The sequence below is a fragment of the Ornithodoros turicata genome, chromosome 5, assembly GCF_037126465.1.
Source record: "Ornithodoros turicata isolate Travis chromosome 5, ASM3712646v1, whole genome shotgun sequence".
Classification (NCBI taxonomy): Eukaryota; Metazoa; Arthropoda; class Arachnida; order Ixodida; family Argasidae; genus Ornithodoros; species Ornithodoros turicata.
In genome coordinates this window covers 78,717,938-78,939,210 of record NC_088205.1, presented here as the reverse complement: position 1 = coordinate 78,939,210, position 221,273 = coordinate 78,717,938, and the positions used below count along the sequence as shown (strand labels likewise).

At 46.0% G+C, this 221,273-nt stretch overlaps 6 protein-coding genes across 7 annotated transcripts; 1 reads left to right on the top strand and 5 right to left on the bottom strand.

Annotated features, from left to right (window-relative positions):
• The first annotated feature begins 2,044 nt into the window (after positions 1 to 2,044).
• On the top strand, positions 2,045 to 190,723 carry LOC135394887 (serine/threonine-protein phosphatase with EF-hands 2-like). 2 transcript variants are annotated; one of them, XM_064625929.1, is made up of 15 exons: positions 2,045 to 2,164; positions 130,165 to 130,292; positions 140,225 to 140,321; positions 150,975 to 151,141; positions 151,616 to 151,777; positions 156,230 to 156,396; positions 156,579 to 156,615; positions 156,680 to 156,829; positions 156,902 to 156,964; positions 157,826 to 158,011; positions 163,327 to 163,472; positions 178,979 to 179,085; positions 181,440 to 181,606; positions 181,894 to 181,978; positions 182,430 to 190,723. In XM_064625929.1, the coding sequence occupies exons 2-15, from the start codon at positions 130,167 to 130,169 to the stop codon at positions 182,714 to 182,716; spliced, it is 1,947 nt and encodes a 648-aa protein (XP_064481999.1). In that variant the 5' UTR covers positions 2,045 to 2,164; positions 130,165 to 130,166; the 3' UTR covers positions 182,717 to 190,723. The 2 variants fall into 2 exon arrangements, with proteins under 2 accessions (XP_064481999.1, XP_064481998.1); XM_064625928.1 differs by lacking the exon at positions 2,045 to 2,164 and adding an exon at positions 27,935 to 28,640.
• On the bottom strand, positions 164,425 to 165,790 carry LOC135394889 (TNF receptor-associated factor 5-like). Its single transcript, XM_064625931.1, has one exon. The coding sequence runs from the start codon at positions 165,721 to 165,723 to the stop codon at positions 164,704 to 164,706; it is 1,020 nt and encodes a 339-aa protein (XP_064482001.1). The 5' UTR covers positions 165,724 to 165,790; the 3' UTR covers positions 164,425 to 164,703.
• LOC135394888 (TNF receptor-associated factor 5-like) lies at positions 175,285 to 176,635 on the bottom strand. The gene has a single exon (XM_064625930.1). It carries the CDS (start codon positions 176,625 to 176,627, stop codon positions 175,419 to 175,421), a length of 1,209 nt encoding a protein of 402 aa, XP_064482000.1. The 5' UTR covers positions 176,628 to 176,635; the 3' UTR covers positions 175,285 to 175,418.
• Positions 190,724 to 197,087: 6,364 nt separating the features above from the next.
• On the bottom strand, positions 197,088 to 198,155 carry LOC135395948 (TNF receptor-associated factor 4-like). The gene has a single exon (XM_064627033.1). It carries the CDS (start codon positions 198,153 to 198,155, stop codon positions 197,088 to 197,090), a length of 1,068 nt encoding a protein of 355 aa, XP_064483103.1.
• Positions 198,156 to 199,865: 1,710 nt separating this feature from the next.
• On the bottom strand, positions 199,866 to 203,845 carry LOC135396216 (TNF receptor-associated factor 5-like). Its single transcript, XM_064627242.1, has 2 exons — positions 203,691 to 203,845; positions 199,866 to 203,565 (listed from the first exon to the last, which is right to left on the bottom strand). The coding sequence occupies exon 2, from the start codon at positions 202,724 to 202,726 to the stop codon at positions 201,578 to 201,580; it is 1,149 nt and encodes a 382-aa protein (XP_064483312.1). The 5' UTR covers positions 202,727 to 203,565; positions 203,691 to 203,845; the 3' UTR covers positions 199,866 to 201,577.
• Positions 203,846 to 212,645: 8,800 nt separating this feature from the next.
• Positions 212,646 to 217,860, bottom strand: LOC135394886 (cleavage and polyadenylation specificity factor subunit 3-like). Its single transcript, XM_064625927.1, has 2 exons — positions 216,205 to 217,860; positions 212,646 to 213,210 (listed from the first exon to the last, which is right to left on the bottom strand). The coding sequence occupies exons 1-2, from the start codon at positions 217,822 to 217,824 to the stop codon at positions 212,737 to 212,739; spliced, it is 2,094 nt and encodes a 697-aa protein (XP_064481997.1). The 5' UTR covers positions 217,825 to 217,860; the 3' UTR covers positions 212,646 to 212,736.
• Between the last annotated feature and the right edge of the window lie 3,413 nt (positions 217,861 to 221,273).

Sequence of the window (221,273 nt, the reverse complement as noted above, 5' to 3'; positions counted from 1 at the left end):
CTCAAATTCTTCAGACAGATGTGTGCAACATTTCCCACGAAGTCAGCCTAGGACGCCTATTTACGTCACAGTCTCTTCTGCTGCACTCTTTCCATCTGGACGCCGCTCCACGCTCATAGCTCTGCTCCGCTACATGCTAACGTGGAATGAAAAGAGAAATACTGCTTTTACGTAAAAGGAAACGAAGAAAGGGCAAGCACAAACGGGCCTTTCAAGTCGTGACGCACAAGTGCAGTAAAAGTGGATTAGAAAGGCTGGCTTTCCATTTGATCTGCAGCGCGTGTTTTCTCAGACAACAGGGGGCACCTGCCTGCTTTTATGGCTCGAGCTATATAGGTGCCTTGTTGATTCGCCGGCCAGCGCTTTGACGCATTTCTGCTAAAAGCGCTTCTCGGTTATCTCCCTTTTGCAAATACCGACCGTAATGCATGGACCGTTCTTTTCTAAATCATTGCTGGTTTCCGCTCTCGTCTATGTGTGGTGTTTCTTCGTTTCCCAAACTCAGGCTATCTACTCGTGGACCATTCTTTATCCCCAGCAAGTTTTACGCAACTTTGGTATCAGTAGGTTGACACGCTTCCGACCGAGAGGACGTGCGAATAAAAAATAAATGAAAATAAATTGAGGAACAGATACAACTTCTAGTCCTCTAGATTGCAGCTGCTCGTCACTTTAGTCCCTTGACCTTTTCTTTTTTTTCTTTTTCACTCCCAACACTGGAAATAGATCCTAAACTTCGCATAGACCTCCATGCATTTCATCCCGAAAAGAGCTAATGGTCGTAGCAAAGCATCTATTCTTCAGAAGAACTAAATTTACTTTTTTTAATGTGTCGTGGTGAACTAGGAGAAATGAAAGGGAACACCAATTTGGCAATAAAAGAAAAAGCCTTTATTTGATATACAGAACTGTTTACCTAGGGTTAGTCGAATCACCTCAACATAGGTACGTAAACATTAAAGTACCACTGCAGGTTGGGTCTTGTGTCTTACCGAATTTATTAAATCGCATTACACTGTATTTTCCCAAGACACTGTATCATTAAATTGATTTCTAGTCTTGAGGCGTCATGGGTTGGGCAATCTACCAACGCGTCTGGCAACATTGTTCCTCGTAGGTCGATATTGGCCGATATCGGTTGATATCGGTCGAAGGTCGGTATGTCCGCACACTTTAGTGCTGGACAATTATTACAAAGAAGCCCACCAGGGGTTCCACCACAATCCATCCATCCATCCATATCCGTTTCTTCACCACGGATGCTGGTAGGCTTCCAACGTGGGACAGATAGCGGAGACGAGCGCGCTGTTCCTAGGAGAAAGGCGCGGGAGCTCCCAATGACGTCACCTCCTCTTGGAGAACCCGAAACTACGTAGCGAGTTCTTTGGAAGCGCGTAATGTTCACTGACGGCATTCGTATTTTGAGCTTGAAGTGAATTTGAATTTATATTTTGATATTTACGAAAGAAATATCATTTTAGTCCTCAGTGGCACATTTTGTATTCAGTTGCATGCAAACCCGGTTTTCTTTAATTCCGTGTTATGGCCGCGAAGCAACCGTGGCCATAAGCCGTAGACGAGGAGAGAACAGAAGGAACAAGTGGGAGACAGGGGTTAGTATATACGTCCTGGGCCAACTTCATGGGAACCGTGACGACGTTGCTATACCGAAAAACCCGGAGAAAACCTCGGACAGCAAGGGCGCTGGCCGGTATTCGATCGCACCCTTTACTCAGCATTTTGCATGACTTGAGATTTACCATTTTACATGTTGTATCCATCGGGCCAAAGCCGTATCTACCGTGCTTGCAATCTCACGGAAGATTCCGAAGTTCCTTTAGCAGGCGCCTAGTGGAGAGTAACGTTGATAGCTGGCCCCTATCGCGGATGACGTTGCAGTTTTGAGACTTGCTCACCAAGAACACCGGACTTTCTGCTGATTCGTAGTCGTCAAGTTTTCCGTGCTGACAAAGAAATAAGAGAGAGAGAGAAAAGAATGAAACCGTTTATCTTTTCGACATGCGCAGTAGGTGTGCCTCACACAAAGCAGTTTGGCAGACGTCGGTGGTGTTCCTAACAGCGACTGAAGTCTGGACACGAAACGTGGGCCCGGGACCGTAGGAAGGCTGAGAGCACGTGGAAGCAGGAGGTATCGTGTATACAGGTAGGCCATTGTGCATGACTCAATGACACAAGAAAGCAATGATCGAATGTTCGTGCATGCGCCGGCAGACAGACCATACCATACCAGGCAGGCATACCACGCCGGCAGACAGACAGACTGCTCGCTCGCCACAACTACACAACCATTCACAAGTTAGACAACGCCGATCATATCGGGATGGCCTAAACACAGCGGTTAGTGACTGGTGTTGGGATCCGGGATGTCCCGACTTTCCTTTCTTTTTTTCTTTCACGTGACCAAATCACGAAACTTTTCGAAAAATTCCCGGGATTTCGGGATTTGCGAACAGGGCAACAATTACGAGTTATTTAATTACTTGCACGCATTTTGAATTGCAATTCTTCGTCCTCAGCTGCCTCTCAAGCAACCTGAGAGCGTTCGGGTATTTCATATTTCTTACGGAGTGCCGGTAAGAAATGAAACAACGCGCCGGAGCTCCCGGCGTTGCTTTCATCTTTTGATGAGTATCGCGAACTGCCTTTATATTAGCGCACACGCCAACAATTGCGCAGAGGAACAAAGCACATATTTTCGAAAATCAGCCCTTTTTTACGCGGCGTTGTTCGTGTTGCTTGCAAGTTTCGAAACTTCAGTGATTTAGTTTTGAAAGTCGAATCTTTGTTTCGCATTCGGTGACAGTATATGAAATACTTCGGTGGGCGTGTGCCTGACAGCTGCGAATAAAATCAGTTTTGGGAAAGTGTCGCATATTAAAAACGAATATTTTGATCAACGCGCAGTGACAGAATGCCGTGGAGACACACACACACACAAAACGCACAAAGGCTGTGTATGCGTGCTATTTCGGTTTTATACCGATCCCGGGATCAGTCGGGAAAAATCTGGAAATCCAGGAAACTGTAAAAGTGACACCGTATTCGCGAGCCTATTAGTGACGTCCTATTTGAAAGTTGACTGATTGAAAATGCTATATAGTCAGTTTGAACTACCTGCTCTAAACCTTCCCCTCCGCTTGATGTTATCGCTCTATATTTTTTTTATAGATATATATATACATATTTTCAGATAGTGTAGGGTTCAGGCGGGGGGGGGGGGGGGGATAAAGAACGAAGCATCGATAATACATTTAATCTGAAGGTTTCATACACGCGGCTGCGCTAGTGAGATTTCAAATCAGCGCTACTACAAGGTTGACAGACTTCTTTTATTTCTTTAAATACAATGAAAAATTCGCGAAGCACGTAGACACTAGACATTGCTGCCATCGCTGCGGCGCCTTTGGCGTAGAAAGAAGTGCGCTGCTATCGTGGCCACTGCGCGGGAAATCTTTCTGGAGGGCTTCATCTGTGTCGAACGTATTTCCTCCAAGGTGTCCCAAATGGTAATCGTTTGGGGCTAAACCTGGGCTGTAAGTGGGCGTGGGGCAAAATCTCCCAGCGCTAGAGCGCCTCAAGTACAAGGGGGAGACGGACAACCAATCACGCTATCTCCCAGCGCATTTCGGCGGGTGTTGCTGCAGGTTGTTGTTGTAGTACAAGCACAGTAGTGTTGGCGTCAAATTGGGCTTGTGATGCCTGCCGCGCATTGTCATGAAGAAGAATGTCTCTTCCGGACAACATCTCAGGCCCTATCTTGTGAATTGCGTTTTACACCCTACCCTTTATCAACGTGGAATAGTACTGGGCATTAATCGTGACCCCTTGCACCAAGAAGACCATAGAACAGAGGACAGTTCCCGTGGACTTCCCAGCAGACGGCTCTTGTGCCATAAAGCACCAAAACACCAAACACCACCCAGCAGACGAGCTGCATCTTGCTTTTCTTTGGCGGCGGGGAAGCCTTATGTCTCCATTTTATGCTGCTGTGTTTTGTCTCTGGGGTGAAATGGTGCATACAGGTTTCATCACTATGTGATGATTGATTGCAAGGGTTCGTCCCCCACGCGTTGAAACCGGTTCAGCAGCTGCTCAGAGACTGTCATGCGCGCTCGCTTCTGGTTACAAGTGAGGTGTACGGGAACCCATCTTGCACAGACTTTGCGGAACAGTAAGTGATGCTCGTGAATGATTGTTTCCACATTGCCGACACTGGTATTGTACGTTGGGCTGCAGTGTCTCTAACTGTTACGCGTCGGTTCTCGAGGATGGCTTGCTCAACACCTGCGATGTTCACTTGTGTGACTGGAGTCTGACGAATGTGTCCATGTGGTTCATTCGTCACCATATCCCGTCCTTCGCCAGACTGTCTGCGCTCCATTCGTACACTCTTGCCCTTGGCATCTGTTAGTTTCTGACACCCTGCCGGGTAGGCTGCAGCTGCAGCGGTCAAAGAAACCGACAGGGTAATATGCCACTGGCTTGCGTGGCTGGTCCCCTCGGCCACCCCTGTGTCTGTTATCGACGATGGGTTCCGGATTCCGGGAATCCTCCGCAGACGCAGCCCTCGTTGGTTTCACACGAAAATGAGACGAGGCACTGGTTGACTCGTAATAACGACAGTGGTGAGTACGGGACAGTGTTCCCTGAGAGCCGTGTCGTCTTTCGTTATTTACGACTCTCGTGGCATACGTGGGCAAACGTGCAACACGTGTGCCGGCCCATCCACACGTATATGTATACAGTTGTATTGTACTGTGAAGCGTCCTGGAGTGTGTCACGAATTGACAGTTCGTGGAATTTGCCTTGCACGTGACTGGGTGTCCCGTGGGAGAGTGGGTAAGATGAAGATGTATATAGGGAACCGCCATACTGGTTGAGAGGGTCTTTGGATTGTGAGCGTCATGAAATAAATATCGTGTACAGTCTCCACGCCTGGGCCTGGCCTGTCTTCTTGCGACTCCGCGACGGACTTGCGGCTGCACCTGACCACCACTCCATCACTTCTACCACCACCCCTAGTGGGAAAACTTAACTGCATCGTTTGTTCCCCATGCTGGGACTGTAATATTTGCAAAATTCCAGCTTGTTTCATGTACTCCTTTACAAGGAACTTTATTATGATGCATCGCTATTTCACAGCTACAGACACACTGCCATGATAGCTGCCGCTGACCCGAGGAGGATTGCACTTCTTCCTCCGAACGTTTTATTCAGTTACATTTGCCCACTGATTTTTCCCGAGCAAAAGTCTCTGTCGACCTTGAACGACTCTTGTACATGCGGTACTAAAGCCACTGGAGCGTGGAAAGCGCTGCAATCGTTTCCCCTCTCCCTTGTGGACCCAGTATGGCCCATTGTGCACCCATTTTTGTGAACAGCAGTTATACCTCTGTCACACGGGGTCTCCAATCATCATTGAAAGCAACGGCCATTGAACTAAGGTGCCTCAATACTAGCGCCCTCTGCATAGGCTGAAGACAACAGCGTCGCCTCGTCTGCTACGACTTTTCACCATCTTTACGCCCACGCACAGCTCGCGATGCGTTCACAAAAGTCTAGCTACACAGTACACACTACATTTTGGAGTTGAGTAAATACATAGCAGAGGTGGTTTGGAAAAAAATGGGTGAAATCGATACTCATCATTCATGCATGGTAAGTGTGGGCGTAAACATGGCGGCTTTGCGGCATTCGCTCCTACAAAGGGTGACTGTACCCTACACAGAGGGAGCTAGTATTCAGGCACCCTACATATTGTACACCAATCGTGTAACGCGCCAACCTGTCAGGGAGCACTGGGTCCAATGCGATTTGCGAAGTTGACACATTACACGTCTGGTGGCGCTATATACGCGCATGTCCGACAACCATTGGTCTGTTGGACCACGTGATTCGGAGCGATGAAGATGATTGGAGTAGGTGCTGATCTGTTGGCCAGACCAACCGCTTTGTTGCCCTCATTGGCCTCCGACAGCGAAAGTCATGCGCTCCTGGGGCGCGTGGTTTCGGTTTCGGCTTTCAGACATATGTCGGCACAGTTCCCGTAGAAGTCGGCCCAGGACACACATTCCCCCAGGGCGTCAGTCGTGACGCTGCCGATTTCTGTGAGGCCGGCAACTTTCACCACCACCACCGATTTCGGCTCATTTGACAAGCAATTGTCTCACTTTTGCCCGAGAGCCCCTAATTAAAGGGTTATTTGATTAATTTTAAGTGATTAGTCTTATATCCCTCTTCCCGAGGATGTCTGCCTGACCGCGTAGCTCGACTGCAAAAACGGCATCTATATGGTGCTCTCATAGCCTTATTTTTTTAAATATATAAAATATCTGGTTCAGCTAAAACAAAAGAGAACCTGCATACCACGGAAAAGTTCTTTTTTCTTTTTTTCGAATCGCGGTCCTCAAGTAGATTATCTTATGCTCGCCCACTTGCGTGACTTACGAAGAACATCTAAGAAAATGTAAATTTTATTGCTTCGTAACTTCATAAACCTTCGCGAGCAAAATGTGCGAATGTGCTTATCACCACGACATCGTGTTCATATTTGGAAGACGGCTTCAGTGACTTACATAAAAGTGCACTGAATGAGAGTCGGCAATCATCTTTGGAGCCTGGATAAAGTGAAGTGAAGTCGTTTTCGAACTGTAAAAGGATTCCGCGCACGAAGGGATTTTTGGCGGATTATCGCCGGGAGACTTTGATAGAAGGCGAGCTTTTAGCTGGACTTGATTCTCGCTGCCGTAAGAGGTTTATACTTAAATGCTGCTGGTCCCTGATTTGAAGTGGGATGACCATGGAAGCTGTGGCTTTTACTTTGTAAGATGGGAAATTGAAAGGCAGCATTACAGCGTCGACTACTAATTTTTCATTTCTATTTTTTTTTTTTTTTTTGCTTTGTACATACGAGCATATATTTCTTCAGCGCCAGGTTGATTTATTTGAAAAAGAAAGAAATGAGGATGTTAGGCTGAAACTGGAGGAACTGGCTGGAGGAACTGGCTGGAGGAACTGGCTGGAGGAACTGGCTGGAGGAACTAGGCTGGAGGAACTAGGCTGGAGGAACTAGGCTGGAGGAACTAGGCTGGAGGAACTAGGCTGGAGGAACTAGGCTGGAGGAACTGGCTACTCCAGGACGCGTTATTCAGAAAAGAAAGGGAAACTACACAAATCTGTACACTTTGAAACGGAGTGGATGAAAACATAGCCACAAAACTTGGCACCAAAAACAACAGTATAGGAGAGCCCACGTGCGAAATCTCAATGCACAAAAAACAGAGCGTCTCGTCAGCGTCAGGTTACTAGGCATGATCAGCTTAGAAGTACGGATTTGACATTAGGGACAAACACTGGGACCGTATTTGTCTCAGTTATCCTTGTCATTTGCATTGGGAAGCTCGTAGATTCTTAAATAGTACGTAGGAACGATATAAAGGAGTGCTTCAAATGCATCGCAAATTCGTAGCCGGCATTTTCCGAAGGCACTTCTGCTCTCAAAATCGTCTGCGGAATTCGCTGAAACAGGTGGCCTCGGGGCCTATGTGTCCGTGTGATGAAGGAGGGAGATGATGCAGTGCAGAAACTTTCTTTAGTCTATAGAAGGCGTTTACGGGAAACACATCTACGCCGACGAGCATCGTATAGAAAACTCATGTATCTACGCAGACGACCCCTTAGCAGACGACACATTTACGCAGACGACCCCTTAGCAGACGACACATCTACGCAGACGAACCCGTAGCAGACGACACATTTGCGCGGAGAACATTGAACAGAAGACATTTACGTACATAGGCGAGCATTCAACAAAACACACAAGAAGATTATTTGGTAAGTTATGTTTTGTATCTATTAATAATATCCATTTGTAATGTATCCATTTGTAATAAACCGGTCTTCTTTTCTATCCGTCTGTCACACGGCACACCAAACTTCAGTCAAAACCTCGACTTTTCCCGAGCTGTACATACAAGTGCATGGAAGCCTGTACCGTTGCCCGGGCTTCGCAATACGCAGCGCTAAAGGACACCAAACAAAAACACACATGTGTGAGTCAAAAGGACCCAAAAGGCGCGCCCAAAAGGAACGAGAAAAGAGAATCCCATCTCGGCCTTCGCTCGTATAATCACGCGCACATGTTATGTACTCTCTGGGTTGTCTGCGTAATGAGATTTTCTCCTACGGCTCACAGCCTCGCATGCAAATCAGTGTTATTCCTCACACACAGTCCGAAAAACACGAAGCAGCATCTCAACTCAAATTTCATGAAAATTTGCTTTTTCTTATTACCTTTGAATGTGGACGATGAGGAAGCATCTCCTGAGAGTTACGAGAAAATAACAAAAAATGCAAACTCGGGTTGCTGGCAAGCACGAGCAACTTGATTTAGTCTGTGTGCTCCCATGTGCGTTAGTTTACTTTTCTTTTTTTTTTTCAAACAAATGCAGCTTCCGTGCGCAATTTTGATTCTTAATTTCGTTTTGTTCAAAACAAACGGAGTTATTAATGGCGCAAGCGAGCTGGTACATACTCATTTTCTTTTTTGCCTGTCTCCGTTTTGTCTCTGTTCGATAATTAATGTAAACCACAGCCAGTTAGCGCATTTGTTTTGGGTGGCGGGCCGCGTGTTAAAATATTCGTGTATATTGAGAGAAATATTGTGGTGCTGGATGTGACTTTTGAGAGACCATGGAATTCAAAGAAAGTCTTTTGGAGACCATATTGAATGGAGAAGGCGTAGATGACGGTTAAGGCAAATTCACATTCTAAACGTACCATTCGGCATGGGCGATCACTTGAGGACCTTTCATAGCAATCAACATAAGATAAGATAAGCACAGTTCTTTTTCACGACATCTTCTGCTGCGAGAAAAAAAAAAGGAAGAGAATAAAACGCAAACTGATTTTAGAGAGTGTTCAAAATAGATCCAGTCGTTTCATTTTTGGTAATTACCACCGCACAGCAAGCGTCAGCGAAATGAAACGCAATTTGAAATTAGCATCACTCGATTTCCGGCGGAAGGTAGCACGTCTCGCAATTTTTTTTCATAAAAATTTTCATAAAAACTGCAATTTAAAATCAGTGCTATTGTTGCCTCCATCGTTTATCATCACGCATTGACCATCAACATAAAGTCGGTCATGAGACAATTGATGTTCTCAGGCTGGAACACATAGAAAGGACAAATACATACAAAGCCTCAAGCATTCACACATTCGGCATTCACAACTGTAACACCTCGGCGTTCTACTTATCCTTCGTTCGTACCTCGTACATTGGTAGAATGGAATCATCTGCCGGGCTCTATTCATTGTCGATACCAATAGGTTCATCGAAGCTGTATACATGACCATCTCCATACTCACTATTAATAAGCGTTACAGTGTTTGATTCGTGCAATTTTCTGGAACATAAGCGCCTTTTTTTGTGAATTTTCCTTTCTTTCGTATTTTCCTGTCCCCCACTCCCCTCTGTAACGCCTCTGAGGCCCCGAGGGTAAAATACATAAAATAAAATAAAAATAAGAAAATAAAACGAAAGTAACGCCGTCGAAGTTTGCAAACATGTCTCGCAGGACGAGATATCAGAATCGCCGAACGTTGCCATATTCCACTTCCTAGAAAACATTTCGAACTTCGCTTTCGGCAGTCGCAGTGAGAGCGCGTCAAACAAGAAGCGAGCGCATAAAAAAACAAAACAAACAACAAAAAAGAAAAGGTCGTCTGCATTCCGTCGGGAAGCGTAACCAACGGGCGAGCAACAATGGGGGAAGAAACGGCTGTCAAACTGCGACCGAGTCAGTCAGCAAAAGTGACTTTCTGACACTGTGCGCCCAGCTGGAATGAAATCTGTATCCTGCCTCTGGCTGCCAAGTCGTCATGGCTTGTGTGACGCGAGACAGACAAACAGGAATGCAGTGTGCGCCTGCCAAATGTGCTACTGGGTTGCTGCTGTGGGCTGCGCTCTTCGAGCAACTCATTTCGCAGCCCTTCGCATCCTGTACAATGGTCTTGGAAGAATCGGAGGCATCCGCACAGAGCATGAACATGTGTCTGTGGGGATACATGACATCATATCATTCGCATAACTTTCGGGAGAAGAAACTGGTTTGATTTGAGTTATAATATTATTGTTGTTGTAGTGAGACTACGCATGAAAGCAGATCTCTGGACAACGCTCCTTTGGTCACGTGCTTCAGTGAAGTGCACCCAGGTTTCATCGAACCTGCAAGACCCCAGTTGTGTTAGCATGCACACGCCTTGATCAGACATATGCATGTGCCTGTCGCCCTCTCACTATAACAAAATTGCTTACCATGGTCTTCGGTCCTCACTCAGAGGCGACCTATTGTTATAGTTTATCACATTACCGCCTGCAATGCAGCTTGATCTTCGATATCCTTGCGCCAGAAAACTCCAAACTCCAAATACCGCCTGCAATGGAGTAGAGTATCGTCCCTGGCGGTGAAAATCCCTGATTATCATCATTAAAATAAAGTTGTTTGTTGTTGCACATACATGTGCACAGCGTTCTAGTGTCCAGCCCACACCTACTTACATATAGGGCTGTGCCACTTTACACATATTCCAACTTTAACGCTGTGCATGCTCGCAAAATCATGTGAACGGACAGGTTAGCTGCGGAGGCTTTTGCAATCCTAGTTCCATGAATATAACATTACCTCCCACTCATCTTGTACGTGGAAAGAGAGGGGTACAAGACAGCCACTGTCGTGAGCACTCTACGAGTCCGTACAAGAATCGCTTGTGACAATGGTGTGCATTATGCAGTGCGCAAGTTGTTTGAACGCAACCCGCTCTTGCACAACCCACGGAACGTCAACCGGCACCGGTGAGTCCAGGCTTTTCGCGTTAATTCCTATGACCAGCAAAACAAAGTCCATTAGCTACAGCCAGAAGGAGCTCGAGAAACGTCACGGTGGCCCAGCCAACGGAAGGCACTCCATACAGTGTCTGTGTCCGGACAAGCGTACTCGTGAGGATGACATCAACGAGCCTCCATCGGAGACTGGCTCGCTGAGAGTCAAGTTTTATGTCAGTGATTACACACTATTCTTTGTAGGCCCTGCAGAAGAGATTTGCCATCTGTCTGCTATACTGACATGTCTAGGATGCGCATAGAAGTATCCCGCGCGCCACGAGGAATTTAATAGGGGCTTGACTGATGCTGTTCACGTGGACCGGCTTGGCTGTTGTTGGTTTCACTAGTGTGGGCAGCGTCACGGCTGTAGCCGGGGTGAGGTGGGATGAAAGTAGAGGGGGCAATGGAGGGTTGAATGTGGGAACAATAGGAAGCCGAAATAACCACGTACTATGACGCGAGTTGCCTTCGCACAACTCTCGGCGATAAGACCTCTGGGGTGTAGGGCATTGACCAGCGTGCCATGAGCAGTCCAGAGGAGGTTATTGACAGCAAAAAAATGCATATGTATGTTGGCAGCGAACTAACTATATACGTAAACTTCGCGCGGCATTGGCATATTCAAGAGGCGCAGAAGGGATACCCCTTCTGGTTACTTTGTGACAAGGAGCACGTAGGATGTGATGAGACAGGACTAGAGTCAGACAAAAGACATCGTTACCGTTTTGAGGCTGCGGGCAGAATGACTGTGTGTCATCGCGTGCCCCGTGACAATCAGCTGTTTTTTATTATTCACTGGAGAAGAAGTGGAAGTCAGTCGAGGTCCTGTGTTGTCGGACATCAGCTGGCGAGGATGGCAACAAACTCCCCCCCAAGCCAGCTGGTGATAAGCATGTGTTGACGCTAAGTAACGCCAAGGCCGAAGCCTCTTGCGCAGAAGGCGTTCTTGTCCCTGGGAACAGGTTTGGTCAAGGAGTCCGCTATCATGTGCTCAGTTGGCATGTAAGACACCTTGAACTCTTTGTTCTCAACTTCGTTTCTCGCGTACAGGTAGCGCAGTTGGATATGTTTAGACCGTTGATGATGGATGGGATTATCAATTAGCTTAATCGCCGATTGATTATCGCAGTAGAGTTGCACCTCCCCAGTGCAGTACTGTCGGAAACCGAGTTCATCCATGAAGGATTTCAGCCATTTGCCCTCCTTCATTGCTTCTGTCAGGGCAACATATTCGGATTCGCAGGTTGAGAGGGCTATTGGATGTTGCCTGGTTGATTTCCAGGAGACGGCGCCTTCTGACATTATGTACACGTAGGCGCTCCTAGATTTGCCGGTTTCGTCCTCATTCCAGCTTGCATCCGTGTAACCTGTGATTTGAGAACCAGAAGCACGATACGTGATCCCGGTGCTTCTCGTTCCATTGAGATAACGCAGCACTCGTTTAGCCATTTGCCAATGTGATTCGGTGAAGTTGTTGTTAAATTGGCTGAGATAACTAGTAGCAAAAGCGATGTCAGGTCTCGTTGCTTGGGCTAGATACATTAAGCTTCCGATAAGGTTTTGGTACGGAATGTTTCTCGGACTGCACTGTTGCTGCGTGTTTGCATGGTGAACGCCATCTTGATCGACGTTGTGTTCTTGTTTTGTGCCCAAGCCCTTTACTATCGGCGTTCCGACTTCCTTGCATGAAGCCATTCCGAATTTCTCCAAGATTTCGTCGATATACTTCCGCTGATGCAGTTTTATGCAGCGATTACGCTTTTCGTGGTTCACTTCAATGCCTAGAATATATTTCGGCTCTCCTAAGTCTTTCAGGTCTATCATTTTCCCCAGGTCACCGATTGCCTTGACCAACGCATGCTGACTAGTTGCGGCCATAAGCATATCGTCGACGTAAACGCTCAGGAGGATTTTATCATTCGCGTTTTCCAGAACGTAGACGCATCTATCTGATTCGAGTCGTCTGTAACCGAGGCCTCGCAGAGTTTTGTCTAAGGTCTGGTACCACGTTCTTCCGGATTGTTTCAGGCCATAGATGGATTTGTGCAGTTTACAGACTTTGTGTGGTTGCATTGTGTTTCCGGGCGGCTGTTCCATGTATACCTCCTCTTCGAGAACACCATGCAGATACGCCGTCTTGACGTCGAGTTGGCGTCCAAGGTCCTTCCAAGGTCAAAAGGTCAGAACCTCTTTTATGCTCCATGAACGTGACATCTCTGCTGATGAAAACTCGCTTACGCTGAGGATCGTATAACCTGTATCCCTTGGTGTCTCCGGAGTAGCCGAGAAATATGCATGGAGAACTTCTAACATCCAACTTGTTTCTAGAAGGCGGTGGAATCCAGGCGTAAGCAGTACATCCGAAAACCTTGAAGTAACTAACTGACTGTTTTCGTCCTGTGTAAATTTCCTCGGGGATGCCTCCTTTCAGTACTTGCTTGCTACACCTGTTTCGTACATATGCTGCCGTGTTAACCGCTTCTGCCCAGAAATCCTGTGGTAATTGCGCATCCTGGAGTAAGGTCCGGGCAGTGTCCAGCAGTGTGCGGTTGGTGCGCTCAGCTATTCCATTTTGTGCCGGGGAGTAGGGGACTGTCTTTTCGTGCTTGATACCCTTATCTCTCAGAAAAGTTTCGAGCCAATGTGCAGTAAATTCTCCGCCGTTGTCAGTACGAACGGTGCGTACTCTTGCCCCAGTTTGAGTTTCCGCCCGTTGAATCGCTGTACGGATGAGTGATGGCACCTCATCCTTGTGTTTCAAAAAATGGACGATAATCTTCCTACTGCAATCGTCAATTATGACTAGAAAATATCTGCTTCCTCCCAATGAAGGCGGGAAAGGCCCGCACAGGTCCATGTGAAGCAAGTCATGAATTCTCCGCCTTGGCAGGCTGTTGGTGAGCTTGAATGGGTGCCGCGCGAATTTCCCCAAAATACAGCATTCGCAATCAATCACCGGAGGGAGTAGACTTGGTAATCCACGTACGATATTATTTTGGGCCATAAAGAGGAGTGCAGTATGATTCAAATGGGCCATGCGGCGGTGCCATCCTACGGTCTCAATTTCTTGTGCTCTGCTTGCCTGCTGTGCCATAGGTAATGCAACATTCGCTTGCATCTTGTAAGTTCCGCCGATTTTCGTTCCACCGAATACGAAGTCGCTGCCGAGATATACATCGCACGTATTGCCGGAAAAAGTCACGTCCATACCTTTATCCGTCAACTTCGAAACAGACACGAGATTATCTACCATGCTGGGAATGTACAATACATCAGACGCTCTCAATGTGTTGCGTACTCCCTCATTGTCGACAGTGAATATGACTGTCCCGGTTCCGACGCAGTCAATTTCAGCCCCATCCGCTAGAGTAACTTTGCGGGTAGTATCCTCCTTGAAGTCATGTAAGACATCCTTTCTGCCGGTCATGTGGCTGCTAGCGCCGGAGTCGAGTGACCAGGCAGTGTCAGCACATGTAGGTTGAGATGAAGCGACTCGCAAGGCGAAATCACGAGGAGTGTCGGGTTGTTCTTCAAGCCTAGCTATCCGTGCCTTTGGCTGATAGGCTCCTCGGTGAACAGTCCGGGCATTTCCATGTCCTTTAAAAGGCGCGATGTTTCCTCGTGAAGTTTGACCTCGTCCTGCATAAGCATAACAATTTCGTGCAATATGACCCGGTCTTCCACAGTTGTAGCATTTGAAAGATTCGACGTCCCTTGGCCTGTGATTCGCTCTTACTTTGTAGGCGGTCTCATCGGTAGCGTCAGAGGCGGTCTGCCGCTGTTCTTCTCTTATAAGAGCATATCGTATCCTCTCAGGTGTGAGATCCGAGGCAGAGCACACGTCAAAACTTCGTGCCACACCTTGATATGCTCGTGGGAGCCCTTGGATGGCGATGGAGGCGATTTCAGCATCATCAAGACTGTCGCCGAGGCCACGAAGCTGTTCTCCCAAAGATTCAATTCGTTGCATGTATTGGGTAGCAGTCTCCTCTTTTCGCCATCTTATAGAGTTAAGGTCCCGTCGAAGGCCTAGCTTCTTTTCCAGAATTCGTCCCCTGTGGACTCCTTCTAGGCGGTCCCAGGCACCTTTCGCTGTTGTTTGATTAAGCACGTAAGTAGTCTGGCTAGTTGACAGGGTTTGGACGATGATGTTCAACGCCTTTTGGTCGTTTTTGTCCCACAAGGTCCGTGCTTCTGCGGTCGTTGGTGGCAAGCTGTCGATGGCGCTCCATAAATCATTCGTCTTCAAATAAAGCATAATCTTAAACCTCCAAGTAGGATAATTGGTTCCGTCCAATTTTTCGATGCAAGAACTCTTCACTACGTCGTCCGCCATCCTCTTCGAAGAATTCCAGAGAAATCCAAAAGGTTAATATTGCCTATTGCCTTACCACTTCAAATCTTCCCAGTCGCTCAATCCATGTACGTCCCTGGGCCCATAACCAATGATGAGACAGGACTAGAGTCAGACAAAAGACATCGTTACCGTTTTGAGGCTGCGGGCAGAATGACTGTGTGTCATCGCGTGCCCCGTGACAATCAGCTGTTTTTTATTATTCACTGGAGAAGGTCCGAGGTCCTGTGTTGTCGGACATCAGCTGGCGAGGATGGCAACAGGATGCTCCGTCGAAGGGAAGGCTGCGAAAAGAGCTCGCAACTCCAACCGTACACAACTCTCCGAGACACGCACTGGTGCTGGTATACTGTGCTCCCGTACGGACGCTCTGCTTAGTTCATGGACCTCATCCCTCGACGCCCATCACTCAACTGACCAACGCCGCGACACAAAGGAATAAGAAAGGGAAGCATATGCGGGACCACCCATTGAATTACCTAAATAAACACTAAAGGCACCGCGTGGGGCTGCAGTACCACGAAACGGGCAAGCATGCCGCAGAGTCAACGGCAAAGTCCTCCCGTGCCCCACGACTGAAATGACAAGTCTGTGCATGTCAGGCATGCCTGTCAGGCCAACTATACCCTGAGTTACGCCCGTGGCATCAGAAGCCACTATACAGGGTTTTCTCACACAGGCTTCCTGAGACACCACACGGAACATCTCCTATAGTCAGTGACAACATAAGTCATACACTTGACCCCGCCCATACCCAAGAATCGCTCCGCGCACGCGAATGTAGTGCGGCGCGGCCGAGTGGGGGATAGAGAGAGCGACTGGAGGCCCGCACTACATCGCGAAGCGGGGGCGTCGTGCAAAGGCTGGTAGCCAATCGCAGGAGCCTTCCGCGGATGAGTGGGCTGTCCCAATTGTAGGACTTAAAGTGGCACTAAACAGCTCTACGAATATTCTCCAATTATTATATGCTCTATGAAAGAACGTGGGTCACGATATGCAATTACGAAGTTAATTTACTTCTCGCGAGCGTCTTCACCACGAAACAATGCCATTCAAAGAGCATAATCCGCGTGAGTCTCTCCTTCCTACTCGGAGAGCACCTACGTCACACGTCTCGCACGTGTAACAAAGCTGCATTCCAGTCACTGGAGATGGGGGGAGATTTTAGGACTCCTAGCCAATGACGGGCCTCGTTGACACAAGCAGCAGCGTGCCGGGAGAACCGGTTGTGGGAACATCGCTGTGGCCTCGCGGAGCAATACAGCGCTGAAAACATAGTGCGCGCATGAAATGGAATATTGTGGGCTTTTGGTACCTTTTGATCTGGCTACCTTGGGATTCACAAGTGTAAATACGTTTAGAATTGACCTCATTTCCCGATATTACAACAAAATCAATGTATAGGCGTCCCGCATTTTGAATGGTTGATGGTGCGAGACGTCAAAATGACGCATGAGCGCGAAAGAGTGCAGTGAATATCCGATCGATTTGGAGCCATTATTTACTTTTTTGCGACAAAAATTTTTGCTAAACGTCACCGTAGGAAACGAATCACACTGCATTAGAAAAAAGTGCACTTTGCATACCTGTTTGTTACCCCTTTGAGTTATCACTGACTATAGCGTTGCACGTGATAGCGCGCAGTACCCTTTGACCTGTTAGGTCTGGCACCTGAAATCCTACCGTAGTGTCGCAAGGGCTTCAATCGAGGACCCAAGTGTATGTCTTGTTAGAAAACCATTGCAATGTCGTTAGCATAGCGGAAACCAAGCGAGGGACATTTTCCCGGCAATGTGAGCCTAACAGAAAGGGACGACAAAAATACGATAGAAGGGTTCATAACAACGGCGTCAAACGCGGGGTACAATGGACACCCCTGTCCGACACCATTATGGTCTCAACTAAGTTGAGATGTCGAAGTGGCGCAGTAAACGACGCAGACTGCGACAACACACGACAACTTTTTTCTTAGTAGAATAGTTTGATAGAGTGCATACATGCTCCAGCCGTCTTCAACCCTCTCAAGAGTAAAACAAACAAACAAACAAAGAAAAATCCACACACGTTGCCTTATATAGTCATATGCAGCTGCTGCACACATCCCTACTAATTGAATTTATGAAGCGCAAACATGGCGAATCTTTGAACCACCGCTTATAGCTGCTCTTCGTTTAATTAAAGAATACCGTAGTTCGTAAACAAAAAGGCCAGCAAACAACCGAGATATTAATAATACAAGGCGATGTCGCGTGGTATTTTTGCTGCTCTGATTATCGCATTTCTTTGGGGTCCTTCCGTGTTTCAATATTTTGTTGCCTTATATCCTTCCTTTCACTGGACAATATATAATGGTTTTGTCCTTCTTGTTTGTGTTCCACAACGGCGGGCGTATTTTTGTTCATCGTTCCATTGTGCCTTGCTTGCTGCTTTCATGCAGTAATTCCGGAAGGATCTGCATACGCAATGGAAGCGCGGGATAGGAAATGTCGCAGTGTCGGCAAGGCGTAAGCGTTCGGTCCTGATTATTCTCCAGGACATACACAAAGTTAATGGTCTCTGGGAAAGGTAAGTTACTGAGGATAGATGAACAATCCGCGTCACCAACGCCCAAATAATGATCTCGCTGACTTTTCGTCAACTGAATAACTTGAAGACTGTCCTCTGTCCCCCATCACCGTCTGGAGAAGTGGGCAGGTTATAGTATGGTTCGATTCAGCGTTAGTCTGTTACAGTTGGAGAAGCCGCCGAGAAGTTGTCGTCGTCAAAGTTCCAGAAGAGACGGAGACCCTGCAGCTGATGCGCAGATGGTGGGCCACGGCCCCAGATCTTCGCAAGGGGTGAACGCTTGCTGAGGGATTTGCTGCAGACCTCCCTTTTGCGGCCTCGCGCTCTTGCTGAAAACGTACGCACACCATGGGCATGCATTGCGCATCGCATGTAAGACAAGAACTCTGATATCGCGAGGCAAAGAGTCTGCAGAAATCAGCGTTTCTGATGTTGGAGGTCGATAATCCATATTTCTCTATCGTAAAGGTGAGAGAAAGGCGGAGGTAAAGAAGAAGAAAAATGGAGTCGTTGGCCGTTTCGGTGCAGTCAGCTTATGGTTAGCTTTTAGCTCACCATAGCCAGCTGCTGCAGGACACAGGGTGAATGTAGACAGGACTGTAGTAATGTAGACAGTCCTGCTTCATTCTGCGTCCTCTCGTTCCATCATGCTGGAGGTATGCTACCGTCGTTGAACCTTCACCAGCTCGCTTGAATGCTCACCCTTATTTCGTCAATGTTAAACCAGGACGCTAATCACTCTCTGGAGATATTGTGAGCCTCCAGCCTTAAGAGATGGTCTCTGCGCCTGTTGTCTTTCTGAAAGCGAGTTGTCTTTGCTGGCCTGGTCATTTCTGCAGCACCTTCTCCATGCTCGTTGAATGATCGACGGTCCAAGGGCACTCTTCAGAGACTGTGGGCTGTACACGTGACATGGCTCCAGTGAACCAGGTGGTGCTCCGCGTCCTCCGGTGTTCCAGCTCCACCCATATCTCATACAGGAATGCTGCTAGCGGAACATTGAGCCGCAGACCATGAACTATACAGACTCCAAGGACAACTTAGAGGGGGGGCGTGATAGGTGTTGACTGTACATTCCCAGGCGATGCGTAATTCTGTTCCCATTTTGGCAGCGTTAAATTCCACCTCCCATTGTGTCTGTAATACCGGATGTGTTGAGAACAGGGCACCATTTGTTCCTCGTGCACGCTTGTCTATTTTCGATTTTCGCCTTTTGTTTCGTTTCCATCTCGACGGCGGTTGTGCAACGACTTCCGGACCATGAAATGCGCCCAAGCTGTTGGAATAAATCGCCGCTGCCAAAAACAGTGTCCCTCGCGCTGGTTTTCTCTCCTCCGGCTAAAGGAACAAAAATGGGAGCAGAGAAGCGCGGCAAAGAGCTCGAAACAGAAGGGCTTGGCACCTTTACACTGCATAAAGGGGAGCTTCTATATTAGGGCTATTAGTACCCGTACAAAAGGAGTACCTGAGTGGAAATAATGGTATCGCACAAACAAGTGCCTTCGTGATGTACCGTAATTTCACGCGTATTAGCCGCGGCTTATGCGCGATATTTTTTTTTTTTCATGGGCGCTCTGCGGCTTATCCATCGGTGCGGCTTATCTGCTGACTATTTTTTCCTGGTATTTTCCGCATACGCCGGTTTTAACAAAAGGACCGACAGCGTCTCTGGAACAGCACTGCCCTGCCGATGCACGAACAGAAGGTAACAGGGACGGGTCCACATTCGAGTAGATTGATCTTGCTGGTGCATTCCCCAAAGCAGCTTTAACGAAAGTGGTGACAGTGATTCACGTCTTCTGGAAGGCCACTGACCCCATCAATCCACGAAAAACGCCCAACAAGGGCAACATCCGATCTTGGTAGAACTCTAGAGCTGACCCCGGGGTATGGACCACAGGGTTTATAGCCTTCTCTATGGTCTCCTTTGTCGCACGAAACAGTCGTCTCGTTTGCCCGCGGCTTATCTGCCCAAAAAATTTCAAAGCTTTCCTAAAAACGCGTCCTGCGGCTTATCTGCGGTGCGGCTTATCTGCGGTGCGGCTTATCTGCGGTGCGGCTTATACGCGTGAAATTACGGTAGTTGTATTTGAAACCCTCTGTCCTGAAAGCTGCTAGGAAAAGCCTTTTTATTTTATTTTTCAACCAATTTATTATTTAGCTATTGTTCACCGATATTAAATATTGCAGCATTGTTTCGCAGCAACGACGAGGTGAAAAAGAAAGTAACAAAAAGAAAAAAAAAAAGAAAAGGCGCGAACAGTCACGGACGGCATGTGGCTTCCCGGAGAATGCCACTGCTCGTACACGTCAGGCGTTTGTCGTAGCGCTTTGTCGCTAGATATGCAGGGTGTTTCACGAAAATCCCCTGGGTAAATAACTCGAAAACGGCGCCGCCTACCGGGAAACTTTCTTTTTTTTTCGGTTGTCATCTTTGATGCGCCGCCCACAAACTAGCAGCCATAGTGATTGACATTATGGCGATAAAGGCGCACTGTCTAGCCCATCCAATGACACCACTGCAATCCTGTTTACGCGTTTAGTAGGACACGCGAAGCCATATCAAACACTCGCTCGCGACAGTTCCTTATCTTGCGGCTCTCCCGCCGCCAATGCAAGCGGATGAACACGAATTTGAGCGCAGGACAGATGAGCGAAAGAGCGCATTCCTGCACTGCACCGCGCAAGAAATTTGTAAACCGAAACCATTTAATTACTCGAAAAAAAAAATCACTAAAAGTCGAAACTATTTTTTACTGATTTGGCACTGTCTCAGGGTAACCACTGCTACGGCGCAGGTACCAAAGCCCGGCGCAGTAAAACGAAAAAGTCAAGATGTTTATTTAATTAACGGGCGCATGCAGATGAGAAACTGAGCGTCCAGTTTGTGGCCGGCGCCATCAAGGATGCTATCCGAAAAAGTTTCCCGACAGGTGGCGCCGTTTTCGAATTATTCAGCCGGGGGATTTCCGTGAGACACCCTTTTGGAGCCTCCACCATGATGATGCGACGATGATGTTGTGTCTCTCGGTAAAGAAGCAAAAAAGAAGACAGAACGGGGAGTCACTTATGAGAGGTCCTTCTGAGCGAAATACGTACTGATATTCTTGAAAAGTACTTAAAGTATACTTGAAGATATAAGTCAGTGTGCATGACATGAAGCCGTTAGTCGGGCAAGACATCAACCATAAGGGCCTTAGCAGTTGTGCTCTACAGTCTCTATCCCCACTTGAAACGAGCGCAATAATTCTCGCGCATTGTTGCCACTTTGCAGTTCATTACCCCGCTTCCAAAAGAGTCCACCATTTCTCGAGTCGCTATTCGTGTCCTTGGCCTTAATGACGCGCCCCAGCCTAAATCGGTGAAAGTTGTCAGCCACACGCTGGCACACTGTGCATGCTATTCTCCAGTGATGGCCACTAACTACTTCTACAGTAATTTAACTACTAACTACTTCGTGATGGAGTAGTTTAACTAGTAGTTCAACTACTTTTCAGGGGAGGTAGTTAAAACTACTTCTTTAACTACTGCAATGTATTTTAACTACGTCTCTGACTACTTAACGTTGTCCATCGACACTAATCCCATTCTATAGTGTTCTTGGACACCTAAATATGAACCACAAGCTGTGATAAAAGTGAAGATTTAGTGCACATGCACGGCACAATTGCTCTGCGCCTCCGTTCTCATCAAACAATCAAGGTATCAACGTAATCAATCATGAATCAAGGTAAAAGTGGGAAGCACAATCGTGCCGTAAAGTTTGCGGCAAAATCGGAAGTAGTTGGCGCCTGCAGTAACCTAACTACTGTAGTTAACTACTCAAAATAGTAGTTTAACTAGTAGTTGCACACTACATTTCTGCAAGTAGTTCATAACTACTTTTTAACTACAATCAGGTAGTTTAACTAGTAGTTTAACTACATGTAGTTAACTACTGGCCATCACTGCTATTCTCTTCTGGCGTTCCAAGATATGAAACTTCAATCTCTTCAAGGTAGAAATATGCGAAAGACGAACAGGCAGTGTTGGTCTTTCTCGACGACTTGCCTTGCGTGGATTGTAACCTTGATGCTGTGCGCAAAATTTGTTTTTCAATCACCAAAAAACAAGGGTTTTGGTGATACACGAGACAAAAACGCACGCATATCATGCTGTAGTGTTGGTATGACGTGGGTGTTAGTGGGCATATAACATAGATGACGTCACAGCTGTGTATCACCGAAGACCATTCTCCGAATCTCCGCCTTCTTCGCCGAACACAACCCGGAAGCTGCTGGAGGAGAAGACCGCTGGCAATGAAAATTACAAGAACCACCGGGAATATTATCCAAATATTTTACCTGGCGATCACGGACTTCCTAATAAATCATAACAGATCAATTTTCTTGGTTTGGGTAGGGGCTGTCACTTTAAAAGGACTATATGGGGCCATCGCTTCTCAATGTGAGGTGCGCGTAGATTATGTGGTCAAAATTGTTCGCAACAGCTGTGCATAGTAGCTTTCTAGAAAAAGAAGAAAAACTAACCACACGAGAACATCCGGTTGTGATTTTTAAAGGCCTTAAGCGTCAGCAGGCGCTTATGTGTCGACCGAAAATAATAACGTCGAAATGAAGTCGACACAATAGTCCGTTTTGAGAGCTACTCAAAACACATAATTGTCAGCTTTTGCCCGGAGTCAATCGCTGCGCAGTTTCACAGCTCAAGTGTTATGTTGGTGGTAACCAATAAGGTCATGCTGAAGATTGAAAGGTGGTGGGTTCGATTCCTACCTCCGGCTGTGCTAGCTGCCTGAGATTTTCCCTGGGTTTTCCGAAGACTTTCCACGCGAATGTCGGCACTGTTCGCCCTGAAGCCGGCCCAGGACGCATACTAACCCCCCTGTCCCCCACTCCTTCGTGCTGTCCTCTCTCCATCTGTCCACACCTGTGCGCCGCTCATGGCCACAGTTGCTTCGCGGCGCAACCACGGAATAACAGGGGGCACAGGGGGCGCTGCGATAAAATTCAATTATTCATATTTGGTTGCTGTTTTTATAGAGGCATTTCGTGGACCGACTTTCAGCAGCTTAAAACAAGCCACGTGACAACGCCATTTGCAGTCTTGGCTTGGATACGGGCTATGTCTATAAGCCCTAGATTTCCTGCCAACCCGTTTCGCTGTGCAGACACACGGAGGACAACCTTCCCTGCCTTGCTAGGACGGGCATCGAGACGGCATATCGCCTTTCTGGATCGAACGTCACGACGGAAATAGGTTCCGCGTGCAGTGTAGCGACGTAACTGCATCTTATATAGCGAGCAGATGGACAACGTTTTTCTTTCGCTGTCTCAGACGGGTCTGCTGAAACACCCTGCCGCTATTGTTGTCGTTTTCTATGTTTTCTTCGCTTCGGTGCCGCTGCTTTTGTGAAGGTTTGTCGCTGTCGCCGTGTGGGTTTTGTGCTGACACGCATGTTGACATTTCGCTGTGCCATATGGTTGCAGTCACGGAAACGGCAGAAACCTGGTACTGGCGTAATGCTTACGCATACAGTGGGGAACAGAAGTTTGTTGTTCGAGAAACAGAAACCGAACCTAGACGGATAATACAGAGAGGGAGTAGCCTTGTCAGAAGAATGCTAAAAGAAGATACCGAAAGTAGCAACGGAATGGTCGCTGAACCCATTTCCAGAACCGGACGCGTAAGGCATACTATTACCGTTATTCTATCCCGAACGGAACACGACATATACTAGATTATCCGTGTATTCACACGAGCGCTCAACGTTGTGCCTTTACGTACACTGCTAACCGTGGGGAATATCCTGCGATACAGCCACAAGAGATTCCGTAGCAGACGACAGGAAAATATGCTGACGGTATCATCTGCTAAGTGTCGTCTGCTAAGTGCGCAGTACGCCGCTCCCGATATTCCTGCATGCTGTAAATACTCAACAAAACATGAGACGAAACTTCAGCTCCGTGAGAAGTGTATTTCGCTTTTTCTTCCACTAGAATATTCCGTGAGGATGTCGCTCGTGTGAATACACGGTATAAGACCATGTCATATGCACCCTTTCCCAGAGCCGCATTTGGAAGCTAGCGGTGGCGCTACCATCGGCCTCAATTGCTTCCTCAGTTTCTACAATACTTTGTACTTCAGCTTACCTTAGTGTCTTTGTACAAGCTGTGGATGTCCCACGGGAGATGCTTCTTTCTAAAGTTGGTTATCATCATCATTCCACGCGTTTTCATATAGCTGTTGCTGTCGTCTGCTACGGTAGACGTACGTCCGCTTCTGCGCGTTCAAAATTCAAATTTCCATTGTCCAATCATGATGTAGATCTTGCGGGCCGATGTGTAGCGCTCCTAGCGGATCGTGCGGACGGGCTCCTCATAGAGGTTGCCGGTAGTGACATGGTCGTTATAATCTAGTAGGTCGCGGGACGGAAGCATCCTGGAAATCGAAACAGAAACCGAATCTAAACCGGTATGCCGAGGCAGTGCGTGACCGGAAGTTGTCATAACGGTATTAGAAGAATATCATTAAAAAGGAAAAAAAGCCGAAAGAAAGCAACCGAAGTAGTAAACGAGTTTGAGTTTATTTCTCAAAAATGCATATATTGTACACGGCGCGAGGAAGGTGAATAAAAAGCTGGTGTTCAAACAGCTTTACTTAAATTTCTGTAAAGTTCATTTCGAGAACCGAAAACAAAAGGTAGTAATACCTTCTATCATTCCACCACGATCGCAAATGTACCGGAAACCGAAAGCGATCCGTGAATTGGAGACAGAAACGCGCGGAGGGCAACACTCAGTGGCAGGTCCAGCAGATTATCGTCTTACACACATTTTATTTGTAGTTATTTGCGTTTCTTCCTGGATAGGGATAAAGCTCTTTATAGTGCAAGATAATTACAGGCCTGCTGAGTTAGTATGCCTTCACTTTAAAACAGAACGTAATAAGCATGACTGTTACGTGTCACCAACTCAGGAACCGCTGGTCATGTTTCACTGTTAAGCGAAACCAATAAGGAAAAAAAAAAAAAGGAACCAGAAAGAAAGAAACAGCATATTGGGCACTGTGGCAAACGCGTTCAAATACGGCAACTTTATAGGGCTGGAGATGACATTCCTTGAGATTGAAGGAAGATAACGACGAACAAGAAGTGCGTGGCCATATCATGTGAGCATTACACGTTGTCATATCAGAGATGGTTGGCCCAAAATATAGATATCGCTTTAAAAGAGTAAGTCCTTATACATAGGGGGCATCCTATTTCAATATAGTTCGTTAGTAAATTAGAATAAAGTAAACCTTGGAGCCTTCAGCAACCCACCAAGGGTGCTACCTGCTCCATTGCAAGAGCTGTATAGCTATTACACACTATGATTCAAAATACAGCAATCAAAACAACTCTCATTTCAATATAATATAACAATCATCCCAATCGCTTTAGGTCGCAAGACATTCATGCATGATGCCAACAGATCGCGTGTTTTTAGTGTTTCCCCAGAATCTATTGAGCAGCATTATTTTCCTCATTGTGTCGCGCTCTGCCATTTCCTCGGGAAATAAACGTGTCTGGAACGGAAATTTCGCACTTAGAAGCAGCCATTGTGTGTGCGTGTGCTCTGCAGCGATATAAGAGTCGTCTTCGCCTTCTTTCGTGAGCAGCCGTCGGAGAAATCCCGGTCCCGCCGTTTAATGAAACGGCGTTAAACAACAGCGCGGGCGATGCGAAAGGGTTGTCCTGTTGTGATCCAACACTACGGCTCATCGAAAATAAAAGAAAAGTGAGAGAGAGCAAACAAGAGAGAGGAGACGCTGAAAACTAGTACTCTGCACGAACGTTCTCTCCAAATTGTTTGTGGAACGATCAAGTATACAAGCGCATACCGGTACAGTGGTACGTACTACATGTACTGCCGTGGACGACGAGAATAACGACGTGCGTGTGTAGAATTTGGCCAATAGTTGTCCTTGTGCCATAAAAAGCAAAACACAAGCAAACAAACAAACTCAAACAAAGAAACAAACAATCATGTTTAAGGTGAGGCCTATTCATGGACTGTACTCTCTCAGGTTCACCCTGGGCCGGGTTTCCGGCGGATTTCCTATAGACGGACGTCTGCATAGTTGGCCGTGACGTCTCTCCAAATGACGCATACATAATCCTTTCTCTCCTTCCTGACGTCCTCTCTGCACCTGTCCACGCCTGTACCATATACACGCCTCTGTAGTCACAGTTGATTCGCGGTGCTGGCACGGAACAGCTTGTCTCCGCTGCCAGGGCCTCAGTCGTCTGATGTTCCTGTTTCACAACCGCCTCTTCCAAGCTAAAAATTAAAAATTTAAATAAAGTTGAATTTAAATTAAACCAGCTCTGAACTTCATTGTCGCTTCTTCGTTTTAAAACACTTCAATCAGCCGGAGTAGCCGGCAGCACACCTGTGGAGCCACATCCTTCATATATTTTTAATCCAATCCAATCCAATCCAATCCACAGCTCTTGTGAAGATTGCCCCAAGACTTCCATTAATCCCATATCATGTATATATAGAGAGAACGGTGTCGTATATGCTGTCGTCCCTATGGTGCTGTCTATATTACTGCAACGATATCTATCATAATCAACAAAAGCAATCCATTGTGCCGATTCAATTCACCTTTCGTGCACGAAGTGCCCGGATATTTTTTGTTTTGTTTTATATATAGTTATTTCTCTCGTTGCCTTATCCTCAGGGTGAGCGCGTCCCACATTGCGCCACCGCCGTTCCCAATTCCTCGTAGAGCGAGTCCATTGGGCAATGATCGTCCCAGCGAATTGACCGGGGTCACTTCTATTATACAATAAGCGATTAGGCCACTCGAACGGAAAGAGAAGCCGGTATTATTACGACTCCGGAGGGCAAGATGAATGACTTCTCTTTCGGATATCGTTGGACGATTAAAAGCTGCCGTTAATCCGTTTATGATCTCGCTGCGGATATTTAATACGCGGCCGTACGGTTTAATAGTTTCGCCGCGTATGTGAGAACAGGCGGTTGTTGAAATGATTAATTGTACAGCGGCGCAGTGCGGTAAACGCAGTCAGCTGTTTGTCGCAGGTATAATCGTTCATATGGTGAGAGCGAGGTGCCTCTTGGAAGGTATGCCGTTATTCACCTGCCATAAAACGTTCCGGTTGGCCCGTTAATAGTAGAGAATAAAAGCGGTAAAAGACGGACAGACACACTGACGTCGACACACAAAGAGCGCCGTGCAGTTTTGTGAGAAGCGCTATTTAGTAAAAGTAAAACCCTTTAATTATTCAAAAAAAGTAATGATCGATACCGCTACTAATGCAAGGATCCTGGCGTCAGATTATTTGCGGCCAGTAAAATTTGTTAAAATTCGTGGCTTCCTTGGCGTACGTCGTGATAAGCACAATATTTCTCCTACCACGGCAAGAGAAATATGGCGCTTTTATCAAATATGCACATTTGATAAAAGCGGCATTGGACATGTTCGTGCTTCGAAGCAGTTTAGATGCTGCTGTTGAACATGGTACTCGTGAATATGAGGAATTTACCGTCATTAGCGTTTATCATATTTCCGCTCCAATTTTGTGTCATTTTGTGTATTTTTCAGAGGGCAGTCGCAAAAAGCACTGCAGACGTAAAGCTATGCAGTTCATTCAATCGGAGTTCATTGACTGTTTTGCAGGCGAAAGTTGTGTACAATGAACCAAGTGAAGTCAGTCAGGGTCTTGTAATTGATGCGACATTCTCAGCGGAAAGGTAATGCATCATACATTTCACAGCGCAAAAAAGATTTAGCAGTTTTTTCTTTGTTTCTTTTTGTCACACCGTGATTTGTTTAACGTAATATGTATACCGACTTCAATTCCTTCCAACTCGGCGCGCCAACTTTTCAATCTTATTTGCTGTCAGATCCGATCGTTCCTTAACTGCCACGAAAAGAAAAACGCCAGAGAAGACCGCGAGCGCTCGGGACTCTAGACCGGCCGCGATTTTCCCACGGGCCTGAAAGAGAGCTTCTCCCGCGAGCTCGTCTCGACTGCGCAAGCGCTCGCCGCGAGTGCGGCGTGCGGCCCTCTAGCAACAAACGCACACTTGCCAGTCGCGTTCTACTCATCGCAGGAGCGGCAACAGTCTTATTTCCAACAGCATGTAGCGAGTAAAGTTCGTGACACGCGCCTTATTTCTCGTTTTGTTTTCATGTTACTTCATTATCTTCCGACGCATGACAGAGTCCGTCGTTTTCGTACGGTGAGATGTTCCGTCGTCTGCGAACCTGACGTGCAGTCTACGAGACAGCTTTGAAGTCTTCAAGTTTCTGTCGTCTGCTAGCAGCTGTCGTCTGCCTCGAACTGTTGTCGTCTGCGAGCAAGTTCTATGGGTTGTTGAGAGACCCACTCACGTGCACGAAAACTGCGCTTTCTGTCCAGGCATCTTATTTTCTGCAACTTGGTGTTCCGTCGTCTGATGAATTCTTCCTTTCGCAAATTGCTCGGTTCATTATCCCAGGAGTCTTTGCCTGTTGCATCTGACATTTCCCGTCTGCTGCCCCGTCTGTCGTCTGCAACGTGACACCTTGTGCTTTCTCGTTGTGTGACGTTGGGACGGCGCCCAAGGTACGATGAAGTTGAAGAAGATAACTTTGAACTGATATTTGTTGTGTGCCGGTGGTAATCGGCGAAGTTTCGGTGTGTTTTGAGTGCGCGTTGTCACGTGCGATCTAAGTTGATGGGGTGCACCGGGACCAAACAGACTTGTGAGACGGAAGCGGTGGAGAAGGCCGAAGTCATGGGCTCTGCTGAAAGAGGTCAGTTGTCGTCGCTTTTACGTCGTGGTGACAAATTATTTGACGTTACAACTTAATTACGCACTACTTTGCGGGTAATGTTGCCGAATACCACGCAGAAAGTTGGGGTCTGATTATATCACCTTCTCGCGATCCACGTTTATTGTTATGAATATAGAGGAAGTTGGCATAGCGTATCATGAACTTTGTCGTTGTGATTGAAGAATATTGATCAACTTATGTTTTTCGGGTCGATTATCCAAATATGTTACTGGCAAATATGTGCTTCTTTGTGTTGGGCTTCCACTGCTTGGCGTGCAGCTGCCAATGTCTGTATAACTCGCCAGATTTAGCTAGCAGTAGATAATTACTCGGAGTTAGTTTTCCTATGCAATCGTATCACAGGCTTCTTTTTTCTTTTTCGTCTAGGTATCACTTTGTGTGCCGTAGGCGTGTAACTTCTTAATGTACGCTTTAAAACCGACGCTATTAATTGTGGAAATGCGTTTCTCCTATTTTGGCGTCAATTAACTACCTTCACAGATTCATAACCTTTACCTATTTGACTTATTTGTGCTGTAATGCGCTTACACGATCCCACGAATAATATCAAAATTTAAAAGAGTAGTCTACTTTTTCCTTAACGCGAGACATCCCCATTATAGGTACTGATGAATTCCCGCAAAAGTTCCGACGCTTTGACATTACAGCTGAGCTCGCCGAGACCGCGTTTAACATATCGTCCTTGCACCATTTACAGCCTGTATAGAAGTGGACGGGAGGTATATTAAAAGAGCCATACGGTGCTCGTAAAACAAAGTAATAAATGACACCGAAAGGTGTTTTAAACCTGTATGGGAAGGAAATATAAAATCGACGCTTTATAGCGCGAGGAAAAATAAGAGGATAGAGAAGTGGTTATAACCGGAGTTCGAGGTAACTCGTTACAAGGAACTCGTTACTGTAACTACGTTTTTTTCCCCGGTAACTTATAACTTAACTAGGTACTTTTGCGCTCTGGTAACTTTCAGAGGAACTCGTTCCTTTTTTAGGTAACATTGCCAAAGTAACTTAAACTAAGTTCCAAGTTCCTTTTAATTCGCTTTTCACTCACGTCCATATATTTTCTTGCTTTCTCTCCTGTTCTTTCATGGCATTTTATGCCATGAAGGGTAATATTCAATCAATGACAGTATTCTATTCAGGAAGTAGGAACCGCTGACATTGAAATGAAGCAGAACCATTGTGCGCCCACATGGAGTAACATGCAAAGCGTTCGAACTGTTGGACATAAACGAAAACGATCTAAGCGTGTTGCACTCCTCCGCAGGCAACTCGAGGTCTAACTCAACTGCTGACGCGCGCTGTCCCTGTGTTGTGCTATTTTGTGTCCGAAGTAACTTAGAAGTAACTCGTTCTTTTTTTAAAGTAACTCCGTAACTGCGAGATACATTTCGGGCTGAATAGCTTCGTTATTAACTTAGTTACATTTTTCACACGATAACTTAACTTGTAACGAGTTCTTTTTGACGGGTAACTTCTGGATCCATGGTTATAACAGTCGATTTAGTGTTTAATGAAAAAAAAAGTTTCGTACGGAAACAATAACGGGAAAAGTACTATCTACAAGATCGCATTTTAACGCGAGTGGCTTCATAGTTCTCTTACAAAGGCTTATTCTCGTCGAATGGCAGTTCCAATTTGTTTGTCTCTTTTTTTTCTTTTCTCATCTCTAAGGAAGAGAGAGAGAGACCGTACTTGCCGATCATTGAAACATTGTCGACAATACAGAGCGAACAGAACATATTCTTCTTTCTCTCATCCGTCTGTATCCTATCCGACTCTCCTTACACAAAGGAGACACTCTCTTGTTCAGAAACAAGATCGTAAAACTCCCTCCGGGCTACCAAACACTAGACTAGAATCGAAAAAAAAAAAAGGGAGGGGGGGGCAGGAACTGTATCTTCGAGAACAGCAGACGTTCCTTTTGTTTCTTATATTTCGTAAAAGTTCTGGGTCCGCTATGTATTCACGGCACTTCAGACGTAGAAACGCAACCGCTTGGGAATTTATCGATTTTCAACTTTAAACACAGCAGGCGGACGATTTTATTTTACTGTATAGTCCGTGTTTGTTGGACGTCCCGAAAACTTTCATCGACTGCTCGTCGACCCGCTTTCTATGACGGGGAAATTTTTGACAAGTTTTCTTTTTTTTTTTCTTTGACGCAGTGTCTGCATACTCGCTCGTCTGCTAAGTCTCGTTTCTTTTTTCTTTCTACTGCTAAAAAAAAATAAAAAAAATAATAAAGCGTATTACGTAACGTTCAAGAACGTGTCATTGATGTATGGGAAATTGACCTCACGCTGTAATTCAGTGGCAGCCATGAATGATTCATGCCGGCGGTAGACAGCTGACCTACAACTCCGAGCGTCATTCAAAATATACTTCGTCGTGTCTGTAGCGTCGTGGTGGTGGCTGATGGTATATAGAGCTGAAAGAGCTCACCGCTGTCGGCCTCGCAGACGTGGGCAACGTCAAGACTAACGTCCTGGGCCAACTTCTAAGGGAACTGTGCTGACATATATGTCTGACAGCGTCTGAGGAAAACTCAGGGGAAAAAAAACCCAGACAGGACAGCCGGCACCGGGATTCGAACCCGGGTACCTCCCAGTCTTGACGTGACATGGCCAGCACGCTCAACCACACGAGCTGGTACGTCTGTAGCGTTGATGTAACCCGCTACTCATAACGAATGCCCGGAGTCCATAATCGACTAGCGTTATCGTTAGCGTTAGCGTTCGATCGTTATTGTAAAGGGGCTCGTTATTTTATTCCCCCCATTCCACCAAGCACTGGGGTAGAGTATCGCCTGTTGCGATGAAACTCCCCACTCTCCAAGCCCGAAAATAAAGTTGTTGTTGTTGTTGGGGCATTCGAATACCGCGCTCATTCGCTACGTGTATATTTGCTGCTGTTGTTGTTTTTATTTAGTTTTATTATCCGCCGCGACTTTGTTATTTGAATTGCTATACAGCGTTTCATTTACATTTATACAGCGTTTCGTTTACATTTATTTTTCTAGAATTATGACGGAACACCGAAGGTACGTGCTAGCCGATTGGAATTCGGAACCGATGCAGTCACGTTTTTATGGTGCATGGCCAAACGGCACGGTCGATTGAATACAACGCTCAATCATCATCGTCATCCACATCATCAGCTCCAATGTAACGCCGAAGAGTGGGAAGGTAGTGGGATCGAATCCCACCATGTCGCTCTTGGGAGTCTTGTCAGTGCTTTACAGGTAGATGTCGGCACAGTCCCCATGAAGTCTGCCCAGGACGCATACTAAACCCCTGTCACATACTCTTTCCTGCTGTCCTCACCTCACCTGTCTATATCTGTGCGCCGCTCATAGCAACAGTTGCTTCGCGGCGCTAACGTGAAATAATTATAAAACGGGTTATAAAAGACTAATCAGCCTTGTAAAGTAAACAGTGTGTCATCCAGTAGCTAGTAAGGAGAAATGACATTTAAAAAGTGTAGATTAACATGTGTACTAGTATTGAACAGAAACAGAGAGTGGATGGCACAAGTTGTGTCATACAATTTATTTATTCAATTAAGTAACAAGTGGTTAAAAAAAGCTTGCACTTGAACGAAAGGAGAGAGAAAAAAAAGAAAGGCTGGGGGGGGGGATATGTTTATTAAGAAAACAAGAAAGGAAAGGTTAGCCAGGCAAAGAGCCGGCTTGCTATTCCAAAAAAAAGGGAAAAAAGGGGGAAGGGGAAAACGAAAAAGAAAAGGCTGGGTTTGTGGGCTCGTCAAACGCGTTCAAACGCCCACTTCTTCCTCCTCTTCCTCCCCCTCCTCTTTTCTCCCTTTCCACAGCTTTTACGGACGGACGGACGGACGGACCTACAGGGATGTCAGCGTGTCACGACACATGTCCAACGTAATACATCCTACGGTAATAGGAAAGTTGAACTTGCGGCGCGCAGCTCGTTGATTACTCCTCGTCAGAGCATGTGCCACAATAAAGAGAGGTGTTTCATTTTTACGTGCAACAAAGTGAGACTCTTGTAACGCTCCGTAGCCTCGCACCACAATGAGAAACCACGTCGGGAAGGATGCGAGCCAGACTCTCGTTTGTGCATCCGCAGCGTAAAAAACGCGGGAGTTTTATGGGGTAATCAAGTGAGATGGGCTCCATACACCGGGTATGACTGTATACGTAAGAGTAGACAGGCCGCTCTTTTTTTTTTTCCTTCTTACACTTGCCCTTATATTACAGTTCCCAGAGATAACGCGAAAAGCCCACAACAGATAAGGCGTTAGGAGGGGCTCTTCGTTATCTGAGGTATGGCTGTACGTGTGTTTACCTGATTAACGTCAGGGCGGACGAGGCACCTCTTATTGCGCGCACAAACATGCGAGTCTGGCGCGAAGTGAGATGTTTCTCGCTGTATGCGTTCTAGTACCTTGCAGCCTATCTTTCCCATGCAGTCAGAGACGTTGGATCAAAGTTCCTGCAACAGGTGTTCACTGTTTGTGTCGTTTACTGCGTGCCGTATAAGTCAGGTGCACACTCGCAAAGGGCAAAGAAAAGATGCGGTGCAACGTCCATGTTTTCTATTGTGGTAGCATTTCTTCGATTTTGATAAAGTTGTGCGATCTGGAGGGAAGTCGTTTACAGAGTTGCTAACGGATTACTGTTAATAACTGTTCTCACTCTGCTAATTACTGCTAAGCTGTCGTTTAACTACTTAGAATATTAAATTACGCTTATGTGAATTAGCGGAACGATGCAAGAAAATTGTGAGGCGAAGCAGAATGAAAAATGGAGATTAACAGACGCAGTACTTTTCGTTTATGTCAAGCTTTACGCGGATATCTTGTTCTTTTTACAGTAAATAATTACAGTGAACCCTCGTTAATATGACCCCCGATAATCTGACATACGCGCTTTACGACCATACTCTTGGGGAACATTGCTGTGAAACCTCTGCAAATACCCCCGTTAATATGACAATTCCGCATTATGACCAAAATTTTCGGGAACGACCATGGTCATAATAACGAGGGTTCACTGTATAGCTTTTGACAGTAAAGGATGTTCCGGTTTCCAATAAAGGAGTGAAACCTGTATTTTAACGTTGGTCATTTGCCTTTGTGTGGGAATATCCGGTCAAGAAACGTCACTAACACTGTCACGCCATTCCGGCCACTTCTGAGAAACCAACTGAACAACGGCGTCTCCGTTACAATGACTCGTACACGATAACAGGAGAAACTGAAGAGAAGGGAACGAGCAATGGTTCAATCAAGTTATGAGATAAGCCTTCTTATCTTTCTTCCTGTTTGTTGGGTGTTTCTTGGGCGAGGTTTCTTATCATTGTTGCTACACTCGACGTATTCTTTTTTTTCTTCTTGGCGCTCGTTGGTCAATTTTTCCATCGGTATCAACCTGGCACGTTCGCTGAGAGCTGTCAGCACCGCTGACGATGTTTTGTCACGTGTAAGGGGGGGGGATATATTTATTAAACGAAAAGGAAGAAAAAAAAACAGGGGAAAGATCACCCAAACGAGACGTCGGCCCAAGCAGCACAATGTACTGGAAGTCGAGTGCATTAGGGGTGGACGGTATGTGTCTTATCAATGTTCTCTAGTTTCATGAATCTGTTCAAGGCCTTTCACCTACCCGTCCACCCCTATTGCACTCGACTTTCAGTGCATTTTGCTGCTTGGGGGCTTGCTATACCAGAAATAATTAAAGAAAATTGAGAAATAAGAAATAAATAAAAAGAAAAGAAAAGAAAAGAATTAAAGAAAGAAGGAAATAGGAAGGAATAATAAATAAATAAATAAATAAAATTAAGAAATGAGAAATAAATAAAAAGAAAATGAATTAGGAATTAGATAAAACGATCGCACTGTTTAAACTGAAAGCATGCATACCGAACATTCAGAACAGTTATAGACCTGCAAAGGTTTTCATAAGAGGGCTGCACAAATGTTGCTCCCCTATGACAACTGTATCGCACTTTTACAGATATGGTAACCTATGCTGTGAAGGCACGCTGATTTATATACAGTATGCTTACAAAAGTTGCGAGTATAACATGCAAGTTCGAAGATCTCAAACTCATTGGAACATCTGTCTCCATATTTTCCTCATATTTATCCAACGCTATGCAATGCGATCAGTGAGTTTCCTTTAGCTTTGTCCTGTGCTGGGCATGTGACCTGGGCAAGTGAATATGCATGAAAGCAACCGCACTTAATGTATCGTGAGTATCGTGGTTCATATTTTCCTTGTCTACATTCCGTGATTGTAGTGACACGTTTCAAGAGCGGGCATAGGAATGATTCAAATGGTCAGTGAGAAAGATATAACGCGCGTCACCCGAGTTTTAAAACTCGGACCGTCTGTTCATGGTGTTGCATGGTGTCCGCTTACTACTTGTGGGCTCGAACACGGTTGGTTAGTGGACAAGCGTAAGCTGATTTAGACACAACGTCCTCGCGTTAGAGAACTGAATGGGACCGCGACCACTGTGACGTAATGCTCCGAGTACTAATTGAAAGAAAATGATTGTTGAGGAGTGTCAACAATAGCAGTATGTCACATACGTTACATGATTGTCTCAGTGACGTCACAGTTCTTATACAATTCACAATCGCGTTTTCATCTTGTTATCGGTAAAGTTCTAGTGGGGATATAATGTAACGCACGGAGAACTATAAACTACAGCCGACCTGCTGAGTATATTGGTAATTTTCAACCTAGCACTCGGTAGGTTTTCTGTGTTTAGTCGCATACCGATCGCACTGTGGTGGGCGTAGCGCGTCATCACCGTTCAGGGCTTGATGCAAGTCCGCACTTTCTGAGGCCTTATAGTTTCGGGTTTTCAGCAAGCGGGACAAACTTCAGAAAATATAGTGTTAACGTCACAGCTTTGAAGTGGAATACTTGGAAATCATTCGATGTCGGCCTGGATGTTTATTTGTTTGTAAGAAAACGAAAAAAAAAAAGGACAAAGAGCCTGGATAGTTGGGAAAATACGCATTGAGAAACTGTATTACAGCCATCCAGACACATGCTTCTAAGGTTCGCGATTGCTGAATTGACTCAATTGAACACATGTTCAACTGACGATGCAACTGTCAGACCTTGCTCAGTGCTTTCATTCAATTGTTATACACCGTATGATAATTTTAGCGAACAGTTTGACTTCGTCGAAACTCACATCCCCATTTTTTTCTTTATTCACATCACATCACATCACATCATATAGCGAACAAAGTCAGTCCGGGGGGCAGGTGCCCTAGAACCAGTGCAAACCGGTACTGCCTATAACTCAGACAGCAAGGAACGAAAAGTTCAGAAGCAACGTTTTGTAATGAGCGAGGAAGCGCCGCTAAATATATTTACGCAGTGAAAAATTACGTTGCACTTACTGCTCAGTTAAAAATACCGCGTTTTTCCGCGAATGGCTTAGCATCGCAGAGCGGCACCCGAGAATCGTAATCTTAATTGAGCCTGGCTGCTGCTGCTGTGTGTAGCTCTTATGGAGAAGTCGTGTCTCGGCAAAGCGCTGCTCTCTCGTCGTATAGCAGCAGGTTGTGTGCGCGCCTTCTCTAATGGCAGACAGGTGCGGCCGACCTCCTTCCGGAGCAACACAAGCAAAGTGCTGCCCTTCGTGGGTGTGTCATAGTTTGCTCAGAAGGGTGCTTGCCCTTAAAGCACCCACTTCTCGTGAGAGAAGAGCACGTGCCATTACGCTGGCTTTTTTTTGCGGATGATAAGTCGCTCCTTCTCAGCACAAAGTTGCTCCGAGGGGAAGGACTTAATTAACGAAAAAAAAAAGAAGCTCGCGTTTCGAAAAAATAATTAAACTATGAAGAGAAGTTGTGAGGAGTTTGAGGACTTTCGTGACCCGTGAGTGATGAGTTGCTGAGATGGCTGTCTTGTCCGCTTTTGATTTGCATTCGTAAAAAATGGTTCCCAAATGTTATTGCAATGAAACTGCCAATAAACGGGTTGTATGACCTAAGAAACCATTCTGTCGACATTTCAGCATTGTAGAGGGTGTTCAGGGACACGCAAGATTGATTGATTGATTGAGCTATTATTTTGGCACTGGCGCCTGCCAACGGCTAGGATATAGCCTAACGGGCGGTGCACCATACATCATTAGAAACAACAACAGTGATAGTAGAACGGTACAAGAAAAATGAACGCGCGCGAGAGAGAGAGCGAAAAAAAAAAGAGAGAGAAAGATACCACCTACAAATAAATTATAAAAATTAAAAAAATCCCGGGCCCTCTGACTTCTTGTTTGACCATTTGTAACCCACACCGAAAAATTTCTCTTGCCAATTGTTATCATTTGTCAAGATGTCTTTCCATTGCATTTGTTTTTTTATTCAAGAACAGCAATGACTCTCTTGAGTCATTCTCAGCATCGTAAGACGTTCTACCATCTCGAGAGAGGCATTAAAATGTCTCCTTTAAAACTGAGTCATGCAAAAGTGTCCCCAATAGCTTGTGCTGGCTAAACAACTTAGCGCTCTCTTGTATTTCACTGGACGCTTGTTTCTGCAGTTTTGGAAACTTAAAAAAAAAAGAAAGGAACGTTGTCTCGTATAGATCCCATTTATACAACTCCTCCTGTCCCGTCCGTGTCACGTTTTGTTTCTTCCCACGAGATTTCCTTCCTGATATATGACGTAACTTATGAATGGCCTCTAAAACGGAAGTACGCCATCATGCAACACTTTGACACACTTAACGGCGTGAGCTTAAAAGGGGAGAAGGAGGAATGAAATATGTGAAAGCTTTGGGGAGAAACTTCCACGCGTTCTACGTAAAAAAATAAATAAATAAGGAATAGGTGAAAGGAAAAGACAGAAAGGGAAAAGTGCCTGGAATATGGAAGTTGAAGAGAAAGAACGCGGGTCACACTCCACTTCCATTCACAAGAGCTCTCTCTCTCTCTCTCTCTCTCTCTCTGCGCGAGCGGAGTTATTGTGCCGCGAACGACACCTCCAAGAGTGGTGGATAAAAAAAAATCGAAAAAATAAAGAATAAAAAGCGAGGTTGAGAAAAGTGAAAGTGACGTGCTGGTGTCCTGAAGTGAATCGAATCATTTCTCAGACTGTTCAGGAGCGTTCGCCGAGGGTGTTCAACTTTTGCCGTGTGGATCTGCATCATGATAAAACTAATATAGCCTACGCGATTGGTAGATAAAACGAGAAAGATAGGTCGGTGGAAGACGTGGAATAAAAGACTCGAAGTGGGGGGGGGGGGGGCATTTGGTGAATAAGTAAAAAATATGTTACATAGGTGAAAAACGCTGCTCGTCGAGAACTGTCTTTTTTTGTGGCTCTGAAAGCGTAACCTGAAGGACATCTAACTCGAAGCAGAAGTGAGTAATTGAAGTGTGAAGATAGGGAAGTGTGAAGATAGGGAAGTGTGAAGATAGGGAAGTGTGAAGATAGGGAAGTGTGAAGATAGGGAAGTGTGAAGATAGGGAAGTGCGAAGATAGGGAAGTGCGAAGATAGGGAAGTGCGAAGATAGGGAAGTGCGAAGATAGGGAAGTGCGAAGATAGGGAAGTGCGAAGATAGGGAAGTGCGAAGATAGGGAAGTGCGAAGATAGGGAAGTGCGAAGATAGGGAAGTGCGAAGATAGGGAAGTGCGAAGATAGGGAAGTGCGAAGATAGGGAAGTGCGAAGATAGGGAAGTGCGAAGATAGGGAAGGAAAGCGTTGTGTGTTTGTTCTTTGTGTCCGCCAATCTGAGGATAATGTTACTTTGCACCAGATGCCGCCCGCCTCGTTGTGTTTCTCTTCGTTTCAGAAGAGATGGAGAAGGTGCGAGGCCGATGAGCGGGTGTCCTGTACGTCTAAATTCCCCACGTTTACATGAAGGCAATAAACCTCTACCCGAGAAACGTCATCATGACATTGGTAGACAGACTGAAACCGAAACAAATCGGAAGAGGAGGGCTGGATTCCACGAACGGACACTTGTTCGCTGCCTCCTATTGAAAGAAAAGTAGGACCGAAGGTCGCGTCCCTTTCATGGACCATCGTAATCCCTGTGGCTTTCGGGCGCGACCTTGTTCGCCCCCCCCCCCCCCCTAGCTTCCAGCGTAGTTCAGCTCTACCAAATTGGCGGCGCTGTCGAACACTATGACGTCATTTGTTCACAAACCGGGAGAGGTCTACTGCAATTCCTGCTCTAGGCGTGAAGTAACTATGTTAGCACACTTGCCCGGTAATCAACGACTGTGGGTTCATTACCGCCGTTGTGTCTCGCTTTTTCGGCAGTTGCCTTTTCTGCTTTTCTTTTTGTCATACTTTAAGGTACATATTTCTGCTTTCCTTCTTGTCATTCAAGGTACATATTCTTTCCTTTTTCTTTCTTACTTTACACTTTGAGGTACTGTACAGGTGGGATACTTTTATTAGTTATAAGAACATTTATTAACATCATCCGATTGGCTGGTTGCGCTGCTGGAACTGCCTCTACTCCAATACAATATTCCGGTGGCGCCTGTTCTGCCTGGGACGTTTTTCCAGAGTTTTCCTCAGACGCTGTCAGACATACGCCGGCACAGTTCCCTTAGAAGTCGGCCCAGGACGCACATTGCCCTCAGGGCGTTAGTCGTGGCGTTGCCCACCTCTGTGAGGCCGACAACGGCCAGCTCTTTCAGCAGTACCACCACCACCACCACCACCACCACCACGACCACAACCACCACCTAACGGTTGTCTAAAATCAGCACTCCGTGCTTTATACCATCTCAAATGTCCGGGTGTTGCAAGACTATTTCTTTCGAGTAATAAGCGCGTGCTGCACATGGTCCACCTTCAAATACAATATTGACACAACACTTTCGAGCGCAACCAAGTTAATGTGGGACGGCGAAGTACTGACAGGCGATTTTAGCCATCCGTGTCCCCAACAGTATACGTAGCTACAAGATTGGATATGCATAAGGCATGTACAGACGCTGTACACTAGACACTACTATGTACAGTCAGCACGTACAGTCAATATGTACAGTCACATTGGCGACTATATACAGATGAAAAAGCGAGAATCTTTTAAAACAGTTTTGGTGTACCTGTCCATCGTAATTATACTAAGAGCTCCCAGATAGTAAAGCTACTACTAATTACAGTTAATGGGACCTCATTTCTGCGCATACATACTGCATCGCCAACCTAGACGACTTGAGCAAGAAGCGTAGAGCGGTGAATCCTTTTAAGAAACCCATCCTCAACACATCCTTTTCAACCTGTCAGTCCTCTTCAACCTGTCACCAGCCTGACGAAAACTAACACCGAATATAACGTATTTTTGCGGCTATTAGCATGCACTCCGTTCCGCCCTCCTTTACGACTATCTGCTGTTTAAAAGATCAACCATTTTCAAGAAAAGAAAGACATTAAACAGGGAAACGTTCGGCCGCGCATACATTTCGGGGCTCCGGGCGTCTTTGCGGAAATGCTCAGCACTTATTCATAACATTTGAATAATGCATAGTCGCGCACAAGGTTAAACCAAGGTCACGCCGTACCGTACCATCTTCTTCGAACGTGCTCGCATATGTATCGTGGCGTCTCGTCGAACGCGGATTCCATGGGCACGCCTCAAATTCACAAGGCACGGCGCGTGACGTTTTGTATATCGACGGTTTAGTACTTAGCGACCGGGCACATTCTCGGTTGTATGGACCCTGTTCCTTGCCGTGTACATCGTGAGATTAAATGGAAAAGCCGAGCAGGCAGTTGAATAGTTCTGAAAAGCACTCGAGAACACCGCGTTTCAAAACCGGTCACGCAATGGGAAGCAATCAGAGTTTGGATGCAATATTTTTTCGCCATATTGCGCTATCGAGTTTCGAAGGAAAAAGAACACATCAAAGCTACATTGAAGAGAGGACGAGAACGAAGAAATGTGTCGTCCGTGTTGTAGCGGTCGTGTACGGTCTGATTTTCTTTTTTAAAAACAAAGATGACAACGTATTAAAGTGTGGAAAAAAGGTTGCAGCCCGCCGTTTCGGCGGGTTCTTTGCTCTATGGGCTCCGGAGATTGGTCCTAGATTCCCGACATGTTTTCGATTGGTTCCATCTTCTCATTCATTTTTAGTGGCCTATATATTGGCCAGCGGGAGATTTGATGGTATATAAGTCGGAAAACTGAAGGAAAGTCGGGCAAGCTGTCCCAAAATCGGGCAAAATCGATGTGTGGAAATAGTTTCCATCATTTTGCGCGTGCCTTGTATCGCATCTATATTACGCGTATCATATCTAGAGTGCTAATCGTACTGGAAGCGATTTCGTATCGGGTGTTCCCACCACCAAGTACCCGTACTTCATGAAATTTTCCCCGTGAAAATCCAGACCCACTGACGAAAAAAGTTATCGTCGCTGCAGCCCAGGAGAAGACCGTCTATACAGTTTGAGGGAAGAATATTTATTTAGTTAGGAATAGTTATTTAGCTAGTTAGCAGTAGTAGTTTAGTAGTTCCTTTGGGGGACTATATAGACAGACGTATTGCTACAACCAAGTGTCCTTTTGAGGGCTAAATGCACAGAAACTGCACAGAAACTGCACAGAAACTGCACAGATACTGCACTGCAGTGCTTGGGAGTAAAATTCGGGATAAAGGGACTAAAATGGAGTGTAATTGTAATCTTGGGGACTAAAAACGGTCATTGCTCCCCAATACTAGCTTCATAGAGAGCTCTTTTCTATTTTTTTCTCTCTCTTCCGATTACCATACTAACAACCACTTTCTGGCTACGCTGCCCATTGTCACAAGGTAGTGGTTCAGACGATCGCTTTCCACGCCGAGGCACGGAGGTGACACGCGGGTTCGAATCCTGGCACTGGCTGTGCTGTCTGAGGTTTTCCTGGGTTTTCCGAAGACTTTTCAGAGGAGTGTCGGCACAGGACGCGTACTAACCACCCCCCACTCCTTCCTGCTGTCCTCTCTCCATTTCTCCACGTCTGAACGCCTCTCATAGCCACAGTTGCTTCGCGGCGCTACACACGGAATTAAAAAAATATATATATCACAAGGTGCAGCTTTGAAGTGCCACGCGTCGCAAGAATACTTGCGTCGAAGTCCTTAAAAAGTTTGGCTCTATATGATAACGATTGGAGCACCTTACTTCCCCCGCCCTCGAAAGTGCCACTTTAAACGGCTTCCTCTCATTCTAGTGAAGGCTTCACGTCGTCCATCATTCACAGCACCGGCGAAAAAAAAAAAAAAAAAAAATAGATAAGAGAAAAAAATCCTATAATAACCGGTCTCGAAGGAACCCTTCTAATCTGCTTTCCAATCTTTAATTCGTTCTCACTTACACTGAGACACAGTTTGCAGAGTTCTCCCCGTAATACCCTCAAGTTACTCTGCGACGAAAGACGGTCTAAAAGTTCGCCTCTGCAGGCGCTCGGCGATTTCATTAAGCTTTCATTAGCATGTCTATGCAATATGCAAATCACGCGATCTCTTTATCCGGTGCTACTAAATTTTCACCCACTTTCGCCGGACTCCGAGGAGATGGAGGCTTCAGATTGCGGACATAAAGCTGCGTGATTACCAGCGGAGTTTGTAGGACTTAGGCTTAGCCGTCCGAGAAGTCACGCGCGCGGAAGTTGCAAATGCTGTCTAGAATGCGTCTCATCACTGACGAAGGAAGTCCGGAGTATATAGCATTAATGGCTTTGTTCACGAATACGTGTGTTTAAGCAGGAGTCGTTGGAGAGAATATGACGGGGAGAGTTAATAAACGAGGTTTCTTTCTCTCTCTCTCTCTCTCTCTCTCTCTCTCTCTCTCCCTCCCCGTTTTCTGTCGACTTCACGCAGTTTCAGAAGTGACATTAAATGACTTTTATATAAGACTGTTCGCAACAGTTAAACAATTTTTCTGTTCGGAGCTGCGCGCATACGCATGCTTTCCCGCATAGCAGAAGTGCTATGCTGGAAAGAGGACATTACCATAGTCTAGTTTTATTTGTGTTTTGGGGGGCCAAAGTTTCAAAATGTTTTTTGGGGTGCCACTTCTGTTTCGTTCAAAAGCGGGTAAACATACACGCAAGCGGAGATGAGTCTGAAATTACTTTTACGTTTAAACGACGAAAATTCTATATTATTTAAATTCGAAATAATATGCAATGGAAAAGCGTTTAGGTCTGGGCACGTTAGTAATGCATACCAAAAATCGCTGTTGTGTATGTATGTGCGCATCTTTCGTCTTCCCAGTGCTGGAGTTTTTACAATTATTAGAATATGCAATGCGTTCAACGTTCAGAGTAACTGAAGCGAAAGCAGTTCCTAGAAACTGTTGTCGATTCAAAACTGAAAAAAAAAAAAAGAAGAAAAGGAAAAACTATCCCTACATTCTTCCTAAGACCATGCCGAACGTTGCAATCTTTCGATATTTGGACTTAACTCGGAGTAAGTTTCACGCTCTCGCATTTGCTGCAAAGATTCGCGAAAATCCCAAATAGGGAAAGCAAACTTTCAACTTCCATATATTTGAGCCATATTTGGTTCCACTTTTATTGTATCAGATTTTCTGCGTCCCAGAAGTCTTTGTAATATTGTACGCGTGGTCGAATTGTCTGCATTTCGGAAAGCAGGACCGTATCATGCGTGCCGCTGTATATAGTGGGAATACCTTATACGAAGATACAATCATTTCACGAGGGACACACACTTCGTGTCTTTTGCTGGCTGTCGGTTATATGAAAATGTGCCCTATCCCGGGAGACCTTTGCGCTGCCTATTAGGTTATCGCTATGGCTACATCCAATTTGCTTCGCTGGCCTTTAGGGGGATTTGGTGCGAGGATTTGGGAGCCAATTTTTAGGGGATTGTCTCTACGTGTTGGTGGCGTTATTTTTGGGACCCGCGCCGAGGACAGATAGGATGGGCTTCATGGATAGTGGTTGCGTAACCAGTGTCGCGTAGGTGTGCATGCCGATATGTAAGATAGATAGCTTATTAGCCGTATTGACCTGACCTTCTGTAACTTTTTCGGACCTTCTATTGTGTTACTTACTTACCTAGGCTTTGCCTGTTGGTCGGCACCCATCGACAAATTAATTACTATTTCATCGAACCGGTGGTGTGGCTGAGTGTTAACGGCAGCCCAAAAAGGTCATGCTTAAAGACTAGGAGGTGATGAGTTCTATTCGCATTGGTGGCTGTTCTTGTCTGCGGTGTTCCCTGGATATTATACTGTCAGATTTTCAGAGGGATATCGTTCCATTCCCCCATCCTCTCATTTTTCCCCCAATAGCAATGGGGTAGCATTCTGCTCAATGAGCGGAAGTCATCCCCATATCATCGTCATCATGTATTTCTCTCTCTCTCCCCCCCCCCATAAAGTCTGCCCAGGATGGTTACTAGGCCACTGTTTCTCACACGTTTCTGCTGTCCTCTCTCCATCTATCGACGTCTGCGCAACGCTCAATCGCCACATTTTCGTTGTGACCGCGATGGTGCTTTTTAAATATCCGTGTGAGCCCGGAAGTATACAGTCTCCCTTTTCTTTTCATCCAAACATTTCAATCAGTAGACAACAGGTGGCGCTCACGACACGCCAGGTGCCCTCACGGGGTGAAATGTTGTCACTCGCTCCATCACCTCAGAAACAAAAACCCACCACGTGGCAACATCACCACATACTGCTTCTTGTCTCGGATGTATAAAGCTGGTCCTCCGACCTCGACCTTTCCTCTTCCATCGTCCATCAATGACGTTGACACTCATTCTTCTTCATTTCTGCGAAACAAAATAAACTGTTAAGAGAAAGGAAACAACACAGAAGCGCCCAATACAAACTCATCGGGGACTCTTTCGGAAATGGACTTCCGCTTTACAGAGCCTCGGGGCGAAGCCTTCCTCTGGAAAAAGGGGAAGAAATATACTGACGCTGGTCACGGCAGTGCAAAACTCCGGAGGCGTAAGCAGCAGCGTAGCGTGGCCTTCTTCTTTTTTTTTTTTTTTGTTGTTGTTGTACCAAGGCTGGGAAGCAACGAACCAAATATTTTTACAGAACGTTCGGTGAACTTTCTGAGCGTGTTACGAAGCAAAGAGGGAAAACAACTTGAAGTGAACATTTAGAAGAAGAAGAAAAAACTGTATGTGCCCTAAGATCTGGATAAACCTACTGCCAGGGTTGTCCGACAGGGCTTGCCCATTCGAGGGCTAAACCAACAGTCGATAGCAATTTCATAACTAGTCTATGAAATTTATCTGCTAGGAGCAAAGTTCTATAGGGCAGAAAAAGTTCGTGATCTTCGCGAAGGCAGAGCCCTCTTGTTCTGGAAGTAAAAGATGGGACTCTGCCGATGGGCTGCGGTTCCTCTCTGCCTCTTTTGGCGGTGGAGGAGGTTCAAGTTCAGGTACGCCGCTTATGGTTGTTGGAAGGGTTGTTGTGTTGGGTTGCCGATTCGAGCTGTTTCTGCACTTAAGACGGAAGTGGCTCAACCGACGCGAATTGCAGCAATGCGTTTTAATCCGTCAGTCACTTAGCTATAGTAAGACAAACAACAACAGTGAACAGACACATAAATGGGATGATGATGGAAAAGTGTCCTATTAGAGTTTGTCCATTAGTCCAGTGCTGGACGCGCTCGCGATCGTACTGTCCGCAGACGATGACGATGTGATGGAGGTCACCGCGCACACCACACGTGGAACAGAGGCTGGACGCACCGAGATGATGTCTGAAAGCCGGTTGAAACTGTGGTGAAGGAAGGTGATTAGTGCCTGCGGCCGTTCGATCTGCATCCTCGTTTCCACAGATGCCCACATGATCCGGAAAACGATAGAGTGGCCCTGTGCGCGTTCTTTCTTATAAACTTGTGGGATTTCAATGACCACAGGGTTGAGGGATACGCGAAGTCCCATAGTTGCCACACACTGCAGCGCAAATCAGGGATCCGTAAAAACGACCGAGGAGCGAACGGGACTGTCACTAATTTTCCGCAGGGCGAAAAGATTAGCATAAAGCTCGGCGAATGTTGACGTGAGAGACGATGGCCATCTTAAATTGACTCTGAGGGAATGACACATGAGGAGGACGAACTTCCCCTCGTGGTTGAGCCGTCCGTGAATATGCTGTGGAAGTCGCATAACACGCGCTCATCATATCAAGAGTGAGCTGCTTCGTCACGCACGCTGCAACGTCACAAGCCTTTCTTCCTTGATAGCCCATAAGGCACCGACCGGGGGATGTCTGGTGCCGGAAAAAGCCCTAAGATGAGTGCTGGGAGCTGTGTTGGCGACCACGAGTCATCGAGACCTGCAGCGTATCCCCCTGACAGGCGCGAACAAATAGTTGTCTGCCATGGAGGAACTCCATAATCCACGAGAGTGCTCTGGAGGGTATATATAGACCGGCTTGGGTGAGGGGATGCAGAATGGACGTGTGGTTCACGGTGTCGCAAGCGTGTTTAACATCAATAAATGCAGCCACCGTCTTCTTTAGGCGCCTTTGCTTCCTCCACCGACGTAATGAAGTCAAGAATAGAGTCCATGGAAGACCTCTGATGGCGGAATCCTGTTACTTCCTGCGGGAAAGAAGGACTTCGCGAGCCACCGCTCGATTCTGTGGATTCGTTCTAACAGCTTGCCAAGGCAGCTGGTCAAGCTCACTAGCCTGAAAGGAGAGAGCTGAAAGGGTGATTTTCCGGGCTTCAGTACTGGAGCGAATCGCGCTTGCTTCCAACTGTCACCTGTTCCCCAGGACGTATTAAATACCTCGAGTAGGCACTTCTGACACCGCTCATCCAGGTTACGGGTAGCCCGATAAGTGATATTGTCCGGGCCTGGGGCGGATCGAACACGTGACAGGAGCAGTGCGTTCTTTAACTCTGTGAGCGAAAAATCGCTATCCATCTGCGGATCAGCGATGGTTGGACTGGCTTCAACCTGTACCGTCAAACAGGCCATATATGGCACATGAAAGTCGGTGAACACGCTACCTCGGAATGTGTGTCAATGGCCTGACAGAAAGCCAGAGCCAATTCACCCTCTGGCAGAGACTGGAGTATTGGGGTTGGCCGTGCTGCCAGCGATTAATGGCACTCCGTCGCACCTGTCAGAGATCTGAGGCACCACAAGATGGGTGTCGTACAGAAGAGGATATTTCCTTAGCCCGCCGCTTGCGTCGCACAGCAGGGGTAGTAATCACAGGGCTTGCTCTTCCTTGGACATTCCTCTCCGAGCCACGATCACTTGGCAGAACCGCCCTTTGGATAGAGCGCGAATCAGAGTCCGCGTGAGGACCCCCCCCCCCCCCCCCCCCCCCGCAGTTCGCACACCGAGGCTGCCGTGTCACGGTTCACTCCACTACCGTGTGTGTATCGGCGCATATCTTGCATCTTATTGAGCCTCGGCAGTTGCGGGCAATGTGACCAACACGTTGACAGCTTAAACACTGAACGGGAGTCCCAATGTATTCACGCACCGTATACTGCGAGAAACCCAGCGAAAAACACTATCCAGGGGCTTTACGTTGGAGCTGAAGGTGAGGATAAGTAATTTGGGGGGGGGGGGTATACACATCCTGACCATCTTCCTTGGAAACATGCCGGACTTGCCACCGTGCTGACAACACGCCCGAGTTTTCCAAGAAAGACGCAATTTCTTCGTCCGTATATGGCAGGGGAACATCGCTGATCTTCCCCATGTCAGGAATGTAAGACTTCGCAATCTGTACCAGCACATCAATGCCCGCGACTGTCTGCAGAGTAAGCAGATTCTCAACGGGTGCCTCAGACGACACGAAGACGCGCATGCTGCCATCCGTGTTGAAGCGGTGTTTTCTAATAGGCTCCTGAGCGCCGGCACAAGTATCCCGGGCAACGGCATTTGGATTGACACGCAGAAAAGGCTGCTTGGGAGTGAAGACAACCGGTATGCCCGCTGACCGGTTCTTCTTGTAGGACACAAGAGTAATGGGATTCCCTTCATTGTCGTCCCTATTAATTTCTATCGGGTCAAATAACCCGATCTCCCTAAGTGACGACCAGTCGACCGGGGGCTGAACATCATTATGCAGCGATAGGCCTCAGACTCCCAGTTCTCTGGGGCGGCGATCCACCGGGGACCGACTGTGGTGGACTGGTGAGGCGCCCCCCTGGACATCGGCGGGAGGGGGGTCTTCACTTATCGGTGCCGCTTCGCTTACGGCAGGGCAGGTGCCCTCCCGTAAACTTCACTATGGATGTCTTTTTTGCCTCAGCCTCCCCTTCACTTGTTTTCTGTGAAGAAATAAATGAAATGAAATGAAATGAAATGAAATGTAGCGGAAGGAGCTAGCGGAGCTATGGAATACACGTTCGTGTCGCTCGAGTAGTAGAAGAGGAAAAAAACAAAACAAAAACAAAATAAAAACAACAGATAAATTAATGATAATGAATGGGGAAATTCAACATCTCTTGGAACTCTAGCTTTGCAGCAGTCGGCCTCTTTAAACTTGAATCGCAATTAGTGTAAGATATTACATCGAAGATAAAATGAGTAAGTTCTTCGCATTAATTATTTCGGCCCAAGAAGTTGGTAACAATCATATGACAACAAAGAACAGTATGTTGTTCTTGTTTTTTTTTTTGTTTTTTTTAATCAGTTTCTGTACAAATTCGACAGTCTATTTTGAAGCTTAATGAATTGAAAACATCGGAGGTGATTATTCCTCCTTGCTTTCTTAATAATCCCAGCGTTCCACGTTAAAAACAAGCAAAAGAAAACATCCTACGCCTCTTGTTATCCGGAAGCAGGATCATTCGGAACTTTCTCTTCGTCCGTAAACAGTTTATAGGAAGACGACAGGAAATAAGGCTGAGATCATTATAGGCAGTTTTGAAAGTCTCCGGAAAGGTCGCCCGTGGGGAAATTTCTCCATCTCTTTTTCAGTGGACGTCGACCCGCGTTGAAAAATGCATAGCAGCTGCCCTTAATGTGCCTCGGGTGGAGATGGATGAGGCTCACTTTTGGCCGAACCGTCTGCTGATCTGTATGCGGACCACTCTGCTGGCAAACTGTTTCATTGCGTTAGGAACGAGTTTTCTACTCCGTTGGTAAACTCTGAGGGAAACTGAGTAACTTTAGCCCCTATTGGGGACTACATTCATTACCTCAACCACTAGTCCCATTCGGGACTATAAATGTATACGGAATGCGAAGTTTAGGGACTATTTGCTGTGGCAGGGAAGTAAATTCAGTGTCAGGGGCCTAAAATGTGGAGAAGGGGAAAAGAAATCTAGGGGAAAAGAAGCTGTAAACGCTCCCCAATATACTTTTTTTTTCGTTCTTTGAGTGCGCTTGGTGGTGGTGTGCTATTTCCGAGCGGTCTGCCTTTCGGCGTGTCGGCATGTTACTTGGGGGAGATCGTGCGTCCTGGGCCGACTTCGCAGGGAACAGTGCCGACATTTATCTTAAAGCGTCTGAGGAAAATCCAGGAAAAAACGCCAAGACAGCACTGTCGGCGCACGGATTCGAACCCGGGTCACCTACCACGGCATGGAAAGCCGTCATCATAGCCATGGGAGACTCTGAGCTTACTTATTAGCTTTTTTAAAAACTTATTTTAATTGGTCAGTGGTACATATATACAAGAGGAATGTAGAACAATAGGTATGTACACTATGTACATTACTGCAGACTCTGAGCTCAGAGTGTGTAGGGACCATCAAATTTTTCGCTGTCTACTACGGTAAAACACGTAAAAATATGGGGGGTCTACAAAGCTTACACCGACCTCTTGAGTGTATAGCTCGATCGTTCTGGTTGTCCTGCGCCGTTCGAATATAGTGTATATAGACGAAGTGTCAGTGAACACCACTGACCGATCATGGTATTGGTCCCAAAAATGGTTCGTTGACGTCGCGATATTGAAATCGTGTTGGATATCATATGGCGTACCGATAGCGATCCACGCTTGTACTCAACAAACATCCTCTAACGACATAAATTAACTTTGATCTGTCAGAACATCACACTTTCTGCGCGTCTTCAAACAGTGCTTAAATTATATCTTCGATGATGATGACGATGCTGCTGCAACATAAGTCGTGACAGGATCGGACTGGCTACTCCAGCACCTAATGAGCAGAAAATAATAAAAATAAGAAGTAATAATTAGGGAGCAATGGGAGGGCATATAGTTGTTAAACCGATGGGAATCGCCAGGGGAAAACAACCTGCCTTACACACACTGTAAACTGAAAAACACACTTATGGCTTTAAATGGCTTGTCCTATAACTGACACCTCTTTTTACATCATATGGTCTCGAACATCCTTGTGAGAGGGTGTATTCTGTGTAAAACACCCTTTGAAAGGGTGCTTTTACTTGAAAATGCCGTCTTTTTCACCCTTTATACACCCTTTTAGGAGGGCGTCTAACAATCTTACGCCCTCTTAAAAGGGTGTTTAAAGGGTGCAAAGAAGGCATTTTCAAGGAAAAGCACCCACTCACAATGGTGTTCCAGACCATATGGTGTAAAAAGAGGTGTCAGTTATAGGACAAGCCATTTACACCCATAAGGGTGTTTTTCAGTTTACAGTGCACCGACTTTGACAGAAACGATTCGTTGCCAATCCGAAAGGTCTATTTAATTACCTTCGTTACTCATTAACAGGGCGGAAGACGCCCGCACGGCGCGATCGCAGTAACGCACGTAGAGTGACCGAACCCGTACATAACGACCCTCTCTCGACGCCTCTCACGTATCGACGATGCTGTCTTCCTACGCGACGGACACACTGTTGACAGTGTGTGGCCGCTTTCGAGTAACTCCTCCGTACTAAAGAGACGAACCCGTCGAGCGCCGGCGCGCATTCCAATAAGGCATCTTCTGTATTGCGTAACGCTAAAGTCGCCCGTAGGCACGTGCAAGGCACCGTACGTGCGTTTTTGAATGTCGATATGCGATTAAAAATACGTCCCGTAAGAAACATATGGATTTTTTTACAATGTAAGTAACGCTGGAAAACTTGAGAGGGTCTAACGTAAAGCAACGCGTTTTATTCCAAACGACTACAACGTCGGCTACGGGTTTACTCCAAGCAGTTGGTATTGAACTGTTGACAAATTCCGTAACGCCATGACGCTTCTTTCCTCCCTAGAGGGAAACACAACAAAACTTAGAAACACCACTGTGCTCCATAGACGGCTTCTGCATTGACCTGTAGAGGAGGTGGTGTTCCTCTACACGAGTTCTGACCGGCGATGATGGAATGTCCCAGCTGGCAGATGCTCGTGGCCTCACGCTATGGTGCCGATAGAACTGACGAGCCAGCGCAGTAGCGCGTGGCAGCAGGGACACAACGTCGTCGCTATCGGTGGCCACCGCAGACCAATGGAATAACCTTTCTTGTGACGCTGCTATAATGCGACTTCCTTTGAAGAGTACACTAAATTGGTTAACGGATCACAACTTCTAGGTCTCTAGGATGTGTCTGTATACTATTGCTGACTTTTAGTACAGTTTTCAGTTTCAGTTTATTTTATGACAAACAGAGAGAACATGTAACAAATCGGTCTGCAGAGCAAGCCCGTACTTTTGCAGCAAGTATTTTTGTCCATTGTACCGTTTCTCATCTGTTATTTTTTTAATCCCACTCCTACAACAGCCTTGCAGCCCATTAGTAGTATAAATAAACGATAAATAAAAACGAAATTAAACGATCTTCCTCATGACATTGATACAATTAGTGATCATTTGACTTTTAAGCAAGCAATCCACGATTTATTCTGCTCGCCCTATATAGTTAATCCCCTTCTTACTCAGCGTCGCATCCATAACTTTTGGTGTTTTGCTATTTTTTGCCTTGTGTTCTTGTACATATATTCTTGCCTATTGTATTCTATGGGATGTATCACGTGCCTGATTTTCTCTTATGTTCATTTGTCTCTATTATTCTGCTATGCTCCACTCCGTCATGTTGTACCCGCTTTGCGGGACTTTGACGTACATACAATAAATAAATAAATTCATTAATTAAATAGGTCCTGTTAATGCTGTTAGTGAAATACAGTTCAGCGATGGCTGCGTTCGGTTCCAGAGGGCAACACGAGCCATAGATGGAGGCGCCATGCCAAGTGACTTACACAGTAAAAGCTATTGTTCATTATTATTTCTGTGACAAGAACCACACTCGTATTATTCGTCTTATCGACAAAGCTAATGACTGGATAGCGAAATCTAATGCCAGGCAAGGGGTGTTCAAGTGAGTGGTATGGATACCAAAGTATGGGTACTCCACCTGGTTTGAGACGTGGCGTCCCTGTCAAAAGGAAAAGTGATGCAGGATCTATCGATATTTCTTTTGAAAATCAATCCCGATATATCGATAAAATGTCGATAATTTCTCTATATAAATATGAATTTTATCGACTATTTTTTTACGATGTTGATATTTATATCGATATCGAAAATTTCGATATTTTTGCTACTACTACATCCATCGTATAGCAGCCACTTGTTATAGCGTCAACATTAACTTGTGTATCAGTCTTTTCTTCTTTTTTTTTTTTTTGAACGATTTCTGTCTATCTCGCCTCCTTCGAAGTACTTATCTCCGGAGCAGCGAAGTTATAGTAGTACCGTTGGATAGAAATGCGCAACCCATTGCCGAACCTTTTTTTTTTTTTTTTTGACCCCATGAAACTAGGATGTGACTGGTACAACGTGACCTCTTCCTAAAATATGAGGAACCCCGAAACGAACAACGAAAGCAAAATAATAAACGGAACAAAGATCCTGGCGTATCGGTATTGCAACGTGTCTGGTGAACCATACAGGAAGAAATGGAAGAGAAAAAAAAATTAAGGAAGGCATAAAACCGGCAGGAGATCGAGCGGTGGGTTATGGGAGCTGATTTATGAGATATTGCTTTATGGCTATCGCGCTCGCTTTAGCAGCGCTTGCGTGATTCGAAGGAAACGTTTTATGGCGGGTAAACTGGGCGTTCGAGAAAAGGGGGAAAAAATGTATTGTTTAGGGGAAGCGCAGGAATTCCTTATAATTTCGGTTCAGATTTATTTTCGTGCGTCGAACTTTCAATCCACCGTGTAACTCTTTCAGAATCGAGGCGCGCAATTTGAGCCCGATATTGGTTCTATAAATGTGTTTTAGGGGAACCGCGTGTCAAAGCCGTTAGTACACATCAAAGCCATTTGGTGCAGACTTTCGGTAATGTTGGCGAATAACTTTTCAGAAGTCAACGGGCGGGGCTTTTTGCTTGGGTTTCATTTGCGGATGGAGTGGGATATGTTCCAATACTTTCTAATAACAATAATACTCGGATATTGCCCCGTGAGACAGCTAAGATCACCAGGGAGGTCACAGTGACTGGTCCACGGCGTGATTTTGGCGCATCTGGTTTTTTTTAACGTGCCTTGGTATCACAGTATACGACACTCCAACAACAACAACAACTTTATTTTATGATTATGAATAGGGAGTTTCATCGCCAGAGGCGATGAAACTCCCTACAGCGCCATTCCCTACACTACCCCCCTACAGCGCCACTGCTGGTGGCGACGTAGGGAATGAAATATTGAGCCCCTTCACAATAAGGGTCGAAGGATATAATAGGGATACGACACTCCGTATTTAATGTTACTCGCAAGGGACAATGTGTTAGTGCACCTCAATGCTACCACAAGTAGTTGGTACCCTCGAACCAGCAGCCTCAGAATCAGTAAGCGGATCCCATACTGTATATTGCCAGTGGGAGCCAAGAGAGAGAGAGAGAGAGAAAGAGAGCCGATATCAGTTTGAGATTCCTTTCTTCTTCTTCTTTTTTTTTTTTCTACGAAATGCCGCGAGGTTTGTTAGCGAGAAAAAGAAAATGAGACAGATACTGGAGCATCCAAAGTTCCTGGAAAAAAAATAAAAAATAAATAAAAAAGGGAACCGCGAGAAAGACGATCCTTATAACGACGAGAATAAATAAGCGAAGTAAAACATACCAGCGCTAAAAGTTCAAGCACCCGATACATCGCTACCTACCTACTGATATCATTGCATTCGTAATGTCTATTAATGAGCGGCAAGCGACCGCCCCTATCTTCAGGACCCCTCACGTTTCCACACAACTCGGTATAGATCTGCAGGTCCACATCTGAAGCACCGCCGCCGCGGGTGACGAACAAATCCCCCGTTCACGAAGTAGGCGCTTTGCACAGACTGTCGGGCTCGTTCATCAAGCACCAGTGTTTTGCATTTTGTGCTCCTCCGGTTCTTCGTTATACAGGGCTTAGCCCTTACAACTTCACCGTTCACAGCGAGCCGATAATGAGACGACAGCGTTATAGGTGGGCCGACCAACTGCAGCGACACCTCGGGCGATGGCGCAACACGGGTGATTGATCAGGCCTTGCTGCTGTTGGGGACAGCGCAAATTGCGAACAGCATGCGGGACTTAGACACGATCTAGACTGTGGCCGCTGACTGGGAAAGTATTCCGATGGTATTTGTGTTGCCAGATGATGATGATGATGATTTGGATTTTTTGGGGCATGAAGAATATGCGTCTTAAGTTGTGATAGAAAACAACGAAATTGCACACCGGCTTGACGCAACAAATAACAATTTTAATGCAGACGTTTCGTCTCCCATGCGGGGGACATCATGATCACGATCTAGACTGTGGCCGCTGACTGGGAAAGTATTCCGATGGTATTTGTGTTGCCAGATGATGATGATGATGATTTGGATTTTTTGGGGCATGAAGAATATGCGTCTTAAGTTGTGATAGAAAACAACGAAATTGCACACCGGCTTGACGCAACAAATAACAATTTTAATGCAGACGTTTCGTCTCCCATGCGGGGGACATCATCAGTGAAAGCAAGTTACTTACAGTTACTTACAGTTACTTTCAGTTCCTTCAGTTTCAGTTACTTCAGTTACTTACAGTTACTTTCACTGATGATGTCCCCCGCATGGGAGACGAAACGTCTGAATTAAAATTGTTATTTGTTGCGTCAAGCCGGTGTGCAATTTCGTTGTTTTCTATCATGACTTCTCCTCTTCTACGGCGTCGATTATGGTTTTGAAATATCGTCTTAGATACAGTAATTTTTATTCGTCGTATATGAAAATGAGGTTTCCTAGCGCAAAAGGTCTGAGTCGTGCGAGGCGACTGGACCCTTCGTATTGTGCTAGTGCAGGTGGCCGGGCGCCAAGCCATCATAAGCGTAACAATACGCATTCGTATGCATGTACACGCAATAAAAGCAATTTATGAGGATATACGCAGATAAATGCCGCGTTCATATTTCTCATTGCCCAAGATATTTTTACGGGTTACTGCAATTAATTATTGTAATACGAATTGTAACACGCTGTCTGAGCGGTTCCGCCTTGAAGTTTCTTTAGAACTTCACTATTTATGAACTCTATCGAGGCCTGGTAGTAAATAACAGTAAATATCGGTTTCCTTTCATTATTACTTTGGCGCCGCGAAGCAGCTATGGCTATAGACTGTGAGAAAGAAAAAAAAGAGGGCGGAGAATAGCGGTATGGCACAGGTTGCGCACCTGCCTGTAGTCTCGGAACACGACAGACATCGCGCGCTATTGTAGCGCGAGTACCACATAGGGATGGGCAGTATTTAAATACATTGTAATTAAAATACCATTTAAAATACCATTTAAAATATAAATACGTGTATTTATATTTTATATTTAAATACACGCATGGAAAATGTATTTATTATTATATTTACATACCATTTTCGAGTATTTATTCTTGTAAATGCTTCAATAATACTCCTACATACATTACATTCTGATTCATATCCTAAGCCTCGCGTTTGACCTTTAGGGAAGATGGAAGAGCTTGGGGTGCAGTTATGCCGTGTTTGCGTCAGCATACGCACGCGACATTTTAGATGGCAAGTTTTTCACTGTTGTTGCGGGCAACAGTCACGACTACACAATTACCTTGTTGCACGAAGCATCTTCGTCAAATTTAATACAAGCATTTGTTCATCGCCACCTGTGGAGATGCTGTTCTCCTTTGCGAATCGCATTGTACGGCCGAACAGATGATGCCTAAAAGATGCAGCCTTCGAGAAACTTGTAATATTAAAATCGCCATGATAATCTAACAAATAAATGCTATTGTTCGTTGCTGATTCGTTGTTATGATCATCGTTATTTCTGTAATCGCAGGTGACATTTTCCTCACAGTATTTATGGTAGTAGTTACGGCATTTAAATACTGTATTTATATTTTGTGTTTAAATACTCACGTTCAAAAATATTTATGAAAAGTATTTAAATACCCCTTTCAACAAAGTATTTTTTATTTATATTTAGATACTCAAAAAATGTATTTACGCCCATCCCTGGTACCACAGAACGCCGTTAGGACGTCAAAACCAAAATGGCGCCGACCGCGGAGAGAGTCTAAGCACGTGCAGTGATCTGATTTCGAGGGGCAGAATGCAAAGAATATCTATGCTGAGCTCAGTACGGCTGTGTACGGGACCAGAGCCCAAACTTATGGCACCGTGGTTAAATGGTGCAGACGTTTTCAGTGTGGTCAAAAGAGCCTGGAAGATGGAGAGCGAAATGATATTTATGAAATATATTTAATAATATTATATTTTAATAATTATAAATTAATTATAATATTTTAATAATATTTTTTTATATTTAATTTTAATAATAATTTAATAACTATAAATATTTTAATAATTTTTATTAATATTTTATAATATATTTTATTAAATATATATTATTTAAACTGTCGCTCGGTGGAGGCCCTCGTGCCCGCAGACCGGCGGACCACTGCCCGGGCGATAGCGCAGCATGTGCACACCAGTCTTGGGTGGGTGCACAACGTTCTTCACGACGACCTGCACATGACGAAGGATGCAGTGCGCTGAGTCTAGCGGTTGTTCACGGCCATGCAAAAAAAAAAAAAAAAAGAAATGCCCAAGCAGCACAACATCTTGGCCCAATATTGGACCAATATCGGCAATACTGGCCCAATCTTGGTCCTATATTGGGCCGACATTGCCAATATTGGTCCAATATTGGCCCAAGATGTTGTGCTGCTTGGGTGATAATAAATAAATAAATAAATGACTGCGTAAGGGAAGCAGCCACGGAAACGTTGCATCTGTGCGAAAGCGACCCTGACGACTTTTCTTTGTACTGTTGACTCTATGAGATGAGCCACAGAAGATTGTGAACTCATCTTCCTAAAAGTTCCCTAACCATTTCACCCGCTTGTTATCCATATCTTGCCCATTTCTATCCGTCCGACGACTTCCTTTCTTTCTTTGTATTGTTCACTTGTATTGTTGTGTATTGTTGACTCGAAAAGATGAGATGTTGACTTTATGTTCACTTGACGACTTTATTTAGCTTATGTATTGACATCATCGTGGAAGACCAGCCATATTTAGCTTTGTATTGTATTGTCATCAAGCAGGAGAGCAGGAGCTCCTTTGTATTGATCTGTATTGTCCTTCGTATTGTGTACTCTTGACTCTATGAGATGAGCCACAGAAGATTGTTTTCATCTTCCTAAACTTTCCCTCACCATTTATCCCGCTTGTTACCCCACTTGTTATTCGTATCTTGCCTATTTCAATCCTTGAGTCAACAACTGAGACAAGTTCTAAAACACTGCCACATTGCTATCGCACTGAAGTGCAGCATTCCATCGTATCGCCCATTGTATATATATATATGTATTGGCATCATCGTGGAAGACCAGCCATATTGACTGGCGCCCATTGTATTGCTGTATCAACAAGGGGGGGGGGGCTATGTTTATTACGAAAAAGAAAGGAAAGGTCAGCCAGACAAAAGGTATGAAGAAGAAGGGTTAGGTTCACTACGATCTACGAAGCAAACGGCGACAGCATGTGAACTTACCACCAAACAAAAAAGACAAAGACGATGGTGTCGTCGGGGAGGGTGATGCACAGCGTGCTTTTGGGTCTGCCGTGGTCTGCTCCTGCTGTCATAAAATACCCGTAAGGAGCCAAACTGTTACAGAAAGTTATTATCGTGAGCTCTCGTGAAAGCTTTCCTTCTCTCTCTCCCTCCCTCCCTTCTTACTAATTTATTTATCTCTGTTTCTAATTTCTCATTTCTTTTAACTTCTAACCCCCTCTACCCTCTCGCTTTTACTCCCCCTTCTCCTTTCACAAAGGAGTGAAACTTGCCGCCTTGTCTGAGCAGGAACAGACCTCACTCCACTTTCTTATAACATATCACACCACCACCAGCTCCAGACGAAGCTACGCGAAGCCACTCCAGGAACTCACCAAGGGGGGGGGGGGGGATATATTTATTAGACGAAAACGAAAAAAAAAAAACGGGGAAATGTCAGCCAAACGGGACGTCGGCTTGCTATTCCAGAAATAAGAAATAATAATAAATAAATAAAAAGAAAAGATAAGAATTAAAGAAAGAAAGAAAGAAATAGGAAGGAATAAGAAAGAATTAAAGAAAGAAAATTAAGAAATAAGAAATAAAGAAAAAATTTGGAAATAACGAAAAACTAACAGATGATCAAAGAAGGATGAGGTAGATTAATGACAAAGATGACAAAAAAAGATGACTAACAAACGGTGAAGGAATGATGAGATGAATCACAGAAGAAGAATGAGATTTCACGACTGAGTTAACAGGCTGTTCATCAGACCTGAATCTCTCAAGAAAGTCAGAACTGCTTTGGTCACAGACCGCTGTGTGTGATCTCGTACTGGGCCGAGCAGCCAAGGATGAAAGATGAAAGTCACTGAAAAGGTTAGCCAGCTGTAGGACTCGAACCCACATCTTCTGAATTACCGGTCCAGGGCTCTACCAATTGAGCTAAGCTAACACGCCTTCTCAGCGACTTCCAGGGTGCGTCGTCTGAAGGGACAAACCAACCACTCTCTCTCACTCATCCTCCTGTCACTCTTACATTTTTCCTGACTCATACACACATTCATACGACGGGATCGACGCAGGCGGCAATTGTTGAACATGAAAGAACTGATGTTCTGAGGCTGGAACAACATATAAGGGACAATTGAGGCTTTGCATGTATTTGTCCCTTATATGTTGTTCCAGCCTCAGAACATCAGTTCTTTCATCATTCACAAAGGATGTCCGATCTGTTCCATGACAGTGCGCCGGCTCATTCTGCGCTCGAAACAGTGAAACATGATGGGACCTTCTTGAGTTACGAAATTTTGCCTCCACTCTAGGGTTGCTACCAGGCCGGTATTATACCGGCACGGCCGGTTATTTGCTCGCTCTGCCGGTTGCCGGTAGGAAGATGATACCGGCAGCCTTTTGCCGGTATTTGTGGCTCAACACCTTTCATAGGGGCTTTTACAGGGTTTTCCTTTCAACATTCCACTACAGCTTGAATAAATCTGGAGCACAGACCCAACTCCGTAGTCAACAGTCGTTTTCTTAGTTATACATTGTTATTATCATTGTCTTCAGCGAGTACGCTGGTTCCTTCTTTCTCTTTCTCTCTGTATACTCTCCACCCCTCATCCACTTTCCCATTCCCGGGAACATTTCCTCCTTTCCCTCTATTCCACCTCCTCTCCCTCAGCCGGTATTTTTCGCTACGAAAGGTGGCAACCCTACTCGACTCCCGTATTCTCCCGGTATCGCATCTATAGTGACTTATTTCCTCTTTCCACGTATGAAAGGCCCACTGCGTATAGAAAGAGTTTCCAATAGACGAGTTCAGAAAATCCCAGAGTGCTTAGCGTCGCTTTGAACTGTGGGAGTTTACTAATACGAAAGAAACGGGTGACCTCCAAACTGTTCCGATTTCTCCCATTACCGGTCCATTGTCCACGACGGTGTCTAGGTCAGCGAAAGCGAAATGTGAAGGATTATTCTTCGTTTCCCCGCTCAGCAAGCTCCCAGGATGCAATGCGTGCGCAAAGAACTCTGGGATTTTCTGAACTCGTCTATTCCTCAACACGATCTCAGTTGTCTCGCGACGTAAACTCCCAGTTATTATTATTATTATTATTATTATTATTCGTCAACACGAAGAATGAAGAGTTAACAACAATGGCCTCCGCCAGGTCGTGAATCGGTGGCAGAAGTGTGTGGCGTTGAGTGAAGAATATGTTGAGAACGAGTGAACCTCCATGGGACTCTCTCTGCTGAATTTGCTCCTTCATGGTAGTCAAAATCCTTTATAGCGAACACCTTTTTAACGAAAATACCACTGCAGCAAATTTTTTTTGCGGTCCCGCTGGAGCCTATAGGTCCAATAATGGACATCCTTTTTAACGAAAATTCCTTTACTGCGAATTTTTTTTTTTTTTTTTTTGCTGTCCCCTGAGTTTCGTTGTAAAGGAGTTTGACTGTAATACAACCTTTTTGAACGGCCCTCGTACATATTTTGCCGTCAAGCAAAGTTTTGTGAGGTTCGTGATATATCATTCTTCAACCGGCTCCAAGTTGAGGACATCACGGACTACAAGTCTCCAACTTTCGAAAGTACGCAGGTCGCTGTTTTCTTTTTCTTGCATTGGTGGCATGCACAATAAATCTGGCAATTACTCACTGCCGAAAAAGTATCGCAAAGAGTAGTGTAAGTGGGATTTAATGAAGTTTGTACTTTCGCAGGGAATATTTGAGTGCAATTAACTGATTAGGAGTTGCGAACGTGGCAGGATTCGTCTCGTGACATGGTTTTGCGTAATTGGATTCTCGGCACGCTCTAATTAAATCTTGCTGGGATTATGTTTGAAGTGCACGTCTCGATCACAAAAGAAATTGAAACGGTGAAGGATTTTTTTTTCTTGAGAGGCGTTTCTTCTTTTCTCTTTCGAACATATTTGCAACGGTATATGCGAGAGTAAAATTGGTAATTTTTAAAGTAGCAGTGAAGGTCCCCTTCGCGTATACTTCGTTTTGGGATTCGGTGTACTGCGCAACACATATTGCGCAAGAACGATAAACTGATATGCTGATAAGGTGATATGTAGCGTTGACGTACACACCCTCTGGTGCTGACGTCATGGAGGCTCCTTTAGACAGTAACGCCGCACCGTGTCAGCAGCACACAGAAAAAGACCGTTCAGAAAGAACTTTTTTTCAATTCTTTCACATTTCCTTCACCTTTTTTTTTCTCTCTCACTATTTTACACCTTTTAAAGGTTCAACAGCAGGACACAAGGAGATCGGGAAGCTTTAGTTACTCTTTTTGTTAATTATTGAAGTTATGAACAGCACTCAAACAGTAGCCACAGAAGCTTTCTACATTTATTTCCGGTACTAGCTTTCGCGTGGCGGACCACGAAAGGTTTTTGCCCCATGAATAACTCTCGGAGAACGGTTATGTTTGTGTGTGCAACATAAATTTTCAGTGACAAATAAGACCTCGAGACTGCTTCCAACACTCCACGCCACGAGGGGGGGGGGGATTCGAGCGGTCTAATATACACGCACATCCATCCACACATATGATACCAATATAGGCATGGGCGTTCCCAGGAATTTTTTCCAGGAGGAGGCAAAAGTGCAGCCCCCTATAACCTCTTTTCCTGGAGACGCATGCTGCGCACTGTGCGGATGTTCATAATATTATGACATCTGAGAAAAATCATGACCTATATGAACAAGAGTGCATAATTTTAACCAGTGACCCTGAAGCACCACGGGGGGGGGGGGGCACTGCCCCCTTGCCCCCTCTCGATACATCCATGCCGGTAGGTGACGTATAGCTGCTTCCCACGCTGACGTACGCCACGTCACACGACGGACCTAATTACGTCACGCCTCGAGATCAGGCCGGTGGTGATGAAACTTTGTCGGTACGAAGTGCTTGCCCGTGTGAACATAGCCTAGGTCTGTGAAAGAGACTGCGGGGACATTACCTTCTCCGGCGTTTATCGAATATCAATGGCCCATTGTTTTGCCACGGACGTGACGACAACGGCAGCGGTCTTGGTGGAAGGGCAGGGGGTCTGGCCGCGACAGCCCCACTAATTACCTGAATCGATTTTTATCGACTAACATTCTAAGGGGACCCACAATAGGACTAGTGCACTGTAAAAATTTACTAGTTTCTCCCTGCCCTCTGACACCACGGCCGGGACAATGCTAACCGAAAACTATGTCCGCCGCTGAAACTCACCCTGGGATGTGCGAGGCTTTTTTTTCCTCTCTTCCTTTTCAGCGACCGAACTGTAATCTACGAATACAATTTATCATAATGGGGGGTGGTTGTGATGAGACTACTTGCCGTGGTGCATTCTTATCATAATCACCATCCAGAGAAGTTCTTCAGCAGCCAGTCCGACGGAGGCGAGACTTAATGGCGCACAACAAGACCATACGTCGTCATCAGTGTGATGCACAGTCTAAGGGAAAAGGAAGTAACTTCAGTTCATATGGCGACTATAGATACATTGCCGCAAGCATTACTCCCTTTCGGGACTAAATGTATGGGACTCAATGAGCGACAGACTGGGGACTGCCATTTCACGCTTTGTCCTCACACTCCTATAAGCACATAATCCATGCGCATAAATGAAAACACTGTGACCTTCCATTTTTGAATTATATTCCATGTGATAAGATCACGTGACTTGCATAGAGCACGATTCGTCGAGAAAGAAGCAGAACCATTTTTGCGCTGCCTGGGGGTTTGCCCGAGACGCTTTTAGAAATATGTCTGCACAGTTCCCTTAGAAGTCGGCCCAGGACGTCAGTCGTGACGTTGCCCACCTCTGTGAGGCCCACAACGGCGAGCCCGTTCACCACCACCACAGCACCTCCTCCCCCTCCTTCTTACTCTGTAGGCTGATAATTTAATTGTATCGCGTTGTTGCATTAAACTCCCGTATAGAGCACATATGTTTACGTAGACTGGTATACATTCAGGGGACCATTGTGAAGTTCAGGGACTATATACTTGCAGTGATCCGTGTATTCACACGAGCGACATCCTCACGGAATATTCTAGTGGAAGAGAAAGCGAAAACACTGCTTACAGAGCCGAAGTTCCGTCGCGTGTCATGTTGAGCATTCACATGGTGAGAATATCTGGAGTGGCGTGCTGCGCTCTTTGCAGACGACACTTTGCAGACGACACTTTGCAGACGACACTTTGCAGACGACACTTTGCAGACGACACTTTGCAGACGACACTTTGCAGACGACACTTTGCAGACGACACTATGCAGACGACACTATGCAGACGACACTATGCAGACGACACTATGCAGACGACACTATGCAGACGACACTATGCAGACGACACTATGCAGACGACACTATGCAGACGACACTATGCAGACGACACTATGCAGACGACACTGTGCAGACGACACTGTGCAGACGACACTGTGCAGACGACACTGTGCAGACGACACTGTGCAGACGACACTGTGCAGACGACACTGTGCAGACGACACTGTGCAGACGACACTGTGCAGACGACACTGTGCAGACGACACTGTGCAGACGACACTGTGCAGACGACACTGTGCAGACGACACTGTGCAGACGACACTGTGCAGACGACACTGTGCAGACGACACTGTGCAGACGACACTATGCAGACGACACTATGCAGACGACACTATGCAGACGACACTATGCAGACGACACTATGCAGACGACACTATGCAGACGACACTATGCAGACGACACTATGCAGACGACACTATGCAGACGACACTTTGCAGACGACACTTTGCAGACGACACTTTGCAGACGACACTTTGCAGACGACACTTTGCAGACGACACTTTGCAGACGACACTTTGCAGACGACACTTTGCAGACGACACTTTGCAGACGACACTTTGCAGACGACACTTTGCAGACGACACTTTGCAGACGACACTTTGCAGACGACACTTTGCAGACGACACTTTGCAGACGACACTTTGCAGACGACACTTTGCAGACGACACTTTGCAGACGACACTTTGCAGACGACACTTTGCAGACGACACTTTGCAGACGACACTTTGCAGACGACACTTTGCAGACGACACTTTGCAGACGACACTTTGCAGACGACACTTTGCAGACGACACTTTGCAGACGACACTTTGCAGACGACACTTTGCAGACGACACTTTGCAGACGACACTTTGCAGACGACACTTTGCAGACGACACTTTGCAGACGACACTTTGCAGACGACACTTTGCAGACGACACTTTGCAGACGACACTTTGCAGACGACACTTTGCAGACGACACTTTGCAGACGACACTTCGCAGACGACACCGTCAGCGTGTTTTCGTGTCGTCTGCTACGGAATATCTTGTAGCTGTGTAGCAGGATATTCCACACGGTTAGCAGCATACGTGAAGACACGACGTTGAGCGCACGCGCTCACGTAACAGCAGAAAGCTATGGCGCTTTTCGCATCTTCCGCTTCTGGGGGAATGTCGCTCGTCTGAATACGCGAGATGAGGAGTAAATTTCAGGGTCACGGTGGAGTAACTGCAATCTAGGGGACTAAAAGAGATTACTCCCCAATGTACTTCTTGCTTTCTTAGATGTGGCGTTCCTTCAGAGCTACGGTGTAGGATAAAGGGTTTTAAAACTGGATGATGCGGTGGGCATGCTACAGTTTCTTTAGCCTGGCAGAAGGAATATATTCAGGCCATCAGTCGGAAGAGCATGATAAAAAATTGATCTAGATTTAATATCCAGCGATAAAGATGCTCCACAGAGACGCCCATTAATGACAGTAATGTGACTCTAAGCTTTAATATGTGTGAGCTTCGTCGTGAATATCTTACACTGTGACACAGGTGACGCCCTGTCGTTAGCGAAATGAAATGTTGTTTCTTGTTAGGCAATCGCCATTGTAATGCACTTAAGACGAGGTTGGACCTTGTACTACTTTTTTTTTTTCAAAAGCCTAGAGTAAAAGAAGAACGAAGTTTGCGATGTCTTCGTGTGGTCTCGCAACCTTTCCTCCAATTAGAAAGTCATTTGTAGCTCTTTTTTTTTTTTGAGAGAGAGAGAAATTATATTGTTTTTAAAGAGCTCAAGGGGATTAGAAAAGACATCACAGAGTTATAAAACTATAGGTATCAAGATTATTACATCTTTATTAAAGTAAGTTTCGTGGAACATTAGGCCTTGGGGACATGTTCTTTGTGACATGTTTTTCACCACCTCCACAGACGATCTCGAAGACGTCTTTGTAACGCTCATCCGACCTGCTCCCAAAGGTGTTGACAATATAGTGAGTACTTCGCGAAAAGTAGAGTGTTGAAACTACTTTTAGAAGAACAGAGCCACGTCTATCCCAACGCGCGTATCTATTCAATCATCAATCAGTCTATTCATTCAATCATCATTCAATCTATCAACCGTATCTAGTCTTTCAACTGCCGTGCAGAAAACGCTTAGTGACTGACAAAATTTACTTTCCCTAAACGGCACGAATATCGTTGCTGAACAAGATAATTCTACCAACGTCAGATTCTACCGAGGCTACCAGTGACGTAACCTCACCGGCTTAGATTGAATATTCCAATCGAACGAGGGTTTCTATATACAAGTTTAGTTTTGCAATCTCCGACTGGAGGCTATATACCCGCGGTCCGAGTGAAGATTGAGAGCATATCCTGACGGATTGCAAGCCCCCGTCTGCGTGCAAATTGTTTACCCTCTGAGAATAAACCAAAATAAAGCAAAATTGGAGGGTAGCGGGTTCGAATGTTTACCACCAGAGCTGTGCTGTCTGGTATTTTCCGGAAAACTTTCCAGGCAAATGTCTCTACAGGTCCCGACAAAAGTTTACGGAACACGCGAGCGGTGTATTTCTTTCGGTATTTTGGCACATGCAACAGTAATCATACCGAAACTACCGCTGTGTCGCTAAGAGCGCAGTCGTCCCTGAGTCGTCCACCCCTCTGAGGCAGTGAACTGGTCTGATTTCGCCAGCTTCCGCTTGCCGCCAGCTTCCGGTGTCGTACCGAGGAGAAAATACACCGCTCGCGTGTTCCGTAAACTTTTGTCGGGACTTGTACATTTCTTTATGATGCCGGCCACTATGCCGTACTAATCCCCCACTTACTGCTTTCCCACGTCCGTATATACACACCGCGCATATATAGCCACATCTGCTACGCGGTGCCAATTTGTTCCTGAAAATGCAATATATTAGTCATCTTAACACGGGCGTACATTACCTCCCATACAATCCAAGAAAACACGCTGCTTCCAAGCATCGCCCGACACAGCACAAACCGGCATCCTCAAACGCTGCCCCCTCCCCTCCCGTCTTTGCAAGGGGCAATTCGGTTCCTTAGCCGTACAATTGAGTTTTGTCTCGCTTCCGCTGATGCCATAGTATTTACCGACTCATTCGGAACGTTCAGTTCTTCATACACAATGATTTGACGTCTTTGATGCTCGCATCGTATTCATTTATTAGGCTCGATGCTGACGCAGCACGTACGAAAAAGAAGGCCGCTGAGTTACAAAAAAAAAAAAAAAAAAAATCGATTGCGCAATATCTTTGTGAGCATAACCGAGCCAAGCAACTGAAGATAAGATCCGTTACCGTTCAGATTTACGGATCGGCAGTCCCAGGGAGATTTGGCAGATGACATTTCGTTTCCCAGGAAGATAAAGAACCGTATAATGGTACCAGATTTGTCGGTTTCCCGTTGTATCGATTTCGTTTGCTCAGTGATTTCGGTGACTTCGGTGATTTTGCGCGTTATTACTTTACAGACGGGCTCTGGTTTATGCTGGATGAGAGCATCGCGGTTTTTGTGTTGAGCTCAAAATGGTCTTGCGGGCGTCTTTTTTTATTCTTCTTCTTCTTTTTAAGGACGCCCGTCTTATTTTGTCTGCAAGAAATGAGAGGACTTCAGTGTTGCCAGTCGTTACAGACGCTTAGTTTAAAATGCCGTGGATATTGTAAAAAAATGCCAAACTCGAAACTGGTATCGAAACTTTTAAATTTGTATATTTTTTTCATATATCACGGCATTTTAAAGAAATTGAGTTCAGTGGATCGGAAAACGCTCACGACAACAGCCCGGAAGATTGGTTGGTTTGATTTTATGAAAAAATAGACATGGCATGACGAGCCAATCGCCTTATCAGCTTGAGGTGGATGAAGAACAACAACTTTAACAAGTTATCGTTTTCGTAGAGGGCTTCCTGATCTCTACCCTCCATATTACTTGAGGAGCAGAATAAAGGTCAGATTTATAGCGCTTGCAGGATGCTAACGATCACGAAGTATATGGGCTGAAACAGCATTTGCAAGTCCGATGCAAAAGTTACCGCACGGTACACTACATGCTACCTACGCCTTACGCGACTTACGCCGCACACAGCGTATCAGGTGCATTACGAATCGATATAACGAACAGTGTATTCTAAGAAACTGTGTCTTCGAACCGTTTTAACGAACAGCATATTATGAATCAGTGCGTAACGAACTATCTCTTAACCGTTTTAACGGTCAGTGCGTTATGAACAGTTACAGGGGTTGGGACACTTTCATATATGTGGTTCTTTACATATTCGACGCATTGTACTGGACACCGGAATACTGAGGGGAAAAAATTCTTCTACGTGTCGTACTTAGCGAGATACAAGCCCTCCAACACACTCCCGAGCGAAGCGCAGACGTCAGAGAGCTCAGAGCTGCGTCCATTCCCATTGGCAGCCGTTGTAGCACGTGACTTCTCGTGCGCTGCCTCACTGGCGGTGGCGGCGAGGGCTGTGATGTCACAGCCGCGTGAGTTTCTGTATTTGCGGTGCCCACGTTCTCCACTTCTATTACCCTCCTCACTGTGAAACTTTCAATGGAGGTTCACATCGTGCAAAGTACGGTCTTTTACGATAATCTGGGATGACCTGTCGCAACCCCTTTAACAAGTTGAGCACGAACCCTAAAACGTTGGAGCTTTCCCGTCCAATTTCCCGGTGCTTCCACGTATTACCGTTAATGAGACACTCCCCTATATATGGGCTGTATACATTTGAACGCTGGGCTATTCACGTAATAGAAATGTGCTGCTTAAATAAACTATCGGTTGTGGCGCACCGCGAAACTTTCCCACTTTCTCTTTCTCTCTCTCTTTTTTTGTGGTTTCACGCTTTTGTCGCTTGTCTCGATTTTTTGGAATAGCAAGCCTACACATCATGGCTAACATTTCCCTTCTTTTTTTTTTTTATCAGCATTAAACATATCGTCCACCTTTCTCTATGCCATGCTATGTCTGCCTAATCAATACTCTTACCCTTACTTATTAACTTATAGAAGGTGCTGTATTATTCACGGTACCGCTTTTTTCCGCAACTGGCGCCCCAGCCGTGAGAATCGCATTACTGCACTAATCTCCTTTACCTGTGCACCTACGAAACAGAATTATGAACTATCCTACGAGCACGTGTATACTTTTTTTTTCCCTCTCTTTATTCGTGACTAACAAAAAATGGCGAAGTTCTCTGTTACCGCAAGTGCCAAAATTATTCATCGCTGCTATAGAGTTTTAAAAGCGGGGTTCCGCAAGAAAATCACCGCAAAACGTTATACGGTATATCCGGAACCTTTGGGACGTCAGAAACATATGTACAAAATATCACGTTCCAAAACTGCGCAGATTTTATTCGAACGAATTTATTACGAAGCGAGCTCTTCGCCTCTGTGAAGCGAGAGGTCATTAAAAGAAACATACTGCTGACCGGGGAAGGGTAACGGTAATGGTAACGGAAACAGAAACGGTGTATTACCGAAATTGGAGGTGGTAACGCTAATGGAAACGGATACTACGGTCCTCCATTACGGGAAACTCTTAGTCGCAGCGCTTGGTCCCCTGGTGCTAGCAGAGAAGAAGACGACAGAGGTGTCGGTCCACAAGGGGGAAAATCACAAACAAAAAGAAATGAGCTTCTTCGGGTACAAGAAGTACTCAACACAGCAATACGTATATATGACAAGTCAGACTAGTCTGACTAGTTTGTCATACTATATACGTATTGCTGTGTTGAGCACTTCTTCTACCTGAAGAAGCGCAGGATCTGCGCGAAAGCTTTTACCTTATTCGATTTTAGGAAGTCTTTAGTGTTTTTCTTTTTGTTTGTAATTTTCGCCTGGTACCGTTAGAGATACGGAACTAAACGTTCAGGATAAAAATAGAAAAAACGATAAAAAAGCAGCTGAAATGCCAGAGTAGAAAACTTAATGTTGTTGTTGATCCGAGGCGGCCGTGTGCAACCCAATATGTAATCCAATTCAGCCCAGTCCATCGCCCAATCTAATAAACTGACGAAATGGTTTTGATATGGCTAACTCAAAATGCGGCAATACGGATGTCGATATAGTGCATTTGAATATGCCAGCTACACCGGGTGCCGATTATGTGCAGTCATTCGTGTTTCTTGGAGAGCGGGGGGGTTCTTATTCCCAGAAAGACAGATGGGAGAGGGATGAAAAAGGGGAAAGGGGGATCAGGCAGGCACCACGCCGTCGTGCTATCCCCCCCACGAACCCCCTCCCCCCTAAGCTACCAGAAAGAAAAAAAAAGAAAAAGACGACGACCTCGAAACTACCGTTGAGTTTACTCGTCTAAATGTTGATAAGTGAATATGATCGCAGGAATTTAAATGAATAATAATAATAAAAAAAACGCTCTAAACTAACTTTACTTATGCTCGCCTAGAGCTTGATCAGTGACCATGGTGGTAGCGGGATCGAACCTGGCCAACTGTGCCCGCAGTATTAACGGCACGGTCGTCCTTCCTCGAGGGGTACGTGAAAAAAAATGGGAACCGAGCAGCGCTGCTCGAGATTAATCTACCCACCGATGAAGCTGTTGTCTCCCACGATCACGGTCATCTCTCAACGCTCGAGCGACTCTCATTTCCCGTGAACACATACGCCATCTTAGCGTGACATTTTTCGCCGCCGTAGACACTGGTCTCTCCTATACCCACTTTGAGGATTTGTGGTGGTAATCCCGAGAGAAGCGAAGATTTACGATCTGCTGTAACCCCCCCCCCCCCCCCCCCCCCGCGGACATGTCGTTCCCCAACGTTCTCATGCCATATAATCTTCTCGTCTCCGCACATTCCAAATGATGGCGAAGTGAAGAGGATTTGGAATACTTACTTCGTTTTGGGCTTCACTGAGAAATGTGGCGCGGTTTTGCAGGCGCACGCAGCAAATTGGTTGTTTTCCGCGGTCTGAATTTGACCCTCCAGAAGGTTTTATTTGAATGTACAAGTGTGTTCTAAACAGTACATCGACAGGGAGCTGGGAAGCTAAAAGGTACAAAAAAACAACAAAAAACTTCCAGGGCCCATCGCAAAGACGCGATAACTACTCGTCAGACACCGCAAACATTAACCTCCTTTTTGCATCAAGAAACCTGGCATTTTCCAGAATGCCTCTTGCATGATTTTCGAACACGCACTTACTCATTCGCCAGTGACCGAAGCTTACGCCGTCCAGCACATCCCCTTTGAAAGTTGCATGCTTTGTGGAGGAAATTGTAGTATACCTTATCACGGCTAACCCCTAAATCATGTTCTCCGCTTCCGTAGTTTCGTTTCTGCGGTCGAATGAGTGTCATTACGGAGCCCAACGATTCGGAAATACTAAGAGACTCCCTCTAAACAAGCGGAGGGCAGCGCCGTGTTCCGTTCTACGGAAAATGATGCACTGATCTCGTTATAGCTGCCATGTCTAATGCGCTGGAAAATAATTCGAGCCATTCATCGCGTCCAGTGCAAAGCGAAATGAGATGCTCCAATGAGATAGAAGATGAGCTATCTAACGTGTACTGAATGGCTTGAATGCCTACCCTGTGCTTTGTTTATCTTTTCAATTTTTAAGCAGCAGCTTGTATCATCCACGTTGCTTTGATGCAGCTTGACAGGAGAAGTGCAACATACTAAAATCTATTTTCTGACTGTAAGTTCGGACGTTAAATTAAATATTAAATTAACTGTCGATTAGATTGTAACCTGTTTTCGTAAAACTGACGTCAGAGGTGACGAATGCGTACGTCATCATGTGAGCGTAGTAGAAGGCACACATCCTACGTCACAAGGAATGAGAGAAAGGGTACCTGGATCATGTGTGATTCAGACAGAATATTTCGCAGCGAATCTTGCCATAGATATGTGTTACTGCTAAAGGCGCAGATATAGTCCGACGTAACTGTGCTGCGCGTACGCGCGCTGCACAGTTGCGCTACGCCGGGGGAAATCACACCCTCTATAGTCCAGTGGCTAGCGCGGCCGGCGGCATTCAACGCGCTAGGACGTCGCCCGCGCAGAATAGAACATGTTCTATTTTTCGCCGACCGCGCTCGCGCAGTCAGATCAGCGCAGTCGCAGTCGCGCTGCTGCGGACACAGCGACTTTGCGCATGCGCAACGGTCGCAGGCCACTGCTGACGCGTGTCTGACTATAAACGCATATTTCCCGGATCGCTTTGCTTGGCGTGTCTGACTTCGGCTGTCGCTGACTGCGACGCCAAAAACGTTGGACTACATCTGAGCCTTAACGCATAATGCAATTCAGATCACGACGTATTGTCGAAGCTCAAAAGCGATGTTTCGATTGGTTAAATATAATGGGGACAAAACGAGTTACATGATAACATAAGTGAATGACACCCTCTCATCAGTCTTTTTGTTTTATGCCAACTATTCCCGTGTAAACCTGTCGGCTTTGCCCTCAACCGTTGCGCGAAAGGAACATGTCATTTGTCTCCCTGTCCTCACACTAAAAGCCTTCGTATCTTTTTCCACTTAAAACCGGAGGCTCTGCAAAGGAGGAGCCCAGATTGATGACCGAGATAAAGTCGACGTGTATCTTCGCCGTACACTTTCTATTTACGCACTTTTTGAGCGTGGACAGAGAGATATATAACGTGTCCAACCAACCCACAGGCTTAGGCCGGAGATAATACAGGTCAGTGAGTATGGATAAGTTGCCTTTGTCGTGGCAATAAACGGTCGTTGAAATTGCGCGCAATGAATGTTCCTTCGCCACCCAGGTGCACATCTTTTAGGGCCTAGAGCATAGGGGCATCTGCTTCCCGTGCTTTTTCCATAAAGTGTTTCTGCAAATTTACCGGCATGGGTTTAACAACTGTGTTTAATAACATGGGGAAGGAGTGGGCGGCAGGAAGAGTCCGACCCCGCATGCGGTACACATGCGCGGGCGGCAAGAGAGAGTGCTTGCCGCCCAGCAGCCGCTACCGCCTGCGGTTTCCGCGTTTTTCAAGATATCGACGCTGACGACGCTATCATGCAACGTGCTGTAGACTGCGTGGGTGGCCGGAAGAAAACCAGAGCGTGACGCAATCTGCATAGACCACCTGATTGGACGAAGATGCGCGGCATGCCGCTAAAAACCGTGCACTGCGCGGTCGAGGAAAAGCGGAACGCGGAGGCGCCTTCTCCCCCACCGCGGCAAGAATTTTCCGCTCCGCGTGCGCGTTACCGCGCGTATTTGCCGCGTGTGGGTACGCGTCCGAAGGGCTTAGTATACGTCCCGGGCCGACTTGAGGACGAACCTTGACGGCAAAACCCTTGCCGTCATAACCAGTGGTGGGATTCGAACGCGAGACCTTCTAGTCTTCAGCATGTGACGTTGGAGCCACGACCAACAAGCGAATGGCAGAGACGCTGGTTGAAACTTTTGAATTACATGTTGAACGCCATCACTTTGACTCGTTCACTTCACTCACTTCACTCACTTCACTCACTCACTTCACTCACTCACTTCACTCACTCACTTCACTCACTCACTTCACTCACTCACTTCACTCACTCACTTCACTCACTCACTTCACTCACTCACTTCACTCACTCACTTCACTCACTCACTTCACTCACTCACTTCACTCACTCACTCACTTCACTCACTCACTTCACTCACTCACTTCACTCACTCACTTCACTCACTCACTTCACTCACTCACTTCACTCACTCACTCACTTCACTCACTCACTTCACTCACTCACTTCACTCACTCACTTCACTCACTCACTTCACTCACTCACTCACTTCACTCACTCACTCACTTCACTCACTCCACTCACTCACTTCACTCACTCACTTCACTCACTCACTTCACTCACTCACTTCACTCACTCACTTCACTCACTCACTTCACTCACTCACTCACTTCACTCACTCACTTCACTCACTCACTTCACTCACTCACTTCACTCACTCACTTCACTCACTCACTCACTTCACTCACTCACTTCACTCACTCACTTCACTCACTCACTTCACTCACTCACTTCACTCACTCACTTCACTCACTCACTTCACTCACTCACTCACTTCACTCACTCACTCACTCACTTCACTCACTCACTCACTTCACTCACTCACTTCACTCACTCACTTCACTCACTCACTTCACTCACTCACTTCACTCACTCACTCACTTCACTCACTTCACTCACTCACTCACTTCACTCACTCACTCACTTCACTCACTCACTCACTCACTTCACTCACTCACTTCACTCACTCACTCACTTCACTCACTCACTCACTTCACTCACTCACTCACTTCACTCACTCACTTCACTCACTCACTTCACTCACTCACTTCACTCACTCACTTCACTCACTCACTTCACTCACTCACTTCACTCACTCACTTCACTCACTTCACTCACTTCACTCACTCACTTCACTCACTCACTTCACTCACTCACTTCACTCACTCACTTCACTCACTCACTTCACTCACTCACTCACTTCACTCACTCACTTCACTCGATCGATCGATCACTGATCGATCATTGATCAACCGACCGATCAATTGATTGACCAATCATTCGATCAACCAATCGACCGATTGATTGATTGATTAATTGATTGATTGATGAATTAATTTGTATTTTCCGCGTGCAAGCGTCCTGGGATAGCCAGTTCGACCTCGTCGCGACGCACATCCCCATTTTTTTTCTCATCACATCACCACAAGGACGCTGGTGATAAGCAATTCAAAAGGACAATGGAAAGATAATCGAAACCCGCGTAGACAACTTTAATACATTCCTGAGAGTTAATACATTCAGCACGCAAAGTATAAACCGAACACTGGTTAGCGTAACGAAGATATTAATTAAAACCCACGGCCAAAAGAGGCGACTGCTGCGACCCGACCACTGCCGGCGCGACGCAGGAACGAGACGTGACGTCAGAAGCAGGTTATCTTCCCCACTGGCGAACTGGCTTGGGGGAGCAAATGACGTAAGTGACCTCAGGCCGCTAGGGAGGGCGAGCGACGGTCAACCGAACAGCGGCCGCTGACCCCTTGCACATGTTTCGGATAGGTCAGACCCATTTTGCGCTGAGAACTAAACATTGTCAAAAATATATCGATGGTCCCTTTCACTAGAGCCCGTCAAAACTAAGCGAAGGATTATATATCTTTCCGTGGCGGAAACGCTTTTGCCCTTATTTCAAAAGAAAACAACTGCGTCTGGCGTGAAATACCATCGTAATATCCGGGTTTCGTCTCGTTCTCGCTTCCCAAAAAAATTTCCACGCCCAGAAGCAAAAACGAACTTCGCAAAGTTTCCGGAGCATAATGCTCGTCCGTTTTTTGTTTTTTTTTTCGCGTCAGCTTTTCGGTCATCTTATGCATGTACGCCATACGGGCCACAATATACAACTCGTAGAACGAGAAAATATCTACGTAACTGCAAATACCCATCAAGACGCCATAAGCCATGAATCTTAACGACCCTCCATACACGTTACTGGCTCCGTTAAGGGTCTCTTCTGGAGCCGTCTTGAGCTTCTCTTTAATGTTAAGTACCATTTTTAGGCAACTTTGAGCTCCCACTTTTTATCCATTTTGTTTATGGTCGTCAGCTACTTCCTCCTCCTCGACCCTGGACTTTGTGTTATAATTGGCTTTATGCTTGACGAGATTCGTGCCCGTTACGAGACGATCCGCTGCAGATAGGAAGAGGTAGACGGCGCTGTCGGTATCACTAAAAAGATAATTCAATTCAGTTTAGTTTCAGTTCAATTTTATTCTCAACATGCATTGATATAGTGCTGGTCCGCATAATCCGAACGGCTTGCGGGCTGCACCCGCAAATCACACAACAAGAATACTGTTGCAAAGGAACTAATAATACAGGACTGATAACAACGAACTAATGATAAGAAACGACTTCGAGCGTACAAGAAACTACATTTTAAACGCCTTTAAATAATAATTCCCAAGTGAGTCTTAATAATTCTACGCCGTGTGACATCTATGGAAGTTTAACATACCTACCCGAGGAATGTTTAACGTGCACTGCATAGAACATCATCGTGCGGTACTCCGTATTCAACGTTATTCAAATTTATTTATTTTAAGAATACTGCAGGTCCGAGGGGCCCCATGCAGGAGCGTATGGATACAGATGTTGTACAAAGTGGCGCTTATGCATGTTTACAGAGAGACTCTGTCCAGACCAGTGGCGGGTCCAAGGGGGGGGGGGCGATCGCCCCCCCAAAAAACGTCAGTTTATACATTTCCCTCTCCCCCACTACGCGCCCCGACAAAGAAACCGCCCCGCCCCCCAACCGAGGGTCTGGATCCGCCCCTGGTCCAGACCGAATATCGACTAGTAACGTCCGGTTACTGCTGATAAGGCATCGTCTAAGTAATACTTCGGGTATTACTTACTTAATTAATTAATTACTTAACCTCTTCCATTGTTCTGTGGTTTATTCAAAGGTCAAAGAAGCAATATTTAAATCGTCAAATACGAGCAAACCTGGGCGTTAATGCATTTCCTTGAGAGTGTCCTGATGTTCACAGACTTAGTTCAGATATGTAATTAATGCGGCTAGTACCCAATTTGTAATATCAAGAGTATTGACTGTCAGATGTAATGATGAACAATTTGCTTTATGTAACAGTTTGGTGACAGAGATAAATCTATACCGTATCGAACGCGTATAGTGCTCATTTCTGTATCCTTTCAATCTTCTTCAGTATCTTTTTCTCGCAATGGATATCTGGCAGGATATTCCAGGGCGGATGATATCTCCGCATGCCCACGCGTTTGACATGATTTCCAACATCACGAAGCACCCGTCGGATACTTTGTCGGCCGTAATGAGCCATAAATCGAGCGACAAATTGCCTCACTCGTGGCCACTACCTGTATTTATCGTAATTGTCAGCTATACGACTGTTTCCCGACCTTCCCTTTCCGAGGTGTCTCCGGCCTTTTAGCTACTACACCTCCTTGCAATAGAGAAGTAAGAGTACGAACAGCCGCGCCGCCATTCATTACAGGCATCGATTCGCGGCTTCTTAAGTGTTTTCTTGTTCTCCTTTGAGGTCGAGAAGAAGACAGCTCCTAATGAGTACGAACAAGCTATGCACCTGGGACCTCTCCCTTTCGGTTTCACTTCTTTTCACTCGTTCTGCTTTCATTGGGTTCAGACGACTATGGTAGAGGGTGCGAAAGGAAGCCACCACCTTTTTTTTTTTTTTGGTGAAGCTCCATTGAATGGTACACGAAGCGCGCTTTTGTATTTGAGGGTCTCCGTGCGGGACGTGAAAACAAGAAGGCTGTACGTCGAGATTTCCCTCGCTTGGAGAACGCGGTGTGATGGGGATTCGAACCTTGGCACCGACGATACTGTCCGAATTTTTTTCTTACGCGCGGCTACTGTGAGCTGAAACGAGGCAGTCGTCGAAACAGCCAGGCAGCGGCGAGATTTGAACCACGCATCTCTCGATTACCGGACGAACGCCTTGACCAATTCGACCGCGCTGGCATCTGCTTTCCGAGGACATGCCTGGGGGCCTCATTAGACTGACGGGCCACGCATTCACTCTCACACTTTCTCCTACAGTTCTCCCCCTTTCGCGCTCACACACACATACATATGACACAAGTATTCTGAGCTGCTCTGTTAGCATACGACACGCGACGAACCACAAAGCCAGGCGAAAACCTTTTAAAGGAGCCATGAGGTAGCATTGAAAGGAAAGCACTGACATGACCTCCATTTTTTTTTTTTACATTGCGGTGTGTTCCGTGTCCTCACTGTGAGGCGACTCATCATAATATTTCGCTACATTACAACCAGCAATAGATTAAGAGTATTGCCCCTAGCGATGAAACTCCCCAATCATCATCATCATTATTAAAATAAGGGTACTTTTTTTTTATTGGCGCAAGTTGCCTGCCGCGCGTGCGCGAGGTCTGTGTTCCGCGCGCTTCTAAAAAAATCATCCACTGTTGGAAAGAGTGAATCGGAGAATGAGGGAAAGAGGAGGGTACGTCGTGACGTAGCCTATTCCCCTGCCACGTGGCTCGTGACGTGGACTGACACAGCGCGCGAGCTGAAAAGAGAGAGAGAAGGAAAGCACGCGGGAACTTGCAATCATTACGCGATGTTCCCGTCTGCCGTCCGCGCTTTCTCAGGCTTTTTCTGTACATTTGATTGCGCAGTGACACTGCACCGCTCAGCAAAAATATCTTGCCTGGTGACTCCTTATGGATAGCTTGACGTATGAGACGGGGTTGTTGAACCATATTAAATGTCACTTCACCGTTCCTTTAACGTGGTTCGAAACCCTGTTTCATTCGTCAAGCTGTCCGTAAGCAGTCATCGTGCAAGATATTTTCGCTGTGCGGCGTATTGTCAGTGCCAATCAAATTTCCAAAAAAAACAGAAGGAGAAATCAGCCGTGGACGGCAGACACGAACATCGCGTGACGTCGGCATGTTCGTCGTACCTTTCTTCTCAGCGTCTGCAACATCGATTCCAGCGCCGTGTGTGAGATTTCCGGCGCGCGTCCAGAGAACCCCAGGTGATGGAAATTATCAGCTGTCCTACCCTCTGGCACGTGCAACATGTCGCCACATTTTGTCTGACACATCTTACGTGTAAATGTACTCCAATTACCTTTTTTGAATCAATCAATCAGTCAATCGATCAAATAGAGTTTATTGTTGACCAAACAATATGCATACAGTGAATATGCAGATGGAGTCCTATAGTTAAAATCTAGTTTCAGGACCTCCTATTATTAACACAATTTGAACAGCAAGCAACAGAGGGGGCGTTACCAAATGAGAATTTTAAGAACGTACGGGCGTATTAAATTGAAAGTCAGTTTGAAGAAAACCTTTTTATTTCCTCCTTTCCTAAATTGACATGGCATCCGCCTGCATGTGGCAGCGCATGGGTGCGTACTCGGACCTTAATAATAACAACAACACTGGAAAAAAATATTGTCTCATTTCCAAGAGCGATAACAGCCACCCTGGGTGCACTGGGGAGTACATTCTTGCGTTAAACAAACAGAAGAATTCCGTTCAATTAAGATTTCCTCGCGGCTCCAAGGGTTGCTGTAATCGTGCTCGGGAACGAGAGCATATTTTTTTTAAGATGTTATTATTAAGGTTGACGCGAGCTGTACATTTCAGACTCCTCTCGTAGCCGCAGGAAACCTTAAAAGGCTGCCCAAACGCAAGGCCTCAAAGTCTGCACGAGAAGCTCTTCGTGGTTCGACGACTGTCAGATAAAGTATGTCCCGTATAGGCTGAGGGCGCGGTCGAAGCTGCCCTAAATCCGTTTTCCCTGAAGGCACCACCACCAGCACTTTGTGAGGTCCACACCCCCCCAGAGAGAAGCACCAGTCACGCCACAGGAACGTGACCGGCGTTGCTTTCGTACCTTTTCCCTTGTTAACCGATCCTTTTGATCGCAAATCGCGCAAATGACGCGCCGTTTGTCCACTGTTTAGGTCTGCTGGTCGTTAGCGTCTAGCCCAGGGGGTTAAATCAGATTGCGCACATTTATATGCGGCGGGTGCAGGAACGAGGTGATGCATACGAAGATGTGTTCTTCAGACCGTTGGTTCTCCTGATTTCGCTAAGCGCGCTCGTCCAGGTGGCAACGTAGCTGCATACTGATGCGACGATATTTCGAGGTTTACAACGTAAACAACGAGAATTAGCCGAGGCATGCGTCCAACCATGGACGACAGAAACACGTAAGCCTCCAACGCGCTTTAGACGCTTTACGTTATGATCTTCAGCGGCAGTACAGTGGTCGGTGTGCGAATTAATTTTGTCCACTCGAGGGTTCTTTAACGAGCGCTGAAACCTCGGCACATGGCGCAGCGTGTTTTACTTTCCATGGCGGAGCCGATAAAAGCGTCCGCTCATTCGTGGCGGGTTCGAATCCTTACCACCCGCTGTGCTGTCTGAGGTTTTCCCTCGGTTTTTGCAGACGTATGTCGACACAGTTTCGCTTGAAATCGGCCCGGGACGCATACTCACCCCTCTGTCCCCCACTCCTTCCTGCTGTCCTCTCTCCATATGTCCACGCCTGTACGCCGCTCATAGCCACTGTTGCTTCGCGGCGCTAACGCGGAATAAACAAAAAAAAAAAATACTTTCCCACGCGGAAGACGGATGCTGACACCAGGCGCAAGTCAAAGAAAACCCTCAGAATGGCAAAATTGTTCCTCGGACCGACAACTGTGGCTACTGTTGTCATGCGCATTATTAGTCATTGGGTCCGTTAAGTAAGCGCCCCTCTTTTGGCGCACTCAAATCGGGGGTATGACACACCCGGAGCGGCCACTAAACATCTACAAGCAACTTTGGAGCACTACACTGCTTTTGAACCTATAGTAACGTTGGAAGAGACGACTACGGTTGTGAAGACTTCTCCTCGTAACAGCGAATAAAATGGAAACGATGGGAATTTATAACGGACGTCATAAGGAGATGTTTACTGCGAAGACGGCAGCATGGCGTGAAGATGTCTGCGTTAAAGCACCGCATTTCCAGCGAATAATCGCCGGTATCCGTGAAGTTGTCCATTAATACAAAGGGATGATAACAGCTATAAAAAATATTAGTTTACTGAAATCGGAGTATTGGGTAACATAGAAAGTCCGTGAGCCCACACTTCAAAAGGTCACCCCGCCGCCGCTCAACATGAAGTATACGTCACGGAAAATCTCTAGCAGCCGAGCGCTTGTCGTCTGCTTTTATGCACTCATTTGAAACGGGAGCTCAAAAAGCGGCACGAAGTCTCACACTCACGGGTGCGCGTGGGCCGCTTGTGTCGCGTTAAGTGAGTGGAGTCTGGAACTCTCGCGCTCAGGGGCGCCTACTGAACGCACCCATAGTTAATAATTGCACCGCAATGCGCCGTGAAGGAGTAGAAAAACAGTGTCTGCGCGAAATATCGGCCGCGCCCGATGTGAGGTTTTTTGCTTCGATCAAGAAATCGGTTATTTCTTAATATTTAATGTCTTTTCGAACATTTGGGTCCACGTACGTGATACCAGTGTATTATATTAGATGAACGGGACGGTGTGGTTTGCCGGAAGAAAGCCGCGATTTTCACAGACTGGGCCCCCTTCCAGTTCCTATGGGCCGCGTAATGACATCCACCTTAGCCCGCACACTGACTTGGACTTAACGTGCCTTTCTACAACAGATGCTACGTGTCGTGGGCACGCCGAGCTGCCTCACGCGCGGTGAGGCGGAAGCCGCAAACGCGCCTCCTGCTCCAATGCACGCGGTAAGGATCTGCTTGACACCTTCAAGCTGCTTCGGGCACATCTGGCAATCGACCCTATGTGTGCGAAAGGCCTTTGGGTCGATCCCATCTATGCGACGGACGCTCTGCGTTAAATTGCTCATCGACAATGCACGGTAGATGCTATATAGATGAACATCGTCTTAACCGGAGACAATACCGTCTTACGCGGAGTCAACATCTAGATTATAGATCTAGAATTAGGCGCTCTACTGTCTTTTACGAATAAATGGTCAAGTTGATGGGTCGGAGGGGATCCAAGAGATTTACCCGGCTTAAGCGCAGGGATAATTAGCTACCATCATCTGCAGGATGTTCTATTCCGCATGGTGTCGCACACAGTACACGTTTTTCAGTAGCCATCGTCCGCGTGCAGCCTCGGAGGTCAACGTCCTCGAAGATGAGGCGCTTGACGAGAACTTGAAGACACTTCTAAGAACGTGCATGTTCAACAGGAAGAGCGAAAGCTCCGCAGCACGAACGGCCCTGCTGTCGAGGCAGACTTGTGCCCGTTACCAAAAAATAGGAACTAAATACCGTTACCAGTTACTTCAGAAAAAAGTAACTAAATACGTTACTCGTTACCAACATACAAAAGTAACGAGTTCTCGTTACTCACAGGTAACGAGTTACTTTTTCGTTACCGCCGCATAGTTAAAGGAGCCAACAAACATGCCGTCACTTGCCTTCAACTCATTATTAATGAGAAATTGCACTTCACAAGAAGCTGATACTCGAAATTTACATCAGTGATCTTCGTTCCCTTTGGTGTGATGACATCTGCTGCCGAAGTGGGGGTGACCGGAGGTTATGAAAACACAAGAAAGGACACAGGTTTGCGTGCCACCGATCACCAACGGTTCCCAAAAACAGACGAGGGGCTGTGTCATAATTTAGGGCTCTCAGAAGCTTAGCAAAGACAAGAAAAGGCTACAAGTCGAAACGCGTTTTTTGTAGCCATAGCACAATTGGTACCCATCCTTGGGAAGCAGTGATGGTCGGAGATTACGGAAACAAGAGAAAAGACAAGGGCCTTCGTTTAAGACGATTCAGCACGTCATCACATCCAACGAGAGACTGCAATAATACTTTGAGTCACACGTGATCGTGGGTCACGCAGGTCCACACATTGCGCCACACGGAGTGCCGAAATGTGCTCCCCCGCGCTGAACAAAAGGAACGAGTAACGTCAGTAACGAGTTACCAGTTTTTGTAACTGATTCCGTTACTATTACCACTTTTTAAAAAGTAACTGAATCGTTACTTCGTTACCAAAAAAAGTAACCGTTACCAAGTAACGAGTTACTTGTAACGAGTTAGGCACAACTCTGTGTCGAGGTGGCCGCGCCTCCATTACACAGTGTCTCGCAATTAAGAGGCGACTAACGCGTTGGCGGCATTGCTCGCTGGCTGATAAATTTTCCAGGCGGTGTAAATTTGAACGAGGCGCCGCGCGATCGCGATGAGCTATCAAAAGTGGTCCCAACGCGCTTTGCAAATCGCCCCCCTTTTTGCTCTGCAAACATTGTTTTCTCATTATCACTCTCTTTGAAGTGCGCTCCTTCCGTGGAGAAATGTGAGTAAAACTTCGTTCGTGTGAGAGAAGTTGTTGGTTCGATGTTTTCTTCTGATCCCACTGCTTGCCGTAGCCAGTTGTTGCGTTTGATGATGAAATCGGGCAACGTCTCAGTCACTACACGACGGGTTTATTATAATACGATGATATATACAAGGCACAGTCAAGACGTTCGTCCTGAGACGTCCGTTCGCCTCCGAGTCCCGTTCGCCAAGTCCTCTTTCTTTGTTTCAACTCTCCCGCCCATGGCGTTGTTTCCAGTCCCCAATGCTGCCCTTTTCTTTGCACGGCTTAAGTTACACCCTTGACGAAAATAATACAAAAACAATACACCTCGTCCAAACGTTAACTCGCCTATCCAAACCACCCCCGAACTCTGAGATTTATAGTTTCCTGTTTGCTACACAGAACCATTGGAAGGACCCCTCACGGTAACCCGATCCCCCGTGTTTTCACTCCAGACCCCAGGAGCACTATCCAGATCCCGTACATACTAGGGACGAGGGTGGCATCTTCAAAGTGTCCGGCCGTGTTCTCCGAAAGCGTGGGGACACATAGAGGTAAAAATATAAAAGAAAAGAGCCATCTCAGTCGCACAGCAGGTTGCAACTTTACACCTCCCGCCACAAGAATGTGACAGGGCATTTTGCACTGACACAGTCAAAACAACCCGCAGTGCGACGGTCCTTAGAGTAGCAAAATATAAAACATATAAAATGAACGATACACACTACACTCGTTAGGAGACCGTTGGCATAATTCCAGAGTCCAAATATCCATGGTTCAAAATCACCATCTTACACTAACCTTGACAGAGCATCTGCGTTCAGATGTTTGTCTCCTTTCCTGTGCGTCACCGTAACGTTGTAACGTTGAAGAGCCAGTGCCCAACGGGTGAGCTTCGCACCGTGAGGCGTCGCAGTTGTCAGGTAGGACAATGGGTTGTGGTCTGACACCACATGCACCCGAGCGCCGAAAAGCCAGTGATCGAACTTCCCCAGCGCCCAAATGACGGCGAACGCTTCGCGTTCTATAGTCGCCCACCTCGACTGAGTTTCAGTGAAACGGTGGCTAGCGAAAGCGACAGGCCGTTCCTCATCATCGTCCCCCATTTGCGACAGGCACGCCCCAGCCGCTATGGCCGACGCGTCCGTGAACAACCAGTATGGTTTGCTGGGAGAAGGCGTTGTCAAACCGGCTGCGTCACAAAGCCGCTGCTTTAGAATTTGAAAAGCTCTTTCGGCTTCCTCCGACCACGGAATACGAGTTGGCACCTTTTTCCCTGTAAGTTTCGTGAGAGGCTCAGTGATCTCAGCGTAACTCGGCACGTACGCCCGGTAGTAACCACAAAGTCCCAGCACGCTGCGGAGCTGGCGCTTCGTTTCAGGGCGTTTCAGCAGTCGGATTGCCGCTATTTTTTCTGGGTCTGGTGCGTGCATTCCAGACCCGACTATATGCCCCAGGTACTTTATGCTTCCTCGCGCAATCTGACATTTTTCCAGATTAGCTGTGAGGCCCGCCGTTTCCAGGACACCCAGTACAATTTTGAGCTGTCGTAGGTGTTCGCTCCAAGTCGTCGAGTATATGGCGATGTCGTCTAAATACGCACACGCGTATTCTTGATGTGGCGTTAAGAGCGTATTCATAACCCTTTGGAACGTGGCAGCGGCGTTCTTAAGTCCAAAGGGCATGACTCGCCACGCGAATTGGCCCAAATGGGTTACAAAGGACGTTAGTTCCTGGCTGTCCCGCGCCATCGGGATCTGCCAGTACCCTCGCTTAAGATCTATTAGCGTTATAAATCTAGCTCTCCCGACCCGGAATATAAGCTCCTGTTGTTGAGCCATAGGGAAGGCGTCATCGACGGTTCCCGCGTTTAAGTGGCGGTAGTCAACGCATAGTCGAATTGCGCCATCTTTCTTTGCGACGCATACGACCGGGTGAGCGAAAGGGCTGTTTGCGGGATATATTAGTCCCTGTTCGAGTAGACCCTGTACTTGTTTTTCTACTTCCGCTCGCAACATCTCCGGCACGCGATAGGGGTATGATTTCGTCGGCGCGTGCCCGTCCCTCAGAACAATCTTATGCTCCCCGACCCTCGCGACGCCGGGCGTCACACTGAACAAACCAGGAAACCCCGCGAAAACATCGGTGATTTCTTTCGCCTGACCCGGGCTCATATGCTCAGTCGCGGTTTCGGGCAAGCTGTCACTCGCGCCATCACCCTTCACTGGTGCGTGTTCAATTTCTCCAAACTCGTCATCGCTTTGGAACACCACCCCTACATGCCCAATTCGTGCATGGTATTCCCTCAGGTGGTTCGCATGCACCGTCCTTCGCCTGCCGTCGCTCCCTAGAACAGTGTACGAATTTTGGCGGTGCCTGGATACCACGGTGTAGGGTCCACACCATTTGGGAAATAATTTCCCCGGCCGATCCGAGTCAAAAATTAGAACTTGATCCCCTGGATCAAAACTTTTGGCCTTCGCACGCCTGTTGTATTGACCCGTGTAGGAATCTTGATTCTTCGAGGCGGTAAGCCCTGCGATATCTGCAGCCAGCTGTAACTGATCCCTTAATTGTTGCATGTATTTCGCTGGTGCTTCCCTTAGCGTACTAGGGATTTCTACTTCACCCGACCAAGTGTTTTTTAAGATCGCCATTGGACCCACCGGCTTGCGCCCGTAAAGAAGCTCGAATGGAGACACCCCCGTGGTGTCATGCGGTACCTCGCGGTATGCCCAAAGAAGGAACGGCACATACTGGTCCCAATTGCGTGAGTCTCGCTGTACTACATGGAACAGCATCCTTTTAAAAACGCGATTCCATCGTTCTACGGAACCATTACTTTCTGGGTGCTCCACGGTGGAGAAACGCGGAGCGCAGCCGATCCTCTGTAGGAACTCCTTCGTGAGCGCCGCGCTGAAGTTACTCCCATTGTCGCTACATATGACCTCTGGCACTCCCGTCTGAGCGAAAATGCGCAAGAGCGCGTCACACGTCTTTCGGGCGGTGAAGGTGCTCATACAAACCACCTCCGGCCACCTAGTATGGAGGTCGGTCATGCACAACGCGTATCTGTGTCCGCGCGCCGACTTCGGCTCTATCGGGCCAATTATATCGACGTTCACCGCCTGAAAGGGGTAAGCAGGACGCGTCAAAGGTGTTATCGGGACCCTGTCACAGACCCTCCTGTCCGAAATCTGTTGACAGCTATGGCAAGACCGGCAGTATTCCTTTACCTCCACGTCCATACCAGGCCAATAAAAATTCGCCTTTATTCGTGCTAGCGTTTTTCGCATCCCTAGGTGTCCACCCCAAGGAGAATCGTGTGCTAGGCGCAGAACTTCGTTGCGCCTGAGCTGTGGCAGAACGAGTTGCCGAATCATGCGCCCCCGTATTTTCTCCTCGTGATATAACGTACCGTCTATCACTTGTAGACCGTGCGTCTTATTTTTTGCACGACTCCACGCGTCTGTAAGCGTAGGGTCACTACGTTGCGCCGTTCTGAACTGCGTGTTGTCGTCTGTGCGCGTCTGCGCTTCAGTTGCTTCCGCCACGGTGTCAGCAGCTTTGTCTGGGTTTACGGGCCCGACGTCTACTTCGAAGCATGTGCTGCTCTCTTGGGAATTAGACGTATCTGCGTCTATCGAATGTTTCTCCCCAGCGTTAATCGAAGCACATGAGGTGAGGAGCTCCCATGCCTCCCCTGCGAGAAGGCAGTCGGTACCCGCCGCGAGTTCTTCCGTAAACGCGCAAAGTACATAAGCTGACCTTTCAGCACCATTCTGAGTGCCACCCTTTTCTGACACGCTGAGGGTCAACGTTCCCAGTTTCGCCTTTACTTTTTGCCCGAAGGCAGACACTAAAGTGACGCTCCCCGTGGCTTCAGCACACTCTTTTGGGAATAAACTGGACCGCATTACGGTTACCTCAGCTCCCGTGTCTACAATAGCCTGTACGCTTTTGTCACCGCTACGCAAGTCTACAATCCGTAAAGCCGATACCTGGGCCACCCCCCTCGTAGTAGCACAGTTAGCCCTACACTCTAGGCTCCCACTGTTCGGCTCGTCCCCACTCGCAGGGGTCCGCGCGAAATTTGTCGCTGCTGATGTCGTAGCTACGTTTATCGCAGCTTGAACACCCCTATCACCCGCCTGTCTCCGCGAGCAACTCCGCGCGAAATGCGCCCCTCCGCATATGAAACATTTCAAGCCGTTTTGGCTCCGATTGTCGTGTCCCTTTTTGGGATGTTTCCCACGTGCGTCCTTCGCGCTGGTGTTCGTACTTCCCTCAATTCGTGGCTGCGGCCGCCCCGCATTCGCCGACTGTGAAACCCTGTCTCTATTTGCAGCACCGATTCCTCTCGCCTCTTCGAATGCGTCAACCATTTCGGCGATCTCCACCACCTTTGCCCATGCGCTGCCTTCTTGTATCTTAACGTACTCGTACGCCGCGGGACTGATAACGGTTTTTAGCTGATCCGCTACAACCAACTCAACAAGGTCATCAAAGGTGTCTACGTCCCGCGACTTCGCATAATACAAAAGATAGCTCTTAAGACGCGAGGCAAAGTGTGACCACCCTTCGTCTTTAAACTTCACTGCTGCTAAGAACTGTTTGCGGTACTCTCCGGGCGCTAGCCTGAGTTCTTTCAGTATGGCCTCCTTCACTGCCTCATAGCTATCTAACTCATCAGTAGACAGCTTGGAATACAGGTGTTTCACTCGCTTTGTCACCAAAGGAAGAATTAGGTGGCTTTTTATATTTGCCGGTACGTTGTACGATCGGAAAATACCCTCGATTCCGTCAAACCACACTGGTACCTCTAAGTCGGGAGGCAAAGGCAAAAGAACGCTTCGTAGCTTTTTTGCGTATCGCTCTAGGGTATCTTCTCGTGATACCGCCGGAGGCGATGAGCTCCTGAACGACCCGTCGCTGCTTGCCCGTGAGAATTCCAGCTCTATGCGCCGGGCACGTTCTCTTTCTGCTTGAGCGCGCTCCTTTTCTACTTTAGCACGCTCCCTTTCTAGTTCGATCTCTAGCCTCAGTCGCTCAAGTGAGAGGTCGCCAACCCCAGGTCGGCCGACAGCGATGCTCTCCTGCCTCTCCTCAGGCTGAATACCCTCACGCGACGCCACGCTATCCGCAGCCAGCACACTGCTAGTATATGTTTCCTGCCTGTCCATCGGCTGATTTCCCTGACTTGACGCCATGCTAGCCGCTACCAACGCACCGCTATCGAGCGAATAGTCTACACCGCTGCGCGTGTGCATGCGTAGATCCCTACTCCTATAGGTACTCCTAACTACACTGGACTCTGGAGTATGTAAACGCTCTCCCACCTGGTGTATGGTCGTGCCAACGTCGCTCCCAACACCGTCGTCCAGTCGCCAGTTCAAAGTTCAATGTCTACGCCGTGGCATACACACTGTTGACCCTGGTGATGCCGCCGCTCCAACGGTGCTTCACCCTTTTTGGTCCTCTTCACGTCGGCTGTCCGTCGCCGTCGATGTAGCCCGTTGCCGGTCCAGTCGTGTTCACTGCAGTCCGTCGCAGATACGATTCCAACGCCGCTGTCCGTCGCAGTCGTTGCTGGCCTTTGGCAGTGTAGAATGCTGCAGTCCGTCGCAGCTGAGGTTTCAACGCCGCTGTCCTTCGCAGTCGTTGCTCACACAGCCGCCCCTACGGCTGTCCTTGGCAGTGTTCACGAATGACTTGCCTGTACCTTGTTCCATGTGCATCATCGGTGGTCGTTGTGATCAAGCAGGGGATCCTGTCGGCTGCGCCAGTAAAACTTCGTTCGTGTGAGAGAAGTTGTTGGTTCGATGTTTTCTTCTGATCCCACTGCTTGCCGTAGCCAGTTGTTGCGTTTGATGATGAAATCGGGCAACGTCTCAGTCACTACACGACGGGTTTATTATAATACGATGATATATACAAGGCACAGTCAAGACGTTCGTCCTGAGACGTCCGTTCGCCTCCGAGTCCCGTTCGCCAAGTCCTCTTTCTTTGTTTCAACTCTCCCGCCCATGGCGTTGTTTCCAGTCCCCAATGCTGCCCTTTTCTTTGCACGGCTTAAGTTACACCCTTGACGAAAATAATACAAAAACAATACACCTCGTCCAAACGTTAACTCGCCTATCCAAACCACCCCCGAACTCTGAGATTTATAGTTTCCTGTTTGCTACACAGAACCATTGGAAGGACCCCTCACGGTAACCCGATCCCCCGTGTTTTCACTCCAGACCCCAGGAGCACTATCCAGATCCCGTACATACTAGGGACGAGGGTGGCATCTTCAAAGTGTCCGGCCGTGTTCTCCGAAAGCGTGGGGACACATAGAGGTAAAAATATAAAAGAAAAGAGCCATCTCAGTCGCACAGCAGGTTGCAACTTTACAATGTGATCTCGTAATGAGTTTTTATTGATTTTTGATGGCGATGCTCCTCGTTGCATCGAAATGGATATTTCTTTCTCTCTTTTGTCTGTTTATATGAATGAAGAATGTTCGTGCGTGTGCAACTTCATAGACGACATGTTCTTGGATCCCGTGACGCGATTAACTTGCAGGACGGAGCGAATATTAAATTACGGGTGGTCACTAAAATGTGTGAAACAATCGTGTTAGGTAAGGAGGTTTCGATGAACGTGTGAGGAAAAACTAAAAGATCAGTACGTGCTTGATATCAAGGCAGTCAACTGTGTTTCGGCTTAAAGGAGTACAGAGGGCCATCCAAAAAAATTTCAGATTAAGACATCTGATGAAAGTGTGTGTGTCATTATACCGAATAGCGCGAAAGGTTTTGATGTGTGCAATTTGTTTCCCAGAAAAAAAACCACAAACATTGCTCCGCGCCTTCACCCTTAACTCGCCACTCCAGCTATAACGAGGATGAGGAGGTATGATGGCACGTCACCGATGACGGCATAAGGAGACTCGTTCTGGTTTGCCGGTCAGTGGGGGTCAGTGCATTGTCCCTTTGCCGCCGTAAACCTGTTTTGCCAGTGTTCCCGGAGAATTGGGGATAGAAAGAGCGGCCGAAGCATTACCGAGCAAGGAGAAAGGCTTTATCAGAACCCCGAACAGCCGAGTAGCAGACGACAGCGGAGTAGCAGACATTTCTCTAGGCCAATCAGCTAGCGTTCTCCTTATAGCGTCAGCGCGAGGTTCCAGGCAGATCACAGGCTGGTACTGCTCTTCACCACTGTTGCGCACGGTCGCTTTTTGCGGCGTATTTTAAATTCAATTTCTGCGATAATTATGACTCTGTGGTGTAAATTACTTCGCATGGTGCATCTTACTGGCAAACTTAACAGTTTTATAGCAAGAAAACTGGGTGTTAAAAATGACTTCTGTGCTACTTCAAGGTTAACGTTGCGAACTAAGCTCGAGGCTTTTCGCAGCAGACGAAACCTTTTCTGCCCAATATCGCTTCGTCGTTGTTGTTCCCATCTCTCAGTAGTCGTAAACAACCGTCTTCTTTGTAATTTGGTATTGGTAATTTGGTATTGCGTAATTTGGGATTTGGAAGAAGTGTCGCAACTCGTTTAAGAGTAGGAAGCAACATGGGATAACACTTTGTTTCCTCCCTACCTTATATAGTATTGTCTATTTCGCTGTACAGGGCATCCTATGTGCTCTGACGCATTTACTGAGCGGGGATAGTGTTTCCTTTCTTTTCTCAACCGAAGAGGCATCAGAAGCGTAGATATTTACGTTTGGTACATCGTCTTTGAATAACAGGAAGCGCAGAACCAGGAACTAAGGACAGATAAGAGAAACCACAACACGAGCGCTTGTATTGTCGTCTCCCCTATATCTGTCCTTTTTGTCCTGGTTCTGCGCTTCCTGTTATTTGAAGAACAGGTAAAGGATGCTTTTTTTTGTTTGCGTGGGCTACCATATTTGCGAACACGGTGGAACCCTATATTGGTGTGGTGGAACGATGCGACAGCACCAGAGGACACGTGTTTCGCCGTGTTTCCGCTCTGGGTAGCTGCGCATCGTTCGGAATTGGCAAACCAGGGGTCGCTCAGCGAACTTTTTCCCCCCTCATACATACATACATACATACAGGGTGTTTCTTTTTATGTGCAACAAATTTTCATAAGGGGAGTTGCATTAGGACGCTTTTACTTTTGTCATTTGGTTACTCGACGGGACTGGTACTACGAAACCGTATTTTTTATCAGAGGACTAATTAACAGATATATTTTAATCAACTTTTTAATTATTGACTTTAGGGAGCACATTGCAATTGCGATATTAAAGCCTGATGTCCACATTATGCGCTCGAGGCTCTGATGAAGCACAAAAGTAATTACAGCGCGCGCTACGGACCTTAAGTATTTGGCCGCTGTCGTCTACTGTAAACCGCAAGTGGTCGGCAAAAGAGCGTCAGCGACGTTGATATCTCCGTCTTCACTTAACGTCACAGAAAAACGTCATACGCGATGTAGGAAACCCTTATCGCGGTATGTTTCACGATCTTTGTTTTGTATATATTTTTTTTTGCGTTCTTTTCTTCCTTCAGGTGTTCGGAGTCGCTCGCCGTATCACTCCTTTCATTCTGCTGGGCACGGCTCTCTATCTTTTCCGGTACGATAAGCGCTGATACGTAGGGTGATACACAAAGCTCCTTGCAAGCAAACAAGAAAACAAAGACCATGAAACATACCGCGAAATGGGTTTTCCTGAATTGCGTCGCGTGTGACGTCTTTCTGTGACGTTAACTGAGGGTGGAGATATCGACGTCACTGTCGCTCCTTTGCCAATTACTTGCTGTTCACAGCAGACGACGGAAGTAAAATACTTAGGTTTGTAGCGCGCGCTGTGATTAATTTTGTGCTTCATCAGTGGTTCGAGGGCATCATATGGAGATCAGGCTTTAATATTGCAATTGCAATGTGCTCCCTAAAGTCAATAATTAAAGAGGATTAAAACATCTCTGTTAATTAGTCCATTGATTGAGATAAAAATGCGGTTTCCTGGAAGCAGCCCCGTCGACTAATCCGATGACAAAAGTAAAAGCGTACTAAGGCAAATCCCCTATTTATGAAAATTTGTTGCAGCTAACAAAAAGGCACCCTGTATATATGTGTATATAGAGGTGGAACCTTATATAGCTATGACCAGTATCATAGAAGGAGTACGAAGGAACGGCTCGCTGTACGATAAAAACATTATGTCGCACCGAAATTATTTGAGAAAAATACTTTTATCTTCTAGTATATCTTCATAAACTCACCCCAACCGAGGAAGTTAAACTCGGCTTCTTCCAACATTTCAGCACAATTGGTGTTGACGCGACATTCGAGTTATAAGCTGTTATTACGTCGAGTTATTACGTGCAGCCATAGAGCTTCGGCTTCTTTCTTAACACTTTCAAATCACATTTTTTTTAAATGCCAAAACGCTGCTATAACAACATACTACGCAATTCATGCAGATGCCTCATACTTTTTAGTGTTCTGGCCGTTACTTCGCCTTCCTTGCGCTGCCACATTACAGTACTGTATTTCTATTTACATGCTATGTCTACATTTCTATTCGTACTTGCCACATTACTGAGCTCTTTGGGTGAATGTTAGCAGCCAGGCTTCGTGCCATACGTTTACGACACGGCAAATGGCGAAATTAGCCGACTGCAGTCGCGACTGTTGCGAGAAGCATACTGGGGACGTTCAGTTGTTAGTTGTTGAGTCGTCCCCGTGGGAATTGCGCCGTTTGCCGCGTACGAACTCATTAGAGGAGGATTAAGAGCTTCCAGCGCACCGTTTTCGCTTCGTATTTCGTGTCTCGAATTAACGCGAGCTGGGACAAATCTCGTATTGACCGGGTGTTCCACAATTAGAGATGCAACGTACCTCTTACGTCGCCGGGATTAGTCCTTGCCGGGGAGTCGTCTTACATTGCCTGGTTTTTGTTCTCCCAGACTGACGATGAAGAAAAAGGTCGACGCAGTATATATTGACAGAGTAAGGTGTTAACGAGAGAAGTCTATGACGTACTGTTGAGGTATTTCTGTTTCGGTGCTATTTGAGCTCCGTACTTTTGTTCCAAGAGTTCGGGGCATTCCTAAAACAGTTCATAGGGAGTCACGTTCTTGCAGTATATTATCTTGTGCAAGAAGCTTTTACCTTAGGCTTACTTTAAGATGCCGCTTTAAACTAAGTACCTTCTGCTTCTTGCAGAAGTTATACCTTCGTATGTCTTCGATTAATACTTTACGCTTTTTTTTAAATTTCGTGTTAGCGCCGCGAAGCAACTGTCGCTATGAGCGGCGTACGGATGTGGAGAGAGGACAGCAGGAAGGAGTGGAAGACAGGGGTATTAGTATGCGTCCTGGGCCGACTTCAGGGGGAATTGTGCCGACATTCGTCTGAAAAATCTTCGGAAAACGCAGGGAAAACGTCAGATACATCACAGCCGGTGGTAGGATTCGAACCCATTACCTCCCAGTCTTAAGCACGAGCTTGGCTACCACCAATGAGCGGGACGCCTAAACCCGCTCGGCTATATACCGCCAGTTTTTTACGCTTTTGCGATGGCAGCACCACATACAGTGGAAGTATAGGATGATGGCATGATATAGGATATGATATAGGATATCATAATAGAATATGATACAGTCAACCCTCGATTTATGAACCTTCGATTTATGAATTCCCTCGTTTTATGAACACGAGCACGGGGAACCAAACTTTTTCCATTCATTTTTCCCTCGTTTTATGAACCTCGATATTCGAATAATGAACGGAATTTCTGGGAACCAACTAGGAGTTGCCCAGCGTTTTCGCCCTCAATTTATGAACGGATCGTCCTGAGGTCCACAGTAACCTTCAAAGGGATTATTCCGTGGTCTTATGAATGACGCCTGAACGGACAAAACGTTTTCCAGGTATTGCGCCCTCGGTTCTTAACCCCTCGAAATCCGAACAACAAGCAGGTTTTCCGGGGTCCGGTGTTCCTGACCTCAGTTGATGAATAAGGTGGTCGCTGTCACCCGGAGATTAATAAACGGAGGTTAAAAATCCCGGAGGAAATCGGAGACCAGTCCAGTGCGAATGTGGTGACATCTCTTCTTTTCAAGATTGACACAGCGGAAGGCATGGTCCAAAGCAAAATTAAACAATTTAGTATTGCATAATAAACAGAGCGTGAATGCGCTAACGTCTGTTCTTTGTGAGATTGATACAGCAGAAGGCATGGTCAAAAGCAAAATTACGCAATATATGGCATTATAAATACAATCCCAACTCGGAAATACTGTTCCATTTGATCGATAGTACTCAGTTAACGGAATTTTCGATTTATGAATCCCTCGATTTATGAATGATTTTTCGGGGAACCGAGAGTGTTCATAAATCGAGGGTTGACTGTATTGGATATGATATTGGATATGATATGGGATATAGTATATGATATGATATAGGATATATAGATGATGATGGATGATGTTAAGTATAGCATAATGGGATAGGATGAAGGCCTGCCAACCAGGGCGTCGTTACCGCCAGAAAAGTTCCCAGAACCGCAACTCAAATCAATGCGGCAGAACCCTTGTTCCATTTCACATTCCTCGAGCACAATCGCGGATGAACGACGTCACATCCACGAAAACACGAGAGAAAAAAAATCACGATGACGGGTCCTTCGCTTACAAAAAGGACATTCAATCAGGAAGCAGTCCATCCAGCCATCCAACGCATCACCGTTCCAATCTCTCTGCCGAACAACTGCTCACCCAGAAAGAAACTTGTTCAAATCTATGGACAGGTCTATTTACCGTCGAGCCGTGTATATGGTGGTATAGAGAGACGGGAGGGCCCTTCCTTCGCTGCGGCGGAACATCAATAAAGATATTCCGTCTTGGCCCGCTTTTCTGGTTGAAGCGTGTGGCTCGTCCATCACCGTCCGTGTGTCGTTAATAAATGGAAGGAATTCTTTCTCCGCAACTGACAGCGCGAAGTGTTCGTCGTTTGTCTTGCGAGCTACAGGTGGCCTTTTTTCCAGCGCCTCCACCGATGATGACAGCGTGCGATGTTCAAACGGCGGTTATTATTTATGGACGCTTTGTACGATTCCCTTTCAGCCGACGAAGGATACATGTCGAGCGATTTTGCGAGACGTTGATTGAGTTCGAGTGGTTGCTTAACGTGTTGTCAAACCTGGCTGTAACGCAGTACGGAACTTTACGTAATACAGTGCTTCAACGACGATACATTGCCATGTTTTACTTTGCATTGTGATTTCCTTCCCTCGTCATCCTCTCATATGAACCTCTTTGGAATGGGGTAGGGTCCTGCACTCAACGCAGGGAAACATCCCACATCATCATCATCCATTCATCTATGTTGTTGTTGTTGTTGTGTGCACTAATTTGGATGCAATAAAATGCAACATTGCATAATGGAATACTTCTAGATGCAATACGATTCGAGGGGGGATATGTTTAATAGCGAAAAGGAAAACGGAAATGTCAGCCAGGCTATTGCCAGCTTGCTATTCCGAGAGAGAAAAGAAAAAGGAACTGTGAAACAAAAGAAATAAAAGAAAGGAAAAGATGACAGAAAAACTGGCACGCAGTGCAGTGCAGCACAGGCACGAAGGAAAGTTCGAAGAACGTCCAGTCAGAGGGCAGACGCAAGGCCAGAGTCATTTAAGAAGCGGAGCAGGCTTTACATAATACAATAGCTTGACCACAATACAATACAGGGTGTTTCAGCTAACGCGGAAAAAAATATCGTGTTAAAAAAAATCTACTTTTCTGAACACTATGGAGTCAACGCTGTTACTGTAACTAGTTACCCCCAAAAGTAACTAGCTACAGTTACAAGTTAAAAGTAACTTTGTTACTACTCAAGACTGGTCTCGAGCTATGGTCTTATGTGGCTGTCTTTGAAAGCTCTATACGGACGTCAAGGGTATATATATATATTTTGAAACTAATAACTCGCATCAATACTGCGCGCTTCGACTGTACGCGAGAAAATAAATATCGATCACTTCATACTCTAATGCAAACAACGCCTTACGTAACCTCTCACGTCGAAGTGAGACGTATAATTTTCCCAGTAGGCGGTAAAACTAACAGGCTTCGGCCTTTAACGGAGAAACATAGCACGTACCCTATCCAATGTTTGTTCTCCCATCTTCAGGTACACACACATTTTACGTCCGACGGCTAATCAGTGAAGGCGGGGGGAACTCCTCTCTCCTCTCGTGTGTTTGGTTGGACGACCCAAACATTTTTTCTTCTGACGAGTAAATGTTACAGATGAGTCTGTTTGCGTAAGTCCTTCGGCAAACATGGAGGGAGCAAAGACAAAAGAATTCGCTCGGAGGAAGGTCTCCTATCGTGTGGCAGAACATTGTAACGGTCTGGAAGCACTCTTGCGTGCTAGCGTGACTTCCTTAACTCGATATGATGATGATGATGATGATTATGGCAGGAGAAAGAATATGGAGACGTGAGCCGGCGCGCCAAGCTACTCCATAAACGGCAAAAGCGAAGTGGTGCTGACAAGCTGGTGCATGACTGCGTATAACAAACCCCGATACTTTGCGAAATAGCAAGCCGACCTTTCCTCCCTTTAATATATGCCCACTCTGCCGAGACTCGTAACTCCATAAACTCGATAAATGTTACATGGTTCAATAGAATTCCGTAACTTCAGATAATGTCCTACAATTTAGTGTGCGAAATATAAATGAAAAATATGGATACATGCAATTCTGTAATTGCAAGTAACAGCGAAATTTCATAATTGCACATTTGCTGTAGTTTCATATAGTGTATTTTAGTGTTTTTTTTTTCTATAATTCCATCGTTCCATAATACAATAATGGAATGTAATATACCATATAGTCTGATGAAATTTCGCCTGCCGTCGCAGGAACGATTGATTTGATTTTAAGGGGTCCGCGATCGCGAATTGTCTATATTGTTGGCGTTTTGATTTGCGCTTTTCGTAATTGTCCTATAGACCTGCAAAGAAAATAGCGCTCTTAGAGTAGAAGAAAGCTTAACAGGAATTCTTTCTGTAAAAAATAAATAAAATGAAATTAATTAAAATGACGCGTATTTTATCCAAATCACACACGCCATTACGTCGAACGCTAGTTCGTATACTAGTTCGTTGTCTTCATCTATTCCATTTCAAAGTGTGTAGATTTGTGTAGTTACCCTTCCCCCTTTCCTTTTCTGAATAACTGGTCCTGGAGTAGCCAGTCCCGAGTGGCTCGGGACTAACATCTCCTGTTTGTTTCTTTTACAAGTCAGAAACGTATACGAAGAGGGGAGTCAAGTCCTGTAGATCACATAAACAAAATACAGAAACCGACACTGAAGATTTTTGTTTAAGTTTAATTTGTACAAGCTTTCGCGTGGAGGTCCACGCTTCCTCAGGTACTGAGGAAGCGTACCTGAGCGTACCTGAGGAAGCGTGGACCTCCACGCGAAAGCTTGTACAAATTAAACTTAAACAAAAATCTTCAGTGTCGGTTTCTGTATTTTACAAGTCAAGTAAAATCGTACTCCCCCTCATAGTGTCCGGCATATTACAACCGGTCTCCCTCTCCACATGTTACAGCCCCGCATTATCAGTTTCCTGAGACTGTAATCGATGTTCATTTCAACGCTCGCAGAGTCTCCACGAAGAGAGCCTGTTTGTCCACGGCTTGTATGCAAACAGGCGCCCGAGCATGTTTCCTGCAGCAGTGCGCCTTTGAGTGTCGGCCCTTCAGCGCTGTTTATCTTGGACGGTTCGCTCGGTGCCTGTTTCCGTAAATAAACACTGATCCGGGCGAATACTTATTCTCTTCCAAGCGTCTTGTGGCTCGCACTTTAGGCTTCACGCCTAGTAGTCAAATTCGGCTGCCGAAGGGCGGGCTGCCTTTCAAGCGGGGGAAAAGAGAGAGAGCACTGTTTTCTCTCTCTCTCTCTCTCTCTCTCTCTCTCTCTCTCTCTCTCTCTCTCCAGAGCCACCTTTTGAGGACCGAAGCAGAATCAGTGAGCAGTCATTGCCATATTTCTTGTTATTGGTGATGGCATTTATTCATTTGGAATTGGTAAAGTAGTAGAAGGTTAATAAGCTGTTTGCTTGTCGATTTGACGACGTTTGATGGGAGAGGGTATCATGCGTCCCGGGCAGACTTCGTAGGAAACTGTGCCGACATTTGCCTCGCTATTGGGGAAAATAAAAACAAAGTAAGAGAAAATTATGCAGACAATTTTGGCCACAACAAATAAACATATCCCCCCCCCCCCCCCCCGAGTCCGCCTTAACTTGTCCGGAAGAAAAGTCATGTTCCGTTGCATTCCATTTGTTCTATCGGTACAATCTGATGGACAATGATTGATTGCTTCTTGTCGCACACATTAAACTCATATTTTTTTTAGCTCCTGTCTCGACAAAAACGCGAAAGCCAACTCCGCGGCCTATAAAGTGCGAAGTCTAAGCGGAATATATGTATAACCCCACACCCGATTATTCTGACAAGTCCTTCGTGGAAGGTGATCGTGCACACATTCGCTCAGGCTTACATCTATAGCTGTCTCTATATAACGTAAAAAGAAGAGAGAAAAAAAAACGATAGACGAAATATTGACAGTTTACTAACCCCCGAGACAGAATCTCGTCAATAAAAACGCCCCGCTACCATTCGTGCCCCCTACATAAAACCGATATCTTCCCTGGAAACATCGATGTTTGTTCACAAAAAAACAAACTTTTTACACGACAGCTTCATCAATGTGGGTCCTTTCTTTCGTTCTAGCCTAGCAACAAGACTCAACAGAGAAACGGAGTGAAGAATATCCAGCTATCTTGTCGCTTTTTGTTTTCTTATTTGCCGTCCCTCACACCATGCAGCCGCGGCGAACCTCGATGTGCGGAACTTTCGGGTAGCATTTATTGATAAACCGATGCTTCGTTGAATCCCTGACGGGGGGTTATTGGCAGCTTCCCTCCGAGATTGGATTCACGAGCGCATTGGAAAAGCTGTCATGCGGGAAAGCTCCACCTCTGCATGGAACACTTGAAGGGGCACTAACTGGTGGTAAGATCGTTGTTTAGGGAGGGTTTCGTTTGCGGAGATCTGTTGGTTGCTCATATCTAGGGTACCACGCCATTTAGTATTCGATTTTTGACGCACACAGCAGTGTTCATTGCTTCAGGCCAGGAATAAAGTTGTTTTTGATCTCTATCGATGTTCTCTTTCTCCTTGTTTCTTCTTTTTTTGTCTTTACGATACACTGTAATCATATCGTCACGCGCAGTCCCGATTTCTTCGATCTACTACATTAGCTTGACCTACATTAAACGTTCCGTTTCGATCAGTATGATCTAGACTGCGGCAATTCGGATTACTTGCATCCATAGCAGTTCGATTCAGGTTAGTTCTACCCAGGTGAACTTTAACCTATAGATAAACTCGGTTCAAACCAAGAATCCGATCGGCACGAAGTTTACTTTTCACGTTCGTATCGTCGGTAATCGTGGATCAATTCTTATACAGCCTTGACGACGTATCGACAACTCAGGACGACCACGACTTGCACGGAGCATACCTTTATTCCCATACACATGGTTGCTTTGAAGAGCTGCTATCGACCAGATGATCGGTCAACGGCTTTGTGTTCTCGTACAAGACTCGGTGACATAATCGACTGTCCTCAGCTCCTCGTATCGATATCCTCGAACGTCCCATGGGTGTCGATGTTCTGCTCGGTCTGCTTATAGTGTGTAGCGTATATGTATTATGCTAGCATTAGGCACAATAGTTAGGACTACGGGTTATCGGACTATGCAGAAAAAAGTTCGCCATTTTGGGGGCTCAGAATAACCCGGCGAGAAGCTCTCGATGGTGAGGATAACCCCGCGGCATGAACTGTCAGCCAGGTGATACAAAGTACGTTACAGAAAATCGGAAAAAAAGCACCTTCTCGATGGTGAAGAGGTCTGGTGAAGGTGACCAAGTTGACACAGCTCATACTAAGCTACATTAAGCCCAGCGTATTGGGCACGTATTTATTGTCTTTGCAGCCCAGCACTTTAAGTATTTCTTTTGTAATGAAATGCAGTGCTTTATTGCATGTATCCACGAATAACGCGCATGCGCTGGTCGATCTTTGAACTAAAGCAGTTTTTCTCGGTCAAGTTGCAGGGAGCGGAGCTTTGCATTACATCACAAATTTTTACGACGACGATAAAGTGGGGCAAGATAAAAGAGTCGATTGCCCGACAAGCGTGAGTGACCTTTGATAATCATCCCCCGGGAAATCAATAGTGTAGGAACGCCGGGAGAGGAAAACCTGAGACAAAACGAAAACGCAGCCAATCGGCGAAGAACAAAAGAAAAGTGGTCCACAAAGGACTCCTATTTCTGGAAATGAAGACGGCGTGTCGTATTATGCGGGTATAGGTGGGCGTTTCCTAATGCGTAATTTAGAAAAGTTTGCGTATAACTTGTATAGTCTCGTCACTTTATAATCTTGCAATTCGAGCAATGAAAGTCGCATGCTTGAAAAGATCTCGGATGATGAAAATTCATTCCGGAAGTGAAGCGTTGAGACTGGCTGAGGTTCTCTTTTCATTATTTTTTCATATTCCGCCCTTTGTTATCGGCTGGCATTTAGTTTTTCTTTCGGTACTTTCGCTATAGACATCGAAGGATATTTGCCGTACACGACGTCATAAATTCGTCTCCGAATACATGAACAGGCAGAGCGCGTTGACCTTTATAAGATTCGTTTAGATATAAAAGGAACAAGATTAGTCGAATCGAATAGGCATAGACCTGTTCCTGTGGGCCAGGTGGCGGGAGAGAGCAGCAACGTCAGCGCCCCAAAATATGCAACGCGCGGTAGTTTAGCAGACGCCATGACACTTACAAATACATGGCCTCGAGTTGTTCGCACTTAACAAGATGCGCCGCTTTTTCTGTGGATTTCCTACCGGCTTTGTAGCTCTCCTCGACGCATACCGCTTAAAACACCACGCAGAACCTCTGATGATGATCTCGCTGATGAAACTCCCTACTGTTTGGATCCGTGGCCGCTTGGGCACGAAATGGCGCTGTGCAACCTGCAACAGCCCTATAGTGCGGAACCCGTTTAAAAGCGGCAGTAAGACCATCTTCTGATCGGGATCTTTGGGCGCCCGCTCTAGTTTCGGTGACGTAACTTCTACCGTCACTTCTCCCTCTTCTCTCGCCACAGGTGTTACGGACGGACATACACGGCTGTCGAGGTTGGTGTGCCCTAGAAAGCTGTCGCTTTAAATTAATATGTTAGTTCCTATCACCACCGTTAGACGGAGTATTTTTTTAAGCCAGGGTCGTGTTGAAGACTGGTAGGTGGTGGGTTCGAATTTTACCACCGACTTTACTGTCTAAGGTTTTCCCTGGGTTCTCCAGCAGACTTTCCAGACGAATATCGGCACAATTCCCCCTGAAGTCGGCCCAGGACGCATACTAACCCCCCTGTCCCCCACTCCTTCCTATGCTGTCCTCTCTCCATCTTGGCGCATTATGGCCTTTGTAGCTGATGCGCCAATAAAACCCGAATCAAAAAACCTCTCTCCATCTGTCCACGTCTGTGCTCCTTTTATAGCCACAGTTGCTTTGTGTTGCTAACACGGAACAAAAAAAAAATGCAGTGAAAGGTAGTCCAGCTGACTAGATTCGCCGCGGGAAAATACGTGAAAACCGCACAACACATTCACCTCGAAAACAAAGGCATATATAATGCCCAAAATCAAGAACTCGAACATAACTTCGTGACAATGTGTCTTATCGCTAGCGGCCGCCGACTTTGTTCGTTGCGTGTTGAGAGATCGTTCGTGTCATTAATCTCGCCCTCTAACGGACACTGGGTTGCCATATGGGACACCGGTAATGTCTTTGTAAGCACGCACAGCGGAACAGCCTTAAGAGATTTCGCTTTCGCCTCGAACGCACAAGAAGAATCGACCGAGTGCAGTCAACGAATTATAAGAGGGGAGCACCCGCGTGACATCATTTAAGACATACAAAAATTGTCGTTATGTAACAAGACGACTTCCATCGTACGATGTTTTCTTGTCGTAAGGTTCTGCTTTATTCGAAGTCGTAAGATAAGACTATTATTTCGTTATCGGGAAGCAAATTGTCCGTGAAAAGCCTCTCAGAGGCTTTCAAGAAGGATAGAGGCGATAAACGTAGCCAAGGGCCGCAGAATACGATAGTAGTAGAAGATAGATAGATATGCTAAAGAAGAAAATGGAGACTTAGCGCACAGCGGGGCTTGGTGGTGCTGCTTTGGTCGACTCCCCAGCACTTCCTCAACGCTGAAGGGTCCATGGTCTAGTCTATCGAGGGTGTTTTTCGGTGTTTGCCGATTAGAGTCCAAGCGTCGGCAACAACAACAACAAATAAATCGCGACTATGACCTGGGGAGATTCACCAAGCGTCGGCAGGTGACCGGTAGAAATGCAGTAACTGAAGCTGCGCTGCAGTGCATGTGCTCATGAGACACAAATGCTGGGAGAACCTGGACATCTGCTTCGTCCTCGTATAGGACGCATCAACTTAGTTAGGTTTTAAACGCGCACACGCACGTATTTTTTAATGCCTTTCGGGTGTAAATGTCTTGTCATCTAGCGCTAGCCATTTTTGTGGTGTAAGTTTCACACCATATGGAAGGCTGTTTTGTAAAGCAGCCTTTTAAAAGGTGTATTATAGAAAAAAAAGCACCACTTCAATGGGTATACTATTCTGTAGAACAGAACAGTTTTAAGTTAGTGTATTCCATTTAAAACGCTGTTTCAATCAAAGCCTGTTACGACGAATTAAAACATGTCGTCTGCGACCCAATATGGCCCTTCCGTTCAACCCTTCCCTTCAGCCAGCTTCCGAGCCATTGGCAGCGAACAGGTGTTACATGACTTGATGACAGGCGTGGTGTGTATTTATACAGTATAATTCCTACCTTATGTATTTTTTAACTTAAACGTTTTAGGCCAGTATTTGTGAACCAAGAACGCTGCATATGGCCTCTCCTTGTTAAATTCCATTCCGTGTCTTCAGTTTGTCTTTCTGCGGAAATATCGCCCGCAGCGAAAACCTACTACGTTCACCAAGGTATCTTTAGTGATTGTAGTGTAGAATATTATGACGTAACAATGTTCCCAAAAATTCCCTAAAAGCAAAAAAAAAAAAAAGGAAAAAGAAAACGCGGAAATATAAACACTTTTTCACAACCGCACGTGTGTCTCATGTTTTCTTCGAGTGCTCAAATTTCGTGGCTGCTCGGAGAAACATTCGGCCGACTGAGTCTCACTAATAAAATGGCTTTCCTGCATAACATCAACGTCGTACAGGGAAGCTCTCCAAATGGCCTCATTACATGCTTGCTCGAGCCATTATCTCTCCAAAACAGGGAAGTTACATTGAATCCCGGCATAATTTCGTTCTGATCGATTGCTTTCTTGCGTACGCAAAACGCTTACGACGCCAGCTAGAATATAAGCTCTGCTGTCGGCATCAATGCTCAGGATTTGCGCACAAGTATGCCATTTCGTGCAGAGATTCGCTTTGTAATAACGGAGTATCACATTAATCGTAGTACGTTGAGCCTGCGTCATGCCGTAGATGCACTGGGTGTGAAATCGTGATAGGGAATGCTAATTGAAAAGCGGATAATCTTCGATTGATCTATGAACTACTTTTTTCTTCGCCACCTATTTTGTGGTGTACTTCGCGCCGCGTGTACATCTCAATATCGCATTGTCGCTGTGCGTACAAGAGACTGCAGGAGTTGCTGTTGTGAAATTCGTGTCAGGGGCATCTATAATGCAGCGTATAATTCATGCATTGGTTGCGCGAGCTTTAATGAGTTCTTCGTATTACTTCGCGAAACATTCAAAACTGTCCGGACATACCAGTGGCGTAGCCGAAGTGAATACTGTATATCAATTCCAAGGTCACATTACAGACGATTAAAGGCGATGAGGTCCAATCCTATACCACTTGCTGTGCGGTCTGAAGTTTTTTTTTTTTTCCTATGTCTTGTGGCCCATTTTCCCCACATATGCCGTCAGAGCTCACACTGAAGTCGTCCCAGGACGTACACTAAGCCTTTCTTGTCTCCCACTGCTGTATTCTTACCACCCTCGTATACCGCTGATAGTCATAGTTGTTTCGCGGTGATAACACGGAATTTAAAAAAAAAAGCCAACGAGTCACGAAGTACCTTTGAACGACAGACACTTATAATGTCATCATTTGAGCAACATCACTTCTATCAGGAACGCATAAGGAGGCGGCACCGTTTTGAATCCCAGCACCGGATGCTTTCCTGGCTTATTATACTCGGCCCCTATCAGTCAAGCTTCCTATGAAGTCGGCCCAGGACGTACGAGCCCCCCGAGCAACATGCCACCATATCAACAGACATGAAACCATCACGTATCAACCAGGGATGGGCAGTATTTAAATACATTGTAATTAAAATACTATTTAAAATGTAAATACATGTATTTATATTTTGTATTTAAATACAGACTTGAAAAATGTATTTATAATTATATTTAAATACAAATTTTTGGGTATTTATTCTTGTAAATACTTTGTAAATACTCCTAAATACAGTATATACGTTGTCCTCCATTTGACCTTTCGGGAAGAAGAGAGAGTTTGGGGCGCAGTTACGCCGTGTTTGCGCTACCACGCGCATGCGACAAAAAATTTTAGATGGCAAGTTTTTCACTGTTGTAAGCATTTGTTCATCGGCACCTGTGGAGATGCTCTTCTCCTTTGCGAATCTGATTGTACGGCCGAACAGAAGATGCCTAAGATGCAATATCTGAGAAACTTCTAATATTAAAATTGCCATGATAATCTAACAAATAAATGCTATTGTTCGTTGCTGATTTGTTGTTATGATCATCGTTACTTCTGTAATTCCAGATGACATTTTCCTCACAGTATTTATGGTAGTATAGTTACGGTATTTAAATACTGTATTTATATTTTGTATTTAAATACTCATGTTGAAAAGTATTTATGCAGAGTATTTAAATACCTCTTTCAACAAAGTATTTTGTATTTATATCTAAATACTCAAAAAATGTATTTATGCCCATCCCTGGTATCAACAGACACAAGGCACATAAAGAACCAAAGAGCAGGGAGGGTCCTCTCTCTTTACAATACCATCATAGAGAAAGAATAATGTGGAGGATATCTACGCCGTCTCGGATTTCCAGCCCCCGCAATCGGTAATGGTCCTTGTGTTGGACACAAGCTTCTCCCTAACAGTGGTTCCGCTTCTGCTCTATAGCATTCGCGGCCATCATGCTTCTATTCTCCCAGGGATAACCGCTCTACTTAGCGCGCGCATTACAAACCGAAAAGATTCTCGTCCTCCTCTTCCTGCTAATGTCTCGCGGAGCTCTTACGCCATGTCGGCAGTTACGCGTTGCGCACAGCAGTTGGGAACGCGCCCTGTCATAACGTGAATACGGCCGAGTTTTGCGCAGCAACTTCGAGTGCATTGACGACCTTCCGGTGGCTCGTTCCGTGTTTTTCCTGGGACGAAGTCACTTCGAGAATCTGACTTCTTTGAGGATGTTCATATATACCGCACAATGCGAGGTCATATTTTTGTCATCACCGAAAATGTTGAGAAGAAAAGTTTGTTGCCGAGATATCGCATATTATCCCAAGCAGCACGATGTACTGAAAGTCGAGTGCAATAGGGGTGGACGGTATGTGTCTTATCAATGTTCTTCAGTTTCACGAATCTGTTCAAGGCCTTTCACCTACCCGTCCACCCCTATTGCACTCGACTTTCAGTACATTGTGCTGCTTGGGATGTACCACTGGGCGAATTTTGACAAGCCTACCTACACTACTTATTCAATTTATTGGACGTTCATTGCGGTGTATAGTTTAGCGTTTAGCTTTCCCACGCCTTCAGACACAGATGTGCTCTGCTGCCTCGAGGATGTTCCCAGGATGTCCAGAGGCTGTCTCGGTACATGACAAAAGTCGGGATTAATCGGCGAAATACACGGACGTGACACGAATGGAAAACAGAACACAGGGGGAGTAAAGTCGACAGTGCGGGAAAATTGATGTTTTTCATTGCAGTTCATTGAGGCATTCGCAACAGCAAAATCGTGGGTCATACACGTGTATGGCGACACGAAGTATGGGTTGAAAACCCCGCAAGCAGTGTTGGCTTCCGCAGCCCTTGCATCCATTATACGCGACACCATTGGCAAAACAACTTTATTTTTAAGATGATGAATGAGGAGTTTCACCGCCGGGCCACTGTGGTTTGAGCGGAAACGAAGAGACCGACAGAGCGGCGACGGCTGCCCAACAGTCTCGGACGGTTGTACCAGTCACGAAGAGGCAGGAGATCCCTTAGCTGATATATAGCTCATCCAGCCACTAGCTCGTCAGCAGTGGAGTCGGGACATGACTGACAGGTCTCTCATGTATTCGGTGGATCCAACTTTGTCTTTCTCAGTTCCAGACCGTTTACTACGCTATTTTACGTCCCTCCTGCACAGGCTCCGTCTCAATGTTACCTTCACTCCCCGATTCAGGTACCGGATCGGATACTGTGACAGTTGCCTATGCTCCAAATGTGGCGTCGTAGCGAATATTGAGCACGTCCTAACAGAATGTGTGGTCTACAAAACGGAGAGGCGGCAACTCTGTGCTCAATTGAGTACTGCTAGTGGCTGCAATTCTTGGCCCACGTCAGCGCCGCGCACAACACCGTCGATGTCTTCTGATGTTCTTGGAGTTCCCCTTGTCTACCGGTTTGCTCCAGACTCTGTAGAGTCCTACTCCGTATCTCAACGACCATTGGTGCTCCTTTCATGTGTGTGTGTGTTTTTTTCTTCATCTTCCTGTTTTGTGAGGGATCTGCATCAAAACACAGGAGCAGGCACCAAGTTCCCTTTTGTTTTTGTAAGGGAATTTGCTTGAAATAATCAGGGAAAACCTCGAAAAGTCAGGGAATTTGAAGGTTGCAATTTGGTAGACACCCTGCTGAAGAACGTCGCCGCCTGCGATTGGAGCTGGCAGCGCTGAACGACTGGGCTTTCAGCGTCATGGAAATTCTAGGGCCATGGGACCTACAGTTTAAGGTTACGCGTTCTATATACTATGGTCTAATATTTCCGGGCCAGTGAGGCGGACACCAAGTTCTGCAGCCTATAGGGACCCCAGTGAAGGACACGGTAGCGCATCACGTCAATTTACATTTTCGCTTCCTCACTCGAGCAACAGTAACTTCGCTCTGTCGTTACCTTTTCTTTTATCTTACTCGTCCACATTTTAATTTGTCGTCATTTCTCCTACAATCCCAAGCGGTCGATTAGGACTAAGCTTTAAGGTTCATGGAGTAGACGGGTCCACATTTGTGGAACCACCATGTCCATATTTTTTCCTCCTGCACCCACGAATCCATTCACGTTTTTCCCATCCCACCGATGCAGTTACTATTATGAAACATCCATTCCCGTTATTGCTGATGAGTACGAGTTGACCGTGATCTGACACTGGCGTTACGCCCACGAACAAACGTGAGAGTTGGGCAGCTTCTGCGTGCAATAATGAGAGAAACGGGTAGTTTGCTCAGTTGCCGCACTCAATATAAGCAACGCGCATTCCATTCCATTAGCGTGATCTGTATCTTACATCACGGAAGCCCGTCTACTACTTGCTCCGATTCGTGCAGCTGCCTAATGGAGGATTCTAACGTACACACAGTTGGGCCCATGCGGGAGGCTTATCGTTGTAATAAACGCGTTATCCAAATGTTGCCTTTTTTGCTGTTAGAACGTGTGATGGTAATCGGGCACGATGGCGTGGGAGGGTACGTGATTGGATACATGCGTGTGAGAGGCGTCCGCGTTGAGGTGAAGGGCATGTGTGTTTGCATTTTGACATGTTTCATTGAGGGTATTTGATACATTTAACCGACTTACGTTCCTTCCGTCCCTTTCTTAGTAGATTTAACCCAATGTGCACGTGTTGTGAGACGGTAAAGTGAATGCGGACTGCTGTATATGCTGTCACAGAAGATCAGGTACAATGAAATACGAAACACCGAAGTATATTTAATATTGCTTTCTATCAACTACACACTATGCATTAAAGATATTTGAAAACGGATGGATTTAAATTGCGATAGTGCCGGAAGTCTGGCCACGTGGAACCACAGGGCATATTTGCGATTGTTCTGTACGCATTATTCCATAGAAGGAGAGAGAGAGAGAGAGAGAAAGACGTAAACGAATGACACAAAGGCCCGGTTTCACCAATGCCGAGTTAACACTTGAACCGAGCTTAGACTTCCGTAAACTTCGTGTTAAACGTCAACTCTGTTTCATTGATGCGGGATATTGAGAGGTTTCCCGTTAGACAGGGTCACATAGGGTCGTTGGTAACACAGGGTAGACGATGAACACCCAGTTTAGGGATGTCTAATCTTGGAGGACTACAGGTCATCGTAAATTGACAACACAAACTCCCGTTTTTGTATTGTCTTTTAGTTAACCGTTTGCTCTGTCATGTGTCCGCCAGGTCAGAGCAGTTCAACATCGCTGTAGACGAAGCTATGAAGCTGTGCAGTGTGGGCAACTGTACCATTCCATCCAACTCCCATTTTCCCTTAATGTCTTCCCGGTGCCATCACCGAAGTGGCCCACTTTCAGCCCATTATTTCCTCCTTCCCCCCTTCGTACAACTTCTCCCAAAGGAGCCGTGACATATTCATAGCGGAAGCGCCCTTCCGTTTCCACCGAGGGAAATCGTACCGAGGTTGCATCCTCTCCCATGGCGCGTATCGGGAAATAAGGGAAGACAACTTCGGATAGGGCATGGACCGCCGCTCTGTCAAAGTCGCTCGATAGCAGGACAGCACGCGTGCAGGGAAGTAGGAAGATACAGCGTTGGGATTCATTTACTGCTTTCCGCGTCACATTCGTGTCTATGAGCAATTCGGGCACATCCCGCTTCCTCCGGTACACCGGCTTGTCCTTACTTAAAGGTGGTGTCCTTGAGGAGTTCGGAATTCTAAAGTTAACGTGATATCCACTTGGACGGGTGCATTCCAAGAAGAAAACATCTAAAAAGTTTCGCAAAATTCGTTCGTGTATTTTTTTTTTCTCTATAAAATATCAAAAACATCGAATTCGAAACCAGCTTCCGGTTGACACGGCCCTTCTCTGCTTCGCCTCTTCCGGTGACGTAGCTTGCATTGCCGGCGAGATTCCACACCGCTCAGCTGACGGCGTCGCCAGGCTGTTTGCAATCCAATTTGTGACGGACATCCTGCCTTCATGATAGACTCCAGTGACGTCGGTCCGCACACTTGTTGCCAGATTTCAGCCGGGAGCGCGCACCCGGTTGCAAAATTCGATGAAATTCATTTTCTAATGTTTCCGACGGTTTCATAACGTAATATTCCGGTTACGTGTATTTCAGGTACCCACTGTTCTGATCGCACCTTCAGTACAACTGTGTTTTTTTGTCCGGACACCACCTAGAAAGGGACAGTCTCATCTAGAAATCAATCTATGAAACCGATACCACTACCCCAACAACGCCGAATATCCTCTGGACGTACGAATAATGTCCTAACGAATTCGTACGTCCTATGGATATCCTCAGAATATCCAGAGGACGTACGCATTCGTTAGGACATTATTCCTGCATCCAGAGGATAGTCGGTGTTGTTCGGGTATGTTCGGCATCTGCCGACGATCGACTTTGCTATTTTTTTCGTCCGAAAAGCGCTTGGATATTAAATAAACGAATTTTAAAGATCAGCCCTGCTTTCGCAACTGCGGACGCTCCGGCGACAGCGACATCAGCATGACGTCACTCCCTAACAGGAGGAGCGAGAAGGCCCTGCTCTAAGGAGGAAGGCATCGCCGCGGCATCCCTTTGCTCGAGGCCCTACTCTGATTGGTGGTGTAGGGAATGACGTTCTCGCCTTTTTTTTTTTTCAAACAGGGAACTCCGGCATACTCTCAACATCCGGCGTCTGCTCTTGTCGCGTATTCCATCGAATAGCAGTCAAACTACGCCACTATGGCCCGGTTTCATCAACACTGGCTAACGTTGAACCGAGATCAAGGGTCCGTAAAACTTGGCCGTTGATACTAAACCCTTTGTTAGCAACGTCAGTTAGTGACGTGATGAATGTTGGGAATGTGGGGAACTACCCTTCAGGGCACTTTGCTAATGACGGACACCCCTGTAATACGAGTGAGGTAGTCCAAACCTTCTCTTTCTTTGTTTCTGCTAAGCGCCGCTAGAGTGTCTCTCGCCCCGCTACGCACAGAGCCTAACCAACGGCTCTGGCTTTGCAGGACGAGCGAAGACGTTGTAGCGAGCTGTTTGAATGATCGCCTTCGAGGCCGAGAGTGGGTGGTGACACGGGTTCGAATCCTGGCAGCGATAGTGCTGCCTGAGGTTTTCCCTGGGTTATGCTGCGTACAGTTCCCCCTGAAGTCGGCCCAGGACGCTGTAATGGGTGTTACATGGGTGTGGTAGAAGACGACGAAGGTGTTGGTGTTGTTAAACGACAATAAAGTCCCCCTGTCCCCCCCCTTCTTTCGCCGTTTGTTGGTCTATCCTTTACTTCCTAGTTCTTTTTCTTTTTTTATTTATTTTGTTCTTCTTTCTTCATCTCCATTCTCATTCTTTTCTTTCTCCTTCATTCTTTTCTTTTATTTATTTTATTCTTCTTGTTTCATCTTCTTCTTTTTATTTATTTCGTTCTTCTTTCTTCATCTTCATTAATTTTCTTTTTGTTGCGGAATAGCAAGCCGACGTCCCGTTTGGCTGACCTTTCCCGGTTTTCCCCCCTTTCGTTTAATAAATATATTCCCTCCCCCCTGTCCCCCGCTCCTTCCTGCTGTCCTCTCTTCATCTGTCCACGTCTCTACGCCGCTCATAGCCAGAGTTGCTTCGCGGCGCTAGCACACACACACAAAAATGTATGCTCAGAAGTAAAAGCATTTCTCACGTCACGTTTTGGTCACGTAGATTTTTTTTTTCCCCCACGAAAACAAAGAATCGCAGACGTGTAGATATATTGAATATATCGCGAAGTTGCGGATCCCGTGCGAACACCGTACGGACGCCGATAATGTCAGCGTTGTCCGTGCTCACCTCTGGCGACATTCAAGTTCTATCGGCACTTAGTGGCAAGCAGCTGCCAACGTGACGCACAGTCGCGGACGACATATCCATCGTGAAGTGGTGACAATAACTCTCGTCCCCCTTTTTTTAAGCTCCTCTGAAAGGCTTCCATAAAAGCGTTAGGAAATCGATGGAGCGACGCGGAATCGGAGACATAAGCCTTTTTTTTTTTTTTTTTTTGTGTGGTTTCGCTCTCTCTTCGTGTTGCCGCGGAGTGCTCTTTAAAGTGACGGAAATCTTTGAAAAGTGTCTGGCGGCTGAAAGGTACGCGAGGTCGGATACTGTCGGATGCATTGTGGCGAGACTATAGAGTGGGAGGGGAAAAAAAATATATATATTTTGCTACCGATTTCTGGAGCGGATCTTAGAAAAACGAAGGCTTTTAAGCATTCACTCGCTTCTTCTTAGCGGAGGGATTGTAGGAAAGGTAAGAACGCCCCGTCCCGCGGTAGACGTCTGGGGCGGATCCAGAAACCCTGAACTTTGGAGGCGGGGGGGGGGGGGGCGGTTTCTTTCTTCAAGCGCGTAGTGGAGGTGGGGAGAAACCTAACGCTTAAACTAATGCTTTTTGGGGGAGGGGGCAATCGAGCAACCGGCCACCTCCCCCTCCTGGATCCGCGTAAGGATCCGCGTGGTCCACGTAAGGATACCTTAGGTATACCTTATCTGAAATACCTTGCGGAAGAAAGGGAAGTAACCACGTGTGTAAAATCATACGTCGTCGTAAACTAGGGAAACGAAACAGTGCCGTACAGTGCAGTGCGCATGCGTGTGTGTTCGTAACGTTTAATTAAACGCCCCACAGCACATAGACACGTGTTTTGATACGGTTGCTCTTACTTTCGTATCTTGTGGTATGTGTAGTGTTCTACAATTCGCGCTCGCTAACGCCATCAGAAATATATCTCTCTCTCTTGCAAGCAGCAACTTCGATAGATCCAGATGGTAACATGCACGCTTATTGATCCCACGGTTCGAACCTGGCCGACGTCGCCAGCAATCGGGCAGCTTGGTAAGAGTGGTCTACGGCACATTATCTGCGGCTGGGGACGCCACATATGGGTTTTTTCTGTGCTAACGTTTTCAGGGCACGTTTTAAATAACACTCGAGTAGACGAAATGTACCACGCTCGAAGAAGAAAAGGAGCAAATTGGAGAGTGATGGTGATGTGATGTAAAAAGAAGGAAAAAAAATCTGGATTTAAGTCACGAGAAAGTCAGACTGACTACCCCAGACCACTTAGCCGCAGTTAGTCGCAATAAATAAATAAAAAAAAAAAAAACGGAGAAAACCCAGTAGTTGGGGGCCGGCAGACAAACATCTTGAACTATAGTGGGAACACTTGCCGCAAACGAGGGACCGGAAAGTCTCACAAGATGGAGAGCTATTATAGATTCTATTATCTCAGAGTGCGTTCAGTCCTCATTTTACTCCCTTGACCCGTACGCTAACTCCCTAGTTCCGCAAATAGCCTCTACACTTCGCATAAACTCCCGTGCACTTAGCCTTGTACGCAGGGGCGGATCTAGGATTTTTCCAAGGGGGGTCCACTATAAACAAGAGACAGGTGCATGCTGGGATTGGTCCATTCAACCCTATGTTCAAGTCTGGAATTGAGCGGAGGGGGTCCGGACCCCTGGACCCCCCCCCCCCTCTAGATCCACGCCTGCTTGTGCGGGACTAATTGTTGTGACAACGCAACGTTTAGGCAGTAATTAAGCGAAACATATCGCCGACGGGTTTCGCCGTCGAGTCAGCCCGACAGGATTAATACCACAAGAAAGAAAGAAAAAAAAAAAAAGTGACGTTCTACTCTTATGATTCTTCTTTCAATCTCTTAGGCAAGGTACAGTCTTCCCTTCTGCATCTGGACATTTCTTTGTAACCCTCACGATCATTTGATATTTGCCTATGCGAAGGTGACGAGTACGCAGGTGAAGCCAACTTTAAGACGAGGTGTCCCTCAATTCTGGGAATGGCAGTGGCTCACAAACTTCCCCTCACCCGGTCTCCAGCTTTATCTAGCATCGCATAAGCCTTTTAACGTGCGAGCGTAAGTCAAATCAAACGGACACCGCGTCCTTCCTACCAACAGCCGCGAGTCAACAGCGTTGATCCTGCCACCTGGTGACGACCTCATCCTCCGGTGCACGAATGATTAACTTTCCTAATCTTTGTACGACACACTTTCTTCTTCTGCGGGCATTGATTAATCTGTCTGTGGTTCCTGTTTGCTCCGGCGGCCACAAAGTTGAGGACTCCTCCCTGATTGGTTTTCTTCTATGGAGGAGTTACCTATATATCCTGTATGAGGGGGGGGCTTTCGTTTGCGTATGTGGGACGCTATTTTCGAGAAGATCACGTCTTAGCCGTCAATTATACCTCGGAGGTATTCTGATCGATTCAGCCGAGCGGCCTCTAGCGCTGACGGGCGGAAATGAGTTCGCGGAGAAACGTTGGGGATGTTTCGCGAGGGAAACTTCTCTTCCCGAAGTTCGGAATATAATCTTCTTCCGCACGGTATTCTTCTTCGCTTTTATTATTATTATTTGTTATTTTTTTGTACTCACTACTGCAACTTCTGCTAAGCTTGCGCGGTGGCAAAGAAACATAAGGGAGAAATAGCGTAATTAAAATAGTTTTTAAAAATCCGATCACTAAAAAGGAACAGAATATTCTACAATTAGGACTCTGCTAACATTAGAATTTTTCGAATACGGAACCAAATGACGGCTTCGAATTCCGAATCAATGTCTGCAACGAATTTATTTCGCTGATGTCCAGGGTGTTTTATAATCCACGTCTCTTCCAAACTGAACATATTTTTGCTGATGCACTCGTACGACCAGAAGAGGTGGTAAAAAAAAATAGTGAATGTGTGAAAGTTATGGAGAGAGGATAGTCAAAGCCATTTATCAAACGGACTCTTTATGATTCGCTCCACTCACGGTGTCAAATATAGAGCGGCGGAATTTACTGCGACACTCGTAGTTAGCTTAACGATCACAGTGGCATTTCAATGCCCACCGTTGTCCGCGGTCGTCTGCGTCAAGGACGTTTGCGCTAACAGATGGGGGGATCAGCGAAATGACTTTTCCGCGAAATGACTTTCACTGGCGAGACTCGCCGAATTGCGAAATATAGTCAAGTCGGCGGAGCTCAAACGCTATAGTGGTCGATAGGGGGTGTGGTATTTATTGACGTTTACTAGGCAGAAGAAGCGAAGTCGTTCAATTTAGTGTGGTTTTAGCGGAGTTCGCTATAGAGGAATCGTTCTGGCGAATTTCGTTTTAGAGAATGAGCTGCTATAGGAAAAGTGGAGGCGGGCGTTATGTTTCAGCGAGACTCGTGGGTTTGACAGTGGCTTTATCGAACAGACCGCTTCATGAAGTCTGTCAGTATTGCAGTGCTGGAATTACCGGAGTTGTGCTGCGTTACGCGAATCAGTCGACCGATTTAATTTCATATCTTATCGCGGAGTACGTTGCGAATTAATTACGTTCCCTATAAAAATGCCTTTTACGGGCTTGGTACATTATTTCTTTTTATATCCACAGTAAAATGGCGATTTAAAATTCTTAGCGCGTATGCCTTCCACGGCACATCCCCAATACCTGCGCTGCCATTTATGTCGATATTTACAGTCCTGTTTTGTTGGCATGATATTTGAGTCGCTCCCACAGAACATTTGCGAAGAAGTGTAAGTCTGTTATGTATTTTTTTTGTAAGACTGCTTGGCAGGATTACCTAGCAATCCCAAAACAATAAAAACGTTATTGTGAGATGATGAAACGGGGAGTTTTATCGTCAGGGGACGACACGCTACCCCATTGCTGTTGATGATGCGGGCGATCCCAATTGTGAACTGCCATAAATATTTTTCCGACAATAAAGGGTCTCCTCGTGCAGCAACGACGAAGGAACTCAGCATTGCAGCGGGTGCACTTCAATAAACGCAGTACAACTTTCATGAAACGTCTACAATATGACCTTTAATGTGGTCTACAATATAAAATATCTTTAATATTGTCCGCATATCTGCTTCACCGCAATTTCTAAAGGAGCATGTCTTCCACCCCCACGTTTGCTGAAAATGAGGCGAACTGTAGTAGCGATAAGAATATTCGTGCATTGCGTGTACATAAGAAACATAAATAACTCATTCCCTCCGGTATTCTCCCCTGCACTGATATACAGCTTCATTCCCCGGTAGACTTCTCGTATACCGCAGCTGTTACGAGGCGTCCACCGCGACGCTTCGCCCGGGCGTTGATTGCATTTTGTCTACGTTGTTGTAAGTGGGACTCAAATCACAAGTGGTTGGCGTCGTTCAAGTCTTTGTTGAGCCCGGAGCTCCCGGGAGAAACGTTTTATTTTCTTTTCTGTTTTTTTGCTCCATGAAGTGATGCGCAGTGAGGCATACGTGGGTAAATTACTCCTAAAATGTAATTACATTACTCATTACTCCAGCTAGAATTTAATTAAATTACATTACTCATTACTGCAATTGAAATGTAATGAAATTACATTACAATTACTACGAAAAAGTAATGACATTACAAAGTCATTACTGCGAGCTTAATCCTAACGATGTTGAGGATGTGGAAATTCATTGTGGGCGTTGGAATTCTTTTAACTCGCCAGTTGGCCAGCTCTCTTTCTGCCAAGTGCCATCATAGAACACATTCTTTTGTAAACGTTGTGAACATTCTTTTGTAAAAAGTAATTAGTAATGTCATTAAAATTACTGCTCAAATGTAATTAAATTACATTACAAATTACATAATGTCAAGGGTAATGCATTACATTATAAATTACCAGAAAAAGTAATTCATTACTGCACTGACGGTTGTATTCTGTGAAGGAACAACGTATTGGACAGACATCAGTGCTGACGGTGTATACTGTCTGTTGGTAACATCTCAGACGTACATCTACATGAAACATCTAAATGACACAACAAGTGCTCACAGTACTAAAAAGTATAACATAAATGAGATGCGCTCAATAAGGAGAGTGAAAATACGTATATTTCTTTACGGATAAACTGTTTTAGATAATATGGGCGCGTTAACAAGCATATCTACCTCCATCGTAACACAGACCTTCTCTTCCTCTTAATAGCCTTTGTTGTCGTTGCTTTTGCTGCTTCTGTTATATCACTGTATCGCTTCGCCGACGTCTAAACTTTCACCTTTTAACGTACTACACACGAGATGCTTTCTTTTTTAAAGAGTTAAGTTGGTTAATAATAAAAAAAAACAGCGCATATAACGTTTCTACAGGTCGGTCACACGGCCAGGTGGATGTTCTCTACACCTAATATTCAACTTTTTAATTATGGGTTTTCGGGCAAATGAGAGATAGCGGAGCTTGAGCCAATCATCCTTTAAAGCCGGCATTTTTTTAAAATCCTGTGCACGTACTTCGAGATAACAGATATTTCGAGATATTCGATAGATTAGATTCGAGATATTTCGATGCAAACCAGTCGGAAACGAAACTTTGCTATAAACGCTGTTACGTACAACGTATTCGATCGATACAATTTATTCGATACATGTTGAGTTACTGCATTCAATTCAATTTCCGATCTGCTTTGACTCTACAATTTCAATTTGCGCACGTGCCACCCCGTTATATTCGTCCCAATTTGGTTGTATATCTATATTGTCAACTTCAATTTAGCTTTTCTTTTTTTTTTTTTAAGAACAGCAAGGAAGCCTAAAGTAAGACTGCTTCTGCAAGTTTCCTTTTCTTCTTTGATCGCTCGAACTGCAGGCAAGGAATAAGAAATGCAAGTCTGAGACCGTCCTTGATCAAGTTTCAGAATTCAAACGACTACACGGAACCTCTCCATCTCATGAAACTCGCAGCAGATTGAAAGGGACACGCTTCTTCTTTTTTTTTACTTTTTTACTACCGACCTCTACTGCCTGAGAGCTCAACGAAGCAGGCTAAACAAAGGCTCCTTCTGGAAACGTCTCCTCAATATTAACTTTACCGAGAACAGGGTTCGCGTGTTTGCAGACCTACTCTCGTGTCTGTACTCGGTGCACAAATCACTGCGCACTTTTATTGCGCATTGTTCCTCCTCTTCGGTATGGTGCACCTGATTACTTTCTCTTTGTTTGTCCAATGTATTTTCGCAGCACTTCGGTAAAGCCAGAGACGGTAGTATAGTTCATTCTGACGGCTTAGTTCCTTGTATGTAAAATATGCGCATTATTGCCTGTGCATCACGTTATGTGTGTATGACAAATATCTTTTGTGAAGAGCAGCGTACGAACTTGGTACTTTAGTATATTATCAGTACATGCACACGGCAAGCAGGAGGATATGCCAGTGTACACATTATATGGAAGGATATGCGCGTTGTCTGCAATATTATTGAACGCCGTCGTCGCGCTATCCGGACGGGCTTGGGTCCTTTTTTTTTTTTTTTAGGTCTGCTAACCAGGCAGGACTTGGGCTCTCTTTTAAGGGTACTGGACAGGCCGGTGGTGGTGATGGTGATAGGGCTTGCCGTTGTCGGCCTCACGTATGTGGGCAACGTCACGACTCACGCCCTGGGGGAATGTGCGTCCTGGGCCGACTTCTAAGGACAGGCCGGGACGAAAACTGGCGACACGTGTCAATCTCTAAGCGGTCCTACTAACGACACCACTAACCAAATGCAAAGGCAAAGACGTTTCAGCATCGTGTGCAACGGTCCACCGAGTGGAATGGTATAGAGCTCACAGTAAAGTTGCTATTTCTCTTAAAATTTCAAGCATTCCGTCCTCAAAAAAGTTCACACCCACAGATCTCAATGATCTCAAAAAAAAAAAAAAAAAGGAGGGGGGGGGGGGGGGTAAGGGAGAAGAAATGCAACTTTTCGTTATTACTTCTATTATGCTTCTATGGTCGTAGCTATGACGTGAAATAACTCGGTGGGCGGCGCGGCGCAAAGTGCTCTTGCAGCGCCCTCTCAGCGGAGGAAAAAATATAGCAGAGAATTACAGTGCGACCAGTACTTAGAAACACCACGCATGCAAGAAGTTCACTTACAGATAACGTGTCTGGCACACTTTAATGAGACGAGACCGCGGCTACAAACTCACTCTTCCGTTGGTGGTCGTTAGTGTCTGCGCAGTCAATTTCACGCGCTATTCATAGAAGTTGAGGAAAGCGAAACGAAACGAAACCGAAACTATAGTGTAGTAAAAAAAGAGAAAAAAAGTCAGAGTGGTGCGCTCCCTTTCGGTTTTCATGCGTTTTATGGCGTATGAAATGAAAAGGATGAAAGCAGAAACCGGGGAGATCAAGACGGCAGCCTCCAGGGATTGGATTGTATTCGATTCGATTTGGTTTATAATAAAAAAGAGTAGAAAAGGTGATCCGTCCGAACACCTGCAGAGTGGGAGGATTGATGAAGCAGATGAGAAGGAGTCAATGTAGTAGTGCAGGTAATATATACCTTTCCCAAGTGTGTCTTCTCTGTAGACGCAGTACTGCAAATCGTGGTACGCGGAAAGGTCACGAGTTGTTGTTCGAGCGAGAGGCTTGATTAACCTCCTTTCAGGACAGATGAAAACGACGAGATTCTGACCTGTAAAGCTAACTTCCCCACGGAATAGGGATTTGCGCTGGAAAGCTACCTTTACAAATGCTGTCTTCCGCTTGATTAAAGTCATAGCGTTGAATCAAGGTACATATCAAACTTATATATATATATATATATCTTTATACGGCCAACCACAGTACAGGTCCGTGTGCGGCCTTAAGTGACCACGTGACAGTACCACGTGATCGCCGCAAAGGGAGGAGCGCCACGTATTGAGGAACAGCCTGTCGTCAGAGTGAGGGAGTGTGACAGTGAGAGAAGGACAGGAAAAAGTGGCCGCATGACAAACGGAACTCCGTAGGACCCCCGAAGGTTTTGCATATTCACACCTTTTATACTGGAGCACAGAAGCTCGCTGCAGTTTCGATTTTTGCAGATTAGAGACCTCAAGGTTGTGCTCTAAAACTTTGAAATTGAACCATGAACCTATTTTCACTAATTAAAGATATTCATTATGACAGTTCATTAAAATTTCCACTAATTACTCACACAATTTTGCGTTTAAGTAGGTTGTATCGGAAATAACTATATGCATCGCGTTCGGTCTCTGACTACTCACCAGCCATACTCAGTCCGCTTATGCGTCATTAACTAAAGTAAACCAAAAGTAAAATTAAAAGTTATAAACTGAAAATATACACAAAAGGTAACGCGGAAACGCGCTTCCAACTGTATATAAGACAACATCAGCCAACCATAAATTACTACTGTCAAGCAAGTAAGGCCGCCGCTCGTATGCTTTCATGATTCTCCCTCGCAATTTTTCGATTACTCTTTCCACACGCTACACAGGTGTGGTCCATACCCGCGGCATCTGTCAACAAAAAAATAACAAAACAAAACACAAAAACCGTTCCGTTTTGGAAGTAATTACAGCGGTGGTTGCTGTACATCCCGCGCGGAATTATTGCTCGTGTTGTCACCCATTAATTAAACGTTGTATGGCAGCTGCGGTTTTTGCTTTTAACGATTGGATTCTCGTTAGCTAGCGTACTCGCGAAGATATTTCGCGTTGATACTCGACCCTGAACGCACTTGTTTGACGTTAACGAATGTCAACAGGAAAGAGAGAAAAACCACGAATTTTCCATTTGTTTCGTCTCTGAAACCTTAATCCACGCGAGATAAAATTCTGGTTTATCACCGCGAAACAGCTATGGCTATACATACATGGAGGGAGAGAGAGAGAGAGCAGGCAGGGGTGAAGGACGGGGGCATTCAGTGTGCGTCCTGGGCCGACTTCAGGGGACACTGTGTTCACATATCTCTATAGAAAGTCTACAGGGAAAAGTCCCAGTCTTTAACATTTGGTACTGACGAAAGTACGCCGCGGGTTATGCTGTCTGAGGATCTCCCCTGGGTTTTCAGGCAGAACCGACGTTGTTGAAATGAATATATCTGGTATAGGAGCTTTGGACTTCAAAGTTCAGACAACTCCCCTGCGAGTACTTTGGACATACTTCCCGAGTTATTCGTATTTTGTCGGGAACACGACCTACAAGATTATAACGACCATGTCATAGGGACCCAGCGCCGCATTTGGAAGCAAGCGGTGGCGCTACTCAACGGCCCGGTTATCATCATCATCATTCTACGCGTTTTCATAAGAGTTGTTGCTGCCGTCTGCTACGGTAGTCCTACATCCGCTTCTGCGCGTTCAAAATTCAAATTTCCATCGTCCAATCATGATGCAGATTTCGTGGGCCGATGAGTAGCGCCCCTAGCGGAAAGTGCGGACGGGCTTCTCATAGGGGTTGCCGATTATGACATGGTCGTTATAATCTAGTAGGCGGCGTACCTGGCGTGACGCTTCCTTGACGTGTTTGAGTCCTCTCTGACGCCTCCTCCTCCTCCTCAAGTATGGTCTCTGCAGCGGGACGATTTCAGGAATCGATGCATCCTGGGAGATTACTGAAATGGGGAAGGGAGTACTGTTCTATCCTCGCCTCGTTTTCGCTGACTTTGACACCTCGTGAACAATGAGCCGAGAGGAGAGAAACCGAAACAGTTCGGGGACCTTCTCCTCCTTCGCTATAAGCGAGTTCCGATAGTTCAAAGCGGGGCTAAGCTCTCTGGGATTTTCTCAAATCGTCTAAGGAAACGCCCACATATCCACAACCTGACGTCGCACATACGTCGTTCTGCGCGCCAATTTCAAAACGTGTGAATTCCAATGACTTATAATGCCGATAATAGATTATACAGCTGTATATAGTCGGCAAGAAGTGAAAGTGGAATTCGGTAAATCGTGGAAATGCATTACCCGAAACAGATGCCCGCGAACTGATGCGTGGAGAGCGAAGTACACTCTAAGAAAGAAAGGAGTACTTTTACTCCTTTGGGGGACTAAATGCATTGCACCAAAAAATAGTCCCTTTCGGGAGTAAATGCACGGGAGTAAATGAATGTCACAGAGTGGAGTCTGGCTTTCACGCGCTGTTGTAAGAGTCCCAAGTAAATAATTCGTGTGCATGCATGAAAATACTTTGAAGCAAACCGTCAACCGTGATATATCGAGTGATATAAAATCTTACGCCATACATAGGGCACAATTTGCGAGGAACGATGCGCTAACTGTTTCTTACTCTGTGTGGCTGCAAAATTGCTACGTTGGCTGAGTTATACGTACAACCTTATGCCGTTCAAATTGACGAAGGACACATGCGTAATGTAAAAACCCCGAGACTAGGGAACCATTATGCATCATCTTCACCAGCTCGCTTGCTTCCTAGCCATTTTTTCAAGGACACATGTTTACGTAGACTGTTGCATTCAGGAGACCATTCGCGAAGTTCCGTGACAACTTGCAGTCCTGGGGAGTAAATGTCGGGACTAAATGTCGGGGACTAAAATGGGAAGTAATTGCAGACTAGGGGAGTAGAAGCCGCAATTACTCCCCGTTTTACTCCTTTTTTTCTTAGAGTGTACTCGGTCCAGGACGCATGCGAACCATCCGGTCAACCTCATGTCCTCCTCCTCCACCTATCCATCTTTATACTTTCCTATCCATCCATCCATCCGTGCTGGTGACTTCGTCCACGGCTATCACAGCCATGGTTTGGCAGGCGTACGTCTACACAAATTACCAGCACACGCAGCTGTTTTCCTTCTAAGACCGGCGTAGTGAAAAAGAATGTATCATCCTCGCCGTTACTTCCTGTTTGACGGGCTCGTAAGGTGGATGCTGGCGCTAAATTGGATGGAATACTCGGATGACGCGTCTTGTAAACAGAGAAAGACGTTTTATTGGCAGATGTCGCTTTACCTTACAAGGCTCGGCTTTTACTGGCTGCCGTCTTAGAGCTCGTCCGGATTTATTGCTGCTGACGTCTTGTTCGTCTGGAAGACGGACGATTTGTCCTTCTGTTTCGAGAGAGACTTCAGAAAGCCTGAATACTCACGCGCGTTTGTTATCGGACTTGTAATTCTTCCGGCTCTTTGTTACTCTCCTGCTTGTTACGTTGCACTACCGTTGTTTCGTTTTCCGTTTTTCTTTCTTAGAAGCGTATACGAAGAGGGGAGTCAAGTCCTGTAGATCACATAAACAAAATACAGAAACCGACACTGAAGATTTTTGTTTAAGTTTAATTTGTACAAGCTTTCGCGTGGAGGTCCACGCTTCCTCAGGTACCTGAGGAAGCGTGGACCTCCACGCGAAAGTTTTTTTGTTTGTTTTTCTTTCTTCTGATAATTACGTATTCTCCGTTTCATTGCTGAATGTATGCTCCGAACTGCATGAAACACACAATGAAATAAAGTATGAATGTGCGTACTTTAATTACAAAAAAAAAAAAAAAAAATCTGAAGGATTCACCAAAATGCAAAGATACATGCAGGGCTGCGTGTGTGGCGAATAATAGAGCGTTTTAGTGTACCGTACGCTAGCGCCTTTGCGTACGTAAGCGATAACGTCGATGGTTCTGCGCAATGCGCGAAGCTCTCTTTATGTTTTGCGCGTGCGCAGAACTACCAACGCTACTCTTTACGTACGCAAAGGCGATACCGATAGGGTACGTATGATCCACTGACACTCACTAATAGCCTCTATGTTCTTACGCAAAGAATATGTTCCCGGGTTTGATTTATGTCCTTCTTCGCCAGAACGTCGCGAGACACAGGGTTTCACAGGTAAATATGACGCAAGATATTTTGGTTTTACCGCATTGATTTTGCACTTAAAGTTGTTCCCCATCTCTTCCAGCTATAATATTTGTAATACCGTTTCTTTTTTTGTGTGTGTGTTTCAACGCATTCACCGGAGCTACTAGTTTTACTTTTTCTTTTGTGTACATTGTAAGGTGCCAACGAGGAAGACGAGAGGGTGGGGTCACGAACGAGAAAGATGTCACAGTTTGGTGTATTGGATTCCTGTCGACTGCGCCAATTGTAATGTTCCTTCTCGAAGGAATCCAATGCTCCAAACTGTGACATCTTCTTTCTTGGTCGTGACCCCACCCTCTCGTCTTCCTCGTTGGCATCTTACAATGTACACAAAAGAAAAAGTAAAACTATACACGAACAATGCCACGAAACAGTTGAATGATGGCAGTGCAACGGCAACGGCCGTGTACAGCGTTACAATGCCAGCGCAAGTCGTAAGTTTCTCAATCATAAATTCCCCTGGTCAAGAAACTCTACGTCAGAAACCTCGTACATGCATCGCCCCCCCTCTCCCCCCTTACGAAAGACAATGTTCCGAGCTGAACAGCGGCCATTATGCAGTCATTTCATTCAACGAAGATGGGGTATTTGACCGCGACCTAGAAACCTAAAGGAATCAATGTAGAGCTAAACATGGCAAAAATAAATCACCGTGGAGGATCGCATAATGCACTCGCGTAGCGTTGCCGTCATTTCGGACCCGGACGACGACTGTCTTGGCACAGACTCAAAATGCACCACTTTTTGGAGCAGTGAGCTTCGGGAAGAAAAATCAATGACCTTCAAAGCGAGGGGGGACAGCGATTCAATTTAACGCAACAACGGCAACATTCAGCTGGGACTGCGGCCTCGATAAATTTGATTTGGATCCTATAGTATTAGCTGCAATCTTTCTTCGTTGTTCTGCGCACTCGGTTTACCTCGACGTGGAAAGCAATGCAGCAGCTACGAGAAAAAAAGGACTACATCAGCACTACATGACTACATGAGCTACATCAGGACTACATCGGGACAGCAGCTACGAGAAAAAAAGGTCTACATCAGCACTACATGACTACATGAACTACATCAGGACAGCAGCTACGAGAAAAAAGGACTACATAAGCGCTACATGACTACATGAGCTACATCAGGACTACATCAGTACAGCAGCTACGAGAAAAAAGGACTACATCAGCACTACATGACTACGTGAACTACATCAGGACAGCAGCTACGAGAAAAAAAGGACTACATAAGCGCTACATGACTACATGAGCTACATCAGGACTACATCAGTACAGCAGCTACGAGAAAAAAGGACTACATAAGCGCTACATGAGCTACATCAGGACTACATCAGTACGGCAGCTACGAGAAAAAAGGACTACATCAGCACTACATGACTACATGAACTACATCAGGACTACATCAGGACAGCAGCTACGAGAAAAAAAGGACTACATAAGCGCTACATAACTACATGAGCTACATCAGGACTACATCGGTACGGCAGCTACGAGAAAAAAAGGACTACATAAGCGCTACATGACTACATGAGCTACATCAGGACTACATGAGCACCAGCGGTCGTGCTGAAGACTGGGAGGTGGTGGGTTCGACTACTACCACTGACTGGACTGTCTGAGGTTTTCCCTGGGTTTTCCGAAGATTTCCAGACGAATGTAGGCACAGTTCCCCCCGAAGTCGGCCCAGGACGCATACTACTGCCCCTGTCCCCCACTCCTTCCTGCGGTCCTCTCTCCATCTGCACACATCTGTACGCCGCTCATAGCCACAGTTGCTTCGCGGCGCTAACACGGAATTTTCAAAAAAACATCGTTGGGCATTGTACCAAACGGGTCATAGGTCACGTGGTCATAGGGTGTCACGGGGTGGTTGGTACCATAAACCCGCGGACGGACCTACACGGTGCGTGGTCCTAGGAAGCTACACGAAGAACAACGGACAGTAAGGACGGCTGTAAGGATAACGGACAGAAAGTACGCGAGTACACCTTACAGCTCCAGGTTCTTCGTATAGCTATGTACAAACAGGTCCACTCAGTCACCCTAGTAAGATATCGGCTTAATTATCATATTAGATTCTAATTAACAATTTGTATTGTTAATTACGAATTGTATATATTACGATTCAGGAACGGTAGTTGATGAAAAGTTGTCAACTGCCATTCTTTAGTCCTTACATGGTAATGTGTTGTCCAGTTAAGCTTGAGACCGTCCACGTCCCTACATGAAAGCTGTACCTGTTCACTCATTATCGGGAACTACGTCCAAACTCTCAATGAACTCAAATAGCACCCCGGACGCAAAGGTTGCTTCCGATGCGACTCAGCAGGGCCTTCGTCAACACGTGAGGTCACTAATGCTTCCCGTCCATCTTGAGCTGCACGGCCCTTAACCTAAGAGGCTCACAATTGGCATGGGCTATTGACACTGTACTAATGCCACTTATCACGGCAACTACGTCAACACTGGCCACTTTCATCGCTTGAACAGCTTGTGTCCACAAGCGGAAAGCGCTTTTTCCGGTAGCTCCTCGAAGAACAGCGACGACGCTTTGAAAACGGCCTTCGGGAAAAAGTTTATTCGAATCTCTCGCCAACATGTTGCCTGGACGATTCTTTTTGATAACTTCTAAACGCGTGCTTAGGGTTAGCGAAACCCGCTTAGCCCGTGGTTTTCACTGACATGCACGTGTACCTTCAGTATTCGTTAGCTATCAAAATATGCATGGAACTGTTCGCTATCCTAACTTATCCAATCCAATCCGGTTTAGATGCCTTTCTTAACAATCGAATTTTTCGTCTAATTCGTCTGAATCGAAACATTCCAGCACCAGATTGAGATTTACCGTGTCGTCATACGGGTGACATTCCCCAAAATACTATAGCGGAAGATGCAAGCGCAACAAACGTCATAGCTTTCTGCTGTCGCGCGAGCGCTCAACCGTGTGTCTTCATGTACACTGCTAACCGTGGGAAATATCCTGCGACACAGCCACAAGATATCCCGTAGCAGACGACAGTCTGCTACGGGATGCTGCTACTCCTTACGGCCAAAAGACGCTGGCGGTGTCGTCTGCTAGGTGTCGTCTGCTAGGTGTCGTCTGCTAAGTGTCGTCTGCTAAGTGAGCAGTACGCCACTCCCGATATTCAGGTACCGTGTGAATGCTCAACGGAACACTGGGCGGAACTCCGGCTCCGTGGGCAGTGTTTTCGCGTTTCTTCCACTAGAATCTTCAGCGAGGATGTCGCTCGTGTGAACACACGGTTACTACTGAGAGTGTCCCTCGGCTTGTCTTCTTTCCTCATACGCCACCTTTTGGACGCCATTTTTCTTCTTCTTTCTTTTCTGTTGCGAGAACGTGGGAGGTCACTGTTCGCTCTTTGCATGTTAAACCCTCATGAGCAAAGAGGCTGGTGAACTTTAGCCCCGCATAATAAAGCGCTCCGTCCCTGTCAGTATTGAGCGGCCATCTTTCTTTTCCCCTTCCTAGCGCCTTTAAACTTTCATTGCGGCTTTTATACGCTTACTGTTCCTGGCAAGCCGTCAAAATTTCTTTTTCAATCCGAGTTTTTCTACGGGCTTTTTTCTCTCTCTCTTTCTCTCTCTTTTCGCTCATTATATATTTCACGGTCGGTTGGCAGACTGCTTACTCGATCAGCGATTTTTATTTTTTTTCCTTCGACGTAGTCGAACTTTTTTTTTTTTTTTTCATCACTGCAGTGAATGCATAAGGATTTCGTTGTGATGAAATACTCTTTCAGACGCGAAACAGACGGCGTTGATGCGGTTATCTGCACACGTCGGAGTTTTCTGCGTGGATTTTTTAGCAGCTTTCTCGCACATCTGTATGGGCAAGTCATCGCGTTCTTATCAGGCCAGGTATTAACTGGGAACAGAAATTTCTTTTATTTTTATTTTTTGCTGTGACGTCACATCTAACCCCCTCCCCCCCCTCCCCTTGCTTTCGTGTAATTCATACTGCGAGGCTTCACGCCGCGGAACAGCTGAGATGAGTCACACCTAGGGGCAGATCTAGGGGGAGGGGGGGTGCAGGAGGTCTGGATGTCTTCGCCCCCCTTCTCATTTTCTGCCGTCACCATTGCTTCAGTTGATCTAAGGCAATATGTTGTCCTAGCATGCTGTCCTATAGTGCGTTTGACAGTGAGTTACATTTTGCACTTACTTTTGCCAAGATTGGTAACTATCTATACAGTCACTTTCCCAGAAAATTAGCTCTGTAGTGTATAACTAGTTACTAAAAAATATCGTTACAGATGCAAGTTACTCGCCACTCAGTTGCTACCAAACGGTTTTTTTTTTTTTTTTTGACAAACCGACTGCCACGACACTATAAGTTTATAGCGCCATTACTGTTGTTATAACCGCAGATATTTTACGCATCCTGCAGATGATAATATTGTCCTTGGTAAATTTCCATGAATCGTGCGTTGAGAGTTCAAAATGGTACTGATATTTTTGCAAGGACACTTCCAGGATGATGTCTTTCAAGAATTTTGCGAATGCATAAACTTTAGAAGTACGTGGAAATCGCAAAAGTGCCGCAGATAAGACTTGTGTCGTGCAGTGCAGAGTTTCTTTTCGCCCCTTTTTCATCGGCAACAGAAAGATGTATCACCCTCTCAAATGCGAACAAGCTTCCTCGCATCCCTGCTTGTGCGCTCGCAACATTTTCTCTAAGCGCTCGAGACCAGGTTTTGATGACCATTAAAACCGCATTAAAAACAACAAAAGAAAAAGAGGGAAGCAAATAACGAAATAAATACGCAGTCCCCGAGCATGTCATTACGCCAGAGTGACTCGAAGCTATTTCGAAACGGCTAAGACGCTGAGGATTACACTTCGCCGCATCGCACCAGTGCCTTGCAGGAAGCCAGCTTTACAGGGGCCGTGTCTGGAATACAATTTGTTACAACATCGCCTGAAAATGACGGCAGCGTTTTCATTCGTCTTCGAAATTTCTGTGCGTACAGCATACGAAAGCCATTTCTATAGGGAGCTACGAAGGCTGGATACGCCTATGGATACGGCTATGGATACATTTTTCACATGTCTCCAATTTCACGCCGCTGTCGGTGTTTCATTTGTTGGCAGCCGCCGTCGGAATTTATAATGGCCTGTAGTGACGCAAAACGCAGCAGCTGAACGCGTGGTTTTCTTCATGGTATTGTGCATCTTGCCCGTAGCCTCATAACCTTAACGGCCTTACTGCATCCACAGAAAAAAGCACGAGAAAAAAAAAGGAACACCTTGCGAAGTTTTCTTGCTCATTTTCTTTCCGTACAAAAAATCACAACAATAAAACTTAATATCTGTAAAACTATTTTCCTCCCCGATTAAAAAAAATCCAACTGTTTTAACGAAGAAACCGAATACCATACTTTTCATCACACGTCGCTAACTTTATTCGCACTTTTTTTTTCTTTCACCAGAGCTCTCTCGTTACCGTGTAGAAACATTTTCCTCTTCAGCAAACTACTTCTCCCTTTCTCTCTTATCTGCCCCCAATTATTTGAACAATAACTAACGAAGTGACGGCTTTCATGTTTAGAAGGCCACCTCGCCAAAGTTTTGGTCGCTTCGAATATGATGACCTGTTATTAACGTATATTTTTCGCCCAGATTGTTTGCTGGTGCCTCATCTCCGACGCGTCACTGACCTAAACGCCATCGCGGAAGTGAATTAATAACGACGTGCGCGGAGCCGTGAAATTAATTACGGAAGGATCCTTTTTCAAAAGGCCGCCGAAATTTGCTCGCTTTCGATTCAGCGTCGCATATTGTTCGAGGAAAGCCTTTGTTCTGTTTCATCTCTACCATAGATAGGGTGCATGAGTCTTGACGTTTTGATGCAAGGAAATCAAAACGTGGAGAAAGTTTAATTGGAAATGTTTTGTGAAGGGTGAATGAGCTTTTGTGTGTATGAAGATGAAGTGTACGTTCGTATTGGCGGCCGTAAGAAATTCTAACGTTGTTGATACCAGTGTGAAAGGGAAGAAATATGGCATCATTTTGATGGTGGGGATAATGGATTGAAATGCGAGGGAGCATCGTTTGAAAGTATAACGAAATCGTGGCATCGTGTGGAATAGATTGGGCCTTTTTTATTATTGTTAGGGTCTTGTCGTTTGCACGTTTTGGAAGTTTGGTGGTGATTAAGGAAGAGACTAATAGTGCAAGGGGAACAATAGCGTTTGCAGTACAAGAACTCAGTTTAGATGGTTCCTCGTAGCCATTATTTCGACAAAACATTCGTCTGAAAGGTAAGATATGCCACTAAGACACAAAGTAACAAGTACGTAGTTATAAATATGTAAGTACGTATAAGGCAATTGCCACCCATAGTCATTTCTTGGGGTGTAACATTCCGGTGACGATGGACTATTTATATTTCCAGCAAGGTGAACACTGCCATTAAAAATGTCATTGCTTGCCTCACTACTTCCCTTTTAGTAATAGCGACGAATAACACCAACCAGATTATGTAATCAGAAGGCAGCATTAATTACTCGCCTTAAGAAAGGCAGTGACAACCCAACGCTTCGATTGCCTTTCGCAGCTCTGAAGCTCCTCGCTCAAATCTCTACGGCTCCACCTTTGTATGTGGAATTATGTCTGTCGCAATATCTCCATACGAGGGCTTAATAAGGTGCTTTGCACGAACAGATATGTTGGCTGCTCTGTGTGCTGCCATAATTCCCGACCCTGTCGGACTTAGTAGTCACATTTCGTTGCCATGGTAATTCCGGATTGGCGGTATCTGAAACGAAGCGAAATAATTGAATCTGACGGCACCCGTGAATGTTGCCGGACAATGTTCCTGAATACGTATACGAGTAATGAAATATATTAGAAGGGCAGCGATCGACTCAGTTTATCGAAGTAGAATAGAATCGAATAGAAATAGAAAGAAAAAAAATGGACAGGTAGGTCTCACTGGTGCGACCAGTGGTGAAACTTTGCTTGCTGTTACACTACCTGATTGGTGTAATGTCTCTTGTAAAAATAAATTTTGCCAGTCTATCGACATAATTTGGACATTATTTGGCCTCTTTGGATTTTCTTTTTACCTTGCCTTACTATAGACAATTGTACAAATAGTATCTATAGAGCGACTTTGGACACTCTTTTTCAAAGGGACCTAACCAAAGAACGTCTATTGACTACGTATGGATTTTACGTATGGATTTTTTTCTTCACTTTCAAAAGATGACAGGAAATAAAGAGTCAGAAGAATATTTTGAGTTGTTATGCTTCGGTACATTTCTGTTCTGGCAGGCTATACCATAAAAAGATACTGCGGCGTTCTAGACCAAGTAACATGTGTATTAGAAAAGAACACATACTCAGTATTATTGGTCATCTAAACTGATATCTATTTAGTTTTGAATATTATAGATATATAGAAAAGAGGCACAGTATACGACAAATGCATGTAGCACAGCAAAAACATTATAACGGGAATCTTTATTTCTGCAACTTCTATACAATGACAATAACTTCATGAATGATGATGGGCAACAACAACAACTTTCTGCAACTTTTACAGTAACAATAACTACATGAATGAAGATTGGGCAACAACAACTTGATGATGGATGGGGAGTTTCACCGTCAGGGGGCGACACTCTACCCCATTGCTGGTGGTGATGTGACGATGGGATGAGTTGTTTCACTTCTCCACACACTCAAAACAAGGTTCTAGGCGATGGCACGATTCAGAGTATTTCCAGGAATTCCTGGAATTAACTAAACGTTTCTAAACAAATTGATCACAAACAAGATACCTTTTACAAATGTCATTGGTTTCGTCACCATCAATATACTACACTACCTATAATACAGAAGTGAGTGGAGCTTTACAAACTACCTAATAACAATTTTCTTATTTCTTTTTTCACTTTGGTTACGAACCTTAAACCTTTCAGTTCATTTGGTAACTATACAGTTAAACTGTTGCGGCAGGATATAATCTCTCGCGCATTTCCCATATTCTGTCTTACAAAGAGGAACTTTATATAAATTTCCTGATCAGAATCTTCTTTTTTCTTTATCCTGTTTCCTTTTAATTCTTTCGAGAAGTAATTCTTGCATAGAACCACGTATATTTACATAAGCCTGAGATGATAGCCTCGTGAGAGTTTTATCTCCCAGCAGTGCGCAATGATATCTTTATATGTGAGCAGTTGTAACTTGCCAGTCTGAATATAGTACCGAGAGAATATTTCTTGTTTTGTGGCACGTCCTTATGAAGACTGTTTTCTCTCAACTCGAAGCCTTCCAGGCGTAGTATACTTATCGAAATATATTTATCGATGTAATTCCTTCTTTGCAGCGATGAAAGCGGCTCTTCTCATCCAGCGCTGGTACCGTCGCTATTTGGCCAGACAGGAAATTCGAAAGCGTTGTTCGTGGAATATATTCCAGAGTCTCGAATACGCCGGAGAACAAGACCAAATCAAGGTGAGAACCGCCAGAGCAATCCATAGAAAAAACGGACATGGACGTGAAGGCATTCGTGTTATGACTTATTTACTTATTTGCTTACTTACTTATTTACTTATTTACTTATTCACTTATTTACTTACTTATTTATTTATTTATTTATTTATTTATTTATATTCAATATTAGTTTCTCCATAATACAGTTGACTGTGTCATTTCTGAATGTACGTGAGTAAATAAAAGAGGCTAATGGTCCCTTTACAGTGTCTTCAACAGTGTTGCAGTGCTTGCGACACACTTGTCTCTAATCTCGGCGGCCGTAGCTATGGAGACCATCAGCCTTCAGCCGCGTGAGGAGTCATTTGTAGCCACAAAAGTGTTTCAAATCGTCTGCAGCGATTGGATGAAGCAGACAACATCCCGATTTCATAATGTCCACGTAGCCAATGAGGAAGAAGAGGCATTAAGCAGACTTTTTTTTTTTTTTGGCTAGGTGGCGTTGACGTCGCACGCAGACGACGTTCAAGTATCGCACGACCATACCATTCGATTGGTGACGCTTTGTCGCGCACGGGTCTTTACTTTGAGAGTACATTTTAGTACTTTGAGAGTGACTTTACACTTTCAAGTATTTCAAGTATTTATTTATTATAGTGTGCCCATGAACGACATAGACTTTGACAACGACACAACACACTGTAGTTGGAGTTGGGAGTTGGAATTAAAAAGAAAAACATGGAGATGGTGACTCCTACAAAACACAGGAGCCGGCTACTCCAAAACACTTGAAGATAAAACAAAAAGCAAAAAAAAAAAACAGTAGGTCTAATAAGTTAGAGGCGCTGCAATGTCCACAAGAAATGTCATGGCACTGCAGCACTGTCAACACTGTAGTACTTTAACAGTGACTTTACACTTTAATACGTTGACAGTGTACTTTACACTTTAATACGTTGACAGTGTACTTTACACTTTAGTACGTTGACAGTGTACTTTACACTTTAGTACTTTGACAGTGTACTTTACACTTTAGTACGTTGACAGTGTACTTTACTCTTTAGTACGTTGACAGTGTACTTTACTCTTTAGTACGTTGACAGTGTACTTTACTCTTTAGTACGTTGACAGTGTACTTTACTCTTTAGTACTTTGACAATTGACAGTGACTTCATACGGGACAGCACGGCCTCTCTTGGCAGACGATTTAGGAAGGATCCTCCGTTATCCTTTGTGGATCCTTCCTTAGGATCCTTCATGGCGCTACACAGCTGATACGACACCGTTACGCCAGAAGCTTGAGATTACCAGACACATTTTATTTCGAACAGCGGCTCTCTTTTCCCAACGAACAAAAAGCCGGTCGTAATTGAAAGATTTGTAATAGCGAGCGCTGTTGACTTAGTCCTCCCGTTCAGCCCAAGTCAACACGACACTCGCAGTCAACACGAAATTGTGAACTAACCACACCTGACAGCTCGCGTCCTTCTGACGAAACGGGACGGGACGCGTGGCAGCATATCGTAATTCTCTCGCCTTGCGTCGTCTTTTAGTTTTTACGCCGCACTCGAGCCTACACGAAAATGAAACGTCAACAACGTTGCCGCCAATTGGATTAGATCCTTAGTCACCAATACGGGCGTAGAGTGTCTTCAGATAAATACAGGAAGAAGAAAAGGAACGACGAAGATGGCACGGCCTTTCTTCTTATTTTTTTTTTCTGCTGCAATTTCAAGTTAGCGCCGCGAAGCATCTCTGGCTATAAACGGTGTACAGAAGGGGACAGAGGACAGCAGGAAGGAGTGGGGAACAGGGGGGTATATGTTTATTTAAAAAAAGGAAAGGTTAGCCAGGCAAAGAGCCGGCTTGCTATTCCGAAAAAAAGGAAAAGAAAAGGGGAAAACGAAAAAGAAAAGGAAGGAGAAAGAAAGAAAGAAAAACAAAAAGGGGGAATCGAAACACAAAGGAAGGAAAGAAAAAAGAAAAACGGGGGAATCGAAAAAAAAGGGAGGAAAGTAAAAAGAAAAACAGGGAAAACCAAAAAGAAAGGAAAGAAAGAAGGAAGAAAATAAACACTAGCACAACGTTAGATGCGGAGGAACATTGGGTTAGGCCCATCCGACTTCAGGGCCGACTTCAGGGGGAACTGTGCAACCATTCGTGCGGAAAGTCTGCCGGACAGCGCAACCGGTGACAAGATTCGAACCCGCCTCACCTCCCGGTCTCGGCGTGGAAAGCGATCATTCAAATCATTCAAACGAGCAGTCTTAAGTCTTAAATCAAAGACTCTACACGCTTATACTAGGCATGCAAGCGATGCATAGTCACGATTTATTTGTTGTTGTTGTTCTAACCGCTATGCCACGCGAGCTGGTGGCACCGACTGTGCCTATACGTCTGTTTTCTTGGGAAGGGGGGGGGGGTATATGTTTATTGACACAAAAGGAGATGTCAGCCAGGCAAGTACCGGCTTGCTACTCCATAAAAAAAAAGAAACAGGTGCGGGAGAAGCCGCGATGGCAACGATGTGCTGCGGGCGGTGTGGCTTGCAGCCTGCGCTTCAGAGGGTGGTCATCATTTCGGTGGCCTGAGGTACTTGGCGTTTCGGGCAGTTTGTCGGCATAGTTACCCATGTATAGTCGGCACAGGACACGGCGGATTTGCGGCTTCTCACTTTCTGTGCCGAATCCTTCCATTCTGGAATATTGCGCACTCGCAGGGCGAAGTATTTAATGAAGGACAACTTTGATAAGCGCGTGCAGTGGTGTAGCCAGAAAAATATTTCGGGTGCGAGTTCTTTTATGGGGACATTGCATGGGGGAAGGGGGCCTCTCCCAATTGCACTACCAAAGGTACGATTTCGGAGGGTTTGAACTTTCGAAACCCTCCCCCCTTGGCTACGCCCCTGAATGTGTGCGCATGCATATCACCAGGGCAAAACGTGACAACATGACGTTAACAACTGTACACTCTTATAAGTATCTCGGCGTGACTTTGTGTAGCACTCTAAAGTGGAATGCACGTATAGATAACGTTATTACAAAGGCCACGGGAAAATCTATATTATCTAAATCGTCCCCTTATAGTTCTGTTACGAAGTTAAAGGGATGTAAAACTCAGGTTCTCTCCATATTATAATATGCATGTAATGTTTGGGACGATCATATACGATAACGAATGTTGATGAACTGGAAGGTATACAAAAAAACACACAAAAAAACAACCTCGGTTTGCTTTTTGATGTTAAAAATAAACGTAAATGTTAAATAAATTGTTCAGTTACAAAAGAACCGACTCAGTTTCTAGATTATACAAAAGGGCTGGCCTCGAGTCATTGGAATCTCGCCGAAAGATAGATTGGGGGAAGTTTTTGTATCTGACTATCCATCAAAAGTTCGAGATAGATACTTATCTGCGGCCTTTCAGCGGTACGGACACACGGCAACCTCACCCATAGCAGTTAAAACCGTTCATTTAATATTAAAAGCAGGCTGTTTTATATTTTCTTTTTTTTTTCCCGCGGACGTTATCTGAATGGAACACACTCCCTCGGGATGTGGTTCATTCTCCCACGGTGAAATTATTCATCTCCAAGTTAATTTTTGCCTCGCATATGCACGGTTTCACCAACGCAGATTAACATTTAAACCGAGACCGACGGTCCCTTAACTTGAATTTAACGCTTAACCTCTGCTTCGCTAAAGAGAGTTACATTCATCACGTCACCAACCAACGTAAAAAAGAATTGAGAGTTCACTCCAAATTTTAGCAGCCCTTGGTCTCGGTTGAAAGTTAACTAGCGTTGGTGAAAACGGGTCATAGCCGCGGACATAAGATGTGATCGTGCAAATGTAACTATATACTTTTACTGTACTGTACTGTATGTGTACTGTTTTGAATTCTGCTGTTCTTTTCTTTTCTTTTTTGTCGCACTGTGCTCCCACTCCTACTTAGACCTGTAAAGGCAAGTAGTATGTCTAAATAATAATAAAAAAAAGAATATATATATGTACTAACAAAATTTGAGCCAGACAACGAAGATGTAGGAAGTAGGAAAAGGGGGAGTTATTTATTTACGAGTGGAAAGTTAAGAGGGAAGTCAACGTTGCGGCCGAAGCTCCGCCTTCGTCGGGACGAGGTCGGGACGAGGTCGAGGGAGGTCGAGGTCGTCAGGACGAGGGCTGTCCTGACGAAGGCGGAGCTTCCGCCGCAACGTTGACTTCCCCCTTAACTTTCCACTAGTAAATAAATAACTCCCCCTTTTCCTACTTCCTACATCTTCGATGTCTGCCTCAGATTTTGTTAGTACCCATTTAATTTCGCGGTCGCCCGAACCACTTTCTTCCAGCATATTATACATATACAGGGTGTCCCAGAAAACGTGTCATTGAATTATAATAAAAAAACTACGCCACCTAGAATCATGCGGTCAACACCATTTGTTCTTATTAGGTTTTTGCCACCTCCTAATGTGAATGCCATGTACTCCAAGTTTAATTATGTAATTATTTGCGAACTGAACTCGGAAATTTGCCAAGTAAAGGTCACTTTTTTACCCCACCAATATGAAGAGCGTGCCGAATTCACTCAAATTCATGATAATTCACAGTGATACTCACGAGCTATCCGATCGGAAAAAATAGCCGAATATCATGCTTTTCGGAGCACCGGACCATAGCGCGCGATGACTTTTTGAGCGCAATCGCTCGCAGTGCGACGAAAGGAGGTTCCGAAGCCAGCCCACAGAGTGATAGTAGAAAAAGTAACGGTTCCTAAAATTGGGAGAGGGAAAGCATTATCCCAGCGAAAGTCGGACGTGATAAGCCGTGCCTGTTTTATCTCTTTCTGCGATGTCGGGGAGGGCTGGGTTTCCAACCTCCTTTCGTCGGACTGACAAAGATTGCGCTGAAAAATTCATCGTGCGCTATTCTGTGCGACCTCCGTAGAGTAAGATGTTCGGCTATTTTTTGCGATGGGATAGCTTCTGAATATCTCTGTCAATTATCATTAATTTGACTAAATTAGACACGCTCTTCACATTGGTGGGGTAAAAAAGTGACCTTTACTAGGCAAATTTCCGACTTAAGCCCGCAAAAATTTACATAATTAAATTTACGTTACACGACATTCACACGAGGAGGTGGCAAAAACCCAGTAAGAACAAATGCCATTGACCGCATGACTCTAGGTGGTGTAGTTTCTTTATTATAATTCAATGACACGTTTTCTGGGACACCCTGTATATAGCGACCCCTTGTTTACCAATTCCGAACGATGCGCAGCTACCCGGAGCTGACGAGCCGCAAACACGGCGAAACACGTGTCCTCTGGTGCTGTCGCATCGTTCCATGAGTATCTGTTTATCTGCGTGCAGCCATAGAAGCCATCTTAATCTGTAATTTTGAATTTCAAACACGTCTAGTGTCATTTACTTGTTTATTTAGTGGCTTTTTTCCCCTCATTATATATATATATACTCTTGTTATCACTTAAATGGACTCTGTTTAAAGAGTCGTAAAAAAAAGAAGAAGAAATGGAACAAGTTCCGTTTAAAAACTTTGAAGGTGCACCGAGGAGACCCCGAAATCCCTTTCGTATTTGAATGCCGACGTCACGCGGGCCGTCCGTCCGAGACTGCTTCCTCCGAGAGTTTTTGTACATTTCATTCTGCAGTGAAAATACACCGCATGGCGAAAATATTTTGCGTGGTGGCGCGCTTCTGATGGACAGCTTGATGTGCAGCGTAACATCGCTCGAAACAGGATTTCGAGCCATGGTATGGGCACCTCACTGCTTCCTTAATATAAACCTTACCTTTCCTACTTCACCAAGTGGCGAACTTTACAACCTTCATGGGGGGCAGCCGAGCGTCAGAACACTCCCTTTCCACAAAGCCCATCGCGTTTCTATAGAAACGTGCATGCAACGCTAGCAAATGCCTCAGGTCACTAATGCGCCATTCGGATACATGAAAAGGTCTTCCTCTCGCCACGCTCGCCTTACATGGCGCAAGAAACCCGCACGGATAACCCTAGTGGACGAAGATAATTAGCATTCGATCGAAGCTAAACATAGCTTAGATTCCAGCCGTGCTTCTGTTTCCGGTGTTTTTGCTTGGAATAGGCTACACGGCCGCCATGACACCTTCCTTCCTTTCTTTCTCCCCCTTCATATTTGCATAAAGAGGTGGAAACGGATCAAGGTTGCCGGGATGAGAGCTTGGCCGCCAAAATTGGCTTCGTAACGACACCCTTTCCCAAAAGTTTGTCTGACTCCGAACTTCGTTCGCCGGGATCAATTAGGGACGAAAGGAGAAGATGGGACGGAAGTTTTGGAACGAAAAGTGGACGGAGCTCGTTGGACACGGTCGTCGTTAAAAAAGGGGTGCGTTGGGGATAAAGGGAGTTGAGGAGAGGTCGTCTATATATGGGACATCGTTATGAAATAGAGTGGAGGCTAAAGTGTATAAGAGAGGACGATGACATCATTAGGGCCGTTTTGGTAAGGGAATGTGGCATAATTATTTTGTTAGTAACGAGGCATCGTATGGAAATGTCAGGTATTCATGAACAGCGGGACGGATACAGCAGTTAATCTTTGGAGGTGACTCCAAGCAGCAGTTATAGTTAAGTGAAGCAAAATCAGCGGGGTTAAAGGGAGCACTTAGCGTTAGTCGAAATCCTACTTCACTCAAGCTGTCTATCAGGGGCCATCAAGGTATATGCAGACAGGCAGCAAAACTCCCATAGGCCTCAGCATCTTCAGAAGCACGCCATGCAGAAGACAGTCAGCGCCGACCATCCGTTGCGCGCACTACTAAGATTGTAAACAGATGAAGTCGGAGATTGTCTGCGGTAGTATGAATAGTAAGCAGTGCCTAATTAGCCATGGTGCGTCTACACGCGCGTAGTTCTTCTTCTTTCTTTCTTTTCTTCTTTTCTCTTCTTCTTTTCTCTTCTTTTTCTTCTTCTTTTTCTTTTCCTTCTTCTTTTTCTTCTTCTTTTTCTTCTTTTTTTCTTCTTCTTCTACTTCTTCTTTTTCTTCTTTTTTGCTTGTTCTTCTACTTCTTCTTTTTCTGATTCTTTTTCTTCTTCTTGTTCTTTTTCTTTTTTTTAAGTGTTGAGAGAGGTCAGCCAATATTTGGCTTGCTAGTCTTAAAAAAGACAAAAAAAATCTTCACCCTGACCCAAAGCATTTTGTTTGCGTTGTGCTCCGAACAGCTGAAACGGCCATTCGAAAGCCGTTGGCTCACGACCCTCATCAAACGTTCCCTTCTTCCTGACTAGAATCACTAAATGGGCTACGCTTCGGAGTATCGACATTGAGGCAAAAGGGCGAGTTGGAGCCGCCATGTTGTTTTCGTTTGACCTCCAGCCGCACCTCCTCTACCATACCTCTACTATAGCGGGCTACCTCTACTTCGGCTGTAGAAATAGATGAAGATGAAGTTCGGCAGTGGAAGAAGACAACACTTCGAAGAGCGCTCCATGGATGGCGCTGGAGGTCAAACGGAAACAAAATGGCGGCTCGAACACTCCCTTTTGCCCATGCTTTTGCCTCAGTGTCGGTACTCTGAAGCGTAGGTTATTTAGTGACTCTACTTCTGACCAATCGCACGGGATAGCAATACCAGACTAGAACAGAGAGAAATAAGTCGTGTGGGCAACTAGTTTAGTGACACGTGGCAGTTTCGAAATGCGTACAGATATCGCAGACGCTGACAACTTCAAGCAGCAGGAGACTCGTTATGACCGCACAGAAATTGTGAGGTTTCTCACCTAGAGCTAAATATACACGCAGTTATTAGCTGTTTGCATTTTTCCAATGAGTGACCATAATGGGTCCATTGCGAAAATATGACATCGTTGGTGCGCAGCTGATTCTTGCTGGCCCACACGCCGACATCATGGCCAATCTTGCATTGGTGAAAGATTTTTTTTTTTTTCGCGGGGTCTGCAACAGGGGACATACTCCACTCACCTATTTATACGTGTTAAGGCCTGTTCCGACATATAGCTGCGCGCTAATATAGCACTACAAAACAGCACACAAAAACAGCGCTCACTGTTATCGGACGGTTCACACTTGCAAAGCGGCACAAGCGCTATAATTTAGTGGAAGTTATCGTTTCCGGTCTCTCCCAGCATGACGCCTCCAGAGTTCGAAAAATTCGATCAACTGACTATCAAGAAGGACAATCAGAAAAATTATCAGACATTTGGGATGACACACTCGCCGGTTCCAATGCGGTCGCCATGCCGTGAAATGCGGAAGCAAAACAGCTCCACGACTTTCGCGACGTCACCACTGAAGGGCCTCCTCATTGGCCAACACGAATGTAGTGCTAATATTAGCGCTGAAAAAGTTGACTGAAGCTCAACTCCGGCAAGCACTAATTTTTAGCGTTATCGAGCACTACGAGGAGGAAAATATCGCCCTATTTTGTAGCGCTATATATCAAATCGCTATATGTCGGAACAGGCCTTTAATCTTAGCCTATAGCAAATGAGCCTCGCTCCCTAACACAAAACGTAAAGGGAAAGGGAAAACAATCAGCGTAAAATATAAAGTACAGAGCCGACATTTCTCGAATCGCAATTTTTTTTTACAGCAGTTATTATTTAATATGAAAGCGGTTGTGCAAAGGCCAGCGTTTTATCTCGAGTAAGTCGAAATACCACAGTCTCCCAACGTTACAAACAGTGATAAATGGCTGACTCCCGATGTTGCCGTCCATCTTACCTACAACCATTTTTTTTTTCGCAAAATAAACAAAAAGCAACCTACTCGTGGAAAATGCAATCAGCACGCGTGTCATCTTCCAGCCTCGAAACCTGCACTCCGGCGAAACAACTTCAGAACGGTGCATCGGCCAGAGATTATTGAACAGTTGTTGGGAACGCCAGTTTTGGTTAGCGCCTGCCGGCGGTTTTCAGCCCAAGTTTCTCATTTTTGTTGCCGTCTGACAGCGCCGTTCCGCGGCCTGGACAGAAAAAAGATGAATTTTTCCTTCGTCTGTGCCGCCAGGATGCTGCACCTCTGTAGAAGAGCGTGCAAACGTTTCTCAAAGGAAGCTCCCAGCAGGGGTTTTGTAACGATGACAGAATGCTCGTAATCGTTGTTTTGAAAGGCGATTTTTCAATGGCTTATGTAAGCAGATTTGAAAGCATAACAGAGGGTTTTTGCCGCATTCAAATCATAACAGGTTCCGCTGCGGTTAATGTTGAAAGATGGCTTTGCGTATTCGTTCCATGAAAAATAAATAAATAAATAAATAAAATAATAAAAACTGTTTGTGAGAGATTAGTTTGGGAGAGGGTGGCCCCTTTATTATGTGTACGCTAATTAAAAAGGAAGAGAAAGAGGTTTAAAAGTATGTTCTACAGGCTGGGTTGAAAAGGGGAGACCGTGATTAAACGGAGTGTTTCGGAATAAATTTAGCATACTCGGAAGTAGAGCGTTATGATAAGCCGGTAGTTCGTATCGTGATTTTAAGTTAGCGATGTATAATTTGCATTTTGAATGTGGCCCGTATGCTTGTCTAATTGCGTGGTGAAACTCGATGATTTGAAAACATGAAAACGTGATTTGTAAAGGACTCTTCACCACTCGACTTACTTGATGCGCGGTGAGGATAGCTTTAAAGGGAGCACCGATTTTGCGCGTGTGTAGTAAAATACTTCGAATTATTCACTAGACATTTTATTGTTGGAGATATTTAACGTTTCAGGAGTCAGGAAAAGATCATTACTGATGTTGATACTGAATGTTGATACTGATGACTCCAGCGCTGCGGAATCGCACACAAAATCATCCACCATTGTGTGCTTTTGAGTGTCATAAGGAGGTTCAGTGTTTCCAAATATTGATTCTATCGAAAGATAATTTCGCTCGACATTCGTATGGAAACATGGATGAGGTTCATGAATCACATGATCGTTTTATACTTGCAGCTCCACAATTTTTTCACGGATCTGCTGACTCATCTGTCTAATGTAAAGCCTTCGGTCGCAGCTGCCATCTCCAACAGCCCAGCACAATCACTCAGAGGCAAGTTATATCCATTTTTGTCTCTTTTTGTCTCGCACTCCACAATTGCGCTAAACGACTAGGAATAAATTTGCCGCTGTCCATTATCATATCATAATTGCACGCCTTGCCCACGAACGACCGTTCGCATTGAAAGGAAGAGAACCGTGAAAACGCCAAGGAAATAATTTACACGGCAATCGTGTCTTAATTACGATGCAGTTTATTCATTGCGTAACGCGACGCACCAGAATTACTACTTGATACGTGAAGCATTATTAATTGTCCACATTGTTTTCGGAACCCGAGTTTCGTGAACCATTCTTGCGGTTACCCTCTCGCGTGAGTGCTGACCAGTACTTTCTCCCGTTAAAACTATACAAGATATAATACCGCAGAAACACCAAAACGTCTCCAATTCTGTCTGATAATTTTGATAAAGAACCTATAATGTCAAGAGCTTTGAAGACCAGATATCGTAATGCGACTAGCGATTACTATCAATAGTAAGACTACTCGGGTTTTCGGTTGTTTTGACTTGGGAGTAGTTTTGTCGTGTCGGTACTACTCGCAGTGTTACATAATCACCGCAACAGTTTATGGCACGATGGCAAAAAGATGCGATAAAAATTTCCTGCAGCTTTGGGCATTGTGCAAAACGCGCTTAATGCGGCACCTTTATAGGGTCGTTGCTGGCGGTAAATTTTGGGCGGAACTCTTTCTGAAATGCTATTAGTTTTTTTTTTTATTGAAAGCCGCTTAATGTTTTGTGAAATCGTTCAATTTTCTTTCCCATTATTACTGTCAGGGTGGTTACACAACATATGGTCACAACATGCGCAACATATGGCGGATTCGGGTGGTCATTTCATGGCAACATGGCCTAGCGCTAGGAAATTTCTAGGTCGGCGAACGAGCTGGATCACGTGACCGTTGCCACCCGAACATGAGTGCCCAGGAATCTAGCGGTTTTAGTCACTTGGATCACGCCAGGGGCACCGCGTTCGCACATCTTCGGGTTCCGTCGTCTGCTTAACCACGTGAACGTGCGGGCCAAAGAGGGCACTCGCCACCGTTGCAGTGTGGATGTTGACGACACCGGATATAGTTGGGCAATCCGCTGCTCGATCCTTTCGAGACCGGTCGAAAAAAAAAAGTGCTAGCTGGCAAATTTCTGGCGCTCGGAAAGCGCCACGCGAACATACGAGATTGACGATGAAAGATTCTTAGGCAAATTTGAGGCTTTGTATGTATTTGTCCCTTCTATGTTGTTCCAGCCTCAGAACATCAGTTCTCTCATATACGAGATTGCTTCGCTTTGAACAAGCGAACATGACTGCTCGGGATCTGGCAAAAAGAAGTTGCCACGAAATGACCACCCGAATTCGCCAACACTCACAGTGCTCAGTGCTCGCGAAAAACATATTATATCCAAAATCCTACATAAGAAATGTCTAACAATTGTTACGCGTGCAGCCGGCACGTGCGAAAGGATCGTTGTCATCTACGAGTCATCCAGTGACAGTGTCTCCGACACACAGTATAGTATATTTGGAGGCACGGCCAGTGATAAACTTTGATGGGGTTTGCCAGACCCAAAAAACGGCGGCGTCCACAGTGCAAGCTGTGCAATTAGGAAGTGTGCTTCGAAAAAGATGCAGAGAGCTGCTCACGTGCAGCAGCCTTTTCTGCATTATGTTAATTTTCTGTTATGTTAATTTTCTCTTTTCTGTTTAATATCAGCGAATGTTCGAATACCATCTTTTACTACAGAAAGAGACAAACGACGCGCAGGCTCCGCAGCCGCGACGCTATTGATCTTAAATAAAAAAATAAAAAAAAAGGAAATGAGCTTCGCAACTCAACGGCTTCTGCGTGGACTCCCTATCCAATCCCTCTGACGGAAGTCAGCCATAATGTTGACGGAAGCCGTTCCCATTGCGAACTGAGCAAACTATAGTCGCTCTTCAAAGAGAACAGCTTTCGCTGCATGCCGTAAACTGTTAGCGTGACGAGGTCCTGTTAGGCTTCCGGATCTCGAAACTTTTCCTTTTCCTTTCTTTGTCGTTGTTACTGCAAATAACTCCTGCCGTTTCGTTACGTATATACTTCGAGGTTCGTCCACACTAAGATAGCCCTCTATTCGATATTCCACAAAAATAGACAGCGTTCTGTGTTTTGCACTGCGCGTAAAATTGTCATCTTCTACGTCGTGGCACACGAGCATTTATGCAATCGAGCTTGGCGTAAACGCGACACGAACAAACGTACATCGCAGCACAATATTCAAACCAGCAATGAAGCTTTATTCCAATACGTGTAGTGTGGACAGAAAGGTTGATGCCGGGGTACCACTCTGAAATTTCGGGAATTGCCGAGACCGCGACGGCCCTTTTTTGTCCGTCCGTTTTGTTCGGTACTTTTGCATGTACCGAAATAAAGCTTTACAGCTGGTTTGAGTCTTGTCTTGTGTTGTACGTTTGTTTGTTCGTCCTGTTGTCGTAACAGAACATGGAGGACAGCTTGAACATTAATTTTCTATATATATTTATTTTTTTATTTTTTTGCGTGATGTGTGAACATATACTACGTTTGCATTCGTGTTAATTAAGCTAATTTGCATGATTAAGCCCTAACAATTGTCAAACAAAGGCAGCATTTTTCTATCTGAATTAAGAAGCCTATGACCGTGACACAGTATTCCAATCAAAATGACGTGTTTCTTTGTGTGTGTGTTTAACAAGATTTCTACAAAAATTTGACAGCCGGAAATAAGTCGCTGGGCGAAGCATGCCCGGTAAAATTTGCGTTTGCGGAACTCTTGGCTCTTCCTTTATCGAGACGAAGTGCTAAGACGCGACACAGTTTTATTCCGATTCAGAGCCTTGTCGCGCAGCCCGTCATTACCACTGTCTGAAGGCTGATGACAGACACGTTGATACAGGCGAAAGGTGTGATTGTGGCGTGGTTTATTTTCTTCTTGCACAAGAGGAGGGAGGGTACTTGGACGGAGCCAGCAGATCCCAAAAAGGTAAATTGAGATTTTTAGTGCATCGTACGTAATGGATAGCCTTGGTGGCTGTGCGCATGCGCAAAACATAGAGATAGCTTCGTGCAGTGCGGAGGACCACCACGTACGGCTATCCCTTACGTACGCAAAGGTGATAGGGTACGATGCACTAAAACGCACTAATATCAGGGATCGCGCTTCGCCAAGCGACAGATATTCGGCTGTCAAAGTGTTGTCGAGATTTTGCGAAAAACCCCGTGATTTTGATTGCAATATGGTGTGTTATATGGCCATATAGACTTTCGAATTCAGGAAGAAAAATGCCTTTCCTTGGTAATTTTTCGAGTTTAATTATGTATATTAGCTTTATTAATGCGTGACCCGAATGCAAACGGTCTTAATCTGTGGCACAATTCTGTATGAGTGTATGCCAAATAGTTTTATAATTTTTTTGAAGTAGAGCCTATTTTTAGGAAGTTATTGACATCCTCTCGTGGAACACCCTCTATATGCTGCCTGAGTTTTATCTGCAACATTCCCGGAAGCAACGCACGTCATTAAACGTGACAATCCACATTGACACAGAAAGTTAATTGCGGATGCAGGGCGTTACGAGATTACGCATTTTCGACGGCGGCTTCTGCTTTTCTTGGCCTGATTACGATCCTCATTGTCATCTAAGCCGTCTCAAATTGTGATTATTTTCGGCCTCGTGGAATCCCGAAGCGAAATTCTTTCGTCGAGAAAAGCAGACGAAGCGCGCTTTGCCTCTCAGCTCCATTTGTTTCTAATGTGCCATCCCACCCGGAAAAGGCCATTCTCTTGAGTGCCCGCGGACACACACACACACACCAATGTCGGCTTTCTGGTTCGTCCGTTGCTGCATTTTTTGTAATTTTTAGCAGATTTTTTTTCCCGACAACCAATAAATGTGTTTTATGAAACCTAGAGCAAGACTTATCAAGTACAATGAAAAATAACAACCACTACGCCCGTAAAATTTCCCTTCCGTCATGTGTATGCAGCAGTGATGGACAAAGTAGTACTCCAATATTCTACTTAAAATAAAGTACAGCACAAAGTTCCACAATGTAAATGCACTTAAGTTATACACAGTAGCAGAAAAGGCTGTACATGCTCTGACGGCCTGACATGGTTTTACTCTTAGCGCCGTCTTTTGTGCTGTAGTCAGAGGTGATGGGCAGTATTTGATGTACCAAGTACTTTTGGACACACTCTTCCTTACACTTAACACTTACTTACTAACTTCCTTCTTCCTAACCATTCTTCCTTAGACTTATTTTTTGCACGCATACATTGCAAGTTTTTCTTCTTCAAGATGTGCCAACTTGCCTAGATTACTGCCTTTCTACTTCTATTCTATTCTATACTGCCTTAAGTCAGTTGCACTGTACTTGGCGAATACTTTAAATTACAATTCCCCGTACTTTGTACTTTACCTTAAGTATATTTATAATTAGGGCCTGACTTTTTAGGGTTAAACCCGTATCCGCCCGATATTTACCCCCCCGAACGAAATCTGTAAAATTGGGGTTTAACCCGAATCTACCCGAAAACATCCGGGTCGCGTGGCACACTCATAAGCTTGCATTAAAATAAAGTTTGATAACATTGCTTATCATTAGTTCCATGTTAAGACAAATTTTTATTAAACAAAAAAAAAGCACCCTAATACACCCGAATTCCTGACGACAGAATATGCCGTAACGGGATTTAACCCGAATGCACCCGAATTTTCGAATGAAAAATATCACCCGATATTTACCCCCCGAATCTGGCCAAAAATAAAACCCGAAAAAGTCAGGCCCTATTTATAATGTGGTTCTTTGTACTGTACTTCAAGTACCATTGACGCCATGTACTTCGTACTTTAAGTTAAATTTTGGGTACCTTGCCCATCACTGGTAGTCAGGAAAGGTACCTCCTTTGCCGGTTGCGTCAGCAAAAAGAAGAAAAAAAGTGGGCGCAGAAATAAGCAAATTCCGCAAATATATTAATAAGCATATATATATATATATTCCGCAATATATATTAATAAGCAAATTCCGAGGCTGAACAATTAAGATAAGTACAACATTTCGCGTACTTCAGAAAAATAATCAGCTGCAGAAGTAGTGTCGTTTACCCTACGCGCTGTAACAGCTTCTCTGCTGCGGAAACAGGCGAAACATGACAATCTTGAGTGGCCCGGAGGAATGTGAAAATTACTGACATTTCTCACGAACCCTGTAGGCGTGCTAGGCGTTCCGCTGGCATGTCCTTCGTTGCGAGGCTTTCGCCTTTAATCCAGTTATTTTTTTTCGTAGATGGCACCACACTTCAACTGGAGGATGGTCGAAATCTCCTTTAACAACAACGGAAACTCTTTTTTTTTTTCCCTAGCTCGTCTTCAGACTAACGGACTTATATTTTTTGTTTCACTTTTTTATTTTTTTTCATCGTCATTTCTTCCGCTCCATTGTTTCCCTATCCCCATAACGGGATTTTCGGCGGGTCTCCTCAAGAACTTTTAACTACTTTCGAAAACGAAATGTTTTCTTTAATACAAAAAGAATGATAAGATAAATGAGATTGGCTGCACTTGGTTTTTCGGAGAAGCCTGCGCAAGACGGCAAGTGTTTATGTTCAGTTTTGTTCGTGCTGTTTTTTTTTCCTTCTTTTTTTTTTTTTTGCTTGCTTTTCTTTCTCGACAAAAGTTGTCAGTGTGAGCTCTTCCGATGAGATCCCACAGAATCCAATCCAATAGCCACTTCGTTTACTGACTTGGCAAGGCTGCGCATGGCTGCAAGGCTGTGTCCTTTCCTAGGGCTCGTTCATACCACACATTGATCGAGGACTTGAGGTATTCATTACGTGCCAACACGGGTCCCGAAAAAAATTTTCTCGCGCAGGTGAAATAGTACTTTACTAGTTTCTTGGGAGCACATAGTGGAAGCGGAAGTGGTCTGGGGTAGCCAGTCTGATTTTGTCGTGACTTAAATATCCCCCCCCTTTTTCTTTTTTTTTTTTTCTATCACATCACATCAGATCGAATCACACGATGTTGCTATTTTTATCTGGACCGCCACATTCCGAAAACCCCGTTCGAAAATTGGAAAATTTGCGAAACTTTCGTTTCCAAGTGCCGCTAGCGGAGGAGGTACTGCTCAGAGAAAAATGAAACGTGTGTGCGTGCACCTGGAACGCCATACAGCACGAGAACGTGTTTATTTTACCGTCGTATCTTCCGTCACATCTTCCATAGACATAAAAATCACATTTGGAAGGATATAGAATTAAACACGAACCAATTACTCGCGAAAATGTAAGGTACACACTTTTCTCACTCGACACAAACTTTCCCCGCACTTTCAAATATTGAGGAAACTCTGTTTTGAACAGAGACCTTCGAAACTACTCTTCCCTCGAAACCCTCCACCTGCGCAATATATATATATATTTTTTTTTTTTTTTGTTTAAATCGGTGATGGTCGAGCGGCATGTTTGGATCATTTGGCGTAAAATGGCCCACCGATAAACGTTCGCCTGTCGGTCGGTGAAAGTAATGATCCAGCGATAATCATTGGAACGAACACTACAAATTATCCGTTGTATTAAAGCATTCCTTGATAGTTGCAGCTGCCGCAGCTCTCAGCTTGCTTGCGCTACTCGTATAAACATTGATGTAGGGGCGAGCATTTTCGAACTTAAAGGGGTTGGAACACTTTCATGGATGTGGTTCATTACATTACGGACCGTTTTTTACGTCTTATGCGTCTTATGCGCCTTATACGTCTAATACGTCTTTTACGTCCGTCTGGAATAACGGTGGATGACATGTCTCAACCCCTTCAACATGGTTGCTAGGAAAGGAGCGTGGTGCGGTGTCTTCTGAACCCCTTAACGTGTTATTACAATTTATTACATCAAGTTCAGGTTTCAGGTTTTCATTAAAGCACTGCAACGAAAGTCAATGCAAATAAAGTGATGCGTTCACTGTATATCAATAGGAAGCTCCAGTTTGGTTTCTGGATTATTTTCACCGAGTGTGTTCACGTTTAAAATTTTAACACCGAAAACCACCGATTCGTGGTGAGTGAAATAGCCACTGATCTTTCGCCACCGAATGTGTGAAAAATTAAACGTCGAAAACGCTAATTACAACACGCTTAGGCCCGGTTTCACCAACTCTGGCTAACTTTGGACCGATCGAGATGAAGGGTTGCTAAAACTTGAAGTTATAACACTCAATTCTTTTTTTACAAACGTTAGTTGGTGACGTGATGAATGTTTCAGTGATAATAATTCCCTTTAGTGAAGCAGAGTTAAGCGTTAAATTCAAGTTGGGAGACTGTTGATTTCGGTCGTGACCGTTGTATGTTTCCATGCATCACATACGGGTGCCTTTGATGCATAATTCTATGCGCACGGGCTTGGAGGTGATTTGCGTTTAAAGCCCCTAAGCACGTAGAAGCCACGCCAAAAGTATGAAAAACATTGCAATATGTAGGTTTCCCAGGGCATGCACCTATCTTCCTGTCTCTCCCAATACTTTTCCCTCTCCACACCGTCCATGTACCGGGTGTTTCATGAAGATCCCACGGCTGAATAATTCGTATACAGGTGGCGCTCTCGAGAATCTTCATTTTCAGTGAGCATCCAGGCGGGATTGATTGCCAAGCCAAGGGCGCATTGGTACGCTGCTCCGCGCAAGAAATGTGTAAACCGAAACCAATTAATTACGCGGAAAAATGAAAGTCAATAAGGATAGAAGCGGATTTTGCTGGAATGGTTTTGCTGACGGGTCCGATCGGTAAAACAGAGGTTCCGAACTTCTCCGAAGTGAAATGCCCACTGAAATGCCGCTCACTGCTCTGATTTTAGTCGATGTCTCGAGGATGCTCACCGAAAAAAAAAAAAAAAAAAAACTTTTGGACAGCGCCACCTGTTTAAGAATTCTTCAGCCGGGGAACCTTGTTGAAACACCCTGTACATATATAGATCGCTCAAAACCACGATTGACTCGGTGTGCTAGCGCGGAAGAAGCAGGAAAATCGTGTATACTATCGGAGTAATATCTGTGCGCAAGGCTCTCGGTCTTGGAGGTGTTGAACTTACTTAGTTGACTTAGTTTACACCCGGTTTCTACCACCCGGTACCACACCGTTACCACAGAACATCATCATGGGGGAAACAGGAACACAGGAACAAGTCCCGCCAATAACGTCCGGATAAATGATTACTTCCCAAATATACACGTATCCCCAAAGACACATCATAAACCCACACGGAAGCTTCTTCCTCCGCAATATGCACACAAATGATGATGCATACCATGTCCTATACATGTGATCGTTCATCATTTAGCATGAGCATGGGCGTTTGCAGAGGCGTGGCCAGGAGAACGGGGTGCAGGAGATAATGTGCTTTAGGATCTGGCGAATGAAAAATGGATTAACCTAATTCCGTTGAAAGTATGGCCTCTGTTGTGCGCGCGTCAGCGCAACAGGCCTCATACCATCATTACTATCGTCTCGTGTTTATTACGCGCGCAAGCCGTGTGTGAAGCCGCGTTTGTCTGAACCCGACAAGCGTATGGAAGACTTACTCGTCGAAACGAATACTCCCCGCATGTAAACGGGAGAATTCGCTGGACAGTTCGTATTCAATTCGCGAAACAGGCGTTGCTCGAGGCGGTGAATGCGCATTCGAACAATAGCCGTGTAGACGGAAAACGTGCATCGTGTAAAGGGATTATGAGAAGGCGTTCCCTGCGGGACAGCTGAGCCAACAGCACCTATACAGTGAACCCTCGTTATTATGACCATGGTCGTTCCCGAAAACTTTGGTCATAATGCGGAATTGTCATATTAACGGGGGAGATTTGCAGGGGTTTCACAGCATTGTTCCACAAGAGTATGGTCGTAAAGCACGTATGTCAGATTATCGGGGGTCATATTAACGAGGGTTCACTGTAGATAGAGAAAGCCTGCGCATTGCCTCCTCTCCCTCTGCGATTCGCCGTTCTGCGAGTTCAAGAACCCGCAAATGATTGCAGCTCACCTGGAACCTGAAGACCCAAATATTTACGGTGAACCCTCGTTAATATGACCCCCGATAATCTGACATACGCGCTTTACGACCATACTCCTGCGGAACAATTTAGTGAAACTTCTGAAGATGCCCCCCGTTAATATGACAATTCCGCATTATGACCAAAAATTTCGGAAACGATCATGGTCATAATTACGGGGGTTCACTTGTAGACGAAAAGTGCAAGATGCTTTCCAGAAAATCAGTTTTGATAATGATTGAGAGCTTTTTGGGCTTTATTTTCAAGTTTTTCCCATTTACTACGCGGGGACGTTCAGTCACAACACGCAGACGATGGTGGTTCTTCTCCATGGCCACGACCGGCTGAAAGCAGGTTCGTGATTGGCTATGGCCGTTGAAAACGCGGTCCTGATTGGCTGACCCTTAATTGTTACGTCACGTCGTGAGCGACAGTCTCTCTGTATCTAGGTGGTGCCGTGGTGGTAGCTAAGCTCACCCGCTGGCTTTTTTTTTTTTTTTTTGCGGAGAAACGCGAGCTTTTCTGGAAATAATTACCGAATTACATAGTAGTGGGTTTCCCTGAGAAACCATGTGAACTTTGTTTTGTTTTGGGAGTAGCAGAACTAGTCAGGAGACAAGTACAATTTCTCCCTGGTTTTCTTTTAAATAATCAATCAATCGATCATCAGGACGAAGCGCGTGCACTACAAGTGGACATGGCAGTAGCTGATATGTCTTCAGCACGACCTGCTACGTACATTGGAAAAACTTGAAGTCCATGTTTCTTCACGATATTTTTCGTTTATCAATTTATTTACAATTGCAAATCGGCGAAGTTGCACCTATAACACCGCGTTACATGCGCGTCTTGATGCACATACACGGAAACGGAGACATACCGACTTCATTCGAAGTGCGACTTGGATAGGCTTCTGTCGAGTTCATGTAAGCGCAGTTCTGGCCTGGTAAGGGCAGTACGCCGTCTGGAAACTAAGTTTAAATTTCTCAATATTTATTTGCGATGGTGAGGGAAGAGCTTTCGCTGTGGCCTCCTAATTGGTATCTTTTCATGTCTGAACGATAACTACTCGATGTATTCAACCTTCGTCATTACTTTCGTTGGCGTCGCGGTCCTGCAAGTCGGCTTCGCCTCTTAGCCCGGAGAGGACACTAAAGCGCAGTGAATTGGAGCCTTGAAGGTAGAACTGGAGATTATGGTTCCACAAGAGTGTCGCACCAAAGTGAGGTGAAAATTTTAATTGAGAAATCAACCCAGAAGATATGAAAGTACCGAGGAAGTAAAATATATATCACATAAGTGTTAGGTAGGGCCACTGTGGGTAGGGCACATGGCATGTCTTAGCCTTGTCAATGTGTATGCCTTAAACATACTGCCTTGTCAGTAGACGTGAACTGCTGGCCACTCATTACCACGTCAACAGCCAATCACATAGTATCACCATCACTCAACGTCATCACCACAACCTGTTCAGTGGTGCCAGCGAGTGATGTCCCTGAGGTCTGCCATTTCTGAATTCGCGCAAATTGGAAGCACATCCTTTGTCTCGCAATTATGTTCGTGGCTTTGAATCTGCCTCGTCTGCATTCAGGTCACCCAAAGGCTCTTCAGAAGGCAGACCACGCAGAAAATCAGTTGTGGAGGAACACCAATCCTGACGACATTCCCGTGGAGCATGCCTACCAGGGTCCCCGACTCCAGCTCCCCCTGACGGCTGCTCAAGTAGACGAACTCATCCAGGGCTTCAAGGAGAGAAGGGTGATAATTCTGTTGCGATCACGACCTGCTATAGATTATAACGACCATGTCATAGGCACCCCTTCCCAGCGCCGCATTTGGCGCTGCTCATCGTCCCAGATATTACTTCCTCAACTTCTACAACACTTTGTACTTCAGCTTACCTTAGTATTTTTGTACAAGCGGTGGGTGTCCCACGGAAGATGTTTCATTCTAAAGTTGATTATCATCTTCATTCTACGCGTTTTCGTAGGAGATGTTGCTGTCGTCTGCTACGATAGTCGGGCGTCCGTTTCTGCGCGTTCAAAATTCAAATTTCCATTGTCCAATCATGATGTAGATCTCGCGGGCCGATGAGTAGTGCCCCTAGTGGATCGCGCGGACGGGCTCTTCATAGGGGTTACCGATTATGACATATGGTCGTTATAATCTAGTAGGTCGTAGTTGCGATAGCAAGTGATCTGTTGAAGATATATCGTGTCTCTGGTGACGCAGACGCTGCACGTAAAATATGTGTTGATGATTCTTCACGAAGCCCGCCGCTACCTGCAGCTTCAACCGAACATCAGTGCGGCATCCACCGCCTTCTCCAAACAGATCACCGTCGTTGGAGACCTGCACGGGAAGCTGGATGATCTACTCACGGTTTTCTACAAGGCAAGTGCATCCGGTAGTTCACTGGAAGTGCTTCGAGAGCTTCAGGCGGCGCTTCTTTTTTCGTATTTTGACGCGTAAACAGAGTCCGTCTATTATACAGGGTATTTATTTTCACCCTTTATAGATTTTTTTTTATATAAAAGCGCTATGAGAACAGCATAGATGTCATTTTTGCAGTTGAGTTATAGGGCCATGCGGATATCCTTTCGAAGAAAGTATGCAACTACCAAAATGACGAATTACCTCAAATTCATTAATGAACTCGTTATTTATGAAATTTCTGCTAAAAGCGAGATAGAAGAGTGAAAAACGGTCCTCGTTGAAAGCTATTCCACGTTCGAAAAATCCTGAAACACGCGCGTGCGTGAAAATATCCATCCCCGAATTTTGATATTCGAATGAGTCGAAACCGCGGCGACCGGAAACGCAGGGAGCACACCGCTCATTTCACGTCAGAGGGACACGTGATTTGGAGCGAAGGAGATGATTGGTGCTTCATTGGATCGGATTGGATTGGATGATTGGAACGGAAAACGGGGACAACATGGAGGAGCCTTGCGTGTAATATCGTTAATGTTCGCGTTTTTCGCTCCGCTGCCAAATGGTAATATTGCAGTTACACTTCGACACCATTTCATACTCCGGAATTTGCGAAAGTTTTCTCTCGAACATTTACATACTTCCCCTAGCCTCTAATCAGCAGATGGAGCGACTCGTGGATGCTGGTCCTTAATAGCGGTCGCAGCATATCTATAGATAGAAGTAAGAACATCCACCCGATGACATCGGCGGTGATGTCCTAGCCAAATTGAGCGTGCCAGTTTATGATGTTGACGATAATTAATTGTTTAATGACCCGTAGCAAGCCCGCTGACGACTGCAAAAAAAAAAAAAAAAGCTTACCGTCGGCAGCGTTGGGTGACTAGGGCGTAAACGAGAGGTGCAGTTGATTTCATCCTAATGCATGTTTCTCTTGGCTCCAGCGCTGTGTACACCATAAAAAAGTGCATACACATAGAGAAGACAACGACAACAGCAAATAAATCGTGTCTATGACATGGGGTGATTCACAGCTGGATAGCGGTACACTACCCCATTACACGCGAAACATTAAATGTGAGATATGAGAATGGAGTTGAAGTTATTAGAGTAAGTAAAGGCTACGTAGACACACAGGTAACTGTGCAGCAGAGGGTACTTGCCAGTGCAAAGTGTGGTATTAATTATAACGAGTGGGTTCTTCGTGAGCGTGGTTCAACAGCGTGCGGGTACTGCGAGGGACAGTGTTTACCATTTTGGAGATCAGTAACTACCGAAGTGATTAGCGTACATGACGCTAATACTAAGTATTGTACTAGTACTAGTTAATACTAAGTGTGAACGGAAGTGCGAGGGCCGCCGATATTTCGAACAGAGGCTGTTCTAACAGTTCCCCTTCATAGTATACTAAGTGTTGTACTGTATGAAGAACACAACTAGAGATCTATAGGTCTTAAAATATTACGACCGCGAAATGTTCAAACAGATATGTCCACAACTTACTACAGTGAAACCTCGTTAATATGACCCCCGATAATCTGACATACGCGCTTTACGACCATACTCCTGGGGACCAATGCAGTGACACCTCTGCAAATCCCCCCCCCCACTCCGTTAATATGACAATTCCGCGTTATGACCAAAATTTTCGGGAACGACCATGGTCATAATAACGAGGGTTCACTGTAGTACACATAAAGACCTTGGCGCCGCGGGCTCACTTCCACTTGCGACATTTGTTTGAACTCACGTACGCTTGCCAAAAGGGGTTCCAAGGCAAGCTGGCCCTGTCTTGGCTAACCTCTCCCGAAACAAACAAACAAAAACATACCGTCGCGTGGCGTTTGGAGCGCGACAACGTAGAGGGAATGAAAGATGTCGTTACCTCGACATAGAAGGAACCCGATTAATTCGTTACGGCGTTCGTGATTTATGAGCCCATTTGAAAGATAACGATAATGCGTGCTACGAGAGTTTGGGGCCCCGGGCGGAATGCAATTAAGGGTTAGTTACGACAGTAATCGCTAGTAGCTCTATTTCACATTATCGGGGACCGGAAATGACCTGTGCCTTACCATCGTTGTGGCTACCATCATTCGCATGACGCGTGGTCTGCTGCTTTACGGTGTGGTCCTAGCTCAACCCTCTTCCTCCTGCGCCTTTAGTAAGTCACGTGATGATGACTAGCCAACTAGCTCCATATCCCGTCGCGAAGCGGCGACCGTCGGAACTACTGGTCTGGTGCTGGGAGCACCGCGAACCAAATGTGCCTATACGAATCGGTGTGCAGGCGGAGAGAGGACAGCACGAAGGGTTGGGAGAGAAGAGTGGTTAATATGGCTGTCGTAGCTGGACCGACTTCGTAGAATACGGTGCTACATTGCGTCTGCAAAGTATGCCGGGAAATCCACGGAAGTCCTGAACCGGCACAGCTTGTGCTAGGATTCTAAGTTCCAACTCAGCACCTTCTATAGTCTTCAGCATGGACAAAAGCGTCTACAGCTTGGGACAAAAGTTTACGGAACACCGGAGTGTCGAATTTCTCCTTCGGAGCGGCACCCTAGCAGCAAACAGGAGTGCACACACCCACTGAGAGATGGATAGAATAGCCAGTTACCCAACCCCATTTTTTTTTCAATCAATCAATCAATCAATCAATCAATCAATCAATCAGCCAGTTACCCGTCTCTTGTTCGATTTCTTCTTGATAGCTAGCAGGGGTCGCGCTCCGACGAAGAAATACGCCAGTGCCGTGTTCCGTAACCTTTTGTCCGAAGCTGTACCACTAATGTGTGCATACCGAAATCGTTCAGCCACGACGCTGGTCCTCTTTTAAGATCTCTTTCACGAAGACTAAAGGACGAAAACTTTGCTGCTCAAAAACTCTCGAAAGAAACTTATACGAGATTATAAACAGCTCTTCAAACTGGCCGTGTTTCTCCCTGCTCAGGGCAGTACTGTTTACCTGCGGCTATGCACCTTAAAGAGGATCAATATGGTACTACAAATGCAATACAAACTACAAAGCACGCCCCGAGTTCGTAATCAGAAGTAGTGCTCCAAAAACCATTCACGGATAAATTCCTTTGACTGCGTTCAGAAGACGGCTTCTTAGTCACGCGAGGGACCCCTTCGTGACCAAAAGCTTCGTGTTGAAAGGATCTGATGGTTTGTGTCGTTATTCTTTTTCGTCCTTCTCAATATTTCGTTACAAGCATTCATGCGAATGCAAGATACGAGCGGTGGTTCTCGGTTAGATTGCTTATGATGTTGCTCGTTTCATGTAGCATGTTAGCGCTGGCTTGATGTCTTTTGTATTGATGATATTATGATATATGATATATTATGACATTGATGATATTATTTAATTTGTATTTGTAATTGACTGAAAATGATAAAGTGTGCTTGCGAAAATAACGCACGAAACAGGTCGTGTGGAAGAATCGTTCCGAAGAAACAACAACAATTCCGGTCCGATGAAGCGAAGACCAGACCGAAACCCGACAAAGTTCGGGTCTTATTCGAGTCTCATCTCCTCCATGTCGCCCCGGACTCAGGGAAATCTTGCCTCAAGTAGAGGTCATATCCCAGATCTTACGTCCACTCCGCTACATGTAGCGTTAAACTTTTAATACAATTTTTAACCCTTAATTGTACGTAGACATTGCCAAAGGAATCACTGCATAAAAGACTTGTACACGTTACCAAAAAAAGGAACTTAAAACACGTTACTTGTGACAGAAACTATGCGGAACACTTTCTTGTTACCCATAAGTAACGCGTTACTTCTATTTTACATTGAGATCTCACGGAGGCTAGGTGTAAAATCAACATTTGCTTCATTTTTATCTAGTCATGTGCGTTGAATTCCATTTTGACCAACCATTGATGTTCAAAATTAGGGCTATTTCGGTGAGCATGCTATTGGCAATGTGCGCTCGCAAAGCTGAATAGACCCTTCCACCGATGTTCTCGGAGAAGGAGGCCGTATTTACTTCGATAAGAGTAAATACGTAACGCAAAAAATTAACGTAACAATTAATTAACGTAAATTCAATGGCAAATAAAAAAAATTAAATGAACGTAATTAATGTACAAAATTCATTGACACCTCACAAATCACATTCAGTAGGTCGGATCCATAGGTCGGTTCTCCATCTTTATTAGGTTGGTTGGTTGTAGCGTTCTATAGTACATAACATAGCTTAGTCGTGACACGAGCCTGCCATGTAAAGCCAGCCTTGCCCTCTGCAATAACATCAATACACGAGGCGAACTTCCGATTCATCGGAAACCATAAAGAATCATAGGGAACCATGCACCATATCCGTGGTTCTTCAACAAAGCACAACTTACCACGTTAATTCCAGCATACTCTTGAACAATAGGACTAAGGTCGTCTCTCTCTTCTAGAATGGACTTCCATCTCGAGACAACCCCTACGTGTTCAACGGTGACTTCGTGGACCGGGGTATCCATTCCATCGAAGTCCTCCTCTTGCTTCTTTCCTGCATGCTGGTGTGGCAAGGTGCTGTCTTCCTCAACCGAGGAAACCACGAAGACTTCAATGTCAATCTCCGGTACTATCCCATCGTGTTTTTTGCACACTTGTACGTGGACGAGGAGGAACAAGCAAAACAACACATAAACGCTATGACACGCTAGTATACGAAATGTTGTCTCGGAAAGATTTTTGCTGAGAACCTCTAATCATTCTTGCATCTTGATACGAATTACCGATACTAACCTTTTTGAATTTAAGGTACGGATTCCTCAAGGAGATAATGTTCAAATATACAGTAAGTACCCAGCTGAAAAGGTACTGCGATGCGCGGCTGACATTGTTGCCAACGCTTTCTCTAGAAGCAAGCCGCCAAGATAGTTCAGCTCACGGAAGAGTTGTACAGCTGGTTACCGATCGCCACGCTCATCGACAACAAGGTGTTTGTGGTTCACGGTGGGGTATCTTCCATCACTGATCTTAAAGTGATCGCTAACATCGACAGGCATCAGGTATACAATATTGATCTTGATTTTGATATGGATGACTGTCACATACCGGTTTTCTTCCCCTTTCCTTTTCAGTTCGTAACGGTGCTGCAGCCCCCGGTTCACGCCGGTGGTTACAGTGCCAACGAGTGGAGACAGGTGAGGTTTTCCAAAAATCAACTCTAACGCAAGGTACTATAGCGCTTAAACGTCCGTCAGTATACCTGCTTTAAATGAATACCGTTGCACGTTCCTCTCTTGTTGATGTGTGGATGATGTGAACTGCGAAGGTATATATGTCTTGCGTCATCGGGAACCATCGATGAGTCTGCTTCATTTGGTTCAAAGTTCTCTTAAATTAAGAAGAACGGGCCTTATGGGCCCACTTGCGGGAATGTTGAGGAAGTTCCTCAGAGCTGTCCTTATTAGCTTTTTTAGTGCTCTACGAAAAGAGAGGCGCTGAGGGCAACAGCGTCTGCTCGGAGCTGCGCAAGACAATACTCAGGAATTTCCCCGACGTTCGTGATAGCGGACCCTCGAGTTCGAACATGCCACATTTCAAACATAGTTCCATTTTCTCGTCTGGTGATTCGTGCATATATATATATAGCTGAAATGAAAATTGAAACACAGACTACGAAGGTACGGGAAGTAAGAAAAAAGGGATAATTTATTTACATTTAAGATACTTGGAATGCTAAAAGGGTTGTCTACGTTACGGCGGAAGCTCCGCCTTCGTCAGGACAAAAAAGTCCTGACGACAAAAGTCCTGACTTTGTCCTGACGAAGGCGGAGCTTCCGCCGTAACGTAGACAACCCTTTTAGCATTCCAAGTATCTTAAATGTAAATAAATTATCCCTTTTTTCTTACTTCCCGTACCTTCGTAGTCTGTGTTTCAATTTTCATTTCAGTTACATATATTCGCGGTCGTCCGAACCCCATTCACCCAGTATATATATATATATATATATGTGCGTTTTCATTAAGAGACTTTGTTATCCCTGATGTGCACGAAACAGCTGGTGGACTTGCTGTGGAGCGACCCGCGTCCCCAGTTGGGCTGTCGACCCAACGAGATGCGGGGCGGAGGCAGCTTCTTCGGACCAGACGTGACCAAGGCGTTCCTTCGAAGACACAAACTCGATTCCATCATCAGGTCGCACGAGTGCAAGCCCGACGGGTACGAGTTTACGCACGACGGAAAGGTACGTCATCGATAAAGTACCGCTATGTCGTACCTTCAGAATACTACTGCACTTCGTGTCATTATACAATACACAGGGCTTATACATTCCATTTTCCCAACATATTTGTCTGCCTATATATACGACGCGGAAGTGTCATAAAATTAATTTTATTGTTTTGAGAAGTGTGAAGTCGCGATGTGCGCGACCGACGATCCGTCTGGCAACATTGCTTCTCCGAGGTCGCTCTCGGTCTCCTCGCCAGAGCTGCTGGCGGTCTTCCAATAACGCTACTCAAGCGGGTCAGCTGTCCGCGCAGCTCCCCAATATCCCTCTCTCCCCTATTGTCCGTGGAGCGACCCCATTGGTCCCTCTCACAAACACGGCGGTAGCAGCTCAAGGTTAGGCGCACGTTTCTTCTGTGAACCCGAACAGAGTAAGATGTCGGTCTGTGGATATAGCCCCCTTGTAATTGCTGCCTTGTGAGTGGACGCTTGGTCACGTGGTTTCCCTCTAACCTCTCACCTGTGCAAAGACTGCCGTAGCGTGTACTTCAGACCCAGAGTGACTGAAATACGTGTGTGCTTTTGTTAGAGGGACAGGCAGCAGAGCTGATGGAGCCACGTACTCTTGAATACCGAAACTGTGACGTTCTTGAGAAAATTTGTGCACGCACGCAATATTCTCTCACTCATGCATTTATCTTTTGAGTACACATTCTTTAAGCGAGGTTTATTTATGTTAGGAAATCAAAATGTCATTTTTTAGTTCGCCGTGGCCCTTTAAAGGGACAGACTAGAGCCGTCGAGTAATGAGATTAGAGTCGCACTCGACTGTGAGTTACGCGGAGAAGCGGTGCGCAAAATTTCATCCACCGGAACGTCGTACTTTTCTAATGGCGAATTCCGCCGATTGTTTTCGTGCAGCGCGGTGTAGTTATGTTAGGAAATGATATAACGAGAAAACACGGAACAGTCCGAAAGCATTGACATCAACTGTCAGAACGAACACAAATTATCTTGCTTCAACCAACGGCACGTCAAATTTCCGTCGTCCCGTACGTGTAATGCTACCCTGAAGAAAGACAGATGTGCCCACCACCACAGCTGGACATAAACAAACATCAAACTCTTTCCGTGAAATATGACATGATTGTGCAGGAGGCAAGGACAGGGATCGTATACCGGGTTCTGTTTGTGATTCATGTTGACAGCGCCCGGGAAGAGAAAAAGAGTGGGTCTGGAATCGACAGAAGCGCCCATTGGGACCGCCCCGGGGATATCGGGTGTCTGAAGAGGGTGGCGGGTATAATGTCGATACCTCTGGGAAAAGCGAGACACGTAAGGCCAAAAGCAGTCCATTGGCGCAGGTGGTCGCATCGGGTTTCCCCAGCAGTATTTGCCCCTGCGTGTCCGAACTTTCGCGCGCCTTTTATCTGTGGTCAGAGGAACTAGAAGCACACAAAAGATGAAGGCCATAGTACGGATTGTGTCACGTGGACTTGTTATTCACACACATAAACTGCTGGTCCAGTCGAAATGCGCTACGAGAAAGAGCTCCAATGACGTGACACAACCTTTAGGTACACAACGTAACTGCATGGGTAACGGGGCACTTCGATGCACGGTCATTTCAAAACGCGTTAACTCCGAAGCACCGATTATGCAAAAGAAGAAAAAAAAATAATTCCTGTACCAAACACGCCAGTGTATGTACTGTTATGGCCACTGCTTCCCCATGGCGATTTCGGGTGACGCATCTGGTAATACGAGAGCGAGCGCCCAGGTCCAGTGCTACGAGTCGCTCTGGAGCAGTCAACACCCGAATACGTCGGACGCTCTACCGCTCTTCTACGAGAGGCGCCTCGCTACGCATTGTGCGTTCATGAACTTCCGGCAGCGTCGTCTGCATCGTCACGCACTTTCGCCTGTTGTAGCCCGGACCACAAACATAGCAAGCATGTCGATCGAACTTTCATCGCTACTACTTTCGTAAAGATCCATGCCGTCAGTAGTGAACGCAACGAAGAAACAGATGACAGGCACACAGCCGCAGGAGCAATACGTAGCAGACGTCACCAGGACGAGAGAGCAATTCTGGCTCGACCTCTCGCAGCAAGAGTCAGAAAACTGCGCTTGGGGCAAGCGAACTGCTCCTTAGTGCATCACCCACACGCGTCCCGTGTTCTGACCGCACCACCCGAATTTATCGCCCGGGTTCGAGGCAGAGAAAAGCGCCCTAAATGCATCACCCGAAATCCAGCCAGTCTCTTCCCAAGCAGCACAATGTACTGAAAGTCAAGTGCAATAGGGGTGGACGGGTAGATGGAAGACCTTGAACAGAGTCTTGAAACTAAGGAACACTGATAAGACACATACAGTCCACCCCTATTGCACTCGACTTTCAGTACATTGTGCTGCTTAGGTTGTTTCCTTGGCCTCTCTCCGATAAGCGCTCGTCTATCGGGGAACAGCGAAAACAGCATTAGACCGGTCGATTGTTATTTTGGGGACGGCCGGGTGCTCGCATAGTATCACTTGTTGCGAACTCGCGCGATGAAAAACGAAAAGGAAAAAAGAAAGAAAGAGCAAAAGAACGTCTTAAGTACAATGAAAGAGGACCGCTTATCTGAGACTTGCATGAATGATTTTCCTGGATCTCCTCTCATTGCGCTTGGGCCGTTGTTGTTACAGGTGCTGCCAATAAACGGTACCATATAGCTGCAACCGACCGCCCCAAAGTGATAATCGACCGGTCCATTGCTATTTCCACTGTTCTCGGGTAGTCGAGCGCTTATCGGAGCGAGGCCACGGAATCGGAAGATTGGTTTACAGTGGCCACTACAGTACCTATAAGCGTGATCTAACCGCATCCTTCCCCAACGTTTAACAGTCACGAAATCAGTGCCAGATTCGACTACGTATTCCTCAAACCGTGTGGAAGTGCCTCTGGATGAGAGCCGTCTATGTTTCGAACACAGATTGTTGTTCTTCTGGGCACCGTCCTCACCATTGGCGTGATATTGAATGGTATTGCCCCATAATACCCACGACCCTTTGACACGTCATCTCAAACACTTCGAAATACCATGCCATTTATGAGGATGGTGCCCAGAAGAACAACAGTCTCGGTTCGAAATAACGGCGGCTATACTGTCCTGGGGCACTTCCCTATGGGCCTGTTGCTCTGGGCCAGGTGGCGCGAGTGAGCAGCAACATCAGCGCCCCAAATCATGCAACACTCCCCAGTTTAGCAGACGACGCGGCACTTTCAAGTACACGGTTTCGAGTTGTTCACGCTTTTCAAGAAGCACCGCTTTTTCTGTTGATTTCCTACAGGTTTTGTAGCTTCCTTGGCACCATACCGTTTGACACACCATGCAAAACCCGCTGATGGAACTCCTTACTGTTGGTATCCGCGGCCGTTTGGGCCCGAAATGGCGCTGTGCAAACTTCACTGCAACAGCCCTATACCCCTGACATTTCTTTGGCGCAATTCGCTGGATTTTCTACCCTTCTACGTCAAGCTGTAGTGGGACATCCTTGCGGAACCTCGTGCCCGGACACTGAGTCGTCGCGTGAAAACGAGATTTTCCTTATGACAGATGGAGAAATCGTATTCATTTATTAGTAAAGGACCTACAGGTGCTGCAGAGGCGACATTGTTCGGTGTGTTACTTTCCCGCGTGCTGTAGTCGTCTCATCCATATTTGAAAGGGTACATTTCATTTCTGCAGCGGCGTCACACCAGTGTTTTTGCGTCGACGGCGCCGTTAATAATGAATACGTGAGCCCAGCTGCACCGTTCTTACTTCAGGCTGTTCGCGAAACGAGTGTTTCATTCCTTGAATTCTTAACGTCTCTCTTTGGATCAGACGCCACACTTTGCCGTGACGACCATGTCATCAACAGTAACGCGCTGTTTGAAGCTGCATCGTCTTCAATGTCGTTCCCGCGCGTCCACGGTGTAAATATTGGAGTGCTTCTGATAAAATAGCTGAGGAAACAGCTGTCGTAAAAGAGATATTGGTCTTCATATTGCTTTGCGTCTTCTGATTCGACTCAGAGATGGTTCCTTTTTATCTTCTCTCTTCAGGATGATGTGCCAACGATAACGACAGATAAATTAATGATTATATGAATGGGGAAATTCGCCACATGAGGTGCGGCCCACTACCCCAAGGCACAGTGGGCAGGATGAGATATGTCCTGGTGATGAGGTGATGAACGGCGCTGAATAGGAGTCGAGAGCCAGTGGAGTCAGTGAGACATCAACAGAACGCTAGGCAAAAGCACACACACAGCACACAGGCACGTCATAGGGTAGAGAGGATACCGGTGTCCCGGAGAAAAATCTGGAACTACTCAAGAGCTTGGCGATGGTCGATCTGGTTAAGACAAAGGGCCGAGGAATGGATGCGAATGGTTGCCAATGTGAATGGTGCGACCGCGATCGATTGCAGGCGGCACTGCAGAGCTGCCAAATAATGCAGATAATGTGCCAAAGTACACACGTGTAGTACAATTCCAATACAGTGTCACCACAAATAGAATGCACGAAATGGTTACGCGATACGCTTGAAACAAGCTAAACAGCGAGCAATATTAGTCATGTATAAAGAACCGAGAGGTAAACCTACAAAAAAAAGGACGCAACTCAGGTAAGCCAGTGGCAGTGCAAGGGGACACGGCCGCAGTGGGCAGTAATGTAGCGCGTAGACCACCGCCGGAGGAACTCTCGAAAACACTGGACGTTGCGTACTTCAGTCAGTTCAGTGTTCAGTCTTCACTATTACACGTGGAGGAGCTCTCGCAGATGACTGCATAGTGTGCTGTCACATACGAGCCTTCGTGCGATACCGAGGACAGCCATTCGGACAACGTGCAAGAACTGCGCCACGTGCCTTCTTATGGTTTCTGGAGCTTTGTGGCCTCCCTGGTGGGCACCTGCAGCCCCATTTCTTTTAACTGCGTAATTGCGAAGACGTGACTTGAACGTGCGACGCTCTGACATGAGCGTCACTGTTTTTTCTCTTTTTTTTTTAGTCTCTCTTTTTGACATCAGCATGATAAGTGCTTAATAGAGGTTACGACGCCACGTGTACGAAAACCGTCTGTGCTTCTAGAAGGTATCTCTTCGGCAACATTTTCAAGTTACATGCCTTAACATATATCGTGCCTTTGAAAATTCTGACACGCGATTTGTCCAAAGAACAAAAATCCTAGTATAAACACACACACACACACAAAAAAAAACAATAATGTCTCTGGAATCCCGAAGTGTGATGCCAGCATGAAAACTTACACGTGACATTTGGTGAACGTGTTCCACTGCAGGTGCTAACCATCTTCTCAGCGTCCAACTACTACGACATCGGAAGCAATCGAGGCGCCTACGTCAAACTGGTCGGACCCAAGCTTGTTCCACACACGGTCATGTACGTCAGCACGGCGCAGACGCGGAAAGCTACCATTCAGCAGAGGTGAGTGAATTACCCACAAGCGCTTCATGGGTCGTGGGATGTGGATCTGTATCGGGGAAAATGAAATCAGTGTTGCCGAGTGGACCCAGACTTTCTCGGAGCAGATTTTCTCGGTATAGATGTCGGCATAGTTGGCAACCTGCCTATAATGTTTAGTTATTTCTCCGTCTCTCAATTCACCTATGTTCGCGTGTGTACATCAATTATAGCCGCACCTCCTTCGCGGCACTAACATTTTTTTTTTTTTTATGGAATTAAAACTCATACCTTCCGGACACATGAGGCAACGGCTATTTTACCAATCCGTCTACTGTACATTATGAATGCTTTTCAACGTACTGGACAACTTTAGCTATTGCGGCTTCATGACTAGCGCACATGGCCGGTACCGCGGACACCGCGATGAGAGGGTTGTCAGTATGGTGTAAATATGTTTTCCTTTTATGTCTCTTTTTGTCGACTACTATCTTTTGCAGGTCGCAATGGCAAGGCAGTATGTTCGCGAATATAATTTTTCGCGTACGAGATTACGCGAAGATGGATAAATCGCAATTTTACTTCCGTTTTTCAGCACGCCCAATGCACGAAATCAAGAAAGCCTGATCGCTTAGACAACGTGACGTAGTCATTCAGAGTACACCAATCACAACCGCGCCTTCAGCGGTCGCAGCTATGGAAACGAACCACCATAATCCGCATCGGCAGCCACTGGTATAGCCACAGCAAGCCTGTGTTTGAAATCGTATGCGGCGATTGGCTGAAGCAGACGACGTAGGCGGACTTTCTGTGTCTGTAGGTGGCGCTGACGTAATTTGCATCATTTTATTGGTGATGGGTAAAGTAATTATCGTGAACCATCAGCACAGTCACACAAAGCTGAACGCTGCAGGAGAACAATAGACAACAAAAGCAACGTGAACCAGATTTATTTGTTCTGGACATGGCACGAAATGGTACTAGAATGCGGGTCTAGGACCTCAAACGGATAAGTATGTATTGCACATTTTGCATCAGATCCCATACAGATGTGCGCCTTTCCACCACTTGCTTCTGCACTACATCAGGCTCGTACCTCTCATTCTACGTGTATCAGAGTATAGGAAAGGTTCGTAGCTTCCTTGCTTCTTTCAACTCGGCAAAGTAAACGACGTTATTCATAAAAGGAACGCAACAAGAAACCAATCAAAATCCTTCTACTGAATGCTAGCTCCTATCTAGTCTAGCCGTGTATCTACCCTTCTTCGGCAAAAGTCACTATTTGAAATCTGCCACTTTCAGCATACCAGTCGAGCACATTTTGATTGCAACAGACGATTCCAGTCTTCTTAGCGAGTTTTCTGTCGTCAGTGTCTTCGACGATTGCCGTGAACGTCTTGCCTTTAACTGAATTTCCAGCACTCAGGAGATGCTGACGCAGATACACGCGTCCTGTCCGGGTTGTATCCAGTGTAAAGGTGAACGATGCGTCTGTACTGATATGCCTGTACACGGGACACTCGAACGCAGAAACGGACCTCTCTTTAGGAGCTCGGAGTGCGAACTTCAATTCCTTGTCAAAGAACACAGCACCGTGTCTCGCTAATTCCATCATCACATTCTTCATGGCGTCAACGCAATCGCGTAGGCTGGCAATCTCCGCGTCTCGTTTCTCCACGTCGTCCTTTAGTTTCTGAAAGCACGGGACATGGTTTTTGACGGTGAGATGCCCCTCCATGACTCTGTCCAATCCCAGGAAGGAACAGCCGTACTCATTCAGAGGGCAAGGCTTTGGAGTCTTCTCGCAGCTCTTAGCGTGGAGCTGCAATAGACCTCTCTTGATGTTTCCCTCGAAGCAAAATGGGCATCTCATTGGCGCTTCCAAGCAAGTTTCCTCGTGGTCGGCAAGTTCGATGTGAAACACGGTATCGTGGCAGTAACGGCAGAGGGCGTGTCGTAGCTTGCACTCAGTTGTCATGTGCGTGACAAGGCGTTTCTTAGCAACCACGGTCTGACACTCGTACGGGCATTCGACGGGGAGATGGAAACAGTTCGTTTTGTGCGCGTCCCACGAACCTTGACCTGTGTTGAAGGTACATCCGTTTTGCGAACCGGGGCACTTGAGGAACTCTACACCCTCGGAACATTGAAAGCAAGTTTTGAGATTACCCCGATGAGCGAGGCACTTGCTGCAGACCTCGTGGTTGCAAGGATTCGTAACCCAGACACTAACGCATTTCGTATTGCAGAGTGAGCAAATTCCCACGTTGAACATGCTGTCGTGTTGTCGAGGGAAACAGTGGTTAACACACACCTCTCGGATCGTTCGGAAGCCACCAGCAATAGTTCACAATTTTTCTGACAGATCACGCAACGAACGACAGCTGGCGTCTACCACTCTTTGGTACCACTCTTTGCCACTTTGCTTCTTGCAGACTTGCCGTCGCCTCGCGCGCGGGCTTGACTCTCTCTCACTGGCGCTGGCGTCAAGAGGGAGAGGATGGGATTTGTCTCTCGGTCTCACACAGCGTCATTAAGTCCAGTGTTGCCACATCTACACATTTGTATGGAGATCTACAGATTTTTTTCTACATCTGCAGCTAGATCTGCAGCATCTGCTTCTAGATCTAGAACAGCTAGATCTAGTTCTGCTTCTGGAACAGCTTCTAGATCTACAGCATCTGCAGATTATTTCTGAAATCTACAGATCCCCCCCCCCCCCCACTCCATGGTGAAACATGCCTGAAAATGGGATACACAAAATACAAAGTACACGGACATGCAAAGATCTTTACCGTGCTCAGACTTTCGTGGATTTCATGCATCAGTCAGCTTGCCGATTACGCTATGTTGTCGGACTTTCGGACAATCGTTAAAAAAAGAAAAAAGGTAACGAGAAGCCCGATTCACGATGCTCCACTCTCGGGCGAAAAAAAGAAAAAGAAAAGAATACAACGAATTTGTTTTAATTTCATGTTTGCTTCGTGGTGTGTCAGTACATGACTGTCAGTATATAATCTTTGATATGTTGTATCACTCGTGGAACGGAGGCTGTTCGCAAGTAGTTACATGATGTAGCTTCTAATCATCATGGTTAAATCGCCTATGTATTGATTTGTCTGATGATGATACTTGATCTTTTCTTATTCTTGATGCCTCCACTGGAGGCAAATAGACCTCACGCAGTAGCCGTCGGATTGGCACCGGCAGTCTGGTGGTGGTGATGGTGATGGTGGTGGTGGTGGTGTGCTAATTCAGAGCGGATTGCCTGACTGCTTGTTTCTCGGTTCTTCCCAGACAGTACACCCGGCACAGGGATTTGAACTCGGGAGAGTCAATCCATTCTGCGCAGCCCCCCAATAACTTTTGCCATCACATATTTCCGTTGGGGGTGTCTTTACATGCTTCTGACGAAATATTGCGCAATCTCACAAAATTTTAGGGGGCCCCTCGCGGATTTTGGGAGGTGTTAGGGTTTGTGTAGGGGTGTCTGGATAAATCACGGCCACAGCTGCAGACACACAGCTCGCTGCCGTGATAGCTGCTGCCACTTCTGCACGTGCCGCTGACCCGAGAAGGATTGCATTTCATCATGGGAAAGTTTTATTCAGTTAGATTTACCCATTGATTTTTCTGGAGCGATAATCTCGGTCAACCTTGAAAGACCCTTGTATCGTCATAATGATCATCATCCGTAAAGGAGGAGCATCCTCCCTACGCGCGTGTGTATCATCTTAAATTGAATGAGCAGCCCTTAGCGTTGGTCGAACCCCCATACTTTTTTTCGATGGAAACTGTTCTTCCCGCAGAGAAACTAATATGCCACAAATTTTTCCGGACGAAATCGCTCCACTCTGCGAGGAGCGCGCGCTGGAAATGTCTCTTCCGCGTTCCTCCTCTCCCGCGCATATTTCCCTGCCGATGGTGTAACTGTACGGACCGCTCTTCGGTTCCCCGTAACGTCACCGGTGTTGCACAATGGCAAGTAATGCCGCGAGCTCGCGCTGTGGCTGCCGCCACTGCCGAAATCTGCCGATCGCGCGAAAGCTGCTGTCATGGAGATTTCCACTACCGATGAACGCATACGCGGGATCCTACGGCGCATGCTCCTGGCGGGATTCCTCGGCTCGGCAACACGTCACGATGACGTGTTGCTGAGCCGGCCGTGGTCGCGTCAACTTACCCGTTGTGTCTCCGCTCGGCAGCTCGTCACGGCGCGACGCCAGCTGTCCTCCCTTCGCCGCTCCGTTTAAATTCGCTCCCGAGAAATCCGCTCGCGCGACGAAAGTAAAATTTCGGTTCTAGACTCAGAAAAATGTCTTCTTTCGAACGAAACGAAGAAAAAAATCGTTTCATAGTCCCATGAACATTCATAGTTTCATGAACACACATGGTCAGGAGGAACTGCGCTTTAATTTTAGCGCAAAATTGGTAGCGAAAAGAGACCTGCGAATTTTGACCCTAAAAAACACCAAGGGGTTAGGCTTACCTTTTTTGGCAATTTTTGGAGAAAAATAAAAGTGCTCAAATCGGGCTGTAATTGAACACACATAGTCATGAGGAACTGCGCTTTTAAGGACGGTGACGTTTACATCTGCACACGTGGGTATTATTTGGAGTGCAAAAATTTCTAATGTCATGGTCAACGTGTTTCCGCAATGGTGTTTGACAAAAATAGTCGATACAAAAATGGTTGTTACACATGTTTTCGATTAGTAACATAGCCCCAGTTCCCGTGGGCCACATTTCTCTCTTTTATGTCTTACAAACCGACCGGCTTCGAGCTTCCCTTAAACTTCCTTCACGGTTACGAAATCGCTGAGAAGCCATCTCATTGAAGAACTGAAGAACGCTTCTGCCTAGTTTTTGGATCATTGACGGACTATTGCCAACCAGACCACAGGTCACCACATAAAATGAGTCGTCGTAACTGTCCATCCACGACAGGACCTGCTGATCTCCGCACACAATTCCTTCCTTCCTGGCGACTTGCCTTGGCACAATCCCGGACTTTGTCTTCTCAACGGTTACCGCGAACTTTTCACTTTCAGACGTGTCTCCTGCTGCAAGCTGATGTTGACTCAACGTCACATGGCAGCGGTTATGATCTCTCCGTGAGAATCTCAGCCTGAAGCAGAACGAAGTTTTCGTGCTGCGATGTTTGAATACGGGGCTTGTCAGCGAATATTTATAAATTTTACCATCACAATATTCAAAGTCTGGAGTCAACACTGTCCACTCCACTTCTTTGTCGAAAAACACAGCAGCGTCTTCTGAAGATTCCCTCATCTTATTCTCCAGGGTGTCGACGCGATCACGAAGTCTAGCCATCTCTGCTTCCCGTTCTTCTAAATGTCTCTTTAGTTTCTGGATTTCATGGTTCCTGACGTTCAGCTGGTCGCCCACGGCGCTCTCCAATCCCAAGAAGCTGTAGCCGTCGTCGTTCGAGACACAATGCTTAGGAGACTTCTGGTAGATTTTTGTATGGTCTAGCATACGCCCCCCGTTGATGTTTCCTTTTTGGCAAGATGAGGACCTGATGGGCGCTTCCATGCAAGATAGCTCGTGATGATGCAGATCGGCAAAGCGGATGCCGTGCTGGCAGTACCGGCAAGTTGCACGAACGGGGCATTCCCAGATGACATGTGAACCGAGCATTCTCCTGGGGAAAATACTGCCGCATCTGTTGGCGCATTCCACGGGGAAAGACACGCACTTCTCCTCGTGCTCTTTCCACGTTTCCCGAGTAGCGTTGAATCGACATCCAAATTTAAAGCCTGGACACCTGAAGAATCGGAAGCTTTGGCCACAGGAGAAGCAAGTCGCGATGTTGTCCCAGAAGGCCAGACACTGGGTGCAGGCGTCGTGCATACAAGTATCCGTTGTCCAAATGTCGATGCATTTCGTACTGCAAAGCGAACACACACGAGTGGACGACATGCCGATGTCTTGCCTGTAAGGTAAGGGGGCAGAAACGGTGCTGTCAAAGGAACCTCAGATAGGGTCGTGAAATTTCGGCACGGACAGTTGCTACAGTAACGACGTAACCAAATAGAATCCGCCGAGGCAGACCACAATTCGGGATGAGACAGACAAATATATTCTCACTGTAGTGACTTCTTACGAACGCCCCGATATGTTATCCAGGCAGTCTGGCGGCTTATCAGAGAGCGAATTGCGCGGGACATTATATCCCTTTCGTTTTTATCATTGCTGAAGTAGTTGCCTTAGCAAACGAGTCTGTCGCTATCTGATATAATGCACTGAGACTATATACCTGTGAAGAGTGCTGGGGGTATTGCCCTCTGCTTTTCTGCCTGTTCTACCAATGACGCGAATCGAACATGTTCTCAAGTAGCACACTATCAAACACACTTGTTCGGTTGACCTTTCGACGCACTCGGCTCAAGTGTTCCCTAATCAGTCTTATCATGTACAGTGAACCCTCGTTATTATGACCATGGTCGTTCCCGAAAACTTTGGTCATAATGCGGAATTGTCATATTAACGGGGGAGATTTGCAGGGGTTTCACAGCATTGTTCCACAAGAGTATGGTCGTAAAGCACGTATGTCAGATTATCGGGGGTCATGTTAACGAGGGTTCACTGTAGTTTCCTGTTCAGAGACGTAATCCTCGGTCTGGCCTTGAACAGACTGCTCGCTCCCTCGAAATGACCTCCTATTTTGTCCTCAACTGGTTGTTTCTCTTCCCTCTGGTTGTGTATATATTTTCTTGTATGTGAAGTAAAATTTTCAGCTGTGTTTGGGACTTTGGTTGGTTGGTTGGTGGTTGGAAAAATAACAAGGGGAGGTTGCTACCCCCAAAAAAGGAAACTGTACGATCGCACCACAGAAGGCGCGAACGCACCGCAAAAGTTCACCGGGGCGAGCGTCTCGACCGCGACCACGCAGGACCGAGCGTGCCGTTCACATCAAGGATCATAGTAATGTCCACGCACCGTCTAGTATGGGGTTTCTAGTCCAGATTTCGCAATGAAATTAACAAGAGCATTGAAGGCAGCGTCCCTGTAGTTAGCGTCCCATACGCCTAAGACTTTCCCTATGCTGAAGTCCCTGCTGTCGAGGTGGCCAAGGGTGTGCCTCAAGATGCATCTCTGTGCAGCATGTTTTGGACAATGCATGATGATATGTTCTGTGTTTTCCACTGTCTCCGCACAGTAAACAGTTGGGCGAGTCCACCTTGCCCACTTTATGAAAAAACTGGCGACCATAGAGCACATTCAGGCGTAGACGATGCAGGAGAGTTTCTATGTGTCTGGGCGTTTTTGAAGGTATGGTAAAATTCAGCTCCGGGTCTAGCGTGCGCAGCAGTGACGGATCCCTGTCGGCTTGGTGCCATTTTGTCCTGCGGGTGTCATCAGTCATAGATTTTAGGAGAGATTTGATGTCCTGCTTCGAAAACGTGACTAGATGTTCTGTCGATGACAGGTGTGCGATGTTCGCCATTTCGTCCGCCTCCTCGTTACCACATATGTCAGTATGGCCAGGTATCCACTGAAGAATGACGTCGTGACCGATGTCTGTGCACTTGCGATACACTAACAGGAGGTCTGTACTGTTGACGCCGTACGGCCTTTTTCCAAGAACGTTGAGATAGCTTCAAGGCTGGCTTTGGAGTCGCAGTACACTATCCATTGCGCAGGCAGCTCGAGCGTGGCAAGGTAAGTCATGGCTAGCTGTACAGCTACCAGCTCCGCTGTCGTCGATGATGTCCTGTGAGATAATCGTGCTATGCCTTCCCTCTTGTGCTCTAGCTGGTATTACAAATGCGGAGGCAGACCCGGATAGAGTCGTGGACCCGTTGCTGAAGATGGCTACACGACCTTTGTACCTTTTCATCAATTCGAGGCAGTGTTGTCTCATGGTCAAAGGCGGGAGGCTTGACTTTCTCTGGTTGATTCCGGGCACGGTGGTACAGATAGTAGGTGTCTGTAGCGTCCATGGAGGGTGCGGGTCCGCTTGTTGCGGCCGTGCTGTTGGCAATGTACGTCGATATGGAAAGAGTGCTTTTAAAAAAGAAGAGTTTCGGCGAAGCAGCTTCCGCACCAGGAGATGGTGATCATGCTGAGTGCACAGGCGAAGGTAATGTCGAACCGTTTCACGCACCCTTAGTGCCTCGAATGGAGGTTCTTTGGCCTCTGCTACGGTCAGTGTGTTAGAGGTGGCACTGGGTACCCCAAGGCAGACCTTCAAACTCCTTGCTAAGACGCCTTGCAGCATGTTCTCCGACGTAGCGCAAATGTTGTTCAGAACTGGAAGGTGATACGCTGCCATTTGCAGGATGGGGGGGGCTCTGTGCACAATGAGTAGTGACGACGTTGACATTCCCCACCGGGGCCCCGTGAGATCCGAGCGTCAGCTCTGCCCTTCAGATACTTGGTATGGGCGGCCCATGTTAGTTGTGCGTCGATTATAACTCCCAGAAAGCGATGATGTGAAAACCGTTGGACTGGCTGTGTCGAGAGCTGCAATTGGAAGTTGTTCATCTTTTTCCGTGTGAAGGGTAGGAAGACCGTCTTTTCGGGAGATATGTCCATTCCCCTCTGTGTCAAGAACGCTAGCGTACAGTCGAGGGCATCTTGAAGCCGTCGCTGCAGCGCTGGTAACTGTACGCCCGATGTCCATAGGCAGATGTCATCGTCGTACATACTGATGTGTATATGTTTCTGCAGTTGCTGTGGAAGGTCCGCCATAACCACATTGAAAAGCAACGGACTGAGAACGCTGCCTTGTGTCACTACACTCGGGAGGTCGTATCTGTCGCTGTCTCCATCTTCTGTCTTCATGTATACGGACCGCCCTCGAAGAAAATCCGCAACCCTCTACTTAGGGTCCGACCCTTGATCCCGCGAGCATACAGTTCATGGATGCCTTTGCGAAAGCCGGACATGCAGTCTGGGAATTGCTTCTTCGTCTCTAAAAACCACTCCAGTCTGCTTAAAACCATCTTTTCTAGCACTTTACATACACAGCTCGATAGAGGTGGCGGTGGTGGTTGGTAAAATAACAAGGGGAGGTTGAATTCGCGCACGGTAGACCCCAAAGCAGAAAAGAAGAAGAAAAAAGAAGAGAGGAAACGGTACGATTGCACCACAGAAGGTGCGAGCGCACCGCAAAAGTTCACCGGGGTGAGCGTCTCGACCGCGACCACGCAGGACCGAGCGCGCCGTTCACATCAAGGATCATAGTAATGTAATGTCCACGCTCCACAGCTCGATAGACTTATTGGCCTGAAGGATGATATGTCCCGGGGTGATTTCCCTTGCTTTAAGACCGGGATGATCCTGGATCCCCGTCGGGACCCGGTGATGATTTGCTGCTTCGTGATTGTGTCGCTGCATTAAGCTCGCCGAGAGTGAAGCTCAGGCATAATGCACCTGGAGAGGCATCTTCGGTCAGTATTGTAGTGTTCTTGGCGATCTCCTCCGACAGGGACTTCGTGTTTGTGTCTGTCCCTTCGTGTTCCCTAGTCTCGGGGTTTTACATTATGCATCATCTTCACCAGCTGGCTTGCGTCCTAGCCATTTTTTCATTGACGTAGAGAAAGCTTACGACAACGTGTTGCACAGCGCCATCGTCGCGACGCTACAAGAGGCCGAAATAGGAGGTTGCGCCGTCTCATGGATCCAGGATTTTCTATCTGACCGACGCATCTTCGTGCGCACAACATAAGGTGACACCGCCTTCCATCCCGTCCGTCGTGGTGTCCCACAGGGTACTACTTTGCACGCTCGGATGACTCCGTCGCGTCCTGGCTGTACATCGGAGATTCGTGCAAGTGGCCACACAGCTCTTGCTTGCGGTTTGGAGGATAGGAGCACCAGCTCGCCCACCTTAAAGGGTACGATATTGTTGCGCTGGAAGCGATATCGGAGGGCAGCTCGCATATGTAGTCGCGGGTCCTCCTGGGCCAAAAGTTTGCCAGCATCACCGGCGGAGTTCAACCTTCTCGAGGAGCGATGAACGGGTTTCGTCAGTAGTACTGCTGGTCTGAGAAGGTTCAGGTAGGAGAGTCAGGCGCTTTCCAACCAGAAAGTCAGATGGACAGAGTGGGGAAAGGGCTTTAGGATCGTCCGAGAGATATGTCAGAGGGTGCGAATTGATCGTGGCCTCAATTTCAGTAAGGATGGTTGTTAGCTGCTCGAACGTCAGTGAGCTACGTCCTAAAGTCTTGCGCAGGGCGTCTTTGACTGGTCCCACCAGTCGTTCCCAGAACCCGCCCCACTAGGCTGCGCGATCGGCGATGAATACCCATTGGATATTGTGAGCTGCGCAGTAGTGCCGCACGGGTTCGGCCTGGATGAACCGCCCAAGTTCGAGGTCCGTGGAGGCCCGCTTGAAGGTCCGGAAGTTGTCAGAGTAGACTTTGACCGGTATCGACCTACGAGCGACGAACCGTCTGAAGGCTAGAAGAAAATCGTCGGTGTTCATTGAGGACGTCAATTCTAGATGCACCGCGCGAGTGACAGCACATGTAAATAGGACGATATATGACTTCGGAGTGGTGCTCGAGTGGTGAATACGATAGTAAATCGGACCGGTGAAGTCAAGTCCCATAACATGAAAGGGTTCGCTTCTGGGGAGACGATCTGGAGGAAGTGGAGCCGTGGCTTGGCGTGCGGCCCTACTCCCGAATCGGCGGCAGACGCCACACGCATATACATACGACTCTTTTAACTGCTTGGCGTCCACGTATTATCCACAACCTCTCACACAGTTGAGCGAGGGTGCCTTGAACGCCAATGTGCATCTGGTTTACGTGGGTGTACGTGATCAGGAGCCACGTGAAGTGATGCTTGCCGGGAAGAATTATAGGGTTGATCGTAGAGGAGTTCAGGCCACTGAAAACTAGGCGAGTCTTGAGCCGTAAGATACCGTCGGTATCGATAAAGACTGAGAGGTCTCGCAAATTCTCGTGTAACGGCAGGATTTGGCCCGAATACCTCTTGCTGTACAGTCTTGATCCAATATTGCTCGGCTATGTGGAAGTCGTCGGCTGACAGGTCAGCGTTGCAATGTCGCGAAGCAGCATTAGGTGATCTTCTAGCACGTTGAATAAAGCGAAAAATCAATGCCGTTACTGCGAGTAGACTGGTAAAGCTACTATAAAGTCGTTCAGAGAGAGCACAGCCTCAATGAGAGGTCCGGGAGCAAGTAGTAGCGAGACATCTACTTCAAGCCTGAAGGGAGAAGCAGGGCTCTGATAGTTTATTGTATCGCACTCCCGTGGCCGTCTGCTGAAAACGAAAAGCGAAGTGCTGGAGGCCCTTTCGCAGAACTCGGCCAGGGCCCCTCTTTTGTTCCGACAAAAAAAAAAAAAAAACTGGCCCAACAGTCACAAACTTTTAGTCGCATATGACATCGTACAAAAAATAAATAAATAAACGAAAAATAAAAGTCTGTCGGTAGTACAATTATTTCACCTCTGAACCGATTCACGAACCGGTAGCCGTATCAATTTTTTTCGGTTCAGTTCCGGTTCAGTTCAAGACAAGCAAAAGAAAAAAAGAAGAAAATGTTCGGATTCGACAGAAAATAACATTTTTTCCGGTTTTCTTTTTGTGTTCTGTTCCGGTTCCGATCCTTGGCCACAGCAAGCCCGTGTTTAAAATCGTATGCGGCGATTGGCTGAAGCAGACGACACAGGCGGACCTTCTGTGTCTGTAGGTGGCGCTCACCGTAATTCGCGTCATCTTATTGGTGATGGGTAAAGTAATTATTGTGAACCATCAACACCGTCACACAAAGCTGAACGCAGCAGGAGAACACCAGACAAAAGCAACGTGAACCAGATTTATTTGTATAGGACAGAGTATAGGAAAGGTTCGTAGCTTCCTTGCTTCTTTCAACTCGGCAAAGTAAACGACGTATTCATAAAAGGAACGCAACAAGAAACCAATCAAAATCCTTCTACTCAATGCTAGCTCCTATCTAGTCTAGCCGTGTATCTACCATTCTTCGGCAAAAGTCACTATTTGAAATCTGCCACTTTCAGCATACCAGTCGAGCACATTTTGATTGCAACAGACGATTCCAGTCTTCTTAGCGAGTTTTCTGTCGTCAGTGTCTTCGACGATTGCCGTGAACGTCTTGCCTTTAACTGAATTTCCAGCACTCAGGAGATGCTGACGCAGATACACGCGTCCTGTCCGGGTTGTATCCAGTGTAAAGGTGAACGATGCGTCTGTACTGATATGCCTGTACACGGGACACTCGAACGCAGAAACGGACCTCTCTTTAGGAGCTCGGAGTGCAAACTTCAATTCCTTGTCAAAGAACACAGCACCGTGTCTCGCTAATTCCATCATCACATTCTTCATGGCGTCAACGCAATCGCGTAGGCTGGCAATCTCCGCGTCTCGTTTCTCCACGTCGTCCTTTAGTTTCTGAAAGCACGGGACATGGTTTTTGACGGTGAGATGCCCCTCCATGACTCTGTCCAATCCCAGGAAGGAACAGCCGTACTCATTCAGAGGGCAAGGCTTTGGAGTCTTCTCGCAGCTCTTAGCGTGGAGCTGCAATAGACCTCTCTTGATGTTTCCCTCGAAGCAAAATGGGCATCTGATTGGCGCTTCCAAGCAAGTTTCCTCGTGGTCGGCAAGTTCGATGTGAAACACGGTATCGTGGCAGTAACGGCAGAGGGCGTGTCGGAGCTTGCACTCAGTTGTCATGTGCGTGACAAGGCGTTTCTTAACAACCACGGTCTGACACTCGTACGGGCATTCTACGGGGAGATGGAAACAGTTCGTTTTGTGCGCGTCCCACGAACCTTGACCTGTGTTGAAGGTACATCCGTTTTGAGAACCGGGGCACTTGAGGAACTCGACACCCTCGGAACATTGAAAGCAAGTTTTGAGATTACCCCGATGAGCGAGGCACTTGCTGCAGACCTCGTGGTTGCAAGGATTCGTAACCCAGACACTAACGCATTTCGTGTTGCAGAGTGAGCAAATTCCCACGTTGAACATGCTGTCGTGTTGTCGAGGGAAACAGTGGTTAACACACACCTCTCGGAGCGCCCCGGACACCACCAGCAATAGTTCACAACTCGGACTTTCAGTTCTTCTGAGAAAGATCAACGAACGGATATACGACGCACGACAACGACATCTGGCGTCTTTGGCTTTGGCTTTTTTTGCAGACTTGCCATCGCCCATCGCCTCGCGGGCTCACTCTCTCACTGGCGCCAAGAGGGAAAGGATGGATTGTCTCTCGCACAGCGGCATTAACTCGTCTGTGCGCGTGCAGGTCAGGGCCAGATGTGGCTTCTCGTTTGCGCGCTGCTATTATACAGCTATGATTTATGGATTTCTTTTTATTATCTTACCATTTCCTTACATGATACTGTGGTAGCACCGCTAGGGAACCCTGTACTGCGGTCCTATTTTGCATTGAAAACATACAGAAACTTCCCTCCTGACATACACAATATAAGGTTGATAAGCCAAACCAGAATCTAGATACGTACGTACATACACAAAAACTTAACTTCCATCAACTTGTTTGAGCTTAGTACCGCAACAACCAAGGTCAAGATGATGATGAGATGAAATACCATGTATGTGATTGATCTACACTGAAAATTCCACGAAAAAGAAAATAACATTCTCACCGCGACAACAAACGAATTCAAAAGGAAGGACACAAGACACGGGAATATAGGCCTGGTCATCACTGCCCTCGGTGGATCAGCTGATAACCTGTCAAACTTCGGATTCAACGATTCCAAGGTTGCCGGTACGAACAGGACCGAGGACACCAGCCAGTGGCGTAGCCACTGGGAAGTGTGTTCGGGGGATTCAACTTCCCCCCGAATCGTGCCCTTGGTGAAATGTCGCCATTATGTCGCCATTCCTTGCTGCTTCTTTGCTGCTGCTTTTTGTCTCTGGGGTGAAATGATGTATCCAGGTTTCATCACATGTGATGATTGATTGCAAAAATGCGTCACCCTTGGATTGAAATCGGTTTAGCAGCTGCTCAGAGACTGTCATGCGCGCTCCCTTCTGGTCACAAGTGAGGTGTCTGGGAATCCATCTCGCACAGACTTTGCGGAGCACTATAAGTGCTCGTGAATGATTGTCTCCCCACTGCAGACGCAAATATTATTACACTGGGCTGCAATGTCCAGAACTATTACTCGCCGGTTATTGAGGATAGCTTGCTTAACGCTTGCGATGTTCACAGGCGTGACTGCAGTCGGGACGAACGTGTCCATGTAGTTCATTCGTCACCATATCCCATCCTTCGCCAAACTGTTTGCACCATTCGTACACTTTTCCCCTTGGTTTGGTTTGGTTTTAAGAAAAAATAAAATGGAGAGTTTGGCTTCACTAATGTGAGGCCCGCAACCCCACATCACTTGCACCAGTTACATCGTTTGTTCCCCATACTGTGCCAGTAATCGTTGCATAATCTAAGCTAGTTTGACATTATCCTTCACAAATGACTTGATTATGAATCGCTGTTCCACAGCTGCAGACACACTGCTTGCTGCCATGATAGCTGCAGCTTCGTCGTTTTACAATGTACGAGCTCGCCTGCACCCTATAGCACTTTTACCCATAACCATCGAGTCGCGCGCAGTCCGCATTGATCTTGACCATATCATGCGTAGGCGTCGACTGCGGGGGCGCTAGGGGGGAGTGAACGCCCCACCGACCTTTCCAAGGGGGGGGGGGAGAGAAGGCCCACCAGAAGCGATTTTTTAGAGCGATCGTCGCGCGTGGCGACGTCGGAACGAGGTGGCTTGTCGCGTCCCGAACCATACGGCGCGACAACGACGCGATGTCGCGCACACAGTGCCCAGACGCGCGAGTGGTATGCTTGCTAGCACGACGTTCACAAACAGGCACAAAACAATTACGACAGACACAAATCTGACAGCCGGTCGCTCGCGACGTCGCGGAGGGAGCACAGCGTGCGTCTTCGCTGGCCCGTCGCGCGACGCGAAAATCGCGCTACTTGTCGCTTCATGTGGAGAGAAATAATTTTGATAGATAAATAGAAAAATAAACTGCGTTTCGAAATCTGGTACCGGAAATATAAAATACGGTTCAAGATAAACATGTACTTCTTCGTAAACGATTATGACAGTATGCAGGAGCACTGAAATTATCTCCTATTTACACGCTGTGTTGTTGCCTTTGCTTACAGTTTCAACTTTGGAGAAAAAGACAGAGAAACCCGACATAAACAGCTAGCTGACGTTATTGACAGTTGATGGATGACATCGGGTTTGCTGATTTAATATGCCTAAGGAATTAAAATATAAAAGCAGCTTCGTTCCCTTTGTGGCCAAGGGCCCGAGGGCCACAAAATAGGTCATCGCGGGCCACATGCTGTGTTTTTGACCCCTGATCAAGAGGCTGCGCAGCTCTCGAAATCTAGACTCAGCCTTTCGTCAAGCGTCTTCCATATTGCATTTACTCCACACTTTGGTGAATCAACGTGACTGAGCAGCATGTTCTCTACACCGGACTCACGGGACATCGTATTGTGCTCATTGCAGAAGCGGCTACATTGAACACAGCGCCCTGAGGGAACTGAAACAGCACATCTATGCCCGTCAAACTCCGTTGCGGGAGGAGTTCAAGAACCAGGACCCGGAGAATACAGGTAATGTAATGCTCTCAAGTAATGCGAGCTGTAATTCATCAGCTACGTCACAAAGAACAATTTATTTTGCTCGTTACTCTGACATCCAATACGATGCGTCTGGTGTACAATAGCCATCAGATTTAACTGCAACATGCGAGCGCGTGACCCGCTCGGGAGCTGGCGCCGCTGGGTTTGAGACTATAGGCCGAGTGCATAGGCGTTCCAACTTTTTTTTTTTTTTTTCAACGGGGGGGGGGGGGGCACTCGTGCAACCTCCTCTTTTTCAGGAGCCGGACGTCGCGGTCTGTGCAGGTTTTCAAAGGCATCTTAGTATAATCATTACCAACTCTGACTAAAGAGCGCACTGTTTTCACAAGCGACCTTGGAGCTTCATGGAGAAAGGGCACGGCGCCCCCCCCCCCTTGCCGCCTTCCCGATACGCCCATGCGTAAGACAGGTTGTTGGGGCAATGGCCGTCCAACCTTGTTAAACCTTTCCTGATGAGGACGCGGCTATCATGCTAAGCTGCGGTCGGGAGGTGTTGTGTGTTTTAAGGGCTAAACGCATGGAGCGTTTTTCCGACGTTTTCACGACGCGCGCGCGCTCGGCGTGAGTGTGACCTCGTAAAAACCAGTTTTTCAACGCGCGCGGAGGGCGTAGGCCGGAATCTGTCGACTACAGATATTCGCGCGTGTCTGGGCGCGTTTTCCGAGAAGTAGACAGAACCATGGCCGTCGTGCGGCAGACAAGGTGTCGTATGAGCAGCTCGCATACATTTTTGGGACATTATCCATCACACTAAATTTACGTGAACATTTCAATGGTATCTGGAATGAAGGAACGCAGGAATCACAGGAAAGAAGAGCAGCTGCACGTTCTAACAGATATTTGTGGTCGACGAACATGGCAACAGTGGCGTGCGTCACTCGCTCCGTACGCGTCCCATGCGTTTCGGGTGGTCGCCTCGCTGGCGTTTCTTCGCCGCGTGTGCAAGGCCATGGCGTACGCGCGACGTTTTGACGCTGAGAAAACGTCCAATGCGTTTCGCATCCCATTCTCGTGCGTACATTCGAATGCAGAGGCTAAAGGCCGAAACGCATGGGGTGTTTTTCCGACGATTTCACGATGAGCGGAGTGAATAGAGGCGTCATAGATTTCTATGGATAGAGGGGACAGAGCCGTGAGTTAGACAAAGTTGCGTATGAGTAGCTTGTACAAATTTTTGAGGCTACATCCACCACGCTAAATTTACTCCTGCATGTCAACGATATCTGGAACGAATGAACGCAGATACCGTGGAAAATAACAGCATCGGTACATTCCAAAAAACGTCGACGAATGTGGCAACGTTGGTGCGCGCGTCGCTCGCTCTGTACGCGTGCGTGTCCCATTCGTTTCGAGCGGATCGTCGCGCGTGCAAGGCCGCGGCGTGTACGCGACGTTTTGACGCTGAGAAAACGTACCTTGCGTTTCGCGCTTCGCGACGCTGGCGAGCGCGTGGGCCACGCGTTGCGGTTAACGTCTGACGTTGGCTGTACGTGAAAAAGTAAGCGGAAATTACAGACTGAAGGAAGATTTCTGGTGTTTTCTAGCCTTATGTTTTTCGGTTATTTGTCACGGTATACCTTAGTGATCACCCATTTCGTGGCCTCCTCATGACAGCCGTGCTCTCGAGCTCTGCTTGGGCCGCGTGGCACCAGCTGTTTCGATTCTGACACGACCGGCACGTCCGTTTGGGGTTATCATGATAAGGGATCCTAGAAAGCATAGGTACACTCCCCCATGTGAAACAACAATACCGACAGCTCGCACCTTAAAGGGACAGTGCGGAGCTTCCTCGTCACAGCACCAGCGAATATACAAGAAAATTAAGACTACGCTTGAGAGAAAGTAAAACTGCTGTTCTTTATGGTTTGAATACAGCCAATGAAAAACTGAACTGTTTGGATAGGAATGAAAAACTGAATGAACTGTTTGAATAGGAAACAAGATCGTTGTATGTGGCTTATTTCCTAAAATACGTAGGACCGAGAGTCATAACTTAAGATTATGGTGCAACGGCTACCATACTTCTTGCGCATAAAGTGCATCCACATTCAGAGGTTAAAATACCGGTGCTAACAGTGCACAGAAACTGTAAGATCTACATCCACATTAGTGCCCACATTACTCCATACACAGAGCCTGTGTATCTACTATGAGTACATTTAAAAAAAATCTATTTACTACATCATCGTGCACTGCCTCTTCTCAACATTTCTTACATTGTACACCGACGCAGCAATAACTCAACAATACAAACATTGTGTCTCTGTAAAGCAGACTACTTCCGCTACTTAGTACTGTACCTCTTTGCCTTTTCACAACTTCAGGAATGGTGAGCATCACAGAATGGTGCAACATAATGGAGAAGATCGTTGGCCTCCATGTAACGTGGAGGATCCTGTGCCCGAAGATCGCACGTTGTGACATGACCAAAGGATCAGTCCAGTACGAGACCACCTTTGACGAGTACAGCCTCACAAACAACTTTGCTCAGGTAGCATTGCTCATCGCATATCTCTCACAGCTGTGTGTCGTGAAAGTTGCGATAAAAATATGGCACTTCCTGCAGTAACTGTTGTGCGCGAAACTTAGGGAAAGGCCATTGTGCCACAAAACTAAGCACTTGCAATCTTTCCAAGACCACCAACAGAAAAACAAGAAAAGCGTATCACTCTTATCATCAGCAAATATTCACTATCAGTTGCAGTCAGCTGAGGAAGCAGCAACATTCAACATACATAACTTGGAATTGACATCATTTTTGTCCTTCTTGCGCAACAGAATGGGCCGTCCTTCCTGGAGTCCCTGTACAAGAACAAGGACAGCTTGGAAACCATTTTCAGGATAATGGACAAGGATGGGTCAGGTAGGTAGTGCCCCTTGTTACGGGTTGGCAAATTTTATCACATGTGCGGCTACAGTTAAGTTTAGAACACGAAGTCAGTGTAGTTCTACCAGAGTGTGAAGTTACTGTATCTTAAAGCAAAGTATGTGTGCTAGCAAGAGTACCTCAGGTATCGTTTGGGCTCTAGGGTCACTTCTATGTCTACATCAACCAACATCCAATACGCTCTGCAAGTAACTGAGCGTTCTGCGCATATCTCCTCTCCTGGTTACTCCACTCGGGAAGCCCCATTGGCTACAGCGGTGCCCTCCCTCTTCCCTCTCACTGCCTCCTCTCATGCGCAGAGACGCACTTGCACACCGTATATATATGTGCAAACCCAATCCTCATTCAGAGATATGTGTTGTTGTGCGCCATTTGCGGTTATACTTGTTTGGTAGTACATGTTTTTTTATCTACACCTTCCTTCCAGGGCTGATCTCTATGGAAGAATTTAAGGACGCCTGCGATCTTCTCAGCCAGCACGCCAACACCCCTATGTCTGCCGACCAGGCCGAAGAACTGGCACGGAGCATTGACATCAACAAAGATGGCTTCATTGACTTCAACGAGTTCCTAGAAGCGTTCCGACTCGTGGACAAGCGACCTCCGTCGTCTGCTCTTGGCAATGCAGACGACGAAATCTCCAGATGCTGCAACGGCATCAAGTCCCCTGACGAAGCAGATGAGGCAGAGTACGGAGATTGCACTAAGCTGTGATTGCACGGCTTGGTTCTTTCTCCCTTCTGTCGGCATTCAGGGTGAAACCTCTTTCTCATTCACTACCTTCTTGTCCCGAAAACAAAAAACAAAAAAAGAAACAGCGGGCAAATGGTAAGGGCTGCATAGGGGACTTGACCCAGTCTTAAGCACAGCCCGCTGGTCTACGGCACCGGATCTGGTTGTCAGAATCAAAATAATGCTTCTGGGTAGCTGAACCATAGATTTAGCTTAGGTCATCCAATGGACAGACGTATTCCCGACAATTCTGTGCAGGAAGCACACTGTTACCTAAGCGCCTGAAGCGTTACCATTGTCTCGGTGCACTGTATAGGCAAATCAATCAATCACTCACGATGTCCCGACTGCACCGCCTATTCACATACTCTTATTCAGCCCAAAATAACGCAGTATCCTTACATTCTCTTGTACATGCTACTTGTAGTCTCTTGAGAAACATGTGATACTGTGTGTCTGATACAAAAAAGGAACCGTAGAAATGAAGATTTCTGATATAGTTACGTAGAATCTTCTACCGATAAGGCGGTCGAATGCGGGTCACGAGGAGGTCAGGAGCCACTATGAAGGGCTTCGTGAGGGAAAACTCTCATTGTGGCTCTTGGCATGCCTGTTACGTGGACTATATGAACGCCGATATATACTACATGTCATGCGAGCTTACATAATGCATGATGCATCATGCTATTTCATTCCCCTAATTTATGACCGTAGATGCGTAGGTGTCTCACCCATCATTTCGGATCCTTCGTCGCTTGTTCGACAAACGATTTCAGCTGCCATGTACAGACGTTAGTTTCATACTTTGCAGTCTCTTTCGAGAGGTCTGTAGGTATAGCATGCGTGCTCCTGGCTGCGGCGCAACACAGAACGCCAGAAAGGAAAAGAAGTAATGCTGATTTTTCCGCCGTTGTTTGCGCGACATATCACGGTTTCTAGCGTGAACGTTACCTAACTCAACCCTGAAGACTGTCCTGGCAGAGCGATCTATGGAGGGAGTGTGGAGAAACTAGGGTTTACACGTGGGATGAGGGGCACCTCAACTGCCAGCCAATATACGTCAACGGTCGGCTTTCGACTCGCATTTTGTTGCTTGGTGAACAAGTATACCTTGCGGAAAGAAATCTTCTTACTGCCGATTACGTATTCGATACTGTTATTAGTGAAAGTGATAGCGTCTTCAAGGGTAATGTAAGAAAAATGAAGAAACAAGGGGGAAGAAAAGGTTATTGTTTTTTTGTTTTTTTTTTCTATCACAAGAGCTAAGGACACTAATAAATATGTATGGGGCGTGCATCAATCACTCTTTCTTTTGCGAATTTTTCTTGTCATTCCCCATCAGTGTTTTCTTTTCTTTTTCTTTTTTTTGTTACGAGGGTTGTTAACAGTCAGCCAGTCACGTAAGGTGAGGCAGAAGGAAGGGCTTTGGAAGACCGAAATCCTGCCAGATAGCATATTTATTTATATGTACTATCGATGTCGCCAGATGCCAGTATGGAGATAAACGGTAATATAGACAAACGAGAAATGGAGGAACAAACTTCCTTGTCGCCCAGCTCCAGCTCGACTCCGCCAGAAATGAGGAACTACGCTTGCTTAGTTTCAGCGTATATGTGACTATCCTGGAAAGTTTTTCGTTGAGCCGGCTATAAAACTCTGTTACGTTTGTACTTTGCCACACTCTCTCTACATGTCGCTTAGCATGTTGGATACACCTGATACCCTCCGCTTTTCACGTGTGTGTTTCATTGTCAAAGAGCAGTACCACTTCTTGGATGTATAGGGTCACCCAATTTGCAGAGCTAATCCCTAGAGCAGACAATGCTGCACTCGTTTCCATTCATAAAATACAGAAGGTATACGTAACTTATATGAGACTGCGACGTATTGTTAGTCAGTCATTGGGTCGCTTTCAAGATGGGGAGTTCTGCTGCCATCTATACATGTTCAGGCCTTCGGTGGAGGCGTTTCTGTGATTCTCCTGGCATGTAGTTGAATAAGTTCATAGTTAACGACAATGAGTTTATATTCTATTAAGTCATTATTGGCATGTGGTATGTGCGTTATTACAATTGTCTTCATTATTATCATTATTACAATTATATTGTAACAGCTTTACGTGTCATTGCCGACTTGTGTCTAAAGCCCGAAGTAACAAAGGCACCCTGTGGGGAGCGCAAAGGAAAAAAAGGGAGGGGGTATTGACAAACTGGGGGGGAGGGGGATATATTAGGGGTCTGGATAGATTACTGGTGATAACGCTTCTGTTTTGATCGTGCATTGCTGGTTAGCTTCACAGGGTTTCCGATAGGCGCGAGCCTACCTTCACGTTATCAGCCAATCACCGACGGAGCGACAAATAGGAAGTCACGTGATCCTCTGCTCCACCATGTATAGTTGCCGCATATAGTGCACAACACTTCGGTGCATTTACCGTGTCCGTTCTCGAATTAACGATTGTTGATCTTCCTCAGCCGATGAAGTGATACTCACATGCATGCAGACATTCTTATCAAATACTGCATAATTGCCGTATCGCTTTCGAAACTTCATCCACGCGTAATTCTATCCACACTATAGTACTTTACGTGACTTTAGATGTCTATACCATTGTACGCTCTGCTTGACTTGTACATTTGCCTGTATGATACAACATCGTCTCGAGAAAAACGTCTTGTGCCAGTGATCTGTGAGTAGCCTTGAATCTCTAGAACCATCTATGCACATTGTCCATTTTTCAGCTGGTTCCATCGGAGGTCCATACGCTAGAGTTAGTGAGTTTTAGTATCCGCCAAATGAATATACAGGGTGTTACCCTATAACAGTCTACCCGCTCCGGCATGCCGTGCTCGCCAATTACTTAATGCAGGCGGTACAATGTATTGCCTACGTATAAAACTCGTAAGGACATTCCATTATGGTAAATATCGAAGTGATTGAGCACCGTAACGCAAAGTTATAGCGCAAAACGTGAGGTTCATGTAGTCAAAACAGCCAAGATGGCGCCTCTCAGTTAGCAGACGACATCCCTTTTGGGTGTCGTCTGCTTAGTATGCGTCGGCATTTTTCGTTCCTCACGTTGCTTACTTCTGAGCAAAATACGACAGTTACGCGAAAACGAAATGAAAACTGCAGTTCCATCTGGCTGGCAGGATATGCGACACGTTGTCGTATGGGGAGCAGCATGTCAAGTGCTCTTCTCAACGCCGCCATCTTGTTTGTTTTGACTATGGGAATTGCACGTTTTGAGTTATAACTTCGTGCTGCGGCACTCAATCACTTTGAAATTTACCGAGATTAAATGTCCTTATGAGCTTTGTATAAAGATCGCACAATGTGCCACCTGCATTGAGTAATTGGCGAATACGGCATGGCGGCACGGGTAGACTTTTATAGGGGAACACCCTGTACATATATATATTCAATATCTGGGTCCAACGCAAAGCTGCGGCACGGTCAGGCGAGCTTTTACTTCGGTGCGTAGGTAGAGAGAAGTAGAACTTGCGCTCCGAAAGCACAGTGTGAATGATATATAGTTCCGTGCAGATCAGAACTTTATGTGTGATCTAGAGAACGTATGTCATTCGGTTACTAACGCTGTCTATAGGCGGCCACACGTTCCCTATAGAGGAAAAAGGAATGGGAGGGAGTGTCTACTGGGCCAACTTCGCAGGGAAGTGTGCAACAGAAAAAAAAAAAGAGAGAGAGAGAGAGAGGCACCGATAGACATCACTCGGTGCTTGGGTTTGAATCGGGGTCAGCGGCAAAAAAAATAAAAGCGTTAAAAACCCCAGTGCCGGGGAGCTAAAAAGACAGACACATTGCGCAGTCAGTGCTATGTCTGTGTCGGTCTTTTTAGCTCCCCGGCACGGGGTTTTTTAACTCTTTCAAACGTGATTCCAGAAAACCGAACAGCCTGATTTTTAACCCTTTCTGACAAAAAAATAAGTCAAACGGATACGATGTGAAAATGTGACTGCATTGTCTTTTTTTGTGTGTATTTTATGGGCTTTTCTTTTTAAGACAGAAGAAAAATGCCTGGTTGCCAACCAATACTTCAAAAGTCAGCTAGTTACTCTACGGGTGACTATGATACTCCACCCTTCAAAATATTCAGTTGCTTCCATTCATGTAGAGAGAGAGTGCTCCATCTTTTCGAGTCTCGGTGCATCAACATTTTGACACCCTGGAAAAGTGTTGCAAGGATTTGTTGTAGACTGCATCTGCACGGAACTGTGTCATGAATTCGGAGTAGATTTATGTGCTAGTTAACGCGAGGGTCTAGTCTCTTTGTTGTACTGCAATTTATATTCAGTTTCGAAAAGCTGTTTATGAAATATGGCAAGTTTGTTCATCGGGCATGCAGCTCGACAAGTGTGTAGAGTGCAGGAGACCGAAAATGAGCTTGAGATCGAGCTAGCAGGTAGAGCCGTGCGAATATGAAACGAATACCGGATGCTATTCGAATGCTACTCGCAACTTAGTTTCAGTATTCGAAATGTTCGAATATTTTTTTTCGGATAGTACTGAAACAAACTGTTCTCGCCATTCTGCAAGTGGGCTTCACCTCATTACAGTCAAAAGTTAGGTGAAGCCCACTTCGTGTTCCTGCCATTGCTCTTTTGATGCGCAGATTCATTCTGCAAGTCTGCTCCGCCTCAAACCTTTCGAGCGTTAGGTGAAGCCCGCTTTACACTCTGCAACGAGTAAAGATACTAGTGTCACTAAGGTCTACGAATTTTGTGAGCTCGTGGTCACCAGTGTGTTCTGGACACTGCAGGTTCCAGTAAATGTACTCCCAACTTTGAATTATATTCAGTAACAGATGGAAGTATGTGCAGTTTGTAAAAAAGTACAGGAAAATTCACATCGTAAACATAGAATTGAGGAGATGAACACAAAGCAGACTGCATGGAACGTGTTGACTAACACTCAATGCAGTTCATCCCACTAATACAGTCTACCATGCACAACACAGAGGGACCCTTATCTCACGGTATGTTATGCTGGGCGAAAAGGCTCGAGTTTTAGGAGCAGACCATAATCTATAATGAGCACAACACCACAAAATATTTCACCATGAGGTATTCGAAATTATTCGAATTGGGCCGTTTCTAATTATTCGAATTCGGTTCGCCATCTGAAGAAATTGTTCGAATTCGATTCGCGATGCAAGTGAAATATTCGTAAACTGTTCGCAATGGAAATTTTGCTATTTGCACAGCTCTACTAGCAAGGATCAGATCAGGAGTGTTCTAATAGATATGGCCTCATATAGTTAATAAATTGGATGTGTGGCAAAAGAATAATGCCACGAAGTGAATGATATGCTGGAATTCATTTGGTAGCTTATCCTCCTTGTTTATCTGCTAACAATATCAATTTGAAAAGAGCTCAGTGGCGCATTTTGTGGCGATGTGGAACAGTGTGTTTCAGCGAGTTACACGTTTTATCTTTCGACGCATGAAAAGGAATGAGAGAAGTATGTCATTGAAGGTTGAAATGGACTGATACATTGTTTCCCTTCCCCTGTTCCTTTCTGGGAAAGTACAGTTTACATAAAAGTGAAGGAAAGTCCTCTGAGCTTTGCTCTTCTTGTTAGGAATTATAATCTGCCGCTAAGGATTCTGGGATGTCCAGAAATCGTAAAAATATCGCGTGGGCATGAAAATATGAAAATGTTTTGACTGACGGAGACATTGAAGAAACTTTTGGGAGGATGAATAATGAATCCAGTGTAGCAGGACAATGAATTTTGCTTTCCACGACTAGTATTACCTGATCAATTTAATCGTATAAAATGTTAACATACGTATACACTTGTTCTCTCGTATGTTCTATGAGAGCTCATGAATGTCGTTTTCTCCTTTTTGATGTGCACCCCGTATATGATTTCCTGACATCCTTTGTGCTACGTACTGAAATATTTGTCAGAAGGGCAAGGGCACAAGGCCATCTGGTACATATGTTGAACGAATCTGTCGAAGTCGAACACAAAATCTGCGTTGTGTCTGTCTGCCCATGTCTCCTGGTTCCCATAGTTCAACTATAAAGTATTTTGTGTTTCACAAAAGCGACACTTACGGCTAAAGATTGTGGGAATTTCTTCAAGTCCCGCAGGGCTGCCCTGTATCACCCCGTCCCAGAGAACACAAGCTGAGTTTTTGCGTAGGCACTCTTCATTAGCTTATGTATATGTACTGTCTCCTATAGTCCTCCCTTTCATTTGCGACTTCTGGGTATATATGCCTGCGGTATCTGGCCCTGTGTCATGTTATTCCTTTCTTATAATTAAGACGATGGGTTAGGGCAGGGTATGACGCATATAAAGCATGTCAGTACACCCTAGCGTCATCTGCTAGCCAATGGCAGCACAGATGAGGAATATCCTAGCTGGTTATCACTGCAGGTCTCTTTCCATACCTGTACTTGACAGTGAGCAAATCTGTTGTCGTGGCCTTAAAAGCCTAAACTCTCCATACAATCTCTGATAAGGATTCCCTCTTGTCAGATACACTCTTTAAAAAAAAAAGTGTGTACTTTACCTCCTTTTTCTTGCAACATACATCACTCACTTTATGGAGTGGTGTTACGCACTAACTCCCTACTTGAGAGTAATATTACTCTCCTGTAGGGGGTAAGGGAGTAATGTTACTCCCTTGTTGGAGTGGGGAGACTCCTTTTTGAGAGTAATTGTACTCTCCAAAAGGGAGTGATATATGTGTCAAGAAAAAGGAGATAAAGTACACCCCTTTTTTTAAGATTGTAGCATTGAAATTTCCAGATTAGTACAGTCAAACTCCTTTACAACGAAACTCAGGGGACAGCAAAAAAAAATTCGCAGTAAAAGTATTTTCGTTAAAAAGGATGTTCATTATTGGACCTATAGGCTCCAGCGGGACCGCAAAAAAAAATTTGCTGTAGTGGTATTTTCGTTAAAACGGTGTTCGCTATAAAGGAGTTTGGTTGTATGTGGAATTTAGGAATTATGGCCTATACTGCTTTACAAAGCAGTTCCGCAACATTTCCGATGAGCATTTTTCGTTATATCCTATTAAGAGCACAATCACCATGGTCACATTGTTCTAATTGTTCTTTCACCGTTCTAGAAACTGAATAAGGCACCCTTAGAACATTAACGTGATTTCCAAATAAGAACGTGGTTGGCCCGTTTACGTTGCATATACGGTTGTTTACACATCCACTGTGATGTGATGTTTTCTGTTGTGCTTTCACTTGGCACATCCTGAGTGCTGTGTCTTCAGCTCACACGAGCATCTAAACGACTCGGCATTAGCCATTAAGAAGGAAGTATACTCTTCCACTATACAACACCAGAGAAGCGCCAAGGTCACTGGTAGAACCTCCGTGAGTATGGCTACAGTGAGCCAACCCTCTGGCATGCTGCTTAAAGCGTGTGTTTGGTAACGTTACTTTGCAGAGGACTGCAACAGTGAGCTGTACAGGTGTACATACAGTTTCTTTTTTGCGCGATACGTTTGTTCCATGTAGAATAGACTTGTTTGTTATCCCTCTTGTAAAGAGCTTTCCTGTGCAATGTTCTGACCTTGAGTGAGAAAAATACCTTCATTGCGAAAGCTTCCAACATGGCAAGGCAGCTTCCAAACAGAGGCGGAAACTGCAAAGCAACTAACTATCACTACCGTGCCAACATTACCCATCCAACTTGCAAGCTTCCTTTAAAAAAAATAGAAAAGTTTATTCGAAACACAGTTTGGCAATGTCTAGTCACATGATGCACATTCCAATGTTTCTTGCCGCCTCTATTTATGCAAGTGCGTGACTCCAGCTGCGAGAAGCTGATCACATTTTACTGTGTGTGTGTGTGTGTCTGCACCGCCAATTTTTTGTACATATTGCACTACATGCATGAATTTGACAATGGGAACTGCACGTAACTGCATCAAATGCCAAGGGGCATAATGTATTTAAAAAAAAGATAATAAATATATTTACTTAACAGTTCAATTTTGTTTTCGGTCGTTGTGCAGTTTTGTGGCAAGCGTAATGAATGTCACTAAGCAATCCTCTGTCATATATGTGGATGGGTTTCTACTGCTTCAAATAAATGCACCTGCTAAACCAACAACAACAACAACAACATACATATTGTGATGAGAGTGATGATGATGAGAGATGACGGGAATGATCGGAGCGGCGATGGCGATGCTGAACGTGATCGTGATGGTGGGAATGTCCGAGGGCGCTGCTGGGGTCATAATGAGTCCTTTAGGCCTGTCGCCTCAAAGAAGTCAACCACATGACGTAAGGCCGCCCTGGAATGGGCCGAGGATGGTCGACAAGTTGAAGGGGCGGCAGCCAAGGGTGGCAAGCTGTGACTGCAGTGTACGCCTCTCGTTGATACAGGTCCCGCAGCGGAGGAGTATGTGTTCTACGTTGGCAAGTACACCACACTCGTTGCACATAGAGCTAGCCTCACAGCCTAGCTGGTAGCGGTAGGACGGAGTGCATGAAGGCCACATTCAGACGTAGCATGTGGATAAGCGACTTAATGCACAGGAGAGCTGCTTTGGAGTCTGTGTAAATTACCCAGTGCCGCGGTTCACAGTCTTCCGCATATGTCAAGAATAATAAGATAGCGTAAAGTTCAGCGGATGTCGATGAGGTACGGTGACTGCTAAACCAACCAGAACCACACCATATGGTGACATCAGACATACAAACCTCCCTACTGATTAAAGAACGTTCTACAGAGAGTATTTCAGAAACGTGGCATTCTGTTGGGATTTGTTATTTTAATGAATGTAATATACTTATATTTCCGTTCTGATCCCTGCAGAAGGCACATTGAACACAAAAGTACACAGACATATGGACTACCTATGGACGTCCACAATCCTCCCGATGATGTCAGAGTGGACATCCCATGGATGTTAAAACAAGCATCCATATCATGTCACTGGGATGTCTTCTAAAGACATGATCTGGTACCTTAATTTTCCAATTGGCGTAAGACAGTTGTTCCCAAACTGTGTCTGTGGGTCGCGACGGCCACAGGGCTAGCAAACCGGCCCACAAATTTAATAATAATAAATAAAAAAAAGATCACGCAGTGCACGCTATTCTGCGTTACCAGGAACGCCGTGGCAGCAGACGGGCAGGTTTCTCATAAATGCACTTGCATGGGCGATACGCAACGCTTTCGATGCATCACACAGCCTCGCTTTCACGCCTAATTTCACTTGGGCACGAGGGCCAAAAGCTGTGTTGTGAGGTCCACTCACTTCCACTAAAAAACCACAGCGTCTGCGTCTATCGCGGCCGGCATACACGGGGCGTACCGCGCAGTCGTGATGCATGGCGCAGAGCCGTGTGACACAGCTGAAGTCCTCGGTCAACAGCCGAAGCTCTCAAGCTGCAGTTTGTGAAGTACTTCCCGTAGAGCCAACAGGTTCAGGGATCCATGTAGCACGATTTCTCTTCCCGAGGGCTTTCGTATAGCAGACGAAGAGCAGTTCATGAACCATGAGTTCAGATTCAAGTTTGCAACCACTTTTGGGCAGGTGAATTTTGGGCAGGTTTGGCCACGAAATACCCGCTACTGACGAGAAAAGCCGTGAAAATATTGCTTCCGTTTGCGACAACCTATACTTATGCGGGCTTGGCTTCTCTGCTGTGGCGACACCCAAAACAAAGTACAGCAGGTCACAGCTCAGGACCGAGTCTGGACTGAGGGTTGCGGTGTCAAAACACCATCCTCGTTTCGAGAGTTTGGGAACTTCGTTTAGAGTTTGGGAACCGCTGTCCTATAGCAGCACGAAAGGTCGCAAAAACGTCTTTATTTGGTCCGATTGAGATAGAAGACGACCAAGACGTTAACGCGACGTCCAGAAGGCGTACTTTATGGTAAGTTTATAAGACGTATCGGTTTTCTGATTATAGTACGTCTTTGCCATCTCTGTTGACGTATCCAAGGAAGACCTCCTGAGAACGTCTTCCGTTTCTGTTTGCAGAACGTACCTATTTTCCGTTTATAATACGTCTTCGCCATCTTTGTTCAAAAAATATCTAGACGATGGTGTGCACTGCGTAAATTAATTTTCAATGGTACCTACTGAATGTCTCAACCCCAAACCGGTAAGAAACACCGACGGTGTGTTGGTGTTTTTTACTGCTTTTGGTTTGACACATTCAGTAGGTCCCATTGATTTAATTAGGTTAATTGAAAATTAAACACCGACGTAATGTTGTTCCCCAGTCTTTGTCAGACATATGTCGGCACAGTTTCCTTAGAAGTCGGCCAAGAACGCACATTCCCTGAGAGCGCTAGGCGTGACGTTGTCCACCTGTGTGATGACGACAACGGAGATCTCTTTCACCACCACCACCACCACCACCACCACCACCACCACCACCACGGTGTGTTGATGGTGAGTTAATACTCCCAGCAATACCTCATTTCGATGTTCCTTATGTGTGCGATTTAATTAAACGTAAACAGCTCACCCTCCGTTTTGACTTAGAGGCGAGCATATGGACTCTCGGTTCGCGGCAGCTTCTAAGACAAGCAACATATGGTATCTGTTTCCCCTTCGCACTTTTCCACCTCTTCCACCACGCACTTCAACAAAGAAACGTCCCCCCCCCCCCCCCCGCCAAACTTAGAGCCTGGATCTGCCCCTGTCTGGCTAATAATCTCACTCACCAAGATCGAGTTATTGTCACTGAAACATTCATCACGCCACCCACTAACGTTCGCAAAAAAAGAACCCTTGGTCTCGGTTCAGAGCTAGCCAGCGTTGATGAAACCGGGCCCCAATCAGTCAGCAATACAACAACGGATTACTTGAATGGACAATGGCAAGCATTGCGCTTGTGCCATCCTACAGTTTGGAATACCGATAGGTATAGTTCTCCTGCTTGATCACTTGTTTTTCTCATTCTGCCTTTTGGAACGCCATGGGAGATACGAGAAACAAACATATAGGGGAGAAACGGACAACGAAACGTACGTGTGCGGCGTCGGTAGCTGAGGTTAACAAAAAAACAGTGGCAGATCTCCGTACGTCTGATGAATATCCACAGGACTGAATTTTCTGTCTGGGGATGGGAGACGTGAACGTCCTGGTCCAGCATAGAAAGATAGACGTCTTAATAAAGGAGCAGTCTAGAGGCACACAACTTTGTTTCTGTTTTTGGTCGGTATGGAATGTTAGGCACCCGAAAACAGTTTTCCCACAATTCGTACAACCGTAGCGAAATTGGGACGCCCGCAATAGCCCCCGGAATCTCCCGTGCGCGAAACGCCCTCCTTCGCCTTCACTATAGACAGGTGATCAGCGCCGCCACGCGCGTCACTATGTGGTAGGGACGTGAGTCACGTGAGTGGTAGGAACGCTCCTCATTGGACCTGGGATCACATGATCGAGGTCAGCAACACCGTGCAGGCCGGAGCGTCTGCTACCGTACCGGAGACGATAGGCGTTCTCCGGCTGCGTGATGTCCGAAACCGAGGATCTGAAGGCTATCAACGACACGACCTCGACTTTTTGGGACCGCCGATACCACGGGAAGACGAGTAGGTGCACAGGAATCTAGCTGTGTTATGTAGAGCGATACCCCTGTGCTTCCTGACAGCGTGCAGCCTCGCTGACAGTTTTGACCGCACAGTTAGTTAGAGAGTTAGTTCCAGTTCCTACATCCTTTTAAGTTAACCGCGTCTTACTTTCAGTGGGTTTGGAAGATAGGACAGGACAGAGAGGAAGGATGCAGATGAGCTGTTTATTCTCCGAAGGTTGATCTACGAAATGAACGTGATTCCGTCGCGTGGTGAGCGACCTTGACTTCATCTGCTTTGTTGACATAAAATATTGACATACATTCAACAGCTTGCCACCCGCGGAGGAACACAATCGGTTGGCCGTTGTAGCTGTGAAGATTCAATCTTATAGAGATGTTGCACCGGTCTTCTAAGTGTAGTCCGCGATGATGTCCTCAACAAACACACTCTGATCTTTCCATCAGAGCTCGGGAAAACCTTTTCGACGACCCCCCCCCCCCCCATTCTCCATTGTAGCCTGGTTCGGTTCAGTTCGGGAAAACCCAGGGAAAACCTCAGACAGCACAGTCGGTGACGGGGTTCGAACCTGCAACGGCGATCATCCTAAGCGTAACGCCTCGCGAACTGGTAATGCCAAATATGACACAAGGCATTCCTTGCTTCGGCCAAACAGACGAGCACTCGAAGATTCGATTTTTGAGAAAATGTTATTATTAAACTGAAACAGCTAGTACTGTTTCATACAACAAGCATCCAGGCAGCACACGACATCGGGCCGATGTCGGTAGCAAGTTGGGCATTTCGGCCCAACATATCCCTGACACTGCCAACTTGAGACCAATATACGACAGAAGTTGGCAATGTCGGCTCGATGTTTACGGAAAAACGCGACATCTAGCCGACACTGCTAACTTGCGACCGATATCACGTTGAAGTTGGCAATGTCGGCTTGGTGTTGACCGAAATAAGCGACATGTAGCCGGCAATGCCAACTTGTGACCGATATCACGTTGAAGTTGGCAATGTCGGCTTGATGTTGACCGCAACAAGTGACGTGTAGCCGACAATGACAACTTGCGATTGACATCCCACAGAGATTGACAATGTCGTCTTGATGATCACAGAAACCAGAGACATGACCAACTTGCGACCAACATCCCACTGAAGTTGGCAATGTCGGCTCGATGTTGACCGAAGCCAACTACATGATGCTGACAATGGCTTTCCATCGACCTACTTGATGTCCCGCGCCAAAAGCAGTAGGAAACACATACGTTACGTTGATGTCGAGTTAATATTCCAAGCGATTCCTCACTTGAGCCTTGTTTGTATGCGTGAGTGGATTAAACTGAGACACGTCACCTCCACCATTTTGATTCCGAGGCGAGCAGGGCTCTCAAATTTGCGCAAGCTCGTAAGACATGAAATATATAGTATCTGCATAGTATCTGTTTTCGCTTAGAAAGGAATGCCGGAAAGCTTCTTCGTGGTCCTAGGAGCTTTTAAGCTTTTTTTCTTCTTGCTTTTTTGTAATGCCTCGCTCATTGCACGCCATGGGAAATACCAGCAACAAAGAAAACCATCAGAAAATGAAACGAGTAAGAAACAATGGCAGAAACAAAACTGTTTCCTCGCAAATAACCAGTCTAACGTTGTTTTTGTAGTTACGATTGCCAGCACATGAATAAAAATACAAAATTATGTTGGCGCAACATCGGTTACAGATCGGTAGCATGTCGAAATGATATCGGGCCAATATTCTGACCCAACATTGGCCCAACTCTGGACGGTGTTGCAAAGTGTATGTTGGGCCGATGTCGGGGGTGCCGGCAGGAGCATATCGGGCCGGTGTCGGCCCGACACCGGGGTGCTGCTTGGATATGAGTTTTTGTGTAGTATTGTTTATTGCTGTAATATCAAAACAGAAAGTATTACTGCCCACCCCTACTCCACTGCCTGATATGTATTTCAAATACTTTGTGAGGACATTCTACTCTATCTACTTGGGTTTCTGGTTATATTTGTACTGTACATTAATTGCATTTGCCTTTGAATACTTTTTCTTGGTATCTAGAGCTACACTCAAAAGGGAGCAGATGCATTACAAAACATTGCTATATTGATCACGCTTACGCAAGGCATCCAATGGTAACAAAACGTAGGCGCTAGAAGATTTTGTTGCATCGAGAACTTTACCATATTGAGTGTTCGCTACATGGAGGTTTGCCTGTATATACCCCCCCCCCAGGTTATTATGAGGTTAAAGTCTGTACATTGGGTGAAGTTCCTCTTTCAGCTGTGTTTTCCTTTTTATGAAAGACTAGTGTCTTCGTCCTCATATTGATGAATGAGTAGGGTTGATATGGATTATCGTGGTAAGGTTGAAGTAATGATCTGCAAAGTAGTGATCGGCCCAAAAGCAATAATTTACTGGTCAACTTACAGGAATATGGACTCTGATCATTAGCACCAAAATAAAGTTGTCGTTACATGAGCACACAAAAGGTAACAATATAAGTTCCTCCATACTCGGTATAGTTAGATGATAAACATTTAAAAACAATGCTGGCAATCTACAAAAGTGTTTTCCTATATCTGTAACATAACGGTACTATCAACATTTCAAATCAGGTGTTTCTCTAAACGATGGGTGTATTTCCCAAGTGATGCTTGATTTTCTACTGGGCCTATTCATAAGGCTAATCATGTTGATTTAGCCACTATTTTCTATCTTCCTTATAATACCCAATATATCAACTTCGTGTTCTCTCTGCTAAACGTATTCAACAGTGCAGAAATTACAGGAACGTGTCATTGGTGCCTTTCTGAACGGCGAGCCACTCGATAACTATTGCCCTTCTCAACAAACGTTACAACATAAATTGTTTCATTGCCATGTCTCCAATCCAGGAGTTTCTGATCTTTGCACACAATTCCATCCCTTCTGTCAATCTCGCTGAACTGCCCACTGGACTTCTTCTCAACCTTGACCATGAATTGTTCATCTTCAGATGAGTCTTCTTCTGCAAGGAGATACTGCTTCAATGTCATGGAGTATCCATTGTCAAAAAATGTCAACGTGAAGCAGAACGAGGTCTTTGTGTTACGATGTTTGTATATGGGGCTGGTCCACGAAGTGCCCCTGGAATGATTTAAGATCACCGTCCATTTCAGTTCTTCGTCAAATGGCACGACACCAGCTGCAAAAAATTCCTTCATCTCATTCTTCAGGGTGTCGACATGCGCGCGTAAACGAGCAATCTCCGTATCTCGTTCTTCCATGTCCGTGTTTAGTTTCTGAAAGCACGGGACATGGTTTTTGACGTTCAGGTGTTCATCCATGACAGTGTCCAATCCCACGAAGCCACATCCATACTTATTCAAAGGGCAGGGCTTAGGAGTCTTCTGGCACGTTTTAGCGTGGTCCGACAGGCGACCCCGTTTGATGTTTCCTTGGGGGCAAAATGGGCAGCTGATCGGCGCTTCCGGACAAGACTTTTCATGATCATCAAGCTCAACTTGAAACACGCTGTCCTGGCAATATCGGCAAGTTGCAAGTCGTAGTGGACACTCGCCGATAATGTGCCTGCTAAGAGTTTTCTTGGATAGAATAACACCGCATCGGTAGGGGCATTCCACGGGGAGGAACGTGCACTTGACCTCGTGCTGCTCCCACGTTCCCTGACTGGCGTTGAACTGGCATCCATATTGGGAACCTGGGCACCTGAGGAATTTGAATTTTTTCTTACATTCAAAGCAAGTGGTGATGCTGCCGCGGGACGTGAGGCACTTGTAACAGGCTTCGTGTTTGCATGGGTCCGTTACCCAAACGGCAACGCACTTTGTTTGGCAGAGCGAACAGACACCTATGGACGGCATTCCAATATCTCGGCTGTGGGGTTCGGAGAGTGAAAAACGGCGATCAAAACACTACTTAGTCACCTCGGCACTGCGGCTCGATAACTACAGCTGTCGTGTTGTCGAGGACATACGTTCGGGTCGTATTGTGGTATGTATTCCCCACTGCCCTGCTGTACGCTAAAGTTTCGGAACGACCGGAACGACAAATACGAAGGTGCGGGCTGGCGCGCAAAAACTCACCGGGCGGAACCGGACATTCCCTTATTGTAAAACGGTTCTACTATTCACATAAAAACTTCTTCTTAATGAAAGTTCGCATTGCGAAAGGAAAAAGCAGTGAAAAACGATGCTCGCATGGCTCGGAATGTCCGCGGTATGTCAGTCTCCTTTCCAATCCAATCCAATCCGAATCCGTGTTTAAAAAATTGGACAATGCAGGAAAATGAATGCAGAGCAAATCACAGAGGAATAATGAATGCATCAATCCAATAATGAAGAGGGCGTGTTGCGGCGCTGTATCCTCGGTCATTGGTCACCCAGTAAGTTGCAATGTGTAAACGCGTCCTTTTGCGTAGCCTGTGCCTGGTAGTGAGCGCAGGTAAGTGATTTCTTGCTGTGGTGGTGTTCTACCTTAATTCATCGTGAAGATTACTTCCAAATGCAAGGTGATCTAGAGGGAGATCTACAGGGATGGGATGGGATGGGATGGGATGGGGGTGTGGATGTCCTGAATTCATCCTCAATTTCTGTCTTCACATAGTGTTTAATTGACCTAGCTAGATCGTGTATCTACCATGCTGGCCAGGGCTGGACCCCCCTCTCAGAAAAATCATTGATCTGCCCCTGGCTGGGGGTTCAACACAGTGTCACCTTCACCAGTTGTATTCAACGCTTGCACGCATTTCATATTCTAGGCATATACATAAAGTTTACATAATTGATGTAGAGGGATGTTGTGAGGCTTTAGAAATTATTACCAACGTTTAAGGCATGCCGTTAATAGGATGTTAAAGAACAGCAGTATTTGTGGGCAGCGAGAGAACTGACGTATTACCCTCTTCACATCTCCTGGCGCTAGCAACTGTCGGGCGGGCCCTGAAAAGGCCCGGGGCTCCACTCCAGGCAGCCCTGACTGCGACACATGAAGATATGTATATCTTTATTGCAAGTCGAGTGCGTTAACCAATTATGCTACGCTGGCATCTGCCTTTCGATGACTAACCACGGAGCCTCATTCCACTAACGGCACTGCATGCAGCCGACCAGCAATTGAGAGGTGCGTTCCGCTGAATTTCTGAAACCGTATGGCCTTGCTAATGACTACCATGTTGTAATTGTTCATGTACTTAGGCACTTTGAGGCTTGTGTTCTGTTTGTGTGTTGTGCACGTCAGTCTCAGAACTGTTACCTTCCATCAAATCATGTTTAACGAGATCTCCCATGTCTGTGTGGAATTGAGCTGTCCGTTTCATTGCCAGTAACTTGTGTTTTCAATCGCTAAAGCACAACCGTAATTTAAGTTATGTCCACTGTTCTGCCGCTGCTGACTTTATTGCTGTGTGTCCGGCGGGACGAATTAATTTAATGTCGAACAAAATATGGGTGCAAACACAACTTCGCACCATATCGGTATTGTACACAGTGAACCCTCGTTGATAGGACCACTGCCGTTCCCACGGATTTTGGTCATTAATGAGAAACCTACCCTCCGCAGACCGTACAGACCGCTACGCACAAAAGCTTATAATTTATTTCCTGAAACATCTGTTAGCAACGTCTGCTTCGAACTAAACGTCTAATAGCACCATTAATTGTGAACACGTTATCAATGTCCTTTCTTTGCTCAAAAAAGTAACAAGGTTGGTCTTTACTCAAAGTAAGGTTGGTAATAGCATGCCGTTTCCAACCTTGAAAGCATTCTACAATGGCACCACTCAATCTAGTCTGAACGTCTAAAAAGAATATTCCCCGAACCACCAGCATAACTTACTGCCGTGCACGAAATATTCAGTACCACTTAGTCAGTACTAAAGTCAATAAGCCGCAACATACAAGCAAAGGCTGCCACCCACATGAGGGACGAAGATGCCAAATTTGCAGCATGATGCAGACCACAGACATTGTCCAAAGCACGAATTCCAATTTTCGAGTTAAAGTTAACGGCAATTTCAACTGCAACTCTTCCAATGTAGTATATTTACTAAAATGTAGTCTCTGTAAAGCACAACACATTGGCCAAACTACCACAACACTCAGAATTCGTTTTAAGAACCATGAGTCCGACGTAATGAAGAAACCAAATTTCTCCTAACACTTCAGTGAACCGGGCCATTCCTTTAAAGATGTCACCGCATTCATCTTACAATCAGGTTTCCCCTCCCGCAGTAGCAGACAACAGCGTGAAGCATACCTAATTCACAAATTTCACTCGACAGTTAACGAAAACCCAGGAATTCTATCGACAGTGCGAAGCATAAGTTCACCAAATTGTTTAGGCTCGCCGTATATATATTATGTAATTGTTTTAAATTGAATTATGCTCACGGCTGATACTCCAGTGCCTTATCGCACGTGTCTCTCAAAGAAATATTTGGTATTCTACTCTATCTACTTTGGTTTCTGGGTTGTACTATACATTGAGTGTTGTTCGTTTAGGAGAGCATTTTGGATACAGTTTTCAAAGCATCCTGCACATATCTGGAGCTGCACTCAAAAGGGAGCAGATGCATTATATAAAAGTCCGATGGATTATTATGAGGTTAAAGTCTGTGCATAGGATGAACTACTTCTTTCAGATTTTGTTGTGAAAGAAGAGAGTCTTCATCCTCATGTCGATGATTGAGGAGTATAGTTGATATGGATTATCATGGTAAAGTTGAAATAATTTTCTGCACAGTAGTGATAACAAACATTTACTAGTCAACTTACAGGAGCATGCGCACCAATCATAAGCACCAAAACAAAGTTGTTACATGAGTACACAATGGGTAACAATATATAAGTTCCTCTATGCTCAGAACTGTTAGAGTAAACTTTTCCCAAAAATATAAAACAAATTGCTGGCTACCTACAAAAGTGTTTTCCTGCACTATCCTTTCTTAAATCTGACAATGTTAATTTCCTACTGGGCCTATTTGTAAAGCTAATTGTGCTGCCACATTTTTCTATCTTTCTTAAACTAAAGAGTGATATTAAACGGTAGGAACAACTTATTTATTTACACATGGTAAACAAGACTTTCGTGCACGAGACTGCACTTCTTGTTTACCATGTGTAAATAAATAAGTTGTTCCTACCGTTTAATATCACTCTTTGATTTACTCACCACCGGCAACTTGACATCGCCTATTTTTTCTGCCTTCGTTTCTTAAACTACTCAATATATCCACTTCATGCTCTCTGCTAACAATACTCAATAGTGCAGAAATTGCTGATAAGTTTCATTGTCGCCTTACTGGACTGCGAGCCACAAAAGAAGTATTGTTATCCTGAATGCACGTTACTATGTAAAAAAGTTCACATCCAGGTGACCAAGACATGAGTTCCTGATCTTTGCATGCAATTCTTTCCTTTCTTGAAACCTCACATAGCACTCGGCTGGACTTCTTTTCAACCTTTACCGTGAATTGTTCGTTTTTAGATGAGTCTTCTTGTGCAAGGAGACATTGCCTCAATGTTGCAGACGTCGAGTACTCATCGCAAACAATTGTCAAAGTGAAGCAGAACGAGGTCTTTGTGTTGCGATGTTTGTATATGGGGCTTGTCAGCAAACATGACTTCAGATCACTAGATGATCCATAGTTCCATCCGCCGTTCCTGCAACGTTCTGGGATCGCCGTCCATTTCAGTTGTTTGTCAAACGGCACGACACCATCCGAGAAAAATTCCTTCATCTCATTCTTCAGGGTGTCGACGTATGCGCGTAAACGAGCATTTTCCGCGTCTCGTTCTTCTCGTAGACGAGCAATCTCCGCGTCTCGTTCTTCCATGCCCTTGTTTAGTTTCTCGAAGCACGGGACATGGTTTTTGACGTTCAGGTGTTCATCCATGACAGTGTCCAGTCCCACGAAGCCACATCCATACTTATTCAAAGGGCAATGCTTAGGAGTCTCCTGGCATGTTTTAGCGTGATCCGGCAGGCGACCCCGTCTGATGTTTCCTTGGTGACAAAATGAGCACCTGATGGGCTCCTCCGGACAAGACTCCTCATGATCGTCAAGCTCGGCTTCGAACACGCTGTCGTGACAGTATTCGCAAGTTGCAAGCCGTAGTGGGCACTCGCTGGTCATGTGGCGACTAAGCGTTTTCTTGAGTAGAATAGCCTCACACTGGTACGGGCATTCCACGGGGAGGAACGTGCACTTGACCTCGTGTTGCTTCCACGTTCCCCGACTACGAGTGCTGAACTGACATCCATATGGAGCACCCGGACACCTGAGGAATTCGACATTTCTTCCACATGCAAAGCAAGTGGTGATGTTGCCGCGGGACGTGAGACACTTGTAACAGGCTTCGTGCTTGCAAGGATCCGTTACCCAAACGGCAACGCACTTTGTTCGGCAGAGCGAACAGTCCCGCATGGTCGGCATTCTAATGTCTCGACTGCGGCGTACAGAGAGTGAAAAACGGTGATCAAAGCACTACTTACAGTCACCTCGCCGCTGCAGCCTTTCGATAACTACAGAGATCGTGTTGGAATGTACGTTCGTGTAGTATTGTCACACGTATTCCCGAGTGCTAGGCTGCACGATAAAGTTTCGGAATGATAAATGCAAAGGCGCGGACTCACGGGGGATGAACGTGTGGTATATTTCTATTGTCGGGAAAAACTCACGTGACCTCTAGCGTTGGGCCAATCGTTTGACGACAGTTGAGTAGCTTTTTTGCTTTCCCTCTCTAATCTGTTATCTACTATCTACCCTCTCCCCCGCTTTGGCGGTTCTGGATTTTCGTTCGCGTCGAGTGAAATAAATAAAATGCGGAAGCGTTGGTTGTTTCTGTTACACAAATTGCTTCATTTTTCGAGATATTTCAAAATCTATCTGTCCCTATCTGTATCTGTCCCTTCTATGTTGTTCCAGCCTCAGAACTCAGTTCATCTCTTGTTATATGAACATTGTTTCTGAAGTTCGAATGATATGCCGAAGCAACTTTGCATTCACTGATAGCTGATGTCTCACGTGGAAGATTTCACAGTAGAACAACAGTATATTGGCTGCACAAGCACACACATTCAGAGATCCAGCATGACAGAGAATATGTCCATATCCCTTTGCTGCTTCTGTAGGCGCCTGGTTGACCCGCCACAAAGGAACTTGTGCAGCTGCTAGGTCGAAAGATGATGCTCCAATCACTCTGAGTGGCTTATCCATTCTACTGTATCCATGCAGATGCTATTCTGAAGCAGATATGGGTTGAGTGCTTATACCTGAACAAGAAAAATAGGGATCAGAAACGTCAAAACCAAAAATTCTACCTGCCAAAATGCTGCGTATGCCACAGGTGTGACGCTATGCTATGCTAAGCGGCAGAATGGAATAGGAACTGACTTACCTGTCATCGAGTGGGTAGCGGGAAAAATCAGTATTCCTTCGTTGTCGCACCTGTCGCACCAAAGCAAGCGAAGCACACCTGCCTTCTACTTATCAATCACTGAATTGGCTTGCAGAAGTATCCATAAGGCACCGAGCTTTTCACAGTCTGTATCGACAATATGTTACGGAAGGACACTAAAACCCACCCAAAGCGGTACCGGCATATATGCTTTGCTCGTGAGCTCGCGAGTTTCGCCCCTTCACGCGCCAAAACAACCAAAACTCACCGGGCGGAACCGGAAACACCGCAAATGCCAAATGTAAACAAATAAACAAACTGCACACGCATGTGATATTGGTATTGTGTTGTCTTATTACAAAACAGATATACTATTCACATAAATGCTTCCTCTTTGCGCTGTGAAAGGGAAGAGAAGCAGATGTGTCTGGTCTCGTATGTCGTATATCCGTCCAATCCAATCCGTATCCGTATTTAAAAAATGGAAAAATGAACGAAAGTGAATGCAGAGAATGAATCACGGTGGAGGAATGAATGCACAAATACATGAATGCAGAGAGCATGCTGCGGTTGTATGGAAGACTCTTTTTGACATCCATATTCTGCTGCGGGAAGGTGTTCCTATCTCGTTCATTGGTCACCAGCAATAAGTTGTGATGTGCAAACGCGCCCCTGTGCGCAGCCCGTGCTTCGTAGTGAGCGCAAATGCTTTCTTGCTGTGAGGTTATGTCCAAATACGAGCTGGGTGTACCCAACACAGTTTCACCTTCACCAGTTGTATTCGACGTTTGCACGCATTTTATATTTTAGGCATATGTACTCCCTGCCCCCTGTTGGACACATGAATGGCTAAATAGCCACACCTTACTTGCTTGTATCGTGTAACAAACGTCTATCTCGACGTACTAGTTCAGTTAGGCATCACTCAAGGTCCCATATTGGGTACACGTCTCTGTTTTCCTGTACGTCAATATTTTGCAACTCTCGTATACTCCTGAGGCAGACTATTTGTGACTAAGTGTAACATTGTTTCCTTCTCTTGCAGCCGTTTTCCCGTGTAGCACGCCTTTCCTGCTGGCAGACAGTGTCCATTTCTCGTCTAACCTTACGTGGAATTGGCACATTTACAGTAATGCTACCTTTTGAGTAAGGTAACGGTACAGAAGCATCTAACGCAGCGGTTGCCAGCTTTTTCCCGCTCTCTGGACCCCCTTTTGGCGCATGTCGGGAAAGTTATTCAAGGTTGACTAAAACCACGATGTCAGTAGCACCACATGTTCATAATGTCACAAATAGTATGTAGAAGTAACACGTATATACCACTTCCAGCCGGATGTATTTTCGTTACTGCTATATTTTCGTTTCGGTTACCTGTTTCTGATACCAGCCTGTCAATTTCGTTTCTGTTACTGTTTCTGGTAACGGAACGGCTGTTACAGAGCTGCGGCGGGATAGCCCGTCCGGCTGTGTCGGCACCCTGTTTTGCCCAAGCGCCGCTTCGGTATCACGCGTAAACACTACACAAGTAATTTGACGTCGTTGGGATGTGCACATCTTGCAAGGTTTAGAAGAAGAAAAAAATGTAGGAACATGCCTTCAGTCTTCAGCACTCGGAGTCCAGCAACTCAAGATAAGCGTAACCTTCATCCAATGTCGCATTCATAAGCGGACGCTCTCAATAGTAAATAATACTGCCATAGTCACGATGAAATGAAAAAAAAGCAACAATAAATAACTAAAAATCATAGGCTGTCATCCGCGTGCTATGGTGGAGTATAGTCATGTGTTGATGTCTTGGGGTTATGAGGACTGGGACGAGGTAAGCGAGAGGCGCACCTTTGAGATCCAATATTGCGCTCTGTTTCCGTGCCCACGCTTAGTATTTAGAGCATTACAGGGAATGGAGTCATCAAAACACTAAAACAAAATGAAAAGTCACTCAAATGTCATCGCACAACAGGGATAGCCATTACCCGAATTCGATACCGGACGATAATTTCCGTTTCTGTTTCCGGTAATGGAGGACCGTGGTTTCCGTTTCTGTTATCGTTACCATCTCCAATTTCGGTACTGTACCGTTTCTGTTTCCGTTACCATTACCGTTACCCTCCCCTGCTTCCAGCATCAAGGACACGGTCCACATTTACAAAGGAAGATAAGGAAAGGGGAACAAAGGCGTGATTAGATAAGTAGCAATGGAAGTTCCAAACACACAACTGTCAACAAGAAATCTGACTGCCTATCCCTCACGAGTTCTTGGACGCGCAGAGCTGTCCGCGAAAGAGCGCGGCGTAGATGAGATTCTACATCTAGTCTGCTTTGCTGCTTCGACTTGATCTGCAAAAGTGCCGAAAACACAGCTTTGCAGACGTCCGTCAACACGAAGGGAAGCAATGTGTGGAACGTTTTTTTCCGAAACTTTGTGGTAAGAAGCGCACACCAGGGGCCAGGACTACGTTATCGTTTTCTTTTTGAATGTGTCCCTTGCTCCAGAATCAGTCTTCGTCCAAAAATTTGTTCTGACAATTATCAAGCACCTTCTCCACTGACAACTTGAAAGGGTTCTGCACTAGAGCCAAGTCGTCATCACTAATTTCATGGAAATACCTGCGGAATTCACCTTCCAAACCTGTTAAGTGGAGCACAATTTCCTTACTGGCTGATGCTGAAACTTTGCCATCATGGTCACTGTCGCTAAGCGTCGAGGCTAGCCTCTCAAACATTGCGGCATTACCTCCTTTGATTTTCCAGTTTTCCACTTTGCACAGGAAGGCCTTCAGGGAGTCGATGAACTTGATGATGTTCGTGTTCCTTCCTCGCATCTGAAGGTTGAAGGTCTTGTTCGGCTGCTGAAACATGTCCACCAAATAGGCAAGACGCGATATCCATTTTTCATCACTCAACCAGAATTGAGCTGTCCATTTCGTTGCCAAAGAATTCTCTTTTCCATCACTAAAGAACAACTGTAACCTAGGCACCACCATAATCTAAGTTTTCTCCACTGTTCTGCCATTGCTGATTATGTTGCTGTGTGCCTGGTGAGACAAAATAATTGGGCGTTGAACAAAATATAGGCGCAAACGCAACCTTGCAGCATACTCGTATTGCATATTTGGTAGAAATTGATCAAATCCTTGACCACAATGCAATGTTCTGTCTCATCCAACTAGTATCATAGGTTTATCTTCATATAGGAGCTCCCTAACAGGCTGGTAGTACATCGAAGCCTGTAGCACACTCGACAGTCCCTAAATAGATAGACACTCACTCTTCTTTTCCAAGAAGTCCAAAACGCACGACAAATCATTGTCTGCCGAGTCACTTCCTTTGACACAGTCATATTTGAGCTCGAGCGTGGGAGGAATCTTCCTAATATAACTGCCCTGTGAACGGCGATCATGTACTGGCTTTATGGTATGCCCAAACTCTGGAGGTTTCTAACCAGGACAGTATCAGCTTCATGCAGTAAGTAATCCTGTGACATCGTCAATGGACTGCACTGGTGCAAGATCAAACGGTGATTCTAAATGTTCGTTGACAAGTAATTCACTCTTGCCGGACCTTGTCTTGAGAACTTCGACGACTGTTTCATAATTTTTGTCCATAGTAATCAACCAGCCCACAGCTCGGGCCGCAGGTCCAAGGACGGGGGATGTCAAGCTCTTCATCGTGGTGACATTTGAAAGCCGTGGGTTATCGTGAATGCTTGCACAAAATTGGTCACAGAAAATTCCTTGCCAAGGGCTCACCGCTGAAGGAGCCGATCTTGAGCTTTAGTAGAGTGATCCTATCAGAATGGTTGACAGAAAGGGAACAATGGGTAGGCAAGGGTGGTAAATGATCGCTTCATTTGACACCTGTCTCCCAGGACGTTGTGAGGTGTCCAGAACAGAGCAGAATTGTACGTCGATGCTAGCGATGGATTCTAAGCAACAGTCGCAGGGCTTCACATCCGCCCTCCAAGGACTTGTCTTCAATACGCGCTTAAATGTCTCCACCCATCTATTGCAAAGTGTATGGCTTGGCTTAAAAAAATTGCAACTTCGAATTCCACTGATCGACGGTTTGCAGGTGGCAGTGTCAGCAGCGCCTCGAGTTTGTTGATGATTAGAGTGAATGTTGAACGGGTGGTGGTCCGCATTTCGGTAGTCCTTCCAGCACTCCAGGTTTTCCGTGTTGGTGTAGTTCTGCAAGCCTCACCTTGACATCTTGAACCGGAAGAAACGGGTTCATGGGTCGCAGCACCAAAATGTACAAGAAATCAAGGACTCTGGTTGTTGCATAACCGAGCTTAATGGAACATCATGACAGACTTGCTCCTTGATGTACAATAATGCTAATGCTAGCATTACTCTTGGTTGTTTAAGAAAACACATTTCACTTGCCTATTCTAATTTTAAGTACATTTCGTATCTGACTGTGTATACGCACAGGCGACATCCCATTGAATATTTTAATTTAAAAAGAAATTTCTCATGGGGCAGAAGTGCCACTGCCTCTCATGTTGAGTATTCGCACAGCACCAGAATATTGGTAATGGCGTAGTGCGCACATGGCTGACGACACCATTGGCCCCGTCGTCTGCTACAGAATATGTTGTGGCTGAATTGCAAGGCATTCCGCATGATTAGAATACCATAAAAAGACGTAACATTGAGATCTCGTGCTTACTGGACAGCAGAAAGCTATGCTGTCTTCTGCATCTTCCTCTGGAGTATTCTGGGAAAAGTTGCTCGTGTGAATACACAGTTACTGTCATCGTTCTGAGGCTCCTTGGGTATACATGTACAAACTGGATCATAGTGGGACTCAATCCCACTACATCCCAGTTTTCAGCACGGCTTTTCCGGCTGGTCTTTCCAGATTTTGGCGCTTTTAAGACTATTCTTGCCACTATTGGCAAGCCATGCACATGAGGTAATATTAAGTGTACTATGTGCACACTGCTCTCTCCTTTGCACGTCACATGCCTGTTGGCCGGTGTATCAGCATCACACACTTGAATTACATGAGCGAATCTCCTCCAAATAGCACTCAGTTGATTCTGCGCTTAAAGCCATGTTACGTCATTTGATTTTGTCATGACCGAGTGAATGCAACAACTCTTGCCCGCTGTACCAGGGTGGCACCAAGGTTGCACCACGCTGAAGACTAGGAGGCAGTAGATTCCAATCTCACCACCGGATGTGCTGTATATATATGTGTATGTATATGTGCTTTATCCAGGACATCCAGAGGTATGCCTTCGCATGTCTTTTGCTCACTATATACTGCTCTTGTGCTGCCTATCCTTGAACATTGCGCACCCATCTGGAGTCCTTGTCAAGTCTGTCTGCGGCAGCATTTAGAGTCGGTGCAAAGGAAAGCCTCGAAGACTGCCCTGTTCAGTAGACATTTGACTGTTTTTATACTGTGTCTTTTCCTCTTCTTTTTTGTTGTCTTTGTTGTCACGGTCGAGGAGGCATCGGGCACCTGTGTGTGTGTGTGTGTACGCCCCTTAGAGCACTGCACGGGCCCGGGCCCCCGACCCGGCCCGGGCCCGACCCGGCCCGCGGGCCGGGCTGGGCTTGTTATTGGCTGTGTGCTCCGGGCCAGGCCGAGCCCGGGCCGACAAAATACGCCAGCACCACGGGCCGGGCCGGGCCCGGGCCGTTAAAATACGCCACCACCGCGGGCCGGGCCGGGCCCGGGCCGACAAATATGTTCCCAAGAGTCAGGCCCGGCCGGGCCACGCAGCTAATTCCACACATTGGAGATGCATTAGTTCATATCATCATGCGCTTGCGTCATTCCTGTGCATATTTTGCAAAGACAAGCAAAGGGTACTGCATTATGCATATGATTCGACCGTCTAGCACATTCTCCAAGCCACTTTACATTGCTCCTCACTCCTCACATATTTCACAATCACTCTGGCAAAGCTTGGTGAGAGGGATAGGGACTGGGAGAAGCAGTTTGTCGACAGCATGCTCTATCTCCGCAAAATCTTGACAGTGTAACGATAACGCCCCGTGCGTTCTGGATTTAATTTGGTCTCGTGCGGTTACGGTGTTAAACCGCCATCACTTGTATGTTTGTCTTCTCTCCTTATAAATTTACTTATAAATTTGTTTGATAATCGCCAGAAACGCGTACGTCGCGGCTGGAAATACTACGCCGGGATCTACTCGCCGGGTCACCGGGCCGGGCCGGGCCGGGCTCTATTTGCTTAGACGCCGGGCCGGGCCGGGCTCTAGTCACTGGGTCACCGGGCCGGGCCGGGCCGCATAAAAATATGAAGGTCCGGGCCCGGGTCGGGCCGGGCCATTTTTCGATGCGCCCGGGCCGGGTCGGGCCCGGAAAAGTCGGCCCGTGCAGTGCTCTAACGCCCCTGCCTTTTGGATTTCTCTGGCTCTCGGCTATGGCCCCCCCTTTTTTTTTCGTTATTGTTGAGCCAATAAAGTTTCAGTTTCAGTTTCAGATAAGCATTTTCCTTGGTTCTGCAGCAGACGTTCCAGACAAAAGTTCCCCCTGAAGTCAGCCCAATATGCATTCTAAATTCCTGTCTCCCACTGTTTCCCGCTGCCCTTTCCACTCCGTCCGCTCGTGTACGCTGCTAGTGGCGACCGTTTCGTCGTGGCGCTAACGTGGACTTAAAAACAAACAAGCAAGCAATACTGATACGTTGAAGTAAGCTGGTTGATGAAAGGGTATCTGCAATAGAAGTTGAGCCAACAAAAAGCCGGGTTCCAGTCAGAAATGGTACTATTACGCCATGCTAGCTACTTTCCCATCGACGTACCCACCCTTCCTAGGGTATTCGCCCACCATTTACGAGAACACTCGTGCATATTTCCGATTCCACTCACACAGATTGTGATGAGCTCCAATGGGTTCTCGAGTAGTATTACACACGTGGTATTATGACTCCTCACGGGCGTTTTGTGGTGTCATCAGCCATGATCAGTGCATCCCACATGGTATCATCTGCAGCCCAACATACCTGCTATAGATGGAAAAGGAGAATAAAAATATGTTTGCTTGAAAACAGCACATACTGGGGTTTCATGGATGAAAGGTATAGCCTACAATGGCTTGCATCATGTGGTTATGTCTTTGCGGAACGCCACCAGACAGAGCCTGGTGTTGCACATCGTGAAGAGCAACGTAACATAAGCACATTTCTTGGAAAATCCTGCAGCATGAACTATTGCAACAGTCTGAAGGCACTGCAGTGTTAAAAACATTCTTCGAAAGCCCTAGGACAAGCTTGGGCATTGAGCTCCGACCTGAGAGAAGCACGAACCATATCTATTCGTTTATGTAAGTGTGTGACCTCTCCTTCAGCCAGCAGCACACTGGCCATGAGCACGACTCTTGTGATGTCACAGCGGGCAGAGTTTTGGTATTTGCAGTGCTGGTTTGCCATGTATCTGCCGCCTCCTTTAGTTTTTAAACTCTGAATGAAGTTTCAAATCACTGTAGATAACTGTTTTATATTTATCTGGCATAAGTTGGGGAGTGTGACAGACCTCCTGATCTCCTCTCGCTCCACGGGTCGATCTTACAGTGGTTGGGCACTTTTGCAAGTGAGGTTCACCACATCATGAACACATTGTACCGCACTCCAGAATACTGATGCAAAAAGTATTATTCTTCTAGGGGTCCTACTTGGCGATATACATAAGCGCTCAGACACACTCCCGAGCAAAGCGCAGACGTCGCTGAGCTCAATGCTGCGTCCATTCCCATTGGCAGCCATAAGCACGTGACTTCACGTGCGCTGCCTCACGGGAGGTGGCAAGGGCTGTGGTGTTAGAGCCGCATGAGTTTCAGTACGCACGGTGTCCATTTTCTCCACTTCCATTACCCTCTTAGCTGTGAAACTTTCAATGCAGGTTCCCATCCTGCAAAGAACCGTCTTTTATGTTTACCTAGGATCAGAGCCGTAGTGAGGGGGGGGCGAGTGGGGCAGATGCCCTGGGCTCCCTCACCAGAGGGTACCGAACAGGAGGTCCTGGCAGGTTGGTTAGACAATATAAAGCGGGAATGAAAAGAAGTTGAATTTACGATCTTGGCAGCATTTTCTGATAACAGTGGGAGCGGGGGGTGGGGGGCGCTTCAGATTTACCCTGCCCTGCGAGGCTCAAACCCGCTTCTCTATGGCTCTGCATGGGATGGCCTGTTGCGATCCCTTTCAGTCTGGTGGGCTGGGATTGCGTATGAGTATGCTTCAGAGTGAACCTGTATTTGTTCAGCACTTGCATGTTGTCACCCAAGTTCTGTGGAAACGATTTCTGGCAACGTGCGAAAGGCTCCCAGCATACGAGATCGAAAAATACATACTGCTTATCTACAGTAGCTAATCTCAAACGTGTTATGTGTCACATAAACGGATGAATTTGTGGGAACTCAAAATGTACGATTCTTTCGAGGTACGCAAAAAGCAAGAAAATAGTTGCACGTTATAAAAAGAATGCTCGTAGCTTCTATCTCCCAAATACATGTCGGCAATCATTATTGAACAGTACGGGGAATATGATTACAAATAGAGCCTGAAGTTTTAGGGTTTTACCCGATTCTTCCCCGAATTTGCACTCCGAATTGAAGGTTGCCTCTTTAGGGTGAAACCCGATTTTTACCCAGCAAATTGCCCTCATTGGGATGTCTGTAGGAATGCACTAACTTACTTGTTTGGCAGAAAAATGCAGTTATATCACCGTTTGTAACAAACCGCTACTGTTAGTTTGAATAACTGAGCCCGATTTCTCCCCGATTTTAGCATAATGGAAGTTTTTTCACCCGAATTCGCACGAATTTAGTGCACATATTTATTTGCCCGATTTTAACCCCCCAAATTTAGAAAAAACTATTTCCCGAAAACATCGGGCTCTAATTACAAACTGCTCAAACAACGAGGGCTTGTCAGATTTTTCTATGTCCTGCATGCGAAATCCTTCAGAAAGATAGACACGATTACATTTTCTCGTTTATTACGGGAGATATCATATCAACACAAAACTCAACGAGACTTCCTTTGTACAGACGCACCACAAAAAACGCGCGCTCAAACCTTCACCGGAGCCATAGAGTTGTACAACTTTGTAACCGCCGTAGAAACAATCTGTTGCAACGTGTCGTCGCCGTCGCACTTCACCTCGAGGCTCCGCAGGTTGATGTGCGCGCAGTGGTCGTTGACCGTGACCATCATGCGTTCCCCCTTCACCACTTTCCCCACCGAGTCCTCACCGAACATTCCCGCCAGGGTCTCCATGAGACACTCCGTGAAGTGCATGCGGTCGACCTTCACCAGGGACGTGGGCAGACTGCGGGGAGCGATGGGAGAGCACTGCGCCCGCAGGACCACGGTCACCACTGCGTCGGCGAAGAGGTCGTTCACCGGGCTGGAGTTCCACTCGAGGACGACCATGTTGCCGGACTCCTGCGTGACGGTGACGTTGCCGAATACCCTGAGGCTCTTCTTTTGCCCTTCCACGATCTCTATGTCGCCCGAGAGCTGGTTCAAGAAGAAGTGGAGGACCTGTAGGAAAAAAAAAGTGCGAGAGCTTTGTAATATGATTAGACCCTCAAGTTTTCAGGTTTTATATTTTTCCAAATTGGGGGGGGGGGGGGGGGGGCAGAAATCGGGTCAATAAATTGATGTCGAAAATTCGGGAAGAAAAATTACCATCAGACTGAGTTCAGGGAGAAATCTGGTATTATTGTAGAATAAACGTTCACTGTACCGTTTATCCAAAGTGCCAGAAGTAAGGGACAGTCGCATATTTTGTGAGGAACTAGTATGTCGATGCCTTGAGGTGCCTAGCCTAGGTGCAGTTTTGCAGGTAGAAATCGGGTTTAGCCCTAGATAGGTGAACCTCAATTCGGGGTGCAAATTCGGGGGGAAATCAGGTTTAACCCTAAAACATCAGGTTCTAAATATGATGCTGTTTACAATCTCGGGTAGGGCTGGTTTAGTGTACAACATCTGAAACTGTTGGTGCAGGTTACGATACTCAGCTGAAGGGTTACGAGGACTAGTTTCTCCGGTTTTGCAACGACATCTTTACTACCAGTGTCAGCGTATTAAACTTAGGGTTCTTCGTTTTTGGGCTAAACCCGATTTTCGTGATAGTTCCCCCCCCCCCCCCCCCCAAATACATTTTCGAGACTTCGGGTAAAACCCGATATGTACCCGAAAATCCTTGCGGTCCTTCAACTTGGCGTTCTCGGTAAACCGTTGGACGAGTGAATCATGATATCGGCAAAGGGAGCTATTTGTGACAACCCATATGTCCTCCTTTTATAATCCCCTCTTGCAGGAGTGAAAGACGAGCTCTAGTGGAGCTCAGGCAAGTGTTTGAATACCACGGTCATTCGCAATCCCAGTTCCGAGCGGAAATGTAAAAATTATTAATCGTTTCTCGTCCCAGTGTCACAGCAGTGGCCTGTTTCGTATGCCTTTCGTTTCACCGGAAAATTCCCCGACGACACACCAAACAGAGATCATAGCGCCTGATCTCTCCCCGAATTCTCGTGTGTCAATAGCACCTGATTTCTCCCTCCTGAATTTGAAAAATCATAAAACCCGAAAACAAAGAACCCTCATTAAACTCAACGGACAATTTCAGAAAATCCCAGTGCTGCTTGCACACGCATTGCATCCTGGGTGCTTACTGAGTGGGAGGGATGAAGAATGATCCTTAACGTTTCGCTTACGCTGACCTTGTCACAACGTCACTTGAGGAATGAACCGGTAGGGCAGAAATCAATCAAAGGGCAGTGTTTGAATACCACGGTCATTCGCAATCCCAGTTCCGAGCGGAAATGTAAAAATTATTAATCGTTTCTCGTCCCAGTGTCACAGCAGTGGCCTGTTTCGTATGCCTTTCGTTTCACCGGAAAATTCCCCGACGACACACCAAACAGAGATCATAGCGCCTGATCTCTCCCCGAATTCTCGTGTGTCAATAGCACCTGATTTCTCCCTCCTGAATTTGAAAAATCATAAAACCCGAAAACAAAGAACCCTCATTAAACTCAACGGACAATTTCAGAAAATCCCAGTGCTGCTTGCACACGCATTGCATCCTGGGTGCTTACTGAGTGGGAGGGATGAAGAATGATCCTTAACGTTTCGCTTACGCTGACCTTGTCACAACGTCACTTGAGGAATGAACCGGTAGGGCAGAAATCAATCAAAGGGCAGTGTTTGAATACCACGGTCATTCGCAATCCCAGTTCCGAGCGGAAATGTAAAAATTATTAATCGTTTCTCGTCCCAGTGTCACAGCAGTGGCCTGTTTCGTATGCCTTTCGTTTCACCGGAAAATTCCCCGACGACACACCAAACAGAGATCATAGCGCCTGATCTCTCCCCGAATTCTCGTGTGTCAATAGCACCTGATTTCTCCCTCCTGAATTTGAAAAATCATAAAACCCGAAAACAAAGAACCCTCATTAAACTCAACGGACAATTTCAGAAAATCCCAGTGCTGCTTGCACACGCATTGCATCCTGGGTGCTTACTGAGTGGGAGGGATGAAGAATGATCCTTAACGTTTCGCTTACGCTGACCTTGTCACAACGTCACTTGAGGAATGAACCGGTAGGGCAGAAATCAATCAAAGGGCAGTGTTTGAATACCACGGTCATTCGCAATCCCAGTTCCGAGCGGAAATGTAAAAATTATTAATTGTTTCTCGTCCCAGTGTCACAGCAGTGGCCTGTTTCGTATGCCTTTCGTTTCACCCGAAAATTCCCCTATTCATCCTTCCCCATTGCATCCTGGGTGCTTACTGAGTGGGAGGGATGAAGAATGATCCTTAACGTTTCGCTTACGCTGACCTTGTCACAACGTCACTTGAGGAATGAACCGGTAGGGCAGAAATCAATCAAAGGGCAGTGTTTGAATACCACGGTCATTCGCAATCCCAGTTCCGAGCGGAAATGTAAAAATTATTAATTGTTTCTCGTACCAGTGTCACAGCAGTGGCCTGTTTCGTATGCCTTTCGTTTCACCCGAAAATTCCCCTATTCATCCTTCCCCATTGCATCCTGGGTGCTTACTGAGTGGGAGGGACGAAGAATGATCCTTAACGTTTCGCTTACGCTGACCTTGTCACAACGTCACTTGAGGAATGAACCGGTAGGGCAGAAATCGAAACAGTCTGGAGGCCATCAGTTTCTTTTGTAATAGTAGCCTCCCACAGTTCAAAGCGGCGCTAAGCATTCTGGGATTTTCTGAAGTCGTCTATTACCGAGGATGAAGAGCACATGCTTTTCCCATTCTCTGTGCCACATAGCCACTGCTGTATGCATCCCTGCAACACTGCTCTCTATACATGCCACAATTTCTAATTTCTCTCTGCATCTAACACTCGCTTAAAATGATTCTTTCCGTCGTGAACCTCGAAATTTAAGTGTTTGTTAAGTGTGTGTGTATACCAACTTCCCCAACCCAGCAAAAGCAACCTGTAACGTCGATCCACTCGAGAAAAAAATAAACTTGACGCGACCGAAGATCCGATTGTACCTGAAAGGAACCTGTGTAGTTGAGACTCAACCTCTGTCCGACCGTGCTCATCACCATGTCCGTGTACTTGGCCAGGTCCGCGGGAGACAGGAGGTGGTAGCTGAAATTCCTCTTCACCAGCACACCGGAGAGCTGCCTTCCAGGCGACGGGGACTGCACCGCCAACGCCCCCATCACTTTCGCGGTCTTCTCTCCCCTGAAATACAGTTCTACGGCCTGAGTGTTACGCGGGTTGTGGACGTCGATCCGCGTCTCGATGTCGTCCTCGTACTCCCTCACGATCGCAGCTTTGAGACGACCCATCTCATTCTGCTCGCCGTGGACCAGGACTATGTGCGGCGGCCTCAGGCAGCGGATGAACTCGCTAGTCTGCTGGTAGTCCGTGTGCGCCGAGAACGAGATGTAGTCCACGGACATCTTGAGCGGCAGCTTCTGCCCCACCATGGTCGTGATCTCTTCGGGTTCGGAGAGGATGTTCTTGGCGAGCGTGCCCTCGACGCAGTAACCGGCGATGATGACGCCGTTCTTTGGGTCCGTACACCAGCTCTCGAAGAGTTCGCGGGAAAGCCCGCTCTGCATCATACCCGGGCTGGCCATCACGACGCAAGGTCCGACATCTTCGAAGTGCTCGATGCTCTTCAGATTAGAGATGTGCTTGAAGACAAACGGGTTGTTCACCGTGATCTGCCGCCGTATGCGCTCGTTCATGGCGTTCACGTAAGTCTGGTACACTGCCATGCACTTTTTAGCGAGGGAGGACGCGTAGTATATTGGAATGTCGTCCAGCTCGGGGTGGTTTGACCAGTACTCGTCCAGTATTAGTAGTAGTTCCTGCGCGCGACCCAGAGCGAACACCGGAATGAGACACCGTCCACCGCGGTTCACAATGTCGTGCACGAGTCCGGTAAAACGAGCTTCTCTGTCTTCGCGTTTTTCGTGTATGTGGGTGCCGTAGGTGGATTCTATAATGAGAACATCGGGGTGGATATTAGGAATCTCGGCCGCCATGAGATGGCGATCTTCCTGACGAGAAAAGTCACCCGTGTACAGAACTTTAACTCCGGCGATTTCTATCATGAACATGGCTGCGCCCAGAACATGTCCGGCGTTGTAGCACCAAAAGCGGATGCCGTTTACTTCCTTCTCTTCGTGAAAGTTGATAGTTTCGATCTTCTCCATGCTGGCTTCGAGGTCTGCTTCGGAGTACAGCATCTGTTCGGTTCCGATGTTGCTCACTTTGATGTAGTCTGCAAGTAGCCAGCGGTAGATAGCCTTGGTTGCGTGTGTCATGAAACAGCGGCCTCTGAAAGTGGTCTTCTGTAGAAACCACGGCAAAGCACCGCAATGATCCAAGTGGAAATGGCTCACGAGAAGAAGGTCGATCTCGTCGGCTTCGATGAGATCTACGTAAGGGAGAGCGTCCAAGCCGGACATGCCGGGATGAATGCCACAGTCTAGCATAATACGTTTCCCCTTGAATTCGAGGATGATGCATGATCTGCCGACTTCTTGTCCCGCTCCCAAAGGTCGAATCAGAAGCAAATCACTTTCTTCAGCGGGAACTTGGGAGTCTGCCTTTCTTTTTGGGCTATCGCCGGCAGCGTCCATGGGGGCCGCCATGTTGAACAAAGGCAAATCGTTGTTTGATCCGTGGAGGCCGCGGGCCCCAAGCAAGAGTATTATTGATATTACTCGTACAAAATTAAGGTAACATTAAAACAAGATGTAAGCTAACATGAGTTTACGTTTCAAGAGGTTCGACCGCTGTCTTGATCGCCTTGATACTTGAGCGAGCATAATGAGGGCGCAACTATCGGTGTACCTACATAAAAACAATAGTTCTGGTTTTGGTTCTGTTCATGCCTTGTACAAATACAAAACGTGTAAAATGTACAAAACATGTAGGCGTCTGAAAACCGTTTCTTAGACAGAAATATTTTTTAGGACAAAATTGTCGGTGTATTTGGGGTATTTGTCTCTTTATCCGCTTTCATGCTTTACTTGATCGCGCTTGGCTTGGCTTGGCTTGACTAAGCTGGTATACGAGCCGCGCGCTATGCTCGAACGGCTCGAACGTTTTCACGGCTCCGTGCTCCGTAGTTTTTGAAACAGAGCTCCTTCTGTACCACGTTTCCTTTTCTCGGATATATACGAAAGGTACGTGTACTTTACAAAGATACTCCATAAGGCGAAGCGAAGAAACTCGGTGCAGTCACTGGAACAGTGTTCGCAAACGCAACATGTAGCAATACGGGTTTCGCTATTACGCAAGCATTCAGACAGTCCGTGCAATTTCATTACCCTAGTAAGATGGTTCTCTTTGATAATGAATGTATAAACAACGGCCACATATTACCCCGTAAATTCCCAGCAGACGTGGGCATCCCACGAAGCCAGATGAGGGTGAGCCTCACGCACATTGAGGTGAGGTGAAGAAATTTTTCGAGACTGAAGTTGAGGTAAGGCGAGGTGAGGAATTTTTTCTCTTGTTTTGTTTTACAACGACGTTGAGGTTTGGTGAGGAAAAATTTTTGAGAAGGAAGTTCAGGGTAGGGGAGGAAGAATTTCTTTAAAAAAAGGATTGGTGAGTGGAGATGCGGGAGATAAAGCTTAGCCGAGGGAGTGCCGTGGGAGAAAACGTTTGCAATATCAAAAATTTGAGCGAAAAAGCTTGGGATTGTGAGAATTTAGTTAGAATAAGGTGTCCAGAAAACCGCCTGAAGAAACGAATTCGATTAAGAGTTGACACTTTCCAAGCATTTCTTGACCCTGTGAGGAAAACATGACTATATCTTACTAAGCTAAGTCACACGAAGAATAGCTTTTGTGTATGCTTGTGAGGTTATCCGGGTGGAAAGGAATTTGCGTACGAGAATACAATGCACAACACGACGAGACACCCTGAATGTAACACAGATTAATTTAGATTAAAGTGCAATTATTTTTGAACCAGGCTAATTAGTAGAACGTGAAGTTATTTTGCGACGTTTTGTACCTGATTAAACAGCCTATTGTCGTATATGACCTCGCTATAGCAGACCTCGGTATATATATATATGTGTATGACCTCGGTAATCTATTCTGTAGTGAGCCGACTTATCATGTCGCATCTCGCATGTCATTAGAAACGGCAAATGCGGTTGGATAACGACTATATTTCGCGTCTGTTTCCACATCCCCGACGTTCATGTATCACGGGTATAGATCGGAACTTTCGCGATCTGAAATTTTAACTGTTGCCACAGTAGTGTTGAGGAGCAGTTGCGAATCAACGCTGCTGCAACGTCCTAATGGCAGTCAACGGCAATGAAGTTATGTGAAAAAACGCAAGAGGTGTGCGTATTCATAAAGCAAAGTATAATTTTAAAATTGAGTAATACGTTATATGTATTAGTAAGTCGAAACATAGGTCACTGGTAGCCTGTACAGCTCACCTACCCGATGGCTACAAAACCGGGGTATATTTCAAGATAAGCTCCTCAAATTCCGGCTACAAATGAATACACCTGATAATACATTTAGATAATATTGGTCGATAATATAAAGTCATAACGGACAAAAATGCAAGATGTGCAACTAAATTAGAAGTGTAAAGCTGCATACCATCGCTAAAACGACCTTCACAGCCCCATTATCATTCGTGTGAGAGATACTCGATGAAAGCAATTCCCGTTTTACATTCCATTATAGTAGTCATGCGGGCGGACATCACAGCCAGTGCTGCGTGCTTGGGCTTCTATCCCCTGCATGGATGGTTGTCAGAAACTGCTCCTGGATGCCGAACCACCCGTCACAATGATGGATATATGCTGGCTATATGTGCATGTTGTGTCTTCAATCCATCCCCAGCATTTGTATAAATCGTTTTTCAATTGTTTTAGGCAGTTTTTCAATTATTTATTGGTCATCTGCCCCTTTTTGCTGCCCCTGCTCCTTTGTATGTTTCTTATTTTTATGCGTGTATACTATACGTTAATTACATGCATTATACGTCTGATGTAAGTAAAAAGTCAATAAGTAGAAAAAAAAGCACCGGACAACAACTCAGTCAAGCAGCTTTGCTACTAATGAATCGTACTGAATTATCTACGAAGACCCTGCTCACAATTCATTAATGAGTCGCAGAAGGCTGTTTTATCTCGGGGGGGGGGGGGGGGGGGTGACTACGTGTGCGTACGAGTCCTCGCTTTCGCAAAGCCAACGTAAAAAAAGAAAGAAAGACAAAAAAACTGTTCTGTCCAAGCTCCGGGAGAAACGGCCCAGAAAATGACAGTATTTCCTGTGCTTGATGCTAACGGACACACGATGTTACCTGCTTATCCTGTCACTCTCCTCAATGGGCCCAATATTCCCGGTTGCGAAATCCCCGATTTCACGGTCTCGAAGCGAAGAAAATGCCCGACTGCTTCGTAAGATAGTCCGACGTACCAATTAACCTCTCAGCTTCACGAATTTGCGATGTTTGTTGTCGAAGCAATTTGAGCGCATGAAACCACATTGAGCAGGTCGAAACGCATAACAAGATTGCGTCGAACACGAGAGAACTGATGTTCTGAAGGGGATGCCACGATATTCCACCGGTTAAGAATCCACCGTTTAAAATCTCAGATGTTCAAAATCCCAGATTTCTAAATTAAAACTTTAATGTGAAGAATGGCAGAATGATAGTGTTGAATAATACATATATTACTGACCTCGCAGTATTGCGTGATTTTGACGTCAGTAGAAATCATGATCACGAATAAAAGCCAGGTTTTTGGCGACCGTTATGCTTAGCATGGCGGTCACATTAGAGCAGCAAAAATTATTGGATTTTGGTTACGTTAGGTTAGTTTAGTTTTCAGAGGTTAGGTTAGTTTAGGAGTTTTTTGACAGTTCACCACGCCGTTGGGGGGGCTACTCAGTTGGGCACTCACGCTACGCTACGCTACGCTAGCGCCGTTTGGGATTTTGAGCACATAGGATTCTAAACGGTGGGTTCTTAACGGTGGCATTTCCGGGATATCCCCGTTCTGAAGCTGGAACAACATAGAAGGACAAATACATACAAAGCCTCAATTCGCCTAAGA

Coding starts and splice junctions, on each gene's coding strand:
- LOC135394887 (XM_064625928.1), top strand. CDS start 28,562: ATGGGGTGCACCGGGACCAAACAGACTTGTGAGACGGAAGCGGTGGAG. Junction 28,641..130,164: donor CATGGGCTCTGCTGAAAGAG/GTCAGTTGTCGT, acceptor CCTTCTTTGCAG/CGATGAAAGCGGCTCTTCTC. Junction 179,086..181,439: donor CCAGGACCCGGAGAATACAG/GTAATGTAATGC, acceptor TCACAACTTCAG/GAATGGTGAGCATCACAGAA.
- LOC135394889 (XM_064625931.1), bottom strand. CDS start 165,723: ATGTTCAACGTGGGAATTTGCTCACTCTGCAATACGAAATGCGTTAGT.
- LOC135394888 (XM_064625930.1), bottom strand. CDS start 176,627: ATGGGCGATGGCAAGTCTGCAAAAAAAGCCAAAGCCAAAGACGCCAGA.
- LOC135395948 (XM_064627033.1), bottom strand. CDS start 198,155: ATGCCGTCCATAGGTGTCTGTTCGCTCTGCCAAACAAAGTGCGTTGCC.
- LOC135396216 (XM_064627242.1), bottom strand. CDS start 202,726: ATGCCGACCATGCGGGACTGTTCGCTCTGCCGAACAAAGTGCGTTGCC.
- LOC135394886 (XM_064625927.1), bottom strand. CDS start 217,824: ATGGCGGCCCCCATGGACGCTGCCGGCGATAGCCCAAAAAGAAAGGCA. Junction 213,211..216,204: donor ACTACACAGGTTCCTTTCAG/GTACAATCGGAT, acceptor TTTTTCCTACAG/GTCCTCCACTTCTTCTTGAA.